The 288,358-nt window shown below is 42.1% G+C and overlaps 4 protein-coding genes, 1 long non-coding RNA gene and 2 pseudogenes across 8 annotated transcripts; 3 read left to right on the top strand and 4 right to left on the bottom strand.

Moving 5' to 3' along the window:
- Window positions 1-14,082: 14,082 nt before the first annotated feature.
- LOC112128561 (peptidyl-prolyl cis-trans isomerase A-like) lies at window positions 14,083-14,624 on the bottom strand (annotated as a pseudogene).
- A 16,400-nt stretch (window positions 14,625-31,024) lies between these two features.
- On the bottom strand, window positions 31,025-31,970 carry LOC112128562 (uncharacterized). The gene has a single exon (XM_024230782.3). The coding sequence runs from the start codon at window positions 31,915-31,917 to the stop codon at window positions 31,120-31,122; it is 798 nt and encodes a 265-aa protein (XP_024086550.3). The 5' UTR covers window positions 31,918-31,970; the 3' UTR covers window positions 31,025-31,119.
- Window positions 31,513-56,371, top strand: SLC25A30 (solute carrier family 25 member 30). Of its 2 annotated transcripts, XM_009248630.4 has the most exons (10): window positions 31,513-31,595; window positions 38,401-38,519; window positions 40,664-40,811; window positions 43,753-43,847; window positions 45,317-45,402; window positions 47,345-47,440; window positions 48,523-48,647; window positions 50,608-50,746; window positions 52,353-52,433; window positions 53,666-56,371. In XM_009248630.4, the coding sequence occupies exons 2-10, from the start codon at window positions 38,456-38,458 to the stop codon at window positions 53,705-53,707; spliced, it is 876 nt and encodes a 291-aa protein (XP_009246905.1). In that variant the 5' UTR covers window positions 31,513-31,595; window positions 38,401-38,455; the 3' UTR covers window positions 53,708-56,371. The 2 variants fall into 2 exon arrangements, with proteins under 2 accessions (XP_009246905.1, XP_009246906.1); XM_009248631.4 differs by lacking the exons at window positions 31,513-31,595; window positions 40,664-40,811 and having other exon boundaries at window positions 38,400-38,519.
- Window positions 56,372-74,876: 18,505 nt separating this feature from the next.
- COG3 (component of oligomeric golgi complex 3) lies at window positions 74,877-146,756 on the top strand. Of its 2 annotated transcripts, XM_024230949.3 has the most exons (23): window positions 74,877-75,210; window positions 86,189-86,335; window positions 88,136-88,197; window positions 89,267-89,432; window positions 90,372-90,446; window positions 91,523-91,615; window positions 92,370-92,495; window positions 93,822-93,902; window positions 98,217-98,260; window positions 98,719-98,845; window positions 99,464-99,555; window positions 100,648-100,787; window positions 103,446-103,606; window positions 110,365-110,470; window positions 116,772-116,896; window positions 118,851-118,940; window positions 122,897-123,017; window positions 125,507-125,595; window positions 125,705-125,839; window positions 131,725-131,800; window positions 136,496-136,623; window positions 137,386-137,484; window positions 144,830-146,756. In XM_024230949.3, the coding sequence occupies exons 1-23, from the start codon at window positions 75,034-75,036 to the stop codon at window positions 144,857-144,859; spliced, it is 2,490 nt and encodes an 829-aa protein (XP_024086717.1). In that variant the 5' UTR covers window positions 74,877-75,033; the 3' UTR covers window positions 144,860-146,756. The 2 variants fall into 2 exon arrangements, with proteins under 2 accessions (XP_024086717.1, XP_054384962.1); XM_054528987.2 differs by lacking the exons at window positions 125,507-125,595; window positions 125,705-125,839; window positions 131,725-131,800; ... (1 more) ...; window positions 137,386-137,484; window positions 144,830-146,756 and adding an exon at window positions 119,444-119,697 and having other exon boundaries at window positions 74,897-75,210; window positions 122,897-122,996.
- A 4,516-nt stretch (window positions 146,757-151,272) lies between these two features.
- ERICH6B (glutamate rich 6B) lies at window positions 151,273-227,088 on the bottom strand. Of its 2 annotated transcripts, XM_054528991.2 has the most exons (16): window positions 227,021-227,088; window positions 218,911-218,962; window positions 208,053-208,469; window positions 207,739-207,890; window positions 202,017-202,065; window positions 198,425-198,594; window positions 191,976-192,038; window positions 191,321-191,347; window positions 186,241-186,329; window positions 179,867-180,003; window positions 175,284-175,345; window positions 172,874-173,034; window positions 160,298-160,383; window positions 159,983-160,135; window positions 154,856-155,081; window positions 151,273-151,782 (listed from the first exon to the last, which is right to left on the bottom strand). In XM_054528991.2, exons 3-16 carry the CDS (start codon window positions 208,409-208,411, stop codon window positions 151,564-151,566), a joined length of 1,953 nt encoding a protein of 650 aa, XP_054384966.1. In that variant the 5' UTR covers window positions 208,412-208,469; window positions 218,911-218,962; window positions 227,021-227,088; the 3' UTR covers window positions 151,273-151,563. The 2 variants fall into 2 exon arrangements, with proteins under 2 accessions (XP_054384966.1, XP_009246908.1); XM_009248633.4 differs by having other exon boundaries at window positions 151,276-151,782; window positions 207,739-208,469.
- LOC129049519 (uncharacterized) lies at window positions 164,903-185,469 on the top strand. Its single transcript, XR_008512654.2, has 3 exons — window positions 164,903-165,051; window positions 183,196-183,380; window positions 185,022-185,469. It is a non-coding gene; the product is annotated as an uncharacterized LOC129049519 (long non-coding RNA).
- A 59,149-nt stretch (window positions 227,089-286,237) lies between the features above and the next one.
- Window positions 286,238-287,165, bottom strand: LOC100453711 (aldo-keto reductase family 1 member B1-like; annotated as a pseudogene).
- Window positions 287,166-288,358: the final 1,193 nt, after the last annotated feature.

Consider the following 288,358-nt stretch of genomic DNA (forward strand, 5'->3'; position numbering starts at 1 on the left):
CACTCCAGCCTGGGTGACAGAGCAAGACTCTGTCTCTAAAAAACAAAACAAAACAAAACAACAACAAAAAAGAAGCTGCCTTTTCTTTTGTTCCTAAGGAGACAGCTACAGATAAAGGTTAAATACCTCCACAGGTAGCTACTCTATGTTCCCTTTATCTTCTGTAAAATGTTGATTTACTGATGCCAGGTAAATATGTAATTGACGATTCCCCTACCTGCTCCTTTTCTCTTGCAACATGTGGATTCAGTAATGTGACTACAACCTCCCTCTTTTCCCTCCAGCCCACTCGCCCCCCTGTAAATATTTGAAGCCCTCAAAATCATCTCTGAAGAAAGACACATACCAGAGACTGTTTCTGTGATTCTGTGTTTATTTCTTCCAGGCATGTTCTTAACCTTGGCAAAATAAGCTTCCAAATTGATTGAGACCTGTCTCAGATACTTTTTGGTTTACCTATGTAACACACATAGCACACAGACATTAATATATGTGCTGTGGGCCAAGAATTAATTGCTGAGATACATTTTTTTATTTTTAAAAATTTATACTACGTAAAAGAGACAGAGTCTCAATATGTTGCCCAGGCTGGTCTTGAACTCCTGGGCTCAAGTGATCCACTAGCCTCAGCCTCCCAAAGTGCTGGGATTTCAGGCGTGAGCCACAATGCCAGGCCTTAAATACATTTTAAATGGAGTATGTATAATTTTATAATTAATAACAATATAAGTAGCTTTATCAGTGAACCAACCTTTTTTTTTTTTTTTCTTTTTTCTTTTTTACCAAATACCCAGACTTCAAGGAGAGAAACGAACTTTTGGCAACCAGACTAACTAGTTCAGAAGTTAGAAAAATTGGACTCTGGCTGGGTGTGGTAGCTCACGCCTGTAATCGCAGCGCTTTGGGAGGCCGAGGCGGGTGGATCATGAGGTCAGGAGATCAAGACCATCCTGGCTAACACAGTGAAACCCCGTCTCTACTAAAAAAATACAAAAAAAAAAAAAAAAAAAAAAATTAGCCGGGCGTGGTGGCGGGCCCCTGTAGTCCCAGCTACTTGGGAGGCTGGGCAGGAGAATGGCATGACCCGGGAGACAGAGCTTGCAGTGAGCTGAGATCGCACCACTACACTCCAGCCGGGGCAACAGAGTGAGACTCTGTCATAAAAAAAAAAAAAAAAAGAAAAATCAGACCCTTACCAAGGTTAATTTTGAGTGATCAACAAAAGCAACACTTAAGAAAAGACACGTATGTCCATCCAAGCTGTCCTATAAAATCCTCCTTGAGGTCACATTTTACTTGGTGTAGTGTAATGCTTGGTGTTAAGTCTTAGAATTGTATGATCTCTCTTTGTTTTCTACTAAGTCCCTGGAAAAGTTAAAAAAAATAGCCTCATAAGTTGAATTCCACAGTGGCATTTGCATTTTATTGCCTCTGTCAGCTCTAACTACTTACGTCAGGGACCTCCTAATGAATAGTGGCTCATGGTTCAGTTTACTGTACAAAGTAGCTATTTGGCCTTGGGACTTTTTCAGTTTGGAAGAATTATTCTCAAGGTATTTTCTTCAGTCATCTGGAATGTTTTCCCAAGGAATCTTAATTCCATTTCATTGCCCTCCTGGAGTCTTGCTGTTTTCTCTTGACTGTTCTGGGTGTTTCTGGAGGTAAGAACTTGTACTGGAGGGTAATGTTAAAGGTCAGAGGATGAACAGATGCAAGGTCAGGATGAGTCTGGAGGGAGTTGAGGAAAAGGAAGCTCTTTGGCAAAATTCTAGAGTCTTTGTCAGACAACAAGTATTATTGGACAGCAATTATGTACAAAATATTGTGCTCAGGGCGAGCAGTGTGGCTCATGCATGTAACCTCAGCATTTTGAGGTGGGAAGACCACTTTAGCCCAGGAGTTAAGAGACCAGCCTGGGCAACATAGAAAGACCTCATCTCCACAAATAATAAAAGAAAAATTAGCCTGGTGTGGTGGTGCCCATCTGTGGTCCCAGCAACTTGAGAGGCTGAGGTGGGAGAATTGCTTGAGCCTGGCGGATGAGGCTGCAGTGAGCCATGATTGTGTCATTGCACTCCAGCCTTGGCAACAGAGCAAGACCCTATCTCAAAAATAAAATAAAATAAAATAAAAATATTGTGCTCACTGATGTGAAAGAGAAGCATCGATATGATATCGACACTAGATTTGAGATACGAGATATAAACTTATTAAAGTTAAATAATACAAGAGATGTACCAAGATAGGTTGATTGTCAATATTAATTACTGAATAATAGCATCAATAAAACCTTTTATGGAGTTAGATTCATTCATTGATAACATACTTGGTTCTAGGCATCTAAGCCCTAGGTTTCTTGGTGAACAATTTGTTGAGCCTGCAAGCTCCGCCTCCTGGGTTCACGCCATTCTCCTGCCTCAGCCTCCTGAGTAGCTGGGACTATAGGTGCCCACCACCACGCCTGGCTAATTTTTCGTATTTTTTAGTAGAGATGGGGTTCCACCGTGTTAGCCAGAATGGTCTCGATCTCCTGACCTCGTGATCTGCCTGTCTCAGCCTCCCAAAGTGCTGGGATTACAGGTGTGAGCCACTGCGCCTGGCCTGTTGAGCCTTTCTAGAGGGTGGGAAGTTTGACTGTGTGAATTCCAAATATCTGAGATATTGGTTTCTCAGTCAATTTAGAAAGTGCCAAGGTAAAGGACGTGTCTGTGTCACAGCCTCAGGAGGTCCTGACATGTGCCCAAGGTGGGCACAGCTTCGTTTTATATATTATCGGGAGACATGAGACATCAATCAATATATGTAAGATGTACACTGGTTCAGTCCTGAAAGGCGAGACAACTCGAATCGGGAAGGGGGCTTCCAGGTCATAGGTAGATAAGAGACAAACAGTTGCGTTCTTTTGAGTTTCTGATGAGCCTTTCCAAGGAAGCAATCAGATATGCATTTATGTCAGCAAGCAGAGGGATGACTTTGAGTTCTGTCTGTCCTTTGTCCACAGGAATTTATCTTAGTAGCTATCTTTTTTCGAAATAGAATGGGAGGCAGGTTTGCCCTAAGCCGTTCCCAGCTTGACTTTTCTCTTCGGCTTAGTGATTTGAGGGTCCGGAGATTTATTTTCCTTTCACAGCTGGGCCTTCAATAACAAGTTAAAGGAAGAAAGTGGGAAATGACCGTGTGAAAACTCCAAGATGAATTTATGGGACTGTGTGTAAATCATTTGAATTTTTTCTTCCCAACGGATCTGCTGGACCAGGAGCCTTTTAAGAGATGAAATGAAAGGGAATTGTTAAGAGGTTGTTAATTTTTAACACAGCAGCTCTGAGCTCTCCAAAATAAGCTCAATTGCTTTCACTGTCTTGTCAGAAAAGGTCTCTGTTATGCTGAGACCTGGCATGACGTGCAGGATAAAGGTCAGGGACAAGCTTGGGGCACGTAATGAAAAGCTGGGAGCAGAGTGGGAATGATGCCGCTTTGAACCCAGCCCCTCTGTAGTGTTGAGATCAACAACCATGGGACCTGCACCAGTGACATCACCTCCCAGACACCCTGGGTTCCAACTGAGGGAGTCAGTGGCTCTGCTGAGGTGGGATGGCTTTTCCTGTTACAACCAGGACAGCAGGAGCTGCAGGGTCCTGTAGGGGTGGGAGACTCAAGTGAATAGATCTCGTCCCACTGAACTGCCTTTGCAAAAATTGTAACTGAGGAAATTATGACAGTGAAAGAGATCTGACCGAACCGATTCCATCTTGCTTCTAACCTCCAAGCTATCCTTGTTCATTACTGGTCAAACTAACTTTGGGAGGAACTTAGTTTATACTTTAACTTTGAAGCAAAGATGATAACAGCCCTTTCCCAAAACAGACTCCCTTCTTGCCTACGGACCAGTCTACTTTTGTAGGACTAACAAATTAGCTACAAGATTAGAAATTATGGTTTAGGGCCGGGTGTGGCGGCTCATGCCTGTCATCCCAGCACTTTGGGAGGCCGAGGCAGGTGGATCACCTGAGTCAAGAGTTCGAGACCAGCCTGGCCAACATGCTGAAACCCCGTCTCTACTAAAAATACAAAAATTAGCCAGGTGTGGTGACGGGCACCAGTAATCTCAGCTACTTGGGAGGCTGAGGCAGAAGAATCGCTTGAACCCAAGAGGTGAAGATTTCAGTAAGCCGAGATCACGCCAGTGCACTCCAGCCTGGGCGACAAGCAAGACTCTGTCTCAAAAAAAAACAAACAGAAAAACAATTATAGTTTAGGAGTCATGCATCCTGAGGCTCCAAGATTCTGAACCTCCTCAAGTTGCTTCTAGGAATAACATCACTGTTGTAAAACCTAAGATCAGTGCTTGAGATATTTTGCATTCCGATGCATCAGCTGACATCACCCATACCCGTAATCGGGCTCATCTGGTCTTGTGGCCCCCACCCAGGAACTGACTCAGTGCAAGAGGACAGCTTCGACTCCCTCCCTGTGATTTCATCTCCCACCCGACCAATCAGGACTCCCCACTCCCTCGTCCCCTACCTGCCAAGTTATCCTGAAAAACCCCAACCCCAGAGTTTTCGGGGAGCATGATGTAAGTAATAATAAAACTCAGGTCTCCCATACAGCCAGCTCTGCATGAATTAAACTCTTTCTCCATTGTAATTCCCCTGTCTCAATAAATCAGCTCTATCTAGGCAGCAGGTAAGGAGAACCTACTGGTTCTCCAGCCACCACTGCACCTGTTAAGATTCGGTTCCCTGGGGCTCAGTAGGACTTACCTTGGCTTTGAGAAGGCTGGTAGAGAGAGGGCCAGTGAAATCACCTTTGCAAAAATTATAACAGCGAGAGAATTATAGCAGTGGGGGAGATCTAATCTAGCCAACCCCCTTCTTGCCTATAGCCTTTAAGCTGCCTTAGTTTTTACTGGGCCAAGCTAACTGTGGGAGATACTTAGTAATAGACCTTCCCCAAAACTCAACTGCCTATGTAAAGCTACTGAGAGACCACCAGGCTAGGCAGAGGAGAGGAGCCTGAATTCTGCTAAGGTGTAGACATAAACCATTGCAACCCATCATTCTGAAAGTCACAAGATATGCAACTTCCCCAATGCCTCCTGCAGATAACATCACTACTGTAGAACCTAAGACTGGCTTTTTGAGATGCCTTTTCAGGTTTTTTGCATGTCTAACACCGATGATGGTTCCACCTGGACCCACCAACCATTCCTGTGGCCCCACCCAAAGCGAATCAGCATGCAGGAGGACCATTTCCCACACCCCTATGATGGCACCCCCCAACCAATCAGCAGTAAGCACCCACTTCTTCCCCCAAACTACCTTTGAAAAACTCCTAACCTACAGGCCTTGGACAAGATTGATTGGAGAGATAATCTGTTTCCCACATGGTGTGGCTGGCCTCAGGTCAATTAAATGATTTCTTTACTGCAGTGCTATGGTCTCTGTGAGTTGATTTTGTTTGTACAGCAGGCAGGAAGAACCTATCAGGTCTTCAGCATGAGTGGGAAGGGAGTCCCCCATCTTAAGGGAAGAAGGAAACATAGACATCACCCAGGCTCACCAGGATCACCTGGCTTGTTGGTGACAGAGCTGGCCCTCATCTCTACCATGCTTTCTTGTCTTTTGTGGAAACGTGTTATCGTTCAGCCCCTGACCAACTGTGTGCCAGAAACGATCCTCAGTAATCTCCTCTTCCATGTGTCGCTGATGCTATCGTTTGTCTTTTCTTCCTCTTCAAATCATCTCTTTATCCCCCTTTCCCCTTCACTTCTTTCTCAGAAGAAAAGGCAGTATCCTTCATTTCAAAGTTTATCCTATTTGTCCTGTCTTAGTTCAGGTTACTGTAGCAAATTACCACAGACTGGGTGGCTTAAACAACAATTTGTTTCTCACAGTTTTGGAGGCTGGAAGTCTGAAATCAGAGTGCTAGCACGGCCAGGTTCTTTCTTTCTTTTATTTTGTTTTAGATTCAGGGGGTACATGTGCATGTTTCTTACATGGACATACTGCATACCAGTGGGGATTGGGTTTCTAATGTACCGATTACTCAAATAGTGAACATGGTTCCTGATAGGTAATTTTTCAACTTCACTCCCCTCCCAACCTCCTCCCTTTTGGAGTCACCAGTGTCTATTATTTCTGCTTATGCCAAGGCTGGTTCTTGGTAAAGGCCCTTTTCCTGGTTCACAGATAGCTGCTTTCTCCTTGTATTCTCATCTGGCAGAGAGTAGAGAGAGGAAGCAAGCTCTCTCCTGTCTCTCTCTCTTTTTTTTTTTTTTTTTGGCAGAGTCTCACTCTATCGCCCAGGCTGGAGTACAGTGGTGTGATCTTGGCTCACTGTAACCTCCGCCTCCTGGGTTCAAGTGATTCTCCTGCCTTAGCCTCCCAAGTAGCTGGGATTACAGATGCATGCCACCATACCCGGCTGATTTTTGTATTTTTAATAGAGATGGGTTTTTACCATGTTGGCCAGGCTGGTCTCAAACTCCTGACCTCAGGTGATCCACTTGCCTCAGCCTCCCAAAGTGCTGGGATTATAGGTGTGAGCCACTGTGCCTGGCCCTGTCTCTTCTTACGAGGACACTAATCTCATCATAAGGGCCTCATCCCCAGGATCTAATTACCTCCTTTGACTGTCCCTGCTGCTATAACAGAGTACCACAACCTGGGTAATGTAAAAATGACAGAAATTTATTTCTCACAGTCCTGGAGACTGGGGAGTCCAAGATCAAGGCACTGGCAGGTTTTGTGTCTGGTGAGGGCTGCTCTCTGCTTCCAAGATGGTGCCTTTTTGCCTCATACTCCAGAGGGGACAAACACTGTGTCCTCACATGGTGGAAAAGATGGAAGGGTAAAAAGAATTAGGATACTCCTTTTAACTTCTTTTATAAGAGCACGAGTCCCATTCATGAGGGCAGAGTACTCATAACTTAATCACATCCCCAAAGACCCCACCTCATAATAATACTACATTGGATATTAGGCTCCTACTTAAGAATTTCAGAAGAATGCATACATTCAAACCATAGCACCTCCCAAAGCCGGCACCTCCCAAAGGTCCCACCTCCTAATACTATTACATTAGGGATCAGGAATTCAACATATGAATTTGGGGAGCCAGGGACACAAACATTCAGTCCCTAGCAGTCCTTTTGGCTTGTGATGTGTTGACCACTCCCTCCTGGGATTTGGAGGCCCTGCTGTCCCAGCTGTCTGGCTCATGCCCCCCATGTTGGCACCTCCTAATATGGCTCCCTACCTAATGCTCATCTCACTGCCCCTGGGAGCCCTCATCCAGAGCCATAGATTTAGCTACTGCTGGTGTAGCTTCAATGACTCTACATTTGTTTCAAGCTCATACATATTTCTTGAGCTCAGACCCAGCACATAGCACATTGACTCCTATACTCTTACACATAAATACTCTTGGACACCTTAGACCAACATGTCTCAAACAGAACCATCACCTTGACTTCTAAATAGCCCCTGTTCCTTCAGTCTCTGCTCTGTGAGACGTACCACCAGACACCTTTTGCCACAAGCCAGGAACCCAGATGTTTGCCTCAATTACCTCTCCTCCACCTTCATAGCAGATCAGTCAAATTCCATGGATTTTACCTCCTTAATCTCTCTTGAATCTATTGTCCCCATTCCCACTATTGTAATTTAGCTTTTGCACTGGGAAACCTACATTAATGCTTCAACACTTGGTCAACTCAAGTGTCATCTTGACCAAGCATGGTGGCTTACACCTGTAATGCCAGCATTTTGGGAAGCCAAGGTGGGGGGATTGCTTGGGGCCAGGAGTTTGAGACCATCCTGGCAAATATAGTGAGGCCCTGTCTCTATTTTTTTTTTTTGAGACGGAGTCTCGCTCTGTCGCCAGGCTGGAGTACAGTGGCATAATCTTGGCTCACTGCAACCTCCGCCTGCTGGGTTCAAGTGATTCTCCTGCCCCAGCCTCCCAAGTATCTGGAATACAGGTGCGCGCCACCACGCCCAGCTAATTTTTTTATTTTTAGTAGAGACGGGGTTTACCATGTTGGCCAGGCTGGTCTCAAACTCCTAACCTCAGGTGATCTACCCGCCTTGGCCTCCCAAAGTGCTGGGATTACAGGTATGAGCCACCATGCCTTGCCCTATTTTTTTTTTTAAGTGTCATCTCTCCCAGGAAGACTTCTTTTTTCTTGCTCTGTCGCCGAGGCTGGAGTGCAATGGTGCGATATCGGCTCACTGCAACCTCCACCTCCTGGGTTCAAGCCTCAATTCCCCTGCCTCAGCCTCCCAAGTAGCTGGGATTACAGGCACCCGCCACCACACCCAGCTAATTTTTTTTTTTTTTTTTTGTATTTTTAGTAGAAACGGGGTTTCACCATCCTGGCCAGGCTGGTCTTGAACTCCTGACTTCATGATCCACCTGCCTCAGCCTCCCAAAGTGCTGGGATTACAGGCGTGAGCCACCACGCCCAGCCTCTCCCAAGAAGACTTCTAAGAACCTTTCCAGGCCATTATATAATTTTGGATTTTTTTTTCCTCTTCCATCAGACTGTAAATCTCTAAATGCAAAGGCATTTCCCCACCTTTTGTACCCAGCATGGCAATCAATCGGTGATTGTTAAATGCATGCATTTAAATAAAAAATACATTTATTTTCCACAGCAACATGTAAGATTTTTGGTGAAATGTGAAATGTTTCCATTTTTACCAACCACTCTCCACAGATTTAATCAGGTTTTTTTCTAGGCATATTTCCTCTTATTGTTTCATTTTCTACTTTACTAAACCCGAAAGGAAACAAATATTCAGGATTCACATTGGTAGCTAGAAATTCTGTTCTAGTTTGCTGGGCCAGAGAATTAAGTGAATGCATATCTTCAAAGGAAGTTGAATTTGTAAACCACAGTCAGACAAAATTAGCAATCAGAAATGCTATTGTCCTAGGCAAGAGAATCTCTTTACACCCCTCCTGCGGCTGGCTGTGGAAGCACCACAGCTAGACAGTTCACCTCCCATCCCGTTCTTGCTGGATAACTTGCTGTTATGATTCATTTTAAGGTGAAGCACTAGTGCATGAGAGCAAGTAATAAGGTGTAAAGTTGGAGACATTCATCTTGGACGAGCCCTGTTAGCGTTCCCCTGGTATTCTCACAGAAACCGAGGACAAGAAACAATTCTCAGCTGAATCTTGTAAATTTCCAGATTGGCTTTACTGATGATAACTTGCCTAACATTTATTTAGCACTCATATCATGCTATGATGTGTATGATGGAGTAACAACTGAAAAACTGAACAACTGAAAGTTGTTGAAAGTAACAACTGAAAAAGCCATCTGACCATTCTATCAAGTTTCTTTTCTTTTTTTCTTTTCTTTATTTTTATTTTTTATTTATTTATTTATTTTTTTGAGACAGAGTTTCACTTTTGTTGCCCAGGCTGGAGTGCGATGGTGCAATCTTGGCTCACTGCAACCTCTGCCTCCTGGGTTCAAGAGATTCTTCTGCCTCAGCCTCCAGAATGGGTGGGACTACAGGTGCCCACCACCACACCCGGCTAATTTTTGTATTTTTAGTAGAGACAGGGTTTCACTATCTTGGCCAGGCTGGTCTCAAACTTCTGACCTCTGGTGATCCACCTGCCTTAGCCCCACAAAGTGCTGGGATTACAAGCGTGAGCCACGGCACTCAGCCTTCTTATCTTTTTAGTATAAATGGAAAGAGGACAATGAACACCACATACAAACTATTTTGTTAAATCATCCTTAGTTTTTGTTTTTCAGTGAACTTTGATTAGAGGAAACATATTTGGGGACAGAGTCATTCTGTTTATTTATGTGGACATTACATTACATCTGGGAAATAGACTGAATGTCAAGGTACAGAGGGCACTCTGTTGCCTATATCAATAAGCCCCAGCCAAGGTCTAGTTATCCCTTTTTAGGTAAGTAGGTGAAAGGGTGATGGTGGTAATGTGAGTACTTGCATCTCTGGTTGTAGAATTTTTCCTAGGCTATTGTAAAGTCTATATTAAGGCTAGGAGTTCCTGGTCATATAGAGACCTCTAGCCATTGAAAAACCCTTCTGTGGTATTGATAGAGCAGGTTTGGCATTTGTCCACTCTAAGAGGACTGCATGTCCTTGTGACTCAAACCATTAACTGAGAACTGGCCTTGACCTGTGGGGAAGGACATGATGAGGAGAGAAACCCAGCAGGACATTGTTATCGGTGCCAACATAAGCACGAGGGTGAAATGCATCTGCTTCTTGAGCTGTCGTTCTGCAGAGGAATTTGTTAGTTAACCGGCATTGGCTGAGTGTCTGTTCTATTTAGAGCTCCTGTTATATGAGTTAGCTAAGTATCAGCTCTTTAGGTCATAAATACATTGAGCATTTTGGGAAGACATTTAATGTATGTGTGGCTATGTATTTCTCTAACAACCATCCCCTAATTTTTTTTACATGATGCATGTTGTCCATATTAGATTCTGTACAGGGTTCCTTCCTTCCTTCCTTCCTTCCTTCCTTCCTGTCTTTCTTCCTTTTTTTTTTTTCAGGTGGAGTACAGTGGTGTGATCTCAGCTCACTGTAGCTTCAACCTCCTGGCCTCAAGTGATCCTCCTGCCTCAGTCTCCTGAGTAGCTGAGACCACATGGTGTGTGCCACCATGCCCAGCTAATTTTTGTATTTTTTTTTTTTTTTTTTTTTGTAGAGACAGGGTTTGACCACATTGCCCAGGCTGGTCTCCAACTCCTGGGCTCAAACAATCCACCCGCCTTGACTCCCCAAGGTGCTAGGATTATAGTTTTACAGTGTGAGCCACCATGCCCAGCTTTTCTTTTCTTTTTCTTTAACTTACAATGCTTTAATTTTTTGATAGCTTTATTGAAGTATAAATGATATAAGAATTGCACATATTTAAATGTATAAAATTTGATGACTTTGGTTATAATGCACGTATACCTATGATATCATCGCCACAATCAAGGTAACAAATAAGTTCATCATCTCCAAAAGTTTCGTTGTGCCCCTTTGTCTGCCTTTTTGTGTGTGTATGCAAGGAAGAACACTTAACATGAAATCTATCCTCTTAACACATTTTTAAGTGCACAACATGGTATATTGTTAACAATAGGCACTATGTTATACAGCAGATGTCTAGATCTTAATCATCTTATATAACTGTAGCTTCATACCCATTGAAAAACTCCCCATTTCCTCCATCCTCTGGCAACCTCTATTGTATTTTCTGCTTCTCTAAGTTTGATTATTTTAAAGTCCTCATGTAAGCTTCTGTGACTGACTCATTTCACCTAGCATAACGTCCTTTAAGGTCCATCCGTATTGTCGCAAATCATCCCCTAACAATTTCATGCAGGGCTGCCTTGATTCTATAGTAGCTCCCTTTCACATGAGCAATATAAAGTGTACTTAATTGTGTATTTGAGTCAGGTCTTTATACCCTTACTGCATGAAGCCATCCACAACAACGCACGCGAGTAGTGTCTGTGTAAGAGGAGGCACAGTCAAACAGAAAGCATTCTCTTTCCGGCATGTCTGCAGAGCCTGGACACTGGCATATGCAGAGGCCCTCACAGGACTCTCCTTAAAACCCAAAGTGGTTTTAAAACTTGTGGTCGGGTGTGGCGGCTCATGCCTGTGATCCCAGCCCTTTGGGAGGCTGAGGTGGGTGGATCATCTGAGGTCAGGAGTTTGATACCATCCTGGCCAAAATGGCGAAACCCCGTCTCTACTAAAAATACAAAAACTAGCCGGGCGTGGTGGCGCATGCCTGTAATCCCAGCTATTCAGGAGGCTGAGGCAGGAGAATCGCTTGAACTCGGGAGGCAGAGGTTGCAGTGAGCTGAGATTGCACCACTGCACTCCAGCCTGGGCGACAGAGCGAGACTCTGTCTCAGAAAACAAAAAAACACCAAAGAAAACCACTTGAGGTTGTACAAGAAATAGTCGGAGTGACTGAATCCTGCTGCAGAATCACTAACGTGATTTGCTTAAAAGTTTACTTAAATAAGTTATAAATCTATGATACATTTTTTTTTCTGTATCCCAGGCTGGAGTGCAGTGGCTTCCATCTCAGGAGGTGTCTCCTGTGTTTTTTTTTTGTTTGTGTGTTTTTTTTTTTGAGTAGCTGAGTAGCTGGGATTACAGGCACCCACCACCATGCCTGGCTAATTTTTTTATTTTTAGTAGAGATGGGGTTTCACCATGATGATCAGGCTGGTCTCGAACTTCTTGCCTGAAGTGATCCACCTGCCTCGGCCTCCCAAAGTGCTGGGATTACAAGTGTGAGCCACTGCACCCAGCCTATGATGCACATTTTGTTATTAGTTTTACATATACAGTGTTATCAGTTAGGAAAACCATAAGCAGTGATACCAAGTTAAAGTGGTCTTTTTCTCAAGAAACAAGCAGCCTGGAGGTAGAAAGTTGCTGGCATTGGTTTAGCTGCCTGACAATGTCAATCAGACCCTGACTCTTTCTCTCTTTCAGTCCTGCCTTTCTTAGCATGCGGGCCTTTTGTTAACATGCTTGTCACTTTGTGAGAGTGCGATTGTGGCCACAGCTGCAGGTACCATGTTTGTATTCAAGGCACGAGAATGGGGAAGGGGCAGTGCCAGTGACCACTGCTCCTGGGCCTGTTCTCTTTGTACAGAAGTAAAGCCTTTCTCAAACACTCCTCCTTATGCTGCCCAAGAGTTTCATGTTTGTCTCGTTGGACAGAACTTGTCACTTGGCCATGCTTAGCTGCAAAAAAGGCTGGGAAAGAAGATTTTTTGTTTTGTTTTGTTTTTTGTGAGATGGAGTCTCACTCTGTTGCCAGGCTGGAGTGCAGTGGTGCGATCTTGGGTCACCGCAACCTCCGACTCCCTGGTTCAAGTGATTCTCCTGCCTCGGCCTCCCGAGTAACTGGGATTACAGGCACATGCCACCATGCCCAGCTAATTTTTGTATTTTGTATTTTGTATTTTTAGTAGAGACGGGGTCTCACCATGTTGTCCAGGATGGTCTCCATCTCCTGACCTCGTGATCCTCCCGCCTTGGCCTCCCAAAGTGCTGGGATTACAGGTGTGAGCCACTGCGCCCAGCTGGGAAAGAAGTATTTAACATTTTCAGCTTCCATAGTGGAGGCTGGCACAACAGACGAGGATTAGAAATAAGCTGCCCTACCAATGGCTTCTAGAGAGTCCCCACCAATCCTTCATTAGGGAAGGAGGATGTGGCCAGAATCTTTTCAGTGGCTTCCTTTTGTGGCATTTAGATGTAAATTAGATTTTTCAGGGTTTCAAGGAGCAGGCACATCCTCATGTTATTTCCATGAATGAAGGCCAGTTATAAGGCTACATAGGGAAATAAAGGACACAGGAAGTTGTCTCAGGCCACGTGGTTAGGCCATACAGGACGTAGTCTGGGATGTACTTGTAGCCCCATTGCTCTGATAGCAACTCTGGTGGCACCATCACAATACCTGGCAAGTGACTCTTCAGAACTGGGCAACTGTGGATTCCTGCTCTGGGTCTCCACCATGACAGGGACTCAGATATTTTGCCTCTGACTCTACTGCTTTTGTCTGTATCAGCAGATTTTCACTCGTGCCTTATGTCAAATGTCCCAAGAGTTCCTGTGGGACAGCCTTCACCATCCAGCAGAGGGGCCACTATAGGGCAGAGTTCTCAAGGCCACCTCAGGCCTCTATCCATGTCTCCCTTGGCCTATCTGTGTGACTGGGTGATGGATCATGTGTAACCACTGTTGATCACACTCAGAGGGGACTGTGGGTGAGGTGGGTTCCCCAGGGCTTTGGAGGAGGTAATGAAACAATGGCTAGTCCTGGACCCTGGCTCTAAGCTATCTGCTAAGCTGTATCGAACTAGCCTTTTTTTTTTTTGGTTGTTCGTTTTTATTTCATAATCATAAACTTAACTCTGCAATCCAGCTAGGCATGGAAGGGAACAAGGAAAACATGGAACCCAAAGGGAACTGAGCGAGAGCACAAGGATTCTAGGATACTGTGAGCAAATGGGGTGGAGGGACGCTCTCCTGAGCTATAGAAGGAATGATCTGGTGGTTAAGATAAAACACAGTTGGCAATGGTGATCTTCTTGCTGGTCTTGCCATTCCTGGACCCAAAGCGCTCCATGGCCTTCGCAATATTCAGGCCTTCTTTCTCCTTGCCAAAGACCACATGCCTGCCATCCAACCACTCAGTCTTGGCAGCGCAGATGAAAAACTGGGGACCATTTGTGTTGGGTCCAGCATTTGCCATGGACAAGATGCCAGGACCTGTATGCTTCAGAATGAAGTTGTCATCATCAAATTTCTCCTCGTAGGTGGACTTCCACCAGTGCGATTACGGCGTGTGAAGTCACCACCCTGACACATAAACCCTGGAATAATTCTGTGAAAGCAGGGACCCTTATAACCAAATTCTTTCTTCCCGGTGCTCAGAGCACAAAAGTTTTCTGCTCTCTTTGGAAACTTGTCTGCAAACAGCTCAAAGGAGACTCAGCCCAAGGGCTCGCCGTCGATGGCGATCTGAAAGAACACCGTGGGGTTGACCGTGGCTGATAGTACAAGGCTCCTGATGGCAGCAGCAACTGCAAAGCCCATTTTAAAAAAAATTACAGCTATTTCACTATTTACACAATCATTCATCTTTCTATCTTCATTTTCTTGAAATTAAATCCCTAAAACCTTTCTGCCTTGACTATGCAAGGTGCCAGAAAACCAGAACAAATAATAACCAAAAAGGTCACATTTGTATTGCTTTGGTGGTGTGTGTGTGTATATATATATATATTTTTTTTTTTAATTAAAAATATTGATAGGCTGGGCGTGGTGGCTCATGCTTGTAATCTCGGCACTTTTGGAGGCCGAGGCCGGCAGATTGCTTGAGGTCAGAAGTTCGAGACCAGACTGTCCAACATGGTAAAACCCGTCTCTACTAAAAATACAAAAAATTAGCCTGGTGTGGTGGCGCATGCCTGTAAACCCAGCTACTCTAGAGACTGAGGTAGGAGAATCACTTGAACCTGGGAGGTGGAGGTTTCAGTGAGCCGAGATCATGCCATTGCACTCCAGCTTGGGTGACAGAGTGAGACTGTCTCCAAAAAAAAAAAAAAAAAAATATATATATATATATATATTTGTATTTATTTCTATATATATATTTATATTTATTTATATATATATATATATATATATATATATATATGGAGAGAGAGAGAGAGGTGAAATTTGCATAACATTTAACTGTTTTGTTTTGTTGAGACAGGCTCTTCTTCTGTCACTCAGGCTGGAGTGCAGTGGCGCCATCACAGCTCACTGCAGCATTGACCTCCTGGGCTCAAGCGATCCTCCTACCTCAGCGTCCAGAGTAGCTGGGACTACAGGCATGTGCCACCATGCCCAGCTAATTTTTGTATTTTTTGTTGAGATGGGGTTTTGCTGTGTTGCCCAGGCTGGTCTCCAATTCCTGAGCTCAAGCGATCTGCTCACCATGGCTGCCCAAAGTGTTAGAATTATAGGCGTGAGTCACTGTGCCCAACCCATTTACGGGTTTTAAAGTGTACGACGTGGTGACATTTAGTGTGTTTACAGTGTTGTGCAACCATCACCTTTACCTGGTTCCAAAAGATATGTTTTTGAACAAGTGTGCATGAGTTTTGGGGATGATCTTGTCTCCTGTATTGAAAAGACTCTGTCAACGTTGCCTGCCAGACTGGCCCCAGGTGCTATAGGTTTATGGACCTAAACGCCTTTCTTGACTTTGCACAAGGAAAAGGTATCTTCCTGACCAAATGTCTCAGGGCAACTCTCCCAATTCTCAGAAACTCCTTGCTCTTCCATGGTCTGCCAGCCCTCAGCTGCAGAATTTGCAGTGAGACCCTGTGTGTTCACTGAGGATTTATTGTTTAACCATTTTATGGCTATTTAGATAGTAGTTAAATTTACACAAAAACAAACAAATGATGACCAAACCGAGTCACTCTCAAGGTCACAGGTGGCTGTGTCTGACATAAAAACAGAAGCTCTCCTTTGATTCGCTCATTGGGAGAGGAATTTTTCAACAGCATAAGGCCTCAAGATGAGTTGTCAGAGGGTCAGCTGCTGCTCAACCTGAACACCTATTTATTTATTTATTGCTTTTTGAGACAGAGTCTTGTTCTGTAACTCAGGCTGGAGTGCGATGGCACGATCTTGGCTCACTGGAACCTCCACCTCCCAGGTTCAAGCCATTTTCCTGCCTCAGCCTACTGAGTAGCTGGGATTACAGGCACGCACCACCACACCCAGCTAATTTTTGTAATTTTAGTACAGACAGGGTTTCACCATGTTGCCTAGGCTGGTCTCGAACTCCTAGCCTCAAGTGATCTGCCTGCCTTGGCTTCCCAAAGTGCTGGGATTGCACTCAAAACAAAACAAAACAAAAACACAAAGAAACAAAAAAACAAAGAGTATGGTTTGATTGGATTTTTTTTTTTTTTTTGAGATGGATTTTCACTCTTGTTGCCCAGGTTAGAGTGCAATGGTGTGATCTTGGCTTACTGCAACCTCTGCTTCATAGGTTCAAGCAATTCTCCTGCCTCAGCCTCCCGAGTAGCTGGGATTACAGCCATGTGCCACCAAGCCCGACTAATTTTTTGTATTTTTAGTAGAGATGGGGTTTCACCATCTTGGCCAGGCTGGTCTCAAACTCCTGACCTCAGGTGATCTGCCTGCCTCGGCCTCCCAAAGTGCTGGGATTACAGGCATGAGCCATTGCGCCCAGCCTGATTGGAATTTTATAATCAGTATTTTTTTCACACTGGATTTTCATTTTAGTTGGTTATGAACAGTATGAACAAAAAATAAAATAGAATAATAAAGAATACAGTGCATTACAGATACAGTAAGTATTCCTTCTGGAAATGTTTGTCTCAGTAGTGTGTTTGTGTGTATATGTGTGTACTGGATTATGATGTAAAATGCATTTCTTAATGTGGGTTACAGTTTAACGAGTTTGAAAGCCATGGACATAAATGGCTGTGGCCCCGTCAGAACAGCTCAGACTTTTTTCACCAGCCTCAGGCCTCGGCCAGCTTCCCTGACCCTTCCACTATTACCAGATGGAAATGTCATGGTTATGTTCAGAGTCCTTGTGCTAAACTCCTGTATGCTCTTTATCAGAGGCAAAAATGGAGCATGACAGTCTGTTCTTAGGGCAAGTTCCAAGAACGGAGAACACAGCCCTCACAGGGTCATGCAACTTTCAATTGTCCAATTCCTAAACCAGTGTCAGTTCTGGCTTTGCTCTCCTTGGTTATTCTGTGAATGTACTTGAATGTTCGAGGGAGTTTCTGCAGTGACAGGCTGGGGCACTGTCCTCCCTGACACTCTGAAAAGCCACACTGCAGAACACTCTGGCTAAAATTACCCCTGGGAGCCACCTGTTTAGTACCCTTTATACTTGAACCTCTCAGCATGAAGTGCCCCAGATCACTTACAGTTCCCTAAATTCTTTTTCATGAAAAGAGCCATTTATTTCTTCTCTTGGAGGTCACAATTTGCCCTTTAAATTTTGCCCATGATAAACAAGTCTGATAGTTTGCTTTGGCAGTACCTGTGTGACAGCAACTCAGAAAGTTAGAGAGTGAAATATTTAGCCAAATGATGGGCTAAAAAAAATAATACAGGCAATTCCAGTTAGGGTTCAGATTGAATTTTTTTTTTTTTTTTTTTTTTTTGAGACAGAGTCTCATTCTGTTGCCCAGGGGTGCAGTGGCACGATACGGCTCACTGCAGCCTAAGCCTTCCCGGGTTCAGGTGATCCTCCCACTTCAGCCTCCTGAGTAGCTGAGGTCTACAGGTGTGTGCCATCATGCCCAGCTAATTTTTTTTTTTTTTTTTTTGATAGAGACTGTGTTTTGCCATCTTGCCAAGTCTGGTTTCAAACTCCTGAGCTCAAGCGATCTTCCTGTCTCGGCCTCTCAAATTGCTGGGATTACAGGTGCGAACCACCACACCCGGCCTTGATTATTTTTTTTAACATGTTGAATTGATTTTTTTTTTTTTTAGTGTCCTATAGATGTACCTGGCCATAATGATTAGTAAGTATCCATTAGGTTGCTATTAATATCGTATTTTTGAAATTGTATTGTTCAATACAAATTAATTGAAAGTACTGAGTATAAACCTCAGGACAAAACTACTGAGAAGTATTAAAGGTTTTAATTTTATACCCAACTATTTAGTGATACTGGCTTTGCCTACATGTGGTGGATCTTTAGAAGATGAAAGAGACATGTGGAATGATGATAATCCTGATGATGGTAATAATAATGATAGTAATGTTTCTTATGCACAGGGCACTCTAAATTATTCCATTTATTTCCTTTAATTCTTACTTAAAAAACCATCTGAAATGAGTATGTTTATTTATTTTACTTCTAAGGAAACTGAGAATTATAAAGAGGATAAATAACTCTTTTTTTTTTTTTTTTTTTAAACGGAGTCTCACTCTGTTGCCCAGGCCAGAATGCAGAGATACGATCTCGGCTCACTGCAACCTTCGCTTCCCGGGTTCAAATGATTCTCCTGCCTCAGCCTCCCGAGTACCTGGGATTACAGGTGCGTGCTACCATGCCCAGTTAATTTTTGTATTTTTAGTAGAGATGGGGTTTCACCATGTTAGCCATGCTGGTCTCATACTCCTGACCTCAAGTAGCCCACCGACTTCGGCCTCCCAAAGTGCCAGGATTACAGGTATGAGTCACTGCGCCCGGCCCTGAGATGCATTTTAAAGGCAGAGACAGCAGGACATACAGGGTGGATATTGATAAGGGCAAAGGAAAAATTAAAGATGACATCTTGGTTTTTGGTTTGAGCTCAAATAGCTGATGGTGACATTTACTACAAGAAAGACTAGAAAAGGAACAAGCTTCGGGGACAAAAGTAGGATGCTCTATTAGGTGTACTAAGTTTGAGTTGCCTAGTTACATCTAAGAGAAGGTGTCAAATAGGCCACTGGATATGTGAGTCTGGAGTAGCAAACAGAGCAGGTCTAGAGATAGAAGTGTGCAATTGTTGGCCAGGTGCGGTGGCTCATGCCTGTAATCCCAGCACTTTGGGAGGCCGAGGCGGGCAGATCACCTGAGGTCAGGAGTTTGAGAACAGCCTGGCCAACAGGGAGAAACCCTGTCTCTACTGAAAATACAAAATTAGCCGGGTGTGGTGGCGCATGATTGTAATCCCAGCTACTCGGGAGGCTGAGGCAGGAGAATCGCTTGAACCCTGGAGGTGGAGGTTGCGGTGAGCCAAGATCACACCATTGCACTCCAGCCTGGGCAACAAGAGCGAAACTCTGTCTCAAACAAAAACAAAAACAAAAGAAGTGTGCAATTGTCGGGTGGTGTTTACAGCCCTAGAACTAGGTGAGACCATTGGGTAGAGTATATGCTTTCAGAAGAGAAAGGACTCATGATAGAGCCCTGAGGCATCCACTATTTAGAGATTTATAGAGAGAATGAGAAGGGCTAGCCAGTGACAGTGGCCAAGGAGAAACATTAAGGCATATTTCTTTCATTAATAAAACTAAATTTAAAAAAAAACAAAGTTATACACATTCATAGTCTCACTGTGTTACCCAGGCTGAAGTTCAGTGGCATGATCTGGGCTCACTGCAACTTCTGCCTCCTGGGCTCAAGTGATGTTCCCACCTCAGCCTCCCAAGTGGCTGGGACTACAGGCACACCACCATGTCTGGCTAATTTTTGTATTTTTTTGGTACAGATGGAGTTCCACCATGTTGCCCAGGCTGGTTTCAAACTCCTGAGCTCAAGAGATCCACCCGTCTCGGCCTCTTAGAGTGCTGGGATTACAGGCATGAGCCACCATGCCAGGCCCTATATTCTTAAAAATAAAATTATTCTACAGGGCTTTTGCAATGAAAAGAACAGTTATCTGCTTCATCCTTCTCCATTACTCAACCCCAATGCCCAGAGGCAACTACTTTAAACTCTTTCAGTTGCTTCTTCTGGTGTTTTTATTTGTTATTTCTTTTCTTCTTTTGCCATCTCTATAGAGATATCATGTCTCTACAGAAACATCCTCTTTACTTTAAGTAAAGACTTACTCTTTACTCCTATCACTCATCCTCACACACACTTGCACATATTCACACAAACACACAGAGTTCCTCACTATCATTTCATTATAATTACGTCACATTTTTTGTTAAATCAATATATGGTATTAATTACTCTGACTTTGTAAATGTTATTCATAACTGTGCCGTATAGTATACTATGATTATATTTCTTTTTAAAAATATCACTCCCTGTTTTTTCCTGGAATTGACAGTTGCCTTCATTAAAAAAAAAAAATTAGCTTCATTTTCTGGGTACCTATTTCTAATTCACTTCAAAATTCTCCATTAGAAGTATAAAGTATCAATATTTTCACCAACATCAGGTGATGTATCAGTTTCATTTTTTTTTTTATTGGCAATGTATTTCCAGGATCTCTTTGTACTCCTTCTCCAATCTGGTCTGATTGCTGTTGTCCTGAGATTTCTTTCTGTTTTTTTTTTTTTTCTAAGACAAGGTCTCGCTCTATTGCCTAGGCTGGAGTGCGGTGGGGCAATCACAACTCACTGTAGCCTCAACTTCCTGGGCCCAAGTGATCTTCCTGCCTCGGCCTCCTGAGTAGCTGGGACTATAGGCACTTCCCACCATCCCCAGCTAATTAAAAAAATTTTTTTTTGTAGAGACAGGGTCTCTCCGTGTTGCCCAGACTGGTTTTGAACTCATGAGCTTAAATGCAATCCTCCTGCCTCAGCCTCCCAAGTGCTGGGATTACAGGCATGGGCCACCTGTGCCCAGCTGTCCTGAGAATTCTTTTCAGTGTCATCTTGAGAATTCCTTTCCCCAAACTCCTTTGCTGGTCTCTTATTTCCTGAACCCCATTTTTCAGTTTCTTCCTTAGTTCTGGGGAAGAATATCCTCCATTAGCTTTCTTGGGGACACATACATGAAAGAGGTCAATTCTTTAAGAGCTTGCACCTGTCGGGTATGGTGGCTCATGCCTGTAATCCTAGCACTTTGGGAGCCTGAGGCGGGCAGATCATGAGGTCAGGAGTTTAAGACCAGCCTGACCAACATGGTGAAACCCTGTCTCCACTAAAAATACAAAAATTAGTCGGGCATGGTGGTGCGCACCTGTAATCCCAGCTACTCAGGAGGCTGAGGCAGGAGAATCGCTTGAACCTGGGAGGCAGAAGTTGCAGTGAGCAGAGATCATGCCACTGCACTCTAGCCTGGGTGACAGAGCTGGACTCTGCCTCAAAAAAAAAAAAAAAAAAAAAGTTAAAAAGAAGGCTGGGCTTGGTGGCTCATGCCTGTAATCCCAGCACTTTGGGAGGCTGAAGTGGGCAGATCACGAAGTCAAGAGATCGAGATCAGCCTGGCCAGTATGGTGGAACCCCATCTCTACTAAAAACACAAAAATTAGCCGGGTGTGGTGGCATGCGCCTGTAGTCCCAGCTGCTCGGGAGGCTGAGGCAGGAGAATCACTTGAACCTGGGAGATGGAGGTTGCACCACTGCACTCCAGCCTGGGTGACAGAGCAAGACTCTGTCTCAAAAAATAAATAAATAAAAAAAGAAAGAAAGAAATAACATGAACAAATTGGAGAAGAGTATAACTGGCAGAAAAAATGCCCAGGGATGAAGGTAGCAAAACTCAATTACAACAGAAAGGCTTACCCTCCTCAAAGTCCCTGCTGATGGATCAGACACAACTTCTCTATAAAAATGGGGCATATAATAATTGTAGGGGGCCGGCATGGTGGCTCATGCCTGTAATCCCAGCACTTTGGGAGGCCGAGGCAGGCAGATCACCTGAGGTCAGGAGTTTGAGATCAGCCTGGCCAACATGGTGAAACCCCCGTCTCTACTAAAAATACAAAAATTAGCCAGAGTGGTGACACATGCCTGTAGTTGCAGCTCCTCGGGAGGCTGAGGCAGGAGAATTGCTTGAACCTGTGAGGCGGAGGTTGCAGTGAGCCGAGATGGCGCCACTGCACTCCAGCCTGGGCGACAGAATGAGATCTGTCTCAAAAAGAAAAGAAAAGAAAAAAAAATTGTAGGGGGCCAAGGGAAAACTTATCTTTTGCTGTCTGAATCCTCGCTGAAAATAAATTCACAAAAGGCAGATTAATAGGAGAAATGCCAGGCAAATTTATTAATGTACATGGGGGAAAATCACAGAGTGATTTCCTCACCATGCAGTAGGGTACAGATGATTATATATCCTCTTCTTGAGTGAAAGGGAGATGGGGAAATGTGGATGATTTAGGAAGGCAGTAAATGATTTTCAGGGGAAGTCAATGGAATTGAAATATACAATGGCCTGGGACAAACTCTTTTGGGCCCAATGAGCAAACAGTGGTTTGTGACAAAAGTCTATCCAGGTGTATGGACCAAGTTCAGTCTTTCTTCTTGCAATGAGTTCAGTTAATGAAAACTTAAGGAAAGGACCAGAGGTAATTGTTTTCTTTTTTGGTGGATCCAGACTTTAGGCAGACAAAGAACTTCAGAGAACAACTTCATCCTATGCTTCGGGAGAGACAGAGGATTGAGAGATAGGAAGATGGGAGGAAAGTCAGAGAGATGTGGCCTCTTCTTCAGTTCAGCATGTCAAAGCACCGTGTTTTGGGGTATCAGTTTTGGGACCCAGCCTAGTATAGCTCCCTAGTCCTGGGTCCCAGTCTCAGATCTCTTCAAGATAAACAATCTCATTAATGTCCTGATTTTTTTTTTCATCATCCAGTTACCCAGCTCATCTGAGTAAATCTGTTGTTATATGATCATGTAACTCCGGAAGGTTTAGAGTTAAATATAGAAACGATGAGCTAAATCAAACCCATAGTACTAATATTTTTAGTACTAACCATTAAGTGTAAGACAATCTGTGTGTGTCTGCTATTCATGCGAAGTGTAATAGTAAAGAAAGAAATTATCCTCGTAGGGAATCTCACAGATTACCTTGCAATTTCAATTTAAAATGTGCAATTGATTTTATACTTGTGACTTTAAATTGAAGGTGTAAGAGAATTTGACAAAGTATACATTGTACTGATTGTATTAAGAGAATCTTGTTATAAGAGTGTCCGGTAAGGCTGTCAGGAGGTCTTCCTGAAGGTCTCATGACAGTTGCTTCTGCTACAAATGGCTGTTATAGGCTGTGCCATTTCCCCTTTTACCAAATGAAACCCAACAGGCTCAGGAAACGATAAGGCACAGCTGAGACCAGACTGGAATATTTAAATGCAAATATTGCTAAAGGTTCGCGTAGGGATCAGCAAACATTTTTTGTAAAGAACTAGATTGTGAAGATTTTACTCTTTAGGGCCCAGGAGGCAAAATTGAGATTCTGTCGATACTTACATAACGATTTAAAATGTAGCCACTTAAAAAATATAAAAACTGGGCCGGGGGCGGTGGCTCACGCCTGTAATCCCAGCACTTTGGGAGGCCGAGGCGGGTGGATCACGAGGTCAAGAGATTGAGACCATCCTAGCCAACATGGTGAAACCCCGTCTCTACTAAAAATACAAAAATTAGCCGGGCATGGTGGCACACGCCTGTAGTCCCAGCCACTCAGGAGGCTGAGGCAGGAGAATCGCTTGAACATGGGAAGTGGAGGTTGCAGTCAGCTGAGATCGTGCCACTGCACTCCAGCCTGGTGACAGAGTGAGACTCCAGCTCAAAAAAAAAAAATACATTTAAAAATATATTTAAATTTATATATATATTTATAATATATTTAAAATATATATTTATATATTTAAAAGTATATATAAAGTATATACATTATATATTTTATATGTATATATATTATATATATAAACTGGCCAGGTGCAGTGGCTCATGCCTGTAATCCCAGCACTTTGGGAGGCTGAGGCAGGCGGATCACTTGAGGTCAGGAGTTCAAGACCAGCCTGGCCAACATGATGAAACCCCGTCTCTACTAAAAATACAAAAATTAGCTGGGCATGCTGGCGGGCACCTGTAATCCCAGCTACTCTGGAGGCTTAGGCACAAGAATTGCTTGAATTCAGGAGGTGGAGATTACAGTGAGCCGAGATCGCACCACTGCACTCCAGCCTGGGCAATAGAGTGAGACTCAGTCTCAAAAAAAAAAAAAATTTTATATATATATATATATATATATAATTTTTATTATATATATAATTTTTATTATATATAATTTTTATTATATATAATTTTTATTATATATTTTTATTATATATAATTATTATATATAATTTTTATTATATATGATTTTTATTATAAATATAATATATAATATATTTATAATATATATTATATTTATTATATATTATATTATTTATATATAATATATAATATATATTATATATATTTATATATAATATATAATATATATAATATATATTATATATAATATATAATATATATAAATATATATAATATATAATATATAAATATATATTATAAATATATATAATATATAATATATAAATATATATTATAAATATATATAATATATAATATATAAATATATATTATAAATATATATAATATATAATATATAAATATATATTATAAATATATATAATATATAATATATAAATATATATTATAAATATATATAATATATAATATATAATATATAAATATATATTATAAATATATATAATATATAATATATAATATATAAATATATATTATAAATATATATAATATATAATATATAAATATATATTATAAATATATATAATATATAAATATATATTATAAATATATAATATATAAATATATATTATAAATATATATAATATATACAAATATATATAATATAATATATAAATATATAATATATAATATATATAAGTATATATTATAAATATATATAATATATAATATATATAAATATATATAATATATTATATATTATATATATAATATATAATATATTATATATAATATATAATATAATATATATAAATATATATAATATATAATATATATAATATATTATATATTATATAATATAATATATATAATATAATATATAATATATAAATATATATTATAAATATATATAATATATAATATATAAATATATATAATATATAATATATAAAATATACATTATATAATATATATAATATATAATATATAAATATATATAATATATAATATATAAAATATACATTATATAATATATATAATATATAATATATAAAATATATATTATAAATATATATAATATATAATATATATAAATATATATTATAAATATATATAATATATAATATATATAAATATATATTATAAATATATATAATATATAATATATAAATATATATTATAAATATATATAATATATAATATATAAATATATATTATAAATATATATAATATATAATATATAAATATATATTATAAATATATATAATATATAATATATAAATATATATTATAAATATATATAATATATAATATATATTATAAATATATATATAAAATATATAAATATATATTATAAATATATATTTATAATAGATAAATATATATAATAAATATATATTAATAGATAAATATATATATTTATTATATAAATATATAATAAATATATATTTATTATATAAATATATAATAAATATATATTTATTATATAAATATATAATAAATATATATTTATTATATAAATATATAATAAATATATATTTATTATATAAATATATAATAAATATATATAATTATAATATATATTATATATAATATATATTATATATAATATATATAATTATAATATATATTATATATTTATAATATATATTATATATTATAAATATATAATATATGTTATATATTATATATAAATATATATTACATATTAAATATAATATATATTTTAAATATATATAATATATATTATAATATATAATATATAATATATAAATTATATATATATATATAAGAGGCTCGTTTCCTGAGCCTGTTGGGGTTCATTTGGTAAAAGGGGAAATGGCACAGCCTATAACAACCATTTGTAGCAGAAGCAACTGTCATTAGACCTTCAGGAAGACCTCTTGACAGCCTTACCGGACACTCTTGTAACAAGATTCTCTTAATACAATCAGTACAATGTATACACTTTATCAAATTCTCTTATACCTTCAATTTAAAGTCACAAGTATAAAATCAATTGCACATTTTAAATTGAAATTGCAAGGTAATCTGTGAGATTCCCTATGAGGATAATTTTATTTATATATATATATATATATATATATATATATATATATATATATATAAACTATTCTTAATTCTGGGACTATACCAAGACAGGCAACTGGATAAATTGGTCCATGGACCATAATTTGCTAGCCCTTGGGCATAAAAATTAAAAAGATATCAAAATAAATAAATGCAGAGAGTAACGTAAAATTAAATAAACCAGATTTCTAAGTACAGCTCACCAGACTTCACATGAGCTTCCCTGCACTGTTATTCTTACTATTGTGTCTACTGGAACACATCTAAGGAAGCAGAAGTACTTTTGAGCAGGCCTTACAACTGTGGTAATATCAATGGGAAGGGACAGACAATTTGAAAAAGCCTCCATCCTGACCTCTGTCTTCCTGCCAACTCTCAAATTATAGAGACTCTCCAAATGTGCTTATATTTATTGGGGGCCCACAGTGCCAGGTGCTATGCTGAGCACTAAGAATACAGTAGTGAGCAAGACTGGGTCCCTACCCCAATGAGCTTACTGTTTCATGGGAAGACTGTCAAGAAAACTGCTCATTCTTTTAAAGTGCGGTAACTATTCTCATAGCAGCATGGATGCACCAAGTGGGCAGGCACCCACTTTGCCCAGCTTTTAGAGATTAGGAGAGACTTCCTGGAGGACATGGTGTCCAAACTGAGGCCTGATGGATGAGAAGGGCTTAGCAAGAGAAATAACTCAGCAGGTGCAATGCAGTGTGTGCCAAGTTGCAGAGGTAAAAGGGAGTATCCCTGTGTTTGGGGAGCTGTGAGTATTTTATACAACCATTCAGTGACTTACACAAAAGATGCATTCTCAACAAAGCACCTGTAACCAGGAAAAACAAATGCCCAAAGCAACATTCCTATAAAACAGAATTTCTAAAACTTCAGTACTATTGCCATCTTCCTGGGCATTGTTGAGAACGTTTAGCAGCATCCCAGGTCCCTACCAACTTGCCAGTAGCAAGCGTCTAGTTGAGGCAACCAAAAAACTCCAGACATTGCAAATTTCTCCTGGAGGGCAAAATCTGATTCAGATTGAGAACCGCTGCAATAAAATATAATGATAAAGAATTTTATGGGCTCATTCCCAGCACCAGCTAGGAACACTGGCCTATCCAGGTGTTCTTCTTAGGAGTAGCAATGGCTCACTGCTGCTCCATTTTGCCAAGGAGAGGAGGTGACCAGATGTCTCAGTCAGATACAACCTCCTCCTTCCGCCAACCACCAAATGTTACCCCTAAAAGGTCTGACTGAGCCCTTTCATTCTGCAAACACCAACCATCCAGAAAAACCTGCGAGACTCATTCTTGACAAGATGCAGGTCCATATTATCTGCATCATTCCTGTAGTTTAATGTAATTAAACAAACATTTATCAAATTGTGGTTGATTCCAAAGCATTTGTTATTTATTGCCACTATATAGTGCACACACAATTGCCAAGATGATGAAAACCATGATGTGGGTAAAAAATGGTTCCTGCTGCCCAGCTCCTCATAGAGATTGGCATCATCCACCTAAGGGAGTGTAGTGAGGGCTTTTGGCTGTGTGGATCTTACTGTTCTAACAGTTTGCTAACAAAAGGCCTAAATGGCAATAAAAGTCCAGCTACTTGAGAAGTGCCTATATGGCCAGACTTTAGAATGTAGGATTGAGAGGCAAGTGCATGGGTGAGGAGGATAGGGAACTGGGTTCTTATGGCTGGAGGGCTCTAAGGACTACGTGGTCAGGGGCCTTAATCTTGAGGACACTGGGGAGCCAATGAAGAATTTTAAGCTGGTGAGTGCCATGGCCAGATGAATTCAAAGATATTTCTACAGCACTTACATTTTACAAAGTATGTTTTTGCACACGTTGCCTCATTTAACATTCTGTAGGGAGGGTATTGTTTCCATTTTGCAACTGAGGACTTTAATTAACTCAAGGCCAGAGAGCTAATAAAGTTGTGGCCAGAATTAAGTAGAACCTAGGTCTTCATTTCCATATTGCTACCTGGGTGTGCTAACTGTAGTCAGATAAAAAACATGCACAAAGAGCCAAATAGGGGGAAAGTTGAAGGCAAAGAATAGACGAAAAAGAAGTTGCTTCCAACAGGGACTGGCACTGAATAGTTCATAGATATATTTCTGGACTTACCACTTTTTTTTATTCTTTTTTTTGGAGATGGAGTCTCACTCTGTTGCCCAGGCTGAAGTGCAGTAGCACGATCTCAACTCACTGCAACCTCTGCTTCCCAGGTTCCAGCAATTTTCCTGCCTCAGCCTCCCAAGTAGCTGGAACTATAGGCAGGCAGCACCATGCCCGGCTAATTTTTGTATTTTTAGTGGAGATGGAGTTTCGCCATGTTGGCCAGGCTAGTCTTGTACTCCTGACCTCAGGTGATCCACCTGCTTTGGCCTCCCAAAGTATTGGGATTATAGACGTGAGCCACCACACCTGGCCTTTTTTTGTTATTCTTGTTTCTAAACTGGTTATGTTGCTGCTGCAACCAAGTTACTATTCCCTAGAGAAATAGTTTCCAATCCCTGGGCCAAGACCCTTGGAGGAACCCAAGGTTACTGCAGGAGCCCCACAAATTCAATATGCATTTTCATAATGGACACTGAAAATACTATCTATTTTATAGGGACTCCAGATTTTTAAAAAATTCAGTTTTCTTTCAAAAAGATCTTTGGCCAGGCATAGTGGCTCATGCCTGTACTCCCAGCACTTTGGGAGGCCGAGGCAGGAGGATTGCTTGAGTATAGGAGTTCGAGGCTGCAGTGAGCTGTGACTGGGCCACTGCACTCCAGCCTGGGTGACAGAGCGAGACCCTGTCTTGAAAAACAAGACAAAACAAAAGCACAAAAAAACCCACACAGGGATCTTCATACTTGAAGGTTGGCCATTCCTGTGTATTTCTAAGTATTATGTGAGTATTAGCATGGGCTGGTGGGGCTTAGGGTAATGGTAGAGTTTGGGTGTCCAAAAGCTCTACAGGAAAGGGAGGAATCCAGTACTTTGTATGTAGTGCCACACAGTCATGAGTCTGGAAAGGACTTGGTGAGGTGAGAGAGAGATAGAAAGGGTCATGTACTTATTTCCCTGCCTTAGAAAGGCAAGCATTCCAATGACTTTCCCCCACAGGCTGGGGATTGTATTTGTTTTTATGGCCAGAATTCAGGGGATACTTCAAACGGGTCCAAATTTTATTGATTTCAAAACAGTGTGTGGCCAAAAATCCAGGTACTCACCTAGAGTCCAAGTTGGAGCACAGAAAAGAGATTGTTTAAGCTCAACCTGGGGCCTGAGCTGGAGACACAGGAGAAGGAAATAAGAGAGAGATGGCCCTGGGCCCTGGTTCTGTAACAGGCCAGTTATCTCATGAAACCTCTGTTCCCTCATCTGTAAAATGTCAATAACATTTCTTTGTCTTGAATGAACCAAGGGATGTAAAGATTCCTGGAGTAGCACTTTGCATCAATAGATGCAAGTTTTATACATATGCATTTTCCTTCCTCCCTTCCTTCCTTCCTCCCTCTTTCTCCTTTCCCCTTTCCTTTCTTCCCCTTCCCCTCCCCCTCCCCCTTCCCCTCCCCCTCCCCCACTGCTCCCCCTCCCCCTCCCTCCCCCCCTCCCCCCTCCCCTCCCCTCCCCTCCCCTCCCCTTCCTTTCCTTTCCTTCCTTTCCTTTCCTTTTCTTTCTCTTGCTCTGTCACCCAAGCTGGAGTGCAGTGGTGCGATCTCGGCTCACCTCAACCTCCACCTCCCAGGTTCAACTGATTTTCCTGCCTCAGCCTCCCGAGTAGCTGGGATTACAGATGTCCATCACCACGTCCGGCTAATTTTTGTACTTTTAGTAGAGATGGGTTTTCTCCACATTGGTCAGGCTGGTCTCGAACTCCCGACCTCAGGTGATCCGCCCGTCTTGGCCTCCCAAAATGCTGGGATTACAGGCATGAGCCACCGCACCTGCCCCAGTTTTATGTTTAAATCATGAGTTCATGGCCGGGTGCGGTGGCTCACGCCTGTAATCGCAGCACTTTGGGAGGTCGAGGCTGGCGGATCACCTGAGGTTGGGAGTTCGAGACCAGCCTGACCAATATGGAGAAACCCCATCTCTACTAAAAATACAACAATTAGCCGGATGTGGTGATGGGCACCTGTAATCCCAGCTACTCGGGAGGCTGAGGCAGCAGAATCACTTGAACCTGGGAGGCGGAGGTTGCAGTGAGCTGAGATGGCGCCATTGCACTCCAGCCTGGGCAACAAGAGTGAGGCTTTGTCTAAAAAACAAAACAAAACAAAAATATACCTGGGTATACTTGAACACAAACACTGCCATACCGTTAAAAATGTTATATATTAATATATAAATAAATATTTACATATATGTATATTATATATATTATATATGTAAAGGTTTCTACTCATAGTACGGTTCTTTTAATTTTTTGTTCTGTTTGGACATTTCCTTTTTTTTTTTTTTGAGAGGGAGTATCACTCTGTCGCCCAGGCTGGAGTGCAGTGGCGCGATCTTGGCTCACTGCAACCTCCGCCTCCCGGGTTCAAGCGATTCTCCTGTTTCAGCCTCCGGAGTAACTGGGATTACAGGTGCCCGCCACCAGGTCCGGCTTTTTTTTTTTTTTTTTTTTTTTTTTTGAGACGGAGTCTCGCTTTGTTGCCCAGGCTGGAGTGCAGTGGTACGCTCTCTGCTCACTGCAACCTCCGCCTCCCAGGTTCAATCGATTCTTCTGCCTCAGCCACCCAAGTAGCTGGGATTATAGCGCCCGCCGTTATGCCCGGCTAATCTGTATATTTTCAAGCTAAAAGCTGGGGTATAAAAAAATAAGGGCAAGTTTACTTCCATCCAACTGTGAAGGTTCACGCGGGCACAGAGAACCGCCCCCTGAGAAGGTTGCTTTTCCACGGTTCTCGATGCGTTCCCCAAATTTCTCTTCCACCTCCCAGTCGATATCGGAGGCCACATCAGGTGTCACCGAGTCCCGGGCAGCTTCCTCCTCAGGCAGCAGCAGGGGAAGATCCTGAGCGGCACTTGGGACCTGCCCGGGCGCTCCGTGTCCCCATCTGGAGCGGTCAGGGGCGTGGCTAGTGCTGGCAGAAACCAATGGGAGCTGAGGAGGTCGCGTGTTTGCGCGGGCGGGGCGGGGCAGGGCGGGGCTGAGTGCAGGCTCCTGGGTCCGCCCCGCCCGCGACGGCATTTTTTCCTTTTCTCCGGCAGCCTCCGGTTCTTGTTCCAACTGAGTCCGGGTTGGAGGAGGTGCGGGGCCGCTGCCGTCTGGTAAGTCCTGGCCCGCGCCTCCTCCCGCCGGCCCCCCTTTCTCTGCGGCTCCTGGAACCCGGGCCTGGGGTAGGGCTGGGCTGCCATCTCCGAGGAGCCTGCTTTGCAACCGGGCGTGTTTGGGGCTGCCTGTGCTCTCCACTTCGCAGGCCGGGCCGGGCTCGGCCGGGCGCGAGGTTCCAGGGACTGGGGACAGGGCTCTGCTTCTCGGGCTGCTGCCTCTTTGGGTCGGGACGGTGTCGCGGGGCCCCCATCGCTGTTGGCGTGGGGTGATTCCTGTTCCGGGGTCATTCAGATCCGAGTGCGAAGCCCGTCCTGGCATCTGCGCGTCTGCACGCGAGCTCCGGGCTTGCAACCCTGCTTGTGCGTCCCTCCCACTCGTGGGTTCATTCAAACGGCAGCCTGAGCGCCCGCGAGCTTCGCACTCTGGGAGGGGCACACCACATTCGGAATCGCTAGTGGCACACAGGCTGGGAGGAAATTGCCTGGAAAGTTAATGTACCTCTGGGTTTTGAAGTCTTTCTAGGTGCAATTTCATGTAAAGCAGTTGCAGTGATTAGCATTTTTGTTCTGCGCGAGTAGCAAAACAATGTTGGCAATGCCCTGCGGATTCGGCTTGCGGTCCTACTTGGGTAGTGAGAAAGTTGAAAGGCATGAATTTTGCTTTAGGCTTTGCCGTTGCGAAGCTTTGTGACCGCGGGCTCAGTTAATTAACGTGAAACGAGATAATGATTTCGAAGATTTCTTTTAAACCCGGCTTTTTGTAAGTCTGTGATGAGCTTAGTTTTCCTTCTGCACCTTTAAAATGAATAGGAAATAGGAAAAGTTCATGAAAGGGCATTATTGAAAGGGCAGTCAGTCCAGCAAGGAACAATAAATGTATGAGAGCACATTAAAGGCTGTGCGATTACAGTTTTAAGACTTCAGGCTAAAAAGGAAACAGGAAGTAAAACTGAAAGAACTTACCAAGAATTAAATAAGAGAAACGGCTGGGAGCGGTGGCTCAGGCCTGTAATCCCAGCACTTTGGGAGGCCGAAGCGGGCGGATCACCTGAGGTCAGGAGTTCGAGACCAGCCTGGCCAACATGGAGAAACCCCATCTCTACTAAAAATACAAAATTAGCTGGGCGTGGTGACGGATGCCTGTAATTCTAGCTACTCGGGAGGCTGAGACAGGAGAATCGCTTGAATCCAGGAGACGGAGGTTGCAGTGAGCCGAGATCATGCTATTGTACTCCAGCCTGGGCAATAAGAGCGAAACTCCGCCTCTAAATAAATAAATAAGAGAAACTTGGAAAGCATTCAAAAGTACGAACAGCTAGTATTATATTTAATTACCTCCCTTTACAGCTGTACACATGAGGTCAGGTGGGTGAAAATAAATACTAAGCAACCATATAAGAGAAAATGTAGACAGGATGTGTGATTTAGCATATATCCTAAGTGTAGGGAGAATCCTTTGAAATTCTTAATTTGTATAGACAATTTCATTCAGAAAACTTGTTTTTAACCTTTATTTATTATTTGGGACAGGGTCTTGCTCTGTCACCCAGGCTGCTAGAGTGCAGTGTCGTGATCTTAGCTCACTGCAGCCTTGAAGTCCTGGGCTTATGTGCCCCTTCCACCTCAGCCTGCAGAGTAGCTGGGACTAGAGTCGCGTACCACCATACCTAGATAATGTTTTGGATTTTTTTAGTAGAGATGGTCGTCTCATTCTGTTGCCCAGGCTGGTCTTGAACCCCTGGCCTCAAGCTATTCTCCAGCCTCAGCCTCCCAAGTAGCTGGGATTACAGGTATGTGTGACTAGCCCAGCTAACATTTTTGTTGTTGTTTTTTTAATTTGTATTTTTCACTTTTTTTGTATTTATTTATATATTTATTTATTTATTTGAGATGGAGTTTCACTTTTGTTGCCCAGGCCGGAGTGCAGTGGCGCGGTCTCAGCTTACTGCGACCTCTGCTTCCCAGGTTCAAGCAGTTCTCTTGCCTCAGCCTCCCGAGTAGCTAGAATTACAGGCGCCCACCACTATGCCTGGCTAATTTTTGTATTTTTAATAGAGACACGATTTCACCGTGTTGGCCAGGCTGGTCTCGAACTCCTGACGTCAGGTGATCCACCCGCCTCGGCCTCCCAAAGTGCTAGGATTACAGGCATGAGCCACCGTGCCTGGCCTGTTTTGTTTTTAATTTAAAAAAAAAATTTGGACCGGGTGCTGTGGTTCACGCCTGTAATCCCAGCACTTTGGGAGTCAGAGGCAGGCAGATCACAAGGTCAGGAGTTTGAGACCAGCCTAACCAACATGGTAAAACCCCATCTCTACCAAAAATACAAAAATTAGCTGGACGTAGTGGTGCGTGCCTGTAATCCCAGTTACTCAGGAGGATGAGGCAGGAGAATCGCTTGAACCCGGGAGGCAGAGGTTGCAGTGAGCTGAGATAGCGCCACTGCACTCCAGCCTGGGTGACAGAGCGAGACTCAGTCTCAAAAAAAAAAAAAAATATTCAGCCAGTCACCAACAGCTTTCTTTCTTTCTTTTCTTTCTTTTTTTTTTTTTTTTTTTTTTTTGTGATGGAGTCTCGCTCTGTCACCCAGGCCAGAGTGCAGTGGTGCCATCTTGGCTCACTGCAACCTCCGCCTCCTGGGTTCAAAGCGATTCTCCTGCCTCAGCCTCCCGAGTAGCTGGGATTACAGGCATCTGCCACCGTGCCCAGCTAATTTTTGTATTTTTAGTAGAGACAGGGTTTCACCATGTTGGCCAGGCTGGTCTCGAACTCCTGACCTCAAGTGATCCACCCTCCTCCACCTTCCAAAGTGTTGGGATTACAGGCTTGAGCCACCACACCCGGCCAACAGCTAACATTTTTAAAAATAAAATTTTTTATTTCCTCTGCCGGAAAATTCTATATTTATTCTGAATGTATAGAATTCCCTGCCCTGCCACCCATCAATATTTTTTTAACAGCCTTTGGAAGATAATGTCTGCAAAGTACTACCTAGAGGAAGGGTCGTGTGATCCTTCAGAGACACCTTAGTTTGAGTATTTGGTAGCTTTGACTAGGGAAAGTTACTTTTCTTCTCTGAGGCTGTTTGCTTAGTTGTGAGATGTGGATAATGATACGTCTTTCATAGGACTGTGAGGAAAATGTATAGCAATGCCTAACAGCAGGTATTCAGGGATGACTGCTAGTGTTAGTATTATGTTCATAATGCAGCAAGGAGAAGTAAGGAATTACTGGGTTTTAGCGTGGCTTAGAGAACATGGCTGTAAGAGGACTGTAAATACAGAAGTGACCTGCAGCCACTGCCTGACACTGGAATTTCCGCAAAGTTGTAATTCCTTCCCCAAGATGCTGCCCAGACACTATTGACTGCTAAGGACACATTAATCTCTCTAACTGTCTTGGTTTGTCAGCCTTGGGACTTCTGTAGATCTAGTTGGGATTTTTCCAAACAACTGTGTTTGGAATTTAAGGAAGTGTTTCAGGAGATTCCCCTTCAGAAAGAGCACCAAAACAAAGAAATGGGTTAGTTTACTGAACAGAGATTTCAGCCTAAGATACCTATAGCCCTGTCACAGCTTGCTGTGGCCAGTACAGCTTAGTGGACATCTACTTACTTATTCCAGTCCTAACTAGAACGGTTTTCCTATTTGTGTGTGTGTGTGTGTGTGTGTTTTTTTTTTTTTTGAGGCAAAGTTTCGCTTTTGTTGCCCAGGCTGGAATGCAGTGTCCAGATCTTGGCTCACTGCAACTTCCGCCTCCCGGTTTCAAGCGATTCTTCTGCCTCCACCTCCTGAGTAGCTGGAATTACAGGCACCCGCCACCATGCCTGGCTGAGTTTTGTATTTTTAGCAGAGACTGGGTTTTGCCATGTTGGCCAGGTGGTCTTGAACTCCTGACCTCAGGTGATCCGCCCACCTCTGCCTCCCAAAGTGCTGGGATTACTGACTTGAGCCACCGCACCTGACCCCTTTTCCTTATTTGGATGTTTGCCCATGTACTGCGGCTCTCTGGTTTGTATTTAAGCCAAATTATTCTTTTACTCAGCAAACATTAACTTGATAAGTTCCAGTAATATTAACTGCTTAGGGATCTAGTCCTAGCTTTTGGAAAGGAAGAGAAAGGCCAAAAAGTTGTTTTTACCTCCTGACTAGCTAACTTTTAAAAATCGTAATTGAATAGAAGTACTTGCTTATAGGATGCTGATCCAGGAGTGGATACTAATTTGTAGAAAAGTTTTATTGGTGGTACTTCTGAATGAATGGGCATGTGATTCATCCCATGTGGTTGAAAACTATGAAGAAGCAATTCCATCACATTTTTAGCTCTAGTTGAGAATTTGCATATTAGTATTAACCCAGAGCCTCTGGATTTTAACCTAACCAACTGAAAACTTAATATCAAAACCGACAGAGGAAAAAGTAGCCAAATCTCCTTAAAACGTAACTAGCTGGCCAGGCACAGTGGCTAACGCCTATAATCCCAGCACTTTGGGAGGCCAAGGCAGGTGGATTACCTGAGGTCAGGAGTTCGAGACCAGCCTGGCCAACATGGCGAAACCCTATCTCTATTAAAATACAAAATTAGCTGAGTATGGTGGCGCATGCCTGTGATCCCAGCTACTTGGGAGGCTGAGGCAGGGGAATCACTTGAACCTGAGAGGTGGAGGTTGCAGTGAGCTGAGATTGCGCCATTGCATTCCAGCCTGGGGTACAAGAATGAGACTTTGTCTCAAAAAAAAAAAGAAATGGAGTCTGACTCTGTTGCCCAGGCTGGTCTTGAACTCCTAGGCTCAAGCCATCCTTTCAGGAACTACAGATGTGTGCCACTACACCTGGCTTTGTTTTGCTTTTTAATCTGCAATCAGCTAAGTCTAAGGATGGGTTGAGGAAGTTAGTACTGGGTGGTAAATGAATTATTGGATTTATTATTAATAGGTTCTTACAGTCTCTTACAATCTTAATTATTATATGAGTTATGAATTTAATAAGCCTAAGAATTACTTAAGTGTAGTTATTAAATATTTTCAAGGATAATAGGGAGATGAGAGGAGTCTTTTGGGAGAGGGCTTGCTCCTTAGTACTGAAATAGCTAAAAACATACAGTGGTTTTCATGTTTCATTCTTACAGAACCTTCTATTTTACTCATTTGTAACTGCTATGAATTTGGTTAGTATCCATAAACAAGGAATAATGATTAATAGATTTATTCAAGGTGCTCTATGGGAGGTCCTAGTGTTGGAAACTGATATTCTGGGCAGTGGTGACTTGTGGTAGTCCTCTCCTGGGAAAAGGAGACTTGGGAAATTCCTAAACACAGGCAAAGTAAACATGTTGGCATATTGCTTGCCAATAATGACTGACTGAAAAGTTAGAAATTTTATTTTAAACCAACAGTAGCTATAGTTGATAGTATATATACAAAAGTATTAGTCATATGAGTCTCCTGTTAATGGGTGTGAGGCCACATTTACCAGCTCTAATTACATAAAACTGCAGAACATGTCATGAATGTGAAGGGCCTGAGCTGTGGCATGTGAGTACATGTCACAGTGAGCAAGGTCCTATTACGGAAAAGGAAGATGGAGGGCAACATTTGTGAGTGTCTTTAAAATATATATGGCTTAATCCCCACAATAGGCCTACAGCTTGACGTTTATTTAACTTAGTGAATAAAAGTATGGATGTACCCCTAATTGGTTGTGTTGCCCGCTGTGGTGATGATGGTGTTGGTGAAGAAAAAAGCCGAGACTCAGTTTAGCAGGAACTTCTCTAGGAAGGGTGTGGGGCGGCTCTGACCCCAGAGTCAGCCTCTTTCCTCATGCCAAGCTGCCCCACAGCTGGTAACATAATAAAGCTAAGAGAAGTGAGCCGATAGTTATAGAATGTAGACTACAAGTAGCCTGTGGTGGCTGGGCATAGTGGCTCTCACCTCTATTCCCAGCACTTTGGGAGGCCAGGGCTGGAAGATTACTTCAGTTCAGGAGTTAGAGACCAGTCTACAAAAAATTAAACAATTAGGCGGGCATGGTGGTGTGTGCCTGTGGTCCCAGCTAGTTGGGAAGCTGAGGTGGGAGGATCACATGAGCCCAGGAGGCTGAGGCTGCGGTGAGCCATGTTTGTGCCACTACACTCTAGTCTTTGTGATAGGGTGAGACCCTGTCTTAAAAAAAAACAAAAAAAGAAGTAGCTTGTAATTTCAAGTAATTGTCATTTTACCTTATGACACAAGTTTGCAACATTTGTCTGCTGCAGTGCACCTGAGGGATGTGATGCCCCGCCCAGTAAGGACTCACTAAGATAGCAGTGAACGAATAGCAAATACTTTTTTTTTTTTTGGTCACGGGGTCTTACTGTGTTGCCGAGGCTGGTCTTGAAATCCTGGGCTGAAACAATTCTCCTACCTTGGCCTCTCAAAATGCTGGGATTACGGGCGTGAGCCATCATGCCCGCTGCAGATACTTATTGCATGAAGAATAGATTTAAGATAAAATAGACTTCCCAGAGAACAACTTCTGCTGCACTACACTGAATACATACACGCATATCAAGGTATCAAAGTAGCTGATTACTTCTTGAGGTCACAGTAAAAATTAAGACCACTGATAAAGTAAGATTGGAAATTGTTGATTTGAGGTTTAGGAAAAAGGGGAGCTTTGCTTTATTAAGGGGAGTCTCCCCTTGGGAATTGCTGCAGGGGGTTTTGGTGATAGCACTCTCCAAATAAAACCTAGGGGAAGAGTTTGGAGAAGAAACTGGCTGTGTGAGAAGTTACAGCTTTATAATATCTTATTGTTGTGTCCAGGAAAAACTGCGTTGGAGGCAATGTTTCTATAAATCAAAGAAGAGACAGTGTGAGAATGTCAGCGCTCAACTGGAAGCCGTTTGTGTACGGGGGGCTGGCCTCCATCACTGCTGAGTGCGGTAAGGACCTGAGATGGTGGATCACGTAGCCTGCTGTGTGTGATGGTGTTTGATGTCAATGTAGTTCAAGTGTAGAATGTGAGATGATGAAATGTTTGTCTCAGAATTCAAAATGTCTGTTAGCTGGGTGTGGTGGCTCACGCCTATAATCTCAGCACTTTAGTAGGCTGAGGCAGGGGAATCTCTTGAGTCCAGGAGTTTGACACCAGCCTGGGCAACAGAGTGAAACTTCGCCTCTATTAAAAAAAAAAAATTAGCCAGGTGTGGTGGCACAGGTCTGTAGTCCCCGCTACTCGGGAGGTAGAGGGTGGGAGGATTGCTTGAGTCCAGGAGGTCGAGGCTGCAGTGAGCCATGTGTGCACCACTGCACTCCAGCCTGGGTGACAGAGTGAGACCCAGTCTCAAAAAAAAAAAAAAAGTTTTCTTTTGGTAATGCTTTTTAAGACAAAATAGTCATTTTGGCTGCTATTAGCAGTTTGCGGTTCGAAGTTTAGTGGAAAGTTGATCCTATTGACCAAACACAAGTTTTTAAAACTTTTTTATTTTGAGACAGGGTCTGGTTCTGTTGCTGAGGCTGGAGTGCAATCATCTGATCTTGGCTCACTCCAGCCTCTGCCTCCCGTGCTCAAGCGGTCCTCTCACCCGGGTCTCCCAAGTAGGTGAGACTACAGATGTGCACCACCACGCCCGGCTAATTCTTGTATTTTTATTAGAGATGGAGTTTTGCCATGTTGCCCAGGCTGGTCTCAACTCCCAAGCTCAAGAGATCCACCTGCCTCGGCCTCCCAAAGTGCTGGGATTATAGGTGTGAGCCACCATGCTCAGCCCCAAACACAAGTTTTATGAATCATTTTTGGATTGTGTCTGTCCATTTTCCTTGTCCTTTCCCCAGCTTTGCCACTGTTAACCTGTTTGGCTGTAAAGAGGTTTGAGAAGCTCAAGGGTGTTTCTTGAGCCAGATGAGATGGACTGTAGTTATCTAGTCACTTTCTGATGATGCACATTATCCAGTTCCCATTTGTGACTTCCTCATCGGTTGGGTTCCACATCAGATCCTGTTTGTTTATTCTCTGGAATCATTCATTCAACAAACACTGATTGAGCAGCTGTTGAATGCCCTGTGCTTGGCTCGGGACGCATCATTGCTTCCAGGGCTCAGTCACTGCTGTCCAAGGATACAATACTGCCCCTGTGGGACTGGGGAGAATTGAGGCCAAGGTGGGTAAGCTGGATGAGCCATGGTAACCACCCACTCACCAGCTTAGGCTCTGTGTGCTGGTGGGCTTTCCCGTTGACACAGTGAATCAAGGATGATTCTGAGGATGGGTTTTATATATTTGGGTGGACTATTTGTTAGGTACAGTATTTAACATATTTATCTGCGTTATCAGATTTATTTTATTTTATTTTGGAGGCAGAGTCTCACTCTGTCACCCAGTCTGGAGTATGGTGGCGTGATCTCGGCTCACTGCAACCTCTGCCTCCTGGGTTCAAGCAATTCTCCTGCCTCAGCATCCTGAGTAGCTGGGGTTACAGATGCCTGCCACCACGCCCAGCTAATTGTTGTATTTTTAGTAGAGACTGGGTTTCACCATGTTGGCCAGGTTGGTCTGGAACTCCTAACCTCAGGTGATCTGCCCACCTCAGCCTCCCAAAGTGCTGGGATTACAGGCATGGGCCACTGTGCCTGACCAGATTAATTTTAGACTATAAAACACTCTCCCAAGTGGAAAACCCCTTTAGAAAATAACTTTTTTTTACCTCTTTGTTCACATTCAACCCCATTTTAACCTTCACTTATATACAGAATAGTAACTTATGTTTTTCAATGGATTTCCTGTTTAGGTAAATCATACCATGTATCTGCTTTCTACAACAATTCAGCCTACCCAAATCCTATGTAGAATAAGATGAGGTATAAATAAAAAGATAAAGAAAGGAAAATGTATCTATGCATTTTTTGGGTTTTATTAATCTTTTGATTCCTCAATTTTTAAAAATATAAACAAGATTGCAAATGCCATTTCTTAATCACTTTCTTAGTTCACATTGCAGTCTGAATGTTTCCTCAGTAATATATCACTACGTTTCCTTTATTTAGTGGAATTTCTTTTTATTGAGTGAATTTCTTTTTAAATTTTAAGGTACATTTCCAATTGATTTAACCAAGACACGGCTCCAGATTCAAGGCCAGACGAATGATGCAAAGTTTAAGGAAATTAGATATCGAGGAATGTTGCACGCATTAGTGAGGATAGGCAGAGAAGAAGGGCTGAAAGCACTCTACTCGGGGTGAGTGGGCCTTTGTGCATTTCTGTGTCACTGTTCACTGTTTCACATGGGTATAGACTTCAGACCAAGACTGCACAGATCACAAGTAAAAAGTTTGAGGTGTGTTTGAAAAGAGCAAATAGCATGATAGATTTTTCACTTTTAATTTCAACTCTAATTTCTAAGCATATATATTATGTAGCAGATGTTTTGATGAAACTGTTTTACTATATTCAAGTACAGACAGACAACAATAAAAAATTATGTTTGTTTAAAAACATTCTGTTCAGTTTTTCACTCTTTGAAAATAGCTCTTTTTCTTAGATATTCTGAATTAAGGAGGTTTTTGCCATAATGAAAATTATATGATGTTGATAAGAGTTGCAGTGAACTACTTTCCAGTCTTTCAGTATTTAATGAACAGTATTCTGTAGGCACTGGATAGGAAAGTGAGTGAGACCTATATCAGAATACCTACAGGAACAGAACGTGGACAGCCTCATGCCATGCTAAGCATCTTGATTTTCTCCAGTATACCACACCACAAACTGGTGACCCATAGCCCTGCCATGGATCCACCAATCCCCAAAGGTTTTTGTTTTTTTAATTGAGCCAATATTTTAAAAATGAGAAATTGCACATAAAAATCTGGGACTCCATCTTCTCGAGAGAAATCAACATTAGGCCCATATTCATTCAGTTATGACAACAGTAGCTGGGGTGAAGGATACTGTCTCTGGTTTACAAAACCTCTGTCACTCACATAGTATATGTGTGTGCAGTTCGACCCAACCTGGATCATTCACTCATGGCATCTGCTTTTTTGGTACCTGTCAGCATTTGAGTTTGCTATATCTATGGCAGACAGAAGCCACTGAAAGTGTTCAAGTAGGAGGATGGACCTGATCAGCTTTACATTGTAAACATCACCTGCCTGCCATGGAGAGAAAGAATTAAGAGACAGGGAGCACTACAAGCAGGGCTGTCATGTAGGAAGACTAGATGAGGATCTGTATTGGTTTTGGAGATGAGGAAAAAGAAGACAGGCTAGAAAACTAGGGTGTAGGACCGATAGCACTACGTGACCTAATATAAGGTTTCCATACATGAAGCGGGTAGAAGGGAAGGAGGAGCCAAGGCTAATGTTTCAATTGGTGGTTTTTGCCAGTGTGTAGCTGGAGGTTCCATGCCCTGGTCTAGCAAACACAAGAGGAGAGATGATTGTTTGGAGAAGGAAGAGAAGTAGTTCAGTGTGGGACCCTATCTGAAGGTATACACAGGACATCTAAATTGAGAATCTAGGAAGATTGGAAATGTGTCTTTGGATCCATGTTGGAAGCATGGATTTGGAGTCATCAGTCTTTTATTTTATTTTTCATTTATTTATTTTGAGACAGGGTCTTGCTTTGTCGCCCAGGCTGGAGTGCAGTGGCTTACAGCAGCCTCTACCTCCTAGGCTCAAGTGATCCTCTCATTGCAGCCCCCTACATAGCTGGAACTATAGGCACAACAAGCCACCGCACCTAGCTGCACACACACAAACACACACACACAATTTTTTTTTTCAGATGGAGTTTCACTCGGTTGTCCAGGCTCACTGCAACCTCTGCCTCCCAGGTTCAAGCAATTCTCCTGCCTCAGCCTCCCGAGTAGCTGGGATTACAGGCACCAGCTATGACAACCGGCCAATTTTTTGTATTTTTAGTAGAGATGGGGTTTTACCATGTTGGCTAGGCTGGTCTTAAACTCCTGACCTCAAGTGATCCACCCGTCTCGGCCTCCCAAAGTGCTGGGATTACAGGTGTGAGCCACCGTGTCTGGCGCTACTTTTATATTTTTTATAGAGATGGGGTTTTGCCATGTTGCCCAGGCTGGTCTCAAACTCCTGAGCTGAAGTGATCTGCCTGCCCTGGCTTCCCAAAGTGCTGGGATTACAGGCAGGAGCCACTGTGCCTGGCCAGCCTTTAGATGGCAGTTGAAGCCTTGGGAGTAGGTGAACTCACACAGGGAGCATGTACAGTAAGGAGAGAAGCAGCATAGGATAGATTTCTGGGGAACCCCAGCAGACACAGGTAGGATGCTGTAGAGAAAAGAAAAGAAGTCAGAGGGGGTGATGCTACAGCAGAACAGGGAGGAGACAGCTACAAGTAGGACAAAGGGTAAACAGTGGCACACACTGCAAAGAGCTTATACAAGATCCTACTTGAAAAGCCTCATTTAACTTAGCAACAAAGATGTCAGTTGGTCACCTTGAAGAGGGGAGTTTTGAGGGTGAGGGCAGCAGAAACCCTGACTGCAATTCAAGAAGGAAGTGGGGAAATGCAGAAAGACAGCTGGGGAGTGTTGATGCCACAGCGTGGTTGTGGTTTGGAGAGGATAATAGGACAGGCATGTCGGATGGAGGAAAGTAGGCTTGTTTTTCCTGATTCTGTCTTGAACTTGTTTACTTACATTTTCATTGAGAGTAAATATGAGGGGCCAGGCTTTCACTTAGTGAGCTAATAATTTGCACATCTGGACCCACCTGTGTTTTTGTTGGCTTTTGAATTTTAAGAAATTGTTTTAGAGGCCAGGTGTGGCGGCTCACGCCTGTAATCCCAGCACTTTGGGAGGCTGAGGCCTGAGGTCAGGAGTTCTAGACCAGCCTGACCAACATGGTGAAACCCCATCTCTACTAAAAATACAAAAATTAGCCAGGTGTGGTGGTGGATGCCTGTATTCCCAGCTACTCGGGAGGCTGAGGCAGAAGAATCGCTTGAACCCAGGAGGGAGAGGTTGCAGTGAGCTGAGATCAAGCCATTGCACTCCAGCCTGGATGACAGAGCGAAACTCCGTCTCAAAAAAAAAAAAATTGTTTTAGAGAACGTAGTTTGATTATGGATGGCACTCTGCATGTGGGTTGCCTAGCCGATGTTAAGTGATTTTTAGATTGCTTTTGTCCCTTTGTACATTGGTTTAACAGGATTGCCCCCGCGATGTTACGCCAGGCATCCTATGGCACCATCAAGATAGGCACTTACCAGAGCTTGAAGCGACTATTTGTTGAACGCCCAGAAGGTGAGTGGGGAATCTGTTTTCCACTGTGGACAGGAGGTGGGTTGTTTGTCTTTTTATTCAAGTGGTTCTGGAGCAGGTTTTCTTCAGCTTATTTGTGACTTTCCTACTGCTACAAGAACTCTGGGTGTAAAGTCTTAGTTAATTGTGCTGAAAGCAAGTTGGTTATCAGATCAATTGAGGGGAGAAATAATGAAAAGGAACCATCTCTGCAAACATTTTAATTAGTTGTCCCCATCTTCAAAATGCCTAGACCAGGGGATGTGTTGTTACCATTCCATCCAACTTAAAATTTGCTAAAATCATATGAATTGTCACCAATTTTTCAGGAAAACCGTGAATACATTTCTTAATATTAACAACACTGAATGCTAATATTCTGGCTTTTTGGTTCTGTGGCTTTGTTTTGATCCATAGAACTGTCCATCTTCATCTCTTTTCAGAATGGGATGAGTACCAGACACTATTATGTGAGAGTGGCAAACAAGAGCTAAGATGCTTTGGAAATACTTCAGGATATTTCAAACTAAATACATATGATGTGCTTTAAAAACTTTCTGTGCCAAATAAGTCGTCATGTTATCTCACAGGGATTATTGTCCTAACAGATATAGGATATAGCTCATCTTAATTATGATGGTCTGAATTTATACATAAATGTGAATTGGGGCTGGGTGCAGTGGCTGGTGCCATGCCTGTAATCCCAGTGCTTTGGGGAGGCTGAGGTGGGCGGATCACTTGAGCCCAGGAGCTCCAGACCAGCCTTGGCAAACAACATCTCTACAAAAAATACAAAATATTAGCCAGGCGTGGAGGTGCATGCCTATAGTCCCAGCTACTGGGGAGGCTGAGATGGGAGGATCACCTGAGTCCAGGAGGTCGAGGCTGCAGTGAGCTGTGATTGTGTCACTGCACTCCAGCCTAGGTAACAGAGTGAGACCCTATCTCAAGAGAAAAAACAATCACATTTAGATATCAATAAATTTTGCAAAGCAAAATTCCTTCATTAGTGAAATTTCTAATCCTTTTAAAATCACTTGATTCATGAAGCATACTTTTATTTTTTTGAGATGGTGTCTTGGTCTGTTGCCCAGGCTGGAGTACAGTGGCGTGGTCTTGGTTCACTGCAGCCTGCACCTTCTGTGTTCAAGTGATTCTCCTGCCTCAGCTTCCAAGTAGCTCGGATTACAGGCAGCTGCCACCATGTCCGGCTAATTTTTGTATTTTTAGTAGAGACGGGGTTTCACTATGTTGGCCAGGCTGATCTCAAACTCCTGAACTCAAGTGATCCACCCGCCTTGGTATCCCAAAGTGCTGGGATTACAGATGTGAGCTACCATGCCCGGCCTGAAGCATATGTTTTTAAATCTTAAGGTGAACAAGTAATGTGTAAATAAGTTAGACCTATAGTTGAGTTTCTCACGGGAAGAACTCTAAATATGTAGAGTCAAATAATGTGTCATTGTTTACAGATGAAACTCTGCCAATAAATGTGATATGTGGAATTCTCTCTGGAGTCATATCTTCAACCATTGCTAATCCAACTGATGTTTTGAAAGTAAGCTGTGCTATCTATATCTTATAGGCACATTCTACATTTTCTTATTGAGAACAACATTCGGGTAATGGAATCTGTGAATGTAACATCTGTGTATATGTGAATCTGTTTATAATTTAAGTGCCATGAAGACTAACTTTTAAATGTCCACGAGGTGGACACAGATGAGCTCAAAAGTAGAGCTCATTTTGGAGACAAAGATTTTGGTGATTGAGGAGAAAAAATATTTAGGCTTGGACTGCATTTCATTTTCGTTTTTCATGGAAAATCTTCCTTGTTTTATTGGTTCATTAAATATAGATGGACTGCAAGTTTTGCACAAATCTAGGCTGCTCATTAACGACTATTTTTGAATCCATCTTTTTTTTTTTTTTTTTTTTGAGATGGAGTCTCACTCTGTCGCCCAGGCTGGAGTGCAGTGGCACGATGTCGACTCACTGCAACCTCCGCCCCCCTGGGTTCAAGCAATTCTGCCTTAGCCACCTGAGTAGCTGGGATTACAGGCACCTGCCACCGTGCCTAGCTAATTTTTGTATTTTTAGTAGAGATGGGGTTTCACCATCTTGGCCAGGCTGGTCTTGAACTCCTGACCTCATGATCCACCCGCCTTGGCCTCCCAAAGTTCTGGGATTACAGGCGTGAGCCACTGTGCCCGGCCTGCATCTTCTTTGTTAAATTTTATTTCAGGAAATACAGATGAAAAAATTTAATTACTACAATTAGATTACATAACACATTAGGTGACTTTATTGAAAATAGTAGGAATAGAGCTTCCTTAAATCCTTTTTTGGAAGCAACTAATTAAATACAATAAAAATTTGGCATGACTTTTTGAACCCTCACAGAGTATTCCTTTCCTATCTCCTCTCTTTTCTTTTTCTGCCCCACTATTTAACTAATATTCTATGCTTCTATCTGGTACCAGTTGGTATACGCCATGGTTAGAATCCAAATATGAGTAAGACAAGGACCCTGCCCTCAGAGAGTCTTCAATCTAATAGAGGATTCTGACAAGCATTATAGCCATCTGCAGTGTTCTGGGTACACTACAGTTATATATGCATTGTAGCAAAGGGACCTCGTGGGTAAGGAAGAAATACAAGGTATCTGTGCCATAAGTTTACCAGTGTTGGGGTAAGAGAGCTAGAGAAAAATATTCACACTCTTATTAATTTCTTAATTATATCTTAGGCCTTATGGGAAGGCAGTTCCTGTATCTTGGTTTATTTTTCCATGTTAGTGTGGCAATAACAGTTCTTTTAGAAGTTAGTGGTAATGTATTTGCTCCCTAAACAAAAATAAGGTACACATTTTGTAGTAAAAAATCTTTTTTCATTCTTAAAAATGCAAAGAGCTACATCAAACATTATTTTTATGTTGGAATCTTGGTCATGTGGATTCCACTAATTAAAGTGTAACAGAGTGTAACAGGTATCATGTGGCTCTCACTTGGCTAGCTTGCCTGCATACCTTTTGGTTCAGCTGGTTGGAGACTGTTGTGGCTTGGAGCAGCTGATTTAAGAACTATGCTTGCCTGTGCTTAGTGCTGCCAAGTACACTAGATAACTTATTAATTATATTAAACCTTTGAAATTAACTTTTCTCTCACCTATATAGTAGTAGGGAAGTATGCTGTTTTCTATCCTTCTAGAAAGACTTTCTTCACAAAAATCAATTTCTTTTTTGACATTTAATGAACTGCTGTACGTAGGACTCTGGACTCTCGTAGATGCTTTTTGGAGATCTCAGAGTTCCTAAGAATAAATTTTTATATGTTTTAGTCATTTTAAGGTAGCATCATAGCAGTATTTATATGACAGTTTTTTCCTTGCTAATGGTTATTAAGCAACTGACTGACAGACTGGCTCTCAGAGGTATACATTGGTTGTGGGTGGGATTGTGGTAGTTTCTTTCTGATGTTGGTCTTTAAAATAATCTCTAGATTCGGATGCAAGCGCAAAGCAACACCATTCAAGGAGGAATGATAGGCAACTTCATGAACATTTACCAGCAAGAGGGGACAAGAGGACTGTGGAAGGTAAGCCAGAAGGATGGATCAAACTGATTTATTTAGTTCCTTTTTCCTTTTTTGAATTTATTTGTTCTATTTCTATCACTTAATTTTAATCCAAGTGTCATAATGGAGTAAGGGAAGAAGACTAGCATCTTCTGCCCATGAAAATATCTTTCTTTATTTCCCTATCTATAAAATGGGAATATAAGGAATACGTCATTTTTTTTTTTTTTTTTTTTTTTTGAGACGGAGTCTTGCCCTGTTGCTCAGGCTGGAGTGCAGTGGCACAATCTCGGCTCACTGCAACCTCCACCTCCTGAGTTCAAGTGATTCTCCTGCCTCAGCCTCCTGAGTAACTGGGATTACAGGCATGCGCCACCACACCCAGCTAATTTTTGTATTTTTAGTAGAGATGGGGTTTCACCGTGTTGGTCAGGCTGGTCTCGAACTCCTGACCTCAGGTAATCTGCCTGCCTTGGCCTCCCAAAATGCTGGGATTACAGTTGTGAGGCATTGCGCCTGGCCGATGTCATGATTTTTAAAGTTCCTTTTGAATAATTTATGTATAAGATGTTGTGTGAAGGATAAGCACTTTTTTTGTTGTTGTTTGGTCTTTTGCCCTTTTTTTTTTTTTTTTTTTTTTTTAAATTCTTATGGAGAAGGATTTTAGGTTACAGTTCCATTGGGTGTTTTGATGCATACAGTTTCATGGCTTGTAACTGAAGTCTGTGTTATTAGGCAAGCATGTGGTGTAGAGTGTTATTTCCTAGTATTCTAATGACTTGTCAGTTCATAGAATAGCCCCTAAAGATCATCCAGTGTGATCTCTCAGTTCATACAAGGAAACTGGAGGCTCTGAGAGGTGACTTGTCCTGGCCAAAGTCTGGCCCAAGGTCATATGGTTAATGCCAGCATCAGAATTAGACTTCAGAGTTTTTGAGTTCTTGCCCTGTGATCTTTTCCACTCTGTCACTCTACATTTCTGCCTCCCCAGAGGAAAAGATAAACCTTGATCATAGTTTATGGATTAGAACCTTTGCACATTTGCAAGGCTTGTTCTACAGAGGCATATCAGAATTATTTTTATTGTTAATATTTTTACCCAGGGTGTGTCCCTTACTGCGCAGAGGGCTGCTATTGTTGTTGGTGTGGAGCTGCCGGTCTATGACATCACCAAGAAGCATCTTATTCTCTCGGGCCTGATGGGAGACACTGTGTATACTCACTTCCTGTATGTTTATGGCTTTTTAAAAAATTATAGAAATTCTAAAGAAAGTTTATTATAAAAGTATTATATTCTCATATTTGAAAAGTTGCAATGCAGAAGTGAAGCAGGACCAGGTAGAAGTCCTTATTCCTCTACATAGGCAGCTGTTGTTAACAGTTTGATATGTATCTTCCAGGCGTTTTCTATGTGTATGCAAATATGTCTACGAAAGTGTATCATATGAACTTTATTACACAAATAAGATCATATTTTACATTCTTTTATTTGCTTCTTAAAATTTAACAACAGACTGGGCACAGTAGTTCAGGCCTGTAATCCCAGGACTTTGGGAGGCCGAGGCAGGAGGATCACTTGAGCCTAGGAATTCAAGACCAGCTTGGGCAACAAAATGAGGCCCCATTTCTACAAAAAATTAAAAAATTAGCTGGGCATGGTGGTGCATGGCTGTGGTCCCAGCAACATGGGAGACTGAGGCAGGAGGATTGCTTCAGCTCAGGAAGGTGAGGCTGCAGTGAGCCTTGACTGGGCGATGGAACTCTAGCCTGGGCAACAGAGAAAGACCCTGTCTCTAAAATAAAATACGACTTAACAACATATTCCAAATATCTTTGAGTGCTTACAGACTTCATGTCAGTACTTACAGACTTTATTTATTTATTTATGTGAGACGGGGTCTCACTGTGTTACCCAGGCTGGAGTGCAGTGGTGTGATCTCGGCTCACTGCAACCTCTACCTCCTGGGCTCAAGTGATCCTCCTGCCTCAGTCTTCCAAGTAGCTGGGACTGCCGGCGCATGCCACCACACCCGGCTAATTTTTGTATTTTTTGTAGAGCTGAGGTTTTGCCACGTCACCCAGGCTGGTCTCGAACTCCTAGACTTAAGTGAGCCACCCACCTCAGCCTCCCAAAGTGCTGGGATTACAGGTGTCAGCCATTGCAGGCCTGGCCTTCATTTATTTTTAATAGCTGCAGATTATCACATTGTATGGATATATCATACATATATATTATCATATATATATATATAAATAAAATCATACATAATCCATTGGTGGGCAATGTGTGGAGACTGTTCTGATTGTCACAACCAGGGGGAATACTACTGACATCTAGTGGGGACAGACCAGGGATATAGCTAGTGCTGAGGCGGAGAAACCTTGCTCTGGGTTAATTGATATAAAGTATGGTCTGTGGTAGTCTTGTGGGACTGAAAATATAGCAGAACCTAAGACCTTTGGGGGGCATTATAGTAAGGAAATCTTTTTCTTTGATCTCTAGGAAATGATATAATTATGCTATGGCTAGAATTACTCTGATGTCCACTTACAGGTAAATAGATGGAAAATATCATCCTTGGAGGATTTCCTTTATGTTTTATGATCCTTTGACATTCTAGAATGTCAGGTATTCTTAGCTGTGGCTGGGATTTATCAGCTAGTATAATTGGTGCTAATATGTAAGCAGTTTATCAAGCTCTCTAGATATGGCCCTTCTTGACATGTTTCATGTTGATACATGTTAGTTTAACATAGTTTTGGGGCTGGGCATGGTGGCTCATGCCTGTAATCCCAGCACTTTGGGAGGCTGAGGTGGGCAGATCACTTGAGGTCAGGAGTCTGAGATCAGCCTGGCCAACATGGCGAAACCCCATCTCTACTAAAAATACAAAAAAAATTAGCTGGATGTGGTAGAGTACACCCGAAATCGCAGCTACTTGGGAGGCTGAGGCAGGAGAATCGCTTGAACCTGGGAGGCAGAGGTTGCAGTAAGCCAAGGTCACACCATTTGCACTCCAGCCTGGGCAACAGAGCAAGACTTCGTCTCAAAAACAAAACAAAACAAAACATGAAAACCACAAACAAGAAAACCCCATAGTTGGGGCAGAAGCTGTTTTCTGCCTTTGATGGTGGTTGTAGCTCAGTGGTGGTTAACTTTTTTTTTTTTTCTAATGGCGTCTTTATAGCTCAAGCTTCACCTGTGGTCTGGCAGGGGCCCTGGCCTCAAACCCTGTTGATGTTGTGAGGACACGTATGATGAATCAGAGAGTCCTTCGAGATGGCAGATGCTCTGGCTACACAGGAACCCTGGATTGCTTGTTACAGGTAAGAGCAAATGTCTGTCTCTGCAGGGTTGTGAATTATATATTTTTTTGATCTAAGAAGTAACTAAATTATGAAAGCTACTAAAACTAAGATGAATGATGCTTTAAAGCCCTGAGATGTACATATGGGAGACCATTTTTGCCACACTATGCTTAACTTTTATAAATACAATGTTGTTTTCTTTATACCTCCATTCTGCTGTGAAAGGTGAGGAAATATTTCCTGTGATTATAAAAGAACTGGGTCTCCTTCCAAAATGTACTTTCTTCCTGTTGAGTCAAACTAGTATGAATATCCCTCATTCAGACATCTCTGTTAAAGGAACACATCAATCTTACTTTAATTCTCAGTTTAAATAATTGGGCCTACTGTTTTATGAGTAGGTGAAAGTTTTCACCTGTCTCTGCCACTAGATTGCCAGTAGTCAGATTAGGAGCCACTTTTTTTTTTTTTTTTTTAAGGTGATATTTATTTATTTACTTATTTTCAAGTTTTAATGTATTTTAGATTCTGGGGGTACATGTGCAGGTTTGTTACATAGGCACATGCGTAGTGGTGGAGATTGGGCTTCTAATGTACCCATTACCCAAATAGTGAGCATTACACCAGATAGATAATTTTTCAACTCTAGCCTCTCCCCTTTAGGAGTCCCCAGTGTCTGTTATTTCTATCTTTATGTCCGTGTGTACCCATTGTTTAGCTCCCACTTAAAAGTGAGAACATGTGGTTTTTGATTTTCTGTTTCTGTGTTAGTTTGCTCAGGATAATGGCCTCCAGCTCCATCCATGTTGCTGCAAAGAATGTGATTTCTTTTTTATGGCTACAGGGGCCACTTTTGTGGTTCCTGTTTTCCGACATGACACTAGCACATTTTACGCTTCAGGTGTTGCCTTAATGAAGCAAAGACACTTATCGTATTCATCTACCTGACAACTTGGGAAATAGTGGTACTCTGAATGATATCTCTACCACTATTGCTTCTTTATTTGTGACCTGTTCAGGAGCCCACATGGCACGGAAGCAAAAGACCCTAACTGGAATTAAATCTAATTTTTTACTCATTCAACACTGTTTATGTCCTTTGTGTGGAGTTCATTCAATCCTTTATGTGGGGTTGTTGGGCATGGAGCCTTAGTCTTCCACCCACACAGAAGCCTCTGAAGAGCAAAGACTTCTTAGGCAGTCCTTCCAAACAGGATTTTATTTTTAAGAAAAATAAATCAGTCTGGCCACTAATTATTATTATTATTATTATTTTTTGAGACGGAGTCTCTCTTTCTCGCCCAGGCTGGAGTGCAGTGGCATGATCTTGGCTCACTGCAAGCTCTGCTTCCCGGGTTCATGCCATTCTCCTGCCTCAGCCTCCCGAGTAGCTGGGACTACAGGCGCCTGCCACCATGCCCGGCTAATTTTTTTTTTGTATTTTTAGTAGAGACAGGGTTTCACTGCATTAGCCAGGATGGTCTGGATCTCCTGACCTGGTGATCCGCCCGCCTCGGCCTCTCAAAGTGCTGGGATTAAAGGCGTGAGCCACCGCACCCTAATTATTAATGCATTTGGCATAATTAGAAACTTGGAAGTTAACTTTTTTTTCTTCTTTTAACAGACATGGAAGAATGAAGGGTTTTTTGCTCTCTATAAAGGCTTTTGGCCAAACTGGTTGAGACTTGGTCCTTGGAATATCATTGTATCCTTTTCTGTTGCAATAGATCTGAAAAAAGATATAGCTAAAGAATACTATTTGTATAAACTCTCATGTTATTAATTATAATTTAGAAGTAGGTTCTGATTATTTTGAGTTCCTCTGATGCTAAGAAGTCACTACTTTGTTTCTTTTTTAGGAAGTGTAAAGTCTCTGTGCTAGACACTGAATCTTGCTTTGATGGTGGTATTATTCAAAAGTAATGATACTACTAAAAAGGTTTAGTTAGAGTCTGTTCTAGAAGCTGAGGGTATTTATGATTTCAGAGAGAGAGAGAGGAGGATTGGCTTTATAGCCCTAGCCACCTAGGGAAGGATGTGGTTGGCAACAGTGTCTTAGAATGCTTATCTTAGAAAGTGCCTGAAGATAAACAGGAATTAGCTCCGGAATTGTTTGTCAGGCTAGCACGCTTCCTATGTGCCACAGTGGGAGGCAGGAAAGGAAAGGCAGTTAACTTTTTTTTTGTTTTTGAGACTGAGTCTTTACTCTGTCGCCCAGGCTGGAGTACAGTGGCGTGATCTCGGGTCACTGCCACCTCCGCCTCCTGGGTTCTAGCAATTCTCTTGCCTCGGCCTCCTGAGTAGCTGGGATTACAGGCACATACGACCACGCCTGGCTAATTTTTGTATTTTTAGTAGAGATGGGGTTTCACCATGTCAGCCAGGCTGGTCTCAAACTCCTGACCTCAAGTGACATGCCCCTTGGCCTCCCAAAGTGCTGGGATTACAGGCGTAAGCCACTGTGCCCGTGAGGCAGTTAATTAGACACTGAAGGGCAGAGTGATGAAGCAGGAATGCTGGCTTTTGCTGTCCTCTTGTTGGTCTTCATCGGCTCCTGCCTCCCAAGGAAGGATGCATAGTGGAAGCCTTTGAGGAGAGCTTCCCAGGGCTTGCTAACTGTCTCTCTCTTTCTCTCAAAAGCTTACTGTGCTGGAAAGTTTTTCCACCACAGCAAAGCCACAAAAGCTAATCAGTGTAGATGCCATCTCAGAAGAGGCATATCTCAGCTGTGATCTTTCTGTTCCAAGTTGACCCTGGAAGGCTTATGGGCAGAAAGTTTGACGTGGTTAAGGATGGAACCCCTTTTGTTTAATCATGTCTATAGCCTGGGTCTGCCTGTACCTATTTCTTATTAAGTGTGCCATTTGTAAGTCCGTTGTTATGCACTGGAGTTGTGAAGATGGCATTTTCTGTGTCATCCTTAACCTATAACCACAGTTCTTTGTGACATACGAGCAGTTGAAGAAATTGGATTTGTGACAAGTCAAGGCTGCATGAGACATCTTTCTGAAAATGGTAACTTCTGAAACAGCAAAGCTTCCTGTGTTTCACTCTGCTTCTCACTGCTTGGCTCATCACAGATTCTGGGATGTGAGCAACAGATGAAGACTGGGTTAGTTGAGATTGCTGTGTGTTGGCATTGGATGTTCTTCATCAAACGTTTAATGGCATAAACTAACATCCAAACACTAGTCTTTACCATTGAAGCGCCCTTCAACATCAAAGATAATATATGAAATGCATGTTTCTTGCTAAAGAAAACTTGCAAGAAAATCAGGAGCGATGTATTGTTTTATTCAGGGAGAGTAGCTCCTGATGCATCTCAGCTCATGACTGAGAACATCAGACTGCTCTAGAAAAGCTCATTGGAACCATGGAATGGAGCCTCCGAGAAGGTATTATGGTTTCTGAATTTCTGGGAGCTTTTGCTCCTTGTCAACTGAAGAAATTTCATGTATGGAGACCTGGACTGTTCAACCCCAGGTATAAACGGTGCAGGAAATGGATCCTAGGAATATCACACTGCTTTATAATTTCCTATTTTGGCAGGATCTTCCACTTATAATAAGTGATTTTAAGCTTTGAAGACTTGACATTTGTGAGAAATTGTTACAAAGTAATAATCTCTAAATTTGTGGTGGTGTTATGTGTTGGCTTTGAAGGTTGCGAGGTCTGTATTGTTGGGGGGTGTTTTCAAGCAGCTTAGGTTCTGTCTTAGGTCATGTTAGTAATTAGCTTTATGATTTTTAGCAAAGCATATATATTTCCCAATGTGTAAAATCGGGATAATAACATCTATTGATGTAGAGGGTCAAATGAAGAACAAATAGTAGCTGCTGCTACTTGACTGGAAAGGTAAATGTGTTTATGTCATGCTGTGGAACAGCTCTAAACAGTCTATGTAGAAGAAGGGCATGTTATCATGGGCTTCTCATGGTAATTGTGAATGAAGCCCTTTGTTAAGGTCTTGTTGAAGAAAGAATACTGTATAAGTTCAGGCTTTAGTACATTTTCCTTAGCAAAATGTTGGTAGTGAATCAAAGAGTTGATTTTTCCAGGTTTCCAATTTTTACTTTAGTTTATGTTGTGCCTGTCTTGGACTTCCTGTTTAGTTTGGATGGAAAATACCTGCTTGAAATTTTAAAAATGATTTCTTTAGTGCATCTATTTAGCTAGTTTCTGATAGGTGGTATGTAATATTTTCCCTTTTTGTTTCCTTCTATAGACACAATAAGTCATTCTCCCTCTTCTTTTTTTCTTTTTCTATTTTCTTATTCTTTACTCTAACCTGCTTCAGAGGAAGAGCCCTCTTCCTTCTTGTCTTCATCTTAGTCTTTTCAAAATAAAAGATGACTGTGAGAACCCCAAGAACTTCCACTTCTGGGAGGCAGCCACAGGACAGGGAACATATTTATTTGGGTCCCTTCAGTTCCCCCTTTGAGAACAACATTAAATACATGCTAGCTGGGGCTCCAGGGCATTCTCCTTCCACAGTAGTGCGGCCAAATTCCCAGTTTGGCCAGTCTCTTTGTTGAGACAGAATAGAAGGACTGCAGGGTTTTTTGGAGGATCAGATAATTTTTCCTCCCATGCATTTTTCCCTTGCCTTCCTTATGAATGAATGGTCCCTTTGAATATTATTTCCAAAAGTGCGAGCTAAGACAAAGTCATCAAAAAGAGAGGATAAAAGAAGGTGGGGTGGGGGGGGGGGTGCAGTGGGGTAGGGTTACCTGTTAATTGCTTAGACTCAGATGAAAGTCCAGCTCTCCCTGGGCAACCGTAGAGGGCAGCAGAGGACCCCAGAGCTCATTCAGGCCTTGCTGCTTGTTCTAAACTACACCTCAGGATTTTTTCTTCTTTCCAAAACATTCCATTGATTTTATAAAGACTTTCTATAGAGAGGCTTTCACTTTTGAGTTCTTTGAGTTTAAAGATTGCTTTTCTTCAAACACTCTTTTTTTAATGTAGAAAAATTTTAGTTTTTCAAATGTGCATACAGTTTTTAAAACAGTAGAAGCAAATTCATTTTAATGACCGTGTAAAGAGCGAATGTCAGACAGTATTCATTATTACCAGTTTGTTCAAATTGCATACATGTTCCTACCAAGGTGGAAAGAAATTCAAACCTCATGGTAAAACTTAAGCACGATTTAAGATAAAAGCATAGTATTTCTTCAGTGTAGACTTATTAAGTGCCTTATTGAACAGGATCTTAACCTGCTTTTTCTGTTTTTTTTAAAGAGTTAATGCAATTGTTGAAGCTTCTAACCAAGAAACAACTTAAGGAATTGGGAGACTTGGTCCCCTTGTTTTCAGGGGTCTGGCTATAAGTCCCTACCCACCTTTGGGTGTTCTTAAATATGCCAAAAGGAATTCTAGTTTTTATAACCAATGGGATTTTTTGTTTGTGTGCTTATGGATTTGTGTAATCATTGATGCTTAATTTTGTGGATTCGAAATATAAAAAGTGGCTCCTGTCCTTTATATTTATTCATGTGCTAGAAATAGTATGCATTATATAAAGAGTATGAAGTTTTCATAAGCCTTTATATTTCAAGCTCTTTATTTAAACATTGTTGGAATATGTGGCATAAGCCTTGTTTCATTTATTTAATAAACTGGAGTAATATATAATAATAAAAATGATTTCTGGTTATTTCAGATAAATAGAGACATTCAAACAAAGGCAAACTACATGGAGTCTAGAAGGCTGGAGTAGAAATAGTGTTGCAGCTGCAGACATTTCTCTCTGCATGGAGAAGTTGCTGGGATAATCTTACTCATTGCCTGGCACCTGTGTGATTTCCCCCCCCACCCCCATGTATGAAATACCTGGCAGCTCAGTTGAGGCCAGTGAACTTGATTTGAGGGCTGGCTTGGCATTTGAAATACCAGTGGGAGGATGTCAATGATGTGAACTGTCAGACCCCCTCAGTCCTTCATACAGTGTTGGGTGTTGCTAGAGGCAGATGCAGGGATCCTTGGTCAACTGTGGACCAAACAGGGACACCTGGTTGGCAGAAAACAACCAGCTAACTCAATGCGAAGTGGGTTCATTAATCTTTTTACTTGAAAGTATTCTCTAGGTGCCTGTTTTAGCATGTGAATTAAACATAGTCGTTTATTTAAAAACTAACATTGGGGGCTGGGTACGGTAGATCACTTGAGTTCAGGAGTTCGAGACTGGCCTGGCCAACATGGTGAAACCCCATCTCTACTAAAAATACAAAAATTAGCTGGGCATGGTGCCATGCGCCTGTAATCCCAGCCTCTCAGGAGGCTGAAGCAGGAGAATCTCTTGAACCTGGGAGGTGGAGGTTGCATTGAGCTATCACTGCACTCCAGCCTGGGAGTCAAGAGTGAGACTCCATTTCACAAAGCATAAATAAATGGTAAAACTGGGGAAAGAGGGGAGCTTTTTTTTTCTTTAATTTTATTTTTTAGAGTAGTTTTAGCAAAATTGAATGGAAGGTATGGAGATTCCCATGTACCCCTGTCTCCTCCATCATCAACATTCTGCACCAGAGAAGTGCATTTATTACAACTGATGAACCTATTTGATGCATCATTGTCACTCAGAGTCCATAGTTTACAGTAGGGTTCACTCTTGGTGTTGTACATTCTGTGGATTTGGACGAATGTACAGTGATGCATATCCACCATTATTGTATCATACAGAACAGTTTCACAGCCCTAAAAGTGGGGAGATTGACCTCAGTTCTCCTACCTAAGAGACTAAATGACTTACCCACATGTGGTTGCCTGCATATGAAGAGCAGTGAGAACCGCCGGCTGCTGGTGTGTCTCAACTGCCTGTGAACAGTGAAATCCTCACTTGGATGGTGGCACCTGTTAGACACAATTGGCTTTAAATCCAGGATATTTATTTTTAAACCAGCAGCTGGGGAAATGTGACAGGGTAAATTTTTGGTAGGTTACAAATAGATTCATTCTGTAGCAAGGAGGGAAATATAAGACAGTGTATAAATCTGTTTCTCAAAAGGTTGATGTAAATAGTGGAACCATGAGTACCAAGAGCAAAACACTGCAAACAACTTATATGTCTGTAAGCATCCCCTGCTTTCCAGACTATGGCCCCTCTGTATAATGCTTGCCATGTTCTTCATGAGAAGAATGAGTTCCATCTCAGCCTGCTGAAATTTCTTTCTTTCTTTCTTTTTTTTTTTTTTTTTTTGAGACAGGGTCCTGCTCTGTCGCCTAGGCTGGAGTGCAATGGTGCATGATCATGGCTTAAGCCTGGTTAATTTTTGTATTTTTACTAGAAACAGGGTTTTGTCATGTTGCCCAGGCTGATCTCAAACACCTGGATTCAAGTGAGCCGCCCATCTTGACCTCCCAAAGTGTTGGGATTACAGATGTGAGCCACCGTGCTTGGCCAAGATTCCTTGATGGTCAAAGAAATCAAAACATCTGTCAGCTAGTGTTCAGTTCAGGCTGAGGTGAAAAAATTTTTTTACTTGTAAAATATACATAACATAAAACTTTACCATCCTAACCATTTTTAAGCGTACAGTTCAGTGACATTAAGCACATTCACATTGCTGTGCAACCATCACCACCATCCATCTCCAGAACTTTTTTGAAACAAATGGTTTTGAGTAGATTTTGGTTTTTAATTGATTTAGCATTGTATGTCCTTGTAGCCCTGGTACAGGCCCAAGCTGGAAAATAAGAGCCCCAACTTCTATCTGAATACTTGGATTTTTCATGCTTGTGAGAGGCTCCCACAGTTCCCTGAATTGATCTAGAAATAGCAACTATCGTGTCAAGCAAATATTTTTCATTCAACCAGCCTACTCCCTGGGCTTCGAATCCTTTCATATGAGGAACAAAGCCAAACACCAGCAGTTGATGATTGCTGTTTAGGTTGTTCTTCAGTGCTGTTCCTCAGCATTCCTGTATCTATACACAGGCACGGCCTCACCGAACACAATACAGAGTGGTCCAGTGCACAGTTGCTTTTGAGTTCTGTAATAACTGGTGGTGCCTGTAAAAGTCCCAGTGCTTTGGGAGGCCAAGGCAGGAGGATTGCTTGAGCCCAGGAGCTCAATTTTTTTTTTTTGAGGCAAGGTCTCTTACCTAGATTGGAGTACAGTGGTGTGATCTCAGCTCACTGAAACCTTCACCTCCCAGTTTAGGTAATCCTCCCACCCCAGCCTCCCGAGTAGCTGGGACTACAGGCGTGTACCACCACACCCTGCTAATTTTTAAATTTTTTGTAGAAATGGGGTCTCCCTTTATCGCCCAGGCAGGTCTTGAACTCCTAGGCTCAGGAGATCCTCCTGCTTCGGCCTCCCAAAGTGCTGGGATTACAGGCAGGAGCCGCTGTTCCTGGCCTCAAAAAATTTTAAAAAATTGGCTGGGCGCAGTGGCTCACGCCTGTAATCCCAGCACTTTGGGAGGCCGAGGTGGGCGGATCACGAGGTCAGGAGATCGAGACTATTCTAGCTAACGCGGTGAATCCCCGTCTCTACTAAAAATACAAAAAATTAGCCGGGCGTGGTGATGGGCACCTGTAGTCCCAGCTAGTTGGGAGGCTGAGGCAGGAGAATGGCATGAACCCGGGAGGCAGAGCTTGCAGTGAGCAGAGACTGTGCCACTGCACTCCAGCCTGGGCGACAGAGTGAGACTCTGTCTTAAAATAAAAAAAATTTTAAAAATTAACTGGGTGTGTTGGTATGTGCCTGTAGTCCCAGCCCCTTGGGAAGCTGAGGTGGGACGATCTCTTGATCCCAGGAGTTTGAGGCTGCAGTGAGCCACGATTATGCCACTGCACTCCAGCCTGGAGGACAGAGCAAACTCTGTCTCTAAACAAACAAACATACAAAAACAAACAAACAAAAAACTGGTGTGGCCATGTAACTCAGAAGTTTGCCCACCATGCCTTCGCTGTAACTGTATGCTGAGGCGTGGGGCAGCTGGAGGTTAGAGCAGATCCCACAACTGGGGCAGGAACAGTGGCGTGCTGGAACTGGTCCAGCAGCGTATGAGAGCAGATTGTCACGCTTTCAGGAATTTTGTGAGCAGGTTGTTACAGACATTATTAACAATTAAGTTATATAAACATAGTTAAATACATTATATTAAAGACAGAGGCAATAAATAAACTTCACCACTTCCTAATTATTCACTAGTGTCTGTGCTCTTGAGGTTATTTCTGTCTGTTGTATCTGTCTGGTAGAAATACTGTAAAATGTGCTATTGCACATCTTCCCAGCTGCAGGTTAACATTGTTGATAGCTTGATATTGGCCATGATGGTGAGAAGTGAAGCCAGCTGGGCTTCTGGGTTGGGTGGGGACTTGGAGAACTTTCTGTCTAGCTAGAGGATTGTAAATGCACCAATCAGCACTCTGTGTCTAGCTAGAGGATTGTAAATGCACCAATCAGCATTCTGTAAAAATGGACCAGTCAGCACTCTGTAAAATGGACCAATCAGCACTCTGTAAAATGGACCAATCAGCAGGACATGGACAGGGGCCAAATAAGGGAATAAAAGCTGGCCACCCCAGCCAGCAGCAGCAACCCACTGGGGTCCACTTCAACGCCGAGAGATCTTTGTTCTTTTGCTCTTAATTAATAAATCTTGCTGCTGCTCGGTCTTTGGGTCCACAGCAATTTGAAGAGCTGTAGCATTAACTGCAAGGGTCGGGGGCTTCATTTCCTTAGCCAGACCACCAACCCACAGAGAGGAACAAACAACTCCAGACGCTCCACCTTTTAGAACTGTAACACTCACTGCGAGGTCCGTGGCGTTATTCTTTTTTTTTTTTTTTTTTTTTGAGATGGAGTCTTGCTCTGTTGCCCAGGCTGGAGTGCAGTGGCCTGATCTCGGCTCCCTGCAACCTCCGCCTCCCGGGTTCACGCCATTCTCCTGCCTCAGCCTCCCTAGTAGCTGGGACTACAGGCACCCACCGCCACACCCGGCTAATTTTTTGTATTTTTAGTAGAGACGGGGTTTCACCGTGTTAGCTAGGATGGTCTCCATCTCCTTACCTCGTGATCCGCCCGCCTCAGCCTCCCAAAGTGCTGGGATTACAGGCGTGAGCCACCGTGCCCGGCTGGCTTCATTCTTGAATTCTGTGAGACCAAGAACCCACCAGAAGAAATAAATTCCGGACACAGTGGGAGTGCTTATACTGCAGATACTGACAGATGCTACAAATCAGGCCTTTGTTTTGTTTTGTTTTTGCTCTGGAGAGCTGGTTGTTAAACATTTGCCAGCACTCTGTTCACCACTAGGTAGGAGGGCAGACAGAGCCAGGTAGAATATCCTATGAAGTTAGCCACCTGACCCTGGTGGGAACAAGTTGGGATCACATTGATGCAGCCATTGTTATTTTGCATCATATGTGGACCTTCACACTAAGATTATAAAAAAAATTCATCCTTTGACTGTGTCCCTCAGGGTCCAGAGGACACTCCCTTTAATGAGGTTTTAAGAAATGTGCAGGCTGGGTGTGGTGGCTCATGCCTGTAATCCCAGCACTTTGGGAGGCCAAGGCGAGAGTATCACTTGAGCCTAAGAGTTTGAGACCAGCCTGGGCAATGTAGGGAGACCCTGTCTCTATAAAAAATTTAAAAATTAGCCAGGCATGGTGGTGTATGCCTCTAGTCCCAGCTACTCAGGAGGTTGAAGTGGGAGGATGGCTTGAGCCCAGGAGGTCAAGGCCACAGTGAGCTGTGATCATGCCAGTGCACTCCAGCCTGGGTGACAGAGTGAGACCTTCTCTTAAAAAAAAAAAAAAATGTGCGGAGGAGAGCTCCATTTCCCTTTAGGAGCTTTGCAGTGGGTATCCTCTCCCTGCTGGGGGTGACAATAAGAAATGCTACTCTTTAAATGGCCTTCCTTATTTCAGAGACCAGGTGACAGGGTTTAACACCAGAGACACAGTGGGCACAGTTACTTTCATGGGCAGCAGGGCCACAGTGGTAAAATGAATGTTTTTGACTTGTGAGGGTCTTTGGTAGTATCTCTAGGAATAAAATAGCCTACTAAAATATACGTTGATCTACATAATTAGAAATTATCAGGTAAGTAGAGTTCTAATTTGGATCACCATAATAGTCATGGCCCTTCCCCCAGTTCTAGGAGCTAAACAATTTTGCAGTCCTGGAGCCCACTGACATTGCTGCAATATATACTAAAAATCATTCTTCAAGCCCTAAGAGACCCATGGCCATTGTCATGGGAGAGGAAAATACTTGGGACTGTTTCAGGATCACCGAACACTGACTCTGACCTGTTGCTAATCTCTGAGACTGTATGTGTTGGGTCAGGCTATTTTAGGCTTTGGTAGCGTCATCAAAAATCCCAGTGGCATACAACAAAAGTGTCACTCTGTCGCCCAGGCTGGGGTGCAGTGGCACGATCTCAGCTCACCGTAACCTCTGACTCCCTAGTAAAAGCGATTCTCCAGCCTTGGCCTCCTGAATAGCTGGGATTACAGGTGCTCCCCACCACACCTGGCTAATTTTTGTATTTTTAGCAGAGACAGTGTTTTACCATGTTGGCCAGGCTGGTCTCGAACTCCTGACCTCAAGTGATCCTCCCACCTTGGCCTCCCAAAGTGTTGGGATTGCAGGCATGAGCCACCGCGCCTGGCCAACAAAAGTTAACTTCTTATTCTTGCTATGTGTCTGCTGCAGCTTGAGTGAAGCTCTTTTCCATTTTATCTTCACTCCAGATGGAGGCTGTGGATCAGCCTCTGTTTGGAACATTGCTTAGTCTTATGGCAGAGGGAAAATACATCATAACAAAGCACACATCAGCTCTTAGATCTTCTGTCTAAAGGCGACGCATGTCACTTTTGTTCACATTTCATTTGAAAGTCACGTGGACAAGACTGGGGTTAAGGAAGTATGATTCCTCAGTAGGAAAGGAGCCAGAATATTTGGCAAACAATGGTATATTCTATATGATTTCCTGTTATCTCTCCATTGCTTATTATCAATATTTAATTGATTGCTGCTGCTGTTTCAAATGTGTTATTCTTACTAGAGTAAATCAAAATGGCTTTTGACATCTGGGATGCAGCTATTTATGTAAAATATACTTTTTTTCCTGCTGTATTGGTTACAGGCACTTTTGGAAGGTGTTTGCTTTCACATGGCAGGGACAGCAGTACATCTTCACGATTTGAGCTCAGGTCTATGGCAACTCTCCTGTTCTGTCATAAGCAAGGCTTCAGGAATCTTGATAATCACAACATCCCATAAAATGCAGAACTAGTCCATTATATGGATAATATGTTGAGCATGTGACATTTCTAGGAGTTCAGTGGCCTGAGGCATGTTGGTTTTCTCCTTCAAATGAAAACAAATTGCTGCATCATGTACTCCTATGCTAGGAAAGAGTTAAAAAAAAAACTTGATGGGTCTCTTAGGAGGTAATATATAGCACATTTGACCATGCTGCCCTGGCCCATTTACGAAGGAATTTGTAAGTTTGCTGGTTTTGAGTGGGGCCCAGAGCAAGAGAAGGGTTTCAGCAAGTTCAGGCTGTTGTGCAAGATATTCTGTCACATATGGCACATATGCCTAAAGTGTCCAAGGCAGATAGAGACACTGTATGGAGCCTTCAGCCAGCCCTGATAGGAGAATCACAGTGCAGACCTCTGGGGGTTTGCAGCAAATCCATGTTATCTTTTGCAAATAACTTTTTTCTCTTTGAAAAATAGCTCTTGTTACTGGGTCCTGGTTAAAAACTGGACATTTGATTTTGGGACCTGATCATGAACTGGGTGTGCACAACAGCACTCTGTCAGCAAATGGAGGTGGTATGGTATATACAGTGTCAAGCTCAAACAGTTCCTGAAGGCATGAATCAAGGCTCAGATATCTACTGCTGCCTTTCCCTCAGACCACACCTGTAGCATCATAGGCATTTCCCTATGGCCAGTCAACAGAGAAAGAAAAAACTGAGGCATCATTTATTGATGGTTCTGAACAATATATAGGCACCAGATAGAAATGAATTGCCACACTGTGACAGCCCCAGTCATGAGTGTCACTGAAAAATAGTTGGAAAAGAAAATCTTCCAAGTGTTTAGCACTCCAGCCAGTGTGTATATACTTCCAGGACTGGAAATCTTGAATCCATGATCAAGGACAAGATGGTTAATCTCCATTTGCCCTCAGATCTATAACTTTTGTGCCCTGCTCTATGTTTTTGGATGCTGGCTTCTTGCATGACTCAGAGACTGCATTACTCAGATTCCCTTACCTTCTGGCTTCCAATTGCATTTAGCGAATGAAAAATACTAGCAGGAAATTGGAGGCAGAGAGAGAAAATGGTATTTTTTCATGCTTTCCCTGCTTCACTGCCATGTCCCTGGCACTAGCTGTGGTTCCCCCACAGCTACAACTCTCATTGGGCTCTGCTAACACTATTTTCTAACGTTGTCTCTTCAACCCTACAGGTGGTAATGGTTTCCCACTGTTGCTAAGTCTGTAGGTGCCTGATATGGCTTGGTTCCATGTGCCCACCCAAATATTATGATGAATTGTAATCCCCCAGTGTTGGAGATGGGGCCCGGTGGGAGGTGATTGGATCATGGGGGTAGTTTTTAATGGTTTAGCACCATCCCCCTAGTGCTGTCTCGTGATAGAGTTCTCACGATATCTGGTTGTTTAAAAGTGTGTAGCAACTCCCTTTTGCTCTCTCTCTCTCTCCTGCTGGCCATATGAAGATGTGCTTGCTTCCCCTTCACCTTCTACCATGATTGTAAGTTTCCTGAGGTCTCCCCAGCCATGCTTCCTGTGCAGCCTGCAGAACTATGAGCCAATTAAACCTCTTTTCTCCCTCTCCCTCTCCCTCTCCCTCTCCCTCTCCCTCTCCCTCTCCCTTTTTTCGGTCTCCCTCTCCTTCTTTTTTCGGTCTCCCTCTGTTGCCGAAGCTGGACTGTACTGCTGGGATCTCGGCTTGCTGCAACCTCCCTGCCTCGGGCTCCTGTGACTCTCCTGCCTCGGCCTGCCGAGTGCCTGGGATTGCAGTCGCGCGCCGCCACGCCTGAATGGTTTTTGTATTTTTGGTGGAGACGGGGTTTCGCCGTGTTGACCGGGCTGGTCTCCAGCTCCTGGCCTCGAGTGATCTGCCTGCCTCGGCCTCCCGAGGTGCTGGGATTGCAGACGGAGTCTCGCTAACTCAATGCTCAATGGTGCTCAGGCTGGAGTGCAGTGGTGTGATCTCGGCTCTCTGCAACCTCCACCTACCAGCCTCCTGCCTTGGCCTCTTAAAGTGCTAAGATTACAGCCTCTGCCCCACCGCCACCCCGTCTAGGAAGTGAGGAGCGTCTCTGCCCGGCCGCCCATCATCTGGGATGTGAGGAGCGCCTCTGCCCGGCTGCCACCCCGTCTGGGAGCAAGTGAGGAGCGCCTCTGCCCGGCTGCCCCGTCTGGGAGATGAGGAGCACCTCTGCCCGGCCGCCCCGTCTGGGAGGAAGTGAGGAGCGCCTCTGCCCTGTTGCCCTATCTGGGAAGTGAGGAGCGCCTCTGCCCGGCTGCCACCCCATATGGGAAGTGAGGAGCGCCTCTGCCCAGCCGCCCCTTCTGGGAGGTGAGGAGCGCCTCTGCCCAGCCGCCCCGTCTGGGAGGTGAGGAGTGCCTCTGCCCGGCCGCCCCGTCTGGGAGGTGAGGAGCGCCTCTGCCTGGCCGCCACCCCGTCTGGGAGGAAGTGAGGAGCACCTCTGCCCAGCTGCCCCATCTGGGAAGTGAGGAGCGCCTCTGCCCGGCTGCCACCCCCTATGGGAAGTGAGGAGCGCCTCTGCCCGGCCGCCCACTCTGGGAAGTGAGGAGCGCCTCTGCCCGGCCGCCCACTCTGGGAAGTGAGGAGCGCCTCTGCCCGGCCGCCCACTCTGGGAGGTGAGGAGTGCCTCTGCCCGGCCGCCCCGTCTGGGAGGTGAGGAGCGCCTCTGCCTGGCTGCCACCCCGTCTGGGAGGAAGTGAGGAGCACCTCTGCCCGGCCGCCCACTCTGGGAGGTGAGGAGCGCCTCTGCCTGGCCACTCCGTCTGGGAAGGGAGGAGCGCCTCTGCCCGGCCACCCCGTCTGGGAGGTGAGGAGCGCCTCTGCCCGGCTGCCACCCCGTCTGGGAGGAAGTGAGGAACACCTCTGCCCGGCTGCCCCATCTGGGAAGTGAGGAGCGCCTCTGCCCGGCCGCCACCCCATATGGGAAGTGAGGAGCGCCTCTGCCTGACCACTCCGTCTGGGAGGTGAGGAGCGCCTCTGCCCGGCCGCCCCATCTGGGAGGTGAGGAGCGCCTCTGCCCGGCCGTCACCCCGTCTGGGAGGAAGTGAGGAGCACCTCTGCCCGGCTGCCCCGTCTGGGAGATGAGGAGCACCTCTGCCCGGCCGCCCAGTCTGGGAGATGAGGAGCACCTCTGCCCGGCCGCCCCGTCTGGGAGGTGAGGAGTGCCTCTGCCCGGCTGCCACCCCATCTGGGAGGAAGTGAGGAGCACCTCTGCCCGGCCGCCCCCTCTGGGAAGTGAGGAGCGCCTCTGCCTGGCCGCCACCCCGTCTGGGAGGAAGTGAGGAGCGCCTCTGCCTGGCTGCCCCATCTGGGAAGGGAGGAGCACCTCTGCCCAGCCGCCACACCATCTGGGAAGTGAGGAGCGCCTCTGCCTGGTCGCCCCGTCTAGGAGGTGAGGAGCGCCTCTGCCCAGCCGCCCAGTCTGGGAAGTGAGGAGCGCCTCTGCCCGGCCGCCCTGTCTGGGAGGTGAGGAGCGCCTCTGCCTGGCCGCCACCCCATCTGGGAGGAAGTGAGGAGCGTCTCTGCCCGGCCGCCCCGTCTGGGAAGTGAGGAGCGCCTCTGCCCAGCCGCCCCCTCTGGGAAGTGAGGAGCGCCTCTGCTCGGCCGCTCCGTCGGGGAAGTGAGGAGCGCCTCTGCCCGGCCACCCCGTCTGGGAGGTGAGGAGCGCCTCTGCCCGGCTGCCACCCGGTCTGGGAGGAACTGAGGAGCGCCTCTGCCCGGGCGGCCCCGTCTGGGAAGCGAGGAGCGCCTCTGCCCGGGCGGCCCCGTCTGGGAAGCGAGGGGCGCCTCTGCCCAGCCGCCCTGTCTGGGAGGTGAGGAGCGCCTCTGCCCGGCTGCCCTGTCTGGGAGGTGTACCCAACAGCTCCGAAGAGACAGCGACCATCGGGAGCGGGCCATGAGGACGATGGCGGTTTTGTTGAAGAGAAGGGGAGGAAGTGTGGGGAAAGGAAGGAGAGATCAGATTGTTGCTGTGTCTGTGTAGAAAGGGGTGGGCATAGGAGACTCCATTTTGTTCTGACTAGGAGAAATTCTTCTGCCTTGGGATGCTGTTGATCTATGGCCTTTCCCCCAGCCCCCTGCTCTCTGAAACATGTGCTGTGTCAACTCAGGGTTAAATGGATTAAGGGTGGTGCAAGATGTGCTTTGTTAAACAGATGCTTGAAGGCAGCATGCTCTTTAAGAGTCATCACCACTCCCTAATCTCAAGTACTCAGGGGCACAAACACTGCAGAAGGCCGCAGGGTCCTCTGCCTAGGAAAACCAGAGACCTTTGTTCATGTGTTTATCTCCTGACCTTCTCTCCACTATTATCCTATGACCCTGCCATATCCCCCTCTCCGAGAAACACCCAAGAATGATCAATAAATACTTCAGAAATTAAAAAAAAAAAAAAAAACAAAAAAAAACAAAAAACCTCTTTTCTTTATAAATTACCCAGTCTCAGGTAGTTCTTTATAGCATTGTGAGAACAGACTAATACAGTGCCTCAACATCTATTATTGGTCTCCTTAACTCTCCCCACACCTCTGTAATTATTTCCTTTACTAAAGTCTCTTTATTTGAACAATATACATTCTGTTTCTTGATGGGACCCTAACCAAATACAATCTGTTAATTCTCTCCTCCATGTTGCTAAACCTCCTATTTTCCATCTTCTTGTCTTATGCTGTATTTGGAGAAATGTCTTTATATCTATTTTCCAACTTACTGTAATTCTCTCTTCAACTATTTACCTATCTATTTTAATTCCAATAATAGTATTTTTCAGTTTTAAGGATTGTTTAAAAAATACAATTTTTAAAAAAACTATAAATTTATCACTACAATTATGCATTGGTATATGCAAGGAGATTACAGGCATGCACCTCCATGTGCAGCTAAGTTTTTTGTATTTTTGGTAGAGACGGGATTTCTCCATGTTGATCAGGCTGGTCTCGAACTCCCGACCTCAGGTAATCTGCCCACCTCGGCCTCCCAGAGTGCTAGGATTACAAGTGTGAGCCACTGCACCTGGCCTCAAATTCTGCTCTTAAAAGATCAGAGCCTTCATTTGGGAACACAGCCAGGCACTGGTTTGTGCTATAAAGCCTGAATAAAGCCTGCAGACTTTACCCAGACAACGGTCAAAATTGCTACGAAGCTGTTTCCACCTGCCTTGACTCCAGGGAGGAGCAGGAAGAGGCCTCCATAACTTGTGTTGGCTCAAATGAGTTGGGTGTCTCCCTCTTACGGCAATGATTCCGTATGGGGCATTAGTCCAGCAATAATAATTGCAAACATTTTATAGTATTATGTGTTAAAACAGTCCTCTAGAACACAAGGTAGGTACCATAAAGAGGGGCCCTAGCAGAGCAAAAACACACCTTGTCTAATGTGCTTAAGGATGGAGCAGAAGAAAGCTCCCCTTCTGCAGGTGACTGCCTGTGCCCACTGGCCCAGAGCAGACTGTGGGCCATCTGCCCTGGACCTCAGCCTGGAAGGAGAGTTGGGGCACGGGGACTATATGTGTGGGTTTGAATAGGTGTTAATAGGATATAAAGTATTGCTATAAATATGTACATTTTATACATGTTTATAGGAAGTTAATTTACATAACCAGAGCTAGTTGCAGCAGAGCTAGAACTAGAATTCACTCTGATCTTCAGTTCAATATTCATTTTTAAAAAACAACCCTTTTTCAATAATTTTTTTTTTTTTAGACAGGGTCTTGCTCTGTCACCCAGGCAGGAGTGCACTGGTGTGATCTTGGCTCACTGCAGCCTCCACCTCCCGAGTTCAAGCAATTCTTTTGCCTCAGCCTCCCAAGTAGCTGAGATTACAGGTGTGTGCCACCTCGTCTGGCTAGTTTTTTTCTATTTTTAGTAGAGATGGGGTTTCACCATATTGGCAAGACTGGTCTCGAACTCTTGGCCTCAAGTGATCCACCTACCTCGGCCTCCCAAGGTGCTGGGATTACAGGAGTGAGTCACTGCGCCCGGCCTTTTTCAATAATTTTAAAATATGGAAGACCTTGTCCTACTCCCTTCTACCTGCTCTGCCAATCCAACCCGAAGAGGTTAACTACAAATAACAATTTGCTACGTGTTTTTTTCAGACCTTTTTACTCTGTGTGTTTGTGTTTTTGTACCAGAAATGGAATTGTGGCAGGCCAGTTCTCCCTGACAATCACACAGGCCTGCATGACAATCACACAGACAGGTCTGCATAGCACTCCAGTTACAGACAGATATCCACAGCACTGCCTTAACACTGAGCTAGTAGTTAAACCTAGGGAAACCAGTGCCCAGACATCCTAGCTAGAAATGAAACATATGGTCAGTAGGAGCCTTGCATAGGCTTCTCCCTAACCTGGAGCAAGTCAAAATAATAGAGACAGTCTCACATTCCTAGTGCCAGGACCCGTCTCGGGTCAACAGAATCTGAGACAAGTCAAGGTAACAGAGGCAGCTGTTTGAATAGATTCATTGGAGAGTCTAAGGCAGCTCTCCGGACCAAACTGTAAAGGAGATAAGATAGAAATAATCAGTCCGGTACCACAGTAGCCAGGCCTTGAAGGTACTGGGGCCCTTTTAATCAGACTTAGCAAGCATTTTTTGCCTCTGACCTTCGAGTTGAAACAAAATTAGTTACCAGTAGACTTAGGCGAATGCTATACTGCATGTAGGCACATAATCCCAACCTATATAAGCACTAAGAAAATTGTAACACTTTGAGTTGTTCTGGTGGAATTATCTCCAGCTTTCTCCCTGTATCCAGTTACAGCAATAAATTCCCTTCTTTCCTAGTTTGTCTGCTTCTCATTATTGGGCCTCAAGAAAACGCAGCCGAACCCGGCTTGGTTCCGGGAACAAAATTACATTCGTATGGTAATTGATGTAACTTGCTTTCTAAATTCAATAATATATGGTGAACTTTCTTCCATGTCAGTACTTACAGATATACTCAATTCTCCCCTCCCTTTCAGTTCTATTAAGGTATAACTGAAGTACATTGCATGTGCATGTATATACTACATATTTAAAATGTACAATTTGATCAATTTTGGGATATGTGTATACTTGTGAGACCATCATTATACCAAAATAACTTTTTAATCACTTTTGAAAATTTTCTCATGACTTTAGGTAATCCACAGATTACATAGAAGCAGAAACCACAAAATACTTCCTTTTAATTGTTGTAAAGTATCAGGTTTGTGGTAGATTAAAAATGTTACAAGTTGTTTGCAGCTGCTCTCATTCAGAAGTGGAGTCAATTTCTCTTCTCTTGGATCTGGGCGGTCTCTCTCTCTCTCTGTCAGCACAAGTGACCTTCTATGAAGGTCAAAAGAAGACTCTGGGAACAGCCTCTTCAAATCTTGAGCCAGGTTTGAAAGAAATCCAAATGCCCTGAGGTCTTTATGCTTGAGAGACTGCCTGGAGACAGCAGACACAGAGGCTGTGAGTCTATGTGAGGATGTAGAGATCCACAGTCAGTTTCCAGCTGTCCAGCCTGTGGCCATGTGAGTCATTGCAGCTGTGGCTCCAGACATTGTGAGCAGAGACAGATCTTTCCTAACGTGCCCTTTGGAAATTCCTGACCCACAAAATCATAAGATAATAATAAAATGGTGATTGTTAAGCACACAATTTTTGGATTAGTTTTTTTGGTGTGTGTGTGAGACAAAGTCTCACTCTTGTTGCCCAGGCTGGAGTGCAATGGCGTAATCTCAGCTCATTGCAACCTCCGCCTCCTGGGTTCAAGTGATTCTCCTGTCTCAGCCTCCCGAGTAGCTGGGATTACAGGCGCCTGCCACTGCACCTGGCTAATTTTTGTATTTTTAGTAGAGACGGGGTTTCACCATGTTGGCCAGGCTGGTCTCGAACTCCTGACCTCAGGCGATCTGCCTGCCTCGGCCTCCCAAATTGCTGGGATTATAGGCATGAGCCACTGCGCCTGGCCTGGTTAGTTTTTTATACAGCAATTGGCAACAGGAACAAAACTATGCCCCTATTGATGTATATTTAGGTTGTGTCCAATTTTTCTCCATTAAAAACCGCCCTGTAAATGTACTTTTTTGCATAAATAAGAATTTCTCTAGAATAATTTCCCAGTGATAGAATGATTGAATGGCTGGATCCAAGGACTATATTATCTCCCTCTTTCTTTCTCTCTGTCTCACTCTCCATTTCTCTAGCCTCTGTTTTGATAGGTGTTGGCAAATTTCCCTCTAAAGAGAGCATATCAACATCTGCCACAAAAAAGTGTCCTTTTCCTTCACCCTCTGAAAAGTCTTTGACAACTCACTTCATCTCCCTGTGTTTCATTTGCTTATCTTTAAACGGAAAATAATAACCCCTACCCTGCTTATGCACAGGGTTGTGATCAAGAGATCAAAACTGAAATCTGTTTTTAAAAATTTATTTTGTTTTTTTCTTTTATGCATAGACATGCTATTTTGACAAACAAAACTGAAATCTGAATAAGATCTTACAAACAAGGTATCATCTACTATGATATGGGGACCTTAATCATTTGGGGATAAGACTCTTTTGACTATCTTTGTCCCTTTCCCAAGATATTTTATGCAATCTTGTCTCTCATTCTCTTGCTCTTTCTCACTCTCTCTCAAACACAATATGAATATATATTTAAACCTTTCATGTATAGATATACTCAATGTATATGTTTATTCTATCAATTTCAGTGGTTTTATGGGAACAATTACCAATACTTAAATAAACATATTTTAAGAACTGCAATTGTATTCGTCATGTTGTCCAGTTCTTCTGGGAGTAAGCTAAACATCACCTAGAAACAGGAAGAAATTTGACTTGTAGTACAGAGAATAACAGTGAATCCATTATAGGAAATTTGTACTTTTGGGTGGTGGTGGAGGACTAGACAATATTTCTTTATACAGAAAAGAAAACTAGAATGAAGTAGAAGGTTCAGCATCTTGTATACCACACTTTCCACTAGATTTTGAGCAACACTGCGTTGTTTAAATGTATATACTTCTATGCTACTGTTCTACACAATTAAAATACCCCATAAAAATTGCTGTTAGTCTGTTCCATTGGCTCCTCTCATGTCCTTCATAAGCCAGCTGGTGACTGCTGGATCCTCCAGGCATGGCTGTCTTCCTTGGCTTCCTCAATTCCTCATTCAAGAATAGATCAGGCATCATTGTGTCTTCCTTCCTCTCCCCTCATTTGACCTGATTAAACCTCCCGCCTTGGCCCAAATGTTTTCCACGGGTATCATGACCTACCTTGCATCCCTTTAGCACCGTGAATCACCAGTTGGTAAAAATATTTTGGCCGGGCAAGGTGGCTCATGCCTGCAATCCCAGCACTTTGAGAAGCTGAGCCAGGCGGATCATTTGAACCCAGGAGTTCGAGACCAGCCGGGTAATACGGCAAAGCCCTGTTTCTATGAAAAATACAAAAAATTAGCTGGGTGTGGTGGCCCACGCCTGTAGTCCCAGCTACTCAAGAGACTGAGGCAGGAGGATCCCTTGAGCTGGGGAGGTCAAGGCTGCAGTGAACCATGATTGTGCCACTGCACTCCAGCCCGGGTGACAGAGTGAGATCCTGTCTCAAAAAGGAACTGAAAATAATGCTTAGAAGAAAGTGGAGTGATCAAGGATTTAGGAAAATCTCCAGTAGCAACACATTTGGGAGAGAAGTTGCTTACATTTGGCCCTTGAAGGATAATGTTTGGTAAAGAGCTGACATCACAAAATTCAATGGAATTAATCTTATTTTTGAGAATTGTGGAACTAAAGATCACTCTGGTTTGAAGAAGAGAATTTATGTTTTAGGCATTTAGGCAAATAGTGTCATATGTCTACACATATCTACAAGATTACTTTCTTTAGAAAATAGTGGTGGATTGATGATGGGGAAACAGTGCTCTGAAGCTGGGTTGAATATTTAAAAAAAATTCTTATTCTAAAATGCAAAACTCATTACAAAAAAAAAAAAAAAGAAAAGAAAAAGGAAGGAAGAAAGAAAAGAAAAGAAGAAAATTATCAGTAATTCCAACCATCTGTCAGTGTTTTGGAAATGTTCCTTTTGGCCAACAGGATCATATACTGCTTCATTTGCTTTAATTATATCAGAACCATTTTCTCCAAACAAATATATATTTTCTATAACATGAGATTTTAAACACTATTTTGAGATAATTTTAGACTTAAGAAAACTTGCAAGAGTAGTTCAGGTATGTTCTTCACCCTGCTTCTCCTAATGTTATCATCTTACCTAACCATGTATAGTAATCAAAACCAGGAAATGAACATTGGTACAAAACTATTACCTAGCTACAGACCTTATGTGACTTTCTATATTTTATTCTATAATTTTCCCCACAAATGTCCTTTTTCTGTCCTAATATCCACTTCAGGATCTCACATTGCATCGAGATATCTTGTCTTCTTAGCCTCCAAAATGCAATGGTTCCTTAGTCTTTCCTTTGTCTTTTATGACACATTGACACTTTTGAAGAATACTGGTCAGTTGTTTTGTAGGATGCTCTTCAGTTTGAGTTTGTTTGATCTTTTTTCATGATTCGAACGACATTTTGCATGTTTGACAAGAATACCACAGAAGTTATATCCTGTCTTCAACCCATATTGTCAGGAGTTTCATGATATTGACTTTGATCACTTGGTTAAGGTGGTGTCTGTCAAGTTTCTCCTCTGTGAAGTTACTATTCCCTCTTGTTATTAATAGATGAAGTTACTATTCCCTCTTGTTATTAATAGATATCTCAGGGAGATTCTTTGGGATTATGCAAATTTGTTTCTCCTTTAAGTTTCACCCAATCGTTTTAGCATTCATCCTTAGATCTTGCCTGCTACAATTATTACCGTGGTGTCCTAATGATGATTTTTTATTTCTCTCACTCTTTCTACATTTACTGATTGGAATTCTTCTGTAAGGTAGAAGATTGTCTCTTCTCCACCATTTATTTATTCAATCGTTTATTTATAGCAGTATGGACTCATGAGTATTTATTTTATTCTGTAAATTATGATCCAATACTATCATTATTTATTTTGTTGCTCAAATCTACAATATGATTTTAATGGTAGAGTAGAATTACATGTCTGTACTACAAATTATTATTATTATACATTTTGAGACAGAGTCTCACTTGATGCCCAGACCGGAATGCAGTGGTGAGATCTCTGCTCACTGCAACCTCCACCTTCCGGGTTCAGGAGATTCTCCTGCCTCAGCCTCTCAGGCTGATTACAGGCATGTACCACCATGCCTGGGTAATTTTTGTGCTTTTAGTAGAGACGGGGTTCAACCATGTTGGCCAGGCTGGTCTCAAACTCCCGACCTCAGGTGATCCGCCCACCTCGGCCTCCCAAAGTGCTGAGATTACAGGCCTGAGCCCCCGCGCCTGGCCTGTACCACAAATTCCTGATCCAGTTCTTCAATGTTGGACATTTAGGTTGTCTCCAGTTATTTTATACCATTAATGATGTCTGGGATGCACACATCTTTGAATTTTTTATGTGTTTCCATAAATTAGTTTTCTAGTAGGGGAATTACTGGATGTTGGAAAAGTTTATGCTTTTGGTTTTGATCCAAGAGGCATAAATTGTCAACATGCCAATATGGAAATCATACACTCCACACATTCTACCTAGACTACCCAGCTGTAAGCAGAGAGGTGTAGATCCAAGTCTCCAGCCGACAGGGTGATTTAGCGCAGTTGTCAATAATCTGCACAACAAGTAACAATAAAGTTACTGATGTTGAGGAAGAGACTTCCGGTAGGGGCATTTTTATTTCCATTGGATCCCGTCTTCTCCACCTTCTATGTTTCAACCGGAAATAGTCGTACCCATTTAAAGCCACGTCGGTACTGGCCTCGGTCCCGCCCCCCACACTGCGAAACCGCTTCCGGGGTCAGGGCATTCCGGCCCGCCCCGCCGCCGGTGCAGTGTTGGAAGCTCCGGTTCTCCCGGAAGTGGCCCGGGTCTGTCTGTCGGGGTCCCCTCCGTCCCGCTGCTGCTGAAGGCCGCGGGGGCGGCGGCGATGGCGGAGGCGGCGGCGCTGTTGCTGCTGCCTGAGGCGGCGGCGGAGCGGGACGCTAGGGAAAAGCTGGCTCTCTGGGATCGGAGACCGGACACGACGGCGCCGCTGACCGACAGGCAGACGGACTCGGTGTTGGAGCTGAAGGCGGCGGCAGAGAACCTGCCGGTGCCAGCCGAGGTGAGGTGATGGGCAGGAACCGGCCTGGGGCGACGGGGCTGGTCTCCTCGGGCGCCCCGGCAGGACCCCGGCCTCACGAACGTCTGCCCAGAATATCTCTCCACTCCTCCACGGCCATAGTGGCGGATCCGGTGGGAGGGGCCTCTCACCTCCCAGGCTGTTAGGCTTCGCTCAGCCTGCGACCCCGACTCTAATTCCGCCCGGGGACGGCTGTGGGGTGTCCTGCGGCTGGTGCTCGCCGGAACCCACTCCTCCCCCAGCAGCATGGGACGGTTGGCCCGGAGCCTTGCACCGAGCGTCTTGCCCCAGACGAGGCGTCCTGTCAGCCTAGGCGTAATCCTGCTGCCCACTCTCTCCCAGAAGGAGAGGCAGCCAACCCGAGGTGCTGTGCTGCAGGACAGTCTCCAGCGCGTGCTCATTTACCGCCTTAATGAATCACCTAGGTTGCTTTGTCCATGGGGGTCTTGGGGAGACTAAAACTTGGTCCTGAGTGAGTTTAATTTATCGCACATTGAACTATGAGCTCTCAATCAAGTGCAGGTTATGGGAGAACAGATTTATTTCACCTATTGCAAAGCAATAAAAATGAATTTTATTTGAAAGCTGGCTCAGTACATTATTAAGCAGTGCTGGTTTTCGGTGTTAGAGTCAATGTGTTTAATCCACTTACCATTAGGGATATTATGCACTACTGCTTCTTGTGTGATTCAATTCAATTAGTTGTAATAGCAGGAAGTAACATGAATTGTCAGATATTTGACAAACGTTTTCCAGTTTTGAGGGCCAGGTTTAGGAGGATTATTTCATATAAGCAGTGGTGATGGTTACTTTTGATGTTGGAAGCATTCTTTTCTCTCGCTCTGTCGCCCAGGCTGGAGTGCAGTGGCGCGACCTCGCTCACTGCAACCTCCACCTTCCGGGATCAATCGATTCTCCTGTCTCAGCCTCCTGAGTAGCTGGGATCACAGGTGCCTGCCACCACACCTGGCTAATTTTTTGTATTTTTAGTAGAGATGGGGTTTCGCCCTGTTGTCCAGGCTGTTCTCGAACTCCTGACCTCAAGTGATCTGCCCGCCTCGGCCTCCCAAAATGCTGGGATTACAGTCGTGAGCCACCGTGCCAGGCCTGAAGCATTCTTTTTATACGATTTGGAATTGTGTCCAAATGCAGATTGAGTTTAGAGTCTTCAACTTTTTCTGTCTTCCAACTTTAGACGTTTGATTTAAATGTTGTCTTCACATTCACTGTTGTATGCTCAGCCATCAAATAGGCGTTCTTTCTTGGGTTTCTTTTTCCACCTCTAGGATGTGGTACCGGAAGTGGATCTGAAATAAATGAAGGAGCAGGTGGAAATTTTTTTGGCTCAGCTATGAAACTCTTTTATTCTCTGGATAATAAAAGTTGTTTGCTCTATAAATTTTCCAGTCTGTTTATAATTGATTTGGCTCCTACTGCAGCAGGATGCTTGGACTTAATAGCACTGAGGGTGTGATGGGGGAGATACATATTCTACAAAAAAATTTGTTTTCATTGTCATGGGTCATAAACTATTGAGAACGTTTGGAATGAACTAAATGGAATCTTTCATTTTCACCCCATTCTTCCATATTTATCATTAGCCACATGCAGTCTTTAACGTATGTTATGTCCCTACTCTGAGTTAGGTATTAAAGGTAGAAATATAAATAGGAAAGATGAGATCCTTAGCCTCATAGAGCTGACATAATTGTGGGGATCATGAACATGGAAAAAAAACAAGGTATGTTCAGACGGTGGTCCATAATATAAGGAAAATCAAATAGGATGGTGTGACAGAAAGGGATGAGGTGTGCCCTTTTAGAGAAAGAGGGAAGGCCTTTCCAAGGAAGTGACAATCTGAGGTGAGAACTGATGATGGAATACCTGAAGCTAGCCTTATAAAGACTAAAGAAATAACATTGCAGCTGGAAGAAAGAACAGCATAAGGTCATGGGTAGGGGATGAGCTTAATGAGTTCAAGAATTCAGTGAGGGTCTTCTGGTACGTGCAGCTTGGTATTGGATTCCTGTGAGAATGCAATAGCTGAGGCCAGGCGCGGTGGCCCACGCCTGTAATTTCAGCACTTTGGGAGGCTAAGGCGGGCGAATCACTTGAGGTCAGGAGTTCAAGACCAGCATTTTATCAAGAATATGCGAAACACCATCTCTACTAAAAATACAAAAATTAGCTCGGTGTGGTGGTGCATGCCTGTAATCCCAGGTACTTGGGAGGCTGAGGCTTGAGAATCACTTGAACCTAGGAGGTGGAGATTGCCCTGAGCCGAGATTGCACCACTGCACTCCATCCTAGGTGGGTGACAGGCAAGATTGTGTCTCAAAAAAAAAAGAATGCAGTAGCCGAGCTGGTTATGCACACATCCTGGAATCTTTGAGAAGGCGGTTCTCATTGCTCTTCAGCTTTACAGCCCTCATTTTCCTTTTCTGAAGTGTTTATATGTCTGTTGGGAAGACTTTGGAATTAATTTTTTTAGCCCTATACTACTCTTTTAACATTGGCACCAAAAGAGACTGCCACAATTTTCACTTTGTCCAATCAGTATAACTCAAGGATTTTCTGTAGTGTTTCACAATTTTCACGAGATAAATTACTTCCTGAACAACTGGAACTGAGCAGGCTAGTAGAATAGCAAGAGGCCAACTAACTCTTAAGTACCTATGATAAAGATGTTAACTTCTTTAGAAAATAGCTTTCTCTTTTATGAAAGAGAACTAGTCTTATCTTAAAAAGGAATTATGCCCCGGCATTAGAGAAAATAATTTACAATAGAATATTAGGTAGACTTTTGTAGCCAGGGCAAACTTAGTAATGAGGGGCCTATTTCTTTCTGTTGAATTTAGTAATTCTTGATAAAATACTAAAATAATTTACCCCGACATTTACCTATAATTTACTGTTACATCTGTTGTTTTCTTGTAGGCTGTGTGACCTTAGATGTGATGTTTATCTTTTCTAAGCCTTAATTTTCTTCTTTATAAAATGGGGACATAACTCATGATGAGTACGTATCTCATAGGGAGTCGTGAGAAATATGTGAAATCACGTATGCAAGGTGCACGTGGCAAGTTACTTGCTATTATTGTTATGCTTTCTTTCAAATCATTAACATCTTAAAAGAATAGATTAGAATCCTGTGATGCTGAGCTGGTATAGGTGTCATTCAGACCAAAGGTAAGAAAAGGAGAGGTTAAGTGCCTTGAGGAAGGTTCTGAGACTCCACCTATACCTCTTCAGTAATTTGCTCCAAGCAGAGAACATGACATCAGGTTTCGTTTAGGGAATTAATTGATCAGATTGATTATAAAAGTGGTTTTCTCTAACCCAGAACTCTGCAAGAAGTAAAGCTTGGGAGAGAAAGGTATGTTACTTGTTATTTCAGGGACCTGCTCAGCTGGTCAGGCAAAGCTTGAGAATTTATTGTAGTTACTATTTAATGTTAGTGTCTCCATTTGCATAAACTATACCGTAGCTTTGCAGCACTGGCCCATTAGCAATCTAGAACTGTGTTCTGTCTCTAGTGGTATCTGTCTGCTCCATCTGGAAGCCAGGACAGTGCTGGTAAGCAGGAGGCATTCAGTCACCTCCTCCTTAGAAGTGAATGAGAAGTCAGAACAGGAAAGTGTGTGATACCACCACACCCCTTTTTGAGTTGTCATTCTCTACCAGGTGATTTGAGAAAGGAAGGCAGCTGCCTAGTCTACTTAATGGGGGCATTTTCTCATATGTTAAAAAGCAACTTGTTTTGCTACTTTAAAAAATTATTTGTTTGAAGTGATTGCATTATGGCTTCTCTCTTGCTTGGTTTGAGAGAAGATGGTTTTGTATTAGAACAAGGAAACAGGGAGTCTCCTTTTGCCTCTAGTTTTTAAAGTTCTTATGATTGGAAAGTAGTATTTGTACTTGAAGTAATCAAATAGAATACTCTTATAAGTTTAGAATGTATTTATTCACATCTAGGTTACAGAACATGTCCGGAATATCTATAGTTTCTCAAGTAGAGTTTTCAAATTATTTTATTTTCTAAAGTTAATTAGAGGATAAACTTTTTTTGGTTCAAGATAACAGACTGAGCACACATGTATGACATCCCTAGATCCCTTTGAAATGACAGTAATAAATGTGTGGCACACCAAAACCAAAGATGGTATCAATGAACCTGAAAGTTGGGCATATTCATAGAAGGCAGGAAGCATGTAGTATCCTTTAAAAAATCATTCTAAAGACTTAATCACAGAACCAGGTGCAAATATTATAAAATTTGATAATCTAAAAAAGAGATAGTACAGGTGACAGAATTTGAGAGTAAACAGGGAACAGATATAGAGTTACTAATTTCTTTATCTTACATGGTGAAGTAAGAGTGTATATATAGGACCTAAAATTGATGAATTCAAACACGAAGCAGTAAATCTTTTTTTTTTTTTTTAAAGAGTTGTAGAGCTACCATAAAAGAATACTGAAAATGGTTAAACTGGTGAAAAGTGAGGGTGGGGGAGAATGTTACTTTTCATTTTAACTCTTCTGATGATTTGGATTAAAAACAATTATATTCATATATTTTGAATAATTTTCATAAAAGATTGATCAAAAATTCAAAATTGTTTCTTTAGTTCCTTCTACTTTTATAGTTCTTCATTTTACCCTCAAATTCCTTAGAAAAACTCTCAAATTATAAACATTGGTATTGGCTTAAAGAAGAAGAATTGGACGAGCAGGGGAGAGGGAAGAAGGGAGACTTGCTTTTCACTTAAATATCATTCTGTATTCTTGGGACTTTTAAAATAAGCACCCCTTTATAGTTTAATGACAATTAATGACAATGTAAGAGTAAATTCTGTCTTTTCCTTATACTCTGTTGAAGGGACATTTTAAAATATTGCATATTAAGTGAAAAAGGTGAGGTGTGTATACCGTTATTTGGGTTTAAGAAAGGTATACTTCCTTTGTATATGCATAGACCATCTTAGAAAAGATACTTAAGAAACTAGTAACATTGATAGCCTGCCCCTGAGGAGGAAACTAGATGGCTGGAGAATGAGTTCCAGGGGAAGGAGACTTTTCACTGACTCCCTTGAGTTTTGTGCCTTGAGATTTATTACCTATTCAAATAAATACACTTAAAAGGACAGCTCTATGTATTATAAATGATTCTGGAACAAAAGGAATTATACTTTTTATCTGGAATTTGTTATATGTTGTGAGGTAGTACTAGAATTATGCAGTGTAAGGCCTGATGAACTCTGATGGGAGAATATGATTATTATATTACTTATTAAAAAGGTGAAATAATGTAGATTCACTTGCAGTAATGAGAAATAATACTGTGATCTGTACACTTTCCCCACTTTCCCTCAATGGTAACATTTTGCACAACTGTAGTATCTGGTGTCACAACCGGGATTTTGACATTGATCTACATTCTTTCAGATAGATTTATAATCGTTTTTCTCAAAAGAAATTGAATTACAGATGGATATGGGTCTAGGTGATATTGGAAGACTGAAGTTTGCCAGGTCCTCTGTGTATTTTCAGTTTTTTTAGTGGTTGCCTTAGGATTTACAATATACAGATGGTCCCTGACTTATGATGGTTCAACTTACGACTTTTTGACTTTATGTGAAAGCTACATGTATTCAGTAGAAAGTGTACCTGTGGTGCTGGGCATGGCAGTGAGCCACAGCTCCCAGTGAGCCACATACTTTTGACTTAGGATATTTTCAACTTCTGATGGGTTTATTGGGACACAACCCCATCATAAGTTGAGGAGCGTCTGTACTACTTTAATTAGTCACAACCTACCTCTAAATATTATACCACTTCATTATGGTATAACAGCCTTACAGCAGAATTCTTTGGCTGGGCGTGGTGGCTTACCCCTGTAATCCCAGCACTTTGGGAGACTGAGACAGGGGGATCGCTTGAGCTCAGGAGTTCAAGAATAGCCTGGGTAACATAGTGAGACCTCGTCTCTACAAAAAAAAGAAAAAAAAAATCAAAAAGTTAGCTGGGTATGGTGGTGCACGCCTGCAGCTCCAGCTACTTGGGAGGCTTAGGCAGGAGATGGCTGGAGCCCCGGAAATCAAGGCTGCAGTGAGCTGTGATTGCACCACGGCACTTCAGCCTGGGTGGCAGAACAAGAACCTGTCTCAAAAAAACACCTAAAACAGTATTCTTCCATTTTTTCTTTTCCCTGTTTTGTGATATTGTTTCAGGCATTTTACTTTTACATATGTTATAAACCCACAATACATTGTTACTACTTTTGCTTTTGACATTTCTTGCTGAGTGATTAAAAAAAGAAACTGTCATATTTACCTTCATTTTAATCATTTCTGGAGCACTTCAGTTTTTTGGGTAGATACGTTTCATCTAGCGTTATATTCTGCCTGAAGAATTTCCTTTAACATTTCTTGTAGTATAGGTTTGCTGGTAATGAATTCTCTCAACTTTTTTTTTTTTTTTTCGTTTTTTTTTTGAGATGGAGTTTCGCTTTTGTAGCCCAGGCTGGAGTGCAATGGCGCCATCTCGGCTCACTGCAACCTCTGCCTCCCGGGTTCAAGCGACTCTTCTGCCTCAGCCTCCCGAGTAGCTGGTATTACAGGTGCCCGCCACTACGCCTGGCTAATTTTTGTATTTTTAGTAGAGACAGGGTTTCGCCATGTTGGCTAGGCTGGTCCTGGACTCCTGACCTCAGGTGATCCACCTGCCTCGGCCTCCCAAAGTGCTGGGATTGCAGGTGTGAGCCACCACGCCTGGCGCTTTTGTTTGTTTTAAACAGTCCTTATTTCTCCTACGTTTTAAACAGATATTCTCTATAGGTGTAGAACTCTGAGTTGAGTGTTTTTCTTTTGGCACTTTAAAGATGTCGCTCTATTGTCTTCTGGCTTGTGTAATTTCTGATGAGAAGTCTGCTGTAATTTTTACCTTTATTTCTCTGTATAGAATATGTTTTTTTCCCTCTGGCTGCCTTCAAGCTTTTATCTTTGGTTTTTGAGAGTTTGAATATGATGTGCACAGAGGGGTTTGCCTGTGTGTATGTGTGTATTCTGCTTGGGATTCTCTGAATTTCTTAGAGCTGTAGTTTTATATCTTTCATTATTTTTGGAATGTTCTCAACAGTTATTTCTTCAAATATTTCTTCCACCCTGTTCTCTCTCGTTCTGCTTCTTTTGGGATCCCATTTCATATAATTTGATACCATCATATAATTTGATACCATCACACAATTCTTGGATGCTATGTTCAGTTTTTATTTTCCCACTCTGTTTTCTCTGTATGATTCATTTTGAGTGATTTTTATTGACCTAACTTCAAGTTCACTGATTTTTTTCCTTAACCGTGTTCTGTGTACTGATGACCCCATTGCAGGTATTCTTCATCTTTGTTACCATTATTTTTATTTCTCACATTTCCATTTGACACAGTTTTCAGTTTTCTGTTGAAATTGTATATCTGTTTATACTTCTTATCTGTGTGTTACACCAGAGCCTTTAACATGTTAATTACAGTTATTTTAGATTCCTTGTCTGATAGTTCTAGTCTCTTGCTCATCTGAGTCTGGCTCTGTTGATTGCTTTGTCTTTTGACTGAGTTGTTTTCTCTTTTTTTTTTTTTTTTTTTTTTGAGATGGAGTCTCCCTCTGTCACCTAGGCTGGAGTGCAGTGGTGCGATCTCAGCTCACTGCAAGCTCCGTCTCCTGGGTTCATGCCATTCTCCTGCCTCAGCCTCCCGAGTAGCTGGGACTACAGGCGCCCGCCACCACGCCCGGCTAATTTTTTGTATTTTTAGTAGAGATGGGGTTTCACCGTGTTAGTCAGGATGGTCTTGATCTCCTGACCTTGTGATCCGCCCATCTCGGCCTCCCAAAGTGCTGGGATTACAGGCGTGAGCCACTGCGCCCAGCCTGTTTCCTCTTGTAATGTTTGCCATCTCTTTTTTCCCATGATTTGCCACAGGTGAACCAGTGCTTGCAGCCTGTCTCTTCCTGGATGTGCCTGTTGCTCCCCAGATTTTTATCTACTTGGTTACTGTGCAACACTGATGGATTCAAGACTAGTTATAATCTTGTGGATTATTTGGCTTTTTGTTATTGTAAGGGTGCAAGCAACATTTCTGTCAGCTTTCTTCATCCTAGCCTAGTTTTCATGTGTTTTCTGGTGTGTTTTCCAAATGTGAGCCATATCACCCCAGCCCCCCTTAGATATAATCTAAACAGTGCTGATAGAATTATGTGATTGAATTTGTGATGATCTGTTCATACAGAACTAAATTTTATTGCTAATAAAATATAATTTTGTAAAGACGGCTTTACAAGAAGTTGATTAGATTTATAAACTTACTCTGTTGCTGCGAGTAGATAGGAATAATAATATAATATCAGTACTCAAATTTATTGCTTACAATGTGTCAGGTCTGTGCTAAGTGCTTTACATGCAGCATTGCTTCAGGTGGGTTACCTTGCGTCTTGGGTGGCTCCCCAAGGAGACAGCTCATGTTGCTCATTAGAAGGGTTCTGCAGAGCAGGTGTAGATGCGGCTTATCTCAGCACAGCTTCCTCTGTCCTCCAGAACCCCTAGTGGCAGCACACGGTTGCTGATGACACTTTAGACTCAGGATAAATTCTTACTGGATTTGAGAAACTTAATTCTTGCTGGGCCACAGTCCTTTTATACTCAGGGATTGTGTTACCATTCAGAGAGAGTTTACATGAACAAGTGATGCCCTTAATAAGACCTGTTTACCTACACCTGGGACCCTCCTGACTCTTGAGGCAGGCTCATTTGTGGGGAGAAGGCAGATCAAGGACCTTCCTAAATACTTTGTCTGCAGCTTTCCAGCATTCCAAAAAGCCAATTTTCCCACATCTTTGTTTTCTTTTTTACTCTTTTTTTTTTTTTTTTTTTTTGAGATGGAGTCTCACTCTGTCGCCCAGGCTGGAGTGCAGTGGCTCGATCTTGGCTCACTGCAAGCTTCGCTTCCCGGGTTCATGCCATTCTCCTGCCTCAGCCTCCCAACTAGCTGGGACTACAGGCGCCTGCCACCACGCCCAGCTAATTTCTTTTTGTATTTTTAGTTGAGACGGGGTTTCACCATGTTAGCCAGGATGGTCTCGGTCTCCTGACCTTGTGATCCGCCCACCTCGGCCTCCCAAAGTGCTGGGATTACAGGCGTGAGCCACCGTGCCTGGCCTTTGTTTTTACTCTTTATAGCAGTGTTATGATACAGACAGTGTATCCATATCAGCTAAGAGAAGATAATTGAGGATTAGAAACATCAAGTAATTTGCCCCATGTCACACAGCTTATAAATGAACAGGAGCAGGATTCTAACTAGGCTGCATTGTAATGTACTTTACTGTACCATAAGTATAGCCCTATTTGAACCCATACACAAACAACTTTATTTTTAAAGGACAGTGTTTCTAAATTAGTGGTGCATTTTGCATCTAGCTTATTTTAGTTTTGAAGAGAAAATGCTATCTTCAGATGAAACTTCCATATTTAGAAAGTAGACAGGGCAGCAACTTCCTAAGACCTTGGATCTTGTCTTATATCAGTGGACCTTAAATGTCATAAACTAAGAACTGAGGGCTGAAAACTGGAATTGAATCTAAACAATTAGGCCCTTTTACTTTCCCCAGCATCTACTTTCCCTTTGTTTTGGTCTAAAAACAGTTTGTCTATATGCCTATAAATAAATTAACACCTGGTCTTTCTTTGGTAGTGGAGAACTAGAAAGTACTGTAGGTCCAATATTGTCAAAGTGAGACCTTGTCTGTGGGCCGCTTCTGAAACTGATGGGAAACTCTAAAATTCTTCCTATTCAGTTTTAATTTCAAAATTTGTCAGCAGGAAGGTGTGGTGAGATGTGCCAGTGGGTGGGTGGAAATGGTAGGAGGAGGTAATGTTTATTTCTAATCAATTCTTGGGTGTGATTTATTTATTTATTTTTTTAGACAGGGCCTCACTCTGTCACCCCGGGTGGAGTGCAGTGGCACGACCTTGACTCACTGCAACCTCCACCTCCTGGGCTCAGGTGGTCCTCCCATCTCAGCCTCTGTGGTCCAAGTTGCTGGACCACAGATGTGTGCCACCACACCCAGCTAATTTTTGTTTTTTGTATTTTTAGTAGAGACAGGGGTGTCACTATGTTGCCCAGGCTGGTCTCAAATTCCTGGGCTCAAGTGATCCACCCAACTCTGCCTCTCAAAGTGCTGGGATTACAGGCGTGAGCCACTGAACCTGGTCATTGGGTGTGATTTGTTAATCCTGTTGGTCAGGCTTTTGTGTTAGATACTGGGGAGGGCAAGCTACTTTCAATAGCACACAGGTTTTCTCTTTGCCTGGTGGTAGTTCACAAGAGGCTCAAGTGAGAAAATGTGTGTGGATTAGCACAGATTTACCACCCTTATTAGAAAGCTAACTCAGACCAGACGTGGTGGCTCATGCCTGTAATCTCAGCACTTTGGAAGGCTAAGGTAGGAGGATCACTTGAACCCAGGAGTTTGAGACCAGCCTGGGCAACATGTATAGACCCCCAACGCTACCAAAAATACAAAAATTAGCTGGGCGTGGTGTTGTGTGCCTGTAGTCTCAGCTACTTGGAGATTGAGGTGGGAGGATGGCTTGAACTCTGGAGGCAGAGGTTGCAGTGAGCTGAGGTGGCACCTTGCATGTCAGCCTGGATGACAGAGCAAGACCCTGTCACCAAAAAAAAAAAAAGCTTACTAATGGTGGGACCTCAGTGTCATGTTTATATTTTGAGATGAGCATTTAATATAGGGCCTAAAATGTTAGTATTACATAGTATTTATTAACTTAATGTGATTTAATGGAAAATATTTCTTTCTCTTTCAAAACAACTGGGATGGAAACCCAATCTTGAGTTAAGTTCAGAGAATTTTCAAGTCACTTAAATATCTTTGTGACTCTCTTTTTTCAAGCTTCCAATTGAAGACTTGTGCAGTTTAACATCCCAGTCACTGCCCATTGAACTGACTTCAGTAGTGCCGGAATCTACAGAAGACATTCTCTTGAAGGGCTTCACTTCCTTAGGAATGGAAGAAGAAAGAATTGAAACCGCACAGCAGGTGAATTGCAGTATCTTTTCTAAGGATGTTTGAATATTTCAGATGTCTCAAGACAAGGCTAATAAAAAAAGTCCTGATTAAAAGTTCTGAACATTTGTCACCATAATTAACACCAAGTCTTTCTAGAACATTCTTGATTTTGCGTTAGTTGTGGCTGTTTAAGTGTTTTAAATGAATCTGTTGCCCAATTATAGTTATGATATAGGTAAAAAAACATGAGACTCCATGTTTGGACATTGACAGATTATTGAGGTTTTAATGTCTTGTGCACTTTTGACTTCCCCCAATGTCTCTTCTGTTAACCTGTTCCCTCAGTGTGTGCATGGGCACCCCTCCATCTCACTTGTTGCTAGGTAGTCCTTTTTTTAAAAACGCAAATATTCTTTTTATATTAACACTTGTAGTTATTTTTCAGTAATTTAGCATGTGTAATTTTTTCTTGGTTTTTGTTCATTCCTAATTAGAAACCTAAACTTATAGTAGTTTCTTCTGCCACTTTCCTTGTCTCCTCTTTCTTTTCCTATTAAGAGTCAAAGTTGAGGCATTTACCAAATAAAACATAAAGTACATGTGTTGGAACTGGATTACATATATAGTAAGTTGAGAGAGGCAGTTCTACAAACTGATGAAGAATTACGGTTCCTGAGCTTGGCTGATCTGCACCTGAAAGTCAGCTCCATCATTTAGCATCTTTGTGAGCTTAAGCAAATTACTTAGCTTCTTAGATCTTTAGTTTCCTAATGTATAAAACAGGGATAATTATATATTATTTCATAGGATTTTTGTGAGCATTAAATAAGATAATGCATGTAAATTCATTGTGTAGCAAGTACACAGTAAACGCTCAGCAAATGATAGCCAAGGTACATGGCAAGCCTGTATACCCTTGACATTGAATCTTACTTGAGATTCAGTGTTCTCAAGTTCACTTGAAGGTAGTCTTGCACCACATCTATGAACTTGTTTGGCCTGCTTAAAAAAAATCCTCTGGATGAAACTTGTACCTGTTCTCTCTTTAAAATTAAAAAAAACTAATATGCTGACTTATAATTTATGTACAATAAAATGTATTCATTTTAAGTGTCAGCTCAATGAGTTTTGAAAAGTGTATATACCTATGTGTGTAACTAACAACTATAATTGAGATATAAAATATTTCTATCATCACCCCAAAAAGTTTCTTCATACTTGTTTAAGGTCAACTCCCCACATCCCCCTTTTAAATAATAGATATTTTTCAGGCCAGAATTCAGATCCAGGGCTAACTGATACCAGAGTCCATATTCTTTTTTTTTTGTTTGTTTGAGATGGAGTCTCACTCTGTCGCCCAGGCTAGAGTGCAGTGGGCGATCTTGGCTCACTACAAGCTCCACCTCCTGGGTTCACGCCATTCTCCTGTCTCAGCCTCCCGAATAGCTGGGACTACAGGTGGCCGCCACCACGCCAGGCTAATTTTTTGTATTTTTAGTGGAGGTGGAGTTTCACTTTGTTAGCCAGGATGATCTCAATCTCCTGACCTCGTGATCTGCCTGCCTTGCCCTCCCAAAGTGCTAGGATTACAGGTGTGAGCCACCACACCCAGTGAAGTGGCCAATGTTTTAATATCCTTTGCTTTTCCTAGCATATGGATATTGTGGATATAATTAAATTATTTTCTCCTGGCTTAAAACTGATTATGTCTGAGCCCTAAACAATAAAACTTGGATAACGCCTGTCCTTTTGACTTGCTGTTTAGCATGTAGCCACTTTTAATTTTGTCAGTTTTAGTTTTGTTCACAATATAATACTCTATTTTTCCAGTTTTTCTCATGGTTTGCAAAGCTGCAAACTCAGATGGATCAAGATGAAGAAACTAAATATAGGTATGTGTGTCTCTTGCATTTGTTGAATATCTTAATTTTTAGATCACAGTCATCTGAAGCATTTCATGATCAGTGTCTTTAAATAAAATTGAAGTATTAAGAAAACTGTAACAGCCATATATTCTCTAAGAATAGCCAGTGAGAAGATTTGGGTCTTTAAAACTGTTATTTAGAAGTTGTGTGATTAAAAACAAAAAGAATTACATTATAATTAATAGGTTAGGAAGGATAGATGTTAGTTTTTAGATAACTCCAGAAAGAACTAGGTTCAGGTAGGAGTTGTTGAGGAATTCCAGGAGGTGTTTGTTGCTTTTTAGAAGGAGAAACATCCCCGAAAGACTTTCAGGATGGCCACTTAGGTTGGTTGTAACTATACTTCTGTCAGTGGATGTTGACAGCATGGGGGAAATGACAGTGTACAGTTTCTAGCTGATTTGGGGGCTGTGGGTTGAGTGTCCACATTCAGTGTATTGATTTGTTGATGACTATTATTGCTAGGCAGTGTGGTAGACTCTTTAATGTATGATCCCATTTAATCTTCGTAACAGCTGTGAGGAAAGATATTACTATTCTTATTTTACAAATGAGCAACCTGAGGCCTGGAAATAATAAGTTACTTGCTTAATCTCATGCAGACTGGGCAGAGCTGGGGCTTGGACCCAGGTCTTCTAATTCTAAATCTAGAATTCTTTCCATGACATCACACCATCTTTTAAAGTGGGAAGTGATCTGAAGGATTGGCCTTACTTGGTGCCTTGGGATGGCTTTGGTGTCCCAGTCTTTAGAAGTTGAGCCGGTGATTCATTGCCTTATATGTGAAAAGCCAGATTATGGCTTCAAGGCTAATTCCTTTTGTTACTTATAGTATTAGTGATTTGCCTTCTTAAGTATTGAAACGGTTTATGACATAACTTTTGGTACATTTCTTAACATAATCAACTTATGTGCGTAGGTCAGACTTTCCTCCTGAAATTCGAACATTTTGGGAAAAATGAGCCTTTGTTGTTTTTTTACTGTGCTTATTGGGGGAAAAGATTATTGCCAATCCCCTTTTGGTTCTGTTTTCTAGACAGATGAGGGATTACTTGTCTGGGTTTCAGGAGCAGTGTGATGCTATATTGAATGATGTAAACAGTGCTCTTCAGCATCTGGAGTCTTTGCAGAAACAGTATCTTTTTGTGTCCAATAAGACAGGAACCCTACATGAAGCCTGTGAGCAGCTCCTAAAAGAACAGGTAATTTGGAGTAAGAGAGAGGATCAGTCATTATATTTAATATTTTAAAATAGATGAATACAGTTTTATTTTAATTTTCTTAATTTCTCCAAGGTGTTCATCTCTGCTTTGTTTGAGGCCCTGTGCTCAGCATGCAGATTGTTACACTGACAGCCTACTTTTTAAGTGCATGTGAATAGCAAAGGCAAGCCTTTTTCTGTTTTGAGCTGTTAGGTCTCAGTACAATTTCCAAATGTAGTGGCTATGTTGGTTTGCTCTGACCACTCTTTATTACTGACACTTTTATTTTTTATTTTTATTTTTTTTGCTCTGTTGCCCAGGCTGGAGTGCAATGACATGGTCTCAGCTCATTGCAACCTCGGCCTCCTGGGCTCAAGCGATTCTCCTGCCTCAGCCTCCCAAGTAGCTGGGATTACAGGCGTGTGCCACTACACCCGGCTAATTTTTGTATTTTTAGTAGAGACAGAGTTTCACCATGTTGGCTAGGCTGGTCTCAAACTCCTGACCTCAAGTCATCTGCCATCCTTGGCCTCCCAAAGTACTGGGATTACAGGTGTGAGCCACTGCACCCAGCTACTGACACTTTTCAAAGAAGCATAGTGATTGTACCAATGGTGAGATTTTGAAAAGATCAACTGATTGATTACTTTTGACTTAGAGCTAGAACACTTAAGTTAGTGTATCTCAGAATTTTCTCTGTATGTACTTTTATGTGTTTTAAAAATGCGATCATTTATTATTTTATGAAGAGATCATATAAAATTTACTGTAATATTATCGCCTATTTTAGTTCATGATTGTAGAAATACTTGAGCTGAATTCTCATATCTGATATAAACCTCTGTGTCTAATGTAAATCTATTTAGTGTGACTTTGAGACTGGCATGTTGATTCTTATATTCTTATAATAATTGATTTTTCTCTTTTAAAAAATGCAAGTCGGAACTTGTTGATCTGGCTGAAAACATTCAACAAAAGCTTTCCTATTTTAACGAATTGGAAACTATTAACACAGTAAGCATTGTTCTTTACTTCTTATAAAGTTAGTGACTTCTGTTTTATTTTTGCCTTTCTTCGTGTAATCTTTAAATCTATAAATTGGCTTGAGTGATATTTTAACTTAGCTTGCTTGCTGATAAATATTCCTATTTGTAGACAGTGGAGATACCATTACCAGTTCAGATTTTTAAATATTTGAGTTAAGATGTATTTCTTAAATTGTATTCTTGGTATTAAAATCTCTTTATTGGCTACCTCTTATAGTTTCTTTTTTGTAAGCTTTGAAGAAGATCATAAGAAGAAATATTCAGTTTTAGATTTTGCTGTGGTTATGCTACCATGATAGTAGTCAAAACATTTTTAAAACTTATTCTCATGTTTAGTTTGAAGAAAAGTATAGTCCTCAAAATGTATAGTTGCATCCCAATAAAGTATAATAGTTCCAATAAAGACAAGTGTGTAAATTATATTTCTGTGTTTCTGACTCATAAATTAATCATAACTATGTATAAGTCATGTTATTAAAATCATTTAATCATAGGTATTTAGTTTATTAAAGACATAGAACTAAAATTTGTGGCTAGTTAACAATGGAATGCAATGGAAAGTAGTTCATTGCCAAGCTATTTGTATATCAGGATAAGAAATGATTGGTTGTATTTTACTTTCATAGTATGACTGCTAAATATAGTATGACTGCTAGTTAATCCTTTAATCTTCAGAAAAATCACCACTGTTTGCAAGCAGAAAAATTATGCATATTGTATACCAGAAAGTGAGAAATCTAGGTATTTCATATATTATTTGAATATGACATTGTATAGTGGGGTAATATATACCATGTCCTAATTCATGAAGAGTCCCATTAAAGCTTATTAGGAATAAACTGAATTAAATCAGTATGCTTTTTCTATTTGTCCCTTCTTTATTGTACATGTGGGCTACATTTGAGGATATTTTGGTGACTTTTAAAATTTATTATAAAGACATGTTATGTCCTAAAGGCAAATATGCTGACTCTAATCTATAGTTTCCAACTTTTATCTGTATCATTTTTTATGAATTAAGATTGTTTTCTTTTTCTCTTAAAGAAATTGAATTCCCCTACATTGTCAGTGAATAGTGACGGATTTATACCTATGCTGGCCAAGTTAGATGATTGTATAACATATATCTCATCTCATGTAAGTCAGAGTATTTTTGCATGTTTTAAAGAAATCTTTAGATTCCTATTCCTGTTCCTATCTTTTTGTGTTTTTCAACTTTTCTGTGTTTAGCAAACGTTCCTATTATATTACTTCTTGTGCTGTAAAGTGATTATTTCTGCCCAAGGGAAAAATATGTATTTGTAACATATTAAAGAAAAGTTGTAGTGAATTCTTAGTCGTTATTAGCAGTGGTGTAAAAAGTACTTTTAGCTCCTGCAACAGCCCCTGGAATGGAACGCATCCTGGCTGACTCAGCTTTATCCCATCTAACAGGATGAGCCGTTTTTAAATTGTTGGAGTCTTGACGTGCTCGGTATTTCTTTGGAAACAGAAAGTGTTACTTGGGGGGAAATAAAGGGACAAGCCCTTTGATTTAATCACCCTCTATTTCTGTTTCTTCAGGATTTATTGCTGTGTTTATTTCCCGTACTCCTATTCTTTTCCTAGTTGGGTCTTACATATTAGCCTTGAAGTCCGTGGGGTGCTGAAAATATCTTTTACTAACAACTGCAAATATGTATTGAGCTCCTACTTTGTGCCAGGCACAGGGGGTTTGACTGTGACTAAGACAGTCACAGTATTTATTCATCTTCATGGAGTTTATGATCTTTATGAAACCTGTTTTTGAACTGTATATATTGCTTTACATAGGGACACCTTGGTTTCACTAAAAGCTTGCTTTTTATCTGTGTTCATTTCCACTTTGTAAATCTTTCTCTTTTCCTTACAGCCTAATTTTAAAGATTATCCCGTATATTTGCTGAAGTTTAAACAGTGTCTTTCTAAAGCTTTGCACCTCATGAAGACATATACTGTGAACACACTACAGACCCTCACAAGTCAGTTACTGAAAAGAGTGAGTTAACTGATCTCAACAACAGGTTTTTGTTATTGTTGTTTTGATTCATTCATCTTCCATAATCTTTGGCTGAGATTAATTAGTACTTTGTAATTCCAAAAAATTTTAACCTTTTGTTAAGAATACGTACTACAGCTTTTTATTTATAGTAGGGAAAAATGACTATGTTATAAATATCCCTTGCAAATGTTATTTTCAAATAATGTTTAATAGTGTGAGGAGTATTCAGTACTATATGATGAATAATAAGATACAAATTATTTGTCTCTTAAAACATTCCTTTTCTATCTTTTTCATGAAAATATTAGAAGGAAATATACCAAAATCATAAAAGTGGCTCTGTCTGAGTGGTGGGTTAATATGCTTTTGAAGCATATTCATATTCATACGCATAATTATGCATCTCATAATGCATAATTTAAATTTTTTTCTTTACCCTTTTTTTGTATTTTTCAACTTTTCTATATTTAGCAAACATTTTTATTGAGCACTGCCTAGTGCTTGATATTATATTAGGAATTGTATAGAAACAAAGAAGAGCTAATAAGGTCCCTGCCCTCATGGAGCTTATATTCAAAAGAAATAACCAGTACAGAAAGAAGCAAATCAATTAGTTAGTTATGGATTGTAGTTGATTCTAGGTGGAAAATTAACTGAGTGTAAGGTTAGAAAATAAGAGTAGAATAAGCTAAGATGGTCATTGAAAATATTCCTTTCCTAAGAAAATAAAATCATAAACGTTATGTTTTAGTTTTTAAGCTTACTTTCTAAAGAATGTGGAGTGTCTTCTTGAACTTCCCATTCAAAGCTTGTGATGTTTGGCTTGCATTTTTACTGTTCACATTGTTCTTAGCTGACATACCAACTAACCTATAAATTTTTTTATTTTGCAAAATTTTCAGTAAGTTTAGGAAACTAATAGCTGATAAAGACTGGTACCTATTATGTGCTAGTGCTTTGCTATTGAGCTGCACCAAACCTTTAGGAGTTTAATGGATGCACTGAGTCTTAGAGGGATGAAGTACTTGGGCCAGTGTCCTACATTCAGTGAGTGGCAGAATGTGAATCTCAATTCACATCTGTTTACCACCAAAATTTAAATAATGTAAGGTTAATTTTAACTATAAAGGAGAGATGACAGTTCCATTTAATTATTTCTCATGTGTAGCCATAATAATATTTAATCTTCCTGAGATTTTTCTCCCTAAGCTTTGATTGGTATGCAGGCCAAGCAGTAGCCATAGGAAATGGTTGCTGTTGGGTTTTCTGAATTATTTGTTTGCTAATTATCTTCCTTCCTTATCCTCCCCCATGTTTCTTTAGGATCCTTCATCTGTACCTAATGCAGACAATGCCTTCACATTATTTTATGTGAAATTTCGAGCTGCTGCCCCCAAAGTCAGAGTAAGTCTATTGACATAACTAGGACATTGCTATGAAATTTGTTCATCTGCCCTTTTGAAGTACTGTTTTATGTTAGGCTCTTTTTATACCGAGGAAGTGAACTTGAATTGAAAGATCAACATTGTCCTTCCACATTATAGCAGTGTATCTTAGTGTTGTGTCTAGGTTCTTGAAGTCCACAGAGCAGGAAGCATCTAGCTTTTCCTATGATGCTCAGGGACGGTTTCTAGATGAAGGTGATAGACGGATTTTAAAAGCTTGGCTGGTGGTCTTGAAGGGACCAATAAGGTGTTTTGATAAAGAGAGAACAGCACATATAGGGAAGGTTGTAGGAGACATAAAAGACATACATTTTGGGAGAGATCTTTATATTTCAAAGACTCTCTCACGAGGGATGTTACATGTCGTGCTAATTTAGGAAAAGTAGAGAACCAATGAAGTGGTATCTTAAACAAAGGAGTTATTTGGTCAGATTTGCCTAACAGACATGTAAACCAATGGAACAGAATAGAGAACTCAGAAATAAATGCATGCATTTTCAGCCAACTGATTTTTGATAAAAGCACCAAGAACATTTTGTGGGGAAAGGATGATTGCTGGGAAAACTAGATATTCATATGCAGAAAAATGAAACTAGACCTCTGTCTCTCGCTACATACAAAAATCAAAACAAAATGGATTAAAGACTGAAGATCTGAAACTATAAAACTACTAGAAGAAAACATAAGGGAAATGTTTTAGGACATTGGTCTAGGCCAAGATTTTATGGCTAAAACTTCAAAAGCATAGGCAACAAAAACAAAAATAGACAAATGGGACTATAATAATCTTAAAAGCTTCTGCCCAACAAAGGAAACAATCACCAGAGTGAAGAGACAACTTGTAGAATGATAGAAAACATTTACAACTATTCATCTGACAAGGGACTAATATTCAGAATATACAAGGAACTTAACAGAAGACCCCAAATAATCCCATTACAAAGTAGGCAAAGAGACTGAGTAGACATTTCTCAAAAGCAGACTATACAGATGGCCAGCAGGTATATGAAAAAATGTTCAACATCACTAATCAGCAGGGAAATGTAAATCAAAACCACAGTGAAATGTTATCTCACCCCAGTTAGAATGGCTGTTATCAAGAAGACATAAAATAAATGCTGGTGAGGATGCAGAGAAAAGGAAATTCTTATACACTGTTGGTAGGAATGTAAATTAGTACAGCTGTTATGGAAAACAGTATGGAGATTTCAAAAAACTAAAAATAGAGCTGTCATACTATCTAGCAATACCTCTACTGGGTATTTATCCAAAGGCAAGGAAATCAGTATATCAAAGGGATACCTGTGTTGATTGCAGCACTATTCGCAATAGTAAAGATATGGAATCAACCTAAGTGTCAATCAGTGGATGAATGGATAAAGAAAATGTGGTATATATAAACAATAAGATACTATTCAGCTGTAACAAAAAATGAAATCCTGTCATTTGCAGCAACATGAATGGAACTAGAGGTCATTAAGTTAGTAAAATAAGCCAGGCACAGAAAGACAAATATTGTATGTTTTCACTCATATGTGGGAACTAAAAAAGTTGGTCTCATGGAGGTAGAGAGTAGAATGATAGATACCAGAGGCTGGGATGGGTTGGGTGGAGGGGAGGTGGAGAGGTTGGTTAATGGGTATAAATGTACAGTTTAATAGAAGAAATAAGTTCTAGTGTTCAGTAGTGTAGTAAGATGACTGTAGTTAACAATTTATTGTATATTTCTAAATAGCTAAAAGGGAAGATTTGAAATTTTTCCAGTACGAAGAAATAATACATGTTTGAGGTGGTGGATACTCTAAACACTCTGATTTGATCATAACACACTGTATCCATGTATCAAAATATCACATGTACCCCATAAATATGTACAATTATGTATTAATAAAAAAGATTAAGGATGTAATATAAAAAATGGATTATGGTGAAGAGAGATTTGAGACAGGGAGGCCTCATTACTAAGGAAGATTATGCAGTAATCCAGGTGAGATTAGGGGGTGAATTAATGCATTGGTAGGATATTTCATGAGGTTGGGTATGTGCCTTTTTCATTCTATGTGGCAGGAATCCATGATGTATTTATTTTGATTAATTGATAGGATGGAGGGGGCAAAGATCAATATATGTTGTATTTTATAACATATCTGAGATACATTTAATTGAAGCTGGTGCATATATATTCTTTCTACTCATTGTGAGGTTTCTAGAAATAATACTCTACTTTTGCTGACTGACTTCACTTCCTTGCTTGTTTCTGTCTTGAAAGTCAGCCGGTTGATGGCTGGGCGCAGTGGCTCACACCTGCAATCCTAGTACATTGGGAGGCCGAGGAGGGCGGATCCCTTGAGTTTAGGAGTTCGAGACCAGCCTGGGCAACATGGCGAAACCCTGTCTGTACCAAAATTACAAAAATTAGCTGGACATGGTGGCAAGCACCTGTGGTCTGGCTACTTGGGAGGCTGAGGTGGGAGGATTGCTTGAACCCAGGAAGTCAAGGATGCAGTGAGCCAAGATAGCACCACTGCACTCCAGCCTGGGTGACAAAGTGAGACTCTGTCTAAAAAAAAAAAAAAAAAAAGCCAGCCAGTTGAAAGGAATTTTTTTGACAAAGTGAGACCCAGCCTCAAAAAAAAAAAAAAAGCCAGCCAGTTTAAAGGAGTTTTTTTTTTGAAATGGGGGAAACTTAGTTTTGTTTATAGACTATATATGTGGAATATGTGTACAACCTAGATGTCTAACAGATGTCTAACTGGATGTCAGTTTATGGCATGAGATTTAGATTGTGCCTGATTGATTGCTTTTGCTTATTAGCCAAATACTAATGATAAAAATTTGATTAGAAAAGAAAAGGTATAGATAAGAGGGCTCAGTGTGGTGGGTGATTATAAAATGATTATATAGTTATCAGTGGCTTTCCTACGTACCATTAGTAACAAATTAATATATGTGATGGGGTCCCATTTATATCAGTGACAAAAAGCATAAAATACTTACCTAGCAGTAACCTTAACAAATATAAGGATGAAGAAAATGACAAAACTAGACAGAAAATTATAAAAGACTGAATAAATGGTAAGCCCATCTTCTTCCTGGTTGGGGTGATTTAATTTTTAAAATGTCACTTTCTCCCAGAGTAATTTGTTGGTTAGAATGTACTCCTAGCAAAAATTCCGATGGATTTTTTTTTTTTTTGCATGATTCTAAACTTTATGTGGTAAATAGGCAAGACTAAAGAAGAAAATTTGGAAAAAAACAGTGTCATTGATTCAAGCATTCACTGACAGATTGGAATGGAAAGTTGTGGTACTTGATATATTAAGAAACATCCCAAATAAAAAAGGAAGGACTGGAGTTTTCTACGCAGTATTGGGAAGATTTGCTAAATATTTGAAAAAATAGTAAGCTTTTTACTCTATAATATTACCAAAATAATATATTCTAAGTGAATATATTCACTTAGTGGAAAATATATGCAAGTTAAGGCTGGGTGACTTTTGTCTGTCATAAATTGGCAGATTAAGGTCAGTGCTTCTGAGGATTTATGAGACAGGCAATACTGCTGATAGGAATGTAATTGGATTATTTTCTAAAAAACATTTTAGAAGAATAGACCAAAAGCCTATAAAAATACATACCTCTTTTGACCTGGTGTTTTGGGGTCCCCACCTGGGAGGTAGGTGCTATTACACCAGTTTTATACAGTAGGGAGTGGAATCTCAGAAGTGAACCAGCTTGCCTGGGCTCAAACAGCTACTAAGGAGCGGGTGCTGGAACCCTCTAGTTTCACTCAAGGGTCTTCACAAATGGGCTCTGATTCTTCAGAAACAACCTAGATATCAGTAGAAATGGGATATTATGTAGCCTTTTAGCATAATGTTTTAAATCATGCTTGCAATGATTCATTGAGTGTTGACTAGGTACCAGGTACTATGCTAAGGCCTTCTATACATTTTTATCTAGTATTGAAAAGTATTTAATCATAGGAAAATGTTTATGAAATAATGTTAATTTTTAAAAAACAGATTATAAAGCAGAATATGTAGTATAATTACAGTTTTACTTAAAAATATAGGAACTGTGGATATAAAAAAACTGAAAGAAAATATACTGAAATGCTGTGATGAATTTTTGGTATAAGTGATTTTTATGATTTTTAACTTTCTTATATTTATAATTTTTCTGAGTATGTGATACAATTAATATTATAATCAGAAAGTAATGGATAATATAACAGAGATGGTTTTTAAATGCATTTTTTCTTACTTTGCAGACTCTTATTGAACAAATAGAACTGCGGTCTGAAAAAATACCTGAGTGAGTACCTAGAAGTTAATCTGATTTCCACATGAGCCTTTGTCTTGTAGTACTGTTTTTCCAGATCTTGTTTTATCTCTGATATTTTATGAGCAATTGCCTTCCAGCTTGTTCTTGTAACATACAACTTATTTTGGGGAGCAAGGTCACAGACTTAGCCAGTTTACACGACAGCAGTTTTTTCCCATACTAGGATTTCCTTCTTGTTTGGGCAGATGTGGGGTCCCTTTTCTTGGAAAAGAAAGCTTTCTTTAAAAGATAAAGCTTATGGCGTCACAGTTCATTGTGGTGTGCTTTTGTTTTATGTCTGTATTTCTAGTATTAAATAGTTAATGTGGGCAAATGAGAGGTGACCGTTATAGCTTTAAAAGAGGTTTGGCAACCTACACTGGGATTTAAGATGAAATTTAGTTTACATATCTGAAATGAAAAGTTTAATCTCGTTTGCTTTCTGTCAGATACCAACAACTGCTAAATGATATCCACCAGTGTTACCTTGATCAGCGGGAGCTCCTTTTGGGCCCTAGTATTGCTTGCACTGTTGCAGAGTTAACCAGCCAAAATAATAGAGATCACTGTGCCTTGGTAAGTTTCTACTTGTTGTGGTTTAATGTTAAATCTTCCTCTTGAGTTATGTTGATATCCTAGAAACTACACTTGGTTAAATAAGTTTTGGTGCCCATAGTTAACTGAAAAAGCATGTTTTTCGTTATGACAAATCTAGTTTGGTAATTAGCCTTATTCACCTTTGCAAAATATTCTCATTTTTTACTTATTTTTTGAGATAAGAAGATTCACAAATAAGTATTGTTCTTGAAAAATGAGATTTCAAAGTTTGTAGATTTATATTAACAATTTAGCTTTTGCTGCAGAAGTGCTTTTTTGTTTAGTGTAATTTTATTCATACTATAAATTTTTTTACTATAAAAAATGCATAAGGGCTCTTTTTTGAAATGCTTTTGAACTAGAAAAGTAATTTGTGTTTATTATGAGAAGTTTAGAAACTAAAGCATTAAGAAAATAAGTCACCTATAATCTCATTATGCAGTCATCTATCGAAAACCAACCATTTTCTGTTCTTCAGTAAGTTGTTTTAAGAGTATGTATGTGTTATCTCTGCACATAAAGTATAGGCTTTATTTCATAAACATCAGAAATGTTGTGTGTCTTTAACTGTAGGTGGTGTGTGTTTGTTTACTGCAGGTTCGTAGTGGCTGTGCCTTCATGGTTCATGTCTGCCAGGATGAACACCAACTTTACAATGAATTTTTCACAAAACCAACATCAAAATTAGAGTAGGTGTACATGGAATCTAACTCTTGTTCATAAAATTTAACTTGCTAATGACCATAATGAATCGGTATATTATAGGAGTATTCTATCATTAACTGGAGAACGTTTTAACTTGTGTGTGTCTGTGAACAGAATATTGTTGGGTGGGACAGATATTTTCTTAAAAGTTACTTTCTTAAATGTACAACTTACATGCGTTTGTATTGTTTGTAATGTAATTATTTAGATATTATGGTGTGATAGGAAGAAATCTGTACAGAATTCTGTAGCCTCGGGATCTAGATCCCTTTATCTCCACTAAGTACAATAATTCCTTCTAGTTAAAAAATTCTATGAGTCTAACTAATGAAAGTTTTAAAAATACAGATACTATTTAATAACCTTTATTTTTCTCAAAATGTCTTTCAGATCCACTGTTAGTCACTTTTGGTTTCTTCATGTTCACTCTTTTGACTCTTATAAACATTCCAAGCTTATGACTCTCGTAATGAGGAAGAGAAAAGTATTTTATGGTTTTAGTTGAAGTGATCACTTTTGATGAAATTCTGTGTATAGAAGAGTACCATTGACAGTATGAAGCATATAGACAACTTAAGTTTTTCTTTTTAAATGTTTAAAATTTCTCAAAATACTTGGCATATGACCAAAGTACTTTGAATTTTGTTTATCTAAATCTATAAGTATTCAATAATTTTAAACTTGTCTTTCCTGGGGGAAAAAGTTACCATTTGCTTGATAGTGAGGTAGCATATAAAAGGTAATTAAGTCTTCTGAAATACTTTTTATTGTTTTTGAAAGGACATATAGAAAATTATTGCTGAAATAGATAAAAGTTGTAATAGGTTGACTTTTGTTTGGGGGCAGCTACTTTGAATTGACTGCTGTGGATTGCTTGATTCTGAGCTTTTAAAGCAAAAACTGTTTATAGAATTACTTTCAGCTTTTCCCTTATCATTCGATAATGTCCTCAGATACTATTTTCCAGTAGATACTTACTGTTCTTACCGACTGGAAGAAATCAATGAGGATTTCTAAACTATTAGAAAATCCTGAAAAAACTACTACTAATAGACATTTTTATTCTTTCATTTTAGTGAGCTTTTGGAGAAACTGTGTGTGTCATTGTATGATGTCTTCAGGCCATTGATCATTCATGTTATTCACTTAGAGACTCTGTCGGAACTTTGTGGGATTCTTAAAAATGAGGTGCTTGAAGATCATGTGCAGAACAATGGTAAATGAATAGAAATGATAATTTTAAGTTATATCACTGGCTCAATGAATTTGAAAAAAAAATAAGTGCTTCTTCCCTCACCCCACTAAATACATAAATTTAATATTTTTGAAGCTTGGCTTGATGCCTTACCCCTTCATGAATGAAGTTGCACCTTATTCTGTCACTAAAGACACAATCAGATAGGGAAAGAATCTTAAAATCTGGGTAAAATTAGTAATAAAATAATTATCATCACTTTTCTTTCTGGCATCTGGAATCCAGATAGAACACATCATTACTTTTGGGTTAGGCATTTCTAGCACACTGTTACCAGAATACAAAATACATAAATAAATAATTGAATATATTGTATACTTTTGATTAAAAAACAGGAATTTTTGTGTATATTCATAATAATAGTTGATCTGTTTTGAAATTACAAATAAAGAAAAGCGGTTCTCTGGAATAGCTCTACTTTGTCCATCTGATACATTCTTCAGTATTTGATTTGATTGTCATAGAGAACATGATTTTCCTAATAGTACCTAGGTACCTTTAAAAAATACCCTTTAGGCCAGGCATGGTGGCTCATGTCTGTAATCCCAGCACTTTGGGAAGCCGAGGTGGGTGGATCACCTGAGGTCAGGAGTTCGAGAACAGCCTGGCCAACATGGTGGAACCCCGTCTCTACTAAAAATACAAAAATTAGCCAGACCTGGTGGCAGGCGTCTGTAATCTCAACTACTCGGGAGGCTTAGGCAGGAGAATTGCTGGAACCTGGGAGGGGGAGGTTGCAGTGAGCCGAGATTGTGCCATTACACTCCAGCCCAGGCAACAACAGCAAGACTCTGTCTTTTAAAAAAAAAAAAAAAAAACCTTCAAGTAATTATTCTACTCACAGAATTTATTGTCCTCACTTTGGCTTTCATTGAGACACTGAATTTGTTACTCTTCCAAAGTTACTCAATTGCATTTAACGCATTCATTTTCTCACATTTTACTGCTTCTAAATTTTTTATTGCTTCTGATTTTAAAATACATATGGTTTTTTTGTTTTGTTTTGGTTTTTGAGTTGGGGGTCTAACTCTTGTCATCCAGGCTGGAGTGCAGTGGCACGATCTCGGCTCACTACAACCTCTGCCTCCCGGGGTCAAGTGATCTCCCACCTCAGTCTCTTGAGGAACTGAGACTACAGGTGCATGCCACCATGCCCAGCTATTTTTATATATCTTTTGTAGAGAGGGGGTTTTGCCATGTTGCCCAGGCTGGTCTTGAGCTCCTGGACTCAAGCAGTCTGCCCTCTTTGGCCTCCCAAAGTGCTGGGATTACAGGTGTGGGCCACTGCACCTGGCCGAAATTAATGTGTTTTTTTTTTCTTTTTTTTCTTTTCTTTTTTTTTTTTGAGACGGAGTCTCGCTCTGTGCAGTGGCATGATCTCGGCTCACTGCAGCCTCCGCCTGCCGGGTTCAAGTGATTCTCCTGCCTCAGCCTCCCGAGTAGCTGGGACTACAGGTACGCACCACCATGCCCAACTAATTTTTGTATTTTTAGTAGAGATGGGGTTTCACCATGTTGGCCAGGATGGTCTCGATCTCTTGACCTCCTGATCCTTCTGCCTCGGCCTCCCAAAGTGCTGGGATTACAGGCATGAGCCACCGCACCTGGCCTCTTTTTTTTTTTTTTGAAATAGAGATAGGGTCTCACTGTGTTGCCTAGGCTGGGCTCGAACTCCTGGACTCAAGTGATCATCCTACCTGCGCCTCCCAAAGTGCTGGGATTACAAGCATGAGCCACCATGCCTCGCCTAATGTGATTATGTGTTATCTTTAACCCCCTATCTTTTGGAAGGCTGTTACAGGATTACTAGTGTGTCTTAACATTGATGGCATCTTTGTATTTATTTATTTATTTATTATTTTTGAGACAGGGTCTTACTCTATTGCCCAGGCTGGAGTGCAGTGGCATGATCACAGCTCACTGCAGCCTCAACTTCCCGGGCTCAGGTGATTCCCAGCTCAGCCTCCCAAGTAGGTGAGACTACAGATGTGCACCACCACGCCTGGCTAATTTTTTGTATTTTTATGGAGATGGAGTTTTGCCATGTTGCTCAGGCTGGCTGATCTTGAACTGCTGGGCTCAAGTGATCTGCCTGCCTCAGCCTCCCAAAATGCTGGAATTATAGGCGTGAGCCACTGCGCCTTGCTGATGGCATCTTAGAAATAAAGAAATACTATGTAAATTCATACTTTATTTTACTTTTTACTTTTGTCTGTGAAAATGTTAACAAGTCATTTAATATCTGTGGTACTCAATTTATTTGTAAAATGGGGATGATGATAGCCCAGTTAATAAGCTACCTTAGCAATTTCTTAGGCTTGGTCTGAAGCTATATGAAATAACTTTTAAAGAGCAAAGCACTCTTAAAATTCAAATTTTATTATTCGTATTAATAATATAATTAAACAGAGTACTGCCCAGTTTTAAAGTTGAGGAAATTGGAAGATGTTTATTAAACTTTTTCAAGCTCATTGAGTCATGCTGAAATAGAATACAATCATAGCCTCTGAAGCAAAAGTGGTTCATACTGTTTCTGAACAATTTAGTAACATCTTTGCTTGTTTAAAAGAAAGTGTTTTTCTAAATCTAAAAGAATGGATGATTGCACTTTTTTATCAGCTGAGCAACTGGGGGCATTTGCAGCTGGAGTCAAGCAGATGTTAGAAGATGTACAGGAGCGGCTCGTCTACCGAACCCACATCTATATTCAGACGGACATCACGGGCTATAAACCAGCTCCTGGAGATCTGGCATATCCCGATAAGTTAGTCATGATGGAGGTAGGGTCTCCTTACTTGATCTGCCATCTGCCCCCACACAGCTTTTAGATGTTTTATTTATTATTTTTTAAAAAATTTATATATTAAAATAGAGACAGGGTCTCCCCTTGTTGCCCAGGCTGATCTCGAACTCCTGAGCTCAAGTGATCCACCTGCCTCGGCCTCCCAAGTGCTGGGATTACAGGCGTGAGCCACTGTGCCTAGCCTAGATGTTTTTTACTAGTTAAAATGGGATTTTTCTTTTTAATTCTTCCTCAAAATGTAAAATCAAGATAAGTTTGCCATAAAAATTAAAGGAGATAAAATTTAAAAGAATTAAAAATAGTTTGTTAGGTTGTCTTTCCTTCAAGTTATTTTTTATTTTTTATTTTTTTGAGATGGAGTCTCGCTCTGTCGCCCAGGCTGGAGTACAGTGGCGCAATCTTGGCTCACTGCAAGCTCTACCTCATGGGTTCGCGCCATTCTCCTGCCTCAGCCTCCTGAGTAGCTGGGACTACAGGCGCCCGCCACCACACCTGGCTAATTTTTTATATTTTTAGTGGAGACGGGGTTTCACTGTGTTAGCCAGGATGGTCTCAATCTCCTGACCTTGTGATCCGCCTGCCTCGGCCTCCCAAGGTGCTGGGATTACCTGCGTGAGCCACTGCACCCGGCCCCTTCAAGTTATGTTTTATAAACATTCTATTCCATTCCCTTCCCATTGGCAGGAAATACACATTCTCAATTTTAAAATTGAATTAGTGATCCCTGTGATTTCTCTTTTTTTTGAATAAGTGGCATAGAAGAAGGTTGATAATGTAGGAGCCACCAGGTTGACGGCGATGATGTAACCGTGTGTCATGCTCCCTCATAAAAACCCTGGAGGCCATCTCCTCAAAATTATACCTTACAAGTATCCAGTTTATGGTTTGAAGACTTGGGTTTATCTTCCTGATCTTTCAGTTCCATATATGTCTTCGTTTTCTTTGAGTTCTGGACAGACTTTAAATAATGCCTAAGATATTAGTATTGAAACAGAATTAGAACTTCTTAAATGGAAATTTTCAAATATAAGCAAAAGTAGAAACTGTAATATGATGAACTCTTAGGTACCATTACCTCAGCTTCAACATGGCTAGACTTTTTGTACTCCCTTTCACCCCCATTAATTATTTTAAAGCAAATTCCAAACATGATTTCAATGAGTAAATACTTTAGGCCGGGAATGGTGGCTCATGCCTGTAATCACAGCACTTTGAGAGGCCTAGGTGGGAGGATCACTTAATCTCAGGATTTCGAGACCAGCCTGGGCAACATGGCAAGAAACCCCATCTCTACTAAAAATACAAAAATTAACCAGGTGTGATGGTGTGCTCCTGTGATCCCAGCTACTCAGGAGGTTGAGATGGGAAGATTACTTGAGCCCAGGAGGTGGAGGTTTCAGGGAGCCGAGATCACGCCACTGCACTCCAGCCTGGGCGACAGAGCCAGACCTTGTCTCAACAACAACAACAACAACAACAAAAAAGTGTGACCACTGAAGGCTAAGCAGGACAGAATATAAATTTACACTCCTGAAGGTTAATAGATTCTGGGTTACTCCTTCTAAGTAGCAGAAACCAATGAGTAAAGATATCGAGTCAAGAGGTTAAATAAGCAAAACAACAATAACAAAATTAAAAAAAAACTTTTCAGTAGGTAACTCTAAAAAGTTAAGGGCATTTTTATTTTTAACACAACCATAATATAATTATCACACCTAAAAACAGTGTAGTTCCTTAATATCATCAAGTATCTAGAACTTATTTTTCAGATTCACCAGTTGTTAATATTTCATCACATTTACTTTAACTCTTTGTGTGTGTGTGTTGCTGAGCCATTTGAAAGTTGCAGACATCATGACTCCTCATTCCTAAGTACTTCAGTTCTTATTCTCGTAAGAATAATGACAATTGTTCATATAACCACAGTATCATTTTTGTATTTAAGGAAATTAACATTAATTCAATAATATTATTTATATATAGTCCATACTGAAATTTCCCCATTTGTCCTTCAGATGTCTTTTTTTTTTTTGAGACATAGTTTCACTCTTTTCACCCAGGCTGGAGTGCAGTGGCGCCATCTTGGCTCACTGCAACTTCTGCCTCCCGGGTTCAAGCGATTTCAAGAAATTGTATATGATGTGAAGTAGGGGTCCAGTTTCATTCTTCTGCATGTGGCTATCCAATTGTTCCAGCATCATTTATTGAAAAGGCTATTATTTGTCTATTGGATGGTCTTGGCACCCTTGTTGAAAATCAGTTGACCATAGATTAATGGTTTTTTGTTTTGTTTTTGGACTCTCAAGTTTATTCCATTCATCTTTTATGTCTTATCCTTGTGCTAGCACCAGACTGTCTGGATTACAGTTGTTTTGTAATAAATTTTGTACTTGGGAAGCAGTTTTGCTATTTCGTTCTTTTTTTTTTTTTTCAAATTGTTTTGGCTATTTTGGGCTCCTTGCAATGCCATATGATTCTAGTAATTTGAATCTTCTTTATTTTTTTCTTGGTCAATCTAGAGTCCTTTGTTTTCTTGCCCAAGATGATCCAGGCATTCACCTTTTCCTTGCTCCAGGAATGTTTCACATTCCTTGCTCCAGACCTACGGTCAGGTCTTTCTCCAGGAACCCTTGGTTCCTTAAGGGGAAGGAGGGTGGTATTTAGAAAACAAGATCTGAGTATTAGGTGTGCTCATTTCTAGTGGTGGATTACTTCTAGCCCTCTTTAAAGAGCTAGAAAATATACATTTTAAAATATCATGAGTTCATACTGAAATCTCCAGTTCAGATCCAGTTCCACAGGGTTCTTCCTTTTCCCATATCTCGTATTCGTGTTTCCAGTCTCACAGAAGAAACCCTGGTTCCTAGCACCTCTAATGTATTTACTCATTTGCTTCAAGTTACAACATACGCAAAATAATTTCAGAATTACAACACTAATGCCATGACTAATAGCAAACTTAATTCAAGATTTTTATACTACTTTTGTTCTTAGAATATATCCTACTAAGATATATAATGAGATTGCTGTCAGACATTTGATTCTAAATATAGATCTGCAGATTTTTGCCCATATAAGTTTGCCATTTGCATGGCATTGGGGAAATGTAAGAGTGAGATAGACCTGGGTACAAATCCCAGCCCAGTTAGTAGCTCTTTCTTATCTTTTATTAGTATGTTTAATTATTTATAAAACAGGCGTAATACTGACCCTGGAGGATTGTTGTAAGAGTAAAGATAATGACCCAGAAAGCACTTAATGCTGGTAGTCATATGAGAGACAGTGGCTGTTGTCATTTATTTAACCCTTGAAATATTTAAAAACAGAACATTTGACTTTTTAAAAATAGTCTTGGCCAGGCTTGGTGGCTCCACCTGTAATACTAGCACTGTGGGAGGCCAAGGTGGGCGAATCGCTTGAGCCCAGTAGTTCAAGACTAGCCTGCGCAACACAGTGAAACCCCGTCTCTACAAAAAATACAAAAATGAGGCAGGCATGGTGGCGGCTGTAGTCCTAGCTACTCAGGAGGCAGAGGTGAGAGGATCACCTGAGCCCGGGAGATGGAGGCTGGGGTGAGCTGTCATTGTGCCACTGTACTCCAGCCTGGGTCACAAAGTGAGACACTGCCTTAAAAAAAAAAGAAAAAAAAAAAAATATATATATATATTAGAGGCCTGATTATTTTATTTGAAAAATTCCAGAGGCAGTTTTGATGCTAGTGAATTTAAAAAATGTCCCTTGAAATAATTTTGCTAAGTCATCATGTTTCTAACATGTTTTAAAAAAATATAATCTTGAGAAATCTGTAAGCTATTAAATTTTAAAAAAATGTAATCTAATTTTTGCCAGGTCTAAACACTAATCTTGCTTAATTAGTTTATCTAAGGAGTGCTATAGACCTAAATATCTGTGGAAAATAGATTAAAGATAATTTCTTCCTAAGTGTATCCTGTATTCATCAGCATATCTTTTGTCACAAAGTGCCAATCTGTGTTGTTAAAGTTGTCAGATGTGGCTCAGATACTATCCTGTTTCTATTTAGACTGCTTTTCTTGGATGTCAAATGTCCTAATTTCTTTTATTTTTATTTTTAAAATAGACTTTATATTGTAAGACAGTTTGAGATTTACAGAAAAATTGAGAAGGTGGTACAGTTTTTATATACCCTGCACCCAGTTGCTCCTATTACTAAGATCTTCTATTGGTGTGATACATTTGCCACAATTAATGAACCAGTAGTGAGTCACTGGTATTTATTTACTAAGGTCCATAGTTTATTCAGATTTTCTTAGTGTTTTTCATGTCTTTTTCTATTTCAGGATCCCATTTACAACACCACATTGCACTTAGTTTTTATGTCTTTTTAGGCTCCTTTTGTCTGTGACAGTTTTTCAGATTTTTCTTGTTTTTGATGACTTAGCAGTGTTGAGAACTGGTTTATAGTGTTGTCATGAGTATTTCAAGCTTTTTATACGATGCCCCTTTGTTGGAATTCGTCTGATGTTATCCTTATGATTAGATTAGTGTTTTGGGTTTTTGGGAGGAAAACCACAGTGGTGTAAAATGCCATTGTTATTACATCATATTAAGGGTATAGCCTTTCAACATAAATGTTCACTGTTGATATTGAACTTGACCATCTGGCTGAAGTAGTGTTGTCAGGTTTCACCACCGTGCAGTTACTCCTCTTCCTCACTTTCCACACTGTACTCTTTGGAAGGAAGTCCCATGTGTAACCCATGCTCAAGGAGTGGGTTGTGCTCTACCTTTTTCGAGGGCAAAGTATCTGTATAAATACATGGAACTTATCTGTAAGGGAGATTTGTCTCTTTTTCCAATTTGTTGATTCAATCACTTACTGATTCAGTGTGGACTTAACGGATATTTATTCATACTTTGGGTTATAGTTCACTGGTACTTTATTTTGCTGCTCCAGCTTTCACCACTGGGAGCTCTTTCAGTTGGCTCCTATGTCCTTTTGACATACTCATTTATGTAGATTTTTTATTTTGAGAACTTCGTTATTTCCTGGCACTATAAGAACTTCAGGTGCATCAGTATATTTCCTGTCTCTGTCCTAGAATCGACCATTTCTTCAAGGAGTGCTGGTTCCTTTATTGAAGGATTGTATTAGAAACAGATCTGGGCATTAGGTGTGCTCGTTGCTACAGGGGTATTGTAGCTTTTAAGCTCTCTCAGGTGACAGCATAGAAATACTTGTGTGTACTAGATCATTCCTGTTGCTCCACATCCTCACCAGCATTTTGACTTAACCTAATTTATTTCAATGCCTAGGTGGATAAATGTGTAATAATAGGTATGTTCGTTTTAAAGTTAACAGGCTGGAAATATGCCCTTACCTGTTTTGAGGATGTTCTCCTAAACTCACATCTCTTCCTCTGACTTCTATTTAAACTTATTGCATTTTGGCTAGTTATATTAATTATTTATATGTTGTTACTTTTTAAATAATATACAGAATCAACCTTGCAGGGATCAGATCCCCTTGTAGGGCAGGCAGTGGGGGCTGTTTCTTTGCTGTGGTCCATAGCAGGAATTATCTTTATGTATCTTGGTATTGCGGATAACAACAGGGAGCAGATGGGTGGTCCATTTGCAGGAGCTGCCTTGACTTTGAGGGCCACAAAGCAGGTATGGTGAAGACTAGGTCTGTTTCCCAGCCTGATCTAGCGAATGGTGCTCCCTCCTTTTCCTCCCCTCCTGGCCTTCATTAGGAATATCAGTTTTTGTATTATAGATAAGAATGCCTGTTTTAATTGCTGTGTCTGATAGGATGTTAGGTGATAAAGTTTTCTATATGCTCCCCTCCCAGTGTAGTTTAGTGGTATATTTGGTATGTTTATTCAGTCATTACATGGCCTGTATCCTGGATGCTCCCTTGTGTAGTAGACCTTTTGGCTTAAGGGTAACCACTTGCGGTAAATGTGCTTACTTTGTTTTTCTTTTGGTGAGGGACTGGGGTATAAGAGTGGTCTGGCTGTGACATCTGCATGCTGGTTAGGGATTAGCTGTACTTTCCAATTTCTGCATGCAGAATGAGTGGACTGGCCTGTGTGGTAGGGAGTCTGTTTCCTAATCAATTCTCTGGCCATTAATTTTTTTTTTTTTAATTTCAATAGTTTTTTGAGTACAGGTGGTTTTTGGTTACATGGATAAGTTGTTTAGTGGTGATTTCTGAGACTTTAGTGCACCTGTCACCCAAACAGTGTACACTTTACCCAATATGGAGTCTTTTATGCCTTACCCGCCTCCCAGTCTTTGCCCCGGAATTCCCAAAGTCCATTGTCTCATTTTTATGATTGGCCATTCTTTTTGACAGTAACTAAATGACTGTTAGGTCTTCATTTCTGTGTATTTCCATCTTTATAATTAATGTAAATTAGTGGGATTTTCATTACTAATTTAGTAGTTGGTGTCCTCCTTTGTATACTGCATGATATTCTTTAGGCAGTGAGTCTATGCTAATTTTTAAAAAATATCTGTTTCAAAAATAGCATATTGTAGCTATTATCACATAAAGAAAAAGCCTGTTATTTGGATTGGCCAGTTACTTGAACAAAAACATTTCTGATATTCAGAATGTATCCAGTCTTAAATCTGAATAGTTTCCAAATGTCAAGTTGAAAAAATATATATGTACTTTGTATAAAGAACATGTTCATGTTGCCAAACACTGCTGAAAACGATAACATTCCTTCTGATTTCTTTATACAGCAAATTGCACAGAGTTTGAAAGATGAACAGAAGAAGGTACCTTCAGAAGCTTCGTTTTCAGATGTTCACTTAGAAGAAGGAGAGTCTAACAGTCTGACAAAATCTGGTATGTTATGATGTCTTAACTGCCAGCATTTATTCATTTGGGTTAACAAACCTTTACTGAGGACTTGTCCTGTCCCAGGCATGAAAAACAACTTGTGCCTTTGAGTAGCCCACACTTTATGGGGGGAGATTGCCAAGCCACAGACAGAATTCAGTGGTGAGTGAGATGCTAATGGTTTGCACAGGGTGCCCTTGGACCATGGATGAGGGGCATGGAAATTGCGAAGGGAGATGAGCTCTGTGTGTGGGAAGGTGGGCTCAGTGTGGGGTGTGGTGTCTGAGAGCTATAATGTGTTTATACAGAGTGTGAGAGAGCCAGGTGAAGTAAGTTTGTTTAAGATAGATAGAATAGAATGTAGGAAGGCATGCAGGAATGGAAAACCATGGCTATTTTGCATAATTCAAGTGGTTTGGTATGTTTGGGCCCAGGTTGTATGTGGGGAAGGAGCAGGTAAAATAGGCCAGATAGGGATAGATGTCATGTGATAGTCTCATGGCCTTTGGACTTCTAGCTGGCATAGCGTATCATGGTGACTGGACCATCAGATTTGCATTTTGTAAACAGACTGAGTGTCTGGGACTGGAGTAAAATATTATTGACACAGTTGTATGGGATGGCTTGGACTAGGGTACATGTTATACAAGGAGCAAAATTGTCCCAAGAATCACCCTGGATACTCATTAGGGACCTAGATAGCAAGCTAGATGGGAAGTAAGCCATCCCTTCCCCACCCAGCTATAAGAGTGGCCCTAAAGCCTAGCTCCCCATAGGACGACTGGGAAGGTGGGTACTGTAACACCATGGGCTTTAAAGAGCCCCAGCTACCTCAAGATCCCCAGGTGAAGGGCATCATCAGGTGTTCTGAGTCTACTCTATAAACAGTTGCTACACTAAATCCAGACTGTCAAGCAGCTGGATATTGCCCATCTGACAAAGCCATTTTATCATGCTCGCCCTGTAGGAGGGAGGACCCACAGAGGGCTGAAATTTCCTCCTCTGCAATAGAACCCATACCATGTCCTAGTATACCTCTTGGTCCTAGTATACCTCTTTATGAGTACTGGAGAGACGAGAGTACATTTCTGTCTTGCCAACCCCGGACTTGTGCGTTTTCTCTTTCCCCACTAAAGCCTACTTTTTAACCTATTGCTGGCATTACAATGAGGCAGTAATGGGTTATTGGCAGAACTGTAGAGACTGATCAGGAAGTTGTTATGTTTTTCCATCTGAAAGATAAAGGTGGTTTGAACCAGGATGGTGTTGGGGGGATGGAGAGAAATACAGAGATGAGGGATATGGTTAGAAGTTTGAATCAGTAGAATTTGATGGCACCTCAGATGTGAGGGTTGAATAAGGTCCATGTGGAACAACTGAGAAGGTCTGTATTATATGGTTCTAGAAGCTGTACTGTCCAATATGGTAGCCACTGCCATTGAGCATGTGAAATGTGGCTAGTCTGAATGTGCTGTAATTGTGGCTAGTCTGAATGTGCCATAATTGTGTAAGATTCACACCAGATTTCCAAGACTTAGTATGATATAAGGAATGGAAAACAGGCTGGGTGCAGTGGGTCACGCCTATAATCCTAGCACTTTGGGAGGCTGAGGCGGGCGGATCACCTGAGGTCAGGAGTTCAAGACCAGGCTGGCCAACATGGTGAAACCCCGTCTCTACTAAAAATACAGAAGTTAGCCAGGCGTGGCTGCATGCGCCTGTAATCCTAGCTATTCGGGCAGATGAGGCAGGAGAATCTCTTGAACCTGGGAGGTGGAGGTTGCCATGAGCCGAGATTGTGCCACTGTACTCCAGCCTGGGCGAAGAGTGAGACTCCATCTCAGAAAAATAAAAAAAAAAAGGAAAATATCTCAGTAATTTTTATATCGATTACATGTTAAAATGATATTTTGAACATATTGGATTGAATAAAATATACTAAAATTAATCCTGCTTCCTTTTTTTTTTAATTTTTTTGAGAGACAGAGTCTCACTCTGTTGCCCAGGCTGGAGTGCAGTGGTGCAGTCTTGGCTCACTGCAGCCTCCGCCTCCCGGGTTCAAGCAGTTCTCCTCCCTCAGCCTCCCGAGTAGCTGGGACTACAGGTGCGCACCAGCACGCCCAGCTAATTTTTGTATTTTTTAGTAGATATGGGGTTTCGCTATGTGTTGGCCAGGCTGGTCTCGAACTCCTGACCTCAAGTGATCTGCCTGCCTTGGCCTCCTAAAGTGCTGGGATTACAGGTGTGAGCCACTGTGCCTGGCCAATCCTGCTTTCTTTTTACTTTTTTTTTTTTCTTTCGAAGAGATGAGGTCTCACTGTGTTGCCCAGGCTGGTTTTGAACTTCTGTGCTCAAGCAATCCTCCTGTTTTGGCCTCCCAAAGTGCTGGGATTACAGGCATGGGCCACCATGCCCAGCCATTTTTTTTTTTTTTAATAGACATGGAGTCTTGCTGTGTTGCCCAGGATGAGTCTTGAACTCCTGGGCTCAAGCAGTCCTCCCACCTTGGCCTCCCAAAGTGCTAGAATTACAGATGTGAGCCACTGTGCCTGGCCTCTTTTTACTCTTTTTTTGGAGACAGGGTTTGGTTCTGTCGGGTAGGCTGGAGTGCAGTGGCATGATACTGGCTTACAGCAACCTCTGCCTCTTGGGCTTAAAGCTAACCTCCCACCTCAGCCTCCCAAGTAGCTGGGAGTGTAGGCTCATGCCATCACGCCTGGCTAGCTTTTTTACTTCTTAAAATGTGACGTTTTACTGTGTCACATTTATGATTTACATTATTTCTATTGGACAGCACTGCCCTAGAGCTGTAGAGAGAAAGACTGATGTAGAAATAAAGGATGAGGTGTAGTTGGTGCTTTGGGCTTGTGTAAGATCATCCTAGGACAGATTGTAGAGTGACTGTAGCAGACGTCTTGGGAGAGAAACTGAGCCAGTGCTGACGTTAAGGAGCAAATGGAGATAGAGGAGTAAACTAAGCCCACCAAGAAAGAACAGCCAGCGAGGTCAGAAGTGGGCAAGTGAGAGAGTGTGATTGATGTCAGAGGAGGAGGGGTTGGCAGTGTAGTTTGCGTAAACAGGTGAGAAGATTGAAATCTCAAGAACATTGTAGTTGTAAAGTGGCATGCTAAGTTTTAAAACTTTAGAGGTGGAATAGTTGAGAGGAAGAAGGAAGTCTGTAGAAAGTAATAAGAATGCGATTCTGCAAGTATTAAGAAAATCTGCCCCTGGGGTAGGCGTGTGAGGATGGAAGAGAAAGTCTTCGGGGTTGAGAAGGTAAGGATGAACAGCTCGTCATCTGTGCAGTTATCAGTGTTATCACAATGGCGATAGAACTTGGGGTGGAAAGCAAGGCTCTGAGTCAGGTAGGAAGTGGAGCAAAACCAAAAAGAGTACGTCATAATCACTTTTCCTGGTTTCCTGGTTCCCTGGTTCCCACCTCTAAAGCTGGAAGTGAGAGAATGAGAAGCCTCTGAAAGGAGGGCTTTAAATGATGTGAAGTTCATGGCATAGAAGGAGGTGTCAGGGCAGATTGGTGGAGGGACCCATCTTGTGAAGAGACCAGTTATCAGTACCTCAAAAAGTACAGCTTTGTTCTGTATGTAGAGCAAGTAAGGGGGAGGTGAGGCCCGTGGAGGACGACGGAGGCAGACGTGCGGGAGGGCTGTGGGAGAAGCCCTGGTCCCGGGGCCTGCTCTGCTCCTCAGGAGAGGCAGCCAGAGGGCACTTGGCTTTTGATGGTTTGCCCCGGTGAACTCTAGTATTAGTTACATAGGAAAGGGAAAAAATGAACACAAGCCGACTTCTGGCTTTAAAGTACTTAAACACATTTGTTTGACTAAACTTTTATTTGGGAGAATTCTTTTGGCACTTTATTTTGAAGAAGGGATCCTGCACATACCATATTCCTAAGGAAAACTATAAATATTTCATCTCCTAAATATTCTTTGGTGTAATTTGTTTATTCTTTTTCTTTAAGAAACTTAATACAAATTAAATGTTAGTTTAAAGTGAGCTCTTATGGAAGAAATTTAAAAATTATACAAGTTAAAGAGTGGTGAGAGAGAGAGAGAAAAAAATTATACAAGTAGTACTTGTTTTTGGAAAAAAAGCTTACAGAATTGTAAAGTGAAAGTACTGGCCAGGCACAGTGGCTCACACCTGTAATTTCCAGCACTTTGGGAGGCTGAGGCGGGCAGATCACCCACGGTCAGGAGTTTGAGACCAGCCTGACTAACATGGCAAAACCCCGTCTCCACTAAAAATACAAAAATTAGCTGGGTGTGGTGGCACATGCCTGTAATTCCAGCTACTCGGGAGGCTGAGGCACAAGAATTGCTTGACCCCAAGAGGCGGAGGTTGCAGTGAGCTGAGATCGTGCCACTGTACTCCAGCCTGGGCAACAGAGCCAGACTCTGTCTCAGAAAAAAAGAAAAAAAAAAGGCTGGGTGTGGTGGCTCATGCCTGTAATCCCAGCACTTTGGGAGGCTGAGGTGGGTGGATCACTAGGTCAGGAGATCAAGACCATCCTGACCAACATGGTGAAACCCTGTCTCTACTAAAAATACAAAAAATGAGCCAGGTGTGGTGGCATGAGCCTGTGGTCCGAGCTACTCAGGAGGCTGAGGCAGAAGAATCACTTGAACCCAGGAGACGGAGGTTGCAGTGGGCCGAGATCGTGCCGCTGCACTCCAGCCTAGGTGACAGAGCCTAGGTCCATCTCAAAAAAAAAAAAAAAAAAAGGAAAGAAAGCACTTAAGCTTCAACATTTCCCTCATCCTGTTCCCCTCAAATCTGTGCTATACAACCTCCAGGCCTTCTTGTAAGCATGTGCTGCTATAACCATTTATAAAAAGGAATTAATGTGTGCTCTGTAACTTATTACCAGTGTATCATAGATCTACTTCTATTTTCTTATTATTGAAAACATTCCAAATATACAGAAAAGTTGAAAGAAAGATGAATGATGAACACCCATACCCACAACTTTGATTCAAGACTTAACATTTTATTTTTTATATATATTTATATATATATACACACACACACACATATATATATACACACATATATACACATATATGTGTATGCATTGGGGTGTGTGTGTAAATGTATATTTTTTGAACTATTTTAAATTATTGACATCATTGACACTTCACCGTTGAGTATTTCAGCATCTCCAAAAAATAATGACATCTTTTACTTAACAATAAACCATTATTGCACTAAAAATTTAATGAGTTTGCTAATGGCCTCTAATGCCTAGTCCATCTTTCAATATCACCTGTTGTCTCAAAGTATTATACCAGCTCCACTTTTCGTGCTTCATTTGAAATTTGGTCCCTCGACCCAGAAGTGATTGTACTTCCCTTACAGAGGTGTCTTTGCTCAACCATACTCCCCACCTGCTCTTCCTCACAGTCGCCAGAGTCTGCCTTTTCTGACCTTCCCAGTGGTGGGGGAAGCCCGCTCTGGTCACCTGGGAATTGGATGTACTAACTAGGCCTGTATGTGATTTGACTCAGAGTGTGGAAGACAGGCTGACAGGTGAACCTAATTTGATTAATCCCCTTGTTTAGAAGTGCTTTGTTTTCTTGTTACTCCCCCACCTCCACAGGCTCCCACCTGCTTCCTTCCTCATGACTACATAGAGATCTGCTTCCTTTTTTTTTTTTTTCAGACGTAGTCTCACTCTGTTGCCCAGGCTGGAGTGCAGTGGCGAGATCTTGGCTCACTGTAACCTCCGGCTCCCAGGTTCAAGCGATTCTCCTGCCTCAGCCTCCCCAGTAGCTGGGACTACAGGCACACACCACCACGCCTAATTTTTGTATTTTTAGTAGAGACGAGGTTTCACCACATTGGTCAGGATGGTCTCGAACTCCTGACCTCATGATCCGCCTGCCTCGGCATCCCAAAGTGCTGGGATTACAGGCGTGAGCCACTGTGCCCGGCCGATCTGCCTCCTTTTTAATGGCTGCATTCTATAATGTGATTATGCTTTTCCTATGTTCCATAAAGATTATTGATCACAATTTGGGAAAAGCAACTTGGGTTGAGCATATATATATGAAACTGGAATGTATGTATGTCCATATTCATGTGTATTCTCACTTACTGTGTTAAATCTCGCCTGTCACTGATTTAGATTTCTTAGGGTATTCTTGATGAAAACTGAGGTGGGAAAAAATTGGTGCCCTCTAGCTATTGACAGCTAATGAGAATAAGCAGTTTATAGTTGCCATGTAAATTATTGTAAGACAAATATCCACATGTGTGAAATGTGTCTTCTTTTCCACTTGGGTTTTAGGTTCAACAGAATCCCTCAATCCTAGACCACAGACCACAATTTCTCCAGCAGATCTTCATGGAATGTGGTATCCTACAGTTCGAAGAACTCTTGTCTGTCTCTCCAAATTATACAGATGCATAGATGTACGTGTATCTTTACTGTGAATTGCTTGCTCTTTCACTTGAAATATTTTTTAATTTACATTTTAAGATCTTGATAAAGTATTTTGTTGGATATTCTTAAAATCATGATTTTTAGATATAGAAGTAACTTGAGGTCAAGCTAATTTAGGAATTTCTAACCTGAACTTTCTATAGAAACTTATAATTCAGTAATGGGCTTTGGGGAGTCTATGGACACCTCAAAATTGTGGGCAAATTTTGCATGACTGTTTCATATGTGCATTCCTGAGGAGAAGACCCTGACTGCATTTAGAGCAATGATTAAATACAGCAGTCATGTAATGAATTGTGTAGATGCCACTATTTCTTAAGGATATGGTTCAAAAGGAGTATGCATTTACCCTTACACCACAGAGATATTTTATACCGGAGTCCTAGGACTGTACAGTTGTTTCATTGGGTAAGTAGAATGTATACTACTCTATATTTAATTTAAAATGCATAATTGCTGGGCTTTGTGCTTATAGATTTTGAAAGGCTACCAAAAGTGCCTTTTGCCCAGTTCTGGGACTCTTAAGGACAGGCCCAGATCACCTTTACAGACTTAGATGTCTCAGCCTTTTTGCCCAGCGCCTGAGATCTCTTCCAGAGAGAGGTTTGGACATTTGGCATCTCTTCCTCCCCAGGGTGTCCATTAGGTTTATTGAATAATGATATTAGGCTAAGATTCAGCAACTTCCTGCAGTGGAGTCAGGATCCCAAGGAAAATACGCAGGAGGCATATTCCACATAGAACCCATTGTCATCACAGACTCTAGTAAATAAAGCCTCTTAGGGTGCTTAACAGGGATTTTAGCTTAATAGTAGGTAGGCCTGAGGAGGTCACTATGCCAGTTTTGTCTTATGCCTTAGGCTTGCTTATTCTTTTTTCACATAGCTTATATTCAAATCTTAACACTTTTAGTCTTACCGATCAAAGGTGAGGAAAGACAATCCAGTGTAAAATACATTAAGGCTGAGCAAGGGAAGGCGAGGGTCTTGGTCTAAGCTGCTCATCTTAAGCTCTCTTAGGCAGGGTTAGTGACCCAGCAGGTGGCAGCTCTGATCTCTCCTTCCTATAGTAATAGCCTTGTGGGAAACCACAGAACGGGGAGAAGCAATGTAAAAAGAGAATAACATCAAGTTGGAGACCAGGGCCCAGGACAGTGGCCTAATAATGAATAGGCTCATATTTATGTAGAGTGGAGGCTGGGAGGGAAGCAAGGGGACTGACAGGAGTCCTGGTCCAACCACCATGCCACACCTCTGGGAAGATAGTAATGGCAGAATTAAATTAAGAATCATATTGCCCATACCATTTGGTAACCTGTTTTTTTTTTTTTTAAACTCCATTATGAATTTCACCGCTTCCTTCAGCATTCTTTGATTTCATAAACAGTATTCTATAATTTAGATTTAGTTCTATTTTATTTGTCAGTCCCGTGTCTTTGAACATTTATGTTATTTCCAGTTTATGGCTGTTCTACATAATACTGTAATGAAGAGCCATGTACATGATTTCCTAAAATACAATTATGATGTATTTTTAGAAGTGGATTTACTGAGGGTTTGTTTTAAAGTTGGTTTTAGAGATTTAAAAAACAGCCCCATATGAGATCGTGCTGGAGCGAAGGCTCCATGAGGTCAGAACCATGCCTGCCTATATTTCTAGCATCTAGCACAGTGCCTAGCATGCTAATCAATATTTATTGAATGGTCACATGAATGTTTCCAGAGATGACTGCATATTACATACCTATGTGTTGGTCTAGAAAGGTTGCATTGGAATAGGAAACCAGGAAGGATCATACAAGTAGTAAATTAATCCAACCATGAGGGCAAGCAGGCATTGTCATTTGCACTTACAGCCTAGGATTTTCCTTTTTTTTCGTTTTGTCAAGTGCCACAGGCTGATTATTCTCTTTTATTCCACCAGAGGGCAGTGTTCCAAGGATTATCACAGGAAGCATTGTCTGCCTGCATTCAGTCCTTACTGGGAGCGTCAGAGTCTATCAGCAAAAACAAGGTTTGATGAAGTGTTAGGTGAAATCCTGTTTCCTGGTAAAATATTGTGGAATATAGCATTTACTTATAGGCACAGAAGTTTAAAGCTGTTTTGGCAGTAGGATTTGTTTAACATGATTGAATTTTGAGGCTCTTTGAGAGAAACTGTTATTTCATTATAGTGCTAAATAAAGACTGTACTATATAAGAGAGTCCAACTTTGCTAAAGTACCAAAAGTGGTATTTAGGTTACACATTCTGTAGCGTAAAGGTTTCTTGTTGTAGTCCTAGCCACTGGAGAAATGGTACTATTTCCCTGGAATACCAAGAAAGCATTTTCAAGGAAACATCACAATTTATAATCATCTCTCTCTACGATAATGTTTTAAATAGTTGAATGTTCTTACATGGAGGAAATGAGTCAGTCAATTTTGAGGACAGGTAATTGTGGCTCTGGGTTGTGTGACTAGAAGGAGTCACCATGACTGTGTGGCTTACAATTTTGTTTGTTTGTTTTTGAGACAGGATCTTGCTTTGTCTCCCTGGCTGAAGTGCAGTGGTGTGATCATAGCTCACTACAGCCTCGATCTCCTGAGCTCAATCCATCCTCCTACCTCAGCCTCCCAAGAATCTGGGACTACAGGCATGTACCTTCATGCCCCGGCCAAGTTTTGTATTTTTTGTGGAGACAGGATTTTGTCATGTTGCTCAGGCTGGTCTCAAACTCCTCGGCTCAAGTGATCTGCCCACCTCAGCCTCCCAGAGTGCTGGAATTACAGGTATGAGCCACTGTGCCCGGCCTATTTTTTTTTTTTTTTTTTTTTTTTGAGAGAGGGTCTTACTCTGTCACCTAAGCTGGAGTGCAGTGGTATGATCTCTGTTCACTGCAGCCTCAACCTCCAGAGGTGAAGCAATCCTCCTGCTTCAGCTTCCTGAGCAACAGGACTACAGGCACCTGGCTAAATTTTTTATTTTTTGTAGAGACAGGATCTCACCATGTTGCACAGGCTGGTCTCAAATTCCTGGGCTCAAATGATCCTCTTGACTCAGCCTTCCAAAGTGCTGGGATTACAGGTGTTAGCCCCCGTACTTAGCGGTTTACAGTTTTTAATCCAGAAGGGGTCTGGGGCTGAAGGCTGCCGGCATGTGCTTCTCCCACAGACCCTGAGATTTTTTTTTTCCCCCAGGAAGTAGAGCATGTTCAAAAGTGTTGCTTTGCTTAACTCTCCTCTTAAAACACCTGTCACCTATAGGGAAGGAGCTGTGGGAGCTGTTTCTAGCCAAAATTTTCTTCCCACTTGGAGTATTCAAATCCTGTGAACTTTTTTTGATATATGGATTTATAAACGTGACTTTTAAGTTCAAGGCTTTTATGTATATATATAATATATACATATAAATTATATATATAAAAGTGATATATACATTTTATATATATGTAACTCTCCACAGAATGATTTGGGATCTCGTTGCTAGGAAAGCTCTATCTTTGTGACCGCTATATTTTTCTCGTTCATGAAATGGAGAGGTGAAATGAAATTTTCACTTGGGGACTAGAAATAAAGTTATAGACAGGCAGATTTAAGTTTTAACAAGTATTTCCAAGTCTGTGCTCGCATATTTTTGATAATAGGTGAAATTAGAAAACACATGTCTAATGTTAAGGAAATAGTTAAGTAAATTGTGGCATGTTTTATATAACAGTATTACGTAGTCATTAAAGTTTTAAAAATGAAACAATAAATTTAACTTAAACATGAGACAACAGATATTTAAGATGCAAATCAGATAATATGGTATGACTATGTAATAAAATGCACTGAAGAAAATATGTACCAGTGAAAGCTTTTAGGTGACTATGGATGATTTTTTGTCTCATTCCCTATGCATTTCTTTATTTTCTACAGTGATCCTATGTTTCTCAGATCTCAGGAGGGAAAAATATGACCTAATTTTAAAAAAAGTTCATAGGCTTATGTCCTCTTGTACCACTGTCCTCTCTCTCTTTTTTTTTTTTTTTTTGAGACAGAGTCTCATCCCGTCACCCAGGCTGGAGTGCAGTGGCGCTATCTCAGCTCACTGCAACCTCCACCTCCTGGGTTGAAGCCATTCTTGTGCCTTAGCCACCCAAGTAGCTGGGATTACAGGTGTGCGCCACCACGCCCAGCTAATTTTTGCATTTGTAGTAGAGACAGGGTTTCACCATGTTGGCCAGGCTGATCTTGAATGCCTGACCTCAAGTGATCCACCCTCCTTGGCCTCCCAAAATGCTGGGATTACAGGTGTGAGCCACTGCACCTGGCCATGTCCTTTCTTTTAAGGGAGGCATGAAAAGCCTTTTGATAGTTTGGTCTTTTGCCCTCCTTATCTGTAGGCCATCCTCTTTTATCTAATTCTGTTTCCTACATATTATAAGAGGTTTAAATATGTATGGGGAAGCTCTCAATTTGATAGACACTAGCTTATTATTTTCATGGTTGAGCTTGTGTATTTTTTTTTTTTTTTGAGACGGAGTCTCGCTCTGTTGCCCAGGCTGGAGTGCAGTGGCGTGATCTCGGCTCACTGCAAGCTCCGCCTCCCAGGTTCACACCATTCTCCTGCCTCAGCCTCCCTAATAGCTGGGACTACAGGCGCCCGCCACCATGCCCGGCTAATTTTTGTATTTTTAGTACAGATGGGGTTTCACCATGTTAGCCAGGATGGTTTCTATCTCCTTACCTCGTGATCCGACTGTCTCGGCCTCCCAAAGTGCTGGGATCACAGGCGTGAGCCACCGCGCTGGGCCAAGCTTGTGTACTTTGATCTTAAAAAGTGATCAGTGAAAATGGATTAATGTCTTAAAGAGTTTTTTAAGGCAAGGAATTGTTCTTACATACTTAAACTGAGTACCTGTCAACAAATTAACATGATACTATTTGCTGGATTATAATAGCTTTAGTGAAGTAATAAAATCTATATGATACTATTTTTGTCATCAGAGTTGTTAGGTCTTTTAAAAATAGAGCAAGTATTTAAAATGTGTAGCATTTCCCACTTACTTTGTGCTCTGTGTTCCCGTATGCAGAGTGAGTTTCCATGACATAAGTCACTGATTATGTTTATTAAAATCAGTGGAGAGAGTAAGCGAGACTGGGAAAGAATCTTCATTTAATAACTCCTTTAAAATTTATATTGCTTACTGTAAGATAACTTTATCTTTTCCTAAGGTAATATAAAAGTTTCATTAGCAATATTTTCAAAATAAGATTCTGCCTTGAGTAACAGCAAGAAGGAGCAAATACAGCCTTGCTCTTATTAATATACAAACTTTTCTGAAATGAGAGCTATGATTATTCAGTATTTGAGGACTGGGTCAGAGGTTTGAGAACTGAGCTTGAATCACAAGACTCTTGTGGATGGGTCCTGAGAGGGCAGAAGGACATGCTGGACCTTCAGGGATGTGGGTAGTCAGAACTCTGTTGGTGGCAGGAGGATCCAAAATGGCAACCCCAAATCATTTTACATTTGTATAAATATAAGTATGTCTGATGTTCTAGATATTGAAACCACTTTGACCAAATAGTGAAAGCCATGTTCCTGAGGAGAAACTAGAATGCCAGGCCAGGTCAGGATCCTGCTTATTCTTTGAGCCTTTGTTTACCTCCTCTGCTCTGGGCCACTGTTAGGCTGCATCATCTCTTCTACCTCTGCACCAGGTGAAAGTAGATTGGACTTCTCTTTGTAAATGTGTTGCTTTACAGCCTTGTGTCTGACTTTCTTGGATTTTTAAAGTAGAGCAAGTGACAGTGCAAATAAGAGTTTGAAGCAAGGTTTTTTAACTTAATTCTAGCATGGGGAGAGTTCATTGCACAACAAAAGGGAATTGACACCATAGCCTGTAAACCTAGGTAGATTAATGTTGATTAGTAATGTATGCTGTATATGCTTTTATTTTGATTTAATATGTGATAATATCCATTTTTCTATCTTATAATTTAGACTCAGATTGATGGACAACTTTTCTTAATTAAGCACCTTTTGATACTTCGTGAACAAATTGCTCCATTTCACACTGAATTCACCATTAAGGAAATTTCCCTGGACCTCAAGAAAACTAGAGGTACTTTGCTGTCCTGGCTGGCACACTTGGGTGTGTTTGATCTGTCCAGATGTGTCAGTACAGGTTTTAGGTTTATTTTATGTTCATCTGCAATTCTTTGCATGCTTTGCTTGCCAAATACGTTATTTGTTCGTACTAAGCTGAGCTGTCACATGCTAATGACTTCTAACTTGCTGTATTTTCTTTATGAAGGGAACTGTATCTGGACATTTCAGTTTGTAATATTAGGCTCATTTAGACTCTGCCACATATTCCTACAACCAGTTAAAAAGTGAAAAATCTGTATAATAACTGCTTTCTAAGTAAGTAATGTCAACTAGTTGGGATGATTTTAAGCACTGAGTTGAGTTTGTCAGTTTATGAAAATTCAGGAAGCCAGCTGGGTAAAATGAGAAGAGTACTTATCTAAGAATCTGAAAGCATTGGGTTTTCTTCCTGTCCCATCATTTCCTGGCCCTTGTGTGATCTTGGGTGGGTGTTTTAGCTTACCCATGCCACCTTCCTTTTAGGTAAAATGAGCATAATGAACTTGTCATGATACCTTCACGAGGTTATCAAGATCATTAAGACCGAAAAGGAATGAAAATATATGTTAACATCTTCATAAATTTCAGGTGCTTAAATAAACTTCAGTGGTATTAAATCAGTAATCATGTAAGATAGGGTCTTTGAGTTGGTAATAGACATTGAATCATCTTGAGAAAGATGATTCATCCATCCTAATGATTTGTCTCTGAATTAGTAAGAGATGATTTCTAAAAGACCAGAGTAGTTAATTTCTAAGATAATTGATCTTAAGCAGTTAAGGATATACCATAAACATCCCTCATGTCCCTTAATTACTTACAAATTTATGTAAACTTTATCTTAAACATTTCTAAGAGATTTATGCTCTGATGCCTTAAGCCATTCATTTATGTGATCAGTTAACTTCTCTCTAATGTTTTGGGGCAATTAAAAAAACGGTCACTCAAATTATTTTCTATGTGTTACAGTTTAGAGGAACCCCAAATATAGGATGTTCAAGGATAGCAGGCTTTTAGTTCCCCAATTCCTGTGCCTATCTGATAGTGGATTTGATTTAACTCACCCGAGAGCCAGTGTAACCTCATGATGAGTCCTCTTAAAACAGTTTGCTCTTTTTTGTTCCCTAGTGCTCTCTCTTGTCCACCACGGAGAATATGTTTTGGTTCTGTAAAGCATGTGTGTTATGTACTTTGTGATTTTAAAATTTTTAAATTATTTTTGTTTTTTTCTCTAATCTTGGAAGTGGCACACCATGTGTTTTTGTTTTGGTTTGGTTTTTAAATAGGAGCCAGATTTCCTGGCTTTTGCCTTTACAGAACACATAGTTTTTTTAAAGCTTATTCTCATCAGAGGCTTCCATCTCCCACCCATTCTGGTTGATTTCATTCATTCCTTTCAGTGTGAGGTGTGGGAATCATGCTTTTACACCTCGAAGAATTCCCAGCTTCTGACAGTTCTTACTTTAAGTGATGGGATAGAGCAGGGTTGATTTACTTTCTTTCATTTTTTTCTAAGTTGTAATTTGTTGCTGCTTGGTTCTAGTGTAGATCAACTGAGGTGCGAGAAAGTGAAATATCTTGAGATTGTGGCAAAATTTGGTTGAAAGTGTGTTTTCCTCCAAATATTACAAAGCCTGTGTAACTCTACCATATGATGATTTGATTCTGTGCAGACAGAATCTTTTAGGGGTCTTATAGAAAAGACAGCAGACACAACTATTTACTAAAGCTTTACTCTGAATACTGAACTGATAGAGAGAGGGTCTTCTTCATTACTACCAGGGTCAAGGCAGTAAGTATTATGGTAGTGTGTGCTTGCAAAACCAGGGTTAGAAGCATTTCATGCTTTGCTTTATCTAGTCTGGCAAAGCAAAGAGATGTTTTTTTCTTACTCACTTAATAATACTTGCTATCTTTTACGCCTCTAGTCTCTCAAGACTAACATTATATCGTATTGCATTTGAACATCAATGAGACCTCAGCTAATACTTTACATAGATTCTAGTTAGTCTGGAGGTTAAGGGGTAAATATGTCCTTTTGGTGTTTTCTTCTTGGCTGACACATTAGTTTATTACTCTACTTCAAATGAATAAATTTCTGTGCCAGCCAAGATTTTAACAAAGAAGCTGGGTAAGTATATGAGCATTTTTTAAAAACCTATTTAATATCCTGAAAGTAAAGCAGTGAAATTTTAAGGTGCCTATTACCATTTATCATTTTTCTTTTTTTTGGTAAGTGAATAATTGAGATTAATAGTCATTTTGCAATTTGAACTTCTAGAAAATAACTGTGAGTACCGTAGCCATCATTGGTGCTCATCTCACTCTCAACCTTTCATGGAGGTGAGTTGCTGAAGGTGAATTGGCTTTTTGCCTTGTGGTGGTAGAGAACTGGTGTATGTTACTCATGGCTTTGCTGTTGAAACTTTACATGTTCACTGGATGAGTAATTTTGTTTCACAGATGCAGCATTTAAAATCCTGAACCCTATGACAGTTCCAAGATTTTTTAGGCTGAATAGCAACAATGCCTTGATAGAGTTCTTGTTGGAGGTGAGAAGGAGTCTGTTTCATTGGTGGTGGGAGATAAACGACATTCTTTACCTGTCTGGTGATTTCTAGGCACATAAAAACAGGAGGAAATTGTTATCTTCTTTTTAAGGGTACTCCTGAGATAAGAGAACATTATCTTGACTCTAAAAAAGACGTAGACCGTCATCTGAAATCGGCCTGTGAGCAGTTTATTCAGCAGCAGACCAAGCTGTTTGTAGAACAGCTGGAGGAGTTCATGACAAAGGTATAGACCTTGGTGCCTATTTGGTAAAGTCATTTTGCATTCTTCCCTAGATTTCCTTTTGAATTACTCTCTTGTGTAAACTCTGGCAGAAGGAGATATTAAGCCCAAGTCTTAATGATTCTGTCTAGGAAATCACTGTGTTTCCTATTATGGAAGCTTTCTGGTTTATGGACTTTTAGATATGCTTGCACGGTTTTTGTTTTTAAGAGGAAGAGTCGAAATATTGCAAAGCTAGTTATAGCTGACCGCTGGTTAGCTGTGTTCTGTTTATCCTCCTTGTAGGTTATCTGCATGTGGGCTGGGACTCTCACTTTCTCCTGGACTTGCATGGCAGCAACCACAGTCCTGGGAATCAGGGTTTCCTATTCTTAAAATGGGTGATTTGTTTTCCTCTTTGTTTTACATGCCATTTTTCTCTTCCATTTTGCGTGGATAATTGAGAACTGAAGACTTTTATAACATAGCATTGTTAACTGTCAGATATATGGATTTAATGTACAGTCGGTCCTCCTTCACATCGGTGGTCTCCTCCTGGAAACTGACTTTAAGTGAAACAACATAAAATGAAACCAATCTTTTTTTCCTCATCAACAGTATAATGAAACAATGTTGAACCGTTGAAGGAAACGACTTTATTTGAGGACATGCTGTGCGTCATTTCACTTAAAGTCACAGTTTTCAGGAACCTATTGCTGATATTGAGGACTGACTGTATGTGTGGATAGTATATTCTCTCTGTCTGTCTGTCTTCTAAGCTAAAATCCATTAACTGGCAAATGTCAGCAAAGAGAAAAGCAGATCATGGCTATTTTGACATTCTTGTTTCAACCTAATCATTTAAAAAAAATTTAAGTGTCATCACTAAGGACTTAAAGATATTTAAGAAGTCTTGAAATTAGGCTGGGTGTGTTGGCTCACACCTATAATCCCAGCACTTTGGGAGGCTGAAACAGGAGGATTGCTCGAGCCCCCAGAGTTTGACACTGGTTAACAGTCCTGGGCGACATAGTGAGACCTAGTCGCTACAAAAAATGAACAAAATTAGCCATGTGTGGTGGCATGTGCCTATAGTCCCAGCTACTTGGGAGGCTGAGGTGGGAAGATTGCTTGAGCTGGGAGGTCAAGGGTGCAGTGAGTCAAGATCATCCTACTGCACTCCAGCCTGGGTGACAGTGAGACTGTCTCAAAAAAAAAAAAAAATAAATAAATAAATAAAATAAATTTAAAAAAGAGAGAAAGAAAGAAAAAGTCTTGAAATTTTTATTTATTAAGCCACTACTGTTTACCCCAGACTTGTATCAGAGGACATCATAAAAATAATAAAAATATGATGGCTCTTATTTTCAAATTTGGCTAGTCTTAACTGGACAGACAGGATATATGTATGAAATAACAAGGAGACAGCTATGCAATTGTTCATTAGAAACTTCTTGTTGGGTCCATCAACGCTAATATGCCTGAGGCCTGTGGTAAAGACAGAAAATACGAGTTTTAAAAAATAATTAAAAAGGCCAAAAATGCATAGAAATGTTAAAACAAAGTACTCTTTTGTTTATCACTGGCATATATTGCTTGTTAAGTGGATTTTATTCCAAGTATTTGGAATGTGTGCATATGCATTTTTTTTCCCACCACAAAAGCCATGAAAAAGGAGGGGGATAGAAATACTTTCTCCTAGGTTTTGATTTTTTTAGAAAGGTTTGAGTATTGGTACTTTGTAATTTACAGATAACTTACAGTTTTTACTGAAACTACCCTTGTGAAAAACAAGCTGGTAGATTGTAGTGTATATTTCTGGGAGAACATCCACAGTAGTACTGGTGGGAAGTGTTATAGATGAATATTGTACAATAACAGAACAGCAGAATGAATCTTCTGAAATAAGCAAGTTGATTATAATGAAATCTAGGATTAAAGGGTTGTTCTAGAACAGCACAGTTTTTTTAGAAATCAAGAGAATAAAAATTCACACGTGCCCATAGTCTTAGCTACTCTGGGTGCCTGAGGTGGGAGGATGGCTGAGTCCAGGAGTTCAAGACCAGCTTGGGCAACATAGCAAGACTCTGTCTCAAAACATTTTTTTTTTTGTAAAAGGAAATAGAGGTTTATGTAGAAAATATTCCAAGTCTGAATTATGTAATGGTTCTCCGTGGACATGCTACATGCATATAGCAGGGATCCCTGAACAAATGTTCATGGACCTGTTTTTATATTCCCTTCGTAATGGGATTGGGAAGGGAAAGGCCTTGCCTCTCATCCCCATTAGAAGCCAGTCTCATCCTGCGTGATCAGTCTCTGCTGCCCTTGCTCAGACCACTTGTAGTTGCCTCCCTTTTCCTCTGTCAACCCTGGGCCGTCACTGCTGCTCACTGAGTTTCTACTGAGTGGACAGTGCAGCCTGGAGGACTGAGCTTCCCTTTTATGGTGTCATATTCCAGATTCAGTTCCCTTTCATCCTGTGGCATAGAGTGAGTCAGAGACAAAGATACATATATGCGCACACACACACACGCGACCATTTCAGATACTGCATCTTAAAATTTGTGGACCAAAGATTTTTCACTTTTTACCTAGTGACTGTTACTAGCATTCTGAATAGCAGAGAAAGAGGAAGATTTTATAGAAAACTTTAAAATGATTTTCTTTAAAGGTAAACCTCAGCATTAATTACCTGCAAGTGCAGAATCTCATGCCTCTTTTATTTAGTTAGCTTTTTTTTTTTTTGAGACAGTCTTGCTCTGTTACCCAGGCTGGAGTGCAGTGGCACGATCTCGGCTCACTGCAACCTCTGCCTCCCGGGTTCAAGCAATTCTTTTGCCTCTGCCTCCTGAGTAGCTGAGATTACAGGTGTGTGCCACCATGCCTGGCTAATATTTTTGTATTTTTTGTAAAGACAGGGTTTCACCATGTTGACCAGGCTGGTCTCAAACTCTTGGCCTCAAGGCATCTGCCCTCCTCGGCCACCCAAAGTGCTGAGATTACAGGCAAGAGCCACTGTGCCTGGCCGTAGTTAGCATTTTATAATGCTTGTCCCTTGATAAACGATTGCAGGAAAATCAACACCCATAGGTACAGATGGGAAACAGTCTTTCATCTCATTTGGATATGTGTTTGTAGGTCTCGGTATTTATCATTTGGGTGTAAGCCTCATCAACAAAATGTCCTCAGCTTGTTTCTAAGTTTGGACTGGTTTTTAACAATATAGATGTATTACCACGTAGAGAATATTTTTAGGTTGTCAGAAGACTTGTTTTTGAGCTTAAAGAGTTGGGGTCTGATTTGGATCCCTTTCATCTACTGTAAATTGGCCTTGTTGTTTATGTAGCTTCTTCCTCTGTGCTCCTTGTTGAGACACTTTGTATGCATTAATTCTTACTACATCCCTGGAACCTGGAGTAAGAGAAGCATCTTTATTTGACAGGTCGAGAAACGGGTTGAGTATTCATGAGATAAACATTTCTACAACATCTTCACCTGTCTGGTTTCTGTTTAATACCTGATTTTTGGTACAATTATTGGTCTTTCCTGAGAAAAAATAAAATAAGTACTAGAAGAGGATATATGCTCTGTTGCCTCATTTCCTGCCCCTGGAAAAATAACCACTTCTCTAAGTATTTGGCCTGAGGGAATGTAATACTATTCTAAGGCTTAGGAGTAGAGGCTCATATGAAAACATTTGGCTTAGATTATTTTCTACCAAACTTCAAAAACTGTTGATACTTTTCTATCGTTCTAGAATTCCATTGTACTAAATGTTGCTTGAAACAAACTCTTAAGTAGGACTTGGGATGGTAATGGTTATAGTAGAAAGCAAGAACTTTGTGTCAAGGCAGCTGAGCCCTAGATCCTGCAACTGCGTCTGCCACCTTCTGACTGAAGTTAAGGTTATCAGGAGACAAAACAAGATCATATGTGTATCTGTAAAGTACTTGCTGCAGAAATGTTATTTTGTAGTACAGTTTGACAAATTTGAGGTGAAGATTTTGCTTTAGCACAAAGTCTAAATTAAGGCATTTTAAAGGAAGTATAATTCCAGGTTTGTAGCTAAGCTTAAAAGTGTTTTTTTTTTTCTAATGGGACCAATTTATGCTAAAAACTCAGACTTATATGTAGAAAATATTCATTTTCTTTCAAGCAATTTGATTATTACGAGTTTATTCTTAATATTCTCTCTGAAGTGTTGTTAATTTCTTCAGTAACACTATAAACTTAAATTTTTTTTCTTGATCTAGTGCATGTAATGGAGTTTGATCTGTAAGTTTAATTACTGCTCTCAAGGAGGTATAACCTAAAGGGAAATTAAGATAGAAAAATAGGTAAACATGAAACTGTATACAGCAATGTTATTGTGAGACGATGGGTGTTTGTTCATTGTGTAGGAATTTTTAAAAAGATGGGGCTTCACTTGACTAGCCTTAAAAAAATGAGGCTGATTGGGGAAAACTTTTGAAGCAAATGCTCTTTGAGGTTTGACTTAAAGATAAGTAAACTATCTGGATAGTAAATAGAGATGAATATACTAGTTTATATTTGTTTTTAACATAAAAATACTTGTGCGAAACCTAAATCTATGTTATGAAATTGGTTAAATTCTGGAGCAATCAGTGCAACAGCAGGCAGCCATTACTATTAAAACAAAACTGTTGGATGTGGGAAAATGACCAGAATGTAGATTTAGTGGGGAAAAAAGTTCACAGAACACTGTTCCCAGATTTGTAAATGTATACACATTAGTATATTTATATTTTTACAACGGACAATATTTTGGATAACATACACTAAAGTGTGAATGTATTTTTCTTTTAGCAGTGTCTAGTATCTATAATATATATGATTCATTTTTTAAAGTGCATCTCAAAAAATAAAGATATGGAGAGGGATGGAGTGAGAGGAGGAAAGAGGTGATTTTATACAGGTAGGCAGTATGAGCAAAGGCCTAGAGTGGTCCAAGAGGAGAAATAGAAACTAGAAATAAAGGGGAGGCTGAAGAGATCCAAGTCAACATTATACCCTGTGTCTGCCCATTATATACCCTGTGTCTAAATGTTTGTATGGCCTTTTGTATGAGAAATCTAGAGCTGGTGCTCGGGTTTTTCTGATGAGACTTTCCCGTGAGGCCAAAGCCGTGGACTGCACCTTTGGCACATGACTGTCTATTTTAAAACATGTTTTATGCAGTTTCTCTCTCTTACCCTCCCCAGCTTCCGCATAGCTCCACCACAGCTTACTGTCTTAGAAGCAGTCTTGTCTTGTTCAAGCAGCTAAATGCCCTTTTTTGGATCCGCTTCTCTATACTGCTGCTAAGGAATGAAAAGAGATGACTAGAAGATGGTCATTCAGGTCTATCTTTAGCACTGATTGGTGGGTCATATGTGACTTTTTGATGGTATTTGAAAATCTTATTTGTTTGTTTTAATGACATTCTCTCTGCCTGTGATACAGGAAAAATGATCCTCCATATGTAAAGGAGATTTTATCCAGCTAGGGTGACATTTTTCCAATTACATACAAAAATAATTTAATATCGACGTAACAGTCCCCTTAAGAGACACCTGTTTTGTGTTGACATTTCTCTAGGGCTTCATTTTTGTCTTCCTAGTGGGAAGTATTTCAGATAGAATGCCTCAGGACTTAGGTATGATTTTTAGCACGATAACCATATGCCTTGAAATCACAAAAGAAGTTTTACTAAAAATGTTGATTACTTATAAAGGATTATGAGATAATGCATTTTTTTTAGGGCTGCACATTTGATTATCATTGTGTTTTAATAGGTTTAAATGGTGTTGTGTATCCCTTGAGAGCAGTACCACCCTTGAGAGCAGTACCAGTTTAATTTGTCATTGATGAAATGAAACTTTTTTTCTTTTTGTCTCCTCTATAAGGTTTCAGCGTTAAAAACAATGGCCAGTCAGGGAGGCCCCAAGTATACTCTCTCACAGCAGCCTTGGGCACAACCAGGTATTCTGATTTGACCATTTTGGATTTCTTTTTTAGGATGTTATTAATTTGCATTTATATAGTCCTTACTGTGACAGCTTGGAGTTGGTTTCCTATTCACTCTGGGGTGCTGCAATCTGAGTTAATGCAGGATTCAGTTTGGAGCTGACAGGTCTTAATTGGTTAGCACTACTTGCATTTCAGCAAGCATTCCAAGGAAGGAAGAATTTTTTTTTTTTTAAATCACCCAGTTAAAAATAAAATATGGCTAAGATGGAAACCCTTTGAGTCTGTTGATTTCTGTACACCCACTATTCATTGTGTTCAAGCTTTGATGAAAATACTGTGGTTGATAGGAAGAAATTATGGCGAGTGTACCCACTTTCAAGTGTATGAAGAAATGTTGGGCCACTATTTGGTTCCACATTTTGTCCAAGTTATCCTCTGTTGACATTTTAGAGTATTGGGAAAAAAAATTGTAAAAATTGAGGCGTCAGTTGGGAGTTGGCAGGCAATACTGTTGTCGGATTGGCAGATGTATTTGAGATGTTCCCAGTCTTACTCTTTCTTAAATGTAAATTTTTTTGTGCTGGAGGGTTTTGGGTTTTTTTTTTTTGGTCTTTAGCGTTAGACATTTAAAATCATGACTAATTTTGTGAGTTATTTTTGGTACATCTTGTGGCATTTTAAGTTGCCATTAAACCAGAATAAATCATTTTGTTAAATTGATATTTCTGGCCATTCTCTGGCCAATACTGTGATAGAGAGCCTTTGAAACTAAAATGGGCAAAATGATGAAAGAATGAGTGTTTTAATTATGGGTAAGCTGTGTCCAAGTTGGAGGGCAGCTTTCCACTCAGTGAGAGAGATCCAAAAAATGATTCTGGCTTTGCATCCATGAAAAATTGGCTGTGCACAGGCACCTAATCTGGAATCAACTTTTTAATATGATTGGTTTTCCATATTGAAAGAGCATTATATCTGTTAGGTATTCATTTTCTTTGGGAAAAAGGATTGAAGCTATTCAAAGCCTCCAAAATTTTAATTTTTTTTTTTTTTTTTTTGAGATGGAGTCTTGCTCTGTTGCCCAGGCTGGAGTGGAGTGGCGTGATCTTGGCTCACTGCAACCACCTCCTGGATTTAACCAATTCTGCTGCCTCAGCCTCCCAAGTAGCTGGGATTACAGGTGCCCGCCACCACGCCCAGCTAATTTTTGTATTTTTAGTAGAGATGGGGTTTTACCGTGTTGGCCAGGCTGGTCTCAAACTCCTGACCTCAGGCGATCCGCCCACCTCGACCTCCCAAAGTGCTGGGATTACAGGCCTGAGCCACCGCGCCTGGCCTCAAAATTTTTAATTATGAATGCCTTAGGTTAACTTGAAGTTGAACTGAGAAATTAGAAGAGTAGCTATGTATCACTTAGGAAGATTTGTAAATGTAGAGAATGTCAGTTGTCTTTTAAAGGAAGGTAGGATTTTATTTCAAAGGTTCCTCAGGTGAACTTTGATGATGTCAATATAGGTTTGAGTTCATTTGATTGCAAATAAACTGTGACATGCTTTAGGTGTTTCGTTTACCATGATGCAGACAAGGAACATTCTATTGTCTTTATTATTTTAAACGTTCGTGTTGTGTGTGAAATAGAAATCTTTGACATCTTACTACAAAAGCACACTTAATACAGTAGTACATTCTGTCAGAAGACAGAAAATCAGGTTCTTTTACCGACAATACTGGAAATTCTAATCATAGTCTGGCATAGTATTAACCACCTCTTCTGATTCCTCACAGTCAAGAGGCAGACTTTTCAGTTCACAACTCAGCATACTTCTTGAAGGAATTCTGATGATTTGGGAATTAATTGGAGCCTTTGACTCAAGGTTCCAATTGCTGTTATAGGGCTTAGTTAGACATAGGAGCTGATTTTTATTTTGAACATTTATGTAAATGAAACTCTTGGGTATGATAAATCTTTCTTAAAATTTAAAGGTAGAAACCAGTACAGCTAAGCCCAGTCTCTTGATGCATAAGTAATGTATTGCTCTTTCCCCTTTGGAAAGATCCTTTCTCTCAAAATAGGGACTGTCATTTTCTCAAGTGGAACCCTAATAGGATTCAAAGTCTTAGATGTATTGTGCTCTTAAGCATTACTAGAATTTAGAATTGTCATAGTAAAGCAGGAGTAGATAAAAGGAAACTGGCAGGAGTAGACAAAAGGACAGATTGAAGTAGGACTTGCTGCTTTGTCATTTAACCCAGTTCCTTCTTTCTTAGTGAGGAGATCTTAGTGAATATAGCAATGACAGTTCAGTTTATCTTGTAGTTGTATCTTCTATCCCATTTAGGCATAGCAGAGGTATGGAGTTGGTTTTTATGAATCTGTAGTACTTGAAGCCCACACTTGAATGCCAAAGAGAGATTTATGGCCCCTTGGGGTGGGAGCATTGAGGACAATCTAGGAACTGTCTTGGGCCCCTCTGCCCTAAAAACTGAGGGTTACTGGTTCATTCAGACTTGGTCAAGTTCTCGGGGATCATTTCATGATCAAACAAACTCACAGGAGAGTGAGTTATAAATTAGGATGCCCATTTGTTAATTTACTCTGACGAAGAAACCTTTTTTAGGAATTAGAGGACACTTTAGTCACCAGCCTGTACACCCACTTTCTGCTTGTCAAGGGCTCTGAAGACCGATTTAGTGATCCCTGAGGTGTGTTAGTAATGATAGAACCAGAGCCCATGGAAGTAAGGGTCTTGAAGGAGCTTTCATCTATTAATGAAAAATAAGCAGTTCCTGAATTATTTATTCTTTCTTCCTGAGAGTGTCAGAGGCATTTGAACAAGAGCAACTCCATCTCGAGACAGAGCTAGGAAAAAAGGGGATGGGATTTGCTGGGCTGCATTCCCAGGAGGTTAGGTATTCCTAGCCTCTAGATGTTTACATTTAAGGAAACAGATTAATAACGTTTACTAAACACACCCAGGCCCAGGAATGTCTTGAGAACAAAAGCATTCCTAATTTTGCTTTAAAGATAGTAATATTGATTCTTGCAAAAATAGTAATTAAGAAAAATTAACCCTTTATCACAAATCTTTGTAGCAGAGTACATATCCCCATGATGTTTTTTGTTATCCTATATATAAACAAGCATTGTACCTAGGGTGGGCACGTTACTTCTCTTACTTTTGGAAACACCCTACTCTGTCTATGGAGTAGCTACTCTTTCACCACTTTACTTTTTTAACAAACTTGCTTTTGCTTTATACTGTGGACTCGCCTGAATTCTTTCTTGGATGAGATCCAAGAACCCTCTCTTGGGTTCTGGATCAGGACCCCTTTCCAGTAGCAAGAGCATTGGTACTTTCTTACCCTGCTTTACTGCAACCCTCCTCAATTAAAATATTTTTTTTACATGGTATATTATTTGAACTATGAAAAGCTATAAAATGAAAAGTAATTATATTTTCTACCTCCAAACTAGTCCTTCTTGTCTCAGAGGCAACTACTATTAAAGTTTCCTTCCCAAAATTGTTTATGTGTTTACTAGCATATGTGGACTTTAAAAATATTACCCAAATGAGATTGTAATATACCCCTTGCTATTTCACTTCTTATATATCTTAGAGGCCTTTCTGTATAGCATATCCAACTTGATCCATTCTATTTATTGGATGCATCGTATACATCACTATAGCATGATTTCTTTTGTAATTCTTGTAATGGAAACCTAAATTATTTGCAGTTTTTGTTTTTCCTTATACTCTTAACATGTCTGTATATTCATATCTTGGTATTTTTTTAGTATATCTGCGAGTAAATTCCTAGCAGTGGAAATACTAAAGGAAAAAGTATCTGCATTTTCAGTTTTGCTAGATACTGCCTAATATTTTTCCAAAGAGATGAACCATCTTGTACTTCCATCAGCAGTACACAAAGATGCCTGTTTCTCCATACCCTCGTCAAACATGGATATCACAATCTTAGTAATTTTTGCCAATCATCTGTAAATATCTCACTGCTTTAATTTACATTTATTTACTTATGAGTGAGGTCGAGCATCTTTGAAATTGTTAATAGTCTTTTTTCTTTGTAGTTTTCTAGATAACTTCTTTTAAATACTTCATACAGATTACTACTCTCCTTTTCTATGTAACTCCTTCAGACATGACACTTGGGTTTCATAGTTATTTTTGTTATAACTTTTTGGGATTCTGTTCCCTTTCTGATAATACAGTATAAGAATATAACAAATAGATATTTAATTCCCCTTAAATATATGTGGATATTTTCTGAATGATCTAAGCATCTCTTACTGTGAGTCATTTCTGCAAATGAACAAACTCATTCATTATGAAGTAATTCTTACTAGTGTCTCTCTGAAAATGACTTTTTTTTTTTTTTTAACATTAATCTCTTACCTCCAAATTCCAAAGGTACATATTACAGCTCTTATGAATGTCCTGAAGCATGCTAGGGGAGTTTTTTTGCTGCCTTAGCCCTTGGGATTAGAATTTTGTATAGTAGATATTTAATGAATGTTTATAGGGCTTATGATTAAACTTGGTAAATAACCTATAAAAATGAAAGAAATTCTTTGGGGAAATAAAGAGTCTTTTCTTCTGCTATTTTTTTTCTCCCTTTATTCCCCTTTGAATTAAAATGGAAATATTTCTTTTCTTTTTCTTTGTGACACTAATGAGGTTAATTTATTTCCAGCAAAGGTCAATGACCTTGCGGCAACTGCGTATAAGACAATAAAAACAAAGCTGCCTCTGACATTGAGAAGTATGTCCTTGTACCTATCCAATAAAGATACCGAGTTCATCTTGTTTAAACCTGTGAGGGTGAGTATCAGATAACTCATTTGAATGTTGGCGGGTGACTTCAAGTATTCTTTGCCTCATTTACCATTTTCCTTTTCCTGTAGACATTTAGAAATGTTGGTATACTGTTCTAGTGAAGTTGAATAATCACTGTGACTCATGAAAGGCTTACAAAGTCTGCCTCTGTCTTGATTATCTTTTTTTCCCACTGTCACTTTGTCTTAAGTTTTTAATGTTACTATTGAAAGTAGAAATTAGTAAATAAACCAAAAAAATCAGACCCTTACATTGCATGTGACCCAGCTCTCAAGAGAGCAGCACTTCAGGAATTATGCCCTATTTTACTGGTGAGTAGTAGAAATAAATGGCTTGCAGTGGCAACCAAGGGATTAAATATCAGAGCAAATTTAGGGCTTATAACTTCCAGCTCTGTGTTGAGCTCTTGTTCTTACCCAAGGCATGGGTTGATTTTTAAAGTATATTTTATGTGTCTAGGAACTTTATTATCTTTTGTGTAAGAAATTGCTGCAGAAGACCCTTAAAATTATTCTCTGGGGGGACAAGGCTTGCTAGAGTTTAGTCTTCCTGGGAAGCATTATCTGATAAGTCTTCATCAGGTTATGCCAGCATTGAACTATTAAGAGCAAATTATGCGTCTTTGGTAATATCATGAAAGATACATTGCTTCCACTCGCTTTGGCAAATGTCATTACAATTTAACATTCATGTTGCTTCATGTTTAAGACAACTCACTTGATAAGATCTCCTCTTCTCCTTTCTAAGAATAATATTCAGCAAGTCTTCCAGAAGTTCCATGCTCTGTTAAAGGAAGAGTTCAGCCCTGAAGACATCCAGATCATTGCCTGTCCATCTATGGAACAGGTAATGGGTAGACCGAAGATCCTTATTACTTTTATGCCCTCTTGGTTACTTCACTTGAGTAGATAATGTCTTTGAGCAAACATATTTTTAGTATTAATTTAAAAAATATTACCTTCTTTTATTCTGATGAGTGAGAATTCAGACTTTGAATTGTTCTCTCAAACTTTTGGGGGATAGTTTTAGAATTTTCAGTTAATCTCAGGATTAAAATTCTGTTTAATCCTTTCTGATATGAATATTGCTGTGTTTAAGAGAATGACCTGTTTGTAAAAGACTCAAATAGTGGCATTTAGCTTGCTGAATAATTTTGTTTGAAATACACATAATAAGAGAAATACTTTTTTTAAAAAAAATTTTTGATTTTTCTGTAGGTTATTGGGGTACGGGTGGTATTTGGTTACACGAGTAAGTTCTTCAGTGGTGATTTGCAAGATTTTGGTGCACCCATCACCCGAGCAGTATACACTGCACCCTATTTGTAGTTTTTTAATAACTTCCAGATTAAAAAAATGGAAGTTATTGAGTACCCAGTATGTATTAGGAGTAGCCTGGCACTGTGGAGGGTATTTTATATCTGGTCTTAAGTTTAGGATAGTTTAGAAATTTAGTATATGGTAAGGACTAGGAAATTTGGGGAGACTGATCAGGCTGGCAAGAGCCTGACTGGGCTGTGTAGAAACTGGGGGGATAAGACTAGGCAATGGTGAGTGTAGATAAATCTTGTGTTTTTTTTTGTTTTTGTTTTTGTTTGTTTTGAAATGGAGTCTCACTTTGTTGCCCAGGCTGGAGTTCAGTGGTGTGATCTCGGCTCACTGCAACCTCTGCCTCCCAGGTTCATGCAATTCTTGTGCCTCAGCCTCCTAAATAGCTAGGACTACAGGCGCCTGCCACCATGCCCAGCTAATTTTTGTATTTGGTAGACAGAGGGTTTCACCATGTTGGCCAGGCTGGTCTTGAACTCCTGGCCTCAAGTGATCTGCGTGCCTCAGCTTCCTAAAGTGCTGGGATTACAGTCATGAGCCACCATACCCAGACAGAATCTTTTTAGCAGTGTTACTGTAGTGGAGAGGAGAAAGATGGGGTGGTAGCTGGAGGGAGAAATGAGGTCATTTTAAAATTGAGATGTTCATATACTATACAATTCATCTTTTTAAAGTGCAGAGTTCAATGGTTTTTAGTATATTCAGAAAGTTGTGCAGTCCTCACCACTATCTAATTCTAGAACATTTTCATTACTCCCCAAAAAAACCCCTTAGCCATTAGCAGATCCTGCATTTCCCCGTCTTCTACTTTTTGTCTCTGTGGATTTGCCTATTCTGGATATTTCATTAAATGGAATCATACAATACGTGGCCTCATATCGCTGCTTCATTCACCTAGCGTGTTTTCAATGCTCATCCGTGTTGTGTGTATCAGAGCTTCCTTTTTATGGCTGTATATATTCCTTTATGTGGATAGATGGGTCACATTTTAAAAAGATATTTGTATCATTCTAGGATATTTGTACAGTCAAAATACTTCCAAATAATTTACTTGAAGTAATTACTTTCTATATGATTGTACCACTAACTCAATATATAATTGGGTTTCTTTTCAATATTTAGAGATTTTTTTTCTATTTTGATTTAATTTTGTTTCTTAATGATATAAAATACTTGCATGGTTTCCAAGTCAGAATTACAGAACAAGGTATATTTGGAGAAGTCTTGTTCCTTTTCCAATCCCCTCCAGCCTTTCCCTTCCCTCCCCTATAGATAACTCTTTTTATTAGTTATTGGGTTATCCTTCCATTGTTTTTTTTTTTTTTTTTTTTTTTGAGATGGAGTCTCGCTCTGTCGCCCAAGCTGGAGTGCAGTGGCGCGATCTCGGCTCACTGCAAGCTCCGCCTCCGGGGTTCATGCCATTCTCCTGCCTCAGACTCCCAAGTAGCTGGGAATACAGGCCCCGCCAATTTTTTTTGTATTTTTAGTAGAGACGGGGTTTCACTGTGTTAGCCAGGATGGTCTCGATCTGCTGACCTCGTGATCCACCCGCCTCAGCCTCCCAAAGTGCTGGGATTACAGGCGTGAGCCACTGTGCCTGGCCACATTTTTCCGCAGGGTAACTTGTTTTTTTTTAAAGATAGGAGAAAAACGCATGTTTTTGTGTTCATGGGGGAAGATCTACAAGGAGGGGAAAATATCTTGAGAATGTGGGTGGAATTTCAGGAACAGGCAGGGTGGGGCCTTTGTGAGACACATGGGGGTTCAGTCATGGTAACAGGAGGAGGCCGAGTGTATGGGCATGGATGGGGGCTGTGAATGTGGCGGGAGCTCATGGATGTGCTCTTCTGAGTGCTTCACGTTTCTGAGTGAAATAAGAAGCAAGGTCATCACCGAGAGGGAGGAGAGAGGCTCGGGTGAGTTTAGTGGATATGAATCTAAGAGAGACCATTCAACTTAGTTGTCTATTTTTTTTTTTCTCCAGTTATAGTCACTTGCATGAATGTAGATGTGGAGTACTTGATCATAAGATCCATTTTATGGCAGAAGACATTATTTTTGTAAGTTTAGTTTGTTATAATTTCAAACTTACAGAAAAGGTGCAAGAATAGTGTAAGGAGTGCCCATATATCCTTTACCCCATTTTCATTTTGCCGCATTTGCTTCATTTTTCTCACTTTTTCCCTTCCCTGTCCCTGAAGCCCTACTTTTAAATCATTGGAGAGAAAGTTGGGAGACATTGTGCTCCTGTACTCCTAAATACTTCAGAGTGTATTCCTGAGAACAAGGAAATTCTCTCACTACTCCTGTATAGTTACCAAAACAGGAAACTTAACATTGATAATAGTGTCTAATTCACAGTTCATACGCACATTTCATCAGAGTCCCGGTACCGTTCCTGCTGATCTTGTGACTGACATTTCCCCAGTCCAGGTCCAGTCCCAGGTCATGCATTGCTGTCAGGTGTCACGTCTCTTTAGCTTCTTTTAACCTGGAGCAGTTAGACAGCCTTTCTTGACCTTGACAGGCCAGTTATTCCGTAGACTGTCTCTCCATTTGGTGTTGTCTCTTTCATCATGATTACATTCAGGCTTTGTACTTTGGCAGGGAAAGCACAGAGGTGATTCTGTATCCCTCTTCCGACAGCACTCATTTATAAATGACATCGGGGTGATGATCTGCATCAGCAAAGCAGCTGTACTGATAGAACGGTTCACAGCTAGGTCCATTTACCCACAAGGTTCCAGGGCCTGGGTGTCAGACACCTGGAGTGCAGGCAGCCATTTCCCTCCTGTCACTGCTGTGACCCGGCTCTGGTGTCCCAGTCCTCCGTTACAGAGTGGGCAGGTTGCTCCTGCAGTTGGTCAAAATTGGCATGTGAGTTGAAATTCACTTGTCATGTCTGTTCTTGTGCGTTTTAAAAAGTCACTTAAAGGACAGCTTACAACTCTTCCAACAACACACTGCATAGAACAAGGCACAGTGGATTATGGAGATATGTTTCTGTCCTTGTCAGTGTTTGTGTATAGTTTTTGACATTATTCTCATTGGATTTTAAGTGATTTGATGGCCTAGGTTTGGTGATGAAGTGTGACCCCTGACAGGGCCTCCCAATGCCAGTGCCCAGTGGCTGCCTCAGAAATAGACCAACATTGTGGGCCAGTTTCTACTTTATAGCCATGTTTACTGGTCTCATAAAAATCTTGGTCTTTTTCTCTCATTGTTTTTGGGGCTCTAAACAACTTTTTTTTTTTCCATTCTAATTGCTTTATTTTATTTTTCAACTTTTATTTTAGATTCAAGGGGTACATACATGAAGGTTTGTTGCCTGGCTGTATTGCATGATGCTGAGGTTTTTCAACCCTTGTGGTTCCCCTCCCTCCTTGGCTTTTCTTGAGGATGGTCCATAGGGGAACTAACATAGCTTTTCTTGAGGATGGTGTTCCATAGGGGAACTAACATAGCTTTTCTTGAGGATGGTATTCCATAGGAGAAGTAACATAGCTTTTCTTGAGGATGGTATTCCGTAGGGGAACTAACATAGCTTTTCTTGAGGATGGTATTCCGTAGGGGATCTAACATAGCTTTTCTTGAGGATGGTATTCCATAGGGGAACTAACATAGCTTTTCTTGAGGATGGTATTCCGTAGGGGAACTAACATAGCTTTTCTTGAGGATGGTATTCCGTAGGGGAACTAGCATAGCTTTTCTTGAGGATGGTATTCCGTAGGGGAACTAGCAGAGCTTTTCTTGAGGATGGTATTCCATAGGGGAACTAGCATAGCTTTTCTTGAGGATGGTATTCCGTAGGGGAACTAGCATAGCTTTTCTTGAGGATGGTCCATAGGGGAACTAGCATAGCTTTTCTTGAGGATGGCATTCCATAGGGGAACTAGCATAGCTTTTCTTGAGGATGGCATTCCATAGGAGAACTAGCATAGCTTTTCTTGAGGATGCTATTCCATAGGGGAACTAGCATAGCTTTTCTTGAGGATGGTATTCCATAGGGGAAGTAGCATAGCTTTTCTTGAGGATGGTATTCCATAGGGGAACTAGCATAGCTTTTCTTGAGGATGGTATTCCATAGGGGAGCTAACGTAGCTTTTCTTGAGGATGGTATTCCATAGGAGAGCTAATGTAGCTTTGAGAACTAACATAGCTTTTCTTGAGGATGGTCTTCCATAGGGGAACTAACATAGCTTTTCTTGAGGATGGTCTTCCATAGGGGAACTAACATAGCTTTTCTAGCTTTTCTTGAGGGTGGTATTCCATAGGGGAAGTAACATAGCTTTACTTGAGGATGGTATTCCATAGGGAACTAACATAGCTTTTCTTGAGGACGGTATTCCATAGGAGAACTAATATAGCTTTTCTTGAGGACGGTATTCCATAGGGGAACTAACATAGCTTTTCTTGAGGATGGTATTCCATAGGAGAAGTAACATAGCTTTTCTTGAGGATGGTATTCCATAGGAGAACTAACATAGCTTTTCTTGAGGATGGTATTCCATAGGAGAACTAACATAGCTTTTCTTGAGGATGGTATTCCATAGGGGAACTAACATAGCTTTTCTTGAGGCTGGTATTCCATAGGGGAACTAACATAGCTTTTCTTCAGGATGGTATTCCATAGGAGAACTAACATAGCTTTTCTTGAGGATGGTATTCCATAGGGGAACTAACATAGCTTTTCTTGAGGATGGTATTCCATAGGGGAACTAACATAGCTTTTCTTGAGGATGGTATTCCATAGGAGAACTAACATAGCTTTTCTTGAGGGTGGTATTCCATAGGGGAACTAATATAGCTTTTCTTGAGGGTGGTATTCCATAGGGGACCTAACATAGCTTTCCTTGAGGGTGGTATTCCATAGGGGAACTAACATAGCTTTCCTTGAGGATGGTATTCCATAGGGTAACTGACAGACCTTTTCTTGAGGATGGTATTCCATAGGGGAAGTAACAGAGCTTTTCTGGAGGATGGTATTCCATAGGGGAAGTAACAGAGCTTTTCTTGAGGATGGTATTCCATAGGGGAAGTAACAGAGCTTTTCTGGAGGATGGTATTCCATAGAGGAACGAACATGCTTTTCTTGAGGATGGTATTCCATAGGGGAACGAACATAGCTTTTCTTGAGGATGGTATTCCATAGGGGAACGAACATAGCTTTTCTTGAGGATGGTATTCCATAGGGGAACGAACATAGCTTTTCTTGAGGACGGTATTCCATAGGGGAACGAACGTAGCTTTTCTTGAGGACGGTATTCCATAGGGGAACGAACGTAGCTTTCCTTGAGGACGGTATTCCATAGGGGAACGAACGTAGCTTTTCTTGAGGACGGTATTCCATAGGGGAACGAACGTAGCTTTGCTTGAGGACGGTATTCCATAGGGGAACGAACGTAGCTTTCCTTGAGGGCGGTATTCCATAGGGGAACGAACGTAGCTTTCCTTGAGGACGGTATTCCATAGGGGAACGAACGTAGCTTTGCTTGAGGACGGTATTCCATAGGGGAACGAACGTAGCTTTCCTTGAGGGCGGTATTCCATAGGGGAACGAACGTAGCTTTCCTTGAGGACGGTATTCCATAGGGGAACGAACGTAGCTTTCCTTGAGGACGGTATTCCATAGGGGAACGAACGTAGCTTTCCTTGAGGACGGTATTCCATAGGGGAACTAACGTAGCTTTCCTTGAGGACGGTATTCCATAGGGGAACTAACGTAGCTTTCCTTGAGGACGGTATTCCATAGGGGAACTAACGTAGCTTTCCTTGAGGACGGTATTCCATAGGGGAACTAACGTAGCTTTCCTTGAGGACGGTATTCCATAGGGGAACTAACGTAGCTTTCCTTGAGGACGGTATTCCATAGGGGAACTAATGTAGCCTTTCTTGAGGATGGTATTCCGTAGGGGAACTAACGTAGCTTTTCTTGAGGATGGTATTCCGTAGGGGAACTAACGTAGCTTTTCTTGAGGATGGTATTCCGTAGGGGAACTAACGTAGCTTTTCTTGAGGATGGTATTCCATAGGGGAACTAACATAGCTTTTCTTGAGGATGGTATTCCATATGGGAACTAACATAGCTTTTCTTGAGGATGGTATTCCTTAGGGGAACGAACATAGCTTTTCTTGAGGATGGTATTCCATAGTGGAACTAACATAGGTTTTCTTGAGGATGGTATTCCATAGGAGAACTAACATAGCTTTTCTTGAGGATGGTATTCCATAGGGGAACTAACATAGCTTTTCTTGAGGATGGTATTCCACAGGAGAACTAACATAGCTTTTCTTGAGGATGGTCCATAGGGGAACTAACATAGCTTTTCTTGAGGATGTTATTCCATAGGGGAACTAACATAGCTTTCCTTGAGGATGGTATTCCATAGGGGAACTATCATAGCTTTTCTTGAGGATTGTATTCCATAGGGGAAGTAACATAGCTTTTCTTGAGGATGGTATTCCATAGGAGAAGTAACATAGCTTTTCTTGAGGATGGTATTCCGTAGGGGAACTAACATAGCTTTTCTTGAGGATGGTATTCCATAGGGGAACTAACATAGCTTTTCTTGAGGATGTTATTCCATAGGAGAACTAACATAGCTTTTCTTGAGGATGGTATTCCATAGGAGAACTAACATAGCTTTTCTTGATGATGGTATTCCATAGGGGAACTAACATAGCTTTTCTTGAGGACGGTATTCCATAGGGGAACTAACATAGCTTTTCTTGAGGATGTTATTCCATAGGGGTACTAACATAGCTTTTCTTGAGGATCGTATTCCATAGGAGAACTAACATAGCTTTTCTTGAGGATGGTATTCCATAGGGGAACTAACATAGCTCTTAATTTTGCTTTTCAGCTGAGCCTTCTGTTGTCAGTTTCTAAATAAGCAGGCCAGCCGGGCTGTGCACCTAAATGGTCTGTCTGAGAGGAGCAAGCTGAGAAGTCTTGGAGTCTGCAGGACCCCGAGGAATCGTATGTGGGAACGTCCCCGAGAACCACACGAGCGTGCTGCTCAGTGCTGACTGCAGAATGAAATAGAAGCAAAATGTTACAGGATCAGTGTTTTCTTTTCTAAAACATCAAAATGCCAAAGATTAATCTGTGATTGGTGATAACTGCCTCATTTAAATGGTCACAAGAAATGTGAAGAGAGAGCTAGGGCAGACATGCAGTGAAATCGTTCTTTGTTAAAAATGTGCAATAAAAATAGATTACAATAAGTAGTGCAAAGAGCTTTACAGAAATACAGCGAATTAGAAGGCCTGTAAGAGTAAGGTTTGCTAAAACGTGAAACACTGTAACACTTTTAACCACTGAGCATTCCACAGTGAAATGTTATTTCTATGCTCTTATTTAATGTAATGTTTCTCCTGTCATTTTGAAGTTTAGTTTGGAGTAGATTGGTTGCTTCTGAGAACAGGTTCTGCCTTCCTGGGAAGTCGGGGTGTCATCCTTTTCTCTGTTTGATGTGAGGTAGTTTAAAGATACAAGGACTTTGTGTGAAGCTCCAGCATCTCTGCCCCTTGAATTGCTTAGGTGCAGACAGTTCTAAAGCAAGGAGTTGCAGCATTCTCATCATAGATACGTGCAGTGTCTTTAATGAGTATCTTCATGGTATGATAGTGTGTGTTTGTGAGTGCAAAGTACCAATTAAGGTGTCTTAAATTTGGCGCATAAAGGAGAGAAGGAAACCTGAGCAGTAGTGTTCCTCCTGAGTGAAGGTTCAGGTCACCAGCCTTCTGTACACTGCCTTTGGTTTTAGCAGTTCTTTGAAAAGCAAACACTTTCATGTCCTGTCTATTCATTCAGCTGGCTGTGCTGTGCTGTGGACCAGCTGTGTGGATCTCTAGCCCGGCTACAGCAGAATACATTTTACCAGCAAACCTAAGGATGACAAACACTATCCACATCTGAAAACTACCACACCATATCAGGGATCATAAATTATGCATATCAATGAATTTTCCAACAAATTCCTACTTCCTGATTGGATTGGTTTTGCCGCTGATGTTAAGGCAGCCAGCTTCTTAGTTCAAAAAGAATTCTGAGTTTTTCAAACACTAGTTTAGAGGTGGACACTGTCAGGGGTTCTAGAATGGGACCAGGGGACCTTTTGGTGCAGTGGGCGCCTGTAACTCATTAGACGTACCGAGGCAGCACTTCTGCAGGGTGCAGATGGGTTACCTACCCTGATTGTTGTCATTTGTAACAGGTCACTTCCTTTTCACTCAGTTTAAATTGGTGATGGACGTTGCTTGATTGAACTTATTAGTCTCTATTTTGAGAAGGTAGAAGGTAAGAGGGCCCATATTCATTCTTTGCCATGAAATGAATGAATTAGGAAGATTGTATTTACTTGTTTTTTAAATACATGTTTAATGAAATAAACTGTAAAATATCCAGTTTTGTGTATTATATGTACATTTGATTTTTAATAGCCTTTCCAAAGAAATGAGGGCATGATTATTGTACAGTAAGTACGTGACTGATTTAATTTGATGTGCAGAGCGGAGTGTGTTCTTATAAAAATATTTAATGACATTGGTTCTTGTGTTTTGATCTTTTATTTCTGAAACAAACACCTTACAAAGTGCTGAGTAGGTAATAGTGACCCAACTTGTTTGCTAAATGATTATTTGTTTAAATCTGTACAGTTTCAAGTGTTCACTTATACAAAGAGTGTATATACTTTCAAATAATTTAAAATGCTTTATATTATTTGGCTAGAAATTGCTGTTTTTAATAAATGTGAATTTTTTAAAAATAAAGATTTTTGCTTCCTACCTTGTCCTCACGTGTCTGGTATGTGTGTGGTTCCTTGAGGAAAATTTCTTTAATTAAAATTTTAATTGAGATAACTTGTGTCAGACTCACATGCAGTTTTAAGAAATAATACAGATAGATCCCATGTACCCTTTGCCCAGCTTCCCCCAGTGGTAGCATCTTGCAAAACTATAGCACAGTATCACAACCAGGATATTGACATTAATATACTCTATCAATCTTACTCAGATTTCGCCAGTTTTACTTGTACTGTATAAATTCCTTTGGCAAGAAAATTATTAAGGGAAGACATTTTTGAAGCATCTTAATGCTTCCTTAGTTAAAAGACATTTTAACTTTTTCTTTGTGAAACTGACAATTTCTTGAGTACTGTCAGCATAGTACTGACATACATAGTTGTACTGAAATTTAGTAGTATTGTATTCTTCCCTCTATTTTCCAAAAATATTTGTATTTTCTCCCCTGGCTTCACAACACCATATCTTTAAATTTTCTCCTGCTGTTATAAGTAAGACAACTTATAACTGCCAACCACAGTTGAATGTTTGGCATATAGCTTCCAGATTTTTTTCTATGTATATTCTAAAATAACATGTCTTACAAGATTGGGCCCTTTTACACATGTTAAAGGAAATCAAGTGGGTTTTCATTATTAGTGTATACAAACACACCCATACATATTCTTTTGCTGAACTATTTGAAAGGAAGTTGCAGTCATCGTGACACTTCACTGTTAAATTATACCCCTAAATAATTCAGCATCCGTTTCCAAATAATAGGGACGTTCTCCTACATAACCCAATGCCATTATCACACCTAAAAAAGAAATTCAGTAGTATCTAATATGAAGTCCATATTTCAGCTTCCCTAATTGTTCCCCCAAAATGTTTCATAGCTTTTCTTTATCCTGGGTTCAACATTTTACTTGGTTGTCATGTCTCTTTACTTCCTTTTAGCTTAGACCACTACTCTTAGAGTTTTCATATGTTTATTTTCTTGACATTGACTTTTTTTTTTTTTTTTTTAAAGGAAGAGTCTAAGGCCAGCTATCTTATAGAATGAATCACAGTCCGGATGGTCCTGTTTCCCATTAGTAAATTCAGAAACCCTAACGTTGCAGATATACCTTCTCATATACATGAAGCAGTTGCCAAGATAGATGTGCTGGGCCATAAGAAAACAAAACCAAAAAACCCAAGTATGACCTGCAGCAGTGGCAATCCCTGCCCCTGCCCCCAGCCCCGGATATACGGCAGTATCTGAAGACATTTTGGTTGTGACTGGTGTGTGTGTGTTAGGGGTGGGGTATTACTGGCTTCTAGTGTGTAGAGACCAGGGATGCTGCTAAACATCCTACAGCACTGAATAGTCCCGACCACAAAGAATCATCCAGCTCTAAATGTCAGTGGAGCAGAGGTGGCGAAACCCTGCTATATAGAATAGCAAGTCCCAGTCCCCAGCACTTGCTGTTCCCCTCACCTGCATTAGTTGTCTTTGTACCTGACACATGATGTATTTTGCTTGTTTGTTTTTTGTCTTCCCCACCAACCCAGATCACAAACTCCTTGGGAAAGGAACTTTGTTTTGTTCATACGCAGCACCTAGAACAGTGTCTGCAGAAGATGCTCTATAAGTGTTGTGTGACTTTGTTGTCCAAGTCATGCAGCCTTCCCCACATCATCCCATTACTACCAAGTCCTGTGCATTTTCTATCCCAGACAGCTGTTCAATTTTTTCCCTCTGTTTTTCCAATACCATTGCCCTGGCTAGGGATGACTTGTGTGTTGCTGAGATCCACTTGGGAGCTTCTGTCTTTGATGTGTGGTAAGGACGGGTTTCTGTGCACCCTGAGCATAGGTGCGGAACTAATCAGGCACTCAAACTTTGTGGCTATATAAAGGGATGTTACCACAGTAGTCATTTATGGCTCGTTACCTTGCAACAAAGGAACTGTTGTGTGTTAGCCAATGACAGCATTCACCAGCAAGGTATGACTGTCAGGCCAAGGAAGTGACATGTAGCACCCTGCCTGTGACAGCCTGATTGTCCTAGTCCCAGCTCAGCTGCACAGGTGATGGTTTGGGGGTGAGGACAAAGCATTAAGTGGAGGTTGGTGGCAGACAGTGGGAGAGCCTCAGGGAGAAGGGCCATGAAGACAGCACTTGGGTGTCACTGTTCACAGTAGAGAATGGCTAATTGCTAGAGGAAGGGTCCTCTCCCCTCTCCTTCCCTCCCCTCCCATTCCCTTTCCTTCCCTCTCCTCCCTCTCCTCTCCTTTCTTCTCTGACAGGGTCTCATTCTGTAGCCCAGGCCAGAGTGCAGTGGCATGAACACAGCTCACTGTAGCCTTGACCTCCTGGGCTCAGGTGATCCTCCCACCTCAGCCTACCAGGTAGCTGGGACTACAGGTGCACACCACCGTGCTAATTTTTTGTATTTTTTGTAGAGATGGGATTTCACTATGTGGGCCAGTCTGGTCTTGAACTTCTGACCTCAAGTGATCCACCTACCTGCCTCAGCCTCCCAAAGTGCTGGGATTCTGGGTGTGAGCCACTGCCCCTGGCCTGGGGTTTTCTTTTTTCTTTCTTTTTGAGACAGGGTCTCACTCTGTCACCCAGGCTGGAGTGCAGTGGTGTGATCTTGACTCAACTGCAACCTCCCTGCCTCCTGGGCTCAGGCGATTCTTGTGCCTCAGCTTCTCGAGTAGCTGGGATTACAGGCATGCACCACTACACCCAGCTAATTTTTGTATTTTTAGTAGAGGTGGGGTTTTGTCATATTGCCCAGACTGGTCTCTAACTCCTGGCCTCAAGTGATCTGCCCACCTTGGCCCCCCAAGTTGCTGGAATTACAGGAGTGAGCCACTGCGCCCAGCCAGGCCTGGGGTTTTCTATACTGTCTTGGTTGACGCTGGAGCTCAGGTCATTCTGGGAAGTTTGCAGGTGTCCTGAGATTGTATGAAATCATCCCCTGGGGGGCTGCCCAGCTCAAGTCTCCTATTTTTAGAAACAGCTACCTCTACTCCTGCTCTGGGATCAGCTGGGAGCCATTTACAAGACGTAATCCCACCTGCTCTTACTGCACTGGATTGGACCAAGGGTGGTCTCCTGATTTAATCAAGGCCAACTGCAGAGACCACTGGGGTGTTTTTGAGAGTGATTGGGAGACAAAGCCATGTGACCTGAGATGCGTAGAAAACGTCTCCTGGACAAGATGAGTGTCGAAGACTGAGAGGCAGAAAGACGGGGTCTGCAGCTTCTCCACTCCAATCATTTCCGAGACCCATTGCATCTTCAGTTCGGGTCAGTGTTCTTCTCTCCAGATGACACATTTTCCCCTTTTGTTTTAGCTATTCAAGTTGGTAACTGTTATCAGTGATCCCAAGTGTCCCACCCAGTTCCTGAGGGGAGATGGCACGTGGGTCCTTTCAGGCTCTCAGTCACCTACTGGTATGGGGGACTGGGTTTGGGCCAGTGTGGGTTTGCCTCTGGCTTGGCAGGGGTGGATGAGGTGTGATGAGGTCAGGGTTGGAGAGAGCCTCTGGGACTGTGCAGGAAGCGTGGGGGATCCAGGCAGGGTTGGAGAGAGCCTCTGGGGCCGTGCAGGAAGCATGGGGGATCCAGGCACTGGGCCACATGTAGCCTCCCCTCTCAGCCTCAGGAGGAGGCGCTGTGTTCTGGGGTGGTGCCCAGAGGCTCCAACACCAGGAGGAGCGGCTGGACCCCGCCCCCCCAAGGCTGATGCATGATTAGTGCCAAGTCAGCAGCAGCTGAGTGACCGGGACTGGCCTCCAGAGCTCCCTGGAGAGGGGTGGGGGTGGGTAGGGGCTGTGCAACAAGGTAGGATAAGGGCAGTAGCACCTGGAGTGGCCTTCAGTCCTTGAGATGCCCTGGAGTGGTGGTGGTGGCGGGGTCATAAACATATTATCACCACAGTGATGTCATTTTGTAGTCGAGTAGGCTGGAATGCCAGTCTTTACCATCACGTACTCGTGTGTGATCCTGGGCGAGTCCTTTAACCTCTCTGCATCCCAGTGTCCTTGAGAAAATACTGCCCACATCCTGGAGCCACACGAGCTACAGCTTGCACAGTGCTTACAACGGGGCCCGCCTGGTTCATGTGCAGTCCCAGTAACAATAGGGAGCATCATGAAGAAAAAGGCCTGAGGAAGCTGAAGGGGCTGTGCCTTTGCAGCCCAAGGAAGTGCAGACACTCAGCCTACCCGACTGTCTCACAGACCCTTTCCAGGAGCTGCCCAGACGTGAAGGAAGGGCCAAGCTGACAGTAATTGGAGTGACACTGAGTGGCTCCTATGGGCCAGACCCTGTTCTAGGAACTGTACGTGCATTAACTAATTTAATACTCCGAACTCTGTGGTGATCGTTGCTATTTTTAGGCCCATTTTACACATGAGGAAACTGAGGTATAAAGCTACTTGCCCAAGATCACACAGCCAACAAAAGACAGAGCTTGGCTGTGAGCACAGTTGTTGTCCTGAGTCAAGGCCCGTACTGAAAGCCACAAAAGAACGGAGTGAGTGACCGTAGAAGCAGGCAGGACAGGCATTGACATGTCACTTGCTTCCGTGCTGTTGGGTCAGGGCTGTCAAGCCTTTTCTGTGCTCAGCCACAGACTCTGTCAGCCCTTCTGCCAAAAATGTTTACTTCAAATCAAGGAGCTACGACAGGTCCCAAATTACAAACCAACTCTCATAAAAGGTCAACAGGTCTTTGGGTTTTTTTCCCTGGAGCTCCCAAGTTCTCCAACTTCCTAAGGCAATTTGGTGGATGCCAGAAAAGCCCCGCCCTAAAACCAGAGTTTAGAAATCATCTTCTTCAGGTACTTGTTGTCCATCAGTGATATACTGACGGCCTCTATGAAGTTTTCCAGATCAGGGATGGTCACGTAATTCAGGAGCCTGTTCATTTTCCCCAGAAGGACCCGGATCTTCTGGGCTGTTGGGCCAGGTTCTGCCTCCAGGATGGTTTTCTTCTTCATTTCGCTCAGCACCTCCGGGATCACAAACTGCGGGGATTCACAGAGGACTGGGTGAGAATGCAAGCTGCCTGAGCACAGTGCCCCAGACCCAGGCCAGACCTCCTGTGGCCAGGACCAAGTGCTCCCTGAGCCTTCACTCGAGAAAGCAGATCCATGTTCTCAGCCCCACCACCTGCCACCTTCCTGCTGCTTCCAAATACACTCACTTGGGTTGTGTTGTGGTCAGGTGGACCATGGTGATGTGGGCTGAGGCCACACCCATGCCTGGCCCTAAACTGGAGGGAAAGCAGTTCTGGTGCCCTGGCGCGGCCTGCCCTCCAAAGGCGGTACTTTCCTGGGGCTGCTGGGCTTCTCCCCATGGGGTCCCGACCATGGGGCCCTGCAAGAGCTGGGATGCCTCACAGTGGCTGCCCGCGAGTCCTGCCTCCACCTTGGGCTCCTTGGGAGTGTATCTGGGTTTTGTTGAGATGAAGGCCTGGCCCAGGGAGGCCACCTCTATGCCAAGTTCTGCCTGGGCCTGCAGCCTGCAGAAGACTGAGGACAGAGTCTCCTGGAGGGGATAAGATAGGACGATACCCGTGTGCTCCGTTCCTATGCGTATGAAATGTCTTCACACAACATTGTTATTGTTTTAGCCACGTAATAACCTATGTCCATCTTATAGAAGACTATGGGCTCAGACCACAGGCTAGCATCACCCAGGAAGTGGAGAGGCTGGGCACGGAGGGGCCTGTTCTTCCCCGGGCACACTACTGCCTGCCTGGGCTGACCCTGTGCCAGGCTGTGTCTCCTTTCTTTGGCTCTGATTAGTTACACTGGTGCTGATTTGCTTCATTTGGGACACACCCTGCACAGGCACAGCTGCCCCTCCCCGGGACTCTAGCTCTGCAAGGCGTCAGGCCCCCTGGTCTCTCTGCCCACAGCAGCCCTTCCTGCAACCTCGCTGGGCACCGCCTTCCTGTCCCTGCCCTCCTCCCTCCGCCATTCAAAGGCCGGTGCCCCAGGCCCCCATGCTGTCAGCCCCAGCTGGTCCCGCCACTTGGGCTTGGTAGTGCTGGCCTCCTCTTCACTGGATTGGCTGCTATGAGAAATCCAGGATAGGCAAGGATGCTGGGATGTTGTTATTTACCTGCAAAATAGGAGGGCTTGCCAGGCGAGGGAACCTAGGGGGGCCAGCAGGCCAGGCCTGTTTGGAACTTTCCCAGTTTTAGCACTCAAAGTCCCATGTCCCAGGAAACTCCTCAGTACTGAGCAAACCGACTTGTCTGGCCACCCTAAACCTAGCACACTCCCTCCTCTCTTCTCAGATACTCTGCACACAGCTGCATCTATTCTACTGGAGTCTGCTGTTATCAGCCCACTTCTCCATCTGCCTCATTCCCAGGGGACATGTCCATCTGTCTGTCTGCCAAGGCAGTCCTGCTCCCAGGGGCCCCGGGCACCTCTCTGGTGGGGTAAGGGTCTGTAAGTGGAGCCTTCTGTGTGGAATGGGCCGGGGGAGCTGAGCAGGAAGAGAACCTTGCTTAGGCTTCACGGCGGGGAGCCAAGGACACTCTCATTCCTCTCAACTCTGGTCCTCAGGAAGGGTCTCAGGAGCCCACCTTCTTCCCCCACTACAGTTGGAGCTCCAGGAGTCCAGCCTCACCATTTCGAGTAGGTGGAACTGTGTCCCCCAAAAGTGATGTCCAAGTCCTAACCCCAGTGCTGGTGAATGTAACCTTATTTGGAAACAGGGTCTCTGTGGATATGATTAAGTTAAGGCTCTCAGGATGAGCTCCTTCTGGATTTAGGGTAGGCCCTAGATCCAACTACTAGTGTCCTTTTAAGAAAAAAGAGGAGGTTTGACACAGACACACAGAGGAGAAGGCCGTGTGAAGGTGGAGGCAGACACAGGAGTGATGCTGCCACAAGCCAAGAACACCAGAAGCATCAGAAGTTGGGAGAGCAAGGAAGGGTCCTCCATTGGAGCCTCTGGAGGATGGTGGCCCCATGGACACTTTGATCTCAGACTTGGCCCAGAACTGTGAGAGAGTAAACTGTTGTTTCAGGCCTCCTAGTTTGTGCTGATTTGTTCCAGCAGCCCTAAGAAACAAATACAGCATTGGTCCTCTCCTGCCTGCCTGGGGAGTATGCCTCGAACTTCCAGGGGCTCATCTGTCTAGAGAAGAGCGTGTTTGGGGAGGAGGGAAGAAGACACAACAGCAGGCCTGGGGACACAGACTCCCCCTTGTTTCTGGCCCTGACTTCTGACACGGCCACTGCGAGTGTCAAGTGAGATAAGCAGGGTGACATCTGTGTTTTATTGTCAGGATCATATCCTGAGCTCAAGTGACCCTCCTGCCTCAGCATCCCAAGTAGCTGGGGCTACAGGTGCGAGAGCCACCATGCCCAGTTAATTTAATTAATTTATTTATTTACTTATTTATTTTTTGAGACAGGGTCTGGCTCTGTCGCCCAGGCTAGAGTGCAGTGGTGTGATCTCGGCTCACTGCGACCTCCGTCACCCGGGTTCAAACAATTCTCCTACCTCAGTTTCCCGAGTAGCTGGGATTAAAGGCGTGAGCCACTGAGATCAGCTAATTTTTTTGTATTTTTAGTAGAGATGGGCTTTGACTGTGTTGGCCAGGCTGGTCTCGAACTCCTGGCGCTAAGTGATCGACCCGCCTTGGCCCCCCAAAGAGCTGGGATTACAGGCGTAAGCCACTGCACCTGGCCCACGCCCAGTTAATTTTAAAAATTTTTTGTGGAGAAGGGGTCTTGCTATGTTGTCCAAGCTGGTCTCAAGCTCCTAGGCTCAAGGGATCCACCTGTCTTGGCCTCCCAAAGCCCTGGGGTTACAGATGCAAGTCATTCTTCCCAGCTAGCCTGAGCATTTCAATGTGAATTTCCTCAGAGCCTAAGCTCACAGTGCTGGGAAGTCACATGAATGTGTTTGTGTGTACTTAAACATCAGGTAAACCAAAGTGGCCTTGTTTTTATACGGGTTGGCATATATAGAACAAGCCTGGAGGCCTGTGGCATGGGCCAGTCCAAGCCAGCAGTGGCCTTTGTACAGGTGGGCACCCCACCTGATGGAGGGTATGGGGAGTCGTGACCTTACCTTGTACCTGGTGCCCAGGTTTAAACAAATCTGCTTCTGTTCATAGGTGAAGCAGAAGATGATCTTATCCTGGCTCCTTATTTGTACCTGGATGTACTCATTGATTTTCAAGGAGATGGGCTGGACAGGGGGTGCGTGGACATGGATGTTCAGATTCCACCAGTTCCAGGCCTTCTGGCGTTTGTCTTTGGGGAAGTAGTAGCCCAGGTTGGAGCTCAGGTTCAACCTGGACCAAGAGAAAGCATGTCAGGCAGCTAGGGCGCTCAGCCCTGGGCCTCTGCTCCTCCTCCTCTCCTTCCCTTTCTTTTTCCCCACTTGGCCACAGAAAGACTGACAGGGACTTGATGGGTTGGAGAAGCTCTAACATGGACAACCAACCCAACACCAGGCACTGTCCCCTGCGCTGGCCTCACTGTATGGTCCTGTCCTGCCCTCCTTCCCTCTCCTTAGTCACTGGCACGCACAGGCTCTTCCTGCTCACAGCTTTGCCATGCTCTGCCCTCTGCCTGCAAAGTTCCCCTGCTCCACGTGGCATGGCTGGCGTCTACTTATCCTCTAGGTCTCAGCTTAGACGTCACCTCCTCAGCCTGAGCAGCCTCCCTGGTTCCCTACGGGACTCTCTGTTGCCATGCCTTGTTGGTTTCCTTCATATAATTTACGAATAGATATGGTAAATTCTCATTGTTCACTGTATTATGTTCTAGAAAGCCAGTGATTTAGTGAATACCAAAACAACCCACAGCTCCTAGGGGAAATATGCACACAGACACATCTCACATAGGTTATCATCTTAAATCCTAAAAGCAGCCCATCCTGCTAGATACCGTTTTTTTTTTGTTTTTGTTTTTGTTTAATTTTTATTTTACAAAAGAGAATAGGAGGCTCAGAAGTGTCATGTGACTTGCCTGAGGCTATCCCAGTAACACTTGCTGGAGCTGGGATTCAAACCCTGTCCCACCAGCCCCAGAGCTGCAGCTTCTTGCACAACACTGCCCTGTGTAGGGACACCTGTGTCCTCTGGTTGCCTCTGCAGGAGAGCTGAGCAGAAAGGCAGAGCGTGGCCTTGTTCAATCTCAGCCAGCAATGTGCACACTGGGAAATCAAATTTCCCACTGCTCTGGGCATGTCCCTGGCTCCACATGAGTTACATATTATATATGTATGTATTTCCCCTAGGAGCAAGGGGTTCAGTATTGGCCAATTCAGTGTTCTCAATTACTTTATAGATTATAACTACCATGAATCATGAGAATTGACTGTATTTGTCCATCATCTCTCTCACTAAAGCACAAACTTCTGAGGGCAGGGACCTTGTCTGTCTGCTGCGCTGCTGAATTCCTGTTGCCCAGCCTTGTGCAGGGCACCCATATCGATAGGTACAAGGGAATGAAGGGTGGATGGATTTCTCTCTCATCCATTCCCGACCCTATTCTCTGGGGCTTGCCTGCCCTCTGAGCCATCCTCTCTTGACATTTCAAACCCATCGTGTTCCTCTGGCCCTGGCTTCTGCTTTTCAAATCCCAAAGGGCAGTTCCTAGAATCAGTGCCCTTGGGGCAGCAACATCTCTAGGGAATCACATGCAGAAAGGAAGCGATGCTGAGGCCTGGGTTTGTCTGGAGAAGGAGGGCTTGGGGAGCTTGGGTTACTCAGTCTGCCAGGTCTCATCCGAGCTCTCCAGGGTGTGGCGATGTACTATACTTTATCTAGAAATACGTATTCACTGTAAACTTTGCCTTTCTTTGAAAACAATCCTTGATATTGTTGCATACATGACAGGCTTTGACGCCCATAGCTGCCTTCCAGGGCACGTGTACTTTTTCCCCAAGACGTAGGCCCCAGGTCTGGGAGGTTTTGGTGCAGAGATATACCTGTCTTGCATCTACCCTAGACCGCACTTCTGTCTGTAAGTTCCCCTAGTAAATCACCTTGTCAGAGACAAACCGGGTTTGTCTGCCTTGTTTGGTTTCTCAGCTCCCTCTGCATTTGGGGGTCACTTTGTATATGTGAGCCTTTCATGGAACACAGGGGCCTCATTGGAGTGAGAAGGTGGCTCAGAGGCCTGCTATGGGAAGCCTTGCTCACCTCCAGTGGGGAGGACTTCCAGTCACTCAATCCCAAATCCTCCTCTTGCTTCCCACTTTCCATTGAACAAAAAGCAAACTTCTAAGTTCCTTTGTCTTGGGACCCCAGCCTGTCCAACCTCATTCCTCCTTCTCTAAATAAGAGGTATATACATACCGAAATTATAAAAATAACAAATGAACAAACAAAAACCTGGGCTCTGGAGCTAGACTCTCAGTTAAAAGTCCGGCTGTGCCACTTGCAAACTGTGTGACCTTGGGCCAGTCACTTAACCTCTCTGTGCCTCCATTTCCTCAACTGTAAAAAGCAGATAATAATAGTGCTTTGTTCAGAGGGCTGTGTAAGGATTAAATGGCTATACACAGCAATAACTGAGAAAACGTTAAAATTTCCTTGTTATCATTGATGGGGAGGAGAGCAAAGAGAAGAATCTTCTTACTTCACTCTGTGGGGAGCAGATCCTGCTAGCTTTTAACCTTTTAAATGGCTCCCATCAGAGTTCTCACACTGAGATGGGCAGGCTGTTGGGTTCTCAATTTTAAGGTGGTCTGGAGGAAAAGAATAAAAGTCCCTCACTCAAGCTCTAGCTTAGCTGGCTCTTAACCAATCAGTAACAAAACACCCAAGAAGCCCCTATTTCAGGTGGCTACGGACTTCCCTGGAGCCCTGGATGTGCAGTTAGACTTAAACTAATGCTAAAAGCCACACCCAGGGGTGGAGACTTAAAGTGAGAATGTTACATAAGATGTATGAAGAAGTACGTTGAGCCACTGTGCAAGCACTAGAAAAACTGCTCCTATACATGCTCTGTCATAAACATAACCCTTTCCTATAGGAAGACCTTATAAAACCAACCCACGCATTGAAAAGAGTAGCCCATTCTTTTCTTTTCTCAGGGCTGGTTCCCTTGTGCACAAGCTGATATAAACTTTACTTTGCTGCTATGTTTGGTGATCTCTCTTGATTTCTATTCTGGGAGATCCAAAGAACCTAGGATTCCAGTAGCAACACTAGGCCATCCCCCACTCCCTAGTGTTAGAGATCTGCTTCTGCCTGAGGGTGCCCAGCTCTGGGCTAAGTCTCCCTTAGGAAGATGGGATCTGGAACATCTAGAAATGGTCAGAATTGGGAAGTTCCTGCTCAGTGGGTGAAAAGATCCTGAACTGTTGAATGAGTAGAACCCACCCACCAGGGACCCTGAGTTTGGGCAGGTCTCAACACTGTGTGGGACCCTGAACCCAGATAGGAAGCCTGGCCTGAGACCCCTTGGGCTGGGAGTCAAGATGGGTGCTGGATTTTAGTTTCCACACACCTGGCAAAGGACAGCCACGCCTTCCATCTTCCCTGAGGAAATGGAAATCAAAAAATAACCTAAGAAGTATTCAGCTCTTGAAATAGCTTGGCTCTAAGTCCCTCCCAGTGCACGAGGCACCAGTCCTGTTGGTGTTGAGGAAATTTTAGCAGTTAGGGTCGTGCCCTGACCAAATGGCTTTGTATTCACAAGTGACTCTGGGAGGCTTTTCCATAAAATCTTCTCCTAGCGTCAATGAGACTGCAGTTTTGCTGATGAATTCCCTCGGGGACTAAGCCCTTCCTCTGTTGGTAACATTTTTCCTCTCGAGCGGCTGCCCCTGGGGGAAGGAATCAGTTTGCGGGTAGGACAGCCCATTCACAGAGAGAGGGAGAGGGGCTGGCCCTGTGGTTTGACTTTTGCAGGGGTGAGGGGTGCCGTCAAGGGATACACAGGGACCGTCTGTTTCTCATCCAGATGCTCAGGTGCAGAGGGGCTGGGACATGCTCATAGGACTGAGAGGGGGAGCTCTTCCCTCCCTGGCTTGCTTGATGGTCTGTCACCAGATCCTCTCTGAGGTAATTAACTGAATTTTTTGCCCCACTCCTTTGTGCTTTCTGTACCCAAGACCTTGGTCCACTCTTGGACAGCATTTTCTATACACAAGGCATTCAGGGGAGGGCAGATACCTCCAGAACAAAGAAGACAATCAGGAAATGGTGTCTAAAAAGACTCACAGCAGAGAAAATATTGTTAAAAACCAAAGTCTGCGGAATAAAAATCCTTTTTTGGAATTATGTTTGGCTTTGACCAGCAAGAAGAAAGTATAAAGTTGATCCAAGATAATCTAAGTCCCTTTGGCTGGGCGCTGTGGCTCACACCTGTAATCCCAGCACTTTGGGTGGCTGAGGCAGTTGGATCACCTGAGGTCAGGAGTTCGAGATCAACCTGGCCAACATGGTGAAACACCATCTCTACTAAAAATACATAAATTAGCTGGGCTTGGCGGCACATGCCTGTAATCTCAGCTACTCGAGAGGCTAAGGCAGGAGAATTGCTTGAACTGGGGACGCAGAGTTTGCAATGAGCTGAGATGACACCATTGCACTCCAGCTTGGGCAGCAGAGTAGACTGCATCTCAAAAAAAAAAAAAAAAAGTATATATAGGTCCCCACACTGTGACCACTTAGAAGAGGGAGGGAAGGAAAAAATCCTGAAAAAAGAGTACTTTACCTCAAAGAGATGGAGAAACATTTTGAAGTGACTGAGTGGTCTTGAATTGGTAAGATGGTTTTCCACCATTACCAGAAATGGGAACTTAAGAACTAAGTTCAGTTATAGTGAAATATTTAGAAGTCACCTTTTGGACCATGGACTCTGTATGCATGTGTCTCCAAACCCTCACCAAACCCTCCTCTCTGAGGCACCCAGAACAGGGAGGCACTGGGTCTTCCTAAGCAACTTATCACAAAGGTGACTCTTAAGAGGTGTTTAGGAGATGAAACCAATAGAATGTGGTGGTTGTGGAGCCTTGACTGCTATTTCACCCATGGAGGAGCAATGGTGCAGTAAGAACATTGTGCCTCCTCTGTGGTCAGGGATCTCACGGACTGGTCCATCATGGTGCTCATTCTCCCATTTCCAACATGTGTAACTCTGAGACAGGGAGGAAGTTCATGCAGTCTGGGAGTCACGCTTTTTCCAGCTGCTTCTCCATGGGCAGGAGGGTTGGGGACTCATGACCCAAGCTTACCAGATATCACTATTTTCATCATAGAAGGTAGCATTGCCTGAGTTGTTGATAAGGGCCCGGATCCACCCTTCTAGACTGTCTTCCAGAATGATGTATGTGAACTTTTTCATTTTCGCATATAAGATGAGCATAGCCAGGTTTCCTGATGGATAACTGGGAGAAGGTTAAGGCACAAGTAGTCAGTCCTTGGGGTCCCCTGGAAAAGGTAGGGCCCTGCAGATGATGCAGGCCTCAGTCAAACCCCATACCCTGAATCATAGACATTTTAGGTGCCAATATATGTCAATATGAGCATCCCTGTGTTTCTGTGGATACTGTATCTGGCCTGTCCCATCAGGAAAGAGAATTTGATAGACATTCTTGTTGGGGTAGAGAATTAATTTTCCATCACCTTGATGCACCTGGGAAGAAAAGACAAGCCAAAAGTGTGAAAAGTGCATGGGTACCAACTGTCCTACTGCAGAGCATGGTGTGGACCCCATCTGCTTGCTCTCTGATGCCACATGCTACCTCATCAACTTGCTGGGGAGCTGCGGGGCTTCAGTTTACTTGTCTATACAATGAGGAGGCTGAACTGGATCTGTGTGTGTGTGTAGATTTTAAACTGTCATTTCAATCACCCCAATGGTTATTGATTGCATTAGATTCCCAGGGATGCTTGAACAAAGTCTCACAAACTGGGCATCTTAAAGCTACAGAAATTTAATCTCACTATTGTGGAGGCTGGAAGTCTGAAATCAAAGGGTCCCCAGGGTTGGTTCCTTCTAGAGGCTTTGAGGAAGAATCTCTTCCATGCTTTTCTCTTGGCTTTTGATGATAGACAGAGATCCTTGACATTCCTGGGCTTGTGATGCATCGCCCCAATCTCTACCTCTATCTTCATGTGGTGCTCTCTGTATCTTCACATGGCCATCCCCTTAGGAGGACCCCATATTGGATTAGGGGCACACCCTACTTCAGGATGACCTCATCTTCACTCATTACATCTGCAAAGACTATTTCCAGATAAGGTCACATTCTGAAGCACTGGGGGTTGGAACTCTGACATGTCTCTTTTGAGGGAACACAATTCAACCCATAACATTGGTATACTCAAATTTTTTATTTCTTCTTCAATCAGTTTTTGCAAACTGTTTTTCTAGAAAATTATTCATTTTAGGTAAACATTCAAATTTATTGTCATAAAAATTTTAAGTTTATAGTGTTTTAAAGAAATCTCTGCTGTAGTTACGTCCCTGTTTTCATTCTCTTTATTATTTATACCTTCTGAATCAACCTTGTCAGAAAGTTTGCCTATTTTATTAATCTTTTCAAAGGACCAAGTTTTGGTTTGTTTATTCCATTATTTCTTTGTTTTATAGTTTATCAATTTCTGCTCATATCATTATCATTTATATCCTCTACTTTCTGTGGGTTTTCTATGTTATTCTATTTTATTTTTCTGATTCCTGGAATTGAATACTAAACTCTTCTGTTTTTGTTTTCTTCTTCAAGATCTTCCTCCTACTCCTCCTTCACATCCTCCTCCTCCTCCTTTATCAGAGAAAGCATTTAAAAGAAAGCCCCCTGGCACCCAGTATTCCCAGGCAGTCTTCCATCCAAGTAGTAACCAGGCTCAACTCTGCTTAACTTCTGAGATTAGACAAGATTGAAAGCATTCAGGGTGATATGGCTACAGATTTTTAAAATATGTGTTTAAAGCTGTTACGGTTTGAATGTGTCCCCCCAAAAACATGTGTTGGAAATTGAATCCCCGATGCAATAGTGTTGGGAGATGGGGCCTAATAGGAGGTATTTAGGTCATGGGGGCGCTAACCTCATCAGTAGATTAATATCAATTATGAAAGGGCTTGAGGCTACGAGTTTGATCTCTTGCTCTTGTTCTCTCTCTTGCCCTCATTTTGCCTTTCCACCATGGGATGATGAAACAAGAACCCCCTTGCCACATGGGACAAGTCCCTCCAGCTTGGACTTTCCAGCCTTTGGAACCAATAAATTTCTGTTCATTGTAAACTACCCAGTCTGTGATTCCCTGTTACAGCAGCACAAAACAGACTCAGAAAAAAGCTGTAACATTCCCCTCAATTTACTGTTTAGCTGTTTCCCATGAGTGTAGTTATTTACCTTTCATTTTACTCCATTCTAAATATTTTCAGATTTGACACACAAGTTATTTACAAGGGTGCTCTTAAATTTGCCAATGTATAAAGGACTTTTGGTTATGTTATTACTATTCTTGATTAAAATGCACTGGGGCAAGAGAACATAGTCTATACAATATCCTTTCTTTTGTGTTTGCTGAGATTTGTTTTCTGACCTAGCATGTGATCAATTATAATAGATGTTTTGCATGTGCTTGGAAAGGGTGTGTGTCCTCTAATTGTCCCTGGCCCCATGTTGGTGGGTTGTCAAGACCCATTGTTCCCCTGCTTCCTCAGCACACACACCTGGCTCACAAGCTCACTCTTCTGGTTTTGTAGTTTTCTCTTTATTTCTGGTGTTGGCTATTTCCCTTACTTTCTTACATTCTCTGTTCTGCATTGAAAAGGATGCTTCTTATGTTTTATTTCAATTCCCAGGTGTTTGCAGCAGGAAGGATTTGCAGACCATCTAGTATCCCACATTAACTTAACTAGAAGAAGTCAGATTAGTGATTTTCAAGCCATTTTTATTTTGATTTTTTTTTGAAGAAACAATAGTTTTTCTAACCAAGTGACCCAGCTACTGAATCTTAAGGCCTCAAAAAATATTGCCTCTTATTGTCATTGAACAATAAGTCCCTCTATTTTGATATTCCAGGGAAATAGAGATTTTGTGTCTCCAGTAGTTTCCATTTGTCAAACAGTCATGAGTGATGGTTTAACATGGTGGCTGCTGCTTTCAGGAGATTCTGTTGGATGAGTCCTCATTTCTAGTGCAATAGCTATTGGACATTTTTTATTAAAAGTTCATCCATCAGGACTTCTCTACCATGGTTGGCCATGGAGTCCTGTCTGGCTGCTGAATGATATTCCTGAAATCTCATGGATATTCTTTGCATGATTTAAAAACATTTCTGTAAGCAATGTTCTGAGCAGGTGGTCTCTTCAGGTTTTAGTTCTCTTGTTGTGAAGTCTTTAACTCAGTAAAAAAAGCAGTTTTCTGGAAATTTCTTGTAGTTGCGAGACATTCCTTACACTGTTTTATCTGATCAGATTCTGGCATTTGTGCAGCCATATTCTTTTAGTATGTTTATTAGTCACCATTTTTGACACATAAGTTTCCTTTCTGTTCTGGAAAAGCAGTTGTCCAATCTTTGCTTGAATGTCTCCACTGAGGCCTGATTTGTTAGTTAAGTGCTGATTCTCCCTTCCGACACTGGTGTGAAGCTGGGGACCGCATTGCCAGTTAAATCTAGGGGTGGAGGGTTGGGGCCATAGTGGGCGCTGTGGTCACTGGATGGGCTCACATTATTATTGTAAAAAGCTGAAGAATTCTTTGCCCAAAGAAAGCTTATAGCAGAATGCAACATTTAAGGTGATAAGAGACAGAGATGCAGTTCTGTTTGAGAGAAAGCTGTTGGTTTCCACCTAGACATCAGGTAGAAAGCACTCCTCAAGGTGACAATGATCATATAACCAACATACAGTGGCTGTTTCCTTATGCCGAGCACTGCACTAAATACCTTAATTCCACAGTATACTGACCTTACAAAATATGCACTATCATTAATTCCTGTTTAAGAGAGGCTAAATGACTTACACAAAGTTATCTAGTTAGAAGAGAGCCAGGCTCCAGCAATCTGACCCCCAAGCTTCAGATTTATCCCTGATGCTGCCTCTAACCACTAAGCTCCTAGCCACCTGCGACATTGAGTATACAAAGCACTGCTTTTTTCTTTAAACCTAAAAAAAGCCCTTTAAAATTTTTTCATTCTTTAATTGACAATTTAAGATTGAATATATTTATGTTGTACAACATGATGCTTTGATATATGTATACATTGTGATTGGCTAAGTCAAGCTATTTAACATATGCATTACCTCACATATGTTTTGTTATGGTGAGAAAACTTAAAATCTCTCTTAGCAATTTTCAGGTATGCAATGTATTGATATATATTATATATAATATCAATATGTAATATTAGCTTTATTCCCCATGATGTACAATAGACCTCTTAAACTTATTCCTCCTGTCTAGTGGAAATTTTGTATCCTTTGACCAACACCTCCCCATTTCCCTACTCCTCAGCTCCTGGCCACTCTCTGTTTCTATGAGTTTGATGTTTTTACATTCCACAAATAAGTGATGTCATAAAGTATTTGACTTTTTGTGCCTGGCTTATTTCGCTTAGCGTAATCCTCTCCAGGTTCATCCATGTTTTCACAAATGACAGGATTTCCCTCTTTTTTAAGGCTGAATAGTATTCCATTGTGTATATAGACCACATTTTCCTTTTTCATCCATCCGTTGATAGAGACTTGGTTTAAAAAGTGCTTTGTATTTTACCCACAGTTGGTTTGCCTGGTGACCTGTTGGAAATGTCCAGATGTTTTTCATGGTTAGCAGGTATTTGTCACTTAGGTCTTATTTTCAAAAGCCACTCAAAAGCCAGAATTTCTTGAGATGCTTTCTGTCGTCGAATTCACTTGTTATGTAATGAAATTTTCCTGATGATAAGAACCCCATGGACAAAGCAAAATCTCTTACACAGAGCTGGAGTTGGCACATGTTCTCTCACTGGGAAATATATAACAAACAGCATGTCTAAGAGCCTGAAGCTCATCAGCATTTGCTTGGGGACAGAATAGGAGGCAAGAGCTTAAAGTGCGGAGTAAAGAGACTGTGTCTCTGGCCTGTCCTGCAGGCGGGACCCCGAGCTGTTTTGTGAGCTCACCATGGCTGCTGTGAGGCCCTGGGTCCTGGCCTGGAGGGGTTGGATTTGGCCTGAACACCAGCACACACAGAAGGTGTGCACTCAGCAAACAGCTTGGGATTTATTGCCTGTTTGTAAAACAAACAAACAAAACCAAATGTGCCACTCCCTGCCATACCTCATGGGTGCTTGGTGCAGCCCAACATGAACGGTAGGTGAGAAAGGATCCTCTGCTTAGAGATCTTGGTGAGAATCTTCCTCTTGGCTGCAGAGAGGACATTTTAGATGTTAGTAGGGAGGGGGTGCCATGGTGGGTAGATGGTGCCAGAGCTGGCAAAGATCTGAGGCAGGATAGGGCCTGGAGTGTGGAAGAACATGGAGTTATATAGCCTAATTGGAGCAATAAGCCAAGTAAGGTTTCTTTTATCTATTAGAAGAAGTGAGGAGAAAGCTGAAGACTTTATATGAGGGCTTCCAACACCCTTACCATTGTCTGCTACAACCTGGAGAGCCCCCTTCTCCTGTCTATAGGAGTTCTGACTGGTCCCACAGACTTCCCTTCTCAATGCAGGCCCAAGAGTTGAAGGAATACTGAACTTCTCATTCCTCGTCTGGAGGCCAGAAAGGTCCATACCTTGGTTAACCATGTTAATTTCCTATGCTCTTCCACTTTTGCCACAATTGAGGCCACACTCACGATGTAAAGCTGTCCTATTGCTTTTCCTCTTAGTGCAAGCTGTTCCATTTCCCAGCTCTCTTGCAGCTAGCTGGGGTCATGGGGTCCATTCTGGTCAATGGAATTTAAGCCTGGACCCTGGCTTCACTTCTTGTCCATACAACTGGACATAGACAACTGCAAGATGGTAGAGACCTATGATGAAAAGACCCAGATCCCTGAGATGCACTTTGAGAGGGAGCCACTCAAAAGAAATACAAGGCTCAAAATAGACATGACATGAGAAAGAAATAGACATCTGTTCATTAAGCCACTTGGCTTTGGGAAGCATTTGCTTCAGAAGCTGATGAGCATTGTCCAGACGAATACAGCTTTGTGTCCTTGAGGCAGTGGCTCTATTTGACTTGGGCACCCAAGCTAATTTCCTATTTCTTTCCCACTTGCCTATGGCTGTCCTTGAGGCAAAGGCCTCAGGGCCTTTGCACTTGTTGGCTCTATCTAGAATGCCCTTTCCCCAGGAGTCTCCATGGCTCATGTCCTCATTTCATACATGCCTAGGCTCAAATGGTACTTGTCCCAACTGGCCTTCCCTGATTACTCTATAGGCATGAGAGCATCTCCTCTCTCAGCCCAGCTGGAGGGCCCCCTCTGCTGCTGTTTCCTCGTGGCTCCTAAAAATAGCCGACATAGCACCAAATAGTACTTTGTGTATTGACTCTCTTCTGAACTGGAACATATAAGCTCCATGGGAGAGGGGGCTGTGTCTCATTTGCCTCTGTATCTCCAGCTCTTAGCAGAGTGCCTAGGGCACAGTATGTTCTCAACATGTATTTACTGAAGACATGAAGACTATCACATCTTTTAAATTCCCATCTTAAGGCCTCTTTTCTGAGCTTTAGACCTGATTATTAGCTCACTCTCAATTACTCTAATATTTTTTTCCCATAGGTTTTTGGGGAACAGGTGGTATTTGGTTACACGAGTAAGCTCTTCAGTGGTGATTTGTGAGATTTGGGTGTACCCATCACCCAAGCAGTAATCACTGAACCCAATTTGTAGTCTTTTATCCATCACCCCTTCCCACCCTTTCCTCTTGAATCCCCAAAGTCTGTTGTGTCATTCTTATGCCTTTGCATCCTCATAGTTTAGCTCCCACTTATGAGTGAGAACGTATGATGCTTGGTTTTCCATTCCTGAGTTACTTCACTTAGAATAATAGTCTCCAATCCCATCCAGGTTGCTGCAAATACCATTAATTCATTCCTTTTTATGGCTATTAGTATTCCATCATATATATATGTGTGTGTATATATATATACACACACACACACACACACACACACCACAGTTTCTTTATCTGCTCATTTGTTGAAGGGCATTTGGGTTGGTTCTACTTTTTTGCGATTGTGAATTGTGCTGCTATGAACATGTGGGTGCAAGTATATCTATTTTGTATAATGACTTCTTTTCCTCTGGGTAAATACTTAGTAGTGGGATTGCTGGATCAAATGGTAGTTCTACTTTTAGTTCTTTAAGGAATCTCCACACTGTTTTCCATAGTGGTTGTACTAGTTTACATTCCCCCCAGCAGTGTAGAAGTGTTCCCTGTTCACCGCATCCACACCAACATCTATTATTTTTTGATTTTTTGATTATGGCCCATTCTTGCAGGAGTAAGGTGGTATGGCATTGTGGTTTTGATTTGCATTTCCCTGATCACTAGTGATGTTGAGCATTTTTTTCACTTTTGTTGGTCATTTGCATTTCTTTTTTTTTTATATTCATATAATGGAATATTATTCAGTGATAAAGATAAATGAGCTGTCAATAGCTATTATGAAAACATGAAGGAACCTTAAATGTATATTGCTAAGTAAAAGAAGCCAGTCTGAAAAGGCAACAATACTGTTTGACATTCTGGAAAACGCAAAATCATAGACAGCGAAAAAGATCAGTGGTTGCCAGAAGCTCAGGGAGTGGGGAAGGGGAAGAATCAATAGTTGTACCAGAAGGCATTTGGGGGATGGTAAAACGACTGTGTACAGTACTGTAATGGTGGATACATGACACTATGCACTTGCCAAACCCATAGTACTGTGCACCACAAAAATTGATTTCCTAATCTAAACTATGCACTTAAATTTTTTTTTTAAATTAAGTAGTTCCTTTGTGTTTAAATTTTCTCTGATATTAGTACAGCCACTTTGGCTCTTGCAAAGTTATTGCTTGCATGAGATATCTTTACCATCCTTTTATCTCGAAACTCTTTGAATCAAAGTCATGTCTCTTGTAAAGAGCACATACTAGGTGGGTCTTGTTTTTTGTTTTTTGGTGTTTTATTTATTTATTTATTTTTTTATTAAGTATTTATTGATCATTCTTGGGTGTTTCTCGGAGAGAGGGATATGGCAGGGTCATAGGATAATAGTGGAGAGAACGTCAGCAGATAAACACATGAACAAAGGTCTCTGGTTTTCCTAGGCAGAGGTCCCTGTGGCCTTCTGCAGTGTTTGTGTCCCTGGGTGCTTGAGATTAGCGAGTGGTGATGACTCTTAAAGAGCATGCTGCCTTCAAGCATCTGTTTAACAAAGCACAGCTTGCACTGCCCTTAATCCATTTAACCCTGAGTTGACACAGCACATGTTTCAGAGAGCCGGGGGCTGGGGGAAAGGCCATAGATCAACAGCATCCCAAGGCAGAAGAATTTCTCCTAGTCAGAACAAAATGTAGTCTCCTATGCCCACCTCTTTCTACACAGACACAGCAACAATCTGACCTCTCCTTCCTTTCCCCACACTTCCCCCGCTTCTTTTCAACAAAACCGCCATCGTCCTCATGGCCCGCTCCCGATGGTCGCTGTCTCTTCGGAGCTGTTGGGTACACCTCCCAGACAGGGCGGCCGGGCAGAGGCGCTCCTCACTTCCCAGACGGGGCCGCCGGGCAGAGGCGCTCCTCACCTCCCAGACGGGGCGGCCGGGCAGAGGCGCTCCTCACCTCCCAGACGGGGCGGCCGGGCAGAGGCGCTCCTCACCTCCCAGACGGGGTGGCCGGGCAGAGGTCCTCCTCACTTCCCAGACGGGGCGGCTGGCCAGAGGTCAGACGGGGCGGCCGGGCAGAGGTCCTCCTCACTTCCCAGACGGGGCAGCCAGGCAGAGGCGCTCCTCACCTCCCAGACGGGGCGGCCGGGCAGAGGCGCTCCTCACCTCCCAGAGGTCATTTGCATTTCTTTTGAGAATTGTCTATTCACATCCTTGGCCCACTTTTTGATGGGATTTTTTTTTCTTGCTAATTTGTTTGAGTTTGTTGTAGATTCTGGATATTAGTCCTTTGTCAGATGTATAGATTGTGAAGATTTTCTCCCACTCTGTGGGTTGTCTTTTTACTCTGCTGACTGTTCCTTTTGCTGCGCAAAAGCTCTTTAGTTTAATTAAGTCCCAGCTATTTATCTTTGTTTTTATTGCCTTTGCTTTTGGGTTTTTGGTCATAAAATCCTTGCCTAAGCCAATGTCTAGAAAAGTTTTTCCAATGTTGTCTTTTAGAATTTTTATAGTTTCAGGTCTTAGATTTAAGTCCTTGATCTATCTTGAGTTTATTTCTGTATAACGTGAGAGATGAGGATCCAGTTTCATTCTCCTACATGTTGCTTGCCAATTATCCCAGCACCATTTGTTGAATAAGATGTCTTTTCTCCACTTTATGTTTTTGTTTGCTTTGTCAAAGATCAGTTGGCTATAGGTATTTGGGTTTGTTGCTGGGTTCTCTATTCTGTTCCATTGGTCTATGTGCCCATTTTTGTACCAGTACCATGCTGTTTTGGTGACTATGGCCTTATAGTATAGTTTGAAATCAGGTAATGTGATGCCTCCAGATTTGTTCTTTTTGCTTAGTCTTGCTTTGGCTATGTGGGCTCTTTTTTCGTTCCATATGAATTTTAGGATTGTTTTTTCTAGTTCTGTGAAGAATGATGGTGCTATTTTGATGGGAATTGCATTGAATTTCTAGATTGCTTTTGGCAGTATGGTCATTTTCACAATATTGATTCTACCCATCCATGAGCATGGGATGTGTTTCCATTTGTTTGTGTTGTCTATCATTTCTTTCAGCAGTGTTTTGTAGTTTTCCTTGTGGAAATCTTTTACCTCCTTGGTTAGATATATTCCTATGTATTTTATTTTATTTTTTGCAGCTATTGTAAAAAGAGTTGAGATCTTGATTTTATTCTCAGCTTGGTCACTGTTGGTGTAGAGGAGAGCTACTGATTTGTGTACATTAATTTTGTATCTGGAAACTTTGCTGGATTAATTTATCAGTTCTAGGAGCTTTCTGGAGGAGTCTTTAGGGTTTTCTAGGCATACAATTGTATCATCAGCAAACAGTGACAGTTTGACTTCCTCTTCACCAATTTGGATGCCCTTTCTTTCTCTTGTCTGATTGCTTTGGCTAGGCTTTCCAGTACTATGTTGAGGAGAAGTGGTGAGAGTGGGCATCCTTGTCTTGTTCCAGTTCTCAGAGAGAATGCTTTCAACTTTTCCCCATTCAGTATTATGTTGGCTGTGGATTTGTCATAGATGGCTCTTATTACATTGAGATATGTCCCTGGTATGCCAATTTTGCTGAGAGTTTTAATTATAAAGGGATTCTGGATTTTGTTGAGTGCTTTTTCTATGTCTATTGAGATAATCATGTGATTTTTGTTTTTAATTCGTTTATGTTGTGAATCACATTTATTGACCTGGATATGGTAAACCATTCCTCCATCCCTGGTATGAAACCCACTTGATCATGGTGGATTATCTTTTTGATATGTTATTGGATTCCGTTAGTTAGTATTTTGTTCAGGATTGTTACATCTATGTTCACCAGGGATATTGGTGTGTAGTTTTCTTTTTTTGGTATGTCCTTTCCTGGTTTTGGTATTAGGGTGACACTGGCTTCACAGAATGATTAAGGGAAGATTCTCTCTTTCTTTCCCTGTGGAATAGTGTCAATAGGATTGATACCAATTCTTCTTTGAATGTCTGGTAGAATTTTTTTTGTTAGTAATTTTTAAAATTGCCATTTCAATCTCACTGCTTGTTATTGGTCTGTTGAGGGTATCTAATTCTTCCTGATTTAAGCTAGGAGGATTGTATATTGCCAGGAATTTGTCTGTCTCCTCTAGGTCTTCTAGTTTATGCATGTAAAAGTGTTCATAGTAGCCTTGAATGATCTTCTGTATTTCTGTGGTGTCAGTTGTAATGTCTCCCATTTTGTTTCTAATTTATTTGGATTTTCTCTCTTCTTTTCTTGATTAATCTTGCTGAGGGTCTATCAATTTTATTTATCTTTTCAAAGAACCAACTTTTTGTTTCATTTTTCTTTTTTTTTTTGTTTCAATTTCATTTAGTTCTGCTCTGATCTTGGTTATTTCTTTTCTTCTGCTTGGTTTGAGTTTGGTTTGTTCTTGTTTCTCTAGTTCCTTGAGGTGTGACCTTAGATTGTCTATTTGTGCTCTTTCAGACTTTTTGATGGAGGCATTTAGGGCTACTAACTTTCCTCTTAGCCGCCTTTGCTGTATCCCAGAGGTTTTGATAGGTTGTGTCACTATTGTCATTCAGTTCTAAAAATTTTTAGATTTCCATCATGATTTCATTGTTGACCCAAAAATCATTCAGGAGCAGGTTATTTAATTTCCATATATTTGCATGGTTTTGAGTATTCCTTTTGGAGTTGATTTCCAGTTTTATTCCACTGTGGTCTGAGAGAGTGCTTATATAATTTCAATTTTCTTAAATTTATTGGGACTTGTTTTGTGGCCTATCATACGGTCTATCTTGGAGAAAGTTCCATGCACTGATGAATAGAAAGTATATTCTGCAGTGTTGGGTAGAATGTTCTGTAAATATCTGTTAAGTCCATTTGTTCCAAAGTATAGTTTAAATCCATTGTTTCTTTGTTGACTTCTTGTCTTGATGACCTGTCTAGTGCTGTCAGTGGAGTATTGTGTTGGTGTCTATCTTATTTCTTAGGTCCAGTAGTAATTGTTTGATAAATTTGGGAGCTCCAATGTTAGGTGCATATATATTTAGGACTGTGATATTTTCCTGTTGGACAAGGCCTTTTATCATTATATAATCTCCCTCTTTGTCTTTCTAAACTGCTATTGCTTTAAAGTTTGTTTTGTCTGACATAAGAATAGCTACTCCTGCTCACTTTTGGTGTTCATTTGCATGGAATGAATGACTCTAATATTTTGAGACTAGTTTTCACTCAGATCTTTGTATAATAGTATCAGTCTTTATAAATACTACCATGTGATAGATTTTTTATAGGCTTCATTTTTTAGAGCAGGTCATGGAAAAATTGAGTGGAAAGTACAGTTTCCCATATCTGCACAGCCTCCCCAACCATCAACACCCCCCCACCTGAGAGTGGTACATTTGTTATAATTGGTGAACCTACACTGACACACCATTATCACCCACAGCCCAGAGTTTACATTAGGGTTCTCTCTTGATGTTGCACATTCTGTGGATTTGGACAAATGTACAATGACATGTATCCAACATTGTGGAATCATATGGAAGAGTTTAACTGCCCTAAAACTCCTGTGTTTCACCTTTTCATCCTTTCTTGCCCCCATCCCCTAGCAACCGCTGATCATTTTACTGTCTCCATAGCTTTGTCTTTTCCAGAATGTCATATAGTAGGTATCATAATATGCAACCTTTTCAGATTGGTTTCTTTCACTTGGTAATATATGTTTAAGTTTCCTCCATGACTTTTCATGGCTTAATTGCTTATTTCTTTTTAATGCTGAATAATATTTAATTGTATGAATGTACCATAGCTTATTTATCCATTCACTGTGTGATTGATTTTTGATATGGATTCTAATTTGTTAGGGGGATGGATCTATATATATCTTTTTCTTTTTAGAGGTGGGGTCTTGCTATGTTGCCTAGGCTACTAGAGTACAGTGGCGATTTACTGGCGCAATCATAGCATACTGCAGCCTCGAACTCCTGGGCTCAAGTGATCCTCCCTCCTCACCCTCCTAAGCAGTTGGGACTACAGATGCATGCTGCAGTGTCTGGCTGGGGCCTATATAATATACATTTCCTTTATTCCACTCTCAAACCCATCCAATTGCCTAATAGAGACCCTGCAGGCAGAAGACTCTCAATAAATCCTAGTAAAAATCCTAGTCAGTCAGCCAACAACCCACACACTCAGGTGTACCTCTGATATCTTGGATGCATTTTTGTGTTTACATTGTGTGTTGTTCCTCACAGCTCTCTGGTGGTGTATGCACACCTCACCAGAGCCAAAAAAATCCTGTGCAAAGTAAAAAACAGCAATGTACCGCCCCTCTTACCACTGTCTTCTTCTGTATCCATTCCTTATCTCGTTCTAATTTCTTCCTACGACGACGAACAACACGTTGAGGCTTTTGGATTTCCTCTGTCTCAGGCTTCTCAGGTGTTGGTTTGCTCATTAAACGAAATGTGAAACTGGTCATCTCTGTTAACTTTTGAGCTGCCATTCAATTCAATGATTGCATTGAATAAGATTTTGGTGGGAAAGAGAAAGGAAACTTAGATCTGTCTCTCTCAAGGTGCCAAAGGGAGTTTGAGGGTTTGGGAGATCTGCCATTTTTCCCCAGTAAGGAAGGCTGTCGGGTAGTGGGAAGATTAAGGCCTTTGAAGAAAGAAATGTTGGGGCTGACATTCCAGCTCACTGTTTGGTCACACATTCACTCAACATGTAGTTATCAAGTGCCTAGTGCGTGTCAGCCCAGTGCTGGATGCCTGATATGACAGTGATGATCAACCTGTACAGATGTGGGGGTATGAGTGGGTGACGCAATGATAATGCCAACTACAACGTAATGACAGGAATGCTCACCCAGTGAATGGTGTGGCTGCTAATTGAAAAAACAGGCGAAAGTCAGGGAGTCATCAAAAAAAGGTACAACGGAAGTGTACATTAACATGTCATTTAAAAGGTAAGACAATGTACAGGTCTGATGATTGGGCTCTGTGATCATTTTTGCTCAAATCACACCAATGATTGATTGACTGATTGACTGAGACAGAATCTTGCTCTGTCGCCCAGGCTGGAGTGCAGTGGCATGACCCTGGCTCACTGCAACCTCTGCCTCCTGGGTTCAAGAAATTCTTGTCCCTCAGATGGGATTACAGGCGTAATCCCACATTAGCCTGTGGTAATGTAAGATTACCACAGGCGTAATCTTACATTAGCCACCACACCTGGCTAATGTAGAGACGAGGTTTTGCCATGTTGGCCAGGCTTGTCTCAAACTCCTGGCCTGAAAGGATTATCCCGTCTCAGCTGTCCAAAGTGTTGGGATTATGGGCATGAGGCACCACACCTGGCTGAGTTTTGTTTTTTAAAGCATTCAACTTAGTTTTCATTTCATAGCAACAAGTTTCTTTTTATATTCATTTTGTCCATTTTTATGACAATTGAATTTTGGAACTAAACTAGTAAGGACAACTGAAAAACAAGCCTAGCAGCTTTTGATAAGTGCTTAACAGTGGGAGCTGAGTGGCTGGAGCCGTGGTGAGGGGCTTCTAGCTGCGGTATCAGCCAACATGCTCTTGGTGGGAGTGAGGAGCCCCAGCTCACTACTTAAGGGGGAAGTCAGTTAGGAGAGCGTCGTGTGTCCCATCATTGAGGTCAATACAGGCTTCCATGAGAGCTCATGGGAGGGAACTTAACCAGGCTTTGAAGCTGAGAAGATTTCCACCTCCAATGGAAGGTAAATCTGTAGCATGCAACGGAGGAATCCCAGCATAAGCACTGTGTGGTTGGAGGCTGGAGTGGGGATGGGTTAGAGGTGACACAGGATTCAGGAAAGGCAGGCAGGGCCTGCAGCAGCTATTCCTTAAGAGTTAGGTCAGGGGCATGAATTGGTACTGGGGGTAAGTATACTCTATTGAGACGGAATCAGGCAGAGACAAGGCTCAGCAAGAAAAAGTACCATGATTGATTAGCTATGTCTCCCATGAATATTGCTATCATTTTCATGTTAATTGGGTCCAGTCACCTGGAAGATACTTCATGTTGTAGTTTGAGTTTTTGAATGAAGATAGCTTAGTCCCTTCACTGAAGCCTTCCATGATTAGATCCATGAAGCTGGTAACTTCCATGATTTGCAAATCTTAATAGCTGGACACCAATGCCTTTAGTCTCTTGGTAAAGGAGCTATTTGTTTTCCAATTTTTGCATTAATATTCCTTTCCTGGAGTACCCCACTCCCCCAAATCTGTGTTAGATCCCTTACTGTGTGGTCCCACAGTGTCCCCTTCCCATCACAGGGCCTAACCATTCTATATGGTAATTCCCTACTTTCTTGTCTATCCTTCCAAGAATAGACCAATGAAACCTGAGAAGCTCACTCTTTCTGGAGCATTCTCTTTCAAAGGAGCTCTGATCTGAGAACCAGAAAACACAGCTGCCATGGAGAGCATCCTTACTGGGAAGTAAGACAGTCCACACCACTGAAATGCCAAGGTGACTCGCTCTGTGTTCGGATCCCCCACCTGCCCCTGCCACCAAGAGAGAAACTCACTGGGGCCCTAGACTGTGTCTGTCATGCTCGGTATTTCAACCCTGGAAGCCAGGACTACATTAGCCCTGTAGGCACTGAAGTGAGTGAATGAGCCCTTCCACCTTCTTTACAGTACATGCAGAAGGCGAGAGGCGGTGGGATGCGGACAGGAGAGCCAGCACGTGGTGGAAATTGGTGGAGTGGTGCCTACCTTCACGTCTCCTCTTAATCCATAAGATTGTTTCCTTGAACTTTTCATAATTTTTCTTCAACCTAAAAGTAAAGTAGATCATCTTTAGAAGCCAAGACTAAGTTCACGCATACATGCCATCACACACAGTGCAGACAGTACTGGAGCCTGCAGAGTCTCTTTCGCAGGTGGAAATGGGGCCAATGGCTTTGCTTTCTAGGCCAGTTTTCTTTGAGTCAATGCCCAGGAGTAAAGGGATGGTGCCTGATATCCACTTAGTGCTTCCCTCGTGTGGTCTGACCCACAATCAGGGCATACGGCTGAACCCTAAACCCCTCGAAACGAATTCAGCAAGGGTAATCTTGGGGGCAGCTGACAGAGCAGGGAGGTCCAAATGCAAGTATGGCCCTATTAACTCACACAGATGGATTTGATTTTCTGTGGCTTGTCTATATCCCAGTGAAACCCAGAACCACCTGAAACCCCTTTGCGTTTAGTAGGACAATTTCAAATAGCCTACTCAAAAGGACTTATGAAAGCCACACAAGTCACAGCTCTTCAATGTGATCAAGCCCTTTTCTCCCTCTCATGTCAACACACAGAGTCATCCTGGCATTTCAGTGGTGTGGACTGTTTTCCTTCCAAATAAGGGTGCTCTCCAGGGCAGCTGTGTTTTCTAGTTCTCAGATCAGAGCCCCTTTGAAAGGGAATGTGCCAGAAAGAGTGAGCTTCCCAGGCTTAATTGGATCTGAAAAGGAGGCCTTTGCCATTGCAGATTTTAAATCCTTGGATCAGATTCCTTGAAGAGGGCATATTAATTTAGCCCAGAGTAACTCCAGGAAGCAAATATCCTTTGCTGGAAAGGGCTGCACTGTTACCTAGCACAGAGCAATGGTTTCCTTATTCGTACCCTAGAAGCAATAGGGAAATTTGAGAATAAGTCCATGGCCCATTTGTACCAAATGTTATTCATTTATAATGCAAGGACTTTTAATGGAATTGAAGCAGTTACCTAGCCTATTGGCACCTGTGAAAAAATAAGGACCAAGGAATGGGTGGAGTGGGGACCTATCCTTTATGCTCAGAGCAGGATACCAAACACAGATAAGAGTTAAACTCCAGTGAGGGGATCTAGCCAGAGGCACCCAAGGCCCTTTTGGGAAGACTGGCTGTTCGTCTCCTATTTTTTTGCCCACCTTTGCAAGTGAGTGGAATACCCATCAGGTGGCTCTTCAATACCAGAGACTGGGGTACACTCTACTGTATCCCTAGAGCCTAAATTAGCACATAGTAGGTGCATATGAAATATCTATTGAATGCAATTAGGTTAGAATCAGCCTTTGATACTGTGTAAATGGGAAGAGAGGGAGGAAATGGCACAGAGGCAGTAGGATAACATATAGAGATATTATTTGGTGTTTGTTTTTGCTGATCCAAAAGCTTGGGAGTTCTTTGTGTTTTGCCTTCCCATTTCCCAGAGAAGCCCTGGGGGTCTCTTGCCCCATGCCTTTACTGAGTCCACAGTGGAAGTTGCTGGCAGTCAATCTCTTCCTGACTTTTGTGAACACCTGAACTTGCCCACGTGATTAGGTAGGGCACCTTGTTTCATACAGCCTGTCCCTGGTGCCACTGCTGGAGAATCTGCAACAGACCCATGGGGACACAAACTCATACCTGGCTCTCCAGGTTTCTGACAGTGGATAAAGGAAAGAGCAGACTTCCATGCTGAGAGCATGCCTGCACCACAGGCTGGGTGTATATATGATATAGTTTGACTGTCTCGCCACCCAAATCTTATCTTGAATTCCCATGTGTGGTGAGAGGAACCTGGTGGGAGGTAACTGAACCATGAGGGCATCTTTTCCATGCTGTTCTTGTGATAGTGAAAAAGTCTCATGAGATCTGAATGTTATTGAATTTCCCTGTACAAGCTCTCTTCTCTTGTCTGCCACCATGTGAGATGTGCTTTTCACCTTCCACCATGATTCTGAGGCCTCCCCAGCCATGTGGTACTGTAAGTCCATTAAATCTCTTTCTTTTGTAAATTGCCCAGTCTTGGGCATGTCTTTATCAGCAGTGTGAAAACAGACTAATACAGTAAATTGGTACCAGTAGAGTGGGGTGCTGCTCAAAGATACCTGAAAATGTGGAAGTGACTTTGGAACTAGGTAACAGGCAGGAGTTGGAACAGTTTGGAGGCCTCAGAAGAAGACAGGAAAATATGGGAAGGTTTGGAACTTCCTAGAGACTTGTTGAATGGCTTTGCCCAAAATGCTGACAAAAAAGTCCAGGCCGAGGTGGTCTCAGATGGAAATGAGGAACTTGTTGGGAACTGGAGCAAAGGTGAGCCTTTTATGTTCTAGCAAAGAGACCGGCAGCATTTTTGCCCCTGCCCTAGAGATTTGTGAAACTTTGAACTTGAGGGAGATGATTTAGTGTGGCTGGTGGAAGAAATTTCTAAGCAGCAAAGCATTCGAGAGGTGACTTGGGTGCTGTTAAAGGCATTCAGTTTACTAAGGGAAGCAGAGCATAAAATTTCAGAAAATTTGCAGCCTGACAATGCAATAGAAAAGAAAATCCTATTTTCTGAGAAGAAATTCAAGCTAGCTGCAGAAATTTGCATAAGTAACGAGCAGCCGAATGTTAATCCCCAAGACAATGGGGAAAATGTCTCCAGGGTGTCAGAGGTCTTCACAGCAGCCCCTCCCATCACAGGCCTGAAGGCCTAGGAGGAAAAAATGGTTTCATGGGCCAGGCCCAGGGTCCCTGTGTTGTGTGCAGCCTAGGGGACTTGGTGCCTTGCATACCAGCTGCTCCAGCCATGGCTGAAAGGAGCCAACATAGAGCTTGGGCCGTGGCTTCAGAGGGTGCAAACCCCAAGCCTTGGCAGCTACCACATGGTGTTGAGCCTGTGAGTGCACAGAAGTCAAGAATTGGGGTTTGGGAACCTCTGCCTAGATTTCAGAGGATGTATGGAAACGTCTGGATGCCTAGGCAGAAGTTTGCTGTAAGGGCGGGGTCCTCATGGAGAATCTCTGCTAGTGCAGTGTGGATGGGAAATGTGGGGTCAGATCCCCCACACAGAGTCCTTACTGGGGCACCACCTAGTGGAGCTGTGAGAAGAGGGCCACCGTCCTCCAGACCCCAGAATGGTGACTCCACTGACAGCTTGCACTGTACATTTGGAAAAGCCTCAGACACTCAGTGCCAGCTCATAAAAGCATCTGGGAGGGAGGCTATACCCTGCAAAGCCATAGGGGCAGAGCTGCCCAAGACCATAGGAACCCACCTCTTGCATTAGCATGACCTGGATGTGAGACATGGAGTTAAAGTATATTATTTTGGAACTTTAAGGTTTAATGACTGTCCTATTGGATTTTGGACTTTCATGGGGCCTGTAGCCCCTTCGTTTTGGCCAATTTCTCCCAGTTGGAACAGCTGTATTTATCCAATGCCTGTACCTCCATTGTATCTAGGAAGTAACTAACTTGCTTTCAATTTTACACGCTCATAGGCAGAAGGGACTTGCCTTGTCTCAGATGAGACTTTGGACTGTAAACTTTTGAGTTAATGCTGAAATGAGTTAAGACTTTGGGGGTCTGTTGGGAAGGCATGATTGGTTTTGAAATGTGAGGATATGAGACTGAGAGGGGCTGGTGGTGGGATGATGTGGTTTGGCTGTGTTCCCACCCAAATCTCATCTTGAATTCCCATGTGTTGTGAGAGGGACCCAGTGGGAGGTAATTGAATCATGGGGGCAGGTCTTTCCAGTTCTGTTCTCGTAATAGTAACTCTCATGAGATCTGATGGTTATTATAAGGAGGAGTTTCCCTGAAAAAGCTGTCTTCACTTGTCTACCACCATGTAAGATGTGCCTTTCACCTTCTGCCATGATTGTGAGGCCTCCTCAGTCACATGGAACTGTAAGTCCATTAAATATCTTTCTTTTGTAAATTGCTCAGTCTTGGGTCTTTATCAGCAGCATGAAAATGAACTAATACAGTGTACAAATGGCTGGAACATTTTGTGACCTGGGGCCTTGCCAGCTAGAAAGACCTGATGCCAGTGACACAGGTCTACAATAACCTTACAGGGGTCCTGGCCATGACCCCAGGTTAGTGAAGCTCAAGGCTCTCCCTCCTTCAGGATGCATGGAAAAGCATTAGCTCACCTAGCATGAAGCCAGGGAATTTGGTGGGCAGCTGCCTCAGGTCTTGATTACCCAGTGTCTTCTCCTTAAGTGCCAGGGGTCTGAACTTTGCTCCCTAGACTTTTGTACAAGTTCATGGTCCCTGCAAGCCTTTTCTTACCCTGAATTTCCAGCCTCTGTCACCATCTGCCTTGATCTTATCCTGTACCTCCCATGCTTGCAATGTCCTTGCTCTTGAGTTTGATTTTGGTCTGGCAGCTGGATCATTCTGCCCATCTGACCCCTGGATCTTACCCTTTCCCTGTGCTTGGCCTGTTCCTGCTCCTTGACTCAGGGAACCTGTCTGGTCCTGACTTGCTCTTTTTTGTTGATGGCTCAATTTACACTTTCCCTGCTGCCAGCTCTGGCGTACCCAAATCCACTGACCAATCACTTGGCCTCACCAGTTACTTACATAATTACCAGTTTCCATCTGTTTTCACTTTCCAGTAGCTTAGTTAGGGGAATGTCAAAATCCTCTTCCAGTTCATTGCGAGCAGCCATTTCTTTGATTACTGTTTTAAATACTGTCTGATAGGAGCTGTTCAAAAACTACAAAAGTATCAAAGAATGAAATATTCAGAAAATGGAAATTAATGATTTGTTAATCACTTTTCTGACTCTCAAAGGTACTGTGTGACACTTCAACATATTATTCTAAAAACACAAAAATGGGAACCAGGGGCAGGGGGAGGGAGAGAGCAACAGAAAGGATAGCTAATGGATGCTGGGCTTAATACCTAGGTGATGGGCTGATCTGTGCAGCAAACCACCATGGCGCGTGTTTACCTATGTAACAAACTTGCACATCCTGTACCCTGAATTTAAAAGTTGAAGATAAAAAAACAAAAGGAAAAAGAAAACAGGACCCATAGGATGGTTAGCAAGAATTCTTTTAAAGAGTATTTCCATTATCATCATACCCTCTTCTTGTTCCTCAGTTTCCTTGAAATTTTTTTTTAAACATCAATATGCCAAAAAATCTTTGGAGAACATACAATTATCTTCTTTTTTCAAATGTGGAGATGGCTATGGAATGTAAAAATGCTTCCATGCTTTAAGAGTATAACAGGTTTTCTGCATTCTACAAATGGCCAATCTCCCAATGATGATTTATTTATTCAGTGTGAAGAATGAGTCTTCAGAAAAGTAGCATAGCACCTTGTGCATCACTGTATTGGGCAGTTCTGCTTTTAAAGATTCTTCCAAAGTAATGATGTTACAAGCTGCCTTTTTTTTTTTTAAGATGGAGTTTCACTCTATCGCCCAGGCTGGAGTGCAGTGGCACAATCAGGGCTCACTGCAACCTCCACCTCCCGGGTTCAAGTGATTCTCATGCCTCAGCCTCCTGAGTAGCTGGGATCACAGGCATGTGCCACCATGCCCAGCTAATTTTTGTATCTTTAGTAGAGATGGGATTTCACCATGTTGGCCAGGCTGGTCTTGAACTCCTGGCCTCAAGTGATCTGCTTGCATCAGGCTCCCAAAGTGCTGGAACTACAGGTGTGTGCCACAGCACTTGCCCACAAGCTGTCTTTTTATTTGGCCAGTTTGATCATTCTTTTCCATGTCTGTGCTGCTGACCAGGATTGACCCATAGGTGGGTCCTCACAAGAGTTTGTGTTTTGGATCCCTTTTGATGGAAAAGTTGGCTTCTTAGGACAGCCAGGGATTGGTCATGTTCCCTGTTCTTTGCTTACCAACAGGTTGAGATTGCTGTTGTTCAATGTATGATCATGGAGAATATACCATTAACTCACTATCTTCCTACAGCAAGTGAAAGACCAACATATCCGAAGTTTCACATGATCTGGGACAGATACAAGGATATGGCTTATGGCTGGCCAGTGTTTCTAGGTTGGGAGAAAGCTGGGGTGCTTTAGGTCCGGCTTGCCTGATTCCTAGCCTCTGAGCCCTGTCTCTCTATTTCTTGAGTCAGTGCTTCAGGACAGGTTGAGGTGAAGGCCTTTGCTGCCCATATTCCTGCCTCTAAATTCCTCATTGTTGACAATCCCTCCTTTGGGATGAAGTGACTTTCTGTTTGCCTAGGCCAGTGATCTATCCCCATTCTGTTTGCATTTTATGTTCTGTTCTCCAGAAAATAGAATGTCTGTCGTGGTCTGCTGGATGGCCGACCACGTGGGTGGGTCTAATTGAGGTTCTCTAGACTGTGCCACCCTACTCTATGAAGCCAGTATATGTGACGTCTTATGGGGTTTATTCCATTTGCTTGCCTAGCCTACAGAGTGGAACTATCCCCATCATCATGGTAGGTGTATTGGGAACCTCATTGATGAGGTCTCCCATGCCCAGAGACCTCTCCTGGCTTAATATCTGGTTCTTGGAACCAAAAGAATTTTCACAGCAAGGTTTGCGATGCATAAGTGTATCACTGAAATAAAAAATGAAGGCTGGGCATGGTGGCTCACACCTGTAATCCCAGCAATTTGGGAGGCTGAGGCGAGTGGATCACTTGAGCCCAGGAGTTTGAGACCAGCCTGGGCAACATAGTGAGACCCTACCTTTATAAGAAAAAAACGAAACAAACACGTGATAGTAAATTAAAAATAGCAATGAGTCAAGTTGTCAGAATAACTGAACTATAGGTTGATAGACCCCCTCCAAATAGGAGGGCTTTAGCTTCCTCTCCCTAGTTTGTACCCCTCTTGTTTCTGGTAGTCTCTCAAAATGTGCCTCAGAAGTTTACTTAAACAAGTCTTGCAGCCGCAGGTTCTGTGTGGCATTCACCCCATTGCAGCCGCCGGTTCCATGTGGCTTTTTGCCCCATTGCAGCTGCAGGTTCCATATGGTATTTGCCCCCATTGCAGCTGCAGGTTCCGTGTGACATTCACTCCATTGCAGCTGCAGGTTCCATATGGCATTCACTCCATTGCAGCTGCAGGTGCCGTGTGGCATTTGCTCCATTGCAGCTGCAGGTTCCGTGTGGCATTCACCCCATTCTTCTCCTCCTGCTCTGTCCCTACTTGTCCATATCTGCTGCCTACCCTGTTGCTTGGAGACATGCTGCTTTGCCAAGCTGCATCACTGCCTATCCTGGGAATGCAGTGTCTGTGCCATATGTGCTGCCTCAGCACCCTGAGCATTCAATGCTTGGGGAACAGAGTGGCATAGATATCAGGAGGAAAGGACTCCTCAGCCCTGGGACATACTTTGTCACCTGGACCCTGGAGTAGCACTGTTGTGTCTAGAGTTTCACAATGTGTATCATGACTAGTTTTTGTAAGTGACTAGTCTTTACACCCTAATCGTAGGGGTCCTATTTCTGTCTATGGCATTTAGATAAGAAGATATGGCATCATTCCCTCCAACCATTTTTTTTTGGATTCCTCCTTGCTTACCAAAAACTATTCTCCACACTAACTGCAAACCAAGAAAGCTCCTAGGCTCATGTGTAAACACCAGCTAATGCTGGAATGTTTTTATGAGTTGGGGGACAGGGGGTATTGTCTACCTGCAGTAGTCAGACAAAAAAATGCCTTGTGATCCTCTCTCCGTCTAAGGCTTCAACTGTTGGCTAAGGATTCTGTTGTGGTTGAATTGTGGTTCCCCGCTTCCCTGCCACCCAAATCCGTATGTTGAAGTTCAATACCTTAGACTGCAATGAAGTCTGTGAAGTCTCCCTTAGACTGTGATTGTTTGGAGATGGGTTCTTCACAGAGGTACTCAAGTTGAAATGAGGTCCTTAGGGTGGGCTCTAATCCAGTATGACTGGTGTCTTTACAGCCAGGGGAAATGTGGACATAGAGACATGCACGGAGGGAGAATGGGGTGAATAGATATAGGAGAAGATGGTCCTCTGCAAGTCACGGAGAGAGACCTGGGCCAGATCCTTCCCTCACAGCCCTCACAAGGAACCAACTCTGCCAACACCTTGATTTCAGATTTTGAGTCTTCAGAACTATGAGATAGTAAGTTTTGTTGTTCAAGCCACTCAAAGGTGGCACTTTGTTAACAACAGGGCTTAGCAAACTAATACAGATTCCAAATAAAAATCTTTAGCCAAGAGCTTTCTCCCAGGAGACCTAGATTGTATATTTCTGGTTTTCAATTGAACTTTATCTGGATATCTCATAGAAACTTAACACTCAGTGTGTACCAAATAGAACTTTCTACCTCACCCTACAAATGTACCCTTTTTCTCCTCTTCAGCTTTCCAGCCTCTAGAGTAGAAATCTGTACCATGTCATGGCAGCTGTGCTGGGCACTGCCGTGAGCTGCCGTGCTTTCCCATGTGTTCATCTGTACTGCTACATATTACTAATCTTCCTGCCCTCAGCCTCTCCCCTCCAATTCATCATCCACAAAACCACCAGAGTGACCTTTAAAAATGCAAATTTGATCCTTTCCTTGGAGAAAGGACTCAGTATTGTTGGGGGCTTTGGCTAGATCTCCTATGTCATATTGTTTCCCCCAAATAAAGTCCACATAGTTTTAAAGAGATCCCTTAGAGAGCTAGAAGAACACATAGATGAATTATAAAAACTCTTTTGAGGAGTGAAAAGACCTCTCTACACGTGAAACAATACTTAGTAATTAGAAAAGAAAATACTGATACCTGAGACTACCTGCACATAAAAAATGACCCTGTCATGGAAAATACCAAGAAGAAGATTGGAAAACAAAATACAAACTGGAAACAAATTTACATGTATGTCAGAAAAAGAATTAAGGTCTTTCATATATTAAAAACCCTCACAAATCAGAAAGAAAGAGAAATAAGCAACATGGTAGAAGAGAAGACAACACCAACTGGCCAGTCACAGAGAGACACAAATGTCCAATAATTGTGAAAATGCCCGGCATCTTTCATAATGGAGGAGATGCAAAAACCAACAATGAGACGCTATTTCCACCCTATCAGGTGGGCCAGAATTATGACCCTTGGTGGTCGAGGATATGATGGAGGAGGCATTCTCATGCCCTCTAGGTGGGAAAAGGAAAATGGTACAACTTACTTGTAGGGAAATTTGTCAATGCTTTTTGAGTTAAGGATGCAGATAGCTCTGGTTCCAGCATCAACTGCTAGAAATTTATTCTTTACATACACTTGCATTTGTATGTAATAATATATGTATAATTCATTGCATTGAATATATATATATTTATATGTACACACACACAATACAAGACTGGAAACAACTTAAACATCCATTGACAGGGCGCTAGTTAAATTATGGTACAAGATGTAATGGAATACCAAAGCTTTCCAAAATATGTTATTAAGGGAAAAGTAAGTTTGAACATAATGTACATCATGATTCCATTTGTGGATATGCATGTGTTTTAAGATATATGTATATGTGTATATGCATTAAAATTTCCAGGATACATAAATAGCAGTATATAGCAGTTATTTCATTAAGGAAGTAGAGGCTTGTGACATTTATTTCATAGCCTTCTTTACTACTTCAATATTTTAAAATGGTGTGCACACCATTTTAGCTTCACAGTGTAAAAGCTAGATAGTTTAGGTAGTTTGAATCGAAATACTTAAAGAAATTAAAAACAAGTCTAATGGTGTCACATTCTTGCCTAAAATCCTTTCGTAGCAAAGTCCTGGAATGGCATGGTGCTTGTGACGAGAGCTCCCCTGCTCAGCCCACCTGTCCCAAGGAAAACTCTGGAATGCTCCCAAATCTGCCATGTCCTTCCAGAACACACGCATGGAAGATGTGTCTGTCACCTGAGAATTCAGTGCCACCTGATATAGCAAAACATCAATGGACAGGAGCCTTGAAGATTTCTGAATAATTTGTGTCTAACTAAAACAATTCCTTCAGGTTTCAACTCTAGTTGAATAATCTTTCCAAAATGCCTGAGTTTACTTTCCTGCCTTTGTAAATCCAAAGCAGTAAATCTAAATTTATGTCATTTTTTTTCTTCCCTTCATTGCAGTATTTCAGTAAATCTTAGTAATATGGTGCTGTATAGAGGCAAGTATAGAATTTAGGACTAAATATGAACTGAGACCAGAAAATTTCTCAATTAAAAACATTTAAAAAATGAAATATTTAGTTTTTTGCATTTTCTTTTATAAATTTAGGAACATATATCTGCTTAACTTTGGGTCCAGAGACACAAGATTTCATTTTTAGGATTGTAGTCAGCACCTACAATCTGAGAAGTCTTCTTAGCAGTCGAGAACAGGATGAATAATAATGCTTCCCTCAGAATCAGCATGGAGTGTAAGCCCTAGAGGAAGCTGATGCAGGAAATTCGAGCCACCAGGCTGCCCCCGTAGGCAAAACATTCATGTGGCATATTTACAAAATCATAACACAAATTTTGTCTTAAAGACAAGAAAACATCCAGTGGATGTAAGGCTTATTGAAACAATGATGACTCCCCATCTCCCCTCTGGTGATTGGGAACAGCTGGGGAGAGCACCCTTTTGAATTTCCAGGGCTGGTTCTGTATCTCTCTGCAGGGTGGTGGTGGTCACAGGCCTGCAGAGATGGGAGAGAACACCACTGCTATTTGCTGTGGTGGCTGCCTGGAGTAGAGAGGTTAGCATCTGGAGTTTTCTGTCTTGCCAGGTTGCCCCATCTACGTAGAGGGAGTAGGTTTTCCTTGGGGCTTTTCTGTCTGTGCTTGTTGGAGTTTCTGGGTTGCTGTCTTCTCTAACACCCAGTCTGGGATATATGAGGCAAAAAGAAAACCCAGGTCCTCAGAACCCAAGACCTCAGCCAGCTTGCCTGGGCTAGGCTTGGGCCACCCTACTCTAACATTTGGAGGAAGGAGGGGTCTCAAGTTTTTAATCCAACTTACGTTTTCATCTAAGTCTTCCACTTCCAGCTTGTCAATGGACTCATCTGTTATACCATCCCAAAAGTTCTCTTTAGAAGCAAACTCCACGACTTTCAATTTTGGAAGGAGCATCGAAAGGAAGGGCATGTGGAAAGAAAACCAAAAACATAAAAAATTTAAAAAGAATAGAAATAGATTGATGGTATTTACCTTTGCCCTTCCAAAAAATGCATACGTCATCAATGAGATGTTAAATAGGTTAATCACATGACCTAAAACTCAACTTGGGGATACTAACAAAATAGGAATAAGAGGGTCAGTTTCAGTGGCTGACTTAAGAAAGCGAGTGCATGTTCCTGGTGGCTGGTGAGGGTCAGTCTGACAAAGTGATTTTGGATGAGTCCTGAGTGAAGTAAGGAATGCGCAGGCAGAAGGCCACGCAGGCAGAATGAACATTCCCGCACATTCCGGCAGAGGACTAGGTACAAAGGCCCTGAGGTGAGTGTGGGAGGCGCGTGTTTGACACATGGCAGGGGGAACCCTATAGTATGCCCGCAGTAGAGCAGACATGAAGTTGCACATCCTGAGGGGAGGTCAGAGAGGAGTCGGGCGAGTGAGGGAGGGAAGGAGGAGTAGGTGGGCAGGTGGTGGGCTGGGGCCAGCTTTCAAAGGACCCTGTAGGCTGTGGGAAGGACTTTAGATTTTGTTCCGAGGGAGACTCATTCCGAGTGTGATTTTCACTTGGAAATTCCAAGAAATACATCTGTCTTCCACCAGGCTTGTCAAAATTTGCCAATTTCTAGAATTGCATATGATTCATAATTACTAATCAGAGCACAAGAGATGAATCCCCGAGCCAGTGAGCTGGATGGAGAATGTCTTCCAGAGACAGTGAATGCCCTTGTTCCTAAAACGGTCAGCTGCAGGCTGGTGACTCTCCGGGCCAGGAGAGTGGCTTAGAGCCTCTGGGGAGCCTGGGTGCAAGCTGAACTGTGGAATTGATCAGTACAGCTTGGGCCTCTCTTCCATACTCCTGGGAAGGTGATTCTGAGAGAAGAACTCAGGAAGTGGCTCTGGCATGATAATTGGGCCCCCAGGAAAATGATGGTGGCCGATTGTCTCAGCTTCTGATGACACCAACCCTTTCCAGCTAGCCTCTCCGGAGAGCCTGGGAACCCTGCCAGGTTGGCCCTAGACTGATATCCTGTTTGATTTTGTGTCCTTCTTATGCCTTTGGGGACAGAGATGGGATGTTCTTTGTGATCTCTACACATTACTTTTGTTGTTCTTCCCAATTTTGGCTCTGTAGCAAAAACTCTGACTCCTTTGGGCTCCTCCTGGGATGGAGAATTTTACTGGGCTGGGGCTGTGTTTACCCACACAGTCCTGGGGCCTCTCTACTTGCAAACCTTCTTCTGCAGCCTTGGCTTGTGCCTGACAGACTTGCTGCGTATGAGGTGGGCCCCATGCTTCCAGAATTCCCTGGCAATTCTTCCATCACTTCCCACAGGTGCACACAATGCCACCCCCACTGGGGTACCCACAACAGGGCAAAGGCAAGGGCATGCTCAGCTTGATTCTAAAAACACTATATGTTCCCGAACTGTCTGCCATGGAAACGACCAAGGACATTTTTAAAAAAACCATTGAGGAAAACCCAGCAAGAATCCTTGGGAATTCAAGCAAGCACTGGGGAATCTCCTTGTGGGTGGCATTAGAGAGGAGAAATGAATGAGCTGGTAGAAAAGGGGCCTGAGAGACCAAGGAGCAGGCTGTCGTGGAAGGTGCCCTGAGCCTGCCTCAGATGTGCCTGCCCAAGATGAAGATGAGTATGGCTGTGGCCCTGGTAACTCAGCAACTTCCCATCATTTGCGATTGCCATATCTTAGTAGTTTTTTTTTTTTTGAATGATGCATAATGTGAGGTGGTACAAAAGGAAGTGTTTATTACGGGAAGAAGGTGAACTGGGCAGCACTGAATACTCAACAGTGGTGCTCAGAAACATTCGAGTCAATGTAATAATTAAGCTTATTAACGTGGCTGGGCACTGTCAACATGTCAAGTGTAATAAGCAGTATCATAGCTGTGACTGGGGCTGAATGAGAAGAAAAAGCCTTATTTCTAATTAACTTTCCCTTTGGGGACATCTGTCAACCTCTACCTCTCTTCTAGTGATATCATTATCTCCTCCTGAAGTCACTCCATGAGAGGATGGGAAGGGTCTAGGGGGAGTATCAGGCCAAGTTCGAGTGATGGCTCTGTCATCTGGAACCTGGGCCACTTCCGGCATGTCACTGTTGCATGTCCCCCTTGCACCCCAGCTCCTTATCTGTGCAATGGGACAATAAGACTTATCCTGAGGGTGGCTCAGAGGACCAGTGCTAATGTAGGTCAATGCTAGCACACACTGTTCCCCAGGTGGAGCATGTCTTCTCCTGGACTGATTAAAAACAAATCTTTTTTTTTTTTTTTTTTTGAGACGGAGTATCGCTCTGTCAGCAGGCTGGAGTGCAGTGGTGCGATCTCAGCTCACTGCAACCTCCGCCTCCCGGGTTCAACCCATTCTCCTGCCTCAGCTTCCCGAGTAGCTGGGATTACAGGCGTGTGCCACCATGCCAAGCTAATTTTTGTAGTTTTAGTAGAGACGGGGTTCTACCATGTCGGCCAGGATGGTCTCTACCTCTTGACCTCGTGATCGGCCGGCCTCAGCCTCCCAAAATGCTGGGATTAAGAACAAATCTTAACTCTTCCTTATTCCAGTGCCTCTCCTCTATCATTTTTCTTTTTTATTAAAACATTTTTTTAGGGACAGGGTCTCTCTCTCTAGCCCAGGCTGAATTGCAGTGTTGTGATCATGGCTCACTGTGACAATCCTCCCACCTCAGTCTCCTGAGTAGCTGGGATTACAGGCACACACCACCATGCCTGATTAATTTTTAAATTTTTTGTAGAGATGAGGTCTTGCTATGTTGTCCAGGCTAGTCTCAAACTCTTGGCCTCAAGTGATCCTCCCTTCTTGGCCTCCCAAAGTGCTCGGATTATAGGCATGAGCCACTGCACCCAGCCTCTTAACATTTTTCGTGACAGAACTACCATTCTTGAATTTGGGATAAATGAGCTGTGTGTATTTGCCCTGAGGGGCAAGTATTATAATTCCCACATTACGCGACAAAGATTCTTTGCTTGACCAAACTTTAGTCAGGCTCCCGAATCTTTTCCTAGGCCCATCTGTGCACTTCCTTATAAAATCCAGTTTCAGCAAGAACCTCTGCCCTCAATAGCTGATCTCCCTCGATATCTAATGAGGTTCTTCATCCTCCACCATCACCTGGTTAATATCTGATCACCTGACCCATCTTTAGCAAGAATCCCATTAGGTTGGTTTATTCAGAATTCCCCATGCCCCTGATGTTTCCTCTTAGTGATTTTCCATCCACTGACCTCTACCCTGCTCCTTGGGTATAAATTCTCACTTGCCCATGATGTATTTGGACTTGAGCCCAAGCTCTTTCTCCTCCTGCAAAATCTGATTGCTGTGGTCTTTAAACTTAACGCAGTGGTTCTGAATCTAGTCTACTTACTCTTACTGTGCTTTGACAAATGGTAATGAATAATTTTTTCTTTAACAATAGATGAGGAAATGGAGGGGGAGAAGCAGTAAGTGATCAGTAAGTGATTAGTAAGTGACTAGCCCAGGACTAGCTCCAAAATGAGCAACCCAGTGCCACTGATTGACAAGCACACAGATGAAACTCAATCCTGTTTTTACCTCCTCCATGTAGGGAATTCACAGTGAATTCCCTACTGTCCTAGGCAGATGGCTAAAGGGTGGGGTTGGGCTGGTGGCTGCTATGGACACAAATCTATAAACTGTTCTAAAATCTAGCTACTCAAAGTATGGTCCATGGATAAGAGAGCTTGTTAAAAAGACCAAATCTGGCCAGGCACAGTGGCTCACGCCTATAATCCCAGCAATTTGGGAAGCTGAGGAGGGAGGATTGCTTGAGCCCAGAAGTTGAGACAATCCTGGGCAACAGAGTGAGACCTGGTCTCTTTAATAATCATAAATTAGCCAGGCGTGGTGGCATGCACCCATGGTCCCAGCTACTTAGGAGGCTGAGGTGGGAGAATCACTTGAACCTGGGAGGTGGAGGCTGCTGTGAGCTGTTCTCATGCCACTGGGCAACAGAGTGAGACCCTGTCTAAAGAAAAAAGAAAGGTCAGATCTCAAATTTCAGATCTGCTGAATGAGAATCTGCTTTTAAACAAGATTACCAGGTAGTTATCCTGCACATTAAAGTTTGAGCATCGTAGCTCTAAAATGCCCATGGAAATGGAATAAGATGGAGAAAACTGTTGATCAGTAGTACCCTTCTGGCGGTGCGATGGGTTGGGTGGGATGCACACTCTAGAGTTTACAAGAGTTTATTTGATAAGCCATGGAGTGGGGATGGAGGTATAAGCAGCTGTTGTGTGTGTGTAAGACCTGATCCTTCTCCCACTACCCCTATGTTCAAGTAAAACAGATCTTAGTCCCTAAATTGTGTTCTAATAAGGATGGGTCTGGTTAATTGCAGGCTTTTGTTTTGTGGAGTGGTGCTCAACAAGTTGAGATTCTGTTGCCGTAAGGATTCTCCCCTGTTCTTCGCCCTCGTAGGATTCAACCAGCCCCCTCTTAATAAACATTTAATAAACACTTACTGCACCATTTGTAGGGGCTCCAATTTATTCATTACCAAGATGCCATAGGACCCTGAGTCTATCTGGGGAGGTGCAGGTATCCCAGTCAAACCCTGCTTCCAGGGCCTCAGGGAATCCAGCAACTCCCTGGATGCTCTTAAATGTGGGAGTCCCTATCCCAAGCTTTTGAGTAGGAAGATGGACTTACAGTCCTGTTCCTTCAGAGACCCTCTCTGTGTTTCTCGTTTTAGCCTCCTTCTTGAGGAGGTTTGGGGTCCATGTGACCAGGATGCCCCTCAGTCCCCTCTGGGCCCTGGGGCATGCTGGATCAGAGAGGGAGCCACCTGCTAGGGGCACCTTCCCCACCCAGGGCACTCTGAAGAAAGCAGGGATCTTTGGATGTATTATGTCAGATGCTCACCATTTTCTTCCTTTTTTTGCACACGCTCTAAAAAAGAATAAGAAAAATTATTAACAGGATACGGTATAGTGAACTAGTCCAGACCTTTTAATCCCTTATGGAATCAATTTAAAAATCACCTCCTAGATATCTGGGAAGCCTCAGGGTGGAGTGCCTGTGTTTTGGGATAAAAGCCTGCCTTGATCTTCAGCAGTTGGAGGCCCGCAGAACATGCTCACCGAATATTGATTCCCCTCCCTTTATTCTTATTGTATCTTGCCCACTAGAGTTCAGGTTCTGAGAGGGTGAGATGGGTTGTGTCTACTTTATATCCTGCCTCATATACAGTAGGGATATAGTAAATGTCATTGCATGAACTAAGTATGGGTAACACCATTATCTTCCCTCCTAATTGCAGTGATAAATATTGTGTCCTCTCCTTTCAAAATGCCAGAACACTTAACTTTCTGGCTCAATGTCTTACTTGAGCCTGGAGCCTCAACATTAGATTCCAGAAATAATGCCTTGGCCATTGGCCTCCATTAAGCCTGCTCTGTTCTAAAATGGCCAACAGCATGCTCTCCTTGGCTGGGGGCAGGCTAATTCTGTGCTTCTTACCTTCTCCAGGATGGATGACTAACTTCTACAGATCATTTAAAATCATCATAAACTTTACCTTCCGGAGCAGGCTTCGTGGTGGTTTCTTGCTCTGGTTTTGATTTCGATTTTAAAGATTTTACTGTTAAAAGGCAGAAGAGGGTGGCTATTAATGATTTAAACCTTATATTTTCCAGTGGGTTCATACTGGGTATTTGGGGTCTCAGGTTCTTTCTTGGCACCCAAGCCTGGTCAACAGTTGGGGGGAACTGAGGCTGGCGGCACAGCTGGCATATAGAGATGCCCCACTGCACCCCACCCTCTTTGGCTTTGGTAAATCACTCTAGGATTGCAATAAATTAGTCGTCAGAAAATGTAACCCTGTTGTGGCCTTCTCTTCTGGTTACCATGAGGCTAGTTTTGGTCCTCAGAATAGCTGGAAAGGCTGAGGCAGGGTAAGAGGAAGACTTTAGAGGTATCCCTCCTGCTGTAGGAACCATAGAACCAAGTGGCTCCAAGGCCATGTAGACACACAATGCGGTGTGCCTGTCACTGTACAAAGTAGTGTGTCTGCTCTGTGGCCATGGGGTGTGTAATGGGGACTGGATGGGAAACATGGGGATTGCCTAGGATAGATCTGCTAAGATTTGCAATGGGAAGCTACTGTATATATGTATTTAGGACTTTTGTAAGTTCTTGATTACCCTTGTTTTCTGTCTTCTGGAACTTTATGATCCCTGTTCCTTTTTGCCTCTTTCCCTAGTGTTTGTCTACCTACTCCTGAATGCTAAATACATGTGTGTACATGTGTGTGTACACACACTCAAAGACAGACACACACATACACATCCTACATTCCATTCTTTTTTTTGAGACAGAGTCTCACTCTGTTGCCCAGCTTGGAGTGTAGTGGTGAGATCTCTGCTCACTGCACCCTCCGCCTCCCAGGTTCAAGTCATTCTCCTGCCTCAGCCTCCTGAGTAGCTGGGACTACAGGTGTGTGCCACCACATCTGGCTACTTTTTGTATTTTTAGTAGAGGCAGGGTTTTGCCATGTTGGCCAGGCTGGTCTCGAACTCCTGACCTCAGGTGATCTGCCTGCCTCAGCCTCCCAAAGTGCTGGGATTACAGGCATGAGCCACCGTGCCCAGCCCATTCCATTCTTCATAGCAGGGACTAATAGGCCCATGAGGAAAAAGCCAAGTAAACTGCTCCATTAGCTTATGGGAGTGTCCTAAATTCAAGATGGACAGGGTACAAAAACAAAATCTTGTGTTGTGGCCTGTGGCATTAAGAGGACTTTGAACACTTGCCATATCAGTGCCTATTTGTTCTTCAGCAAGAGGCCGGCACTTCTACAGACAAGGAGCTCTCCAATTTCAAGAAAACTCACTGTGCCATGGCACAGTTCTGACTGTTAGGAATAATTTCTTTTCTTAAAATATTTCCCTAGGATTGCATTAGTGTCCTATTCTAGCCCTTCAGTCAGGAGTGTAAGACTGAGGTCTCGGTTTTGTGTGGCAGATTGTCAAATATTTAAAGTCAGTTTTTACATCTCAGAGTCATGTGTCTTTCAGACTTAACATCCTCCTTTGCTTCAGCAGTTCTTTGTGTGACATAGTCTCCAGGTTACTGTCCAGGACACCAGCCCTTCTGTTGAGCCCCCACCAAGCTCCTTCTAGTTCTTAGAGTGTGGTATCCCCCAAACTGAATGTGCCATTCCAGGGATGGCACTCCGATGCGGGGCACAGCAGGATGAAATCCTGTTTACATAACCTTTCAGTTGTATCTGGTTGTGTTAACTTTTCTGGCAGTGACATCAATTATACTATTGAATTATTGAGCTTGTGGTTGAAGAAAGCAGCTAACAACAAACAGGGCTTCCTCACTCTGCACTTCTCCAGCCTGCTGTTTTTGGGGGCCTGATAGCAGGATCTGATATCAATGACCAATATCTTTCATCTAGCTAATTCTGCTCCGATGTTTCTGCCTGCCAAAATCTTTTAGAATCTGATTATGTTATCCTCAGCATTCAACAGCTTCAGGGCATCTACAAATATAAATATTCCTTCTAAATCTGCATCCAAGCGTATTATAAAAAATGTTGTACTGGACAGAGCCCCACAGCTCTGTGCTGGAAACTGGGTTGACTCTGATCTATGAAACAGCATCTTGAGGTGCTGTTCAGTCAGTTATTAGTGATGACATCATCTTACAGTAGCACCCACCTAATATATCTCTATCTTGTCCAGGAACATCAGGAAGCCTTTGGAAATGAAATGCCTTGTGGAATTTCACCCTATGGGGTTTCCACAGTTCCCTAATCTGATAACCTTGTCAAAAAGTGACCTAAAAGCCAGTATTATGTAATTGGCTTCTATTGATCTTAGGCTGGTTTCTTGTGGTCATTTTGCTCTCAGTATTTATCCCAGATTGGTCACAGACTCATTTCACCAACTTCCCACAGTTCCTCAAAAACCAGAAGCATGATTAAGCTATTCTCTCACTATGTACACATTCTGGAGTATATTTTATCCAGATCAGGAGACAGCAGTTACTATTCTCTTTTGATTTCTTTTCACCAATCTTTAGTTTCTGCTAAACTCTTTTCAGTTTGAGGATAATTTTCTTTTACAGTGAAGTCAAAATTAAATAGCAATTGAACAACTTGATTTTTCCCTGAATCATTCATCAACACTACACTAAACAGTACTAGCCTGTCTGTCTTGATTTTTTTTTTTGGCTCAATTCTATTTTAAATGGGCCTCTGTCTTTTGTTGCTGCCTGTATGATCACTATTATTATTATTATGTTTTGCTAAGAATGTTTATCCTGGGATTGATTCAGTTTTCCTGACACTATTCTTAAAGTTCACAGCCATTTTCCTACATTTATTGTTGAGAGCTTCCTCATCTTCTTAACCTCTGCATGTGATATTTCAAAATCTGAGTCCACTGAAGGAAACACACCAGTTTGCACTTTTGAGAGCTTTCAATCCTCTTCCCCATCTGATACGGTTTGGCTGTGTCCCTACCCAAATCTCGTCTTGAATTGTAGCTCTCGTAATTCCCATATGTTGTGGGAGGGACCTGCTGGGAGATAACTGAATCATGGGGGCGGTTTCCCCCATACTGTTCTTGTAGTGATGAATAAGTCTCATGGACCTGATGGTTTTATAAGGGGAAACTTCTTTCGTTTGGTTCTTAGTTCTGTCTCTTGCCTGCTGCCATGTAAGATGTGCCTTTCCCTTCTGCCATGATTGTGAGGCCTCCCCAGCCACGTGGAACTGTGAGTCCATTAAACATCTTTTTCTTTATAAATTACCCAGTCTCAGGTATGTCTTTATCAGCAGCATGAAAACAGACTAATACACCATCTGACCTCTCCTTACACCTCTGCGTATTCTCACCCACATTTCTATACACACAATGTCTCTATGTGTACATAGTTCCATCTACAGAGCTCCTTTCCTACTAAGACTGGTTTTTTGTAGTAGGATATACCCTTTTATCACCATGATCTGACCTTGAATCAGATGAGGGTTCAACAACAATTTCACAAGTATTTAATAAATATTCATTTGTGCTTACTATGTGCCAGGCACTAAGTGTGGAGAATTTCTGTGAGCATGGATGTAATGTTCGGCGTTAGAATTTCTGGCTGACTTGGTTTATGATCCTGCTCTGTGCCTGGATAGACACATGAGGCCATAACTAGTGTTTCCAGTGCTCCAGAGTGTCTCCTCATATGGATCACGAGGTATTTCCTGTGCCTGTTGCAGGCTTTCCATGTCAGACCTGCCACCCTCTGGAGTCATAGGTCCCAAGTATTTACCTGGGTATTTTTTCCTCCATATTTGGCCAAAGTCCTATTTGTCGAGAAAGGCTGAGCCATGTGGAACACAATTTTTGACTCATTGTGGTTGAACAATCCCATAATAAAATCATGCTTTGGAAGCGGGAGCCTTGAAACCAATTCATCTTAAACTAGAGGTTCTCCAGTTCCTCACTGTTCGTGTCCCTGAGCATCCTCTGGGGATCTGGTTAAGAATGCAGATTCCAGGATGTTTCAGGCAGGGGTTCTGATAAGCGCTGAAAAGCTACATTTTCACGAGTGCTTGGTGACAGGGACACCCAGTTATGGGCCTCCTGGAGCAGCAGTGACCATGCCTGGCTTCCTCTTTGCTGGCTCCTGCTGGCCTCAGCTCCACGTGCCCAGTTCTTTGGGTTGTGTTTGCTGTGGTCACCTGTGTTTCTCCAAGTGACCAGGCGGCTTCTTCCCTGGGCTGAAAGCTCTGCTTGTCTGCATCTGCCATGCTTGGGAATCCTTAGTAATGTGTACCCCACCTGCAGGAAGACCGCTTTCCCCTCCTGCATGGATGGTTTTCCTGTGTCCCTTTTCTCCACCTCCTCCTGACTGGGTTTTGCACTTCCCTACCTTCCTGGAGTTTTGTGCTTCCTGGTTCCTCTTTGTCGCCCTCTTCAGGCATGTGGACAGCCTGTGTTTTACACCAAGCAAGGGAACATGGACACTGCTCAGTGCTCCTTGGTTCATTTGGGACTTTCATCAGAGTATGCTTGTTTGGAGTGAAAACTGGAGCATTTCAAAGTCAGTTCGCAGTATGGCTTGGTAGAGAGTGTGGCTAGGTAGCTGGTTGCCTTCTCCCTCTCTCAGCAGGGCTCACAGGACCTAGGCTTCCCTGACCCTAGAAGGCTGCCATTGGAGATGGAATATTCCTTTTCATGCCTTTCTTGATAGCTGACTGGCTGTCTAGCCCATAAACATACTCATGGCATTTGATGGTGACCCAGGACCCAGGAGCTGCTAAATCTATTCATTCTTTGTCCCTCTTTGTCACACTTGCGCCGTTCTGTTGGCCAGACACAATCATATACCTGTTGCCACCAATGCTCTCCAGAAAGATAGATTGGAAACTATAGACAGAAGGGGAAAGAAAAACCTCCATGAATTTTTAGGGAATTGCTTGCCTTTCCTTGTGTTTCAATCTTTGTTCTAATGACCATCCCCCCCACCCCAAGTAACTGCAGGAAACTGGGATGTCATTAAGCCTGGCTTAGAGGCTCCAACACAGTCCATATCTTTGGCTCAGGCCACCAATGTCACAATATTTGATCAGTGGACATTTCCTGTGGGTAGTCAGACTTTTACTAAACACTCAGATATGTTGGCTTTAAGGAACTCCAAGACATAGCTGCAAAATGTGCCCATACAGACTGAATATACATGGTGATCACAACCTCAATGAAATACAGACATAATTAGCTCTATTAATAATGCTAATGAAGGGCCAATGAAACAATGATTTCAATGGGGCCCCTCTCAGGGCTGGGTCCACAGTGGTGTGAACAGGCTTGAGTCCCCTCTGTTGCATACCCCAGCCTTTTCCCATTACCTTTCTCCTCTCCCACATCCTCTCAAGCTTAGCATTGGCACTTGACTGGCAATTACTCGGTAAATGACTTTCAGAATCCTTCTTATGAATATTTAGATAAATGCTCAGATTTTCTCGGTGATCACGCTTACTGACTTTGAGATGGCTCCAGTTCTTGGGGCTCCGTGGGAGCACACACACTGAAAAAGGTCCCCAGTGAACCGATGTAGCCTGTGAAACACTCCTCAGCACATGCTGGCGGTGTGTGCCTGTCCTCTGCCTCTCCATTCTCCCTTATAGGGTTTCTGGCTCCTAATTTCATTTAACCACATTGGAGCTACAAAATTTAGCAGCCACAGATAGGGGCAGGGAGGGGAGATGACGGGGGAATCCAATTTACTGCTGCCATGACTACAGATGTGAAATAAATCTGTGAATCAGTGATGGATCGATCCCACTAAAGCTGGATTTAAATCATTAATAATGGCAAGAAATGCTATTCGGTCTTCCACCCCCAGGGTCCCAGACTGAGGATTTGGGGGTTTAATTGGGTAGAGAATGAAGACCCTTAATGCAATTTTGCCAGACTCTCTCCTGTGTGTCTTAGCTGTAGCCACGAAAGTTCACTACATGGATAGTTTTGGTGGGTTCTGAATCAGGGCTGGCTTCGACCCCACACTGAGACTGTCTGAGGTGGGCCCATGTCCCATTTTCCATTTTCCACATGATTATCTGGATATGGCCTGTCACCCCAGGGAGCCAGTGTGTAATCTGGGAAGAAAATGGCCTGTGTCACTGAGGGAAATTGTGCTTGTGTTCATGTAGAACAAGAATAGGAAGACGAATGAAAAACGGGAGGAGACAGAAAGATGGAAGAAGCTATTTGTTTCAGCACTTTGCGGATGTTCTTTCTCTGAGGGTGGTCTGGGATGGGAGGAAACAGGAAGCAAGGCTAGGAGAGGAGTTAACATCTTACCCAAAATGAGACCTCAGAGGGCAACAGAAACAGTAGGATATCATTAGCATGAGAGGAAATACTTCACAATATTTCACATGCACAAAATGCTGCAAAACCATTCCTCCCCCAGCTCACAGAGCCCGGCCGCGCCTCGCCGACAGAGCGCAGCTTCTCTCACCGGCAGTTCCGTCGTAGCACCAGTCCGTTTGACTGGCCTGGCTCCTCCTGTACAATGTCAGAAGCAACTCAGAAGACTCTGTGGCAGATTCAGAGACGGGAGAAGGGGCAGTGAAAGTCAACGGGACAGTCAAGGAGGTGGTCACCTGAGAGGGGCCAGCGTCTGGACTCCTGTCAGAGGGGAGAACAGGAAGGTCAACTTCCAGACAGGGGCCAGGTCAGGAACCCCTTCTAAGGCATGCTAGGGTTTGAGGGGGTGCTCTTGACGTCCAGACCCAGATGATGGACATCACAAGGTTTGAAGAGACTAGCTGTGAATCATGAAAAATAGGCCAGTGTGTCACTCTGGGCAGCAGAGCCACACATTGCCGCTGCTGCTTCACTAAACCGTGAGAGGATCTGTGGCTGCCTTCAAAGGCCACTGGGCCAGATGGTTATCACTGACAGATGTTCCAGAACATTCTTCCTCCCTGGCTCAAAACCCTGCTTATTCTAGTACCTCTCCCTGCCTCACAGTTGTTTTGGGCAGAGTGGAAAAGATACTGAATTAGATGCTACAGCAGTTTAAAATCAAGCACTGAGGTCTGTCCCTGCAATCGGCTCACCACAAACACCACCACCATCAAAAAGGCTTTCCAAAGGGCCTGAGGGCAGAGCACTGGGTGTGAGGTGCAGGCTCCACTACCTGGTAGCTTAGGATCAAGAGGGATGACCCTGACACATCAACCCACATATGTTCTTTCTCAGGAGTCTCTGGCTTTTAACTAGGGGCAAGAAACTAATTCAAATGAATGAGAGGGGTCCTCGGGGGTGTTTTGGCCCTGGAGTTATTTCATGTCAACTGGCCGAATTGGCAGAGATGGACACAAGGAAAAATGCCCAACATATAAATAGGTGGTGACTATGGTTGGTAGAAAAGGCATAGACTTTGGTGTCAGCTCTTGACACCTGAGCTTAAATGTTGGCTCTTGCAACATAGTGGAGGCACTTGGGGTAAGTTACTTGTTTGCTGTTGCTCTTGCAGAGGAAGTAAGTTAGGCCTGTCCCCATCTGCACCAGGGAACTCAGTGTAGGGGCAGGGAGTGGGGTAAGGGCTGGAGTCTGGGTAAGGGCTCAGGCAAAGAGGTGGAGGGAGAGAGCAGAAGCCTGTTTTTTCTCACAGGTGGATGCCCTCGGAAGTCTCCCTTCAGGGTCTGTAGGAGTTTCAGGCAGATCTTGCAGGTGCCTCTGAGGGACCAGTAGGGGAACTTGGGTCTGTGCCAGCCCAGCAGGCTGGGGCTGAGCAGCTATGTTCTTAGGACACACCATCAAGAAGGGGCCCCTGAGCAAGTGGCCAGATGTTTGGGTCCTAGGTCAGGTGACTGCAGGGATTAAGAACAGGTGGATGCAGGTGAGTTCCTTAGGCTCATGTCAACTCTTGCCCTGCTCCAGGCCCCAAGGCCAGGTGAAGAGACTCTCCAGGGCCTGTTTCTTTATCCTTCTAGTGAGATGATGACTGTCGTACCTCACTCGCCTGGTGCCCACTGGGACCCACAGAGATGATGCCAGTCCTCATGAAAGGACTTAGAAAAGTCAAATCTGCCAAACAAACTTAGAGAGTTATCTCACAATATTGGCCTCTCTGGTCATTTCCACTATCATGTACATTTCCCCCCATACACTGTCGTGCCTGCTCCAGGCTGGATCATCGCAGGGCCTTCTGGGGTTCCTGCCAGGGCTCACCTGCTGGGAAGCAGAGCTGGGTTGCAGCCACCTGGGCTGAACACTAGCCCTGTGTTCTGTTGCAATGGAGAGGACACAGGGAGGAGCCTTTGGATCCTGGATCCTGGGGAGTTGGACCGCTTGAGGCCTGCTTTTGTAGTGCTTTAGCGAGGGGAGGGCCGATCATGTGCCTGGAGGACCTTTGGTAAGTGGAGAAGTGAGAGAGGGAGCCGCTCCAGGCTTGGGGTGGCTGATAGCCTTTCTGTTTATAAGGGACACATGACACATTTGATCTGTACCTGCTATCCTTCCCCAACCCTTGCCTGTCATACACGTGCACGTGTGAATGTAACACTTATTGCCTAAAGGAGTCTGTGGAAGGTTTGGGTTCTCAGCTTTCTCATGTAAAGAATATCCTGGGCCTCTCTGAGAACTTGGAGGCCCAGATCTGGCCCCTGGGGACCCAAGCCTGGTGTGGACACCAGGAAGGCCCCCCAGGGCCTCTCTGATTGTCACAGCTCTCCATGGGCTCTGGGAACCCATTGGAAACCCCATCAGCTGAAATATGAACAAAGGATTGGCTGGGTGTGTGTGTTTGGAATAAAGCTGACCAGGAATCCTGACTCTTGTTCCAGGCATGCTAAGTTTTCTACCTGGTGGTTCATGGGGTGCAGAATGGAGGATGACACAGATCTGTGGCACTTACTGAGAGTGTGCTGTATGCTGGCCACTGTTCAGCCTCCCGCTGAGTAAATATACATTTCATCCTTACCAAAACCCCGTAAGGCTGGAACTCTTCTGCTCCCCATTTTACAGATGAAGAAACTGAGGTACCAGGAGATTAAGTGGCTGCCCTGTAGCACACAGCTGCCTGGGTGGAGGAGCTGAGTTTCAAATCCAGGCAGTCTGGCTCCAAAGCCCCAGTTCTCAATATCTTTAAGGTGGTCACATCACTGTCAGGCCCCTTCACTGTGTCTGGGTACATTGCTTCACTTGCTTTGAGTGTCAGCAATTGGGGTGAACGGGGGCCTTTGGAATGCCACTCCCTCATTTGTGCATCACCTGCAGTGGAGTTACCTGTCAGAGGCCTTGCAGTGCCCCTGGAGGTGTGCAGTGGGGAACAGAGCGGCCAGTGCAGGGCTGGAGGGGAGCAGCCTCGCCGGTTCAAGGGACAGCACCGCGTGGGAGCCCTGTGCCCTCAAGTTGTAACTTATGGGTCCCCTACTTGGCAAAACTGTGATATCATTCCTGCTTCTTGCCATAACCAAACTGGCCCCGTGCTTTTTTTTAGATCTAGCGGAGATAAATTATCCTTTGGGGAGAAAGTGTAGGGGACAAGACAAAAAGCCAGGGACAAAGCTTGTGTACCCCTGCAGCTGGGCACGTAGCAGGCCCAGCATATTCAACAGAGGCTCTCTTATTCCACAGATATTTCATTGACTGTCTAGTGTGTGCCAAGTCCTGTCACAGGATTTTAATGAGTATTCACTGAATTAGAATTCAGGCCTTGGAAATATGCCTAAGCCTATTCTCTTCCTAGACAGACTCTACCTTCCCTTGGGGGCATTCATTCATCTGCTCCCCTGAGAGCACTGCTTGCAAGCCCTTTGCGGTCTCTCCTGGTTGAGACCTTCTCTCCAGACTCTGACGACCTCTGTCCCTTTCATCTCTAGTGGTTCTGAGTACCCAGGACTCTGATCTTGGGACCTGCCTCTCCTGTGAGTGACTGAGTGGCAGAGGCAAGCAGGGTTGTAACTTCCAGGAGCCCCCACTAAACTCCTTCTTCCTCCCCTACTCCACGCCACTCCCCATCTTGGGTTCTCCAAGGGCTGCTGAAACATTGTCCCCAAGCGGGAGTTTCCACCTGATTTATCCCAAAAGAAAACTATTACCTTGCATCACGTAGAAGCATGGTTTGTGATGAATAACTTGCCTTGGGTTCTATTGGAAAAAAGAATAAAAAAAAATATTGGCAAAAAAGCATCCTTCTTTCTATTTAAAAATATGTTGTTAAGTACATGGAGAGGGCCCTAGTTATAGAAATTTTCTATTTTTACTTTTCTTTAGTATTGTCTCTTAATGGTTTCCTTTAAAAATTACTAGGTTGAAATTTTATAAAATTAGTGAGAACTCAAGAAGATACTTTTCAGGCAATCATGGATTTTGGAAATTTGAGTTTGCTTTGCTTATCTCTATGGTTATCCCAGAAGCCTACCTCTGTATTGGGATGAAGGACATCTGTCCAGCAGAGGTGACTGAGGTGCAGGGATATATGTATTTTAAGAATTATTTTTAATTTTAAAGGACCTGCTTGTGTCATGTAATCACCTGATTGTTTGCCTTGAATGATATGGCATAAAGAATTTCTTGTAGACTTGGGATAAATTATGCCACCAATTCTGGTAATACAAAATGGCAACAGGGGAAGCAGTAGAGAAACGAGAACCAGAACATTTGAATTGGAAAGGGAAATGTGAACACTTCCACTTATCCATAGCTTACCTAGCTTACCCATGCAAGAAAATATTATTGAGGAACATCCCTTGGCTATTAAAATGATGTCTCAGCCGGGTGCGGTGGCTTATGCCTGTAATCCCAGCACTGTGGGAGGCCGAGGCGGGCGGATCATGAGGTCAGGAGATTGAGACCATCCTGGCTAACGCAGTGAAACGCCGTCTCTACTAAAAATACAAAAAATTAGCCGGGCATAGTGGCAGGCGCCTGTAGTCCCAGCTACTCGGGAGGCTGAGTCAGGAGAATGACGTGAAGCTGGGAGGCGGAGCTTGCAGTGAGCCAAGATCGTACCACTGCACTCCAGCCTGGGCGACAGAGCAAGACTCCATCTCAAAAAAATAAAAAATAAAAAAAAAATAAAATGATGTCTCTAAAAAATTAAGCAACATGGGCAAATGGTGAAGTTATAATACTAAGTTACAAAAGTAAAGTACTAACTTGTATAGACAGCATGTTTAAAACAGTAAAAACCAAACCACAGAACAGGGACCATCACTACCAAAAATGCAAACAATGGCGGCAGACAGACAGAATACAAATCACTTAAGTGTGAATTAGCTTTATTTATATTTGAATGTTCGTGGGTTGGGGGATGTCTTTCTACTTTTTACTGTTCAAATTTTTCATTTTTTAAAGAAAGGAACAAGAAGATATTTGTTTTTTGATGTCATTTTTCTAAAAATAGGTACACAATTTATTAAAAAGCAGAAACAAAGCATGAAAGGAGGAAGGAAGGGAGGAAAGGAGGAGAAGCAACTGGAAGAGGAGAGAAAGTTTGGGAGCCTGTCCTGGCCCTTCTAATGATTTCCTGTGACCTTGGAGTAGTCACATACCCTCTTTCTAGCTCCAAGTTGCTCATCTGTGAAATGGGCAGGAAGAGATAATGGTTGGGACAATTAAAGGAAATAGAGATTGTGAAATAGACAATATGCACCCTGTGCCATCAGACTATGTTCCCTAACTTTCACTGGGACAAGACGTGCAGAAAATGATTCTGTTCTTTTGGGAGCACATTGGAGGAAGAAGCAACCAGCTCTGGGGCTCAGCATTCCCCCACCCACCAGTGGCTGATTCAAGGTCACAGAGGTGAACTTCCTTGCATGAAAAGTTGGCTGGCTTTCTCATCTCTGCCTTGTTAGTATCTCTTGCACCTTTCTTCTGAAATTTCCAGAATTGCTAGGTTCCCTGTTGGAAATGGTAGTTGGGACACCAACTCTCAACTGGAAATGGCAACTGAATTACAGCATTTAGGTCAGATGGCATTCGGAGCTGCCGAGGAGGATCTAGCAGGGTAAAGAAAATAAAATTCGATGCACTATGTATATCAAAAGATTAGGCAAAAACACGATGAATCAAAATCAATGTACTGTGACATCTCTATAGCATTATTTGCCACAGGGCAGAATTTATCATTAGGAATGTCTTGGGTACTAAAAAAACTAAAAGGGGGTCTCATTATGGGGTTGTTTCACTCTACAGCATGTTCTATGGCAGCAGGAGAGCAATGTAGCCTGGAGGCTCGTCTAGCGCCTTTCTTCTTGTAAGATTAGAAGCGTATTTTATACCTTACAATTGTGTGGTACAGGGGAGTTTTAAAGCAGTTTCAGATATGTTACTTCATTTACTTATTACAACCCACTGTGAGAAAGGTGTTTTTGCACATGGGGAAACTGAAACCTAGAGATGGTAAGTGACATGACCAAGGTCTAGACTCCACCGTGTGCTGGGTTTTCTGACTTGGACACCACAGCACTCACATCCATGTTGTGCATTCAAAATCTGAACTCCCCCAGCAGGCCAGTCAGATGCGACTAACCAATTATTCACTGGCAATTGATGCTGCATTTATATTCAAGTTGCTCACCCAATTTTACGGATTTCCCCATAAACTTTGGGGGGAATCAACCCTTTAAGGAAGAGAGGTGGGCAGGGGTTGTTAGTCTGATGTAACCTGATTTGTCCAGGGCTATGGGAGTCTCTGAAGTTGACCAGCCTGTAGGGTGGATGAGTGGAGGGTGCAGATCCCTCCCACAGCCTGGTTCATTGTGTCTCATCTTTTGGTTATGTCCATTTCACAAAGCAGGTAATGCGGCTAGGGGTGTGTGGCCAGGCACAAGTCAATGGCAAGGGAATAATAATACATCATGTGATATAATAATACTTATAATGGCTAACACTTGCTTAGGCCTAAAATGCTATATGCCTGGCATATCTCTTAATTATTTACCCAATTAAACCCCTTTAACCCTCCCACACATCCTATGAGGTAGGTCTAATGCTGTTCCTATTTACAATGAAGACAACCAAGACATGGAGAGGTTAAGCCACTTGCCCCAGCTCATGCAACTAGTGAAAGGGAGAGAGCTGGCATTCAAACCTAGGCAATCAAGTTCCTGAGAGAAAGGAAAATGTGCTCTTCATGACAGACTCCTATCTGCTATTAAGTAGATAAATAAATGGCACTCAGGCACCCCCTTCACTGTCTGCTCCTGTGGCGGACATCACTAGTTGCTCACAGCACTCTTTGCTGCTGAGCCCAGACAAGGCCTCAGAATTCTTCTCAACGTAGTTTTCCACTACTAACCTCAAGTAGTTAATGCATCAGCATGAGAGATAAACCCATTTGTCATGTCTAGGGCTCATTTTATAGATGCCAATTAATGGATAAGGTTAAAAAAAATTTGTGTGCACCCATGTATATGTGAGTGTGACTGGCTCTAGTTAGTGAATATGATCACTTGATTCAATTTACATGTACTGAGCATCTGCTATAGGTGAGGAAGGCACTCTTGTTAGTCACTGAGGTTCAACACAAGGGTAAACAAAGTTATATCTTAAGGGTATTAGGAGACTGTTCTACATAAAAATATTGATTTTTTTTGAAAAGTTAAGAAATTTCTTATAAATTTTTTCTTAACCTGTTTTGTACAATCTATCTTGAAACCCTAGAATTTCATAGACCAAGACATTCTTTCATGAACCTTGAAAGGCATTTCAGCATCTCCCTAGTGTTTTTTCAGTGCCTCTCCAATTTTTCTTAGCAGGACATTTATTTTCAAAGTGTTTGCTTTATACACAGTTCCATTCGCTTGACAGCATTGTATTTGTCCTACTCTAGTGGGTAATATATTTACAAAGATCCAGCACATCGAGGCGACATGTTAAGAATGCTTGATTCATACCGTGCAAGAGAAAAAGCCCTGAATGCTATTTTTCAGTATTAGAATTACATTTGATACTTGAACAGCAGGGATATTAGGATTCCAAGAGAGAGCTTAATGGTAGAGGCACACAGAAAAGAGTTTCCCAGCAATAGCGGAATTACCTCTCCAATGCAACAACTAGATTTCCAGGAGGGGAGTAGGAATCAAGGATGGTACATCTGATTTGATGGAGAGGGACATAAAGGTAAAATGCCTGTGTGGCTGCTGAGAACACCCAGCTTTTAGGATGTAGGTTGTATGTAATCAGATTTTTAGGAATTTAAAAATTCAGGCTGCCTAGGATGCTTGCAGTTGGTAGCAGAACCAGATCCAGAAAAATAGTTTAGTTCTACTTATAGGCCAGAATGAAGATGATGTAGGTGACCTGAACCTTTACATTTCTGTACCTAGTTGAATATGGCCATGCAGTCACGACATCAAGAGATGACACTGCAGGGGCATATGAGCAAAAGCACATTAGTCACTGCTAGCAAACAGCACAGGGAGGCTGCTGCCAAATAATAAAACCCAACATGAGGAAATGCTGCCAGTTGCTGAAACAGTGTTGGAAAAACTTTAGCCCTTGGATGAGAAAAATCACTCCAAAGTCAAATACCCACAGACTAAAATGATTCCTTTAAGGGGGCCGAATGGGTATCCTGAGAAGCATGCCAGTGTCTGTTGACATAGCAACAGAGTGTAGGAATGTATTCCAGGAAATAGAGATCTCTGATAAAGCAGTTCACGAAAATGCCATTTTTAAAAAGTAACAAAAAATTGGAAGCAATAAATGGTCAATCATAGGAGATTGATTAAAAATATTATAGCTTATCAACACAACACAATGTGATGCAGTCATTAAAAAGATTTGTAGAAAGCTTAATAACATATTGAATGTATATAATATTAAATGATATTCATATAAGTATACAGTGTTTATATAAATATATAAATAAGTGTATCTTTAAAAGCAGGTTACAAACACAATATAAAGCATGATCCTTTTACAAAAGAGGTGTGTGTATATGGGTATATATATGTATATATAAATATGTGTGTGTGTGTGTGTGTATATATATATAAAATAAGTCTGGGGAAGATATAATCAAAAGTGTGGAAAGTGATTATCAAATCTGATAGTCAAGTGGTGGTGATTTTTGCTGTCTTCTTTTTGCTTATATATAGTTTCTTTCTTTCTTCTCTTTTTTTTTTTTTTTTTTTTTTTTAGAGATGAGCATTCTGTTACCCAGGCTGCTCAAAATCTTGGGCTCAAGTGATCCTCCCATCTCAGCCTCTTGAGTAGCTGGGACCACAGGTGTGTGCCACCACACCCGACTAAATTTTAAAATTTTTTTGTAGAGATGAGGTGTCGCTATGTTGCCAAGGCTGGTCTCAAACTTCTGGCTTCATACAATCCTCTCACCTTGGCCTCCCAAACTGCTGGAATTGCAGGTGTGAGCCACTGCTCCTGGCCTGCTTATATATAGTTTCTAAAACATCTGCAATGAACATGTATTACTTGTGTAATATGAAAAAGGAAAGATACAAATAACAATTATTATTATAAGCAGGTGCTTTATGTTAATGAGTCTTCCTGCCTGCTTTGTTGGTGCAGTGCTTTGGGGCAAGGCTATTGTATTATAGTTGTGAGCAGAACTTGGTTAGTAAATGAGTCTTCCTACCTGTCAGCACAATGGATAGAGCTGACAATTTGTGCTCTGGCTCTATGTCAGGTTTGTGCTTTTTTCCTGGGCATCCTGGTAAACTAGAGTTACCATCCTTTGGGAGGCCCTCCTCCAGATACTCATCCCTTTCCAGATACTCTTCTTCATCCAACCTTCTTTCCCTTTCAGATACTTTTCCTCCTGTAGATGCTTTCCCTCCTCCAGATACTCACCTTTCAGATACTTTTTATACAGATTTTCTTTTCCATCCAGATTCTCTTCCTCTTCCAGAGCTCCTTCCTCCTCCAGATTCTCTTCCTTCTCCAGAGCCTTTTCCTCTTCTAGATATGACTCCTTCCCCAGATACTCCTCCTCCTCCAGATACCTTTTCTTCCCCAGATAATCTTCCTCTTCAATATACTCTTCCTTCTCCAGATACCCTTCCTTCCCCAGATACTCTTCCTCCTCCAGATGCTCTTCCTTCCCCAGGTACTCTTCCTTCTCCAGATACTCTTCCTTCTCCAGATACTCTTCCTTCTCCAGATACCCTTCCTTCCCCAGATACTCTTCCTCTTCAATATACTCTTCCTCCTCCAGATACCCTGCCTTCTCCAGATACTCTTCCTCCTCCAGATGCTCTTCCTTCCCCAGATACTCTTCCTCCTTCAAGTATTCTTCTTTCCTCAGATACTCTTCCTCTTCCAGATCCTCTTCCTCCTCCAGATACTCTTCGTCCTCCAGAGACTCTCCCTCTGGAGAAAATGGAGATTCATCCTGTAGACTTTCCTCATCTAGTTCTACTTCAGTATCCTCTTTCTTTGAAGGCAAGGTCTGTGTGGAACATTGGGGAGTTGTGGGAGGGTGAGGAGGTGATGCTCCTGATAACTGATTATTTTCAGCAGACATGCTGGAGAAGTCGTAGGTGGTGAACTCCTTCTGCGGCAGCCAACGTCACTTTATCATCCTGTATCCAAGAAAGGAATAAAATCCTATTAGCCAGTAATAGCAACTGCATATTGATTTAATACCATTTTTGCTCACTTATTTCATTCAGTAGTCTTTGGAGGGCTCTTTAAATATGTAGATCAGTACATAGTGGCCAGTGAAAAAGGCACAAGAAGAGGGAATGGAAGCTTACCCTCAGTGAGCTGGGTGGTGAGACCACACCTGAAGGCCAGGCCTTTGAAATTGTTGCACAATATGAAGTCAACGGGGAGGGCTGGAAAGCAATCATTGTTCAGTGGTGCTATTGCTAGAGAAGATTTTTATTTTTTGTTAAGTATTTACTACCACAATAAATAAGACAGAGACTGTCTTCCAGGAGCTTGAAATCTGGGGAGGAAGGAGTCACAGAAAAACAGATTTCTAAACACAGGTGACCAACACAATGGAAGGGGTTCCCACAGCATAGGATGGACACAGTGGCTGGGGCTTCTGGTCAGTTAAGGCCCCTGTGGTCAGAAGTCTGTGGGTCATGTCCTCATGGCTACCACATGCACTGTCAGTCCCGCCCGCAGCACCATCTGCCCTCAGCTCACCAGCCAAATGCTACATATGTTTTAACACTGAGCATCTTGACTCCTCCAGGAAGGCTTCCAGGCTCCCTCTTCTGCTCCATCCATGTCCTCTATGTTTTTTTTATTAAAGTAACTATTTTGCTGTATTAAATTGTTTGCACGTTTGTCCTTCCAACAGTATAAGCTCCTTAAAAATGGGTGGGGTCAGTGTCGTTCTTTTTTGAAAATAGATTTTGAATTCTTCCACTCCCCCTCCTCTCCACTGTGGCCCACTGTGATTCCCCCTGGTGAACCTGCCATCTCTAGACTGAATTACTGGGTTTCCTGAGACCCCTGCCACTGCTCTGCTAGTCATTTGCTGCAAAGAGTGTTCTTGTAAAAATATAAATCAAATAAGGATTTCCTTTGCTTAAAATCTCCCAGTGGCTTTCTGTTGTGCTTAGAATATGATGTCACCTCCATTCCATGCCTGCCTGTCTTTCTGGCCTTATCTATCCCCATCCCTCCTCTCCTGCCCCCACCCTGTTACTCTTTCCTACAGCACTTATCATTGTGTCTAATTATGTGTCCATTTCTGTGTGTTCTTGTTCAATTTTTCTCTTCCACTAGGTGTAAGTGTCTCAATGATAGTGACCTTCTATAACCTGTTCCCCACTGTATCTCTGATGGTTAGCTCAGAGCCTGGTGCATAATAGATGTTCAATTAACATATGGCCAGTGACTGAATGAAGGGCCAAGAAGACGTGGCTCTATAGCAGTGCACCCTGAAGGTCTAAAAATGACATTTATTCTGCACAACAGGACAGACTGAAGAGGCAACCAGCCCAGAATCCTTCTGCTTGCTCTGGGGACTTAAGAGATACATATCTTGGCCTGCCTCTTTCTGGCTGTCTGAGTGGGAAACTCTGTTCTAGGGAACCAGCCAGATGAGACGACCAGGATCAATTTTAGCATATGCAGCACGATGTCCAAGATGAGGGGTATGATGGACAAGGCCATTCATCATGGGCAAATGGCACATTTACCCACCCACATCACTGTTGGAGCCCTTGGATTGCTGGATTCCAATAGGGTTAGCCTAGGGCAGTGAACACAGAAGTGCACTGCCCAGATCCCCTTTTCAAAGAAGGACTTGCTGTCCAGTGGTGAGGAGTGTGGTCAACAGGTGGCCCCCAGCGGCCATCTCCTTCAGGGTGTGTCTCAGCTGCAGAGTCCCTTTCTGATAGTGATGCCATTCTTGAGACAGCCTGTATCTGAGGACCAGGCAAGGTGGAGGTAGAAAAGTGCAGTCAACTCCAGGCAGCACACCTCTGAGAGGCCACATTCACCCCAGAGCTCTCCAGCAGGCTGACCAAGGCTCACCAAGCCTACTCCACAAGTGCCATCTCCATCTGGCCCAAGCCCGCTTCCTCTCCCTTTTTCCTCCAGGGGCTGACCCCAAGAAACGTTTTGTATCTCAACAGTTGCATCTCAGCAGTTTGCATTTTAGAGTCTATTTCCAGAGAACCTACCTTGTGATAGCTTCACAAAATGTAAATCTGGGAAATAATTGACTGAAAGAGTTGGTGGAGAGAAAAACAAGGCCTCACTGGTAGCCTGATCACTTAAAAGGTCAGTGGCTGAGGGTAGGGAGTAACCGGATCTGCCTGGGGCAGGGAAAGTTGGTCGTGTGGAGAGATGACAAAGATGGTAGCAGTAAAGGGGGAGCCTGTGCATGGAGAGTTTTAAAACCCATCATGAAGCATTTTGTGTTGGGTGGCATCAAAAGAGAAAATTGCAACAAATTTAGTTATTAATTGAATTGGCTTTTATTCATGATTCATGAATAGAACCATTCTACAAACAGAATGAGAGCTCCCATCAGGCAGTAGCAATAACAGCGGGTTCTGTGAGGTGGGAACACAGAAACAGAGCAATAAAAAAAAAGTGGATTGGCTAACATTAGGTTACTTCAGGTTACTGTTTTTGGTAAGGGTTAAAGCAGAGAGAGGACTTGCTTATTATTCTCACTCAGGTAGACTGGAATTTCCTGTTTTCAGGAAAAAGTGTGCTGTTTTGGGATCTATCTGTTTCCTTACAGTTTCAGTTTGATTATATGGCACTTAGCATGAGTGACTTCATTCTGATTTGGTCTTGTTTACTGGGACCTAGTGCGGGAGCCCAGTCCAAAATGATGGCTTTCCATAAGTTTTGCTTCACAGTGGTGACGGTGAAAGTGTTAGGATTAAAGCAACTCTGGAGCAAGAGGATTCCCGTGGCCATTTGCCAGACAGTTAAGAAGCAGCGGAGAATGGAAGCTGTGCCTGCAGTTGGCTTGCCCTTTTATCCTTCATTTTATGGCTGTGTGGTATATGCATGTCTTTTCATGTAGGCTGCCTCCAGTGCTTTTTGGAGGAGGTGAGGTATAAATAATACATGAGCTGATGGTGGAGGACACTGTCTTTGGGGCAAAGGGTGAGCTACGGAAAGCTTTGGGACCCAACCACAGCTATGTCTGCAGAAGCCTCTTCCCTTGTAAAGGAGGCCCCTTCAGCTTTATTCATCTAAAACCTCAACACACCACCTATTATTGCCGTCTACTTCTAACCCCCACTGGCTGCGGCTCCCTCGCCCTAAGACAGAGCTGGGATGGCGAGAGCAATTGAAGAGTGGTGACAAGGATTCTTTGCTTGACCAAACTCCAGTCAGGCTCCTGAACCTTTTCCCAGACTCATCTGTGCACTTCCTTGTAAAATCCAGTTTCATTTTACTTATTATTTTATTTCGTAAAAATTTATGGGGTACCAGTGTAATTTTGTTACATTCATAGGTTGTGTAGTAAAGTCGGGGTTTTTAGGGTCTCCAGCACCCAAATAACACACATTGTACTCATTAAGTAATTTCTTGTTATAATAATTTCTCACCATCCACTCCTCTCCTGCTCCCTTACTCTTTCGAGTCTCCATCATCTATTATTCCACACTGTATGCCTACTCAGAAGTGAGAGCATGTGGTATTTGTCTTTCTGTGACTGACCTATTTCACTTAAGACAATGGTCTCCAGTTCCGTCCATGTTGTTGTGGAAGACACGATTTCATTCTTTTATGACTGCACAGTATTCTATTTTGTATATATGCCACATTTTCTTTGATCATCCATTGGTGGACACTTAGGTTGATTCCATATCTTTGCTATTGTGAATAGTGCTATGATAAACATACAGTTGCAGGTATCTTTTTGATGTAATGATTTCTTTTCCTCTGGGTTGATACCCAGGAGTGGAATTGGTGGATTAAATGGTAGTTCTATAAAGTCCAGTTTTAGCAAGAAACCTGCTAGGTCAATTTAGCAAGAATCCCGCCCCATCCTCCATATATGACCATCCTTGTTACCTGATCAGACTTCTCATCCTCCCCGTGCCCTAGGCCTGCCTTCATCAAGAATCCTGTCAGGCTGGTTTAGCCTGAATCTCCCTTACCTCTGATGTTTCTTGTTAATTTCCCATCTACCCTGATGAATGCCTTGATGTTTCCTCTGAGTTAATTTCCTATCCATTGATTCCCCACTCTGTCCTTGGCTGTAAATTTCCATTTGCCCATGCTGTATTCAGAATTGAGTCCAGTTCTATACTGGGATCTCTTTTCTCCTGTTGCAATAGTTCGTGACTAAAATATATTTTTACTGTGGGGCATGGTGGTGTGCACTGATAGTACCACCTACTTGGGAGGCTGAAGCGGGAAGGATCACTTGAAATTAGGAGTTCAAGATGAGCCTTGGGAACATAGTGACAGCCTATTTTTAAGCAATTTTAAAATGTATATATTTTACTGCTTTGAATGCTGTCCAGCTTTGATTTTCTTTGACAGCCAGTCTGTCCAGCCCTCCCCTGGGAGAGGTGAGGAGCACACATAGGCACTGGCCACTCCATCAAAGGCTTACACTTCAGGGCTCCCTACCTCTCAGATTTTTGTAGCTGCTTTAGCGATCAAAATCAGCTGGTCCCCTGGATAGCCCCGGGGAGCATTTATCAATAGCATGCCATCATTCCGGGTGACGGGTCTTTTCTTCCTATTTTCTCATCAGGCCTTGTAAAAAGGGTCCAGTCAGCTGCATTCTCATTTCAAAGATCAGAAAAAGAAACTGCATTCCAGACACTCTCCCTTTAATTCTCTTAGAAATTTGTAAGACAAGCCTACAGGTGGAATAAATAGTAACGGCAACTTGATACCCAGTGTCTGGGGCAAACATCCTGGCTCCAACTTGTGATTCAGACCCTGACCCATTTGAGAACAACAGGACCTATCTCCTGGAAGGATGCAATGAGGCAGTGTGTACAGGCATAAGGAGTGTCAGGCATGGTTATTATTGCACACTTATTCCTAACCAGCTCTGAAGGTGCGTGTGTGTAAAGGTCTATGTGTGTGAATGTGTGTTGTGGGTCCTTCTGAGGCCTTAATCAGTTCATGCCATGGGGAGAGAAAAAAGAGATTTGCTTTCCAACTACCCTGCTCCAGGGACTGTCTGCAGCCCAGCTGAGAGGTTTAGAGATTGGGGTCCATCTGTCCTTCATTCTGGGTCCTAGTGGCTGGGTCCCAGGAGAAATGATGGTGCTGGGGCAGTGCCGGGGTTGAGCTCCCTTTTCCTCAGGAGGCTGGTACCTCTCCCTGGGAAAGCGGCCTGACTTGAGGGATTTTCTTGGTGATGTTTGTTTGCCCAGAGAGAACCGCCCTCACAATGGGTCAGCACATTTTCTGACTCTCAGTCATGCTTTCAGGAAGTTGTTATCTATAAATGTAAGATAGCCTGTGCTTTATAAAGCTCATCATTCAATTTCCAGACAGCTGCAGTCCAGAAGTCCTTGGATTGAATCAGTCTTCTTGCTTTGACTTCCACTCATCACTGGCCTTTTTCAGTCCTGGGGGAGCCAGGATGAAGAGTTCTACATGACAGCCTTTTAAGGGTTTGAAGGTAGCAATTAGACTTTCCTCCAGGACTCCAGGCTCAACTCCAACAGCCTTCTTGGCATCTCTGCTGGGATGTCTAACAGACGTCTCAAACTCACTGTGCCTAAACTGGGATCCTAGTCTTCCTCCCCAGACCTCTCAGCCCTGGGACTAAGACTCTTCTCTTTCATTCTCACCCTACCTCATATCCACCAGGAGAGCAGTCTGGCTCCTTCTTCAAAGGATCTCATCTCTTCTCATCCCTCCATTTTCCCACCCTGCTCTGAGCCACGAACACATCTTGCCTGCATTATTGCAATTACCTTCTGTATCATTCAGGGTTCTCCAGAGAAACAGAACCAGTGGGATATATATAGAAATATAAGTGGGGATTTATTATGGGAATTGGCTCACACAATTATGGAGGCCAAGAAGCCCACCATCTGCCATCTGCAAGCTGGAGAACCAGGAAAGCTGGTGGTGTAATTCAGTCCAAGGCTGGAGGCTTAAGACATGGAGGAGGGGGTCCCCTAGTGTAAGTCCTGGAGTCTGAAGGCCTGCGAACAAGGACCTCCAAGGTCCTAGGGCAGGAGAAGACGTCCCAGACCAAGAAGAATGAGAAAAAAATTGTCCCTTCCTCCACATTTTTCTTCTAGCTGGGACCTCAGTGGCTTGGACAATGCCCACCCACATTGGGGAAGATGATCTTCTTTACCTACTCCACCAGTTCCAGTGCTAATCTCTTCCAGAAACACCCTCACAGCCACACCCAGAAATAATGAGCCTCCCTTAGTTCAGTCAAATTAACACATAAAATTAACAATCACACCCCCTGACAGGTCTGTTCTTCACAGAGTCGCTGGCTTTGAAGATGTGGGGCAGACCCCTCACTTCCCTGTGATAGCTCCCCTCTCCCAGATGAAGTTAAAGCCCTTTCGGTGCCTGCAATGTCCTCCCGACTCTTCTCCCCCTGCCTCCCTTGGTTCCTGCCCTGCTGGTCCTAGACCTGCTGGTCTTTCCTAACATGCCAGGTGCTGGTCAGGGCATTATTTCTGGTTAAGGCCCTTACTCTCCCTGTGTCTGGGTCCTGTCCCCAGATCTCTGCCACAGTCCTGCTCCCTCTGTCACCCCCTTCCCCAGTGCCTCAGTGAAGCATGCCCCACTGCCCTGGGTCCTCCCCTGCCCGTTGCTAGCACTTACCATATCCCTTAACCTGCCGTCCTTTCCCCTTTGTCCCCAGAGCACCTCTTACCATCTAATGTACCAAGTGCCTTATTCATTTGTGGTGTGCGCCGTCTTGCCCATCTCATTACAAAGTAAGTTCCCTGGGAGCAGGGATCTTGGTTTAATTTACTGGTGTAGCCCAAGGGCCTAGGGCCCTAGCCAGCACACAGCGGGTATGATGTGTGTTGAGTGAATGTGTGACTACTGACCCCTCCCTTTCCCATTCCTTCCCCCCTTCTGTGGATGGTGAGGTTTCTAGGGTCTTCTCCCCAGATGCACTGTTGTGGGCCAAGGGCTCTCTACACAGGTGGCCCAGAACAGAAGGCGAGCCCAGGCCCAGACACCTGGAGACAAGGGCACACTCGTGATCACCTTTCACGGTGCGGTGTGGTGTATCTGAGAAGAGGGAACTCTGCTGACTCTGTGAGGATGTTTGGAGCACCCACTCCAAAAGGGGAAGGGGGCTCCTGCCCCTCTAACCAGGACGTTACTTTTTCTTTGGCTCATCCAAATAATTGTTCATCGACTGCTAGCCATTTCCTGTTCCTCCCAGCTTAGTCTTATCTGTATCCTCATCCAAACCACTGACACAAATGTCCAACCAGAAAGCCCCGGGGATGCTGCGGCAGAAGGCACTCATGCTGCCCATCTCCAGCCGTCAGTCAGGGGAGGCTGTGGGGAGGGGAGCTAAGGTTCTGTGTGGCCAAAGCTCTGGCCCCCTCCACCCTCACAGCGAGCCCTGATGTGAGCATCATCACCCTCACTTCATAGGTAAGGAAAATCAGCTTTCAGGGGAAACAGAAGAGTTTACAGTCTTCATTTACAGGTGTCAAAAAAAAGTTGTTTGAAAGAAAAAATTGTTTTCTACCTGAGCATCAAAAATAGTCCAACGGTGGGAGGAAGAAAATCTTACTACAAACATTTTTGGCTGGAAAACAAAAAAAGAAATACCAAGAAGAAGCTTGGCTACCACAGTAAGACCCTATCTCTAAAAAAAACCTAAAAAATTAGCTGGGCATGGTGGTGTGCACCTGTGATCCTAGCTTACGTGGGAGGCTGAGATGGGGGGATCACTTGAACCCAGGAGGTCAAAGCTGCAGTGAGTTGAGATCAGCCACTGTGCTGGTTTCGAGACCCTGTCTCAAAAGAACAAAATAAAACAAACCAAACCCAAGAAGGTTTCGATGAAAGCAGCTCTTTCTACAGGCTGCTGGCTGGGCCAAGCTTTTGAGGCCCTTCAGTCTCCACTCTCTAAAGCTCTTCCCAGCGTGCTCCCTGAGACCTGGCCCCTGGAATCCCTGAGGCCACTCCCACTTTGCTCCCGAGGCCCCTCCCCCTCAACTTCCTGAAGCCCCTCCTCTTTGGTTCCCTGACTCCCAACCCACTCAAGGTGTCCTCCCATCTCTAAGGGTGGTCAGAGAGGTGCAGTGCCCCTGCCTCACTCTCCAGGGAGCCCTGCTGCCTGTACCCTGTCCCGAGTGAGATGTTCTAGAATTCTGCCCAGCATCAATATCACATGGACTGGGCTGTAATTTGCCACGTCTGCCTTTTCTTCTCCTTTTATCTAAATTAGGAAAAGGTTCTTCTGGTTCCAGACTGGAGTATGGCCCCGCTTCTTCTCTATGCTTTAGCTGTTTCTATAGTGCTTTGTGCTGCAAAGTGCTTTCGTGGGCCCTGTTTAATGGATTCATCATTGCAGCCTTATGTGATAAACACTATCATCTCCATCTTTTAGATGACAGCACTAAGGTTCAGAGAAATCAAATAACTCCACCAAGGTCAGGCAAGTCCTAAGTGGCCAGACTAAGATCTGGACCTAGGTCTGCTCTTGCTGAGGGCAATGTTCTTTCCCCAGTGCCAAATGTCATGTGTGTTTTGGAGGAGAGCCCTTCTCAGGGAACCTTCTTAGGGGTCTCCCCCTGTGCACTGGCTTTAGCTCTCTCACAGCCTCTTCCACAAGCTCTGGTTAAACAATAATTCTCCTTGATAAAGAAAGTAAAGAGGGGGAGAAGAGGAGGAGGGAGAAGTTGGGTTTCTGTCATTTGCTGAGCACTTACTATGTGCCTAGAACAGAAAAAGGTATTTTCCTTTTCTTTTCCTTTTTCCTTTAAAGATTGAACACAATCTGGCAAAGTATAGTTATCCTATTAACCAACTAAGAACCAGGGCAGTGAGCTGGTCTGAGGTCATAGCTACATAGTGCCATATTTGATATTCAATGTCTGTCTCATTCCAAAGTTTAAATACTGCAAAAGAGGAGATAAGCAACATATGTCTTCTTTCCAATCTTTATAACTCAAGTTCTTAGGGATTCCTTCAAATATTTAAAAGCTTTCATGAAAATTATTTAAAAGAATGAAGAAGTAATATTTAGAGTTCCTACTTGCTAAAATGAAATTCACTGAGATGAAAAGACATCCACAGTTACAAGTTGACTGCACTAATTTTCAAGTCAGATAAAGAACCTTTCAATTAACCTCTCTTAAATAGTCACAATTATCAGCAACAAAGCAGAATTATTGATACTTGTTATAACAGATGCCATATTTAATTTCAGATCTCAGAAGAAGGGTATTTTTGCGGTGTGTGAAAAATACCTTTCTACCCACTAACTGTGCTGAGATGCCAGGGTTTCAGCAATTATGAGCACATGTTTAGGCTGCCTCGTGGGGTGGTGGGCAGCTGGTGGCGGGAGAAATTGCACTGTCTTCTTGGCTGAGATCCCAAAAATACATGGTTTTTTTTTTTTCAGACAGAGTCTTACTCTGTCACCCAGGTCAGAGTACAGTGGTGTAATCTCGGCTCCCTGAAACCTCTGACTCCCAGGTTCAAGCGATTCTCCAGCTTCAGCCTCCCAAGTAGCTGGGACTACAGGCGCCCACCACCACACCTCTCTAATTTTTGTATTTTTAGTAGAGACGGGGTTTCACCATATTGGCCAGCCTGGTCTCAAGCTCCTGACCTCAGGTGATCCGTCCGCCTCAGCCTCCAAAAGTGCTGGTATTACAGGCGTGAGCCACTGCACCTTGCCTAAAAAGTATATGATTCTGAACATGTTCGCTGCTTCTGCCACATATCTCCAGGCAATTAATAGATTGACCTAGAAGATCCATAGGTTCCTTTCTACCCTGTGTTTCGGAGACTAACTATCCCTTGTTCAAAATCCTTGCGGCCAGTTGTGCTGTGGAATTTAGATATATCAATTACATTGTAGATAAAAAAACAACCCCAGAGGGCTCTGGGGAAGCACACTGTGGTGAGTCTTAGTATTTCTGCAGCAAACATGTAAACTTTTACAATGAGTGGGATAAAGAAAAGCTTTTAGTCCCACTTCCATTTAGGTTGGATTTTGCTCCCAATGGAGTTCTGGAAGGTCAGGTTTTGTGGAAAAATGAGTGTCACAAACTTATCAGGAAGACTCAGTTCTCAGAACTTTTTGTATTTTAGAGCTTGCAGATAAGAGACTTTAACCCTGCAAGAACATTTCTTTGGAAGCCCTACTGGTGGTATCATCTAGAATTTATTGAATGCCCAGTTCGTAATGAGAAATGCGATGCATTTAAAATGCTGTTTCTGTAGGAAAATAAAATCCACTTCACGGAGATCTATTTTGACATGACTGTTTCTAGGATCACAGAGTGGCTAACAGGGAGGACAATAAGAATTATTTGAAATCATGACTGCGTAATCTTCAAGACATGGGACAATGGAGCCCAGTCAGCCTCCTGGCTGAGTACTTACAATGTCAGGGGGTAAACTGAGTCCAAGCCAAGAGAGTTTTCAACAATAACAGCTGAAAGAAAAACGTTTTCTGGTTAGTTATCCAGGAAGTTGGTCAGAGAAAAACATATTTCTTAATAATGCTGGAAAATAGATTTTTTTCTATACTAACATTGGATGAATTTAGTTTTGTGGTATGTTTCTTCCTTAAAGTTCCTTGGTCAGTAGCTTTCATTGAATGTCCAACAGCAAATCAAACCAAAGCAGCCCTTACTTACAATGTGCCTCTTCTGCCAACCCCACCGCCACCCCTAAATGGCATCACCAATCTGTGCACCAAGGCTCCCTGGGCACTGCAGAGAACTCACAGGGACGCCACAGTATAGTTTAAATTTTTGAGGGAAACAGTGATACTTGACATCTGTTGGACATCAACTAACTTTAGATTATGCTACATTCCTTTCAATTATGGCATATTTTGCAAAGCTGGGCATGTGGCAGTTGTTGAGATAAAAATCAAGCACCACCCCAAAATCAGTATGGAACAGGAAATGAGGGTGGCCACGTCCAATTGATTCCAAGATTTGGGAAGTTGTGCAATGCCCAATGGGTACACACAATTCATTAGTAAGTCATTGTGGGGAAGGAAATAAAAATATTTTCCTCCATAATATTGAGAATTATTAAGTTAAAGACACTGAAAATGCAGGGGAACACTCGGCCTCAGCCTCTGTTTGCTTGATGGCAGCACAAAAATCCTGCCTTATTGGAGATGGCATTTGCTTATTGGCCCAGAGAAGGCAGCAGCAGACACCAGAGGAATCTGGGAACAGATTTACTCTCTTCCCACGCACTTTCCTGCTTTTTAATAGACTGGAACTGCTCTTTTCTTTGTCTTGTCACTATATAGTATTTATGGCTCTTTGTTAAAATACTATTTAAGCAAGGTCCCTAAGCCACTGCCTTGAGAGAGAAATATTTTTGAACTGAGTCCTCTCCTGTATGATAGGTACAGCAAGCATTCGTACATTTTTGCATGTTTTTTGTTAATCTGACTTTTGTTTTCAGGAGATGTCTCCACTAAGAACCTAAAAAGGGAAATAAAATAAATTACGCTTTCTCCCCTGCAGTGGCTATTTAAGAAGGAAATAAAAGCATTATTTTTTCCTTCAATTTCTGTGTATTAAATTGTGACATAAATATGTGACACAAGGATGAGATATGCATGAAGTTATTTGGATGTAACGATTCAATACATGAAACCTTTAGGGATTTCTTTTGGCCTGTGGGCACCGTGAAAAATTCAGAGACATTGAGGGCGCCCTGAATGGAGAAAATTTGGGAACCTCTGGTATAATTCCCTGAGTGCTCAGATGAAGAAGCTTGGAGTCACCCTTGATTCCTCTTTTTCATCCTCCCAAACCCACGAATCAATCCGTAAGTCCTCTTGCACCACCTCCCACAAAATGTCCTGAATCCGTTCTTCCTTCTACCACCACTGCCATCGCCATCGTCAAACCCAGCGTTTTCTATGGCAGTCTTTCTGCTTTGGCTCTTGCTTTCCAATAATCCATTCTTCAGAGGTGGCTTTTAAAAACATAAAATAGACCACATTGCTCCACTGCTTCTATGTTGCTCCCAGCCATCCTCCAGTGGCTTCCACTTCCCTTTAAAAGCCCTCCTGGGCCAACCCAGGTTGGCCCCACATCCTCTCCTGCCCTTCTTGAACTCCTCCTTCCCTTGTTGCTGCCTGTTCTCACCTCAGGATGCTTCCACTTGCCCTTCCCACTGTCTGAAGAGTTCTTCATCCATTTGAAGATCTTCCAACACCTGGCTCATTCTCAAGTGTCTGCTCCAATGTCTCCCTAGCAAGGCTTTCTAAAACTTCCATCCCTGACCCTTACCTCCAATCACTACATGTATTATCATGTTGTTTTATTTTCCTCATAATATTTGTTACTCCCGAACATACCATGTTCTTTGGTCTGTAGATTTGAGAGTAGGAACTTTGCTTTCTTGTTCACCATTGTATTCCCACCAGCTAGAATAGTGCCTGGCATTTGATAGGAACTCGACAAATAATTGACAACATTAGTAACTGAGTGATTATCTCATATGGTTGTGTGTTTGGATTGTTCACTGATAGCTCTTAACTGAGAAGATCCAGAAATGAATTGGGAGAAAGGGAGCCAGTGAGTTCATTTTGACCGACATTTTTATATAATCATACATCACTTAATGATGGGGATAAACTCTGAGAAACTGCATCATTAGGCAATTTTGCCATTGTGTTGAAACCACCTTTGCAAAAATTATAAAAGTGAGAAAATCATGGGAGTGAAGGAGATCTGACCTGGCCAACCCTCGTCTTGCCTTTGGCCTTCAAGATGCTCATAAAAATTCCTGGGCTTAGGCCAGCTAACTTTAGGAGACATTTAGCTTATAGTTGAAATGATAATAGCCCTTCCCCAAACTCAACCACCTTTGTAAAGCTAATGAGAGACCACCAGGCCAGGAGGAGAGAGGAGGCTGAATTCTGCTAAGGGGTAGACATAAACTTTTGCCAGTCATTATTCTGGAGGTCACAAGATATGCAACTTCAATCACTCCTGCAGACAACGTCACTATTGTAGAACCTAGGATTGGCCTTTTGAGATGTCTTTTTCAGGTTTTTTGCATGTCTGACACCTATGGCTCCTCCTGGACCCACCAACTACTCCTGTGGCCCACTCAAAAGAAGTAACTCAGCAAGCAGGAGAACCATTTCTTGTACCCCTATCCAATCAGCAGCAATAACCCCTTGCCTAGCCACCCCTAACCCTTTTCCCCAAACTATCTTTGAAAATCCCTAACTTCCAAATGCTCAGGGAGATTGATTTGAGTAATAACTCCATCTCCTGCGTGGTGTGGCCTGCCTCATGTCAATTAGACTCTTTCTTACTCCAGTGCCATGGTCTCTGTGAATTGATTTTGCTTGTGCAGCAGGCAGGAAGAACCTGTCAGGTGGTTACAGTGTGAACATCACAGCGTGTGCTCACACAAACCTACATGGTGCAGTCTATTGCTATATGGTGTAGACTGTTGCTTCTATGCTACAAGCTGGGCAGCATGTTACTGTACTGAATGCTGTAGGCAATTGTAACACAATGGTAAGAATTTGTGCATCTAAACATATCTAAACATAGAAAAGGAAGAGTGAAAATATGGTATTATAATCTTATGGGACTACTGTTGTATACATGGTCTGTCAAGTGAAATGTTATGTGGCAGGACTCTGTGTGTGTGTGTGTATATATATTTATATTTATATATATATTTATATGCAAAATATATATATATTTATATGCAAAAGATATTTTACAGACTAGGTCTAATCAAGGACAGGGGTTTCCTATATGCTTGGGAAGAGACAACAAATAGTTACGTTATATGAACCCCATTTTTCTTAGCAATACTGATGTTTTACTGTAAGTAATCATATTGAGTTGGATAGTTAATGAAGCAATTTCATCATATCATTTGTTACTCTTCACAACAGGCAAGCATCCCCTACCCCTAACTTTTCTTTCCTTTTCTTTAACTAATTAAGAAACTGAGGTAATACTTATAAAGGAACTTTACTATAGCTATAGCATCCAACCGAATGCTAGAATCCCATTGTCCAGCCTGATCAAGCCAATGCATTTTCCTTAACAATAAATCCAGGAAGAGTGCACAGTAAAGCAGCAGTAGGAACAGGTGTCGAATTATTTGACATCTCTGGCAAACAGCAGTGGGGATTAAACAGAGCTTTCTTTAATAAGATTAATTCTCAAATACTGAGTGGTTTGGCATATCCCCAAAGATACAAGGCATTTGTATCTATATAAGATTAAAGAAGCTTTTACACAAAGCAATTTTGTTTTTCAACATCAAAGAGATGCTTCAGTGGCGTTGCAAGAGGGAGGCACGCTGCAACTAATGCAAAGAGTGCAAAACCTTTATAGAAAAGACAGTTTCCTCAGTCAGGAATTGCATCTAGAGCTTTCACTACCCAGGACATACAGGGCATTATTCTTAGGGTCATAGGATTAGGGAAAAGGGGAGGCCAGGAGTTAGGAATCAGCTTGACAAACACCCCACACAGGTGGGCTGACCCCAGACACAGGTGGCTCCCCAGTGATGACCTTGGCTTTCCAAGGATGGGAGCTCAGTGCCTCCTGAGACCGACGGTTGGATAGATCTAATAAACAATAAATAATGACCATGACACTGTAATAATAAGGATAACAAAAATCACAGCCACCATTTCCATGTGCCGGGCACTATACTTAGCATAAATCAAATGGCACACACTTCTGCTGCTAAATCTTCTTCCCTTGGGTTTCCAGCCAGCCTTCTGAGATCTGCTCTCTGAAGCTACATAGTCCAGACTTGCTTCACAGTAAGCTGCAAATATTTGAAGGTAGCTTTTATGTTCTTTATCTGTTTTTTCTTCTGTGCTAAACTTCTACTTATTTTTTGAACCAGATACAGGTATTTACATGGATTGATGTTACACTCCATCTTGCAGGTTTTGCCTCACCCCTCTAGGCTGCCCAAATATTGGTGAGTCCTGATACTATCATTTAGTGTATTCACCAGACCTTATCCAATGTGCTTCTGAAAATGATAAGCTTCCAAGTCTCCCTCCTCTCCTTTTTCTCTTTCTTCTTTCCTTCCACAAACATTTATTGAGGACTTTTTAATGTCCCAGACACTGTGTCAGGCACTGGGGCCACAAGATTGCATAAGGCACACCTATAGATAGTCTTCAAGAAAGCTTCTTGCTTAAGCAGAAAGACAGGAAAATAAATTAAAATACAACATAGTATGATTATGTAATGAATGAGAAAAGAGGAGAGTTTTAACAGGAGTTGGAAGAGAAATCATCTGTAAGGGAGATGATGGGGAGCTAGCAGATGCCAGCACTACCTCTGGCCCCTGGGGTATGGGACCCATGAGAGAATTGGGCAGTCTCCACTTAATTAAAACTAGCCAGAGGATGTTCCAGGGGAGCTTATTTATGGAAGGAGCCTATGCTGTTAATGCCCCATGTGACATCCTTTCTCCTCTCTCCTACCTGCCTGGCCAGCAGGGCTCTTCCTCCTGCTGCTGACCTCCCTAAAGAATCAAGGGCAGCTGCCTTGGCTAGAGGGTCTGTGTTTTCACATGACAGACTACAGAAGCAGCAAGCATTCTAGATTTCAATGGGGGATCAGGGAGGCATAGAATCAGAGAGGAAGGGCATCTTTTATGACCTGAAATTGCCCACTTAGTCATTGGGAAGGCTGGTAAGATCAGGAGCAAAGGGACTTTCGGGTTTTGATTGCTTGTGGATTTCTTCCAAGCATAATTACCCAGGTCACGTAGAGGCCATCCTCAATGTGAAGACTGGACTCTTCAGACATCCAGGCAAAAGAGCTCATTTGCACATACCACAGAGTCCAGGATGGTGTCAGGAGTTTGCAAGTTTCCAGGAGTTAGGAATTTTGCAGGATAGAGAATGGTTGACCTTGGTAGACATGTTATCCTATGTTGGACCTATGTCCTTGTTCAAGAGGGGTACCCTTGTGGCAGTGAGCCCTTCCTAATGAAAAAAATATCCACAGCCAAAAGGCTACAGAGTTCTGGGAATTGGGTTGTGGACCAGGTTCCTAATAGTACCTGGGAACTGTACCTGAATCTTTCCTCGGTGCCTCCAAAATCCTCTGAGACCTTGTAGAAAAGCTAGTTATACAGACTGGTTTGATTAGGGCTGCAAGCTCCAGCTTTTGTCAGGGGTTCAGAAAATTAGGCCTGGGTGAGGAATATTGACACTGTTTATTTTGTTAATTGTGTCCATGAACATGATCAGGTGTAGCTCCCAGGGCACTCAGCCCATGGTCATGGCTAAGTGCAGAATATAGTCATGCTCACACACATATAGTCATGCTCCAAAAGCATTACTTGAAGGGGTGAACTAACATAAAGCTGAAGTTTATCATGACCACCAGTCAAAACTGGACTGGGGATCTTCTATGGATATAGAGCTGAGAGCCAGGCTTAGGACTTGGGGTGTGCTGCCTAAGCAACCACTTTCTTCTAGAAAGCATCAGTCGGAGAGGGCACAGATGCCTGGTTCCACATTTGGAGTTTGGAGGGATTAAATATGAAACACAGAATAAGCTCTGTTATTAAGCTCACACTTGCTATTTTTAGTGGGATAGGAAGAACATAGGCAAATGTTTCTATACAAAGATTTTTTGAGTTACACAACACAAATGAAGAGGCCGGTAAACCACTAAGGTCTAGGAGGAGACCAGTCGGTGTTGGGCTGGGGGACTCATGGATACAGATTCTTGGCTGAGGTCTGGAAGGGCTGAGGAATTTGCTGCTGGGGTCTGCCTTAGCAGGATACATCAGCCCCCTTTCCAACAGAAGAAATAGAAGGACAGGGCTTCACCCTGTCTCCTGGTGCAAGAGAAGCCTTGAGCTTTGGTAGACAGTTGTATGTGTCCCTTCCAACCAGAGACCTCAATATATTAACAGGCCCTCTTTTTTCTCTGCAGGATCCAGTACATATTTCTGATGGCTCCTCCAGGGTGGGATTTTATTTGGAGTCCCACCCTTTCTTTTGAATTTCCTTATCACTTGATAGCAACTTTATTCACTCATTAAAACCCAACCCAAAGTCACCTCGTCTGGGAAGACACACAAGCTCTTCCAGAAACAGTCTCTCTTTTCCCCACTGCTCTCTCATTGCCTTTCTCCTATTGCACTTCTCCTTGGTTTGTGTGTCTGCCTCATCCATGAGACTGTAGCCTGGCACCATGTCAGGCACGTAGCAGGATTTCAACAGAAGGATGTGGATCGAATGGATGATCCAATGGAAGGAGAGGCACACAGGAGGCTGACCACAAATGAAATATCTGGTTTGGACTTTTCAGCCACCATCACTTCACTTTCCCTCCTGCTATGGGGGAAACTCAAGAGATGAGTTATGGGTGGGCTAAGACAGCAAGCTGGGAGCTGGTGAAGAAGATGGAGTGGGCGACCCTTGGCTGTCACTGGGCTTCTGCCAGCCAATGCTTGGAAACCCTAGATGGATCAAGGTGAGAAGCCTCATTTCTGTAAAGGACTCCAAGGATTCCATGGTGCTCTGCAAATGTAATGTGTTCTTGTTGCTGTTATCGTCTACCATAGCTGTTTATAACCTTGTTCATTAACTTGCGTGATTCTTGGCTGAAGTCTGCTGCTTTCCCCCATGAGGGGAACAACTGATGACCTACTTCTGTGAGTTCCATGGTGCCAGGCCTGGGCTGATCTGGATCCACATTAAAACATGCCAGGGGGCAAACATGAAGTCAAAATGTTCTGGCAACCCCCTTAGACCAATCAGTGCAGTTTTTAGCACTATAGACACCCAGTGCACTAATTACAACATAATTTCCTAGGGCCTTTTTTATAAATAGAATTTCAAATATATTCAGGTTTGAACTTTCAAGGAGGGTGACTTTGAGCCGTCACTTGGCACAGAACACTTGTAAAAACACTGACCTTGGTTACTGCTCACCATCTCCCTGGAAGGCCAGTTAGGACTGCTGTTTACCCCCCACATTACAGAGGTAGGGGGAGGAAACAGGGGAAGCTGAGTGACTTGCCTTTGGGCCACAGGAGTTGCTGTGGAGGGCAAGTCACAGGGCAAGGCTGGAGTTTTCGATCTGGGGAATTTGTTCCTGGTTGGGGGACTGGTCTATATGCGGACTGTCAAGGAAGAAGTCGTACTATCCACACTCACAATTTCCCCCAGAGCTAGGGGCTCTCTGGAGAGAAAGTGACCCCTTATCCTTTATTTGTAGGAATATCATGACCCAACAACGGCCTTCACAATGGGAAGAAGCTGGGTCGAAGCAGAAGTCAGAAAGGCCAAGGGAATGGAGAGGCCGAGAAAGGGCGAGAGAAACAAAGAAGTCTATGTACTTGGCGCTTCTTTGTTGCCCAGATCCTCCACTCTGCTCCCTGTTTTCTCCCTCAGAGAAGGAGGGGGAAGAGGAGGAGGAGAGTGGGTGGACAGGGAGGCGGAGGAGAAAGAGGTCAGGAGGAGCGCATTGCTAACGTGCGCAGCCCTTACCCAAGCCAGGCGTCGGCGCGCGCATCTACCGCGATCTCAGGCCCCGGCGTTTGTGGCAGCTCTCGGTTACCATGGGAACCGCACTCCGCAGCCTCCCCGGGCCCCATCTAATCTGCGTGTGTGCGTGGCGGAGAATTCTAAGCCTCTGCACCTGCCCTCGCCTTCCCTTTCCCAGCCTCTCTCCTGGCGGGGAACTGTTTGGACTAAGCGTCAGCGGCGGCCAGAAAGTTTTCCTGCTGTCTGCGTGAAGGTCGCCTGTGTCAGGGGGAAGTTGCAGCCGTGGGGATTGTGTTTCCCTGAATGGAGACAGTACACGTCAGACCTCCAGGCTGGGACTTTCTAGAATCCTGGGGTCCAGCGCTAAGCTTGTGGTGGCTGCGTAGATGAAGAGATGGGACATGTGGCTCCCAGAGCCCTGAATGGGCTCACTGGAGCTGGTCCCCAGGACAAGGCCCTCAGCAGCCTGGATGACAGCCCCTCTGCCCTCGAGTCCTTTCCAGGGGGAAAGGAACTGCCCTGAAGGGGATAGAGAGACTCACAAGGGGTTGATCAGGGGGCAAGGGTTGGAGAAAGCTAAGTTCCCATGTCCTGGCCACTGTGAGTGGACTTGCAGGAGTGGCAGAATGGTCAGGTGGGGTGGGAGGCTGGGTTGCAAACCGCTTCTGTGTAGGCATTCCTGGTCAGTTGTCACAGAGGTTTCAGAAGGACCTCAATCTTTGAAGTGCTTGCAATTTGCCTTTTCTTTTCTTTTTCTTCTCATTATACTTTAAGTTCTGGGATACATGTGCAGAACGTGCAGGTTTGTTACATAGGTATACACGTGCCATGGTGGTTTGCTGTACCCATCAACTCGTCATCTACATGACGTATTTCTCCTAATGTAATCTCTCCCCTTGCCCCCCCACCCCCCGATAGGCCCTAGTGTGTGATGTTCCCTTCCCTGTGCCCATATGATCTCATTGTTCAACTCCCACTTATGAGTGAGAACATGTGGTGTTTGGTTCTCTGTTCCTGTGTTAGTTTGCTGAGAATGATGGTTTCCAGCTTCATCCATGTCCCAGCAAAACGACACGAACTCATTCTTTTTTATGGCTGCATAGTATTCTGTGGTGTATATGTGCCACATTTCTTTATCCAGTCTATCATTGATGGGCATTTGGGTTGGTTCCAAGTCTTTGCTATTGTGAATAGTGCTGCAATAAACATACGTGTGCATGCGTCTTTATAGCAGCATGATTTATAATCCTTTGAGTATATGCCCAGTAATGGGATTGCTGGGTCAAATGGTATTTCTAGTTCTAGATCCTTGAGGAATTGCCACACTATCTTCCACAATGGTTGAACTAATTTACACTCTCACCAACAGTGTAAAAGTGTTCCTATTGCTCCACATCCTCTCCAACATCCATTGATTCCTGACTTTTTAATGATTGCCATTCTAACTGGCATGAGATGGTATCTCATTGTGATTTTGATTTGCATTTCTCTAAAGAGCAGTGATGACGAGCTTTTTTTCATATGTTTGTTGGCCGCATAAATGTCTTCTTTTGAAAAGTATCTGTTCATATCCTTCACCCCCTTTTTGATGGGGTTGTGTTTGTTTCTTGTAAATTTGTTTAAGTTCCTTGTAGATTCTGGATATTAGCCCTTTGTCAGATGGATAGATTGCAAAAATTTTCTGCCATTCTGTAGGTTGCCTGTTCACTCTGATGATAGTTTCTTTTGCTGTGCAGAAGCTCTTTAGTGTAATTAGATCCCATTTGTTAGTTTTCGCTTTTGTTGCCATTGCTTTTGATGTTGTAGCCATGAAGTCTTTGCCTATGCCTATGTCCTGAATGGTATTGCCTAGGTTTTATTCTAGGGTTTTTATGGTTTTAGGTCTTACTTTAAATCTTTAATCCATCTTGAGTCAATTTTGTATAAGGTGTAAGGAAGGAGTCCAGTTTCAGTTTTCTGCATATGGCTAGCCAGTTTTCCCAAAACCATTTATTAAATAGGGAATCCTTTCCCCATTGCTTGTTTTTGTCAGGTTTGTCAGAGATCAGATGGTTGTAGATATGTGGTGTTATTTCTGAGGCCTCTGTTCTGTGGCTTTGGTCTATAACTCTGTTTTGGTACCAGTGCCATGCTTTTTGGTTAGTGTAGCCTTGTAATATAGTTTGAAGTCAGGTAGCATGATGCCTCCAGCTTTGTTCTTTTTGCTTAGGATTGTCTTGGCTATACGGGCTCTTTTTTGGTTTCATATGAAATTTAAAGTAGCTTTTTTCTAATTCTGTGAAGAAAATCAATGGTAGCTTGATGGGAATAGCATTGAATCTATAAATTACTTTGGGCAGTATAGTCATTTTCATGATATTCATTCTTCCTATCCATGAGCATGGAATGTTTTTCCATTTGTTTGTGTCCTCTCTTATTTCCTTGAGTAGTGGTTTGTAGTTCTCCATGAAGAGGTCCTTCACATCCCTTGTAAGTTGTATTCCTAGGTATTTTATTCTCTCTGTAGCAATTGTGAGTGAGAGTTCTCTCATGATTTGGCTCTCTGTTTGTCTATTATTGGTGTATAGGAATGTTTGTGATTTTTGCACGTTGATTTTGTATCCTAAGACTTTGCTGAAGTTGCCTATGAGATTAAGGAGTTTTTGGGCTGAGGCAATGGGGTTTTCTAGATCTACAATCATGTCATCTGCAAACAGAGACAATTTGACTTCCTCTCTTCCTATTTGAATACCCTTTATTTCTTTCTCCTGCCTGATTTCCCTGGCTAGAACTTCCAATACTATGTTGAATAGAAGTGGTGAGAGAGGGCATACTTGTCTTGTGCTGGTTTTGAAAGGGAATGCTTCCAGCTTTTGCCCATTCAGTATGATATTGGCTGTGGATTTGTCATAAATAGCTCTTATTATTTTGAGATACGTTCCATCAATACCTAGTTTATTGTTTTTAGCATGAAGGGTGTTGAATTTTATCGATGGCCTTTTCTGCATCTATTGAGATAATCATTTGTTTTTTTTCATTGGTTCTGTTTATGTGACGGATTACATTTATTGACTTGTGTAGGTTGAAGCAGCCTTGCATCCCAGGGATGAAGCTGACTTGATTGTGGTGGATAAGCTTTTTGATGTGCTGCTGGATTCGGTTTGCCAGTATTTTATTGAGGATTTTCACATCGATGTTCATCAGGGATATTGGGCTGAAATTGTCTTTTTTTGTTGTATCTCTGGCAGGTTTTGGTATCAGGATGATGCTGGCCTCATAAAATGAGTTAGGGAGGAGTCTCTTTTTTTCTATTGTTTGGAATAGTTTCAGAAGGAAAGGTACCAGCTCCTGTTTGTACCTTTGGTAGAATTTGGCTGTGAATCCATGTGGTCCTGGGCTTCTTTTGGTTGGTAGGCTATTAATTACTGCCTCGATTTCAGAACTTGTTGTTGGTCTATTCCAGCATTTGACTTCTTCCTGATTTAGTCTTGGGAGGGTGTATGTGTCCAGGAATTTATCCATTTCTTCTAGATTTTCTAGTTTATTTGTGTAGAGGTGTTTATAGTATTCTCTGATGGTGGTTTGTATTTCTGTGGGATCAGTGGTGATCTCCCGTTTATTGTGTCTGTTTGATTCTTCTCTCTTTTCTTCTTTATTAGTCTGGCTAGTGGTCTATCTATTTTGTTAATCTTTTCAAAAAATCAGCTCCTCGATTCACTGATTTTTTTTGAAGGGTTTTTCGTATCTCTATCTCCTTCAGTTCTGCTCCGATCTTAGTTATTTCTTGTCTTCTGCTAGCTTTTGTATTTGTTTGCTCTTGCTTCTCTAATTCTTTTAATTTTGATGTTAGGGTATTGATTTTAGATCTTTCCTGCTTTCTCCTGTGGGCATTTAGTGCTATAAATTTCTCTCAAAACACTGCTTTAGCTATGTCCCAGAGATTTTGGTATGTTGTGTCTTTGTTCTCATTGGTTTCAAAGAACTTATTTATTTTTGCCCTTATTTTGTCATTTATCCAGTAGTTATTCAGGAGCAGGTTGTTCACTTTCCATGTAGTTGTGCGGTTTTGAGTGAGTTTCTTCATCCTCAGTTCTAGTTTGATTGCACTGTGGTCTGAGAGACTGTTTGTTATGATTTCCATTCTTTTGCATTTGCTGCGGAGTGTTTTGCTTCCAATTGTGTGGTTGATTTTAGAGTAAATGCTATGTGGTGCTGAGAGGAATACATATTCTGTTGATTTGGAGTGGAGAGTTCTGTAGATGTCTATTAGGTCTGCTTGGTCCAGACCTGAGTTTAAGTCCTAAATGTCTTTGTTAATTTTCTGTCTGGTTGATCTAATATTGACAGTTGTGTGTTAATGTCTCCCACTATTATTGTGTGGGAGTCTAAGTCTCTTTGTAGGTCTCTAAGAACTTGCTTTATGAATCTGGGTGCTCCTGTATTTGGTGCATATATATTTCAGACAGTTAGCTCTTCTTGTCGCATTGATCCCTTTACCATTATGTAATGCCTTTCTTTGTCTTTTTTCATCTTTGTTGGTTTAAAATCTGTTTTATCACAGACTAGGCTTGCAACCCTTGCTTTTTTTTTTTTTTTTTTTTTTTTTTTTTTTTTTTTTTTTGCTGTCCATTTGCTTGGTAAATCTTCCTCCATCCCTTTATTTTGAGCCTATGTGTGTTCTTTGAATGTGAGATGGGTCTCCTGAATACAGCACACCAATGGGTTTTGACTCTTCATCTGATTTGCCAGTCTGGGCCTTTAAATTGGAGCATTTAGCCCATTTACATTTAAGGTTAATATTGTTATGTGTGAATCTGATCCTGTCATTGTGATGCTAGCTGGTTATTTTGCCCATTTTTTTGATGCATTTTCTTCATAGTGTTGATAGTCTTTACATTTTGGTATGTTTGTGCAGTGGCTGGTACCAGTTTTTCTTTTCCATATTTATCGCTTCCTTCAGGAGCTCTTGTAAGGGAGGCCTGGTGGTGACAAAATCCCTAAGCATTTGCTTGTCTGTAAAGGATCTTATTTTTCCTTCACTTATGAAGCTTAGTTTGGCTGGATATAAAATTCTGGGTTGAAAATTCTTTTCTTTAAGAATGTTGAATATTGGCCCCCACTCTCTTCTGGCTTGTAGGGTTTCTGCAGAGAGATCAGCTGTTAGTCTGATGGGCTTCCCTTTGTAGGTAACCTGACCTTTCTCTCTGGCTGTCCTTAACATTTTTTCCTTCATTTCAGCTTTGGTGAATCTGATGATTAGGTGTCTTGGGGTTGCTCTTCTCGAGGAGTATCTTTGTGGTTTCCTGAATTTGAATGTTGGCTTGTCTTTCTAGGTTGGGGAAGTTCTCCTAGATAATATCCTAAGGTATGTTTTCCAACTTGGTTCCAATCTCCCCATCATTTTCAGGGACACCAATCAAACGTAGGTTTGGACTTTTCACATAATCCCATATTTCTTGGAGGCTTTGTTTGTTCCTTTTCATTCTTTTTTCTCTAAACTTGTCTTCATGCTTTATTTCATTAAGTTGATCTTCAATCTCTGATATAATTTCTTCTGCTTGATTGATTTGCCTGTTGATACTTGTGTATGCTTCACGAAGTTCTTGTGCTATATTTTTCAGCTCCATCAGATCATTTATGTTCTTCTTTAAACTGGTTATTCTAGTTAGCAATTCCTCTAACTTTTATCAAGGTTCTTAGCTTCCTTGCATTGGGTTAGAACATGCTCCTTTAGCTCGGAGGAGTTTATTATTACCCACCTTCTGAAGCCTACCTCTGTCAATTTGTCAAACTCATTCTCTGACCAGTTTTGTTCCCTGGCTGGCAAGGAGTTGTGATTCTTGGATCACAACTTGGATGAGAAGAAGCATTCTAATTTCTGGAATTTTCAGCATTTTTGCCCTGGTTTTTCCTCATCTTTGTGGATTTATCTACCTTTGGTCTTCTCTGTTGGTGACTTTCAGATTGAGTTTTTGTGTGGGTGTCCTTTTTGTTGATGTTGATGCTATTGCTTTCTGTTTGTTAGTTTTGCTTCTAACAGTCAGGCCCCTCCTCTGCAGGTCTGCTGGAGTTTGCTGGAGGTCCAGTCCAGGCCCTGTTTGTCTGGGTATTATCAGTGGAGGTTGCAGAACAGCAAAGGTTACTGCTTGCTCCTATCTCTGGAAGCTTTGTCCCAGAGAGGCACCTGCCAGATGGCAGCTGGAGCTCTCCTGTATGAGGTGTCTGTCAAACTCTGCTGGGAGGTGTCTCCCTGTCAGGAGGCATGGCGGTCAGGGACCCACTTGAGGAGGGAGTCTGTCCCTTAGCAGAGCTCGAGTGCTGTGCTGCAAGATCCGCTGCTCTCTTCAGAGCTGGCAGGCAGGAACATTTAAGTTTGCTGCAGCTGTGCCCACAGCCACCCCTTCCCCCAGGTGCTCTCTCCCAGGAAGATGAGAGTTTTGTCTATAAGCCCCTGACTGGGCCTGCTGGCTTTCTTTCAGAGATGCCCTGCCCAGAGAGGAGGAATCTAGAGAGGAAGTTTGGCTACAGCAGCTTTGTGGTGCTGTGGTGGGCTCCTCCCAGTCTGAACTTCAAGGCGGCTTAGTTTACATTCTGAGGGGAAAACCTGACTACTCAAGCCTCAGTAATGGTGGATGCCCCTCCCCCCACCAAGCTCCAGCATCCCAGGTTGACTTCAGACTGCTGTGCTGGCAGCGAGAATTTCAAGCCAATGGATCTTAGCTTGCTGAGCTCCATGGGGGTGGGATCCTCTGAGCTAGACCACTTGGCTCCCTGGCTTCAGCCCCCTTTCCAGGGCAGTGAATGGTTCTGTCTTGCTGGTGTTCCAGGTGCCACTGGGTTATGAAAAAAACCTCCTGCAGCTAGCTCGGTGTCTTCCCAAATGGTAGCCCAGTTTTGTGCTTGAAACCCAGGGTCCTGGTGGTGTAGGCACCCAAGGGAATTTTCTGATCTGTGGATTGTGAAGACCGTGGGAAAAGCATAGTATCTGGGCCAGAATGCACTGTTCCCCACGGCACAGTCCCTCAGGGCTTCCTTTGGCTAGGGGAGGGAGTTCCCTGACCCCTTGTGCTTCCCAGGTAAGGTGATGCTACACCCTGCTTCGGCTTGCCCTCCGTGGGCTGCATCCACTGTCTAACCAATGAGATGAACCAGGTACCTCAGTTGGAAATGCAGAAATCACCCACCTTCTGTGCTGGTCTCGATGGGAGCTGCAGACCAGAGCTGTTCCTATTCGGCCTACTTGCTTGGGAATCCCTGCAGTTTCTTTGCTCATTCTAAATAAATATTCACTTTTGCACCTAAATTCATACTTATGATTTTATATTCTTTTTCTTGAAGAGGGTCCATCAAATTGTATAAGCTCCAGGTGTTCACAAAACCTGAAGAATCATGAGTACCCTGCACATACCAGGTGTATGTTAGCGGGTTTTTAAACATTGTCTCTTGGTGACCTGTGCCAGGATCTTGGGAGGGGGGTGGGAATGCTTCCAAAAAAGGGAAGTTCAGTGGAAGAGATGTGGGGCACAGAGAACCCAAGGCTGCTCTGCTTGGTGATCCCATAGGAGCTAAGCAAGAGGAACGTGATCAGATGACTATCTCTGACTTTCCCCCTCCTCCTCCTGATGTGGAGAAAGTTGGAGAAAACAGAAGAGAGGCCAAGCCCATACCAGTATCAGAGGGTATGGGGAGGAATGTAGGAGGAACAGGAAGACAGAGGTCCTATGAAGTGTCCAAAGAACTCTTTAGACCACACCCCAAGGATCTCTTGAGCACAAAGGAAGAATTTGAGGCTGGGTTATGACAACCAGCTTTGCTGGTGATGGGGATGAGAAACTTGTCAAAGACTACTTTTGAAAGCTACACCTCTCAATTATACTCAGGGGCAATGCCAAGGGCTGGCTTGGGGAAACTTCTGTAGCCCCCTATAATCTTTATCGACCTCACCTGCATCTAAAAAGTATATTTGTTGTGCAAACACAGCTTCAGGACAACTTTCCTAGCCCATCACTTCCAACAGTCCACTGCGCCTAAATCCCTGTCACACAGACATTTCCATGTCCACTCACTGGTGACTGGAGTCTTGGTTGTTGTCATGATAAGGCCTTCCACAAGATGGTGCTCATAAGTTTTGTTTTTTAATTTTTTTTTGTTGCTACATTCATTACTTTGTCGATATTTTATTGAACATCTACTTTGTGGTAGCTTTGTTCTAGGAGGTGTTATAGATACAAACTAAGCAAAACGGACTAAATTTCTGTTTTCAAAAAATTTTAAAAAGTTGTGATTCTTATGCTCTCAAGGTGAAACTGAACAGTGATGTAAGTGTCTCCATTTATGTTGCTGATATGCTGCATTTCCGACAGTTGCACATTTTTCTTTCTCTAGACTGATGTGGCCTGGAGGAACTATAGATTCTTTTATTATTTGGCTAGGGAGAGAATTACCTTTTATCTGTCTGTGTAAGCTACCTTCTGAGATCCATCCTTTCACCAGGGAAACACCAAATCTTAATTTGAATAATTCCAAATTGTTGCTAAACACCAGCTGATCATTCTAGGGTCTCAGCTTTGGGTTTGCCTGACATCTGAGTAAATTCATGGCTCCTTTTAAAGAAAAATTCTGATAGGTCTTTCAGGTATCCCAGTGACCTGCCTTCAAGTAAGGGTGAGATGGACTTTGATCTGGGTGAGAATTTATCAGACTCTTTTGCTTTCATAAAAAAAAAAAGTTGGCCCTGCTATTTGACCATCTGCCCCAGAGAATGCATACAAAGAGTTCATCCTTGCCAAAGGCAAATTTGAAATCACAGTTGCAAGAGACGGGCCTGAGGACCATGTGAACTGCCCATTCCTCCAGGTTCAGTAAGCTCTATGCTTGTTCCAAGTTAGATTCCCGAAGGCAACATCTTTCAGGACGTTTACTACACTAGCTTGGCTGCTTCCGGAAATGCCTTCACTTAGCTGTGATTGAAGAGTATGCCCTTGATTTTTATTGCAGGCTAATATAAAAATGGTCATAAAACAAATGTTTCTGTACTTTCAGCAAAAAGATCTGTTAAAGACATCCACCTTACAATTCCGTGTTTTTAGTGTAAGGATTCACAAGAACCCCAGATTCATATCTAACCACCTGCTTGACTTGGCATTTCTACTTGGATGTCCTGTAGGCATATCACATGTAATGTGGCCCAAACTGAACTTCTGATCTTCCCCCAGTGATCTGCTCCTCCTTCAGTCTTTGTCATTCAGTAAACAGTACATCCACTGCTCAGACCAAGCAACCCACAGCCATCTTGAGTCCTCTTTCTCTTTCTCCGCATGTGCAACCTGTTATTAAGCCCTGTTACCTCAAGCACAGTCCAGAATCGAATGGTTTCTCATTACCTTCTCTGGACTGGGACCCGTCACAAGTTTCCTAACTGACCCCTCTGCTTCTGCCCTTTGTTCCCCTACATCCATGCTCAATATAGCAGCCAGAACCATCCTTTAAAATGCGTCTGGTCTTAACACTTCTCCACTCAAAATCTTCCCGTGACTTTCCATCTTCTTGGGAGGAAAATCCCCAAGGTCTCCACTTCCCGTCCTTCCCTGCCCCACCCCTGACTTGATGTCCTCATCATCTGTTCCTGATTCATGTTGCCAAGCCACACTGGTCTCCTGTGCCCCCATCACTGGGCCTGGGCACTTGCTTTTCCTTCTGTCTGGAAGACTCTTCCCAAGATGTCCACACAACTGCTGTCTCTTCCCCTCTGCGACTCTCCTCAAATGTCACCTTCTCAATGAGGGGTTTCCTAAACCCCGTGTATTAAAACTGTATATAGGGGGCTGTATGAAAACTGCAGCCCCTCTCTGAGCTCTCTCTTTTCTCCCATCCAGCTTTACTTTTTCTCTACAGCACTTATCACTCTCTGACCCATGATGTATTCTATTTATTGTCTGTCTTGTCCGACTGGAACGTTAGCTCCCTGAAGGTAGGGATTTTTATCTGTTCTGTTTTGTTCACTTCTGTATTCCAAAACCTACTTAGAACAGTGCCTGAGACATAGTAGGTTCTCAATACATATTTATCGAATGTATAATTAAATTCTCATGGAATTTAGTGTCAGGAGAAAAAAGATATTTCATGTTAAAGCTGCATGTCCTCAGGAAATATAATTGATGTGATACATTTTGTAATTTACTTTTTGGTTTTACTACTAGGAAGCTCAAAGTCAAATATAGGAGGAATTAGAATTATGGTTTTGTCCGTGGTCTCTAGCTTAGTCATCTTCTTCCTCTATGTGGTTGGGTGGGTTTTTCTTTGGCGATGGAGTTTCACTGTGTCATCCACACTGGAGTGTGGTGGCTATTCACAGGTGTGATCATAGTGCACCACAGCCCTGAACTGCTGGGCTCAAGTGATCTTCCAGCCTCAGCCTCCCAAGTAGCTGGGACTACAGGTACATGCCACTGCGCCCAGCTCTCTGTGGTTTTTGTTACCCTTCCTTTCCTTTTAACTTTCATTTGAACAGCTTCGTGCATAGGTCTATCCTCAGGTGGTATTCATGGACCTTTTAGGCTTCCTATAAATATTTGCCAAGTGAATGCATTGCAAGCCATTTTAATTTCTTTTGGATATAGGTGGGATATATATATATTATATGATATATATAATATATTATATATTATATATATAAAATATATAATATATTATATATTTTATATATATAATATATAATATATATTTTATATATATACTATATATAATATATTATATATTTTATATATACACTATATATAATATATTATATATTTTATATATACTATATATAGTATATATTTTATATATACTATATATAGTATATATTTTATATATACTATATATAATATATTATATATTTTATATATATACCATATATAATATATATAAATAAATAATACATTATTAATGATCTATGGTATAACTAAAAAAAGCAATGGGCTAGAAAGGAGTAGAAGGTTATTAGGGGAGGGGAGGTCGATGGGAAAGAAGTTTTCCTTGTGATTTATGGCTGGGGTGAGTGTAAGATTTGTCATCTGGCCTGGGACCCTTATGGCAGTGAAGATATGAATAATTTTGCTCAGACAATAGGCATGAACTGGGACCATTCCCAGTGGGAATGTGATAACTAGGCAAACATCTGTCAAACTAGGACAAATGGCAAAGGTTTCCAATAGGAGTTTAATAACCTTTTAGCAAAGGTTATGATTTACCAATAACAGTACAAATGTATTCTCACTTTTTGATCGTAGTCAAGAGTTTATTTAACCTTTCTCATTACCAAACCTTACTCAAGACTCATTTACAACTCAGAATAGAATTTTTAAAATATTCATTAGTTAGGCTCAAGTTCAGAAAAGTAAGACTAAGTAAAATGGTCTTCATTGCCAGGACGAAACAAAAGCCACCGTGAAGTGCCACCAGCACTGGATAGAGATATGTTCCTCTACATTAGAAAAGAGTTTCAAAAGCAGATTAACTTTTGTTGTTGTTTCTTTTCTCAGCATTGACTTTGGCAGAGCATTTTTAAAACCTGGTAAAGAGGAAGCAGTGAAAAGCAATAGAATCAAAGGGGGTAAACAGAAGGATACCAAATAGAGTTACTCCCTGGAGCTCAGAGAAATTCTGCTGATTTCCACAGGCAGCACTCCCACCCCGAATTCCTGGGTGCACTTTGAGCTAGGTCTGGTGTCTGCCTACCCCTGAATCAAGAGGGAAGTGAGCTCACCTCACTTCTCTTCCTGCCTTCTGTTGCTCCTTCATTCCCAAAGCCAGTCTTTCTCTCCTCTTGGCCACTGGCCTCGAAATGACTCATTCAAAGGCCAATTATTTAGGTTGCTGGTAGTAATAAGAGACCCCAGAGCCTAACTGACGTTTCCAGAGATAACATCTATTGCTTTCTAGCATCTGCCTGTTACACTGTGGAGCCAAATGAGGTTAGGCTGATAGCAATTTGTTTTTCACAAAACCAAGCTGATGGCTTCTCCTTACCTCATATTGTTCCAATGACTGCAAACAGACTTGGGGAAAATCCATTTTAACAACGGTCCAGATATTACGGTTTGGCAGAATACTCTAAAATTGCCAGGGGCACCTTTTTTCTTTACAAAGCAGGGTACTACCTTTATCTTCTTTTAGAGCCCAGGCACGGGGATGGGACAGAGGGCTTGCTTTAACCCTTATCAGGGTCTTACTCGTACTAGGTTCTGTGCATCATGTCCTGCTTACTGGTAAGGCTTCTCAATTCTTAGTCTCATTTGGATTTCCATCTTCTTATTTTAAGAGTGAATGGCTCTGACAATTGAAACTCAGATAACTTTTTTTCTAAAGAACAACAGGGGCAAACTAGTTTTTGAAAATCCTGCCTTTTCATATATTGATAGTCAGTGTTTCCTCCCCAGGGCAGTGCTTCCTTTGGTCCTTCTGTAATTGAAGAATGAAAGAACACCCTCCAGGATGAATAGTTCCATTATGTGTCTTCAAGCTCTTTGCCTCATCCAGCCATAAGAAGTTGTACCCCAGGGTAACAGAGGCTAGGGATTATCTACAGGCCCAGAAATATAAGAAGAACAAACAGATCAGCACATTGCTATCTTGGCTTTACTATACAGAGCCCTTAACCACATTTGAGAGTGTCGTAAGAAAAAAAATAATCCCTGAATAGTTAAAAAGAAAAAAAAAGAGGAAGAAATCAAACACCATGTGGATCTCTCTCTTTGGTTGTACAGCAGATCTAATTCTGCTGTACCTGGTGGTTCATATAGAAGTTTTTTTCCTTCTTGTGTTATATCCTGCCTAGAAAATTTAAATCTCTTAATAAGCTAAAGGGTAAAGAGGTGTGCTTCAAGTTCCTTTACCTTGTTTTTAGCAGGGTGATCAGCTTGCATTTGTGACACTCACAAGCTGTATGTGCCTTTGTAGGGAGCCTAGCACAATATGTTCCTTGTGGATTGAGGGGACTGAGCTTCAGTCAAGCACCCTACTGTGGGGGTCACTGACTGAGTCCCTTGAACAAGGCAGATAAATGCCAACCACAAGAACACTGTTTCTCTGGAAGCAGACTCGTGGGATGTCTGGTCTGAAGCAAGCTCAGCTGTTGTCCCAGCCCAAGAGCCCTCTGCTACCACTCTGGATGGACCAAGCCCCTTCTTAGACATAGATGACCCCATAGCTGCCAAGGAAAATCCTGAGCTGCCCCAGTGCTGGTGGCAATTGGTAGCAAGCCTTCTTCACAGTTCTTCCTGGATCCCGTTGGAGAATCTCCCTGGAAACTGATGGAAGGAACCTCTTATGGTACACTTGTTTGCCGCAGGGTTTCTTGTTCTCTGCTCGTATAGTGATTTGGGATAGAGGTAAACTTTGTATCATCAGCATTTAAGGATGATCAGATTTAACTGCATCCAGGGATTGAGAGAATTTTTCAAAGCTTTTCTCCTCTGGCCACATTGAGCAAAGAGAACATTGTCTTTTAGGAATCAAGAAGCATTTTGCATCTCAAGGCAAAGCTTTGCTGTAATAAAAAGATGATATGAGCTGCCAGTTAGCTCAGGCTGCTTTTGGATATAAGGTCTGTGAGGCATAAGCAGAGCGCTGCCAAACTGAGGGCAGGTTCATTGCAGGGTGTGAGCATGGATCTGAGGGCAGTGTTCTCAGAGTAGGGATAAACGGAAGGCTCTGTGGAATCTGGCCGCTCCATTTGTCTACACTCTCACTTGGTTCAGCCAGGCGGATGATGAGCCACAGTGTAAAATAAAGAGACTTTGAATTATTACCTCAAAATGTGAACAGTTTTTATAACCTGTTCTAGGGGATGATGAACTCATCAAGGGAAGAAAGTTGCCTGGCTCCAAAAGAGCAGAACTGTGATTGGATGCCTGCGTTCCAGTGATTATAGTTCCTTTTAATGCAGTTGGGATTGGGAGTGAAGGTTAGAGCGGGTATTTTAGTAGATGTATGAGAGTGGATTTTGGATATAAATTATGCAACACTGGAAGTTAAACACAGATACAAATTCAGCAGCTCTTTCATGGTGTTTGGGGATTTATGACTGATTTGTGGTCTGCTTATGAATGGGAATAGGTCGCCCTTCAGTTACGAAAGTATTTTTCACATTAGGACACTCATAATTAATTAAGGGTTCATGTGGTGGGGTCATGAATGGGAATGCTTCGTGTTTTGACCCCCTAAATCTGTGTTCCTGCCAACAAAGCCTCAGTGATAGATTTCTTTCATAGTTCACAAAGGAATTATTAGCTCTTTTCTCTGAGTACCGCAGGAAGCACTTCTATGGCTCCATTAAAGTCAGAGCTTGTTCAGGTTATGGTTGGGAAGCTGATTTTTCCTAAGACAAGTCATACAGTATATTTTGTTTCAATCTGAGGTTTAACATTGAGACTCCTGGGTAATGCTTTTGTTTTCTAAACATTTGGGATATAATTGATTTAACTTTTCCAATAGGAGTTTAATAAGAATTCTAAACAACTCGGCCTTTACCTGGCTGAGCTAATTAAATGAAGGGAAACTAGAAGCTATGTACCAGCCAGGCATTATTTACCGCTTGGTTTACTAACCTGTGTCCCTTTCAGATGACAGCCTGGTGGCTAAAGCTGTGACTTGAGTTCTTTCTGAAGCAGCAGAAGCCCCAGGAGCCAAGGTCATTATTTTTGCATGAGGTATTTATTGCTAAACATAAATAGTGAGAGGGCTGGGTTCTTGGGCAAGTCAAGATTTTATTTTGAGCCCCAGAGGGTGGCTCCCCATATCTCACTGGAAAGATGACAACTTAAGTCAATGAAAGACTGGTTGAAACCACTACAGAGGACTATCTATGAAGACCTGTTTTCTGTTGCAAGCCTGTTAAGATCCGAGGCAATCTCATCTTAGAGAACTTTTATTTCTGGAACTCTGAGTGGCAATGCCCACTGGTTATGTTCATTTGTTCCTGAAACAGTGTAAGAATTTTGTACTTAAGTGTCCCAGAGCACACACCAAGACACAACTACCCAGCAATACGGTAGGCTTTTGGAGTCTGCTATTATGGTTTGCAGGTTCAGTATGCAAAATTCTATCTTCCATGTCATTATCCACATTGTTTGCCATGTTGCAGGATTTTTTTTTCTCCTCTGCATCAGAGGGGGAAATTTCTCTATTTCTTCTTTGTAGCACACCCCTCACTTTGCTCATTTCTTTTCCCTTTGCTCTCATTCACTAGCTTCATGATTCTTTGAACAGTTTATCTTCCCTCTTTTACACAGTAGAAACAGACAAGGTGGTGGAGGGGTGGAAAAAGGATGCAAAGAGAATAATAGATCCTATTGACTAGGTACTTTTAGGTGTGTGGCCCTGTTCTTAGTACTTTACATGTGTTTTGTCACTCAAACTTGAAGAGCAGAAGCAGCCACCAGCCTTGGATTCAACAAGGAACTTTGAAGCATTCGAGGGCAACACATTGGAGAGTGAATTGGTTCAAGCACGACCAAGAACTGTGTTGGCATCCTCTGGTGTGTCAGCCTGGGGAACCCAGCCAGACCATGCCACAGTAGCCCCTAGGGCAGGCGAGAATATTATAAGAATTAGGAAAGGAATGCAGATTTACTGAGGGCCTCCTCTGCGCCTGGCCCTGAGTGTTTTCTCTTATGTGATCTCATTTAATCTTCACAGCACATTCAAGTAGGTAATATCTTTTTAGTGTGACTGATGAGAAATCGGAAGCAAAGGTTAAGTAAATTGCCTGTGGCTAAGCTGTGACCACGTTCGAATGGAGGGCTCTGAGGCCATCATCTAAGCCATGCTGGCCAGTCCTCATTCTGGATGAATTCCCTGAGAAGTTGAAATGCTCTTTTTGCTGGTCTTATGTGAATTTCTACTCGGTGGAGGAGGGGAGGGGTATGCAGTGTGTTTGTACCAAAACCATTCCGAAGTTTCAGCTTCTAATCCTCTTGTGTCATATCTTCTGTTCCTATCCCACATCAGTTCCCATAGGCAGATACCTGTTCTTATGATGTGAACTGCTGAGCTACTTCTCATGGTGAGATAATGGTTCCAATGGTGGGAAGAAATGGAATGGTATATGTACCCTGACCATTTCTTTATATTCTACTTAGATATCTTTCATCTTTTATAATCAACATACAAGAAAAAAGCTGAGGCCTCTCTGGGAAGGTGGTGACTGGAATGTGTCCCACCTTCCTTCCATTTCCAACTCCAGCTCCTCTACTCCTTCTGATGAGGCAGATCTGACTCTACGTGGGAGTGAGGCCTCAGTTGGGGATTGCGGAGCTTCCTAGCCCACTTCTGGCTGGGGCAGTGGCTTGATGCATACCATTAAATGACCAGAAATGAATATGAGTCCTAGGACTGACTGTTGTATGAATCCGTTGAAATATTCTGAACAGATTTTTTTAAAAAATGATAGCATCAAAATCTGAAGAATGGATGTTAGTAGCTTGGATGAAAATCCTGGAAAGAATAATGGAGCATTCTTTCAGGAACTCTCTCGATGGTAGAGAAGATGATATTTTGTGGGAAAACAAATTGTCACAACTGAGATAATGAGCAGTTTAGGATTCTATGGGAAGACGCTTTAGGAGTGCCTTACCCAATTTATTGGGTCAAATTCTCGTTTTTATTAATGCACAAGGGTAAAACATGATAAAAATATATATCTGTCTAAGCTTGAAAGAGCTCCTTCAATAACTATAAAATAAATCTCCAAGTTATAAGAAAGCATTATGTTCTAATTGAATCAAAAGTGTTTTTTCTTTCTTAGTGATACCTAAAATAATGGTTCATTTTACAATAGATGAAATCTTGGATCCAAAGAAATATGCTACATACTTTAGGTAGAAGAAAATATATTTGTAAGTATGTAAGTATGCAATGATTTAAGGAATATATAATCCACATCTGAAGAGAATATTTGAAAGAAAAAGAAACATAAATAAAAAATTAGAATAGAAAGATGGAATATAAAGAAGAAAGAAAAAAATGGTTAGCAGTGAACCTTCCAGTATGTAGTTAAGGAATGTTACCCATGGAGACAGATCAGCACTGGATGCTCAGAGGCTTATCACAATGGAGGCTCACTTCTCACTCATGTGAGAACATTGTGGAGGTTGCGGGGGAGGCCCTCCACTCCTATCAGGGTCACAGCTGTGAAGGCCCTGCTGTGTTCAATTCATCCCTCCCAAGCTTGCCCATAGTGTCTAGCCAGGAGAGAGAGAGAGAGAGAATATGAGAATCCAGAAATTGGAGACTGTGCAGAGTTGCAAAGGTCATCTGCTTCTAGACTTTTTGATAAATCTGAGAAATATTGTGAACAACTAGTCCCCATTAAGATTAAATTTTATGCTGGGCGTGGTGGCTCACGCCTGTAATCCCAGCACTTTGGGAGGCCGAGGTGGGCTGATCACCTGAGGTCAGGAGTTTGAGACCAGCCTGGCCAACATGGTAAAACCCCGTCTCTACTAAAAATTCAAAAATTAGCTGGGTGTGGTGACAGGTGCCTGTAATCCCAGCTACTCAGGAGGCTGAGGTAGGAGAATCGCTTGAACCTGGGAGGAGGAGATTGCAGTGAGCCAAGATCATGCCATTGCACTCCAGCCTGGGCAACAAGAGTGAAACTCTGTCTCAAAATAATAAAAATAAAAATAAAAGTAAAAATTAAATTAAAATTTAGTACCATGGAAAATATCATATTAATGGGATGGCATTTTCACCAACTATTTCAAGGAAGTTGAGAGAGGCATGGAGGCCAAGGGCCATGGATAATAAGAACAAGTTATTCATCCAGAGAATAAAATCACGGCCTCAGCGAGCAACATCCCCAACCTCAGGCTGGGCCTTCATTGTTCCTGCCAAGCAAGCCTTCACAATCTTTGTGGACTCATAACTACTGTGACTCTTCCAATTCTTTCTGTTTCCATAAGGGAGTTTTTACCGGGGTTATTCTGTCTCTGCTTGGGACATTCCAGATTGGGTCTGTGTGGTGTACATGTGTGGTGGGGTGGTAAACTTGTCTTTTTATTTCTTAGGTCACTGCTGCTCAGGGCTATAGCTCCTCCTTATGGAGAAGACTTTACATCACTGGAAAGTTTCTGGATTTTGAGCTGGATGCAGTGATGAGGTGATTTTGGGTTGCGTTTCTTTTCTTTTCCTTTTTGAGTTGAGGAGGTCTTGCTTTGTTGCCCAGGCTGGAGTGCAGTGGTGCAGTCATAGCTCACTGCAGCCTTGACTTCTGGGCTCAAGGGTTTCTCTCACCTCAGCCTCCCGAGTAGCTGGGACTATAGGCATGCACAATTACACCCGGCTAAATTAATTTTTTTGGAGAGATGGCATCTTACTATGTTGCCCAGGCTGGTCTCAAGCTCCTGGCCTCAAGTGTTCCTCCCACCTCACCCTCCCAAAGTGCTGGAATTACAGGCATAAGCCATTGTGCCTGGACTGGGTTGCTTGCATTTCTTGAGTGAGGTTGAGTAGTTCTTCATCAACTGGATATTTAATGACTAGAATTTATGGGCCAAATATATTTCCACTCCGTCCTGGGGGCATAGCAAAGCTACACTTCTCCAACTTCTTTGCAGTTTGGTGTAGCCACGGGACTGAGATCTGGCTGGTAGAATGCAGGTGGAAGGGCTGTAAGCTTCCCTCAGGCTGGCCTGTGCTGTCCCTTTCTCTCCCTGCCAGTCAGATGCTGACACTCAGGGTGAAGCCAGGAGTTGGAAAGAGAAAGCCTTTCAACCTAGATTTCTGAGTGACTGCACAGAGCAGGGTTTCCTCCCTCAGATTTGACTTTACAGAAATGTGAAAGAATCTGACATTGTCTCAGGCCTCTTTGATTTCAAGATTTACCTGTTATTACAGCAGTTGGTGTTACCTTAGCTATTGCTATGGTGAAACATTACTGGAGAGCTGGGCACAGTGGCTCACACCTGTAATTTCAGTGCTTTGGGAGGCAGAGGTGGAAGGATCACCTTGAGACCAGGAGTTCGAGGCTGCTATGATTGCGCCACTGCACTCCAGCCTAGGTGGCAGAGTGAGACTTTGTCTCTAAAAATAAATAAATAAATAAATAAATAAATAAATAAATAAATAAAATGACTGGAAAGTGTCAGACTGAAAGTGTGTAATATGAATATTAAATGAGTAGTCTTGAAATACAAGGGACAAAGAAAGTTTTAATAATATTCTGGAAAATAAAGTGCTAAACTGTCTTACATAAACATAGAAATTGAGATGGGGAGAAAAAAGGGATAGTAAAGGCATTCCAAAATATCTGCATAGAACACTCAGTCCTATGACATTTATAATAAACGTGTTAGTTGATAAAAGTCAAACAAAATTATAGGCAAAGAGACAGAAGGCAAAGGCAAAGAAAGAAAGAAATGGCAACACTAGGCAAAGTAGAATTTAAGGTTAAAACATTCAACAAGATAAACAGAAACATTTTGCAATGATTGAAGATTCAATTTATGAAGAATATATGCTAAATATAACCTTATGCATAAATATAGTAGCAACATAGTACAATCTACTAGAAATTCAGGAAAAGCAATTAGAGCAGGAAATTTTTTTACATTCCTTTTAAATTTGACCAGACATAAATAGTAGATAAACAAGAGGAAGGACATAGAGGAATTAAATAATACAATCAACATTAATTGTTTTAATAGATTTGTCTAGAATAGTGTATCCTTTAAGAAGCAAATATACTTTTTGTTTGTTCAAAAAACAAAATAATTCATAATGTATTTGGTTATAAGGAATCCCCCACAAATTGAAGAAAATAGAAATTTTATTTTTTATTTCTATTTCTTATTATACTTTAAGTTCTGGGGTACATGTGCAGAACGTGCAGGTTTGTTACGTAGATATACGTGTGCCATGGTGGTTTGCTGCACCTGTCAACCTATCATCTACATTAGGTATTTCTCCTAATGTTATCCCTCCCCTTTTACCTCACTCCCTGACAGGCCCCAGTGTGTGATGCTCCCCCCGCCACGCCCATATGTTCTCATTGTTCAACTCCCACTTATGAGTGAGAAAATGCAGTGTTTGGTTTTCTGTTCCTGTGTTAGTTTGCTGAGAATGATGGTTTCCAGCTTCATCCATGTCCCTGCAAAGGACATGAACTCATTCTTTTTTATGGCTGCATAGTATTCCATGGTGTATATGTGCCACATTTTCTTAATCCAGTCTATCATTGATGGGCATTTGGGTTGGTTCCAAGTCTTTGCTATTATGAACAGTGCTGCAATAAACATACGTATGCATGTGTCTTTGTAGCAGAACGATTTATAATCCTTTGGGTATATACCCAGTAATGGGATTGCTGGGTCAAATGGTATTTCTGGTTCTAGATCCTTGAGGAATTGCCACACTGTCTTCCACAATGGTTGAACTAATTTACACTCCCACCAACAGTGTAAAAGCGTTCCTATTTCTCCACATCCTCTCCAGAATCTGTTGTTTCCCAACTTTTTAGTAATTGCCATTCTAACTGGTGTGAGATGGTATCTCATTGTGGTTTTGATTTGCATTTCTCTAATGACCAGTGATGACGAGCTTTTTTTCATATGTTTGTTGGTGGCATAAATGTCTTCTTTTGAAAAGTGTCTGTTCATATCCTTTGCCGACTTTTTGATTGGATTGTTTTTTTCTTGTAAATTTGTGTAAGTTCCTTGTAGATTCTGGATATTAGGCCTTTGTCAGATGGATAGATTGCAAAAATTTTCTCCCATTCTGTGGGTTGCCTCTTCACTCTGATGATAGTTTCTTTTGCTGTGCAGAAGCTCTTTAGTTTAATTAGATCCCATTTGTCAATTTTGGCTTTTGTTGCCATTGCTTTTGGTGTTGTAATCATGAAGGTATTGCCCATGCCTATGTCCTGAATGGTATTGCCTAGGTTTTCTTCTAGGGTTTTTATGGTTTTAGGTCTTACGTTTAAGTCTTTAATCCAGCTTGGTTAATTTTCGTATAACGTGTAAGGCAGGGGTCCAGTTTCAGTTTTCTGCGTATGGCTAGCCAGTTTTCCCAAAACCATTTATTAAATAGGGAATGCTTTCCCCATTGCTTGTTTTTGTCAGGTTTGTCAAAGATCAGATGGTTGTAGATGTGTGGTGGTATTTCTGAGGCCTCTGTTCTGTTCCATTGATCCAATAATAGGCAATATATCTGTTTTGGTACCAGTACCATGCTGTTTTTGTTAGTGTGTCCTTGTAGTATAGTTTGAAGTCAGGTAGCATGATGCCTCAAGCTTTGTTCTTTTTGCTTAGGATTGTCTTGGCTTTATGGGTTCTTTTTTGGTTTCATATGAAATTTAAAGTAGCTTTTTCTAATTCTGTGAAGAAAGTCAATGGTAGCTTGATGGGAATAGCATTGAATGTATAAATTACTTTGGGCAGTATGGCCATTTTCATGATACTGAATTCTTCCTGTCCATGAGCATGGAATGTTTTTTCATTTGTTTGTGTTCTTTCTTATTTTCTTGAGCAGTGGTTTGTAGTTCTCCTTGAAGAGGTCCTTCACATCCCTTGTAAGTTGTATTCCTAGGTATTTTATTCTCTCTGTAGCAATTGTGAGTGAGAGTTCTCTCATGATTTGACTCTCTGTTTGTCTATTATTGGTGTATAGGAATGCCTTTGATTTTTGCACATTAATTTTGTATCCTAAGACTTTGCTGAAATTGCTTATCAGCTTAAGGAGCTTTGGGCTGAGGCAATGGGGTTTTCTAAATATACAATCATGTCATCTGCAAACAGAGACAATTTGACTTCCTCTCTTCCTATTTGAATACGCTTTATTTCTTTCTCTTGCCTGCCTGCCCTGGCCAGAACTTCCAATACTATGTTGAATGGAATGGTGAGAGAGGGCATCGTTGTCTTGTGCCAGTTTTCAAAGGGAATGCTTCCAGCTTTTGCCCATTCAATATGGTGTTGGCTGTTGGTTTATCATAAATAGCTCTTATTATTTTGAGATATGTTCCATCAATACCTAGTTTATTGCGTGTTTTTAGCATGAAAGGCTGTTGAATTTTATTGAAGGCCTTTTCTGCATCTATTGAGATAATCATGTGGTTTTTGTCATTGGTTCTGTTTATGTGATAGATTATGTTTATTGACTTGTGTATGTCGAACCAGCCTTGCATCCCTGGGATGAAGCCAACTTGATTATGGTGGATAAGCTTTTTAATGTGCTGCTGGATTCAGTTTGTTAGTATTTTATTGAGGGTTTTCGCATCGATGTTCATCAGGGATGTTGGCCTGACATTTCCTTTTTTTGTTGTGTCTCTGCTGGATTTGGGTATCAGGATGATGCTGGCCTCATAAAGTGAGTTAGGGAGGAGTACCTCTTTTTCTATTGTTCGGAATAGTTTCAGAAGGAATGGTACCAGCTCCTCTTTATACCTCTGGTAGAATTTGGCTGTGAATCCGTATGATCCTGGGCTTTTTTTGGTTGGTAGGCTATTAATTATTGCCTCAATTTCAGAACTTGTTATTGGTCTATTCAGAGATTTGACTTCTTCCTGGTTTAGTCTTGGGAGGGTGTATGTGTCCAGGAATTTATCCATTTCTTCTAGATTTTCTAGTTTATTTGTGTAGAGGTGTTTATAGTATTCTCTGATGGTAGTTTGTATTTCTGTGGGATCAGTGGTGATCTCCCCTTTATCAGTTTTTATTGTGTCTGTTTCATTCTTCTCTCTTTTCTTATTAGTCTGGCTAGCTGTCTATCTATTTATTTAATTTTTATAGAAAGCCAGCTCCTGGATTCATTGATTTTTTTTGAAGGGTTTTTCGTGTCTCTATCTCATTCAGTTCTGCTCTGATCTTAGCTATTTCTTGTCTTCTGCTAGCTTTTGAATTCGTTTGCTCTTGTTTCTCTAATTCTTTTAATTGTGATGTGAGGGTATCGATGTTAGATCTTTCCTGCTTTCTCCTGTGGGCATTTAGTGCTGTAAATTTCCTTCTAAACACTGCTTTAGCTGTGTCCAAGAGATTCTGGTACATTGTGTCTTTGTTCTCATTGGTTTCAAAGAGCTTATTTATTTCTGCCTTAATTTTTTTATTTACCCAGTAGTCATTCAGGGGCAGGTTGTTGAATTTCCATTTAGTTGTGCGGTTTTGAATGAGTTTCTTAATCCTGAATTCTAATTTGATTGCGCTGTGTCTGGGAGACTGTTATGATTTCGGTTCTTTTGCATTTGCTGAGGAGTGTTTTACTTCCAATTATGTGGTTGATTTTAGAATAAGTGCTATATCGTGCTGAGAAGAATGTATATTCTGTTGATTTGGGGTGGAGAGTTCCATAGATGTCTATTAGGTCTGCTTGGTCTAGAGCTGAGTTCAAGTCCTGAATATCCTTGTTAATTTTCTGTCTCGTTGATCTGTCTAACATTGACAGTTGTATGTGAATGTCTCCCACTATTATTGTGTGGGAGTCTAAGTCTCTTTGTGGGTCTCTAAGAACTTGCTTTATAAATCTGGGTGCTCCTGTATTGGGTGCATATATATTTAGAATAGTTAGCTCTTCTTTTTGCATTGATCCCTTTACCATTATGTAATGCCCTTGTCTGTTTTTTTGATCTTTGTTGGTGTAAAGTCTGTTTTATTAGAGACTAGGATTGCAACCCCTGCTTTTTTTTTTGCTTTCCATTTGGTTGATAAATCTTCCTCCATCCCTTTATTTTGAGCCTGTGTGCATCTTTGAACGTGAGATGGGTCTCCTGAATACAGCACACTGATGGGTCTTGACTCTATCCAATTTGCCAGACTATGTCTTTTAATTAGGGCATTTAGCCCATTTACACTTAAAGTTAATATTGTTATGTGTGAATCTGGTCCTGTCATTATGATCCTAGCTGGTTATTTTGCCCATTAGTTGAGGCAGTTTCTTCATAGTGTCAATAGTCTTTACATTTTGGTATGTTTTTGCAATGGCTGGTACCAGTTTTTCTTTTCCATATTTAGTGCTTCCTTCAGGAGCTCTTGTAAGGGAGGCCTGGTGGTGACAAAATCCCTGAGCATTTGCTTGTCTGTAAAGGATTTTATCTCTTCTTCAGTTATGAAGCTTAGTTTGGTTGCATATGAAATTCTGGGTTGAAAATTCTTTTCTTTAAGAACATTGAACATCAGCCCCCACTCTCTTCTGGCTTGTATGGTTTCTGCAGAGAGGTCTGCTGTTAATCTGATGGGCTTGCCTTTGTGGGTAACTCGATCTTTATCTCTGGCTGCCCTTAATATTTTTTTTCCTTCATTTCAACTTTGGTGAATCTGATGATTATGTGTCTTGGGGTTGCTCTTCTCCAGGAGTATCTTTGTGGTGTTCTCTGTATTTCCTGAATTTGAATGTTGGCCTGTCTTGCTAGGTTGGAGTTTTCCTGGATAATATCCTGAAGTGCGTTTTTCCACTTGATTCCATTCTCCCTGTCACTTTCAGGTACACCAATCAAACGTAGATTTGGTCTTTTCACATAGTCCCATATTTCTTGGAGGCTTTGTTCATTCCTTTTCTTTCTTTTTTCTCTAATCTCGTCTTCATGCTTTATTTCATTAAGTTGATCTTCAATCTCTGATATCCTTTCTTCTTCTTATTTGATTCAGCTATTGATATTGTGTATGCTTCATGAAGTTTTCATGCTGTGTTTTTCTGCTCCATCAGGTCATTTATATTCTTCTCTAAAGTAGATATTCTAGTTAGCAGTTCCTGAACCTTTTATCAAGGTTCTTATCTTCCTTGCATTGGGTTAGAACATGCTCCTTTAGCTCAGAGGAATTTGTTATTGCCCACCTTCTGAAGCCTACTTCTGTCAATTCATCAAATTTATTCTCTGTCCAGTTTTGTTCCCTTGCTGGCAAGGAGTTGTGATCCTTTGGAGAAGAGGCATTCTAATTTTTGGAATTTTCAGCCTTTGTGCGCTGGTTTTTCCTCATCTTCATGGATTTATCTACCTTTGATCTTTGCTGTTGCGGACCTAAGGAGGGAGTTTTTGCGTGGGTATACTTTTTGTTGATGTTGATGCTATTGCTTTCTGTTTGTTGGTTTTCCTTCTGACAGTCAAGCCCCTCTTCTGCAGGTCTGCTGGAGTTTGTTGGAGTTCCATTCCAGACCCTGTTTGTCTGGGTATCACCAGTGGAGGCTGCAGAACAGCAAATATTGCGGCCTGCTCCTTCCTCTGGAAGCTTTGTCCCAGAAGGGCACCTGCCAGATGCCAGCCAGAGCTCTCCTGTATGAGGTGTCTGTCGACCCCTGCTTGGAGGTGTCTCCCTGTCAGGAGGCATGGGGGTCAGGGACCCACTTGAGGAGGCAGTCTGTCCCTTAGCAGAGCTCGAGCACTGTTCTGGGATATCTGCTACACTCTTTAGAACTGGCATGCAGGAACGTTTAAGTCTGTTGAAGCTGCACCCACAGCCATCCGTTCCACCAGGTGCTTTATCTCAGGGAGATGGAGGTTTTACATATAAGCTCCTGACTGGGGCTGCTGCCTTTCTTTCAGAGATGCCCTGCCCAGAGAGGAGGAATCTTCAGAGGGAGTCTGGCTACAGCAGCTTTGCCATGCTGCGGTGGGTTTGGCACCCAGTTCGAACTTCCCGGTGGCTTTGTGTACACTATGAGGGGAAAACCGCCTACTCAAGCCTCAGTAATGGCAGACGCCCCTCTCCCCATGAAGCTTGAGCATCCCAGGTCAACTTTAGACTGTTGTGCTGGCAGTGAGAATTTCAAGCCCGTTGGTCTTAGCTTGTTGGGCTCCATGGGGGTGGGATTTGTTGAGCAAGACCATTTGGCTCCCTGGCTTCAGCCCCCTTTCTAGGGGAGGGAACAGTTCTGTCGCGGTGTTCCAGGCACACTGTGGCATGAAAAAAACCTCCTGCAGCTAGCTCGGTGTCTGCCCAAATGGCCGCCCAGTTTTGTGCTTAAAATCCAGGGTCCTGGTTGTATAGGCACCCAAGGGAATCTCCTGGTCTGTGGGTTGTGAAGATAGTGGAAAAGCGTAGTATGTGGGCTGGATAGCACCATCCCTAATGCCACAGTCCCTCATGACTTCCTTTGGTTAGGAGGGGGAATTCCCTGACCCCTTGCGCTTCCCGGGTGAGGTGATGCCTCATCTTGCTTCTGCTTGTCCTCCATTGGCTGCACCCACTGTCTAACCGTTCCCAATGAGATGAACTGGGTACCTCAGTTGAAAATGCAGAAATCACCCATCTTCTGTTTAGGTCTTGCTGGGAGCTGCACATTGGAGCTGTTCCTATTTGGCCATCTTGGCCAGGAATTGAAAATAGAGATTTCAAAGGTCACATTCTCTGGTAACAATCCAATAACAGTAAAATAATAAGAAAAAGATTCTTCTTACTGCTGTTCTCATCTCTCTCAAAATTTAATTATTTGAAAATCAAGACTTGGCTACTCTGTCTATTGAGTAGCCATTCTTTTATTCCTTTACTTTCCTAATAAATTTGCTTTCACGTTATGGACTCACCCTGAATTCTTTCTTGTGTGAGATCTGAGAACCCTCTCTTGGGGTGTGGATCAGGACCCCTTTCCTGTAACATCTTTCTGGTGACCACTGAAGAGACTATAGTGTGGAAACCCCTAGCTTTTGGTAAGTGGTGGGATCCAGTAACATGTTTCTTCTGGTGAAACATGGAAGGGATGATACTAAGGAGACTCCAATCCAAAGGAAATAGACTGCAGAACTGATTGGGGCTGACTTTTTCTAGGTAAGACCTGGCACATGTGAAGTTAGATGCTGGAAAGAATCACACCTTATCTGCACTTCTGTCTGCTGTCCTAGGCTCTACACCTAGCACATAATTAAAATCCCAAACTTATTAAGGTTTTCACCAAAAGTAAAAGTTACTAAGAGTCAACACTGTAATATGAAATTGAGACTACTGAAGAAAGAGTTTTATATATGAGTCAAGAAAACTTTTCTTTTGAGCTATTTACAGCTTTTAACAATTGAGTAATGTATACTCCTGTGAACAAAATTTGGACCATATTTGTTTCTCTCTACCTGATTTCTCCAAAATTTGAAAACTATGTGTGAGTATTCTTAACATATGGCAACATAGTTATTTGCATAAGTGCAATAAGAATCTGTTTTCTTTTGTAACAGGACACAATTGGAAAAACTGGTTATTTTACCAAGACTTTGACTGGAATGCTATGCTATGCTTTAAGGAATCAAACTTGACTTTTAAAGCCAATAAAAGCCCCTTGGGGAACTGGCCTCATACTTTACCTATGCAGTCCCTGTACAGGGTTTATGACCGGTGATAAGTAAAGAATGTCACTTTCTCACAGACCCAGGAGCCCCAAGTTATCTTGGGACCCCAAGAGGAGAGGAACTTACTCAACTAATAGGTATTTGAGGGTACAAACCCATGGCAGGCTTGGCTTAAAAAAAAGTCTTATCTGAGATTTCTTCTATGGAACAGAGTTCCATCAAAGCCAATTTAAAAAGAACCTGTGTGAAAAATAATTATTCTTCCTGCACTTTATACAAATAATCAGGCCAAGCATAATAATGCAAATCAGTCTTACCATGAGTTGTCTTTAGTAAAAATGGAAAACGAGAGAGAAATATGTTCCAAGAACTATAGTACACTTGTTACTAAATTTTAGTCTCATAAGTTATTTTTAAGTTTGTTTCTGAAATTTAGGCTAACCCTACTTATTCCTGTGAACCAACCAGTGATCTCTTGACTGCTGCTCAGAAGAAACAAAAGGGATTGGGTAATGTAAAAATCTGGATCAATATTCTAATTTTGGGTATATTGGTATCAGCTAGCGATCCCATATCAGCTTGGTTCCACGGTTGCCCAGTTCATAGAAAGCCTTCTTATTTAGTTTACTTGGAATAATTTTACTTATTGTGTTTTACTGTTGTTGTGGAATAAGTTGCTGTTGTGCTCTTTGTGTAGGAAGGCAGGACAAGCTTACTGAATATTTTCTTAAATTCAGCATGTATTAATCTTCCAGGTATCACCTTTTGTTGGAACTCAAGAGTTATGAATGGCCCTTACCATACTGATGCTTTCTGACTGAGCTCCTCTCTACCCCAAATACAAGAGACACTCACAGTTAGGCAGGAATATCATTATCCTTATTTAGCCTGAAGAAGTTACAGAAGATGGATCTTTATCCCTCTGCAACCCTTAGGATTAAGGGTTCTCTTATGAAAGGGAGGGGGGAAATGTCAGAGACGTTTGAACCAGAGCAACTCCATCTTGAATAGGAGCTGGGTAAAACGAGGCTAACACCTACTGGGCTATATTCCCAGATGGTTAAGGCATTCTAAGTCACAGGATGAGATAGGTCAGTACAAGATACAGGTCACAAAGACCTTGCTGATAAAACAGATTGCAGTAAAGAAGATGGCCAAAACCCACCAAAACCAAGATGGCGACAAGCATGAACTCTGGTGGTCCTCACTGCTACACTCCCACCAGCACCATGACAGTTTACAAATGCCATGGCAATGTCCAGAAGTTAACCTATATGGTCTAAAAAAGGGATGCATGAATAATCCACCCCTTGTTTAGCATATCATTAAGAAATAAACATAAAAATGGGGAACCAGCAACCCTTGGGGTTGCTCTGTCTATGGAGTAGCCATTCTTTTATTCCTTTACTTTCCTAATAAACTTGCTTTCACTTAAAAAAAAAAAAAAAAAGAGAAAATCAAGACTTTTCTAGATAACTTTCGAATTGAAGAGGAAATTGAAATTACAAATGATCTAGAAGACAGAAAATGAAAACACATTGTACCTTTATTATTAAAGAAGACAGATAAAACAAGGATTTTAGTTTCATCTTAAGAAATTAGAAAAAAAAGTAACAAAGCAACTTACAGAGAGTTGAAATTAATAAAATGGAACTCTCTCCAAATGTGGAAGTTAAATGAGATGATTTCTTTAAAAAATCAATACAAGAGAGAATAAATTCCTTGCAAGCAAGCCTGATTAATGTTGGTGGTGAGAGAAAGAGGGTGAGAGAATGAGAACGAGAGAGAGAGAGAGAGACTGAGAATGTATCTTAGATTATGATACAAATGTGAGGGCACAACTACTGGCCTATGAGAAATCATAATTTAAGTCACTAAAATTGACTAAAGAAGTTGAAAACTCGACTAGACCAATCAATTGCCAAGAAAGAAGTTGAAAAAGGTATGAGGACCAGATGAATTTACTGTTGAATTCTGTCTAATTCTTACAGACCAGATAATTCCAATATTATATAAATGATCCTAGATCAAAGGAAATGAGGGAGGTATTCTCACTTCATTTTGTGAACTCAGTATGATTTTAACATTAAAAATTGATAATGATATAGTATAGAGAAAACTGTAGACTAATTTCATTTATTATGTATGCAAAAATTCCTAAAAAATTATTAACACATGTAATCCAGTAATTAAAAAACAACTAATAACTATGACCAACTAGGGTTTAGTCAAAGTGTGCAAGCATAATAAAATATAAGGAATTATATTTTATTCCTGGGCATGGTGGCTCATACTTGTAATCCCAGCACTTTGGGAGGTTGAAGCAGGAGGATCACTTGAGGGCAGGAGTTTGAGACCAGCCTGGGCAACATAGAAAGACCCCACATCTAAAAAAAATTAAAAATTACAAAAGAAAAGAAAGAAAATCTATCAACATAATTCATCACATCAATGAAGGAAAAATTATCATATCAATATTGAAACATCTTTTGATAGAATTAGCAGCCCATTCTAGATTTTAGTGAAGTATAACTGGTTTAGAATGTCTGGCATATACTATGATTGGTTAACCGTAACCCATTTCCAACCTCCTTTTCCCTTGACTGCTTTAATTATTGAGGTTAAATATGTTCAGTAACTGCTTTCTTGAAGTGAGAGTTTGCCATGTGACTCATGCTCTCTGAAATCTGCTGAGGTTTTCCAATAAAACTTTTGCTAATCTGATAAAAAGAGATCAGTAGTTGGTGCCATCCCTCTCTCCCTTCTTTTTGCCTTGAATGTGACTGTGATGCCTGGAGCTGGTACAGCCATTCTGCAGCCATGAGGCAACAAACATGAGGGATAGGCCAACCTAGTCACAAATGTATTTCTGACATTCTTGAGCTGCTACATCAACACCAGTAGTTGTCAATCTCTAAATTTCTTGTTTAAATTACAATCAGGTTTTCTATTACATTCACCCAAACACACTCCTGACTTAATCAGAAAGAAGCAACTTAAAACCAAATACTAAAACCCCTAACAGTTACCAAAAGACGGTAGCAAATATTATTCTAAGTAATAAAATACAGACACTAATTCAATTCAAATCAAGCAAGAGATACACCAAGATGCCTTCTTCTGCCATTCTTATTCAACAATTTTCTTGAAGGTTCTAGGGAATAAAATAAGATCACTTCAAAACACACACATGCACACACACACACCCCCCAGACACACCAAAGCAAAAGAAGACAAAACTAGTAAAACCCTACCATAATGCCATAAATGAATCTTCTAAAATTCAACTGTAAAGAATGTGGAGTTGTATTTTTGTGAGTTAATAAAATGATATCAGTTGTGCAGCTAGCTGGGAATTCTGGAGTTGGGGTGTATTGTCTAAATCAATTCTGGGATTACTGATAGAACATGCGTGCTCCAGTTTAAATATCAGTTGATTGGACTCTTCAGGACACTGGCAGTAAATCTGGGAATTTCCCACTTCTTTGGTTCCTGTTTGTTGGGGAGATTGGTCTAAGAAAATAATGGGGCTACAGGAATTCATCATCTACCTCCTCTACACATGTTTCCCACCCCTGCTCCCAGATAAAAAGTTATCTTGTTCTCATTTGAACTCAATTGCTGACTGTTTTAGAGTGGAATTTGCATTGTCATAGAGGGCATTTTTTAAATCAATATAAGCAACGAGAAAAAGATAAAACTCTTTTTTTGCTTACCATGTGATGGTTTTCTCAGAAAATCAAAGAGTCTTTAGTAAAAATCTACTGGAATTAATGCAGAATTTGCTGAAGTGTTCAGATACCAGCTAAATACAGAAAAACAATGTCTTTCACTATTTTATCAATACCCAAGTAAAGGTTAAAAATTTCATTAACTGTAATTGTAAAAATTATAACATACCTATGAAAAAACTTAACAGAATGTACAGCACCTATAAGAAAATAAACCATTACTTGAACAATGAACAATCATACTATATTCATGGATGGGAAGACATGCTATCATAAAAATATCTCCCCCGAATTAATATAAATTTAAAGCAATTTCGGTTAGAGCTCTGCATTAGTCAGAGGGTAGGAAAAAAATATATATATATATGAGTTTATTGGAAAGAATTGGCTCAAACGATTACAAGGCAAAGTCCCATAATAGGCCATCTGTAAGCTGGGAAGGCAGAAGCTGGTAGTAGCTCAGTCCAAGTCTGAAAGCCTCAAACCAGGGAAGCCAACAGTGCAGTCTTCAGTCTGTGGCCCAAGGCCCAAGAGCCCCTGCCATGCCACTGGTGCAAATCCCAAAGTGCAACGGCCGAAGAACCTGAAGTCTAGTGTCCAAGGGCAGGAGGAGTTGGAGGAAGCATCCAGCATGGGAGAAAGACGGCAGGCCGAAGACTCAGCAAGCCAGCTTATCCCACCTTCTTCCGCCTGCTTTTGTTCTAGCCGAGGTGACAGCCAACTGGATGGTGCCCACCCACCTTGAAGGTGGGTCTTCCTTTCCCAATCCACTGACTTAAATATCAATCTCCTATGGCAACACCCCCGTAGACACACCCAGAAACAATACTTTACCAGACATCTAGACATCCTTCAATCCAATCAAATTGACATCTAATATTAACCATCAAAATGCTAACAGTGTTGCATTTGTTTGTTTGCTGGTTTGAATTGGGTAATGTGATGTTAAAGATTATTTGAAAGGATAACTGTATCTGAGATTGCTAAAAAATATTAAAAACAATAGTGAGAGAGTCTTTCCATTACCATATTTCAGGACATATTCTAAAGTCACTGTAATAAAACCAACCCGATATAAGCAGGATAAAAAAGAATATGGAGCAAAGTAGAGAATTAGAAATGGATTCCACTCAGTAGGAAGAGCTTGATTTATTTAATCAAAGATGTTGGCTCAGCTGGTTCTCCATCTTGAGGAAAATCAAATTAGTTCCTAATTTATATCATAGTCTAGAATGAAAAAAGTTAATACAAAAAGAGAACAATAAAAATTATAAAAGAAATTTGGAAAGCTGAAAATGCTACCCAGGATTTGAGGAAAATTTTATTAAGATGGAAATCCCAGAATTTATAAAAAGAAAGCTTAACTTATTAACTTATTATATTATATATAATATAGAAAAAATACAGATTACAAATGCATTTGACAGATGTATTAGGCTGTTTTTGCATTGCTATACAGAAATACCCAAGGCTGGGTAATTTATAAAGCAAAAAGGTTTAATTGGTTCATCATTCTTCAAGTTGTAGAATCATGGCATCAACATTTGGTTGGTTTCTGGTGAGGGCCTTGGGAAGCTTACAGTCATGGTGGAAAGCAAAGTGGGAGCAGGCACATCACATGGCAAGAGCAGGAGCAAGCGAGCGAGGTTGGAAAGATTCGAGACTTTTAAACAACCAGATCTCACATGAACCAGCGGAGTGAGAACTCACTTATCACTAGGGGGATGGTGCTAAACTGTTTATAAGGGATCTGCCCCCAGGATCCATTCACTTCCCACCTGGCCCCACCTCTAAGATAGGGAGTTGTGTTTCAACACGAGATTGGAAGGGGACAAACATTCAAACCATATCATTCTGCTCCTGGTTCCCCAAACCTCATGTTCCTCTCACATCTCAAAATACAATCATGCCTTCACAATCGTTCTCTAAAGTCTTAACTTGTTGCAGTCATAACTCAAAAGTTATTGAATTGAGACTCAATCACTTTAGTTACTGACTAAAGTTCAGTAACTAAGTTCCAAGTTCCAAGTCCCAATTCTCATCTTGAGATGAGTTCCTTCCTCCTATGAGCCTGTGAGATCAAAAACAAATTATTTACTCCCAAGATACAATGATGGTACAGGCACTGGGTACATATTTCCATTCCAAAAGGGAGAAATTGGTCAAAAGAAAGGGGCTACAGACCTCGCACAAATCTGAAACCCAGTAAGGCAGTCATTAAATCTTAAAGCTCCAAAATAATCTCCTTTGACTTCATGTCCTGCATCCAGGGCATGAGGGTTCAAGGGGTGGGCTCCCAAGGCCTTGGGCAGCCCTGCCCCTGTGACTTTGCAGGGTTCAGCCCCCATGACTTCTCTCAGGGGTTGTAGTTGTGTGCCTGCAGCTTTTCCAGGTTAAGGATGTGAGTTGTCAGTGGATCTACAATTCTGGGATCTGGAGGGCAGCAGCCTCTTTCCCACAGCTGCACTAGGCAGTCCTCTGGTGGGGACTCTGTGTGGGGCCTCCAATCTCAGATTTTCCCTCTGCACTGCCCTAGTAGAGGTTCTCTGTGAAGTCTCTGTTCCTGTGACAGGCTTCTGCCTGGGACCCAGTCTTTCTCATACATGCTCTGAAATCTAGGTGGAGGATGCCAAGCCTGCTTCACTCTTACATTCAATGCACCTGCAGGCTTAATACCATGTGGAAGCTACCAAGGCTTATGGTGGCTTGTGCACTCCCAAGCAGGGGCCTGAGCCATATCTGGGGCCCTTTGGGCCAAGGCTGAAGCCGCAGCAGCTGGGATATGGGGAGCAGTGTCCTGAGACTGCACAGGGCAGTGGGGCCCTCGCTGTGGCCCGCAACTAGAGCCTCCTAGGCCTCTGGACCTGTGATGGGAGGATCTGCCTCAGAGGTTTCTGAAATGCATTTGAAGCCTTTTTCCCTTTGTCTTTGATAGTAGCACTTGGCTCTCTTTTAGTCATACTAATCTCTCTAGCAAGTGACTGCTCCATAGCCAGCTTGTATTTCTTTCCTAAAAATGCCTTTTCCTTTTCTACCAAATGGCCAAGTTGTGAATTTTCCAATTTTTTTTAATGCTCTGCTTCCGTTTTAAATATAAGTTCCAACTTTAAGTCATTTATTTGCTGCCATATCTAATTGTAGGCTGTTTGAAGCAGACGGCCACTTCTTGAATGCTTTGCTGTTTAGAAGTTTCTTCCACCAGATAGCCTGTCTTCACTCTTAAGTTCTAACTTCCACAGATCCCTAGGACATGAACACAATGCAGCCAAGTTCTTTGCTAAGGCATAACACAAATGACCTTCACTCCATTTCCCAATAACTTCCTTATTTCCATTGGAGACTTCCTTAGCCTGACCTTCACTGTTCATATTTCTGTGAGCATTTTGGTTACAACCATTTAACCAGTCTCTAAGAAGTTCCAAACTTTTCCTCATCTTCCTGTCTTCTTCTGAGGCCTTCAAACTCATCCAACCTCTACCAATTACCCAGTTCCAAAGGTGCTTCCACATTTTCAAGTATCCTTATAACAGTGTCCCACTCCTTGGTATCAATTTTCTGTATTAGGCTGTTTCTGTATTGCTATAAGGAAATACTTGAGACTGTGTAACTTATAAAGAAAAGAGATTTAATTGGCGTACCATTCTACAGGCTGCACAGGAAGCATGAAAGCAACATCTGCTCGGCTTCTGCTGAGGGCCTCAGGAAGCTGACAATCACGGTGGAAGGCAAAGTGGAAGCAGGCATGTCACATGGTTAGAGTGAAAGCAAGAGGGCAGAGGGTGAGGTGAGATGTCTCAGACTTTTAAACAACCAGATCTCATGTGAACTAATGGAGTGAGAACTCACTTATCACCAAAGAAATGATTCTAAACCATTCATAAGGGATCCATCCCCGTGATCCTATCACCTCACACCAGGCCCCACCTCCAATAATGGGAATTACATTTGAACATGAGATTTGAAGGGGACAAACATCCAAACTACATCAATAAACAATGTGTTAAAATCTATATATATAATGATCTCTTATAAGTTTGACAAAAACATAAAAAAAGGAAACAAAAAAACCCCCAAATGGGCAAAAAGATATGAGTAAGTACTATGGAAGAGCAGATACTAGGGGCCAGAAACATAGAAAAAGGTGGTCAGATTTAGTAATAGGGAAATGATTTGCTACTACTTTAGATCCTACATTAATATGACTTTAGAATGACAAAAAGGAAAAACAATGGTAACACCTATTACTGACAGGTATGCAAGAAAATCTAAATTGCTACTAAAAATATGAATTGTTATTGCCATTTTAAAAAGTGTTCTGAATTTTTATCTATCGCAATTCATTATGATAAAAATACACTTACCTTTCAAACCAGCCCTCTTCAAAATGCAATCTCATAGGAATGTACTTTGTAGAAATAAAAGGTTTAAGTCAAGGATGCTTATTGATGCATTGTTTGTAGTGCAAAAATTGGGAAGCAAAATGAATGCACATCAGTAAAGGAATGGTTGAATTGTATCAGTGTATCAGTCAGGATTTAATGCAGGAAATAGAAAGTACTCCATGTATTTTCTGTAGAAAGAGATGTAATACAAGGAATTATAGGGTTACTCAATCATTGAAAGGGCTGTGACTCCTAAAACATCACAGAACTGACCCATTGAGGAGGTCACCACTGAGCATGTATGATATGATCATACCTAGGTAAAATGGTGTGTGTGAGATTTTATGAACATGGAGGAAAGTATGGAGTGCTTTACGCTAGGTAGTAGACACATGTTATCTCTCTCTCTGTGTGTGTGTGTGTGTTGAGGCTGATATGAGGGAGGAGAGCAAGGAGGAGGAGGCAAGCAGGCAAAAAATGCTGTCCTAAACCCAAGCATATATATGATCCCATTCATGTAAAATTATATTATTGTGCACATATATGACTATGATGGAGAAATTAGAATAAAAACTAGGATTAAATCTATATCCAGTGATGATACCTATGTTCGCTGACCTTGAGGGTGGAATAGTCTGTTGTAGTAATAGCCTCCAATGAAGCCATATGCTTGTGCAGTCTCCTCTTCCTCTGGCCCTGGGCCTGGCCATGTGACTTGCTCTGGCCAATGGAACAAACATGTTGCAAGCAGAAGCTTCTATCTGTGCACTGGGCTTGCCCTCTTGGAATGCTACCACCATGTGAAGACATCTGCTGGACACATATTGCCAAGCTGATAGCACCAACTACCAACATGTGAGTGAAGCCATTTGGACTATTCAGCTGCTAAATGACTGTTTTCACATGAATTACCCCGGGGGAGAACAGCAGAAGAACTGTCCAGCTGAGCCTTGCTCCAATTGCTACCTTCAGAATCATAAGGAAATAAATGACTGCTATTTTAAGCTGGAGGTTAACAAACTTTTTCTTCAAAGACCAGAGAGTACATATTTTAGGCTTGTGGGCCATATGGTCTTTATCACAACTGCTTACCTCTGTGTTGTAGGGCAAAGCCAGCCATAGACAATAAAAAAAGAATGGTGTATCTGTGCTCCAATAAAATTTTTATTTACAAAGACAGATGGCTGGTTCACAGCCTGTAGTTTGGCAACCCCCTATTAAATTAGTCAGTTATGCAGCAATCACTAACTGATAAAGAGAAATGTCCATCACATTGTCAAGTGGAGAAAGTCAAGTTGCAGAATGATGTATAGAGTGTGATTTTATATCGTCAAAAAAACCCTTAAAAAATCCAGAAAATCTCTTGTATATGTGCACGTCTGCATGAATACATATAAATAAGTGAGGATAAAGTTCCAGAAGAATATATACCAGCCTTTTGACTCTGGGTGCAAAGTAGTGGAGAATTGGGTGTAAGCATGGTGGAGGCATACTGAAATGAATAGTTTTATGTTGTTTCATGTTTTACAATGAGCATATTAATTCTGAACTTTGAAAAAAGTTAAATATAGAAAAATATACTAAGTGCCTTGAAATTTCCATTCAGTGTGGTTGAAGATCACATAAAGCTAATGATGCTGTCCATGGAAGGCATAAAAAATGTTCTCTTGCTCCATCTTCCATCATCATTAGAGGATGCAAGGCCTTTGCCGTGGAGCAGGAGTGGGTGGCTGCTGGTGACAGGAAGGATGTACCTGCTGAGGATGAGCAGTAATTTTCTGTTTGAGTCTCTTTTCCTAGGCTTGGATTTTCTGAAGGTAGAACAGAGGTCTGAAAGTCATGGTCATTGCTTAATGGCCTGGCCACCTAATAATTCATGAAGGCCATCCATCTTGCTTTCTCTGACTAGATCTTTTTGGATTGAGTCTCTGCTTTTGGCCAACTACTGCCTTGCCACAAGAATACCTCACCAAAACAGCAGGGCCTTCTGGCAAGCTCTTGCCATCATTACCGTGGGCTATGGGAGCCTGTGTTGTAATTTGTGAAAACGTGTCCTCACTGGAATGTAAAATTTCTTCTTTTCTCTGCAGAAAACCTCTCTTGATTGATCATTTCAGTTGTTGTGAGAAGGAAATCATTTATAAGAAGAATCGTTGAATAGCATAGCAAGTTTTAAAAAAGCGCTTAATAGCCTCTGGCAGAAATTCCCTATTGAGTCAGTGAGTGTGGGCAGAGAATGCGAGATGAGCCCTCATACAGTGGAATTTTACAGGGAATCCTTTGGCCCTCTGACACTTAGCCATCCCCTCACAGAAAGGCCAGTTGAGTCAATCAGGAAGAATTGCTCTCAGGCCCAGATGACTGACAATTTAAACATATTTGGAAACTGTGACTAATACACATGGGTGGAGAAATTTTTTGAAGGGGGCTGTTTAAGAAAAACTATTTGAACTAATAGTACTTCACTTAAACACACATATTAGGCATATGTATGCATATGTATCTCATATACACACATATGTGTGCATGTATGTATCATATACATCTTTCTCTGTCACACACACCCCTTATCCTGCACAATGTTTTAGCAGTTTGATATCTATTATCACATTTCAATAAGCATATAGACTTTTTTGGAGACAGGGTCTCACTCTACTGCCCAGGCTGTAGAACACTGGCACAATCATGGCTCACTGCAGTCTTGACCTCCTGGGCTCAAGCAATCCTTCCACCTCAGCCTCTCAAATAGCTAACACCACAGGCAGGCACAATAATGCCTGGCTAATTTATTTATTTTAAATGTTTTTGTAGAGATGAGGTCTCCCTGTGTTGTCCAGGCTAGAATAGACTTATAATGATTTAAGTCAATGTTTGGTTGTCTTAATTTACCTGTAAAAGAAAATAATTTCATCAATTGATGATATCATGCTGATGTGACAATAAATTTTGAAGAAGTTATTTTAGCTTGACAGTGAACCTGATTCCTATAAATTTCTCGGTGGCAGGGCAAGAAGGAACAGAGCAGGCACATGCAACGAAGGTGCTAGTTTTTCAAATGCTAGCATGGCCCACAGTGGTGGGGGAGGAGGGCGTAAACCACCCTTTTTGTTCTCTGTGAACCGAAGGTAAGAATCAGGAATAAAATACACAAAGGGAGTTAGAGCTACCAAACCCAGCCATACTTTAAGGACATGGAACAGAATCCCTTTGAGAATATATTTATTTTTTGTGTTTATTTTTAAAGAAAAGATAATACCACCATAACCAAATAGGATTTGACACAGTGAAACAAAATTGCAAGAATTGGTTTGGGGAAAGGTCTCCCACCATGTAACAAACGTTTGGAATAAATGGCCTTGAGGACCCTCCCAGGCCAATTTCTTTGATTGTATATTTACATGATGACTAGGGCACAGGGTATCTGGTTTCAACCAAACACCACAATCCCTTGGGCAGGATGGCTTCAGTATTGCATCTCAGCTGAGCTGCATCTAGGCTTTAAGACTGGTTTATAGGTTAAAAAAAATTAACAGTTGGATACAATGTTCACTATTGGGGTGACAGGTACACTAGAAGCCCTAATCTCATAATTATGCAATTATCCATGTAACAAGTCTGCATATGTACTCCCTGTGTTAATCTGTTCTCACACTGCTATAAAGAACTACCTGAAACTGGGTAATTTATAAAGAAAAGAGATTTAATTGACTCACAGTTCCACGGGCTGTACAGAAATCTTGGCTGAGGAGGCCTCAGGAAACTTACAGTCATGGCAGAAGCAAGCACATCTTCACATGGCGACAGGAAAGAGAGAGTTATAGCAAAGGGGGAAGTGCTACATGCTTTTAACCATCAGATACTGTGAAAACTCACTCACTATCACGAGGACAGCAAGGGGGAAATCCACGCCCATGATCCAATCACCTTCCACCAGGTCCCTCTCCCAACATTGGGAATTACAATTCAACATGAGATTTTGGTGGGGACATAGAGCCAAACCATACTACCTTCTGAGTCTAAAATTTGAAAAAAGATACAGAAAAGAGAGATTGGTTTATGCACTCTCTTGATAATTCAAGAACTTTAGTTCTGGAAATTTGGAGACAGAGGGACTCTAGAATTTAACTTGTCCCAGCTGCAGAGGAGTGCAACCCCTTTCTTAATGCTTTGCTAGGATGAATGACAAAAACAGTGGCTAAAGTTGGGAGAAACACAGTGCATTAGTTCATTTTCACACTGCTATAAAAATGTTACCTGAGATTGGGTAATTTATAAATAAAAGAGGTTTAGTTGACTCACAGTTCTGCATGGCTGGAGAGGCCTCAGGAAACTTACAATCATGGTGGAAGGCAAAGGGGAAGCAAGGCACATCTTACATGGAGGCAGGAGAGAGAGAGAGAGAGCTCAGGAGAAACTGCCACTTTTAAACCATCAGATCTCATGAGAACTTGCTCAATATCATGAGAACAGCATGGGGGAAACCACCCCCGTGATCCAGTCACCTCTCACTAGGTCGCCCCCTTGACATGTAGGTATTACAATTCCAGATGAGATTCTATCTGGGACAAGAAGATGGGTTTTTGAGGGCATTGGCGTGTCCTTTGTCTTTCATGCCACTTTGCCAGCATTTGATGGGGAAGGGCCTGACAGAGAACAGAAATGAGATTTTAATGGGCACACGAAGCTTCTGATTGCCTGTCTCTCCAACCTACATGTGGCTGTCTGCCTTGATGTTGTTGGCTTCAGGGAGGCAGTTCTGTGAGGGGAGTCCTTTGCTCACATGCAGGAGCAACACAGTGTAGAAGTTAAGCACATGGAGTCTGGAATCAGACTCACCAGCTGCATGACTTTGGGCAAATAACATACCATGTTTCAGTTTCTTCACCTATTCAGATGAACATAATGATATGCTTATAGGTTACTTGTGATGATTAAATTATGTTTCCATATGAAAATACACTATTATAGGCATGTAATCCAACTGGGCACAAAAAACCATAATTTAAGTACTTAATAAATCATTCCATATATTTATTGTTTGTCACAAAGCATTTATTGATATCCTTATGGGCAGATAGAGTCAGATCAACACTAACTCCTATGCCAAAGTGTTCATAGACCCTGATCTCGGTTTTTTTCTTGGAATATCTGGGAGGGCATTCATTGGAGGTGTGCTCCCAATTTAAGTGATTGGCTGAATTGAAATAAGCCTGATTATGTGGAAGAAGAAGGTGGCAGTCCATGAGGACAGGCTAGGGAACAGAAGCAACTGAAAGCAGCAGTTTGTTAGCTGAATGCTGTGCTTGAGGGGCCTTCAACCAAGTTCTGTTAGTGAGACTTGTATTCCCTGCACAAAGGTGCTGCTCATCTATAACATTTATTCCATTATTATCCAATCATAGAGCCTGATGACAGTCCTTCATTATCCACTTGAGAGGACTTTTCTTTGACTCTAACTGCATAGCAGAGAACAGGAACCAGCTGCTGACTGGGGAGGGCAGACACATAATCACTCAGCTTGTATTAGTGCGGCGCAGGGAAAGTGACAAGTCTGCAGTTCATGTTCTTACAAAGATGATGAGCTGTCTCAAACCAGCAATTTGGCTAAAAAAGAGTCTGCAAGACTCCAAGTAAATTTGTCATTTTATGTTCCCCTCCTCTTTCCTAAGTGTTAATGCAAGTTTGCAGTTGAATTTCAGATATTCTGAAATCTCATTTCCTGGCATTCATTGATGCTACACTGGAAGCAGGATGCTAAGTTGCTAAGGACAGTATATTTTTCTTTTGCACCCAAATGAATCTTAGAACAACATACATGTATACGTACATTTTTTCTATTATTCTTTTTACTGTGACTTTATAATCTTCTGACCTAGAAGCTGTCTCATTTCATTTAGTTCTTGAAATTTTTGGTGAGCCATTGTTTACAATACCAACATTACTCCACGAGTGCCCAGATTTTTTAAAATTATACTTTAAGTTCTGGGGTACATGTGCAGAATGTGCAGGCTTATTACATAGGTATACATGTGCCATGGTGGTTTGCTGCACCCATCAACCCATCATCTACATTAGGTATTTCTCATAATGCTACCTCTCCCCTAGCCCCCCATCCCCTGACAGGCCCTGGTGTGTGATGTGTCCATGTGTTCTCATTGTTCACCTCCCACTTATGAGTGAGAACATGCAGTGTTTGGTTTTCTGTACTTGTATTAGTTTGTTGAGAATGATGGTTTCCAGCTTCATCCATGTCTCTGCAAAGGACATGAACTCATCCTTTTTTATGGCTGCATAGTATTCCATGGTGTATATGTGCCACATTTTCTTTACCCAGTCTATCACTGATGGACATCTGGGTTGGTTCCAAGTCTTTGCTATTGTGAACAGTGCCACAATAAACATACATGTGCATGTGTCTTTATAGTAGAATGATTTATAATCCTTTGAGTATATACCCAGTAATGAGATTGCTGGGTCAAATGGTATTTCTAGTTCTAGATCCTTGAGGAATCGTCACAGTGTCTTCCACAATGGTTGAACTAATTTATACTCCCACCAGCAGTGTAAAAGTGTTCCTATTTCTCCACATCCTCTCCAGCATCTGTTGTTTCCTGACTTTTTAATGAGTGCCTAGATTTTTAACATAGCAGACAGAATGTCCTTCCTTTCTTTTCCTTTTCCTTTTTCTTTCTCTTTCCTTCTTTTCTTTTCTTTTCTTTTTTTTTTTTTTGACAAAGTCTTGCTCTGTCACCCAGGCTGGAGTGCAGTGGCACGATCTTGGCTCACAGCAACTTCCACCTCCCAGCTTCAAGTGATTCTCCTGCCTCAGCCTCTCAAATAGCTGGGACTACAGGTGCATACCACCATGCCTGGCTAATTTTTGTGTTTTTAGTAGATATGAGGTTTTTCCATGTTGGTCAGGCTGGTTCAAACTCCTGGCCTCAAGTGATCTGCCCACCTCGGCCTCCCAAAGTGCTGGGATTACAGGCATGAGCCACTGTGCCTGGCCAAAATATACTTTCTCTGGAGTCAAGTGAATGATGTTTGATTTTACAATTTGTCCTGGCATTCTTTAGGTTTAGAAAAGACTTGGAAGAAAATATTCAAAACAGAGGGACTGGAGAAGGAATAAAAAGATATGACGCTTTTGAAATACAAAATTCTGTCAGTTGCAAAGAGAAATACTTCAGACTGGCGACAAATCAGAGCTGTCCAAAGGAGGAATTTGCCAGCTGAAAATGATGTTGCGGCAGCATAGATAAGAGAAAGGAGAGGAGTCACAGTTGGGAGGCAGAGTGGAAAAGTTACGGACATGAGCCTGGGCATTTCCTTGAGATAATTCAGGCTTCCAGAGGTGGTCCCAAAGGGTTATAAAAAGACAGCTTGATGAATGTGGACATCATTTTTTTTTTTTTTACAAGGTAAAGAATGGAATCCTATACAGGAATATTCTAACTAGGAAAAGGATTATCTTTGCGTAGACTAGCTGTACTGATCCGGGCCCTATGCCACCTGCTGCAGGCTGTCCCTACAATATGCCAGTTTACACTGATGTACTGGTGGGTGCGTAAAATATTCCTTTAATGGCAATAGTGACAGTGTGTTGTTTTTAGCATTTTTTGAACTTTTCTGCATTTTGAACACTCCTTTTGTGTTGGAGCTTTGGAGGTTTATTGAACTAGTGGCAAGTATGTTCCCTAGCTAAAGGAAGGCTGCCGCGCGCAAGCCCACTGGCTGCTCCAATCACCTCTGCAGAGCTGTGGTAGGCACAGAGAACAGGAAACTATTTCATGAAAAGCCTACAGCAGTTCCTTGCTGCTGTCAATAATGGTAATTATAGTTATAGAACACTGTCCCCTGAGGAGCTCAAAGCATTTTATAGTTGCTGTCCCATTGATCCTCATAACACGGGTGTAACAGAGAGAAGGAGCAAGCATTGTCATCATTTTATAGATGGGGAACTTCACCAATGAAGGCAGAGATGACTTTCAGTTCATGTGGGGCACATTACGTGTAGAGGTTTTATGACTTCTGTTGTGCTGTATTAATTACCCTGTTAAAGCTCTTTGCCTCCAGAGCAGCCTTTCTCAATAATGATCTCAACACAGGGGTATCCCAAAGACTTTGGCTGCTCCAAAATGCAAAGTCATTTAAAGATAATTTAGCTCTTTTTCTTTTATTTGTATTTTCACCAAAAAAGCTGTAGGGTGGCTTATTGTAAAAGTATATCCAAGGAAGATAAAAGAACAAAGGCCAAATACTGGGTAATGGATATAGGATGGGGAGTTGGTGGATGGTGGTAAAAAATGTGTACTAAAGACAGTTACTGCACTTAAGCGTAACACTGGGCTTTGAGATTCCTGGCAGCCAAGGATAAAAGGCAAACATGATGACTTGTGAACGTCTCTATCTGATAGAATGAAATATGCTGTGAGACAAGGGGATTTTAGGTGTGTGAGCTCAAGTGGACAAGCTAGCCCAAGAGTAAAGATTAATTTTGTATCTTTTTGTTTTTTGTTTTGTTTTGAGATGGAGTCTCACTCTGTCGCCCAGGCTGGAGTGCAGTAGGTATGATCTCGGCTCACTGCACCATCTGCCTCCTAGGTTCAAGCGATTCTCCTGTCTCAGCCTCCCAAGTAGCTGGGACTATAGGTGCCTGCCACCACACCCAGCTAAGTTTTTGTATTTTTAGTAGAGACGGAGTTTCACCATGTTGGCCAGGCTGGTCTTGAACTGCTGGTCTCAAGTGACCCGCCCACCTCGACCTCCCAAAGTGCTGGGATTACAGGCATAAGCCACCATGCCTGGCCTAATTTTGTATCTTTTGAAGCAATCTAAGGCCAATCACAAAGAGTGGCTGCTCACTCCCTTGCCTGATGTGGCCTATTTAAGCCCTTTGTCTGCCAGCAAGGAGGACTTGAAGGAGAAGGAGAAAGCCTCCTGGAGCAACCTCTCCATGGATGAAAAAGTTGAGTTGTGTTGCATTCAGTTCAACAGGAGCTTTTCTGGGATAAACAGGGGCATGAAAAAGTGGAAGATGGTTGTGAGCACTGCCATGTTCTTTGGCTTCACAGCGCTTGTTCTGATCTGGAAGAAACACTGTGTATGGTCTCATCCCACACAGCTTTGATGAAGAGTGTGGGCATGCAGACCAAGAGGATGCTAGACATTGAAGTCAGTCCCATCTAGGACTTCTCTGCCAACTGATACTACAACAAGAACCAGTGGAAGAAGCAGAAGTCTGCTGTTTGTGCATCTGAACCTTGCCTTGTTCTGTCAGTGCCAAGCAACTCAGCATATTTACCAGAAACTCGTTATGTCAAATAGTGCCAATGCTAATAAATGAGCAGTTTCCATGAAAAAAAAAGTGGAAGGTGAAATGTGGTTAAAATTGGCATCAAGGGCTTCCTTAAAAGGAACAAGGGAACAGAAAGCTTTAAGTGGCCACTTAGTGTCTGCAAGTGGAAAGTGGTGGAGGGAACATTCTTCCCAGATGTCAGCCTCCATCTTTCTGTAATATTAGATGATGAAGTAGATTCTTCTTACATCAGCCATCTCAGTCTTCTCCCTGACTTGCAGTATTGCTTGGATGTCTAGAATCCTCAACTGAGCTTTGAGAGTAGTAATCTCAACATGTACCCCAGGGGCAAGCTCAGATCCCCAAGTGAATACTAAATTCCAGAGAGGGTCCTATGCTCACTGTTGCCGAAAATAACCAGGTCTACAAGCTTCCTGTAAATTAAGGGCCCTTTCAACAAGTGTTTGACAGCTGAGTGATTCCATCTTTCTTACTTGTACCGTTTACTCTCAGCTATCTGAGAATAACCCTTCTGAGGGTTGCATTTTTAGAGGCTCAGCGTCTTCAGTTCTAGAAAGTAAATGAAGATGTCACTAACTGCCCTAAACTTAAGCATTGTCAAAAATAAAATGCTGGTATTCCAAAAGTGGTCAGAGACCTTGAGTATTCTTTCCAACACTATCTTTGCGAGTGTCTTAGTCCTTTTTGTGTTGCTATAACAGAATACCACAGACTGGGTAATTTATAAAGAAACAAATTTATTTCTCACAATTCTGGAGACTATGAAGTCCAACATCAAGGTGGTGGCCTCTGGTGAGGGCCTTCTTGCTGTGTCATCCCACGGTGGTGGGCAGGACAAAACATGAGAGAAGGTAGGGGGTCAAACTCATCTTTTTATCATGAACCCACTTTGTGATAACTAATGTACTCCTCAGATAACTAACCCTGTGTACTCCTGAGATAACAGCGTTAATCTATTCACGAGCTAACCACCTTAAAGGTGCCACCTCTCAACCTTGTTGTATTGAAGATTAAGTTTTCAACATCCAACACATGAACTTTCGGGGATACATTCAAACAGCAATAAGCAATGCTCACTTCAGCTCAGTCTTTCCCAAATATATTTTCATCCATGGTATTTGTGTGTCTAAGAAATGTTGACAGCTAGAAATGAGGCAGAAAAGGAAAATATTCACAAATGTTGCTTTAGATAATAGTGCCTCTCAAGCCACTTGCTGCCTTTTTAACCAGCAGTAAAATAAAAGTTGATTTTAGTAGCTATTGGTATTTTTTTTTCTGACTCGTAAAGAACTGTGAAATGAAAACTAAGCTTTAAAAGCATTGCAGTTAATTGCCGCTACGTCTTTCTCCTTCTCTATCTCTCTGTCTCTGTGCGTGTGTGTGTTTTAACACCTTCACATAATTTAGAAAATCAGGGAGATGAGGAATACAAATATGGGTCTAAATTACTCTTGGCTGATTACAGAACACTGTAATAGACTGACTAGCACAGAGCACTGCAGAGGGGGTTGAGGCCGGTGTTGGACTGCTGGATGCTGAAGGGACACAGCACAACTGGCTGTCCCATGGTGGGGATGAAGGGGCAGAGGAAAGGGCTTTGTTCTGAGAAAGCCCTTTTTCCTTAGTTAAAATCAGTCCTGGCATAATATTTCCTTTAAAGACGGATCCTGTTAAATTGTGGGGAAGGCAGTAGTTTCAGCAATTGGAGGTGATATTTATGCTTTTCATCAATAAATAGACACTGCTGGGTCTGTGAGGCCTAGCTTCAAGTCCAGTCCTTGACAGTATCATAAAATACATAAACTGGTCTTGGGTCCCCCTGCTTCCTCTGTACTCTTTTTCTCCTAGTTGTTTCCTTTTACCATTTACTAGGCTCTCATTGTCTCCACTCAACAGGACATGCCTTGCTATCAGTCACACTTTGTGTGTGAATTTAAGCCTATACATTTTCTCCCAAAGGGCAAAAATTAGTCCTTGGGGGCAAAAAAAAAAAATCTTACTATTTTTATGTATAAATTACAAATATATATAAAATGCACAAACTGAAACACAGTATCTATATATCTGTGGTATTAAAATTTTATAGATGGGAGCAATTAGGAAAAAAAATCTAAAAAGGCCACTGAGGGGTGGCACAATAATGAAAATCAGGTTAGGAAACACTTCCTTAGATTGAAAGGCTTTGGCTCAAGTCTAAGTAAGTGGTCATTTCTCAGATGGTCAAGTCTTCAGCAAAACTCCTTGGCAATCTCTCTTTTGGGGGTAAGGAGGTTGAATAAATTAATTGGGGCCCAGTGGCTTTTTTCAGCCACCCATAAGTTGGGAGTGGGGTTAAAATTAGAATTCACAGTGCAGTAAATTACTCCAGCCTAGGGAATGAAAGTTTTCAGAATCACCCAAAAAGCATTAGGAGGAAAAAGAAGGAAGAGAAGGAAGAGGAGGAAGAAGAGAAAGAAGGGAGAGAGGAGGAGTGGGGGAAGGGAGCTGCTTGCTGGCATTTGGTTTCCTGTGGGGATCATTTATCCCTGTTTTTGGCTTTCCTTGGTTGAACATATTTGAGTGATAATGCCTTGGGATAAACTGGCATGCTGCCATGGGGGTTGAATTGCAGGAGGTAAATGCTTGTGGTATGTGGTTTCCCTTGACAGAAGTGCGATTCCCTCCTAACCACTGACTCTCAAATCCAGCTCTGTGATCCTTTGGAGAACAATGCAAAGCTTTTCTTCCCAGGCTTTGGCATTTTCTGTCTTGCTGGCTCCTTTATTTGTTCACAGTCTTTGCTTTTGACTGAACAAGGTTTTGGTGCCTGATCTTTTTTTTTTTTTTTTTTTGAGATGGAGTCTCGCTCTGTCACCCAGGCTGGAGTGCAGTGGCGCGATCTCGGCTAGCTGCAAGCTCCACCTCAAAGGTTCACACCATTCTCCTGCCCCAGCCTCCTGAGTAGCTGGGACTACAGGCGCCCACCACCGCGCCCGGCTAATTTTGTTTTTTTATTTTTAGTAAAGATGGGGTTTCACTGTGTTAGCCAGGATGGTCTCGATCTCCTGACCTCATGATCTGCCCGCCTCGGCCTCCCAAAGTGCTGGGATTACAGGCATGAGCCACTGCGCCCGGCCTGGCACCTGATCTTGCATCTTACATCAGCCAGGGACATAGGCACAGTCAGTGAGTTTTGAAAAGTCTTGCAGATAAATAACCAGCTCTTGAATCACCATCAGGGCACCCAAGCAACACAGCGTTCTTACATGGATTAAATTAGCACCAAACTTTAAGAAGTGAAGAAAGAAGCACACAGGAAGTTGCCAACCCATCACTCTTAATTCCTTACCTAAATTGCTAAAACAATAGCAAAGACAATCTGGAAGTCCACTTGGGAAGCTAAGGTGATAAATGTGTTGTAATCCCGTAATGGAGGGGATAGGGTTGGCAAATGGAAGCTCTTCTCAAGGGGGTCATTGGGGGGCTGCCATGGTAACCTCGGCATTGAACTCCTTGTATCTCTTGCTGGTAGGTCTGGAATGTATTGGCCTAATTGGTTGGAACAAGCAAAGTGAAGGGTTCACAGGAGGGTTGTCTGAGGTTCTTCTACGGTGGGTCACATGATCTGAAATCCATATGTGTTTGTGCCACATAAATTTTTCATTGATAGCAATAGCAAGTTGAGAGAGAGTCCCTGGGGGCAAATGTGTATCAAGCTTGATTCAAACATGAATCAGATACATCCAAAGACTTATTTCTATCTCTATTTTGGTCATTCTTTATAGTGTCCTGAGTTTAAGGCATGTTTTTAGCAGTATTGGACATTAAGGATTCAAGTTTGCATGATTAATTGCATTGAACTTGGTTTATACTAACTAATTAATCCATGCTGGCTGGCATGACACCTGGCAGTGGTCAGTTACACAAGGATAATGGAGGACAGATGGTCAGACCCTGTAGCCTATGCATTCATGTAGATCAAACAATTTAGAAAAAACTTTTCTTTTTCCTCAGAATCTTAGTAAGCTGCCCCTTAGAGACAGGTGGGTTACAATTTGTCATCCTCAGATTTTGTATTGAATGCCTAAGGTTGAGTGTGACAGTGATTGAGAGCTACGGGTTCCTTTGAGCACACTGTCCAGAAGAGGAAGCTGTGAAGTGGTGTGAACATCACTGCATCAAAGCCAGAAACCCTGGTTTCAAACCTCAGTGCTAATTCTATGTGAACGACACTGGACAAGTCGCTTGCATCTTTTTGACCCTAGTTTTCTCCTCTGTTAAGTGGAGATAATTCTTCCTTTCTTAAAAATGAGATTTTGTGTTTGTATGTGAAATATCTTGGCATATTGTAGGCAGTCAATAGATGCGTAGCTTGATTTTTAAGGAGGCACATGACAAGTTTTTGTCAGGGAAGCAGTTACACAGATTCTCAGGAAGTATGTGATGCTGAAAGACTCATGGGAAAGGAGGGCCATGTCTATTTTCCTGAATTGACTTAAGGAGTCTTCCTGTTGAATGAAGCGTCCTATTCTGTTCCTTGTCTTGCTAATGATCCTGCAGATGGTCTTGAAGAAGCGTGTATCATTTTTACCCACATTGCTTTGGCCAGAACTCAGTCTCATGGCCTCTGCCTAGCTTAAGGTGGGTGGGAGAGGCAGTCCACCCCTGGCTGGGCAGTCACTTCCCATCTGCAACAGCTTCACATTATGGTGGGGTGGGAACATGTATCCTTGGTAATCAATAAACTGTCATTGACACAGTGCTAAATGCAGAAGGTCCTGGCACACAGAGGAGAAGGGTCATGGGATCATAGGAATTAAGCGGAAAGGAGAAAATATTGGTTAACCTATCAAAAAAATTTTCTTGTTACAGTAAGAAAACAGAACTGTCTGTCGCTAGCACCTGACCTCTTAGACACTCTTGTAAATGAGTCCTTTTAAAGTTACCTGCCTGAGAGTAGTTAAGACACCACTTGTCAACCATTTGATTTCTTATTCCTTGTAAGCAGCATTTCAGTGCATTTAGGGACATAATCTACTGGATATAGTGGGACACACCAGTACAAAAAGGGATTTTGAATCTAATAGGATTTGAAAGGTAGGTATATTTTTATTTTCATGTATCATGTGGGAAATTGATAGAAGGAGACATTTCAGGGTCTTGGCTCAAGCTTACATGGTAGATTAATAACCTGTCAGGGAACAGGACTCAGGAGTCCAGTAATCCCAACCACGGCTTGTGGGACCCATATACTACATGGATAAACTTGCACTTTGCAGCTCCTGCAGTTAAATGCACTGTTTTTGTTACTCTGGCCATGTGAGGAAATAAATATCTTCCGCTTTAATTCCCCTGCCCCGCAACCTCCTGCCCAAACTTCTTTTCAGGTTGGGTGCATTAATCATAAAACTACTTTTGTGGAAAACAACTTGCCATTTAACTGTGTTGTGTGATTGGAAATTACGAGACATCTTCTCCATTTAATTCCCTAGGAAAATGAGCAGTTGCTAGACCTGGAACCTGTAGCAGCAGGCAAAGGCAAGGTCTGGATTAGGTACAGACCTCATGTTTTGTCTTGCTGGGGTCCCAGTGTTCACAGTGTTTTGTATTCCCGGACATGATACTTTTCTTCATGTCCTCCCTTTTCAGAATTGAGTTAAAATGGAATTTTCCTTAATGATGGTAGGTGAAAGCAGTTTTCGCAGAATCAATTTCAATTTTAAGAGCACCTTGAGGATTACCAGGAGTTTGTATGTTTTATTGTATTGAATTGTGTTGGATTAATAGGCATTTCTGAAGCCAAGTTTCTAGAGTTCAGCCTGTCAATTTTTTTCCCCTTTTGGCTTCACTTCAATGATCATAATGGAGAGAATGATCTTTCAGTGAAACTTCTGAATGGCATGCCTTATCAATGAATGGTCTCTGTGGAAATACAGTCTCCTTTGGCCATTGGAACCTGATACCATTTCAAGTTGAGGGGCTGGCTTTCTGTGAAGCCTTTTCAAGGAATCAGGTGTTTCTTTTGGAGCTATTACTTGTATTTTCTACTCAGGGGGTAAAAGGACAATAATGAGTTCAAGTGTATAAAATGTATCCTTAGGTTCAGCTGTCCTAGGGGTTAGTACTTGAGGATAGAAAGTAACACAATGTTTCCTTTGATAAGTGCCACTCCAGAGAGGACACTAGAATAGTACCAAATGCAGTTGCTTGCTTTATAGAAGATTCTTTATTTTATTTATTTATTTATTTATTTTTTCAGACCGAGTTTCACTCTTGTTGCTCAGGCTGGAGTGCAATGGCATGATCTCAGCTCACTGCAACCTCCACCTCCTGGGTTCAAGTGATTCTCCTGCCTCAGCCTCCTGAGTAGCTGGAAATACAGGTGTGTGCCACCACGCCTGGCTAATTTTTCATATTTTTAGTAGAGATGGGATTTCACCATATTGGCCAGGCTGGTCTCGAACTCCTGACCTCAGGTGATCCATCTGCTCCAACCTCCCAAAGTGCTGGCATTATAGGCATGAGCCACTATGCCCAACTAAGATGATTTGGTCTTGTTGGGCCTAATCTTGTGGTGAGAAGGGATTGTGGGACCTGCTTTGAAATCTTCAAGGTCATTTGTGTGTCTCATAAGGCCTGGTATTCCAAATGTGGTTGTGCATTGGAATCATTTTATTTTTTTTGGGAGGGAGTTTCTTTCTTGTTGCCCAGGCATGGCACAATCTCGGCTCACTGCAAACTCTGCCTCCTGGTTCAAACGATTCTCCTGCCTCAGCCTCCTGAGTAGCTGGGATTACAGGCATGCGCCACCACGCCTGGCTAATTTTTGTATTTCTAGTAGAGAGGGGGTTTCTCCATGTTGGTCAGGCCGGTCTCGAACTCCCGACATCAGGTGATCTGCCTGCCTCAGTCTCCCAAAGTGCTGGGATTACAGGCATGAGTCACTGTGCCTGGCCAAGATTTTTTTTTTAATGTAAATTATTTAGGTCCCACCCCTGACATACTCTGAAATTGGGAGTGGGGTAGTCTGAGGAATTCGTGTGTATATTTAAAATGTGCCTCAAGTCGATTCTGCTGTAATCAGTTTCTCACATTTGGGAACTGTGCTGGTTGTCTTCTATTTGCTCCTGGATCCTCTCCTCTCCTCTCCTCTCTTTGCTCCAGGATGCTGACTACATTGAGGAACTCTCTTCCCCTCTGGCTTCTTGGATTTGATCAGTGGGAACCCTCAGCAGGAGATCAGAGGGTGGGAAGATGATGCAGTCATGGTACACATCTCCTGGCTCTCCCCACACTCCCTGTGGTGTCTTCATGTCTGTGTGCTGGTTAAATAGGAGAGTTCCCTGATCCCCCTCCCAGGAGACCTGTTCTGTTGCCTCAAACCCCTTGCGGGAGGGGGAGCACTCAGATGGGCAGGTGCAGAGGCTGGTGTGGGTGCTTCGGGGTCTGGCCCCCTGGTAGTGTCTTGGGGTGGGTGCCTGCAACCCCAATGTTACAATATTCTCTTAGCCTTGCCATCTGCAGATGGCTTTAAGTGTTAAACAGCTCAATGGACCCTCTGCTTTTTCTCAAGGGCAGAGGGCCAGTGTGACAGCTTTCTGTATCCTGAGCTCTCGTCCAGCGTCCTGGAAGCATCGGGTCACACACAGGCTTGAAGGATGAACGTGAGGTTTTAATGCATGGTGGAGGTGGCTCTCGGCAGGACAGATAGGGAGCTGGAAGGAGGGGAGATGAAGTGGGAAGATTATCTTCCCTTGGAGTGGGCTGTCCAGCAGCCAAACTCCTCTCTGATCACTCTGGCTGAATTCCTCTCGAGTTCTCTCTGCTGCGCTGTTCTGCATTGTCTCTGCTGGTCTGAGCTGGAGCCTGGGGTTCAGGGTTTATATGGGTATAGGATGGGGGTGTGGCATACCAAAAGACCACTTTTTGGGTGCAAAAAACAGGAATGCCTGTTCTCATTTAGGGCCACAGGTGTCCAGGCTTGTGGGTGGGGCCTTTGTTGGGGAACCTCCCTCTTTTAGCATTTCCCTGTCTCCTGTCCATATCGCTGGCAGTAACCTTTTACCTGAAGCCACTGCTTCCCTCAAGCCAGCACTGTCTTCTTTACTCTCTTCTTCCATTTTCTGATAGCCACTCCCTTTTCTTTGCTTTTTGAGCCTGGGTGGGAGCACGGGTCCATCAGCACCCCAAAGGGGCTCACAGGTCAGCCTTCAGGGGCAGGGAAGGGCAGGGAGCCGCTCTGGAGGGGCAATCAGGAGATCGGGCCCAGATTCATAAAAAGCTACTTTCATTCGTTTTTGAAACTTGTTCAAGATCTACAGCTAAAGTAGTAGCTGAACGGGCCAAATGCGTCTCCTACCCATCTCTCCGAAGCTGGAGTCTGCTTCTTGTCTTGCTAAGCCCACTGAGATTGGGGCGGGGCAGGGAGGGGGTGGTGGTGAAGTGTCCCTCCTCTCAGGCCTGAGAAAATGACAGGACCATGAGGAAATCTGATGTTCCTGCAGGTATGGGAATGGGAGAGGAACGCATGAAGCCATTTCCCTTTCTTAGAGTAGGTTCTGGATACTTCCTTTATCCTTAAGGAAACTCTTCTAAATGAACTGAGTCTGTGCTTCTTGGAAAAGTATCCAAATCATGTCTCATCCTCCTTCTATCTGACATTTGCAGGCTCTGCACTGGTTTGTTGGCAGTTCCCCCTAATTCCATAGAGGCCTCGGTAACACGCAGCCTTCTCTGTGCAGTGTGTGGTTAGTAGTAAATCTTGAGCCATTCAGCGCAGCGTTCCTCCTGGGGTCCAATCAACTCACGCCACCTTTCAGGGGACAATCACCCAGACACGTGTGACTGGTGTTAAATTAATTTGCGGCAAGTACTGGCTAATGCATTTCAAATGATTTAGCTCTGGTTGCTTCACTGAACATGTTCTCCAGTTTGGGTTTCCGTGAATAATAAGAGAAAGGGATGTTTTAGAAATGTGGTCCTATATTTAGGGACCTGCCTATGTTGATTAGCAGCCAAGTAATTTGGAGCTAGAAAATTTAGGAGGGTTATTCACATTCCTGCCGCCACCTCAAATCTCAGTTTTACTGAGAAATGAAGGTCTTTTACCTTATGTTGAATCAGTGTTTCTGAAGAGGGAACGTGGCCTATTTTGTTGCTAAGTAAAACTCAAAGTTTTCAGTTTCAGATAAGAGTATTAAATAAAAAATAAAACTTAATTTCTAAATCATTTTCTCTTTTTTACATTTGGTGTGAAACTTTCCTAAGGAAAGAAGTTCAGGTTCCTAATCCACTTTGAATAGCCAATTTTACTAAGAAGGCCACAAAGACAGGTAAAAATAAACTTTTTTTCAGTTAGGTTTTGACCAGCCTACAAAAATAACTTCATAGCAATTGCCCCAGGAAAGAAAATTAGCACAGTTTTCATTGGTTAATAGTCTATAGGTAAGCCTTTAAAGTTTAACAAGAGACCCTTGCTTTTTAATGTTTTCTTTTTTAAGCGTAGGAACTCAACTTGATCTTTCATTCTTCTAGGAATTCTGTTTGCCCAGGAGCTGGGGCCAATCCTCATTCTGACATGTTAGCAGCTTTATTTGTCACCTTCTTTGACAGTGAAAAGGACTAGATCAGAGGGTGAGCCCTGAATGTGGGCTCCAAAGGATGCACAAGGTGATTCACTGAGATGTGGAAGAAAATATTGTACCATCTCTACAAAAAGTACAAAAATTAGCCAGGCGTGGTGGTGCATACCTGTGGTCCCAGCTACTTAGGAGGCTGAGGCGGGATGATTGCTTGATCCTGGGATGTTGGGGCTGCAGTGACCCAAGATCATGCCACTGCACTCTAGCCTGGGTGACAGAGTAAGACCCTGTTTCCAAAAAAAAAAAGAAAAAAAAGGAAATATTGTAAGTTCTGTTTATTTTCCCTAAAAAGTTAGAAAGACACTAAGCTCTAAAGTCTGCTAAAGTATAATGCACGGACAGGCACTGGCACCTTCATGTGGAGTGAATAGTGGTCCCATTTCTTGTTAGGGAAGGGGAGTGTCCTGAGAAAAACAAAATTCCTCAAGAGGTTGAGGGTGCCACCTTTCCCTTGTTGCACATTGCAATGATGGATGGCAGTTTATACGTGTCAGGCAAAGTGGATTTATGGATGATGTTGTCTGGTCTTAACTCAGCAAGTCACTGCAAAATGGACACGTGGTTTAAGATGATGTCAGCAAAGAGAGGGTGGGTTGAATGTAATGATAAGGCAAGCATGAGTAAACAAGAGAAAAGGCCGCAGTGACAGTTTTGCTTTCAGAACTATCTCCTTTTCAGTGAAGTTGCTCAGTAGATGTTTAAACACAAATTTACAGCCACAATCATTAATGACACCCCTCACCTAACTGTGTTACATCTTGAGATACTGGCTAGCAAGAATTGAAGCCATTACGCTTTGAAAAAGACAATAAAAATGTCTGCAATCCTTTTTTAACTGACCTAAAATCATGTATCTCTCAAAATGCAGTATCTCTCAAAATGTTAATTAGTGTAATGGGAAGTGCTTAAATGCCTCTGTTGAGGTTTCTTAGTAGTGAAAAAAAAAGGTGCATACGACCACGGGAAACACTTGTTCTTCCCACTGCAATAAATACAGCTGAAATAATGCGTGAAGAAATATAGTGACAAAGCTTTTAATATACTGACAAGTCCTAAATTGTATTTCCATTCCAAATGCCTCCCCTGTAATGCCTGACTCTTACAAGCGACTGGTTTCTTGACACCTTCCCGGGATCTCTAGTCTTCTGCAGCTTCACACATCCAAACTGAGCTCTTGATCATTGCTGCTTGTCTCTCCCTCAGTCTCCTCCTCCACAAGTGGCTCCTGCCTTCCTCAAGTGTTTATGTTAAAAACCATGTGTGTCCTATCTTCTTTCTCTCTTATCCTGTATCCAAAGCTGTCAGCTAATTTCATGGGTTCTATGTCAAAATATTTCTAAATCTTTCAATGTCCAACTCTCTCACCACTAGCATTTCAGTCCATCTCTCATCTGGACAATTGAAATTGGTCCCCTGTTCCTGTCCTGCCATGTTGCAGTCTTTTCTCCACAGTAGGCTGGAGAAATCTTCTTAAACCTAAGTCAGACTGTGTTGCGCTCTGCTGAGTCCCCCACCCCGGCTTCCTGTCTTGCTCAGGATGAAATCCATCATCCTCACCCTAGCCCTCAAGGCCCTACATGACCTCTCCCAGGCTGCCCTCTGTCCTCTGGTCCTCCCACTTCCCCATCCCTCTCTGCTTCCAGGCACACTGGCTTCCCATGGGTCAGTCCCACCCAGGAAACTCCTGCCTGGGGGTCCTTCCCCTGCTGCTGCTCCCTCTGCTGGATACACATAATCTACAGCTTACCCCTGCACATATTCAGGCCTTTGCTCAGACCTCACCTTCTTAGAGAGGTCTTCTTCGTCATCTGAAATGGCTCACCCTATCACTCTCTGTCCCAAGAACAAGTTGAACTTTTCTTTGGAGCACTTACCCCTGATATACGTTAGATTTTTTAAAAATTTGCTCATTGTCTGTTGTCCCTCATAGGAACATAGCTCCATGAAAACTTAATTTTGTTCATTACTTCCTCAGCACCTGTTAACAGTGACTAGCTCATACAAAATACTCAAAATATCCTTTTTGAATGATTGAATGAAAATACCTTTAGCCAGCAAATATTGCTGATAGATGCAGAGAAAACTTTAAAGAAACAAGTAAGGAAACAAATCAAGTAGTGCTTGCTTTACAGCTGGGTGAAGTACAAATGTAGCTTCTGCTTAGATAATAAAACATAACAAGTGCTGTTATTTGGTGAACCAGTTATAGAAAATATGCCAGAAAAGATGTGTTCTCAATTGTAAATAACTTCTCTACAAGAAACAATGTTCTCATGGAACAATTGTTTAAAATGACATTTGATGGAGTGGTAGCTTTCACTGGAATTAAAAGAGGATGCTGGATAGGAGTATGGAGAGCATCACTTGGGAAATTGATTCGCTGGGTAGTAACTCACAGGCAAACTATTGCTGCAGAGCAGTTGAAGTCAGAAGTGCAGAATGAGCTACAGGAGATCACAGATGCAATTAATCTGATTTTAAAAAATGAGAGAGCTGGCTGGATATGACGGCCCATGCCTGTAATCCCAGCACTTTGGGAGGCCAGGGCAGAGGATCGCTTGAGCTCAGCAGTTTGCGACCAGCCTGGGCAACACAGCAAGATCTCATCTCTACTTAAATTCACAATAGATATGCTGTTATTATGCAAAAAATACTTTAAAACGGGTAGGATTGAAAGGATATCAAATATTTTTTACTTTACTCATTCCATTGAATAAATATATTATTCCTCACCAATAAATAAATAAAATAAATTTAAAAAAATTAGCTGGAAGTGGTGGTGCACACCTGTAGTCCCAGCTACCTTGGGGGCTGCGGCGGGAAGATCACTTCAGTCCAGTAAGTTGAGGCTGCAGTGAATCATGATTGTGCCATTGCACTCCAGTCTGGGTGACAGAGTGAGACCCTGTCTCAAGCAACAACAACAACAACAACAAAACCAGTGAGAGAGCCACATAAAATGAGAGGATCTTTGAAATACTTTGCACCAAGATAAAGAATGATCATGAAGACCTCTTGTTTGCAGTCATCTGTTTTTACAAAAAGACAAGTGTTCTAAATTTGCTGACCTTTCCTTATGGTGCCAAGTGGCTGTTAACAGTCTCTTATTTAGGAGCCACTTTGAAGAGAAAAATAAGGCACATTACTTTTTTTTCTTCCTAGTAAAGATGGTGTTTTAACAATGAGTGAGGGAGTTAGGGTTTTTTTGGAAGAAACTTATTTAATAACAAGAAAGTTTTGAAAATGGATGCTTAGAAAGATTTCCATCATTCTATGCATTTATTGCCCAAATGATGTAAGAAGTTAACCTATAAAAACTTTCATATCTGTATAGTGAAGAAAGTTGGAAAGATAAATTTCTAATCTGTTTTAAAATCTTCTAAAAAACACAGTTTCACTGGGTTTTGACCCATTTGTCAAAAATCTTCTGATGATTATTTAAAAAACAGAGATATAATTTGCATATCATAAAATCCCCCCCTTTTTGACACATGCACACGCATGTTTATAGCAGTACAATTTGCAATTGCAAAGATAGGAAACCAACCTAAGTGCCCATCAACCAAGTGGATGAAGAAAATGTGGTATATATACACCACAGAATACTACTCAGCCATACCAAGGAATGAAATAATGTCTTTTGTAGCAACTTGGATGGAGTTGGAGGCCATTTTTCTGCCATTATTCTAAGTGAAGTAACTCAGAAATAGAAAACCAAATATTGCATGTTCTCACTTATAAGTGAGGATGCAAAGGCATAAGAATGATATAATGGACTTTGGAAACTCACAGGGGAAGGCTGGGAGGAGAGTGAGGGATAAAAGACTACACATTGAGTACACTCCTCGGGCGATGGGTGCACCAAAATCAAAGAAATCACCACTAAAGAACTTATCAGTGTAACCAAACACCACCTGTACCCCAAAAACTATTGAAATAAAAATAAAAATTAAAAATATACCCCCTTTTAAAGTGTACAACCTAGTGGTTTTTAGTCTATTCACAAATTTGTGTGGCCACCGCCACTGTCTAATTCCAGAATGTCTTCAACATCTCAATCAATGAGTATTGAAGAATAACCATTGACGAGAGGAAAGATAGAAATTTAGTGTGGAAATTTTAGCAAAAACCTTTGCATTGTTTGAGGATGGGACTGTATATTGAGTATTGTGACTTAGAAATTGCAGTCAGTAATGTACTTTTCCATTTAAATCTACAGATCTCTGTGAGGTACCCTTTTCAGTGATAACAGACAGCCATTAAATCCAAAAACCCAGGTAAATTGAACTTAGAAGCTGACTTTTGGTTCACTGGGTTAAATTAAGAATTTAAGAGATAACCACAGTTAATTACACTGTTCATTACAAATATTACTACTGACAATTTTTGTGAAAGCAAAAGATTTTTGTATTATTAATGAATAAGATAACAATCTAAAACTGTTATTTCATCTTTGTCTTGTTAAAATTTCATTGTTGAGTATGCTTTATAATGTGTATAACTATGATAATAGGAAAAGCATCAAAATTTTAAATTAAGAAATATACCTGTAGGAATCTGTGCTCAAAATGTTGTGGTTTTTTTTCACAAAAGCATTTTTATTTGAGGCAAAGAGAAATCTTGCTGAAACGATTACAGTTCCAAGCATCAAAACTCAACTATTAGTGGCACTATTTTGACTTCACACATTTTGCTTTTCCTTGGTCAGCAAAGGGTATTCAAGTTATATTTTCCCCAGCTGGGCAAAAATAAGGGCAAAGAAAACTGGAAGAGACTTCTACTCTGTGGGTACTGCTCTGCAAACCCAACATCAAGCTAGGAAAGCCCTCAATGGTCTGTCTTCAGGTTGCTGTTCCACCTCTGAGTGACACAGGCCATATATATTTGCAAGAAAAAATGAGGCAGGAAAAACAGGCGTAGGTCACTTGTGGACAAGCAAGCATCCACAGCCTCAAAACTCTTCATGGAAGAGGTAATCCTTGTGGGAGGCTCAGCTCACCAAGGCACAGACCCTCCAGTTCCTGCTGTAGCTGGGTAAGGTGGTCATATCCTGGCTGCCCAGTTCAAAGTCAAAGACCTTGAAGTTCCCAGCAATGGGTTTTGGTGTCACAGGCTAGGGAATCACCACCAAGCTCCTCTGCATGGGGAACTGGATCAGAATCTGGGCTGTAGTTTTATTCTGGTTGGCTGTGATTGCTTCGATCCTGGGATCTTCCAGTAGGGAAGGGCCCTTGGGTTTGGCCGAGGGCTTGTCGGGAGAGCCAAGGCAGCTACAGGCAGTCACTGTGATACCTTTGGACTGGCAGTACTGGATAAAGGTTCTCCTGAGTTAGGTACAGGTGACACTGAATCTGGTTAACTGCCAGCTTACACTTTGAGCCAGGCTTGTTTAAGATCCTCTTGACCTGCAGATGGTTGAAGGTGGAGATGCCAATAGCTTTCGCCAGCTCTTCCATGGCTGCACATGTGTCCACATGTCAGTGTCACTGGGAACCATATTGCCTGATTCATCCAATGGGAAAAATTCCTTCCCAGGCTTAAAGCCAGTTGGCCAGTGAATAAGATAGAGGGCCATGTAGTCCAGCTTTAGGTTGCTGAATATCTTCTGGGAGGCTCCTTTCACCAGCCCCTTCTCATGGTACATGCACCACAGCTTGTGATGATGAGGAGGTCCTCACACTTCACCACCTGCTCCCTGAGCTTCTCCTGGGCCACTTGCACCTCGTGCTTGTTCTGGTGTAGGTGCAATCAGTGTGGTGGTACCCAATGTCAATCGCCACCTTCATAGCCTCACTGACCTGGCCTGGAGGGGACTTCCAGTTGCCCATTCTCAGGATGGGCATTTTGGCAGTGTTGTTGAGCTTGAGGTGGCTGGCCATGGCTGCTGAGCTTCCCAGACCCCCGCCTGGAACCATGCCCAAAATGTTTCATCCGTAAAATGCATTATGAAAAGATTTCATAGCCCACTGAGTGTAGACTACCTTTGCTCATATGTAATTCCCTGATGCAGTGTTTGAAATACTCCGAGTCAATCCATTGCAGAGAGGGTCTGAAGCACATTCAGTGTTCAGGTTTTACCCAGAGAGCTCGGGGCATTTTTAGCTGGCAGAAGCTCTGGTATAAATGGCAAGGCAGATTCAGATGCATCTAAACTTTATTACATGCACAGCACATGCCAGCCATAATGCAAAGTACTCTCACTCAACTTATTTCATGATTACCATAAACTGTGCTGTGGAGAATGTGAACTCGCTTTACAGATGAGGAGTCTCCAAGTCTGAGGGGTAAAGTGATTTGCTTAGGGCTGCATAGATAGTATGAATGACTCAAATCCAGGACTTCTGATTCCCCCTTCCCCTCCATACAACAGGCAATATTAAGGGTGCAGAATTGAGGCTCATATCCTAGTTCTGGCACTTAATGAGTGACCTAAGCAAGTTACTTAACTTGGTGCCTCAGTTTCTATCTGTAAAACACGGCTAAAAGTAATAGTACCCTCTTTTAGGATTGTGAGGAGTTTAATGCATAAAGAGCTTATGCTAGTGCCTGACACTTAGGAAAAAGCACTCAATAAATATTGGCTATTGTTATCATGATACCTGTTTTCCCCAACTTTTGCTGTCTAATTAGATTACAGTCCTTTTGAGTGCAAGGGATGGTATCTGATTTCTTTTCCTCTCCTCTGCTACTTCCTTTTCCTCCCTTTCCTTCTTTATCTCCACCCCCAAGCATAGTGCCTTGCTCAGAGACAATGCTCAGGTGCTTATTAATAATGATACAGTTCAGGCCGGGCGCGGTGGCTCACGCCTGTAATCCTAGCACATTGGTAGTCTGAGGTGGATAGATTGCCTGAGCTCAGTTCATAGACCAGCCTGAGCAACACGGTGAAACCCCGTCTCTACTAAAATACGAAAAATTATCTGGGCATGGTGGCACGTGCCTGTGGTCCCAGCTACTTGGGAGGCTGAGGCATGAGAATTTCTTAAACCTGGCAAGCAAAGGTTGCAGTGAGCTGAGATCGTGCCACTGCACTCCAGCCTGAGCAATAGAGTGAGATTCCATCTCAAAAAAG

This window comes from Pongo abelii, chromosome 14 (assembly GCF_028885655.2).
Source record: "Pongo abelii isolate AG06213 chromosome 14, NHGRI_mPonAbe1-v2.0_pri, whole genome shotgun sequence".
NCBI classification, from domain to species: Eukaryota; Metazoa; Chordata; class Mammalia; order Primates; family Hominidae; genus Pongo; species Pongo abelii.

Bases quoted from the DNA above. Each gene is read 5' to 3' on its own strand.
- COG3 (XM_024230949.3), top strand. From the start codon at position 75,034: ATGGCGGAGGCGGCGGCGCTGTTGCTGCTGCCTGAGGCGGCGGCGGAG. The intron at 92,496-93,821 runs GTGAGTTAACTG...ATGTTTCTTTAG, and splicing joins CAAGTCAGTTACTGAAAAGA to GATCCTTCATCTGTACCTAA. The intron at 136,624-137,385 runs GTGAGTATCAGA...CTCCTTTCTAAG, and splicing joins TCTTGTTTAAACCTGTGAGG to AATAATATTCAGCAAGTCTT.
- LOC112128562 (XM_024230782.3), bottom strand. From the start codon at position 31,917: ATGCCAGGACGGGCTTCGCACTCGGATCTGAATGACCCCGGAACAGGA.
- ERICH6B (XM_009248633.4), bottom strand. From the start codon at position 208,411: ATGTCTGCTGAAAATAATCAGTTATCAGGAGCATCACCTCCTCACCCT. The intron at 191,348-191,975 runs GTAAAGTTTATG...ATTCTTTTTTAG, and splicing joins CACGAAGCCTGCTCCGGAAG to AGCGTGTGCAAAAAAAGGAA. The intron at 180,004-186,240 runs GTAAGTTGGATT...ATACTTTTGTAG, and splicing joins TGGAAGACTTAGATGAAAAC to TTTTTGAACAGCTCCTATCA.
- SLC25A30 (XM_009248630.4), top strand. From the start codon at position 38,456: ATGTCAGCGCTCAACTGGAAGCCGTTTGTGTACGGGGGGCTGGCCTCC. The intron at 45,403-47,344 runs GTAAGCTGTGCT...AATAATCTCTAG, and splicing joins ATCCAACTGATGTTTTGAAA to ATTCGGATGCAAGCGCAAAG. The intron at 52,434-53,665 runs GTATCCTTTTCT...CTATAACCACAG, and splicing joins TTGGTCCTTGGAATATCATT to TTCTTTGTGACATACGAGCA.